Source organism: Rhinatrema bivittatum, chromosome 7, assembly GCF_901001135.1.
Source record: "Rhinatrema bivittatum chromosome 7, aRhiBiv1.1, whole genome shotgun sequence".
NCBI classification, from domain to species: domain Eukaryota; kingdom Metazoa; phylum Chordata; class Amphibia; order Gymnophiona; family Rhinatrematidae; genus Rhinatrema; species Rhinatrema bivittatum.
Genome location: NC_042621.1, coordinates 55,469,947 through 55,758,304, shown reverse-complemented (window position 1 = coordinate 55,758,304; position 288,358 = coordinate 55,469,947). Strand labels below are relative to the sequence as shown.

Here is a 288,358-nt window from a genome sequence, read left to right as displayed (position 1 = left end):
GCTCTGGTTCTCAGACAGTTTACACATCCGTTTCTCCCCCAGACCAACCAGAATGCCCTACATTGCAAACATTCACACTCCATCCCCCAAACGCTTTCATCTAACAACCACCAAACAACGTGCGCTATCCCTAGCTGGACCCTCTCTATGGAACTCTATGCCCACCTACCTATGCCTTGAGACCTGCCCCAAAAAATTCAGAACTAATCTCAAGACTTGGCTTTTTACACGAGCCTACACATGAACCTTCCTTCTCGTCACTCCTCCCTCCTTCACTCTAACTCCCCTGCCCCTCTCCTCCCCCCCCCAAACTTTTACCCGCATTCCCTCCTTTCTTAACCCTCTCCCCCTAACACATTATTGTAAATAATATACCTGTATCTAATTACTTTATTGCATTTATCCAATCATTTTATTGAATTTATCTTTTTGTACAGCATTACCTTTGTTCCCCCCCCCCCCCTTCCCCATCCCCAGTTCACTTATCAGTTTCATTGTAAAGCCCCGTTGGCTACTGTTTGTTTGTTCCATGGAAACCGATGTGATGTTTTCTTAACGAATGTCGGTATACAAAAACTTTAAATAAGTAAGTAAGTAAGTAAGTAAATAAATAAATAAATAAATAAATAAATCACAACGTGTATAAGGTTAAATAAAAAGTACAGAGAGAGACAGAAAAGGAAGGCATTTAAACAGGAAGACATTCAAAGGGCATATCCTAGAATTGAGGGTGAACTTTTAGTTAGCCAGGATTTCAGATCTCTTCTTTAAATTTCTTGGTGTCAGAAGATATTTGAAGGTTTTCTGGTAAGGAGTTCCAGCTATTGATATAGCTCTGTCCCTTGTTTATATAGTCGAGATTTCAAGTAAGCCTTTTGTCATGAGATCTAAGTGAACGTGCAGGAATATAAGGATTAAAATTTATTCCTAACAATTCATTCTTCGGATTCAGGTTATGGTGAATTATTGTTAGAACTTTGTAGATTATTCTGGATTGCACAGGGAGCCAATGTAGAGCAATCAGAGTCAGGGTAATGTGATCAATTTTTCTTTTACCAGTGAGGAGTTTGGCAGCTGCATTTTGAAGACGTTGGAGAGGTTTAAGGTGACTGGTTGGAAATCCTAGGAATAGGGAGTTGCAGTAGTCCAGGTTAGAGAATATAAGTGATTGTAAAACAGTTCTAAAATCTGATAGTGTCAGTAGGGGTTTCAGACAGCTTAGTATTCGTAGTTTGAAGAAATCGGAAATGATCAGTTTGCTTATGTGCGGTTTCATAGTTAAGTTTTCATCAATTTGGTCGCCGAGATCCCATACTTGAGTTGTTGGAGTTAGAAGGTAGTTTCCTAGATCAATGCTGGGGGGAATAGTTTTAGGTGGGTTTTTGCTTAGCCAGATTAGGTCAGTTTTTTGATGGTTCATTGAGAGTTTTAACTGAGCAAGATTTTCATTAATGGTGATCACATACTCAGAAATAAATGAAGCTGTTTTCTCAAATGAGTTTGTAAAAGGAATAAAATATTGCAGATCATCTGCGAATAGAAAGAAATTTAAACCAAGGTTAGTTAACAATTTGCATAGGGGCAGCATGTAGATATTAAATAGAGTTGCTGAAAGTGAAGATCCTTGTGGAACACCAGTAGTGCACTGGAAAGTGTCAGATTGTTACTTGGAAGGATCTGTCGATTAGGAAGGAGGAGAACCATTTTAAGACATTGCCTTCAATTCCTATGTTTTAAAGTTGGAGGCATAGAAGATTATGGTCTACGGTGTCGAAGACAATGGTTAAGTCAATCAGTACTAGGCAGTATGATTTATTGGAGTCGAAGCCACGCAGTACAGGGTCAATTATTGAGTGAAGAAGGGTCTCTGTTGAGCGATTCTTCCTGAAGCCAAATTGGTTAGGGTATAGGATTTTTTTGTCATCAAGATGAGATTCAAGTTGGGAGAGGCTGCCTTTTCAAGGATTTTTGCAAGGAAGGTTAAGTTGGAGATTGGGCAGCAGTTATCCCAATCATCAGGTTTACCAGATTTGTTTTTTAAAATTGGTTTAATTACAGCTTGTTTTAGTTTATGAGGCACAAAGCCTTCCGTGAGGGAGAGGTTGATCATAGTTGTGATTGTGCAGGTTATTGTTTGGTTTACCCTATTATTTGGTTTACACTATAATTATCACTGCATTTGCATGAAAACTTATACATGATGCTAATTTAGAGCCTGATTTTAAAAAGCATTTACAAGCATAAAACTAGGTTTTACACGTATACATGCATTTTACTCAAGTAAGTGGACTTTTGAAAATTGCTACAGTATATGCCATTGAACTGTCCATGGGATTTACTCATGTCAGTGCACTTTACTTGAGTAAATGGCTTTTGAAAATTGCTATGACAGTATGTTACATTTACGTGCACAACCCTGCTGAAAATGACTTCCTTAGTAAGCAAATGTATGTTACTAACAGGCCTTAACATGGGTTAAAATCATTTTAGCACATGCTAAAACTCAGTTTAGTAAATAGTTTTTTCTATACCACAGCATTAACCTGGCTTTCTGTGCTGACATGCAAATTAGTTTATTATTACAAAAAATAATGCAAATGAGCTCATTGGCAAGTTAGACATAGATTGCATAAGCCATGGTAATGCTGCCTGTCGATGAGCAAAAGTTAACTACAATTCAAGAGCTATAATTTTCCCAGATGATTTAGTTCCTATGTATTTATTGACATTTAGTGTTCCAATTTTTATCATGAATGGCCTCAAAGCGGATTACAATAAATATAAAGTAAGTTACAATAGTTTTAGATCAACAGACAATATTGGTTGAAGATCTAAATATTTAAAGAGAGATTCATAGTTAAGTTATATTGTTGTTGCTGTAGAAATGGGAATACTTCTGTGTAACTAGGTTGCTGGATATGAAGTCTCTATTGGGAATGCTTGGCTAAAGAGCCGTGCTTTAACCTTCTCCCTGAAGCTGAGGTAGCTGGGCTCCAACCATAGGGATAATGGAAGCATGGGCCAGATCTTTGGTGAGTAGCAGCTAAAGGCCTTGGCCACCCTGGGTCACGAATGTTACAGTGGCAGTTAGCCTCAAGTTAGGAAAAAGAACCTCACCCCCACAAACAGTACCCTCACCAGCAGAATAATGCCCCCAGTAGTCCTATCCCTCCTACCCCATCCAGACAAGGTCCTATCCTTCTTAAGACACTTCCCTTCCTTTTCCCCAAGGACCCTCTAGGTCCATAATGGGGCTGGTTGACTCAAGGCTCCAAGTTTTGGGGCAAAGGGGAAATCTTGGACCAGGCAGAGCTATTTTGAATTACAGCACCAGTGGTGCAGAAGCAACAGGGGATTGCCCCCACTCCTTTACGATTCCAGAGTCTCTATGGGTATAGGGGAGGATCCAGGCCGGTAGGAGGAGGGAATGGGTGGGGGATTTTTTTTGGTTGCTCTGGTGGGGTTTGCCAACAGTATTGGGACTTCCAGTCATTTATTGTGCTGGGGAGGACTTTGCCTAGGGGCCAGTACTTCCATTAGGCAAACTAGGCGGTCACTTAGAGCGCCAAAATTATGGGGGGGTCAGCAAAATCCCGCCAGCATGAGGTTCAGAGGGGGGTGCTGTGGCAGAGCCAACGAAGGGAGTGCTGGGCTGGAGCCACTGCCATCAGTCGTTAAGTTGGGGGAGGGGGTGAATGACTGAAGGTTTTGCCTAAGGCACCAAATAGGCTTTGCCAGGGCATTGGGGAGGTAAATGTTTGTCAGGTAGATAGGCTAGTTAATTTGGGGCTAGCTGCCTCTGTAACTCGCGTCTCCCCAGTCACAGAAACACACTACAGTAATCACTAAACTGCAGTACTCAGTAAAATATAGTTTAGCAAATAAGCCTGTAAACCATTTAGCAAACAACTTTTTTTTTTTTTTATTAGGAATTGCTGCTCCCACCACCAGTTCTCCAGTGTCCCGCAGTGCGGTCAGCACTTAACCATCGGACGCCGACAGGAAGCCCCTGCAGAATCTCTGAATTAGCTGAGAAGATGATAAACAACACAGGGGTGGTGAGATATGGTTAAACAATCTGGAGTCTTTGAAAGAAGGGGGACTACAACATGAACCTGGAGAGGAAAAGGGGAGGAAAGCAATGGGAAGGTGAAAGGAGGTGGAAAGATAACGGAAGGAAGGAAAGAATATGAGAAAAACTGCAACCAATTGCTGGAGCTTTAAGAAATATTCCACCACATAAAACATTGCTTAGTGTGACTGTCAATTGATGTCTGCTTCCCTATCCCTTCCTTGTGAGCCTTTGGCTCAGCAATAGCAATCAAGTTCCTGTTCATAGGGGATCCAGGATTCAACATCGCAAACTCCTGGAACATTATAATTAGTTTAGCTCTGTATTTTTTTATTTTTTTATTTATTTTTTTACTGGAGGTGTTTCAATTCCCCTTGTACTAAAAACAAACACAAAAAAAAAACCCTACTGTAAACCATGCCAAAAAAATATATCATGATAGTTATAATTTGTTACTACTCAATTACAGATATAGAAGATTGCCTACAACGTGCACAATATTTTCTGAGGAATCGTGCGTACATTCCAGGTTCCATATTTTAGCACTAATTGTTCCCAGTGGTGCCGAAGCCATCATGTTGAGTTATGGCAAACGGAGGATGGGCCTTTCCTTCCACTTCTGGTCGCACGCTCAGATCCATTGCAAAAAGAATCCGTCACAAGCCTTGAATCGATGTGTGTGTTGCTGCTGTGTCCACATATTTGTGAAAATAACGGAAATGAAATGACTTAACAGTTAACGTTCATTTACTTGGTAGTGAAAGCCACATCATGAAAAAAAACAAAAAAAAAAGTTACTAAATCTCTCACTAACCAAGAATCTCCTTCACAGACAGATTTTTCTTTATCTGCATCCAATTCACATCTACAGGCTTTCTATCTGCAACTGGTTCACAATCTGGAATTCCTATTAGATATCGTGCCTGTATCGGAGCAGCATCAGTGGACTTTCTAATTTTTATTTTTAGCTCAGCTGTCTTCTCTTGCTCCCTTGGGCTTTCAAGCTCAATCCGAACCAGGGCTGGGATCTGGTGTCATGAGTCCTCATTCACAGCTACCCAAGGATTTTTCCCCTTATTATATATTCCCCTCCCAAATCACCTAGTTCATTCACTACAACCCTAGTCTTTGGTTAGGCACCATGCACCAGGGCTCCCTCAGAAACCCTGCAATCACAAGCCTTAAATCTGCCCACTAGGTGTTGCCATTGTTCAATGACTAAGGTTTCCTCTCCCCCACCTATCCCCAAGAGTTGTGAACATTGCCTCTGCAACATCTCCAACATCTCCAACTCTGGCCAACCTGGGGAGAAGATCTGAGCTGCAAACCAAACCCAAAGTCGCTCTGCTTTGCACTGCCACTGAGCCACCAAGGCAGCCTCATCGTGTGGTCTATCCATGTCTGATACTACCGAAACTATTAACCGTGATGGTTCCCAAATCCAGCACTCAAGGATTCTGGAAAGGTCTGCTCATGCTGCTGCAGCCTGAGGGCAATAGTAGGGTAAAGAGATTGGGGACTGTAGTGGATTGCAATCAATATATCCCGTTCAACCTCCCATTTAAAATCCAGTTCAACCTTCACTCCTCCACAAGACCGATCAGAACTGCCTATAAGGGATCCCTTCAAACACCCCTTGCCAAATCCACACTTCACTCCTCCATACGCAAACGTGCATTCTCCACTTCCGGACCCACTCAATGGAATTCATTACCACCAGAGCTTCGCCAGGAACAATGTCTATCCACCTTTAGAAAAAAACTGAAGACTTGGCTATTTGAACAAGCCTACCCATAATCGGCCAGGCCTCAAACAGTACCAAGCCACTCATACTGACTCTTAATGCAGTCATCTATCGATACAATCATCTATTGAGATCCTCAAGATTTGAATCCAATTCTGCTTAACGTTTTCTCGATAAGTTACTTGATGTTAATCTTCTTTATCGCTAATCTTATTTCAACTTAAATTATTCTCAACTTCATACCAGCCCTATGTTAAATAAGTCTACATTTCCAATTTGTTCCAAGTTCCTCGCCCCTGTTATATGTAATTTTGCTCCACATGTCTAGCTGGTTTTTTCCCCTTGTTTGATAAGACTTGTCTTGAATATCGGTATAGTAAAAACTAGCAAATAAATAAATAAATAAATATATATATATATGGCTGGAAAAGCCTATGAACTAGATTCAGTTCAGGTATTGCACAAGGTGTCAATGGAAACAGGGACCAGCGGAAGGAAAGCCCAGCCGTCTTGAAGCAGCATCTTTTAGGTCAGGCCGCTAGAAATCTTCCAAAAAAAAAGAGCCACATCCTAAGCAGGTCTCAGTCTTTTCTGGGAACACTATCTTTTTCTCCTGTCTCTAATGACTAGCACGTTGCTGGTTCATTGGTCCAGAAGGAACCAGCCTTGATCGGCTGCAGTATTTAAACCCCTTTGAGGTACCAGCTCTCTGCTGGTGCAGCAAACTCCTTGGACTTACTCCATGAAACTCTGCTCTGGCCCATTCCTTGTGTGTTCCTTGAAACATAACATAAAAAATGATGCCAGCCATAGACCCATTGGCCCATTCCAGCCACCCAGTTTAGATTATTCTTTTTTTCTACCACTTTAGCTAGAAGAGAATATAAATTCCTATATATATTTATTTTTATTTTAAAATCTTATAGCCCACAAATCCAATATGTTCAATGCAGGTAACAATTAAAACAAATACAATAAAACAGTACAGTTGAAATAACAAAACAGTAAGCACAAAGCATAATAGTCAATCTAGCTTTCTATACTAGTGGTTACACATCTGCATAAGCCTGTAAAAATAAAGTATAAGATTTTTAGAAAAAAATTAAAAAATCATTCTCTAGTCATAGATCTAAAGGCAATTTATTCCACTGAACAGGACTAATGCTTGAAAAAGCTTTTGACCAGGTACACCATAATCTAATTTTATGAATGATATTTTGTGAACCGCTTTGATTGTTAAAAGTGGTGTAGAAGAAATTTTGAAATAAATACGGTAAATCTAAACTCTATTAGAAAAACCATAAAGTAATTTTTGGGACTGAGATCGCAGACAACGATTAGGTAAATACACCGATACTCTATCTGACAAACTACTGAGTTTATCATAGATTGCTCTAAGCAGAGAGGATAATTTAAATTGTACCCATTGAGCTATCAGCAGCCAATGCAATTTTTTCATATGGGGCTTCTCCTCATTACCCCACTGAAGGCCACAAACCATTCTCACCTCAGCATTCTGTATTAATTGGAGAACTTCCAAAAGATATTTAGGAAGATCAACATATAAGAAATTGCCATGCTGGGTCAGACCAAGGGTCCATCAAGCCCAGCATCCTGTTTCCAACAGAGGCCAAAAACCAGGCCACAAGAACCTGGCAATTACCCAAACACTAAGAAGAACCCATGCTACTGATGCAATTAATAGCAGTGGCTATTCCCTAAGTATAATTGATTAATAGCCATTAATGGACTTCTCCTGCAAGAACTTATCCAAACCTTTTTTGAACCCAGCTACACTAACTGCACTAACTACCTTCTCTGGCAACAAATTCCAGAGCTTTATTGTGCAATGAGTGAAAAAGAATTTTCTCCGATTAGTCTTAAATGTGTTACTTGCTAACTTCATGGAATGCCCCCTAGTCCTTCATATAATTAATTACAATTCATATCATTCATATAATTACATATACATATATAATTCATATAATTACAATTCATATAATTAATTACAATAGCGTACTGAGCTCAGTACCAGGGCCTCTACAATTAACCAAGTTTAGTAACCTCATTTAAATTCCAAGAGGTTGCAAAAATACAATGAAAAGGGTCGCCAAAAGGGCTGACCCAGGACCCTGTGGAACATCCAAAGTAACAGCATACCATTTAGAACTGGACCCTACAAACCTAACGTTTTGGCTTCTATTGGTCAAAAAAGATGAAAAACAACTAAGTGCATTGCCCCCAACTTCAATAGATCTCAGTCTCATAAGTAACAAGGAGTGAGAAATGGTATCAAATGCTGATACCATATCAAGCTAAACTAAAATGCCTGTTTGTTGCTTAACTATGCTCCTAGTCATATCAAACAATAAATTCTGTAATTCAGAATTCAATAATTCTGTACCATGATGTCTTCTAAACCCAAACTGCTCTTTATCGAACACATGGAACTCCTCCAAAAACTTGCTTCTCCAGTATTTTACTCATAGTACACAACTTGGAAATAGATCTATAATTAGCATCATACTATCAGGTTTAGCAAGATCTTTCCAAATTGGTTACACAATAGCTTGTTTCCACTCTACTGGCACAAAACCCTCAGGTAAAGACATAATAATAATAATACAGACCATTTGCTCTGCAAAAAGATCTAAAGTGTTTTTTTCAAGCACAAATGGACACAGATCCAGTGCACATTTGATTAGCTTAACACTAGATAACACATCAGCAAGTTTTGGTTTAGACAATAACCAAAATAGACTCAGAAGATGAAATAATATCTGTGGTTCCATTAATATTCAACATAGGCATTGACCTCTATACTGTAGTGATCTTATCCTGAAATAATGAGCTAAATCCTCGGGGGTAGATTTTATCAAAGTACGCACGCGCAAACAAAAGTACGCTGGATTTCAATAGATGCGCGCGTAGCCGCGCGTATCTGTTAAAATCCAGGGTCGGCACGCACAAGGCTGCCCAAAATCGGCAGCCGGCGCGCATCGAGCCACACAGCCGGCCTCGGAGGGAACTTTCCTTCCACCACCACCACCCCCCCCGCCCCCCCCCGCACCTTCCCCTCCCTTACCCACCCCCCGGCCCTATCTAAAGCCCCCCCCCCCCCCCGAGGCAGGTGTAACTTGCGCGCGCTGGGCCAGCCGCCAGCGCGCCATGGTCCAGTCTGGGGGTTGGTCCGGAGGCCACGGCCACGCACCTGGAAGCCCCCGATGACGCGCCGGCCGCAACACACACCCCGGCATGCCCCCGACACGCCCCCTCCAGGAAAGTCCCAGGACTTACACATGTCCCGGGGCTTTGAGCGCGCCGGCAGCCTATGCAAGATAGGCTTGGCACGCGCAGGGAGGGTTTGGGGTTGGTTTTCGGGGGTTACGTGCGTAACCCTTTGAAAATCTACCCCTATGCATTCAAATTCACAGCACTAAATCTGGAAGGTTTTTTTTAGTAACCCTTTCACCACACTAAATAGGTCTAGAGGCTTATTAATGGTATTATTAATTTTCATGGAGTAAAAAGATTTGTTTGTATTAAACAGCTCTTTATGAAGCTAACGGCAACATATAGGCAGGCCCAGCGCGACCGGGTGTGCATACCGTGCATTTGCATGGAGCAGCACACCTGGGGAGGCAGCGGGCCAGCAGCAACAGGAGAGGCCGCAGGCCATCGACGGTCCATGGCCTCTTCTGCTACTTGCTGCTCTATGGTCCACCGATCTGCCTGCTTGGGGGGAAGGGAGCAGAAGCTATTCACGGACCCACATACAGCTTCTGTTCCCTCCCCCCCCCATCAGGAAGATCAGAGGGCCATTCAGCCCAAAGATAACAGGAGGCTCACAGGACCGTGGTGGAGCTCATCAGTTGCATGAAGGGAGAGGGGCAGAGGCTGCATCCCACATCGGTTCTCCTCGACAAAGAGAAGCTTCACCAATAACAGTCCGGGGTTTCCGCAGGTTGAGCCCTTGGGTACCCAGACCGCCTGGTCTTAAGTGGGCCTTGCAGGGTCCCCTAGAGAGGAAGCACAGGAAAGTGCCCACCACAAACAAGGGTGCTCAGTCAATGTCCAAACAAGAATGTCCAGAGGTCACAGGAGGTCAGAATAGAGTGTCCGAGTGGATAGCGAGAATCAAGGCCAGAGTATCAGTCTAGAATGGTCAGCCAATGCAAGGGTCAGTACAGTGGACAGTCCAGGCATAATTAGGTCAGGCAAAAGGTCAGGTTCCAGGCGGCACGCAGAAGAATGGTCAGGCAGGCAGTGGTCGGTTCTAGGCGGCAGGCAGAAGAATAGGCAGGCAGTGGTCAGTTCCAGGCGGCAGGCAGAAGAATGGTCAGGCAGGCAAAGGTCAGTACCAAGAAGTCAGTCTGGATAGGCACTACCTGAGAAGGACACAGAAGCAGGAGATGCTGGAACGGGAGACGCTGGAACAGGAGACACTGGAACAAGGCAAACTAAGAACTCAAAGGTGTCTGACCCAATCGCCAAGGCAAGGAAGTGGTGTCTGACCACTTCCTTAAATCCTACTGTCAATCAGAGCGCACCACAGAGCTGGGAGCCGCCCTTGGCCCTTTAAGAGGCCTGGCGATCCACGCACATGCTCGCCTAGGGGCAGGGACAACACCATGGAGGACGCCGAGCCCCGCCGTGAGGCCTGGTGAGCGGTGGAAGGCCCGGTGGATGCCACCACGGGACGCCGTGGACAAACGGAGCTGGCAGCAGCAGCGGGGGAGGATGACCCGGGACCCGCCAGAGCAGGGACGGGGTGAGCAGGCCCAGGCGCAGGCCGAACGCGGATGGGACGCGCAACATATGCCACAGGCAATCTTATAACAAGACATTTATGCCTACAATCCCAAGTTTTATGCACAGAAATTGGTTTGGAAAATTATCCTCATAATATGCTGCTGAAGCTCATGGGACATTCGCAGCATCAGCAAAGATCCAGAAGGTTGACCATCCCCAAGATGTGGAATAGAGATGGAGCTGCAGTGGGACAGGGAGGGATATGGGCAGTTAAATGCATTGGTATGCATGTGAAACAGAATGGGACACTTGCAAAAAAGACGAGTGTCACTGGGCGCTGTGGAGATTGTGATGCCATCTCTTTAAAAGTGGCAAGAATTGACTTTAACATGGGAATTTAACATGGGAATTTATTCCCAGCTCTTTCCTGACACTTTTTTCCTGATTCAATTTCAATGGCATCAATTAGAGTAAAAGGAAAAAGAGCCGTATCTGCCAGCTGCCTTGATTTTCCAGAGGAGGACAAGAAAATTAATAATGTATTTTACCTCCCTTGAGAAATAATGGGAGCTACCCAGAGTTACTCCTCCCATGAGCAAGGATAGTTCTATTTGGGATAGAAGGCTCAGGGAAGTAAATAAAACTTATATTCCCAGGTGGGTGACTAACCTTTAGGGGTGGGACTGGAGGCAAAGGAAAGTTGGATGAAAGAGAGCACAGACTGGCTCTGTTTCCTGCCTGCTCCAAATAACACTTTTTGTCTCATCTGAATAACTTGACGATTTGTTCTAGTAGCCAAACGTCCCCTTTTATGACGACAGACTTTCAGGATATCCCGATATTTGACAAATGGAAGCCCATACCCTGGAGGGTGAAATGACCCATGTCAGATTTACACCCCCCCCCCCCCCCCCCCCCGATTTGTAACCACCTCTCCCACAAATGCACCTACCTCGCATGTCACCTTTCCCATCCATCCAACATCTTTCATCCACTGTACCGGTCAAGGGGCAGATAAGCTGAAGGCAGATAAAAAATGCTTAGGTCCATCTGGTCTGCCGGTTTTCTCCGTGCACTAAATGAAGTCAATATTTATCACTTATTGTACCTGCGCATTGACAAATCTCTGTTTACCACAGAAAGTGCTGCATACACAGACAGTACTGTACAAACACGAAATAATATTTAATAATGCTATCCCAGCTCAGCTCTGTTTGCTCAGGCTGTATTTGATTATCTACAAAGTACCAGCCTTGTGATATACCTGCTCCCTGTTATCATGAAATCTTCACTAGTGCTTTTATTGGTTTTAAGCACATAGGTTTGCTAGTAATCCATTAGCTGGCTAATGATTTACGATGATACGAACGTGCCACTGAGTGTTCTCAAATGAACTGTTCAACTTTAGTCCTGAAAAAAGTGAACCTAAGGGCTGAAGGGATCCCCCACCACACCTAGGATTTCCCCTGCCCAACTGGGACTTGTAACCATTCACTTCAGGAGGGTACCGAGGACCCATACACAGAGAGAAAGAAAGGGAATCCAGCGGGCAGAGAAACCAGTGTGAACACAGATGTAATTTAGAATAGCTTTATTCAAAGAAACTGAACTTTATGTAATTTGAAGAAATCTTAGTAAACTTTGATTTTGGATCACCTAAATCTGTGTCCTGTCTGGTCCCTGCATCACCATCCCAGCAAGAGCTTAAGTAACACAACTGGAAAAGGGATTCCACTTACATGTTTGGGCCCTGAAAGACATTCCTCCCCCCACGAGAAAGATTCCCCCCCCCCCCCCCAACGTCTGATGACAGCTAACAATTTGGAGTTAGCGGTGGGGGGGTTGCATAATGTTTTTGTTTTTTTTATGGCCCTATTAGAACTCAGTCAATACCCTGACCTGGGGTTTCATAAATAAATACAAATGCATAAATAAAAAGATATTTTCAGAAGGGAGTAAAACAAATAAGTAATTAGCCCAGTTGTAGGGATGACATTTCAAAGAATTATGCACATAAGTAGTCTGGACTTGTGCAATCACTATTTTATAAGAGTCAGAAACAAGTGTGTACTTTACGTTTTGCACACAAATATACAAGCGGAAAGGAGTGGTTTAGGGGCAGGACCAGCAGTTACACACGTTAAGTCTACTATTTTAAAAGACGCAAGCGTACATTTGGCAACTTACGTCATTTTACACCTGCTAATTATCTTGTGTAATTGGTATCAGTCTTATTGTCTATTATTAGCTGGGTGGGAGGTCTGGGTGAACTGGGAGGAATTCAGGCTGAAGGACCAGGAAGGTCTCGATGACCTGGGGAAGGACTGGGGGAACTGGTGGAGTAATTGCTAAACTGGTTAATTTCAATAAGACATGCTTGTTTTAAAATGTACTTATGTGCATAAATTGGGATATACGCGAGTAAGTCCTACTTTATTTTCGTACATAAAATATACGCGAGCATATTATTTTTTAAATAAGTAGGAAAAGTACATGCTTTCAATGAATTGAAATACTCACTCTCAATGCACCGCGTGTACTTGCGCGTGTAGTGGGTCCCTCGTTTCAGTGCATTACCCTTGACTAGGAGTGCTACGGTTCTGGGTTCAGGTCAGGATGGAGAGGAAAACTTCTCTTCCGGGGCTCTTGGCCGCGCCAATCGCAATCTCAGTGATCGCTTCCCACTCTATACATCAAATAATTCTAGGAGGTGCCACATAGTGAAAAAATAAGAACAGGGAAGCCAAATTTATCCCCACAGGAAGAAATAAGGAATCCCAAAAGGGTCCATCTATCCACATAGGGGTACATTGAAAGAAGTCACGCGAGTCAGCTCATTTATTTATTTTTAAATATTTCTATACCGCTTAACCAAACAATTTTCCTAGGCAGTTTACAATACAACGTTAAGCAACAGATTTGACAGACATAGATACTAAAAACATATAACACAATAAGGGCAAGAATAAAACCAGAGCAACAATTAAATATTAAAATCAGGAAAATATCATCTATGACATCAGATCACCAAAAACCTCCACAAATGGACAAGCCTTTAGCTGCTTATGAAAAAGTTTTATATAAAGAGTATCTCTCAAGAAATGAGGCAATGAGTTCCAGAGTGCGGGACCAATAAGAGAAGGCATGTGATCTTGTTCTTACAAGCAGATTCTCTTTCAGCAATGGCACAGATATTAGGACATCATCCTGAGAATGTAAAGTACGAATTGGTTGATAAACTATCATGTCAGATAAATACAAAGGATAACTACCTGTAACAGTCTTAAAAACTAAGACCTCAATTATAAACAATACTTTGCTCTATACGCAATCAATGTAGTTGGGCCAATATGGGAGATATATGGTCATAACGTTGCACAGGACAAATGAGCTGCGTAGCGGCATTCTGCAAAAGCTGGAGAGATTTTAAATAGCATTTTGGCAAACCAATCTGCAGAGAGTTCCCTAAATCCAATACAGTTTCCTCAAAAGATGTAATTTATAGAATCCTGTTTACAGTAATTCATATATATGTGAAGTACAGCTTAAATAAGCATCTTTGGTTGGTGTTCAAAAAAAATATATAATCTTTACTGTAACTTAAAAGAAGAGGATCCAGGTAAAGATGACAAAAAGAATCTACATACATTCAATGATCAATAAAAAACAAATTGTTTCTCTGCCCATCTGTTCCCTTCCCTTCCTGCTCTTGCACCTTCAACCTGACTGAAAATATCCTCACCAGTAAGTGGGATAACTAGAGTGTGATTCCAGTTCTGGCATGAACTGGGCTGAGAGAAGAAAATATCCCCAAGCAAAAAAACTAAACAGGGTTCCAAAAAAGTCAAATACTTCAACTGTGGTCCAAACTCTTCAAAAGTACAAGTCTCTTGCGTTATGGGCCCAAAAATCAACTTCCTTCTCTTTATCCCATCTGCTAATTGCTCGAAGGAGCAAAAAAGATCTCCGATTCCAGTCCCCTGGGACACTGGGGATGTGCCCTTCCCTCAGGTGTTGGGCAGTCAAAATCCCAAACAGGCTTCTCGCAAATTCTTCCTCAAAAACCTCTTTACCAAAATATTTGAATTGCCTTCTGTGAGATGCAGGGGGCATCTCCAGCTCTCCAATCACACTTGCTTGAGATCCTGTGGGAATCTTTATCTCCTTTCTTCTCCTTTAGCTCCGGACTCCACTAAAGCACTGGGCATGCTCCAAAAGATCTTTATACCCCGAAAAGCCATCCCCAGAAAAGGGGAGGTCAATACAAGGGGAGGACTCAATACTACCAAAACCCCTCCTATTGCCATTAAAATTGAAAAATCACATAGGGATAATGTTAGTGACCGGCAGAGCCCTGTCACACACATAAGCATACATATGCACATACAGGTACATTTTAAAAAGAGCGTGTGCGCACATAAATCCGTGTATTAGGCACACAAGCAAAAATACGCTCAGTTTTATATTGTGTATGCAAGTACACTCATATCATTTAAAATAACCCTACCGCGTGTATGTGTGGAACCTTTCTGCATGTACTTACAAGTGACCCCCCCCTGGGGGGAAGAGTCTCTTTTAGAGAGATAAGCTGACATGCTATATATCTCCCACTGTAAGAGGGGCACTTTCAACTCAGGGTGGGTTTTGGACCCTTTGAAAATTCTCTAGGGCTGTGCACCTAACTTTGGGAGCCCTGTTTCATGTATATGTAGGTACCTAAAAAGCGGGCTGCTATCAGGGCAAAGGAAAGGAACAAAAAAATGTTAGGCACTTAAGCACTGCTTTTCAGCAAAATTTAGATGTCTAAATTTAGAAAGACTTTCCAGCTGAAAATCAGCCTTAATTCAGCATTCTAAAATGTGGACACCAAGCATTTTTTTTTTGTAATTGACACCTATGTGCTTATCAAAACAAAAACAAAAAAAAAAATGTACAAATAGCCAAGCTTGGATTTTTGTTTTCCTTCCTTCTACAAATGAATCCATTGTGGCTATTGCTGTGGTGCAAGTGAAATGTATTTTGCTTTCACTTTCCTTGAGAAAATTTTAAAATGGCTTCATTGTTAGACGTGATTTAGCTATTGAAACGGATGTGTGTGTTTCACTTTGAATGGATACCTTTTTTGGCAGAGTAATATTGACGTGCCAGACTATCACGTGCAAGAAAATGTCTATGGTTCTTCAACAAAATATATCAAGAAGCATTTCCTGGGAACATTTCCATACCCAGTTCTTGTCATTCATTACATTTTTTCGAGGGTTCATTTTGGAAGTCAGTACTAATCTCCCAACGCTCATCTCTCTTTCCATATCAAGCTCGGTGTAGGCTGGGAGTGGGCACTAACCAGATTCAGAATGAGTCGGACGGCTGCAGCCGAGACCTCAGTGGATAACTGTCCTCCTTGTGGAAGCCCCAATTTGTCACTCAGTATGAGATGGATAGAAAATCTCTTCAGAAGCAAGGGACTGAAGCACAAGCTGGGCCGTGCAGATCATCTAGGAATTGTTGGTGATGTGAAAATATTCAACCTGCTCAAACATGCACAGGGTTTACCATCAAGTACAGTGGTCAGAATCCACAGTTTACTGCAAATATTCCAAGATGGCTCAAGGAGACAACAAGCGTGTTCTGGGATACAAGAGATAGTCACAGATAGTCTGGTGGTGTTAGACGTTCCTCAAAACCCCTCAAACTATAAGACCACAGAATTAATCAGACAGGTAATCACAGCTACTTGCAAAGGAGAAAGTTCTGTTAAGCCTACAAATGCTCAAGAATCAGCAGATAGGAAAGATAATGAAAAAAAAAATGTCCATGACAGTTAAATGGGGTTGTGGTAAAATATGATATTTATTAAAGTTTTCCTAAGTGTCGTGAGGGCTCCATAAAATAAAAGCAAGCGATCCAACCGCAAATGCAGTACAGTTTGCTTGTATACCGCCATGTCAGTGGGGAACAGGGCTCAGGAATGCACAAGCACAGATGCTTAATCTGTCCCCTATGAGAAAAATGTCCCACAATTATCCAGTGAATTTAGTTTGATCAATGACAGCTTGAAGAGTAAAACTAATGGGTACAATTATTGTTTTTCATTTCCTGCAGTTTTAAATTTGCAACATAACAATGATTGCAGAGTGCAAACATTGCTTCAGTTGAGTAAATGTATTCGATTTGTCTTTTTTTTTAGGATGTACAGTATTTGATTTTAACTGCAGTACAGTGGGAGACTTAAGTGCATAACCACAGTGCAACATTTCCCCTTGTCAACCATTTCTTTAGGTAAATTTCATGAAGCGATCATATCATTTATAGATTGGCTCATGAAAGGCTTGTTCATTTAATCTCAAAAACCTTTTATGGGTTCTAGGACTTCCAGATGAAAAACAAAAATGCTTTTCCTGAATTCCCAGACAATTAGGAAAATATATTTATTTTTAAATGTACAGAACTGATCTTCACACATCTTGACAGTTTGTGACAATCAGTTTATACATGATCAAGAAAGACTACTCTCTCTCATAGTTCAGTTCTTTTGAAAGTGATATGGCTATATATGCTGGGCCACCTGTTTTTTTTTTTTCCTGCCATCTTTTACTCTGCATATAACAACATTGACTGCTAGCAATTCTTTGTGAGTTACACATACAGGAGGCCATTTTCAAAAGATTAATTGGCGAGATTAGGGGTTAGCCTGCGTACTTATCTTCAATCTAGCCAAGACGGATTTTCAAAGAGGGAAAAAGCCCGTGCATACTCCAATATGGTTGCCAGCTCACCATTGCTTTAGGCTTCCTAGTCACAGGCAGCTTCCAGACTACTGTTGGTGACAACTCAGGAATCAGCCCAGCAGCCACTTTTTACTGAATTCAGCAGTTTATCAATGTTCTTCTCAGTAGAGCTAATAAATATAATTCTTTTCCATGGGAAGCACAGTGACAATAAACCATGAGAGACTTATGACTGCTCATTTCCCTTTAGTCTAGGCAATCAAATGCACTCACTTTGTAATCAGGCCACCGGCTCCTACTGAGAGCAGGTACAGAAACAGGAAATCCTTCCACCCCCTGAACACATAGGTGGTATGCAAAAGACTCATTACTGATATGTTAGTTGAGTGCCCTGGGTTATGCTACTTTTCTTTCTCTCACAGTCAGGCTAAATCACCTCTTTGAGAATGGCCAAATTAGACGCAGAGGGAAAGCGCCTACACTTTTATTTTATCTTGGCATGCTTACAGCTTGGGCCTACCAATGTATATATGCACTGTCAATTTGTTAGCCTGCCTACTCCCGCTTACTTGACCTACAGGTGTGAACCCCTGACTCTCCTTCCCACTCAGTAACCTGCCTGTTCCCAGTGAGGTAAGCAACCATCTGCTTCCCCTCTCTCCAACTTATCTAGTTTGTTTTTCCTGCAAAGATGATCATGGAGAGGAAAATTATAATGAACCTCTGGCATTCACTAGATCAGTAATCACAGGATCCTACACTTCTGTTTCAGGTGCCTCGATCAATAAATTAAACATTGCTGTATAGACCTACTAAAGACTATAAACTTTTCCTTTCACGCTGTATTCTCCACCATACTTGAAAATGAAGATTAGTGGTAGAAGAAGTAGGCGCTGGCCCAGTACATGCATATTCATTGTGGGTATACTGAAAACCCAACTGCCGAGGGCTTCCAAGGACAGCTTTGAGAAGCCCTCCTTGGTGGCACTGACTGGACTAACCTTATTGGCATGGTGGAGGCAGAGATGCCAGGCCTTTAGGTCCTTCATCTCTCTGAAGCAGGAGCCATGGCTGTAATGTCACTGGAGAAGTCTTCCAGGAGGCAGTCAACGTGGGCCATGTACATCCACCTTTCTGGATGTTGGAGAAAGGTGGGCCTCCTCCAATAAAAATAGCTCAGCAAAGAGCAGCAAATTAGGCTCCCTTGCTCTCAGTGCCACCTCAGAATGTGCTCCATGCATACTGAAATCAGAAATGGTAAGCATGCAAATTGCGCACGTACTAATCCTTCTGCACAAAAGTTGCATGTGATCATGGCCACTCTGCATGTACTTTTGCGGGCAGAGATAGACCGCTTTTCAAAAACAGCCTGGCTCTTAGCCCTGCTGCTTGAGAATCCTGAACAAAATTGGAGGCGGCTGCCATTACCCAGGTAAGCGCCTATTCAGGCAACCTACTGAAAACTGACCACACAATGTCCATACATTTAATAAGAGGTACACATGCCAAATGGGGCTGAAAAAGTTACCATGAAAGCTTTACATCTCTATTCTTCTGTCATACAGCATGTGAAAAGCAACGTGCTTGGCTCATAGATTTATCCTTTGCAACAAAGACTTTTAAGGTGGGGGTCATTAGATGCATGCTTTTTACAGACTAGGCTGGACAGGAGGTCAGTGACAACAAGGATGTTCATGTCTTCACTGCAGTTACGATAAAAGTGTGCCATTAACTGTCCATCAGTGGAGGAACTTATGCATTACATGTGATTCCTTCTCTACGAAGGAAGAAGAGCCCAGGGATTGGCTCTGAGGACTTTGGCTGGCACATCATGAGCTGACCATACATCAGGAGTAGGCATCTCCGGCCCAGGAGTGCCATAAATAGGTCTGATTTACAGGATATCCATAATGAATATGTATGAGGTACAGTATATTTGTATGCATTGCCTCCATTGTATGCAAATCTATCTCATGGATAGTTATTGCAGATATCTTGAAAACCAGATCTATCTGTGGCACCGGGGTACCGAAGTTCCCTACCCCTGCCATACATCATATGAAAAACAACTTAATGGTTGTTGCTTATAGAAATACATTTTTATAATTTGCAGGTAAAATATTCATATGCATAACTTATTATTGTCATTGATTTAATATGAATATGATACTCCAAAAAAATAATCCTGCAGTAGTAATCCAGCACTTTTTTCCTATTACTGAAACCCATGCAGAAACATACATATATATGTGTGTGTATATATATGTGTATGTGTGTGTGTGTGTGTTATGCATTATTCCATAAAATATTCTTAATTGTACCTTTCCCTGCATGATTCCAGTCAAAACTCAGCATGTTGTATCTTTATAAAGTGTAATATGCTGGAAGAATTTTCAAATGAACTAGGAATATGTTAAAACAAGTAACTATAATACAAAAGGAGGCTCACACAGCCTGTGCATCTAATATTCAATTTTGCAGCTGAAAACTCAGGATTTTTAGGAAACTTATCGTTACATTTGCTGACTCACGGGAACAGCCAGCGAGCTGGAGCACTCACCCGATGCAGACACCTGGACCTGCCTCGTGGCAAGGACACCAATGCCATCTTTCTTCAGGGGCTTCCCCTTGTGTGCGCCTACTTTTGTAAGCTCCATGGTGGGAATCCCTGGAGCCGGCACCAGCAGATGACATCACACAGCTGGGTATTTAAACCCCAGCCGTGCTACTGATCGACGCCTCGGCAACAGGTCGACTACAGATCCTCTGTAGTGCGAATTGCTGCATTCCTGTGCCTGATCCTTGCCTCATCTCTCCAGTTCCTGCCCCTGATCCTTGCCTTGTCTCTCCAGTTTCTGCCTGCCTGGTCTCTCCAAGCCTTGCCTACCTCGTCCTCCCTGTCCTTGTCTCCTCATCCCTCAAGTCTACTCTCACACTGACTACCGTATCTGACCATAGCCTGTACCCTGCCTATTCTTGCCTCTGACCTCAGCCTGGACCATCTTTGTCTGCCACCTGCCTCTGACCTTAGCAATGACTGAGACTTCTCTCATTACTGTTTTCCAAGAGACCCACACCTATGTCCTGCTGGCCCCCGAAACCCAAGCGCTCAGTCTAAGAGGAAAGGGGCTGTTATAGGTGAAGCCCTAGACCAGTCTTGTACCAGCCCAGTCAGGGAGGACCTACTTGGCCTTCTCTGTAGGTGGAGACAACCTCCCCACAGCAACAATGGTCCACAAACCTTACAGGTTGCCGAGGTCATTTATTTATTTATTTATTTAAGTTTTTTATATACCAACATTCAAGACGGTGGTCCCATCATGCTGGTTCACAAGAAACAGGGGTGAAATTATAATAAACTTTACCATTTAAACAATAGTGCAGAAAAGCAGTTACATATAACAAGGAAAACAATAACTTGGAATGAGAGAGGAAATGAAGATCAGATAGTTATATACAAGTATAAATAACATTGTGAAAGGTGGCTATTAACGCTAATGCTAGCGGAGCTTGTTGCATGAAGGGAGTTAGATGGAGTTGGATGGAGTTAGATGGAGTTGGAGTTAGGGAAGGCCTGTGTGAACAGCCACGTTTTGAGTCTTTTCTTGAATGTTGAAATGTTGGGTTCCATTCTAAGATCGGGGGGAATGGAGTTCCATAATGTTGGACCGGCTGTGGAGAATGCCCGATCTCTAAGCGTGATGTGTCTGGTAGTCTTGGCTGGAGGTACTTGAAGTGATCCTTTGTAAGCATCTCTTGTCGGTCTTGTGGAATGGTGTAATCGGAGAGGAATATGGAGATCGATTGGGGCTAATTGATGGATGTTTTTGAAAATGGTGAGAATGGCCTTGTAGATTATTCTGAAGTGGATGGGCAGCCAATGGAGGTCCATCAAGATGGGTGTTATGTGTTCTCTTCTCCTGGTGTTGGTGAGTATACGGGCGGAGGCATTTTGTACCATTTGTAATGGTTTGGTATGTGATGAAGGGAGACCAAGCATGATGGTGTTACAATAGTCCAGCTTTGCGAAAATGATTGATTGTAGGATCGTTCTGAAGTCATGTGTGTGGAAGAGAGGTCGTATTCTTTTCAGCACTTGGAGCTTATAAAAGCAGTCTCTGGTGGTTTTGTTGATGTTGGCTTTCAGGTTTAGGTGATTGTCAATTTGAACTCCAAGATCTCTCACTTGTGTAGTGCTTGGTACGATAGGATGAGTGTATGTGATGGAACTGTTTTCAGGAGTGATGAGTAGAAGTTCCGTTTTTGATGAATTTATTATCAGGTTGAGACTTGTAAGCAGTTGTTTGATATTTTGGAGGCAGGATTCCCAGTACAACAGAGTTTTTGCGAGCGATTCTTCGAGGTTGTGTGTTTACTTCAGGCCATCTTGAGCCTGGCCCAGGAGTTCAGAAACAGACTGTGTTGAAGCAGTTCACCACAACCTTGGAAAAGCTGGGAATTCATATGGATGCCCTGATCCCAGCACCAGCTCCTCCTATTGCAATCGTCTCCTCCCCTAATCCACCATAGAATCCAGACTGGTACCCCAGTTTCCGCCACCACCTTGCTATATGGGCTATCCTAAGGAATGCAGAGGTTTTCTGAACCAATGCAGAATGCATTTTGAACTACAGTCCAGCTTGTTCCTTATGGATCACTCCAAGGTCCTCTACATACTCTCGTTCTTTGGTAGTACTTCCCCTCATATGAGAGAGGGAGGACCCTCTGCTCCATAGTCTGCGGACTTCCTTCAGCAAATCAGGATTGTCTTTGAAGAACCTCGATGAACATCTTCTCTAGCCACGGATCTCTTGGAGATTTGCCAAGGGGAGAGCAACTTAAGCAAATATACCATAGAATTCCGCATCTTGGCCTCCAAATTACATTGGAGAGAAGACAGCTTTACCGCCATATTTTTACAGGGAGGATCAAAGATGAGCTAGTGGGCCAAGATGTTCCTACCTTTCTGGATGCCACTGATCACTGCTTTCAAGAGAAAGCTAGAGAGAGTAAAACTCCCTCGGTGGCAGAGATCCCTAGCACAACTTTTCCAGCGGCCTTCATCTCCAACACCCACCTCAAATACCCAAACACCGGAGGAACCCATGCAACTGGGCAAGAGAAAACTTTCTGCAGAGGAGAAACTCTGTAGAAGACAGATGAACCTATGTTTCTACTATGCAAGCTGGGGGAACATGGTGTCCAATTGCCCTGAGAAACAGGGAAACTGGCATGCCTAAAGTTGACTGGGGAGGCAACTCTAGGACATATGTCTTCCTCCTCTCAATTACTTGTTATTGTCAAGCTCACTATAGGCAAGACCTAGCTTCATTTTGAAGTCTTCCTCAACTCTGGTGCTAGAGAAAATTTTATAGACCAAGCCCTGGTCTGCCAATACCAGATTCCTACCACATTGCTGAAACAATCTGTGAATACTTTCTCCATCTATGGGAATCCTCTTCCTGGACAACTCTCAGAGATGACCATTCCCATATCTCTTCTTACCAGACTTCTTCATTCTGAAACCATCTCTTTCCATGTCATCCCTCTAGCCTTGAATCCCATCATTTTGGGCATGCCATGGCTCTAGCATCATTAGCCTGTGATCGACTGGGGCTCTCTGGAATTAGCTCAAAGTTCTTCCTGTTCCACCACCTGTCTGACATCTGCCCAGCCTCCAGTTTCTTTAGCCAGGCCAGCTACAGTACATGGACTTCCTCGATGTCTTCTCAAAGCAGCAGGCAAAGACATTACCGCCACTTTGCCCATACAATTGTAGTATTGAACTTGTCCCTGATAAAGTCCTTCCATGGGGAAGAGTTTACCCATTATCTCCACCAGAAACAGAGGCCATGAGTGAATATATTAAGGAAAATCTAGCCAGTGGCTTTATCCGGCCTTTGTCATCACCTGCAGGAAAAGGCTTGAAGCAGACCAACTGGGGCCAGTCCAAGGTGGCTTTCTGTTTTGCTGGGTCCATCAAGAGGACTGGCCCCAGTTGGTCTGCTTCAGGCCCTACAATAATTCCTAGGATTTGCCAACTACTACTGCCAGTTCATTCTTGGGTATTCCACCCTAGTGGCCCCGTTTAGAACTGTGACCAAAAAAGGGGCAGACACCCAGAACTGGTCCCCGGAAGCCCTAGAAGCCTTTCAGGAGCTGAAATATGCCTTCGCTCCAGGGCCCTTCCTCCTTCAATGCCACTATTTCTGACCTCAAGTAAAGAGAGACATGAAAAATTACATGGAATCCTGTCCTACTTGTGCGCAGAACAAACCTGTTCATGCCCAAATTTGGGAGTTGTTATAGCTATTGCCAGCCCCCAGGAAACCCTGGACCCATATTTTCACAGACCATTGTAGAGCTCCCTCTCTCACTTGACTCCACGACAATATGGGTCATAGTGGACAGATTCTCTAAAATGGCACATTTTGTTTCTTTCAATGGGCTTCTTTCTGCTCCTGAACTGGCCCGTCTTTTCGTCCAACACATCTTCAGACTACATAGCCTACCATCTCACATCCTGTTTGACTGGGGTGTTTAATTCACTGTCCGCTACTGGAGAACTCTCTGTTGAAAATTTGGCATCACTCTAGACTTCACCATAGCCTATCACCCTCAGGGCAACGGGCAGACCAAGAGGATCAACCAGGTTCTCAAAACTTTCCTTCACTTGTATGTGAATAAAAGGCAGAATGACTGGGCCACTCTGCTAACCTGGGCAGAGTTTTCTTATAACCACCATATAACCACTGGCTCTTCTCCATTCCAGATTGTTTATGGAAAACACCCTCGGATGCCATCAACTTTACCTCTCATCGTGGAGGGCCCCCGCAGCCTGCTCAGAGATCTTTGGTTATAGACAAATCAACTGCAGGCCAAGAAATATGCGGATGCCCAATGATGACCAGCACCACAAATCAAGGCTGGAGATCTCGCATGGTTAAGAGCCCAAAATCTATGCTAACACATCCCTTCGCACTGACAGGCACCTTGCTTCACTTGTCCCTTTCCCATTCTTCACCAGCTGGAACCGGTCGCATATCAACTCAAATTGCTTATTACTTTGTGTATCCACAGTGTGTTCCATGTATCACTACTGAAACTCTTAGTTCTCTCTCGGACCTCTTGATGACTTCCCAAGTCTACCGAAATCTATGCTGAATAGGATTCCCAATATGAGATACAGGAAATCTTGGATTCACACAGACAAAATAATAGACTCGAATATCTCATCGCCTGGAAACATTTTGGTCCACAGGAAAATTCCTAGGAGCCAATAAGTAATTTCCCCCCCCCCCCCCGGTCAAAGACTTTCAACAGCAAGTCCCCTCCAAACCCAAGCCTCGAACCTGGAGGAGGGGACTTAAGAGGAGGGGTACTGCTCCCATGAGCCAGCACACTTACCTGACACCACTGACACCTGGACCTGCCTCACGGCAAGGACACCACTGCCATCTTTCTTTCGGGACTTCCCCCTGTCTGCACCTACTTTTGTGGGCCCCATGGTAGAATCCCTGGAGGCGGCACCAGCAGATGACATCACACAGCTGGGTTTTTAAAGCCTCAGCAACAGGTCAACTACAGATCCTCTGTAGTGTGACTTGCTGCATTCCTGTGCCTGATCCTTGCCTCATCACCCCCTGCGTCGTCTCTCCCAGTCCAGCCCTGCGTTGTCCTCCTCATCCTGATATGCGGATCCTTCCAGAATCCTTCATGCCTGCTCTTGTACTGACTACCGCATCTGACCATAGCCTGTACCCTGTCTATTCTTGCTTGCTGCCTGCCTCTGACTTCAGCCTGGACCACGACTATCTTTATCCGCACCTGCCTCTGATCCTAGCAATGACCTGGACTTTTCGTGTTACTACTTTCCATAAGACTCATGGCTAAGTCCTGTTGGCCCCCGGAACCCAGGGGCTGGTAGAGATGAAGCACTAGACCAGTCTCGCCAGCTGTCAGGGAGGACCTACAGGACCTTCCCTATAGGTGGAGACAACCTCCCCACAGCAACAAGGGTCCACAAACCTTACACTTGTTCCAAAGAGACTGGACATTTCTTCTGAAAAGCACCGTAATTTGCTTGCTTGCCAATTATTGTGCCTTTTCTCCTGAATGGCAATCAGCTCAATGTACCCTTCTGGTACTTTGCCTATTGGCAGACACTTCATTTAAGTACACTGGAGTTGATTTGGTAGGGACTTTCAGAAATACAATGTCAGATAATCAATATATTTCAGTGACTGTCAATTACACTACAAGATATCCAGAGGCCATCCCACTAAAATACTATGTTTGCTACAACTGCACCAACAGAATTATTAAAAATATTTTCCAGAGCTTGTCTGTCTGAAGAAAATGTTAACAGAGCAAGCAACGAGCTTTATGTCCAACGTAATCTCTAGTGGGAAAAGTTGCGCCGGCCTTAAACAAAGGGCCTTTGTGGGGCTGTGCACTGCCACGCAGAGGATCTGTTTTTGATTCTCGGGCCAGGAGCTTGCTCCCCAGGCTGATCAGGGCTGAGGTTGCTGCAAAGGCACTCTTCACAGCCTCGGGGGTAGGGAGATAAAGTTCCAGTTATCACACAATACCAACACCTAGTGGCTGTGATTACAGAAGGACTCCTGGTGCATGACCTCCGAGCAGAGGCTTGTTACTGCAGTGACTGGACTAAAAGAGTTGGGAGCAGGTATAAACTATGATGAAAATGCCCGGGATAGTCGCAAATGAAGGCTTCATCATCCTGCAGCCCAATAGAAGCCGGTCCCAAGTGAGCTGGACTACCAAAGGAGCAGGAGGCTTTTGCATGGGAAGTTTTAGGTAACGTTTGAAAATTAGGAAAGTTTTTTTTGTGTGTGTGTGTGTGTGGTACTATGCGTTGTGTAAAAATGAAAAGATATGCTGATGCTAGCTTTCCTATTTTTTTCTAACATGTAAAAACAAATTTTAAAAAAAAACCACAGCTTGAAAGAAGTCGAAATCACTCCCATAAACATTCATAGGAGAAGTGTGGCGGATAGAGTTTTCTAGCCCCGAGTCTTGAGTAGGAGCTGAGGGCTTCCAAAGAAAAGATGAGGTATTCGCAGGAGCCGCTGTTTATAGGAAAAATTGTACATCGGCAGGCATTGTAGGTGCGTTTATGGTGACACCATCTCCTCCTGCATCTTTCTTTTTTTTTTTGCAGAACATGTTCTCCATACTATCACCATTTTTTTTAATTGTATTTGTCCACCAGAGGCCAAGATTTCTTGGGGGGGGGGGGGGGGGGGCGGGGAAGGCCTGTGAGACTCTTACCTGAAAATGCTAAATTTAAGAAGGAAGAAAAAGAAAAAGTTTTTTTGCCCAAGCGTTGCTTGTACTATTGTTTTCTTCATTCCTTGGTGGTTAAGCCGAAGGTGGTCGGCTCAAATGTGAGGCATTCCCCACAGAAAGCGAGCTGTCCTCCTTGAAAAGCCATTTTCTGGGACCTGCAATCCTAGCAGATGATTGTGTGCCGTTTGTGAGGGAGGGCAGATCCAAGTTTAGGGCTTGATTGATTCAATTTTGCAAAAGTATGTATCATATGCAATTATTGTCAACCGCTTTGTGACTATTTTTTTTTTTGTTATTATTAAACCAAATATCAAGAAACATAGATACGTCAATAAATCAATAAATGATCGGTATCCTGCTGCACTCAGCTGACCTCCTGTTGAAGCTCTTAGGCAGCGTTTCCCCAACCTTTTCTAGCCCAAGGCACTCCTAGATTAACAAAAACGCGTGGCACACCAACCTCCACGGAACAGGCAGTGTGGACATGGAGAGAATGCATATGGGCCAGAAGAGCCAGGGAAGTACTGAAGCCCCACCAAATTTTAAAACAAAGGGAGATGGGAACAGAGGCACACGGGAACCAGTCCCCCTCTTTATACAAGTGAGGAGAAGGGAGAAGCCAGCTCGGGCAGTTACCTTGGCTGCTCCATGTGGCTGCCAGAGCTCCTCCACTGCTGCTGCTCCCGAGCACTCAGAACGAATCACATCCAGTACTCGTTGAATGCTCCCCCTTTCCCACGCAGCCTGGGAATAAGACAGAAGGACAAAAAAGAAGGAAATTCAGGATGGGGGAAGATGAGCTGTGCAAGCTGGACAAATCGGGGGCCCAGCTATCCATACCCTGCATGCTGCTGTTAATTCTCACACTCCAGGGCTCATGCCACAGGCGGGAAGGGGAGGCATACGTGACCGGGCATGCTCCCAGAAAGGAGCTCCCTTCATGTTTTAAGAACTACCTCTGGTGTCTCGCGTTGCTGTGAGGTGCTGAGAGCAGATCCCCGGGTGTGGATCAGAGCTTCAGGCAGTGGTGACTTTTCCCGTGGCAGGCCTGATCAGGTCTGGCCAGGAAACACTGCCGTCAGGGATCTCTTTCTTTTTCTTCATACACCAGTGGAGATGACACACCCAGCTTCCGGTAGGGTGACCTCCCATACATCCTGCTGGTGGGATATGTCAAGCCAAGATAAAATAAAGCAGTGTTATTTACATGAAGCAGTAACTAGCTGGGGGTTGCAGACTTACAATAATAATATGTGGGAAACCATTTGTCTGGAATCTAACTGAAAATAAAACCCAACTCCTTGGTGCCTGACCAACAGTCTCCTCTGATTCAGTCCCTTACCAGTTGTGTAAATGCACATTTTTTTTTGCGTAATCCTCCTTCCGGTTAGTTAGCTGGTAATGGGAAGGGGCTCATTATAAAAAATAAAATAAAATAAAAATATTCACTGCTACTTCCCTTACACACTCTGTCAACAAGGGGTTCTTTTCAATTGCATGGTAGGGGTGGAGAAATGTATTTCCATGGCCACTGCTCCTGGTATCTTTTGGGGGCCGGGGGGGGGTATAACTTATTATAAATGTATTAATTATAGTTCAGCGGTAACTGGCAAATATATTTCTTTAGGGCTAAGATAGAGTGCAATCCCGCTATGTCCCCACATGCCCCTCACCATTACAGTCAATAAATCCCTATTATCCAATCTACGATCAAAGCAAAGAGAAACTGAAAGAAAAGGAGAGAGCAAACAAAACCAACCATGGGAAAACAAACAAAACCAGGAATCTCGGAGTTAAAGTAAAGTCTCTGTGGTGAGCAAAAGGGAAAGACAAGAAAGTGGGGCCAGCAAGGGGAAAAGTATTTCTGGATCCGAACACAAACCGTAGGGACCTCTCTTGCTGGCGAACATTATTCATTAGCTCGGGGCGAGGCTGAGTAGTGGTGGAGCTCACACGGGTTCTCGGTTCATATCTAAATTACATAAGACGAGGGTGTCCAGCTCTAGCACTTGGGACGGAAATACCCTAGCCATGGCATTCTCTATCTGTTTATTACAGTTTCATCTCATTTAGTGGGAGAATCTTGGCGAACGAAATATAATCATTCTAGAAATTAAAGCAAAGCAAATACGCTGAAGAGTTTAGAATGTGTGTAGCTCCCCTCCCAATAGAAAGAAGGTTACTACAGATGCTTCTGTGACCTGACATGGTTTGGTGCAGCTCCAATGAGTTCACATTGAAGAGGTAAAGAAGCAATGGCTTCAGGACCCTTAAAGAACGGCACTCAGAAGAAAAGAAAGAAGAACAGGGTAAAACAATGTATTAGAAGGCCCGGGAGAGAAGGAAGGGAACTACTTAGTAAACACCAAAGAGACCTATTCAATTTAACGTGTTAGTCTCGCAGTATCCAAATGTTTAATTTGTTCAAGAAATTTCATCTGTTCATGTCTTTCGATTATGTTTTGTATACTGAGTGATGTAACTGGTTTCTGTAATGGAAAATCAATAAATATATTTGACACAAAAGAATGACACGCAGTTGCTCAAAGATCACTCTTCGCTCCAAAGCTGATATTCCACCAAGCAAACATTTCAAAACGTGCTCAATGGCTTTCATTATTCCTAGTGCACATTTCATAGGAGCTAAATCCACATTTTATCAAAATTGCCAAATCTCCAACATACTCTCTAAAGGTTCCCTTGGTCTTCTTAGCAGGAAATCCTTTGGAAACGGGTACTATGGATTCTCCTTTTCCTTGCTTACAGAACCAGGTGGACACTCTCTCCTTATACCTCATTGGCTTCAGTAGTAGAGGGTGGTAACCAACTTGAAGAGATGATGCAAAAGCTCCTTCTCCACAAAAAGTTAAGTGCAGCAAGATATTGCAGATTATTTATTTATTTATTTGTAGAGTTTTATATACTGTTATTCGGTAGAGCCATAACGGTTTACAAAATATGCAATTATCATACAAAATATGCAATTAGCATATTTCTAGAATACTTCTAGAAAGCCTATGGGTAGAGAAAAATCAACATACACACGGGTCTTTTCCAGCCTGAGCTTTCTTCCCAAAGAAATGGGTGAACTCTACAAATTTTCCACCCCAAAATACAAAAAAAAAAGAGGAAAAGATCTACAAGTCTGATCTCCTTCGTAAAATTCCTTGCCAGTATACACATACCTAACACACCGATTGTGCCCCTCCTGAAGATTCCTGCAGGGTAAGGACGCAGAGAACAACTTTTTTCCCTCTAAAAGCCCCTCTTCACCTCTGCTACTGTCCACTGCTCTGGTATTCTCCAGGGGTCACTATATGGAAGATCAGGAATGAACCATTGTAGCACCTCTCATGAGGGAATGCTTGGCAAATGGTTCAGTCCACCTACCTACCTACTCTGTTGAACCACATGTTTTTTTCACACGAGACAAGTCTTCCAAGTAAGGATACAATGGGTCCTTACATAGGTAATGTGTATGCAGCTTCTCATAATCCGCACCTACAGATTTTCTACAATATTTAGCATTAGTACAATGCATAGCCAGGTAATACTGTGAGTGATATTCCAAAGAAACATTGCAGGTTTTGTTGACTTCGTATTTATGAAAATTCTTTCATATTATATGTCATCATGCAAAATAAATGTAATAAAGAAAATAAATAAATATTAAAAGCAGCACGAGAGACCATCAGTAACTGGCTGCAAACGAATCCCATCACCATGCAGGAATCACAAGATTCTTAGTGCCGAGCAGTGTTTGCTGAAACCGCTTGCTGGAGCTAAGAACCTTCTGAAGTTATAGTTTCCATCACTGGATGCCAGGTGATTTCATTTTTTCCCATTAATCACAGAAGCCTTTTGATCTTTCCTGTTAATATTCAAGATAGGAAACCAATCAGGGTCCATTGCTGCACTTCCAGCATATATTCAGAAGAAGTTGGGTTCAATCAGCTTCGTCTACTGCACTTACCTAGCAAAGGGTCCCTGATTCTAAGCCCTCGGGCAGCCTTCTCATCTCTTTTGATTCTCCAAACCCAATAATGATTTGGTTCCTTTCCCAGGCCTCTCTGTCATTATCAGGCATTTAAAGCTGTTGTTTACATCTCTTCTAGAGCATCTCAGCCCATTGGATGGCTGCCTTTCCTACATTTCTTCAAACCCCCCTCCTCCCTCCTTTGTACACCCAGACATACGGCAGGAGAGTTTATTATATCAGTGGACTGAATCTATTAATCATTAATGTTTTCTTAAAGAACTATGACACATTTTTCTTGAAATACAGTATATTTCATGCTACATAACTACGCACAGTTGTGAAAACCATGATACAGTTTTTATAATGAACCACCAAATAATCAAAACCAGAAACATCTGTTGTACAGTCATAGTTTAGTTGAATGAATGAATGAATGAATGAATGAATAACAAAAAAAAGCAATGTAGAAAAAAAATATATCATCAGGTATACAACAGGATGTTCCAGAAGTACAACACAGAATTGTGCAAAATACTTTCTATAATAAAAACTCTTAAGTTGATCTAGCTCAGGCGTGGCCAGCTCCAGTCCTCAAGAACCACAAACAAGCCTGGTTTTTAGGATACCCACAATGAATATGCATGAGAGAGATTTGCATGCATTGCCTCTTCTATATGCAAATCTCTCTCATGCATATTCATTACAGATATCCTGAAAATCTGGCCTGTTTGTGGCTTTTTAGGACCAGAGCTGGTCACCCCCTGAGCTACCTAATTTTGTCTTAGTATACTTTTATGGCAGTAGACACTATGGGCCTGATTTTAAAAAGCATTTACTTGAGTAAAAACCAGGTTTACTGGAGTAAATTCACTTTACTTGAGTAAGTGGGTTTTTGAAAATTGCTACAAAATATGCCATTGACTTGTCTATAGGATTTACTCACATAAGTGCACTTTACTTGAGTAAATGGCTTTTGAAAATTGCTACAATAGTAGCTACATTTACGCATGTAACTCCTTTTGAAAATTACCCCCCAAATAATAGTACCTGGTATCAGATGATGATTTAGGACTAAAAATGCCTTATAGATGCCCTTCCTTCCCTCTGATATATTAATGACAGTGCTACAAAACCCATGCATTTTTACTACAATTAGGAATGCAAGGTACATCTATGTATCAACCATAATCATGTATTAATACAATTGCTTTTTATCAAGTTTGAAAACATGTAAAGCAGGATCCTGATCTGGGCTTGCAAGTAATCTACCAGAAAAAACATATAAACTTTGTAAATACTAAATTTATTTCTTTGCAAAGTGATTTAAAATGACTTACGTGGATATCTACTTTCTAGCATGCTTCAACATCTAAATATAGTACTCATGCAGCGGTTTGCTCCATCTGGAACTATGATAACTATCATTGAAGTGGATTGATCAAGTTGAAGCTTCATGTGAAGTCCGACCATGGCTCCAATCCTGGAATTCACCCTATAGTAATCCACTGGAATCCTATCAGTGGTTGTCTGAATATGTACAGAAGTTCAAGAGTGGCACACTACAAAGACAAATATGAAACAGGAATAATAAATAAAAAAACACTGCTGTAAAAAAAGGATTTCAATAAAATAAACTAGAATAACTATCCACAAAATTAAACAGAAACAATGTTACATATAGTAAAATAAATTGTAATTAAATGATATAAAATATATAAATAACATTCAAACATTAAGGATAAAAATCCAAATATAAAATCCTGACATGATCATATTTTGGCAATGCCTGCAACAAGGAATATGAGAATACAACATCAGATACAATGATGGAAAATGTCAACAGGGGAAAGTCCACCTCTTAGTAAGTGATCACCTTCTCTCCACTAATAAACTAGAATAACTGCACCCAACCGTGCAAGAATGACTTGTTTGCAAAACAGGAACAGGGCTCTCTAACCACAGCCAGCAAAACTGCACCCATCAATAAGACATCATTGGTTTCCACCAGTCATGTTGTGGCAGTCCCTGAAAAACCAAGGCACTCCCTTTGAGGTGTCCACTTTTGAGAGGATGCTTGGTCCACTCTTACGGTGTCACACATCTTTTCACTCCTGCATCTGTGCCACATGTAACATGATCTCCATTTGATTTTTGTGGCTAGTTATTCTATTTTCTTTTATTGATATCCTTTTCCTTTTATAGCAGTGTTTATTATTTATTATTCCTGGTACATATTTATCTTTGTAGTGTGCCACTCTTTTGTTCTTCTCCAGTTTACTGTGGTCACTGGCCTCTGATTTTTGCTCTTATAAAGAAGTTCACCAGAAAGCAAGATTTTTGAAGCACATCTAGTACTATAAAGTATGCTTTCTTTGCAAAGTGATTTAAAGTGGCTTACATGTACGTTTCTATTAGGTTGTTTTTGTTTGGTGAATGATTTTTATTAAGAATTTTCCCTACCACAGAAAATCTGATCAAAGCTGGCTAGCATATGTCTGATGCATTCTCATGCACCCTACAACTGCTTGATACATACTGCTGCTGAAGAGACATTAAAAATAGTCTTTATTTTGCTGTGAGCATAGGTCATTTTGTAGCTATACAACAGTCAAACTCTTGTAACACATTTTTGTCTTTTTTTTTTTCTACTACCCATTTCCACTTGGTAAGGCCATTGTCAATCTTTTTTCGTGATAGGGTTTCTTTGAATGTTTTTTCACCAGTGAGTAGATACGCCGCATAAAATTGATACAAAGCTTTACTCTGCTGAAGGTCTTGGAGACCAAAATGTTGGACAAATGAATCATAAAATTAAATCTGTGTATATTTTCAGTACCTGGCTGTTTTGTAACTTCTTGATTACTTATAATATTGTTGCCTTAAGTGCCATATTTTGAGGATACTGTGATTCAGAAACTTATCCCAAGATCCTTCAGCCAATTGGGTCATGAATATGCATGCATGAGATATATTTGTATTGTACATATCAGAGACTCAATGGGGTAGATTTTCAAAGGGTTACGCGCATAACCCCCGAAAACCTACCCCAAACCCCCCCCCCCCCCTGCGCGCGCAGAGCCTATCTTGCATAGGCTGCCGGTGCGCGCAAAAGCGTGTCCCAGGGCTTTCCTGGGGGGGGGCGTGTCAGGGGCGTGTTGCGGCCGGCGCACCATAGGGGGCGTGTCGGGGGTGTCGCGGCCGGCGCGTCATCGGGGGCATTCCGGGGGTGTGGCCGCGGACTCCGGACCAGCCCCAGGACCGGACCATGGCGCGCTGGCGGCCGGCCCGGTGCGCGCAAGTTACACCTGCCTCGGGCAGGCGTAACTTGTGCAACAAAGGTAGGGGGGGTTTAGATAGGGCCGGGGGGGTGGGTTAGGGAGGGGAAGGTGCAGGGGGGTGGAAGGAAGGTAGGTCTCTATTCCAGAGAAGGCTTGCACTCCCAAGGGTTCTATTTACCAAGCATTTTTCCCCAAATGCATAGATTTCGGAGTGGCCTCAGAGGGAACGGAGGCAGGCTGTGCGGCTCGACGCACGCAGGCTGCCGATTTTGGGCAGCCTTGCGCGCGCCGACCACGGATTTTAACAGATACGCGCGGCTACGCGCATATCTATTGAAATCCGGCGTACTTTTGTTTGTGCCTGGTGCGCGAACAAAAGTACGCACGCGCGTAGTTTTATAAAATCTGCCCCAATGTGTGCAAATTTATCTCATGCATATTCATCATAGATATCATGAAAATCCAACTGAGTATGAGGTTATGAAATCATGAGAACAGGTTAGGGCAGATTGGATGGACCATTTTGGTCTTTATCTGCCATTGCTATTAATTGCATCAGTAGCATGGGATCTTCTTAGTGTTTGGGTACTTGCCAGGTTCTTGTGGCCTGGTTTGGCCTCTGTTGGAAACAGGATGCTGGGCTTGATGGACCCTTGGTCTGACCCAGCATGGCAATTTCTTATGTTCTTTGTAGCCAGGGCCCTCCAAAGTTTGGGGCGAGTAACAATATAACACACATAAAAAACAATAATGTTGTACAAGACTAAATGATAAAACAAAACTCTTGTAAATTCTAGTTGCTGATTATAATATAGGAGTAATATGTTTGTGGTTCCATGTGTTTGTCAGTAACCTTGTGGCACAGTTTTGAATCAACTGTAGGAGCTTGATGATGGCGTATGGAAGACCAGTGTACAGAGCGTTACAATAGCCTAATGATATAATTATCAAGGCTTCCACTACTGTCCTAAAGTTTTGTGGATCTACCACAGGTTTGAGATGTTATAGTGTTGGGCGCCCAGGTCGCGCTGGTACCGCACCCAGGTCTGCTCACCTTGTTTCAAGCTCCGCAGGACCCGACCCTTCCTCCCTCGCTGCCGCAGCTAGTTGCCTGCTCCCTGGCTCAGGACGGTGGTGTCCCTGGCTGTCTCCAGCGCTTCGGCATCCCAGGCCTCGCTCCTCGCCCCATGCAGGGGCTCGGCATCCTCCGCTGCCTTGACTCCGCCCCTAGGCTCTCGCCCGCGGATCGCCCGGCCCTTTAAAGAGCCAAGGGTGGAGAAACTCCTCCGCGGTGTGTCCTGATGATGTTACTTGACTAAGTATTTAAGTGAGGACCTGCTCCTCAATCCCTCACCTTGGCAATCGGGTCGACACCCTCGTGTGTAGCTAAGTTGCCGTTCCTTGTTCCAGTGTTCCTGTGCTTGTTCCTGCATTCCCTGTGTTCCGTGGTCCTTCCTGTGTTCCAGCGTCTGTTCCAGAGTTCCTCCGTTCCTGAATCCTATTCCTCGTCTTGCTACCCAGGTAGTACCTTCTCGGACTGATACCCGGTACTGACCTCGGCCTGTCTTGACTACACTCGGACTGATACCTGGACCAGACCTCTGCTTTCCTTTTGACCATGCTTGGACTGATAACTGGAACTGACCTCTGCTTGCCTTTGACTATGCTCGGACTGATACCTGGAACCGACCCTCGCTTTGGATGACTATCCTCGGACGGATACTCTGGCTTTGACCCTTGCGCTCCACTCGGACACTCTCTTTGCTCTTCCTGTGACCATCAGGCCCGCCTGCTTCGACACCGCCCGCAGCCTTCTTCGAGCTGAACCACTAGGCACTGCCTATCCTTCCCGGAGGACCTATAATTCATGCCTTGTTCCCGTGGTCTCCGGTACTCTCGATTCCGGTCCAGCTTGCCTGTTCACCGACAGCCGCGCATCCCTTCTCTTGGTGGTCACATTTCTCCATCATCTCTCCAGGAGACCCCCAGAGGCCCACCTAAGCCCAGGCAGTCCAGGAATCCAAGGGCTCAACCCGCGGAGCTCCCAGACCGTTATTGGTGAAGCTCCTGTCAGCCTCTGCATTCTCGTGTGCTCCGCCTCCTGGCGGCAGGTTCCCTCTGGGATCCCTCAGAGGGCCGTACCAATCCTGCGCCAGGCCAAGGGTCCACCTCCAGCACAACACTTAGGAGGCGTAGTTTGTAGAAAGAGAAGCGTATGATTGTCTTTACATGGGCATGCATAGATAGAGTGGAGTCCAACTGAACACCAAGAGAACTTGGCAATGGAGATAAGTCTGGCTGTCAAATTGTAAGCAAGGAGGAATATTATATGGAGTCATGCAACCTAAAATCATGATTTCGGTTTTCATTCACTATGTTACTATGTCACTGTTCTTGGGTTTCTCTCATTCCTAATTCAGTTCTCTTTCCATTAGACCACAATGCCACTCTAACCCTTACGTATACATCTTAATCAGTGATGGGATACAGGCGGTATGGAGCTCCAAGCAGTGAAGAGGCCCCCACCATGATCAGAGTGCACCTACACAAGACAGTCAATCCAAGCCTGAATAGTTCCCATGTAATATGGAAACCATGTGCGCTCAAATCAACTGAGCAGCACAAGTTTCCCTTGACCACTGCAGTTGCTCTGCCTCCACTCCAACCTAGATTCTTGTGATTCATCAGAAAGAGACCTTCATCGCCCAGAGCACATCATCAAAGGTGAACCCCACTTCGTCATCGGACCTTGGGTCTGCAACAGGAGTCAAGTATCCATTGCTCTGCCACCATTCTTAATGTACCCTTTTCATATACAATTGAATAAAGTAATGTGTTTGCCATCTTAATCCCTACTCCTTCAATACTAGTTTTCCAGCAACCAATCTAAAGCAAAAATCTGTGAGAAGCAAGTTTCAAACCGAAATTCAAAGAACATAAGAAACTGCCATACTGGGTCAGACCAAGAAGAAAAAGGCAGGAACCCTGCAAGAGAACCACACTGCAAAAAAATGTTCCAGCAGAGGATCCTACATAGGAAAGACATTCGGATAAAAGAAGCATATTCATGATCCTCTACCAATGAGGTACACACCACTCTTTCCATGAAATGTAAAGAAAGCAATATTGGTAAAATAGGGCAGCAGATAAAATCAGGTGCAAACCACAGATATAAAGTAACATCACAGAGAACAGAAAAAGACCTTACTCTACTGGATTTGGATTCTGGATTTAAAAACTTGCCTCTCCAAATCCATGCTCAAGGCAAGTTACAGAAGGTAGGTCTCTATTCCAGAGAAGGCTTGCACTCCCAAGGGTTCTATTTACCAAGCATTTTTCCCCAAAGACACAAAATGAGTGAGAACTGAATGTAATCAACTTTGAAGTGCTGAAAAAAGTGCGAAAAGCGGAATATAAATATGAATAAATACATAAAAACCTTTAGTTAACAGGTCCCTAAGTTACTACCTTGGGAAATGGAGGGCAATGTGACTTGCCTAAAATCACACGGAGCATTTTAGGAGTAGGAGAAGGAGAAGGCCTTTCCTGGTTTCCCGCCTGCTGCTCAAACCGCTGGGCCACACTCCTCCACCTCAAAGGATTTTTTTCCCCATAGGTTCAGAATGGGAAACGTCATAATTGAATAAGGTCGATATTCTCTAACTGAAAATTCTATCTGCTTGCTTATTGCCTGCTTATCACCCTAATCTTTCTTATTTCGAGGCCAACGTAAAAGCTGAAGTTTCCTAACATGAGTTAATTTTTTTTTTAACTCCTGATACAGTAAGCTAATGTACATATGTTCTGATTTGTATGCAAAACAAAGGCTTAGCTTAACATTTTATGAGCATAACTGATATTTTATGCTCAGAAAGCATGGTCTGTGTGCAAAAATCATGTTTTTCATGCATAAAATATGCTTTTTCAAAAGGATTTCCACGTGTAATTTTAAAAGCCATTTATGCGAGTAAAGTGCACTTACACAGACAAATCCTATGAACAATTCAATAGCATATACTGTAGCAATTTTCAAAAGCCCACTTACTCCTATAAAGTGCATTTACGTGAGTAAACCCCAGTTTTAAGTGTGTACATTTTTTAAAATCAGGACCTATATGCACAAAAAATGTGTTATGCATAGAAAGCATTTTTTTGTGTGCATAAATCAAGTTTTATGCCTGGAGAACATGATTTAAGTGCATAAACCAAGTTTTCTGTGCATAAAATGAGTTATGCACACAAAAAATGTTTTTAGCACAGAAAGAATTTTTGTGCACAGAAAGCATATTTTATGTGCAGAGAATGTTTTCTGTGCATGAAGTATGTTTGCTGCGCATACAATACCAATCACAGATCTCCAGCTTCAGCCATAGCCTAACATTATAAATTTTAGAACTGTTGATTTTATGATGAATTCTTCAAGTAAATATTCAAACAAACATCATATTCTACCATCAAAATGTTACCGAGGCCTGTTTGATTAACAGACGGTGAGACCTCATATGTACTACGGCAGGCTATTCAATATGTGCCCCTCAATGCCAGTAGTTTAATCGTGCGGTGATAAGCTCAGTATTGCACCATCTGAACATTTATAATCATTGGTCTCACTGTCTATTTGTAGTACTGACACTTTGTGTCCGTTACAAGTATTTTATAGGCAGTACGTAGGGTAAACACTTATCGTAGCAGGTTGTGCAGTAGGGATGTAGCGCTGGCGTATTGGCCCGACACGGCTCGTGTTTCTGGAGAACCTTCTTCAGGGGCTGCAGTGTGCCAGTATATTCCCAAGACTGCCGGTTCGTTCTGCTACTCGGCTGCGGCAAAAAGTCAGGCAGCCTGATGATAGCCTAACATTTGCCTGCGGCAAAAAGTCAGGCAGCCTGATGATAGCCTAACATTAGCCATGGAAACTTTACTCCACCTAGGATTAAGAATTACGTTTCCAGTTCCAAGAAACCACAAGGTAAGCCGGTGCAGCTCTCTGAAGGCACCAACATATATTGCTGGACGACTTTTTTTTTTTTTGCTGTGCAAAATGCTGCCGGAATAAAGTTGTGCGCACATCTGTGGGTTAGACCGTGTGCTCTGCCAACCGCACCTTATTGCATCCGCCTCTCAGACTAACAAACTTGATGGCTGGACGTACGCTCAAGCACATCAGAGACCCGCCCCCCCCCCCCATTCTGCCATCCACCCAAACCTTTTTATTTGCAACTCTCTAAAAGCTCTGAAAACTGACAGTGATGGGACAAGCCTACCTACTGCTTATGCGCATACTCATCTTAAATAAAGTAATGTGCTTGTCCTATTAGTTCACTTAGATAAGAATAAATAAAAGGTCAACAAATAAATGGTGGGCGATACATTCTCATTGGACTAATGTATTATTAATGTATAAAATCCAATAAAACAGTATCACTTTTAACTTGTCTATTGACCTTTATTTATTTTTTTTTTTTTTATATAGTCAGACATCATCCTTAGCTCATTTTGTTCTGACCTGGTGACAATTAGTCCAGTAAGAAGGGATTATCTACACCTTATTTGCTGGCCTTTATTTCCTCACAGATAATTGTAAATCAAACAATATTTGTGACTAACAATCTTCCTGATTGACTAGAACAGCAGTTATTAATGGATTAGGAGATGCCTGCTCTTGCAAAACAAAGGTCTCCATAGCAATCTGCATTTTCAACAGCATGCCAAGTTAATAGAACACCTCAAAACCTGCTTTTTTTTTTTTTTGCTCTTTTATCAAATAACATGGTTTACAGTACTAACAGTATTTATCATGGGAAGGTGAGACTGAGACTGGGATGTTCCTTTTCTGTAGACACCAAATGGATTGTAGGTAGGGAGGGTATTACACATTTGGATAATCTGCAATATTTAAGCAATATGTAAATATTTGCTTGGCAAAGAAGATATAAAATATTGATCATATTACAGTGATACTTCAAGTTACTAAAGAAACAAATTCCATTTTTTTGCCAAGAGAACAGAACAACTGCAGTCATGCTCGTGGTCCATCCACCCCACAGAATTCTTTAATGATCAAGTGGCAAAGTTCTAGGTGATTCATCTGAGCTACTGAAAGCTTTAAAAGGGTCATTTTCAAAGGGGTTACACATGTAAATGTAACATACTATCAAAGCAATTTTTAAAAGCCATTTACCAATGTAAAGTACGTGGAAATTGTGAAGGCGTGTGTATGTGTGTGAGAGATTGGAAGCTGGCGTATGAAAAAGGGATCGTGTGTATGTGAGGGTGCTGGCCTGTGTGAAGGGATTGTGTATGTGTCAGTGAGAGACATAGGTAGTCTGTGTGAGGAAGTATGTGTGAGAGGGAAAGGGAGCTTGTGTGGGTGTGTATGCAAGAGACAGGGACCCTGTATGAGGGGATGTGGTGCGTGCGAGAGAGTGAGGGAGCCTGTATGAGGGTGTGTATGTGTACTAGAGAGAGGGAGCCTGTGTGAGGGGATGTGGTGCGTGCGAGAGAGTGAGGGAGCCTGTATGAGGTTATGTATGTGTACTAGAGAGAGGGAGCCTGTGTGAGGGGCAGTACTGAGAACGGGGTCAAACTCTGGGACTGGCGATAGAGTGGAAGGGGTTGAGCCTAGGGGTGGAGGGACGGGGAGATACTGGCAGGTAGAGGTGTTGGGGCCTGAGAGGGCAAAGTGGCCAAGGGAGTAGAGAGAGAGAGAGAGAGTGGAAAGGACACTCATACAGTTAATTTCTAGGGAAATTGTGCTCAAAATATTTAAAATTCTGCAACTTTAAGTAATAACTTTTTTCTATATTAATTTAAAATGTAATTACTTAAACTCTTTTTTGTTTTGTACTAATTAAACTCTGTCATGTATATTATGTTATTTTAACCAATATAAAGTCTGCAGAATTTTAAGTTTTTGTGCACAGAACTCCCCCAGGAGTAAGGTATGTACCGACTTCTAGAAGGAGAGTCTAACAAACCTCTGCCACAAATGCATCCTATGGCCAAATCAATGGCATAAGGTGCAGCCATTTTCAAAGCCCAACTACCCAGGTAAAGTGCATTTACACATATAAAACCCAATTTTAAGCGTGCGGATGAGTTTTAAAATCAGGCCCTAAAAAGGTAGATTTTAAGAGTCGCGCGCGCATGTTTGCCGGTGCACGCACATGGAAGCACCAATATTATAACATGTGCGCATATATGCGCCCGTTATAAAACCTGCTACCCGTGCACACAATTTTATATCGACGGGCATGTGCACGCGAAATGCTGTCTCGTGCACGCACCTGGGGGGGGATTTTAGTAGATGCGTTCAGCGACGCATTAGGGCTTATTTCCCTGTTCCCTCCCAGTTCACCCCTAAACCCCCCTACCTAACCTGCCTCCCTTTTACCCTTCTACCCCCGACCCCTAAAACCCTGCCGACTAACCCTACTTTTTTTTTTTTTATTGTACTACTTACCCACTGTCCATAGCAGCAGCAGCAACTTACGCTGTCGTCTGATCCTGCTGTGGGTTTATGCGGGACTCGGGACTTAATGGCGCTGAGCCGGCCCACCCATGCCCCCATCCAGACCCGCACACATCCCTTTTTGCGAAATCCTTTCCAAAGCGCGTACCGGGCGATGCGCACGTGGCTGCAGGCCTCTTAAAATCCCCGCGGCCCAGTCTCGCACCTATCTCCCTTAAAATTTGCCCTTAAGTGCATAGGCAAAGTCTCAGTCCCATAAGCCACATATACATGGAGATAATTTTGTAACGGCCTGCATAAGAAAATTGGCAAATATGCACAGAAGTTACACCAATTTATTTTTTATTTTTAAAGTGGACTTGCATGCATACATACGTTGGCTTTGAAAATGATCCCACCTGCACATAACGCCACCTGCTGATTTTGGTGCAGGAAACTGGGAAAGTTTACATGCACACATTTGAAAATGCAAAAAGTATAAGCATAAATCCAACTCCATCCCCAGGAACACCACTGCTTGCGCACATACAGGATTGTTGTAAGTTTGCCCACATATCTGGTGAGCAATTTTATAACAAGCCATTTCTGTGAGTAAAGCATAGCAATGCCTTTAATATTACTCTCAAAATGTACAACCCTTCAACCAAGTGAATACAAAGTGAAGCAGCAGAACACCTTTAAAGAAAAATGACTGGCAAGTTGCATTTTGCAGCTTAAAAACAAAGCCATATGTGAACATTTCTCAGTCTTTTTAAATGCATTTCAGCACACAGCTGAACTGATTACATTTTCAAGGTGGAGAAAGAAAAGCGAGTTTGGCTAATTTTCTGTACGGGTCCTTTCCAGCCCGCAAGGAACTGAATGAGTTTAGTCCATAGGCAATCAGTGCACAGCAACACGAGTCTGCAGAAGGCAAGAGGTATACGCTAGACAGGATATGCAAAAACACCAACACCCGGTTTTTTTTTTTTTGCCTTGCACTAGTGGCAGATTTCAGAAATGCCGCAGCTACTAGAGGTGGAATTAAACGTGCTGTCTAAGCCATCCATCCGCAAAGTACTTATAGACTGAAATCTTCCTCTGACGATTGTTTGTATATGGGGAGTATGGCACTCTACAGAACTTCAAAGCACCCTTGGGCTGAACGTTCAGCAGGGCACCTAACTGGAACCCAAAGCACTTATTTTTTAGCATGCACCAATTCATCCAACATTCAAACACAAGGTCATTGTCATCATCAGTTTCATTTATCCATCCAAAGCAGTTTACAATATTTTAAAAAATTCTCATGGGGAACCCAGCATCCAAAAAAATTACAAAATAAAAGTAATCCACGCCCAATTTCAATATCAATCCCAACATAAAAAATTCAAAAAGCCTCATCCCTAGATAATACAAAACCTTCACTGGCGACTCCATTCATCTTCCCCGACACCGCCAGTGAAGCCATGGCCCGAGTGCTGCCAACATCTGCTTCCATGTGACAAGGAGTCACCACCTCTGCCATCTCGGTGTGGCCAGGAAGGGGCCCTGACGCTGCTGTGCTGCCACTCCCATGCGGCGCTGACTCCATCGCCGCCTTGCTGCCTGTGGCTCTGGAACACCGCTGACGCTGTTCTCTTCGCGGCCTGAATGCTGCTGACATGCCACTTCTCCCAGTGCTCTCTCTAGGTGTGCACGCCTCTGCCTTCAATTTAAAGGGCCCACAAGAAAAGCTCCACAACCCAGTTTGTTGATGTCATCCAGCTAGCCTTATAAAAGGGTTCTTCAGTCTTCACTCCTGGCCTTTGCAAGGACCTTCATGGTTGCCGTGGTATACTTCATCCTTCAAGGTCTCCCGTGGTTATGCTCCTGTTATGATGGTCTTCTTGTTCCAAGTTTCCCGAGTCTCCGCCATGTTATAGTACTCCAAGTCCTCGGAGCCTGGGCTGTGTAGGTCGCCATGTTATAGTACTCCAAGTCCTCGGAGCCTGGGCTGTGTAGGTCGCATCATTGCCCAAAGTCCTGGGGCCAAGTCTTTCATGTTTCCAAGTTCTAGTCTTCCTCTCCTGAGTGTCAGTCCAAGTCTTTATTCCAAGGCCCAAGTTCCCACAGGCATACCAGCATCATGGTCCATGACCAGCCCACAGTGGGTTGTCTAGGGTGCCTCATAGCAATAGGCCTGCTTCCAAGTTTCCAAGTCTGTCTTCTCTGGATTAAGTCTTCATCCTCATTTCTAAATTCCAAGTTCCATGTCAAGTTCCAAGTTCCTAGTCCCAGTCTCATGGAGCTTGTCCAACTGGTGGATCACCTTGTTCCTCATTCCAAGCCCCGAGTCTGCGCTGCCATCAGTGTGGTCTGCGACCAGCCCACAGATTGTGTAGGGCATGCTGCGGCGCAGGGCTCCTTCAGTGCCTTTGACTAAGTTCTAAATCTTCAGTGCCTTTGTCTAAGTTTCAAGTCATGTCCATGTTTCGAGTCATCTTCCGTCTTCAACCTCAGTCTGTCCTGACGCACAAGCCGTTCCCAAGTGGCAGTCCAAAAGGGCTTTTGAGTGGCCGGAGGGCTACCCCAAAGACCAGCACTGCATTGCTGGGTCTCATTCCTGTGCATTCAGGTTCAGCGGAGTCTCAGAGTGCTCCAAGTACTTCCAAGCTTCTGTTCAGGCCATCCTTGGATGTGCTTGCCTACCCATGGTGCGTAACTTGGAGCCTCACCCTGGGGTTGTGCCGTGGCCCAAGGGTTCATGCTCTCTCTGACGACCAGGCCTTTGCCCACTTGCAACAAAAAGTTTGTGGAAGCATCCAAAGTTTTTAACTGCTGCTTAAAAAAAGACAAACTGGAGATAAACTGCAATTCTTTATGGAAAGCATTCCACATCATTGGATCAAAAAAAAAAAAAAAAAAAGACGACCCATTTCTTCATTCGGGTCAATCAGGCTAACTATATAGAAGGTATTGACATTAACCCCTCCAACTGAATGTAGTGAATGATTCAGTACATATCTCACTATTCAAGAGCTTAAATATTTTGGAGCTAGATTGCGCACTGCCTGAAAGACTAGCACCAAGACTTTGAATTATAGTTAAAACAAAAATTAATGCAAATTTTTCAAGATTGGAGAGATATGCTCAAACTTTCCAGCCCTTGTGATGACCCAAGCGGCTAAACTAACTGAAGCTTACAGAAGATCCTAAAAGGATAAGATTACAGTAACCCACTCTTGGGATATTCAATGCCTGTACAACTGATTAGAGAAATGGCTTAGTCAGATACACTCAGATTCTCCAAACAACTCTCAAAATTAAATATAGGCCTTAACAAGTCTTAGCAACATGAGCAGACATTGAAAGATCTTCATCAAAAACTACCCCTAAGCTAGTCACAGACTGTTTAAAGAGGAGGGAAACCCCATTCAATTTGAGGAAAAGTTTGACCTTCTTCCCTACCATCAGCACATTAGTTTTCAGAGAGTTTTGGAGCAGCATGTTTTGAGATATCCAATATAGATGAAATCTAGGCCTTTATTAATCAAAGCCTCTTTTTATCCTTCCAGACTGAATCAAGCAGTCATCCATGTAAATACAAGCTTAAAACATGATAGTTCAAGAAATCAGTTAAAGTTTTCCTGTATAAATTAAAGGGAAGATAAAATAGAATCCACATACTTTGTATTTGAACATTAGCTTGATATACAGCAAAACTTATACAGGTATACTTAACACCATCTAAGTACGGTAATAGTGTAAAGCAGACATGTACTTTTTTTTTTTTTTTTTAACTTTAGTGCACATGCATAGGTTTCTCTCCTGTTCAAGAGATGCCGTGGACCAACTTTTTAAAAATTATTTTTAAAAATCTTTATTAAATGTCAACTGGAACAACAGATGAAATCACAAAAGTTAACAAAGCTCATACTGTATCATTCAAACGCAATCAATTCCACCCAACAATCCCCCAATAGAAATAGGAAGAAAACCAAAGAAAACATAAAAAGTGCACCCCACACACCCCCTCTAGAAAAACCTCTCTAACAAAACAAAGAGGACAAAGGGGAAAGCCGACAGTCGCTCAGCAGCGCATGGTTCGGAGAGAGGTATCTTTAAAGGATACTAATGATGTATTAGAATTAGGGCATCCCGACAGTGAGGTTCCAATAATTAGAAAAATAGTCCAAGTGCCTGTAACTAAAAACTCACCTGAGCTAAAAAATTCTAACATCCCTATCAATTAAAAAGCAGAATGAAAATACAAACAAAAACCAAACTTTGAAATGTTTGTATGCTAATGCCAGAAGTCTAAGAAGTAAGATGGGAGAATTAGAATGTATAGCAGTGAATGATGACATAGACTTAATTGGCATCTCAGAGACATGGTGGAAAGAGGATAACCAATGGGACAGTGCTATACCGGGGTATAAATTATATCGCAATGACAGAGAGGAGCACTCGGGAGGAGGTGTGGCGCTTTATGTCCGGGATGGCATAGAGTCCAACAGGATAAATATCCTGCATGAGACTAAATACAAAATTGAATCTTTATGGGTAGAAATCCCTTGTGTTTTGGAGAAAACTATAGTGATAGGGGTATACTACCGTCCACCTGGTCAAAATGGTGAGAAGGACAGTGAAATGCTAAGAGAAATTAGAGAAGCTAACCAAATTGGTAGTGCTGTAATAATGGGAGACTTCAATTACCCCAATATTGACTGGGTAAATGTATCATCGGGTCACGCTAGAGAGATAACGTTCCTGGATAGAATAAATGATAGCTTTATGGAGCAATTGGTTCAGGAACCGACGAGAGAGGGAGCAATTTTAGATCTAATTCTCAGTGGAGCATAGGACTTGGTGAGAGAGGTAATGGTGGTGGGGCCGCTTGGCAATAGTGATCATAATATGATCAAATTTGATTTAATGACTAGAAGAGGAACAGTGTGCAAATCCAAGGCTCTCGTGCTAAACTTTCAAAAGGGAAACTTTGATAAAATGAGAAAAATTGTTAGAAAAAAACTGAAAGGAGCAGCTACAAAAGTAAAAAATGTCCAAGAGGCGTGGTCATTGTTAAAAAATACCATTCTAGAAGCACAGTTCAGATGTATTCCACACATTAAGAAAGGTGGAAAGAAGGCAAAACGATTACCGGCATGGTTAAAAGGGGAGGTGAAAGAAGCTATTTTAGCCAAAAGATCTTCATTCAAAAATTGGAAGAAGGATCCAACAGAAGAAAATAGGATAAAGCATAAACATTGGCAAGTTAAATGTAAGACATTGATAAGACAGGCTAAGAGAGAATTTGAAAAGAAGTTGGCTGTAGAGGCAAAACATTTTTAAAATATATCCAATGCAGAAAGCCCGTGAGGGAGTCAGTTGGACCGTTAGATGATCGAGGGGTTAAAGGGGCACTTAGAGAAGATAAGGCCATCGCGGAAAGATTAAATGATTTCTTTGCTTCAGTGTTTACTGAAGAGGATGTTGGGGAGGTACCCATAATGGAGAAGGTTTTCATGGGTAATGATTCAGATGGACTGAATCAAATCACGGTGAACCTAGAAGATGTGGTAGGCCTGATTGACAAACTGAAGAGTAGTAAATCACCTGGACCAGATGGTATACACCCCAGAGTTCTGAAGGAACTAAAAAACGAAATTTCAGACCTATTAGTAAAAATTTGTAACTTATCATTAAAATCATCCATTGTACCTGAAGACTGGAGGATAGCAAATGTAACCCCAATATTTAAAAAGGGCTCCAGGGGTGATCCGGGAAACTACAGACCGGTTAGCCTGACTTCAGTGACTGGAAAAACAGTGGAAAGTGTTCTAAACATCAAAATCACAGAACATATAGAAAGACATGGTTTAATGGAACAAAGTCAGCATGGCTTTACCCAGGGCAAGTCTTGCCTCACAAATCTGCTTCACTTTTTTGAAGGAGTTAATAAACATGTGGATAAAGGTGAACCGGTAGATATAGTATACTTGGATTTTCAGAAGACGTTTGACAAAGTTCCTCATGAGAGGCTTCTAGGAAAAGTAAAAAGTCATGAGATAGATGGTGATGTCCTTTCATGGATTGCAAACTGGCTAAAAGACAGGAAACAGAGAGTAGGATTAAATGGACAATTTTCTCAGTGGAAGGGAGTGCACAGTGGAGTGCCTCAGGGATCTGTATTGGGACCCTTACTTTTCAATCTACCTTATAAATGGGCCATGACCGACGGCCCACAAATGCGCAGTAGAGCTGCGCTCTACTGCGCATGTGCGGGCAAGGACGTCGGTCTTAGCCAGCGTAAAAAAAAAAAAAACATGGCGGCGTCGGGTGGCAGCGGCAGCGGCGATGGCGGTGTCGGGTGGCAGCGGCGATGGCGGCGGCGGGTGGCAGCGGCGGCGGCGGGTAGCAGCGGCGGCGGCAGCGAATGACGACGAGGAGCAGCGGCGGCCAGTAGCGAGGGAGGGAGGAGAGAGAGAGAGGGAGGGACTGAGTGAGAGGGAGGGACGGACTGAGTGAGAGGGAGGGAGGGAGTGGGAGGGACTGAGTGAGAGGGAGGGAGGGGGAGGGACTGAGTGGGAGGGAGGGACTGAGTGAGGGGGAGGGAGGGACAGTGAGAGGGAGGGAGGGATTGAGTGAGGGGGAGGGACTGAGTGGGAGGGACTGAGTGAGTTAGAGGGAGGGAGGGATTGAGTGAGGGGGAGGGAATGAGTGGGAGGGAGGGACGGAGGGGGAGGGACTGAGTGGGAGGGAGGGACTGAGTGAGAGGGAGGGGAGGGACTGAGTGAGGGAGGGGGAGGGGAAGAGTGAGGGGAGAGGGAGAATGAGGGAGAGGTGAGAGACAGGGATGTGAGTAAGTGGAAGGGTAAGAAGTTGTGGAGCAGAGAAAAGGAGTGGAGGAGGGCTGAGGGAGAGGGGATGGGATTGAGATAGGGTGGGGAGTGACTGAGGGAAGGGGAGAGAGGTGAGAGTGAGGGGAAGGACGCAGTGGGAGACAGAGAGTGAGTAAGACTGAGGGGTGGGAAGGGGGTGAGTGACTGAGGGGAAGGGGGAATGAGGGAGAAAAAGTGTAGGAGGGTGCTGTTTTCGAAAATGGACCGAAAACAAAAATGTAATGTAGCCCGTTGTGACGGGCTTAACGGCTTGTATATTTATAAATGATCTGGAAAGAAATACAAGGGAGGTAATCAAATTTGCAGATGACACAAAATTGTGCAGAGAAGTTAAATCACAAGCAGATTGTGATAAATTGCAGGATGACCTTGTGAGACTGGAAAATTGGGCATCCAAATGACAGATGAAATTTAATGTGGATAAGTGCAAGGTGATGCATATAGGGAAAAATAACCCATGCTATAATTACACAATGTTGGGTTCCATATTAGGTGCTACAACCCAAGAAAGAGATCTAGGTGTCATAGTGGATAACACATTGAAATCGTCGGTTCAGTGTGCTGCGGCAATCAAAAAAGCAAACAATGTTGGGAATTATTAGAAAAGGAATGGTGAATAAAACGGAAAATGTCATAATGCCTCTGTATCGCTCCATGGTGAGACCGCACCTTGAATACTGTGTACAATTCTGGTCGCCGCATCTCAAAAAAGATATAATTGCGATGGAGAAGGTACAGAGAAGGGCTACCAAAATGATAAGGGGAATGGAACAACTCCCCTATGAGGAAAGACTAAAGAGATTAGGACTTTTCAGCTTGGAGAAGAGACGACTGAGGGGGGATATGATAGAGGTGTTTAAAATCATGAGAGGTCTAGAACGGGTAGATATGAATCGGTTATTTACTCTTTCGGATAGTAGAAAGACTAGGGGGCAGTCCATGAAGTTAGCATGGGGCACATTTAAAACTAATCGGAGAAAGTTCTTTTTTACTCAACGCACAATTAAACTCTGGAATTTGTTGCCAGAGGATGTGGTTATTGCAGTTAGTATAGCTGTGTTTAAAAAAGGATTGGATAAGTTCTTGGAGGAGAAGTCCATTACCTGCTATTAAGTTCACTTAGAGAATAGCCACTGCCATTAGCAATGGTAACATGGAATAGACTTAGTTTTTGGGTATTTGCCAGGTTCTTATGGCCTGGATTGGCCACTGTTGGAAACAGGATGCTGGTCTTGATGGACCCTTGGTCTGACCCAGTATGGCATTTTCTTATGTTCTTATGGATGCTTATGAGGTCAGTTTTCAGAAGCCTTTTACCAGGGTATATTGGGCTGTTTGAAAATTTACCTGGCTAAAAGTATGAATGGAAATTACCAATGCACATGCTTTTAGCCAAAAGTACGCAGGTGACGTATTTTGGGAGGAGGAGTGAACTAAGGCACGTTACTGATATTTTTTAATGGGAGTTATTTTCATGGGAAAAAGTACCTCCAGAAAAAGCAGGTGCAAATCTCTACAGGGTACTTCTTCCCGGGGCAGTTTTCAAGGGAGACTATCCTTGCACTTCCCCCTCTGAGAGCCAGTGCAGTGTCCATGGGTAAGAGTACACACGAGCTTGGTATCCATTCCGAATACTTCAGAAAATCGCCCTCTTCATTAACTGACACCTCAGGCGGTTAAAGTACACGCCTGGTGCAACTATGAGCCATACTTTCAATTAGCTGAAAACCTAGGCAAATTCAGCCAGCCATTCTACCCACATAACCACCATTGTTATGGCTGCAGTTCCCGACTACACCTTGGACAACCTACCCCTTAAATGAGCATCATATACAGAAGATGTTACGGTCCCGGGCTGTGCCCCGGTTCCTCCACTTACCTCGGGGATGGCCCGGGCCACTGCAACGATCCCTCGGACCTGCACGACGCTGACCACAGCGCTCCCTCCTCGAGGTAGATGCCGTCAATGCTCCGCGGCTGGCCCCGCCCCCTAGGCGCGCAGGGGCTCAGCTTTTAAAGGGGCCAGCGCGGGAAACTCTGCCTTGCCCTGGGATCACGTCAGACGCTCACAGGGTATATAACCCTGCATCTGGATTTCTTCCCTGCCTAGCAACAAAGTTCATTCTCTGCTGAGAGCTACTAGTTGCTCTCGACTCCTGGCTTCTGACTCCTGGCTTTGACTTCAGCTCGTCCATTGGCTTCTGACGTCAGCTTCCGTCCCTTGGCTTTGTCTTCGGCTTCTGACTCCTGGCTTTGACTTCAGCTCGTCCACTGGCTTCTGACTGCTCATCATCCAGGTATCTGGTTCTGCGCCTTCCAGGAGGTCTCGCCTAAGGCCCAGCGGCACGGGTTCTCACGGGCTCCTCCCGGGGGGACCGCGGGCTTCCAAGGATGAAGTCCTACTCAACCTCCTGGCTCTGGCTTCTTCATTTGACTCTCTCCAGGACTTCTCTTCGGATCCTCGGCCGCAGAGGATCGCACCTAAGACCAAGAGGCCCGGATCCTCACGGGCTCCTTCTGGGGGCAACTCAGGCTTCCGGTGGTGAAGACTCTTCAAGACCCCTCTCTTGTACCACCTCCCGGCTTCGACTTCCACTGTGGGCTTCCCCTCAGTGAGTCACCAACTGTCCAAGCCGGCCCAAGGGTTCACGAGTTCAACATAAGATTGCACTGCAGCCTCTGAAGTAGGCCCAAAGATGTGTACAATCAGACCAGGAGACGTTTGCACGCTTCCCTTGTTTTATGTTTTAAATAAGCTTGGGGTTTTAATGTGTTACTGTGGTTAGTTTACTAAGCCCTATCTCCAAATGTGAGGGAGAACCATTATAAATGACTAACTGCTTCTTAATAACCGCATTTACATAATAAAATATTCAATAGCAACAACCCCATTTGGGACTTGCTCCTTCTTTTGCAATATGTTCTTTGAGGAAATGTCTCCATGACAAAAGCAAATTTTATGAGGTTCTGCATTGCTTTATTAAAAATGGGTGAGCAAATGAACCTAGAGAGATTCACGCAGGTTAACACAATAATGGCTCTGCAACTTTTGTTTGTTTTTTTTTTTAATTTCAAGATAACTACTGCGTTCTTATATCAAACTACCCAAGCACTGAAAAAAGTTCCCTTCACCCTACTTCTGAAAAGGAAATGCTTTATCTGTCACCCAGCAGCAAGATATTATGAGTAAAAAAAATCCTGTTACTATTTGATATTTATTAATGCATCGTTGCTAAATTCAAACAAGGGTCCTTCTTAACAGATGTAAAACCTAAAACCAAGAATCAGAAATGTGTACACTGCTGTCAAAAGCTATGACAGTTCTTGCAAGTCCAAACAATATGTTCTTATCCTGTGGTCACTTGGACAATACAACTACAACTAGTCATTCTTCAACTCTTCTTCCTTTTGCACTCAAAAGGGATTTCAGCAGAGCAAGCAACCATTTTGTTATGTGAAAATATACTTTTGTGCTACGAGACTGGATAAACTGGATTTAATAAAGAAGAGCTATGCTCAAAAGGCAGGAAATCTAATTAATATGCAATATAATCTTGCATGATTGAAAAAAACACAACAGTGAGCAGTTGCAGCATCGAGAGACATACAAAAAAATGGTTGAATTAGCACAGGTTAGAGCATAGATGAGCAAACTTTTCGAGCCGTGGCCTTCCTCTATTCATGCAGTTGGTTAGGGCTCCACCACGATGGGTACGTGTATCTCCCTCTAGATATTAATATATAAGCATGCATACCTGAAAGGTATTCACCAGGCAACCACACTGCCAACCAGTGGCTCGAAGCCCTCATTTTGATTCTCCAAGTTGCTGAAAGGAATAAGCTCACACGCACACACATGGGGACAGAGAGACAGACATCCCATATCCAGACAGAGAGAGAAATAGATACCTCATACCCAGAATCAGACACCCCACAGAGTCCAGCTTCCCGACAGGCACAAAAACGCAAACATACCACACCTAGACAGAAGACAGATACACAGATACGGAGAGCAGCATAGACCAACACAAGCAAATAGACAGGTACACCACACCCAGACACAGGGAGGTACACCACAATGGTAAGAGCTGGAAAATTTGTGGAAAAAAAAAAAGATAATTTTTAAATTATATGGGGCGGATTTTAAAAGCCTCCTGTGCGCGCCGAGCCTATTTTGCATAGGCTTGGCGATGCACGCGCAAGCCCCGGGACATACACGCGTCCCGGGGCTTGAAAAAAGGGGGTGGGGCATGGGCAGAGCGGTCTGGGGGCGGGGCCGGATCCTCCAGGCACAGCAGCCATTTGCTGCTGTGCCGGGCGTCACGGGCCGGCCGGTGCATGCAACCTACACCTGCCCAGAGGCAGGCGCAACTTAAAAATTAAAGGTAAGGGGGGGTTAGGTAGGGCTGGGGGAGGCGGAAAGAAAGTTCCCTCCGAGGCCGCTCCAATTTCAGAGTGGCCTCAGAGGAAACGGAGGAAGGCTGCGTGGCTCGGTGCGCGCAAGTTGCACAATTGTGCACCCCCTTGCGCGCGCGCTGACTCTGGATTTTATAACATGCGTGCGGCTGCGCGCGCATGTTATAAAATCGGGCGTAGATTTGTGCGCACCGGGTTGCACGCACAAATCTACGCCCACACGTAGTTTTTAAAATCTGGCCCTATATGTATATAAATGTAATATACTGTTGAAGCAATTTTCAATAGCCATTTACTCAAGTAAAATGCACTTATGTGAGTAAATCCTATGGACAATTCAATAGCACATATTGTAGCAATTTTCAAAAGCCCTCTTACTTGAGTAAAGTGCATTTACAGGTGTAAAACCCAATTTTAAGTGTGTAAATGCTTTTAAAAATCAGGCCCTTGTGTGCCAGTCAAAATGTTTTAGGAGCTGAGAAAACCTCCATCCCACCCTGCTGTGGGAAATTATTTTAAGGAGGAAGTCAGATTGCGGAAAAGTATTGTACCGCCATAGAAAGGAATGAAGCAGATAATCACATATATTATTAGTGTAATTATTTGATAAAAGGCCTTTTTTCTTAGCCTGTCTGTAACAAAACACAAGTCCTGAGATCAGATATGTTGAAAGAGCAGTTACTCAAAAGGCCAACTGTGCAGATATCTGAGGAAAACAGGACAGTAGCCTTCTAGCCACATCTACCTACTTTGCTGATGAGAAAAGACAGTTGGGGCCTCAAAGAAACCATGGGGAGTGGCGCAGAGAAGAAACCAAGCAAAGGTCTTAACTTAAAAGACCTACTGCAAACAGACTGTTTGAAATCAGAGGAAAACAGCTCGGAGGAAAAGCTTTGGAACATTACCAGTGGCTAATGACCGATGAGCTGTTCTGACGACCTAGAGCGCGTTGTGTTTCCAGATTTCCAAAATACATCACATTGGAGCTGTGAGGAAAGTATTTTGTGTATATATTCTTTAATGCAATGTTTCATCTTGTATGCTTTTATTGCTTATTCTCAGAGACTTATAAGTAAAATGTCTATACTTGTAAATAAGTGTGCTGTGTATTCTGTGACATATAACCTACCAGTCAGCCACCTCCTTTCACAGCTGCCCAACTTCACTTTTTTTTTTTTTTTTTGCTTTCACCAAATTTTCCTATTTTTGTATTTTTCTTAATTCGCTATTTTCTCCTATTTTGATTTGCCTAGTTAAAAAAAAAAAGTACACTTTTCGCCTATAATTCTCCGTTTCTCCCCTCCATGTCCTCATGCTCTCAGCCTCTTTGTCCATTCCCCCTCCCCAACTTCTTTTCTCCCACTGGGCAACAGCTGTGACGCTCGCCACAGCAGAAGCAGCTCCTCTCTTTTGCCCACCAAAAAGAAAGGCACAGCTAAGCCATGAAAGACTTACAAGGGTGTCACTCCATTCTGGCACCTCCTTCCCTCCTGAGCTTGAGACTCGACAGCGTAGATATTTTTTCTTCCCTGATTGGGCAGCCAAGCATGTTCCCTCCCCTTCAGGATTGTTCAAGCCCTCCCTGTGAGCAGCAGCTCCAGTCAACCTTAGCTGATTTGATCTTCTTTCACAGTCAATCATAATTGAAAATCACCATTTTTTTTTTTTTTAAAAACGGTACCGTACCCTAAGGCTTACAAGGGATTGGACTGCTAAAAGAGTTTGGCCAGCTCTGAGCTTTTAAATCCTACATTTGGAAATGGGGAGAAAACATTGTGAAGCCATTTCTGGGGCTAGACAGCAATTTGTTTCACATAAATCAGCCATCTGAAAGCCGCCCTTCCTAAATGTGACCAAAACCATGCACACTCTAGCACAAGGCGTAGGCTTTTTAGCTGTGTTTAGAGGAGCAGCTCTCTTGTGGCGCATTAGGATCGGGGCAGGAGAATAAATGGGCCCAGGGTATATTTTCAATTCCCTGCACATTTTTTTTTTCCCCCATGGAAAATAAAGAGATCCTGTGCAGAAATCAAGGGAGATAGTCAGCACATACACCATACCCACGGCAAGTTTCCCTTTGAACATTGCTGCAAAGTCCACGGGGAAATGGCACCGAGGAACTTTCTCCCAATATGGAAAGCGCTGGGAAAGTTCCCTATAATATCCATAGGGAAAGCAAAGTTGCCGAGGAAGGCGATAAATCCAGGGGAGAGGGAACGAGGACTGGGAGCTATGAGGAAAAGCTGAATCTGGGAGAGAGAGTGATTAAACAAACAAAAATATGAAAAGGCAATGCTAGCGACACTATAGTGGTCCCCAATCTTTTGCTATATACATTTCTAGAAGTTGGTCCGTTCTGCTCCGGTGTTTGGCAGTGTCCAACTTAATTGAAGTACCCCTCAGAAAAAGTCTCACAGCAAAAAGTGATCAGCAGCCACCAAACAGTGAACTCTATTGCTTTGAACTATAAAGAGCATACCCTTTGTACGTAAGCAGAATATATCTAAATGTAATTATACATAAACATGCACATGCATATATTTGAAACATAGGCCTGATTCACTAAGATCTGATCTTCAAAAGCATTTCCATGCTTAACACTGGGTTTTACATGTATAAGTGCACTTTACCAGTGTAAGTGGGCTTTTGAAAATTGCCATAATACATACCATTGAAATATCCCATAGGTTTTGTCCACGTAAAGTGCTTTTATGCGGGTAAATGACTTTGGAAAATTGCTAAGATAGTATATTAAATTTACATGCATAACTCCTTTGAAAATTCACCTGAAAGATTTTCCCCCATAGATACTAAACAATCAGGCCATGGTAACATGCAGAAAAACAGTTGAATTAGCCACAAGTTTGTGCTAATTTAACCATTATCTATAGAGAGATAGGCATTTGTTTGAAATTAAATAGAAAATGTCAAAATCTTTTTATTTTATTTCATTTTTAAAACAAAACAAAAAAATAAAAAATTCATTCATTTTTCATTTAAAAAAAAAAAGTTGGACTTCATCAAAGTTCCCCCACCACCCCATTGGAAACTCCTACATCTTACCCCATCCACAGGTCTTCCCTGGGTAAAAGCAATCCCTAGTTAGTTCTACCCCGCCCGTCCTAGTTTTCAAAATGACCATCAGTTTACCTGACTCCAACACAATTATGTTATAGAGCAGATTCTTCTGTACAGAATACAGAATAATAGTGCCGGCTTTAGGTCGACCGATGGCCATTCTGAAAGCCAAAACAGGCAGGGCAGGAGTGAGTGGGGATGGGGGTAAGAAGAGGCATAGGGTAAAGACTCCAATGGTGGCTTCATTTTTTATTTTTAATAATTGCCTGTGTCCACATTTTGTTTTTGGGGGTTTTTTTGTTCTTATTTTAAACAAATAAATTAAACGAAAGGTTAAAAAAGAAAGACTATAATGAAAAAATGTTCACGTGCACACCCCTAGTTCTTTGCACAGTTGTGTTCAAAATGTTAGGCACCCTAGTCCAATTGCATGTTTCAATGAATCTCTAAGTAAACAAAAGCTAACAAGACATCTACATGGTACAAAGTTAAACATGACATCTTACTAATTTTGCATTAAAAATTGCAGAATTTTTGTTAATTTTAACAGATTGAAAATAATGAAACAGTGAATATGACATGCAAATTTAAAATTTGGACACCCTTCCAATTTATTCATTATTACGTTAGAAAAAAGTTTTTAATAAGGTCTAAACTTCGAGAGATTTTTTAGGCCTTCAATTATTCAGGAATTCCCTATTTGAACAAATACTTTGACCCTTCTAATATCTCAGGTTGTGATTGTCTTTCTGTCTACTTTCAACAACAATGGGCTCCTCTAAGCAGCATTTGTCTGAGTATTTGAAAATGAAGACAATTCCCCTTATAAAGAAAGGGGGAGGTTATAAAAAATCTCCAAATGCTTCCAGCCTGCAATTTCAACTGTCAGAAACATTGCTAAGAAATGGAAGTTATATGGAACTATTGAAGTCAAGGCAAGATTTGGAAAACCAAGAAAAATCTCTGATAGAACTGCCCCAAAACTGGTCCGATCTGCAATACAGAACCCACAGATCACTGCGGAAAGTTTAGCTGACACTGGAGTAGTTGTCCACAGTACAGCACTGCAGTTACAGTACCTTGAGTGATTGTGGCCAAACAGTTCAGTTTTCGTTTCATTAGTCCAAAGCATTTTGTTCCAAAATATTTCAGGATTATCAAGGTTTTGTTTTGCACATTTTAGACAATGACTTTCTTTTATGAGCTCATAGAAAAATTTTCTTCTAACAATTCTCCCATGCACAACACTGGTGTTAAACCAAAATAATCCAGAAGCCTAGATCCCCTGTGAAGCCTGACAGACAGACTGGGCTACATGCGTGCCTGTATTTCTCTAGAACTTACAGTTATTTCTGTACTTCCAGTTTGCTAAACAGAGCCAGCTGCTAGTCGATTCTACCATTGCAGCCTGCCAGACAAACCCAGCTACGTGGACGCCTGCATTTCCACCATATCTTCTACAGTTTCATATTAACCATTTTGGCATTCATTCTGGCAGCCTGAACAATCAATCATTCTCGAATCAATCACATATGGCACTTTAAACATGAACTAGGTTGTGATTTCTGCTGTTTCTTCACGTTTGGCCACTAAAAATAACTTTTCATGTCTGATAAAGTTTAAATTGGACTCACACATCAGGACGCGAGACAGTTAATACCTTCCATAGCTTGGAGAAGGGCAGATTCAAATATTTCACAAATGCTCATTTTTACCTCGTTTCAGCTTCCCCCCTCAGCCTCTGCTCTAGCTCTGAAACAGCAAATATTTTTATTTTGTCTTCCTAAATAGCTATTTACCTATGATTCCTTTCCGACCTCAAATGGACAAATCGACCCTTTGTTGTCTAGTGTAGATCATTCACTTCCCCTCGTATTTTACCCACTCTCATGGTAGTACTGTAGAAGGTCATCTCAACTATTTCACTGTTTGCAAAAGGTTCTAGATTTATGATGATGTTTTAACTCCATTATTTTTTTATTTATTATTTTTTTTATATTCCAACATTCATCTCAATTGAGATATCACACCGGTTTACATTCAGGTACTGTAGGTATTTCTCTATCCCCAGAGGGCTTACAATCTAAGTTTTTGTACCTGAGGCAATGTAGGGTAAAGTGACTTGCCCAAGGTCACAAGGAGCAGCAGCGGGACTTGACTAATTATGTCTAACACAATGATTGTCTAATACAATGATTCTCCTAAAATTGTTGCATGAAATATCTCTATGTCAGCAGTGCATTTTTTTTTTTTACACCATTTCTCCATCTCAGGCCTTTAAACATGGGTTTATCATAAAATATACCTTTAGCTGCTTAAAAAAATGCAATTTGGCTATATGTTATCTGATACAATACAATGTAAAATCATTCAGATTATGAGCAGAAAATGACAGCTTCTAGGAAACAATTAATTGACATTATAATATCACACATAATATACAACTAATGAGACATAAGGCATTATTGTATTCTACGATCAAGTACACAAAGAATCATTTAAAATGGAGGCGAACAAAACAGAATTTAGCTTTTACTGCACCACCAGAGCAGTCCCTGTTTACCAACAATTTATCACAGATTTCTTTATTTGGTTATTGCAAACATGCTTTAAAAATGCACTTGATAAGTAGTAAAAGTTGTATACAGTGCAAATGGCATTTCAGATAAATTTTATTGACTTAATGCTCTAGTAATAAAATTATAACAATCAGTATTAGTATGATATATAGCAAATTTTACTTTCACTTTTCCTGGAGTTTGTGGTTGGTGGGACTGAATGGAATACTGCTGCCACCTGAAGGTCACTGCTGAAAACGTATTGATTTCCTGTGCTTTCCTTTTCTGAGTACATCCGAGCATACTTATCTGCAGGCTTTATTCACAGAGCTATTCCTTTCTAAGTCTAGGTAAGCAGCGAGATCCTACAAGTGGTCATGCTTCTGTGGCAGCCGGGGTGCATCTTCCGCAGCGCGGGCGGCAATAGTCGGGCAGACCGGAAAAGGCAATTGGTCTTTATCTGCTGTCATCTACTGCATTACCTCAAATAGTTTGCTATTGGACTTTATTGTGTGTACCATTTAAGCTTTTACCTGCCATTTATTTATTATTTATTTATATGATGCCTAGCCCGGAGGCGGCACATAAATAAAGTTTACAATCTTATTATATGGCAGTGGTAGTAAAATATTTATGGCTAAATTTTGGAGCCAAGCTATAGCATCTTATGCAACTGCATGAACGAGGGCCAGGTGCTCAAGAGCATAGTAAATGACAGGAGACAATGGCCAAAATGGTCCTTCCAGTCTTACCTATTGGGATTCATCCTATTTAGCTATAGGCAAACACGAAATCCCTTAGGCAACTCAATACTAACAACCTCCCCCTCCCAAATTTTTTTACCGGTCCTCTCAATCCTCCTGATTCCACCACTGCCCTGAGCATGCTCAAAATCTGCTAAAGTGATGGCCTATGCCTCTTCTGCTCGCAATCCATTTCAGGCCCTGCCATCTCCAACTTTGTTCCTCACAGAACCACTGTCCAAGCCAATACCCTGATGCGATCATACCACTGTTGTTCAGGGTTGTAATCCCTGCTCCGTGCAGGTTACCACAATGCATTCCTGGAAGCACGAAGCAGTTACGCCACTGAAGTGGTTTACAATGACAACTGTTCTATGTTGTATGCTATTTAGGATTTTGAGGTTTATAAATATGAATAAATAATAGAGTATGGCAAGGGTGTTTGGCTAGCATTGTGTTTTGATTTTCAATCAAATGATTACTGTTTGGGGAATGAGATACATTTTTTCACTTTATAGGATGGGTCACAGGTTCAGCATCTGTAATTTGATTTAAAAAAAAAAACAACAGATCTCTGTATTCAGGGCTCCTCTATCTCCTGCAATTCTATGGCATTTCCCAAGGCAAAGCTCGCAGCATTAATGGTGGCAGTATGCATCCCTCCCCGTCCCATACCCACCATCTACCTGGGCTTCAAGATCAGAAAAAAAGACAGTGGCTGCATGGCACCTCCGTTGCTTCCTCCCCGCTGCCCAGGGCAATGCCACGGTTTGAACCACGCTGTTTAAAGCACGACACTCCCGGACCTGAGCAGCAAAGAAAAAAAACACAGAAGTGGCTGGAAGAACCAGGTGGCTACTGTTCCCCCCCCCCCCCGCTCGCCACCAAGCCCAGATCAGTGGCAGGGATCCAAGAGGGGGAAAGGATCGAAGAGCAGAGGAGTGGTGAGGAGGCAAGGCGAGAGGGTTTAGTGAATAAGGAGGTCAGAGGAGGAGTGGGGTGAGTGGAGGGATTGGCGCAGGTGTGTGTGTGGGGAGGGTGCGAGTGTGAAGGGGCTCAAAGAGAGAATTAGGTGTCGGGGTGTGAGAAAGCGAGGGAGGTGAGGGGTGTACGTAACTCAAAGAATGGATCAGCACAGACAGGAGGAGTGTGAGAGTAAATCCACCTTCCCCTCTCTTCTGGTTGCAGATCACCTTTCTCCTTCTCTTCCTCTGCTCCTCCCCCAATTTTCAATTACCCCCATCTCCTATTCCTCTGGCCCCTCTCCAAGATCCCTTTCCTGCTCCTCCCTCTATCTTCCTCCTACCTTCCCAGCACTAATCACTTATTTTTTTTTTTATTACATTTTATGTCCCTTATCTGTCAAAAAAAGAGCAAAATAAATTATTCAGACACACAAAAAATGTCAGAAAGTGGCTTTTTAAAAATTAACGACAAAATGTATATGATTAAATTTGCAAATTTATGCAAGTGTGCCTCGGTACTGCTGCCAAATTTCAGAAACTTTGCCAAAGAGTTTGTTAATTCTTTCCGCAGGAAACTGGGCAGCACTAGCGTTAGACACACGGACGGGGGCGGAGGACAGAAATAAAGATGTGGGCCCAGCCAAAGTCAGGCAACCTGAAACTCCAACTCGGTGACATCCAAGGAGGCCCCCAGGCCACTGCACTGCTCGCCTGCCTCTAAAACCAGCCCTGGGGGACCTGATTGCATGAATTCCCTTCCACAGCCTTTTCAAAATAGAGAGGTCAGCTGCTCCGTCGCATCACACACACACACACACACCCAGTGACTGTACGATGCACCCACAGCAGTCTCTTGCAATGTTCTCCCACTCTTTCTCCCCTTGCAAACCTACTTTCCCTTCTTTCTTTTTTAATCAGTTAGGAATCAGGGAGATACCAAGCACGTATTTATGATTGAACCAACATTTTTTTAAAAAACTGCATTCAAGAGCACAAAAGTCTTTGCTTCACTGCTGAAGAAGGGACCTGCGTGAGCTCAAAAGCTCACATAATACAACATCTTTTTTTTAATGTGGCTTCAAAAAAAGCGCCGCCACCCAGAAGCATCACAAAACAAAAAATGTCTTTTGTTTATCTGGCCCCGGCGATTACTTATTTGTTATATTTCCGGTTGCCCATGATTGTTGTTCGGATGCACGGGAGAGTAACTCAAGTAACCTGCAGCAGTTTTGAGACCGACGATATGAATGCCGTATATTCTATTGCCTCGGACTATAGCGCGGAGACTGTGCGGAACATGCCACACCGTTCCCCTACCTAAATGCCTCTTCCCTTTTGCAGTTCCTCAAATGATTCAAGAAACCTATTCTTATTGCGCAGAATTATTGCAAGCTCCAAGATTAATGTTAATGTGAAGTACAATCTTTCTATTAATATCATGACGACTAGCAATCAATAGCACTACTCTATGTGTGCACTGTATGGGTACGCATAAGAGACAGTCCCTGCTCAATGGAGCTTATGAGCTAATTAAGACATATTCAGGACAAATAAGCAGCTTTGGATAGAAAACCAGTTAAAATCAACAAGAAACCAGAATTTAAGATTTTAAACCTCAGAAAAATGAGGATTTTAGGCAGGATTTGAATATGGCCAGAGAGGAAGCATGACACCAGCTCAGGAAAGTGGAAAGCACAGTTAAAAATAATTAAAAATTAAAAAAAAAAAAAATTAAAATCAGCCTGCGGCTCGAAGACCGGACGCTCAATTTTGCCGGCGTCCGGTTTCCGAACCCGTGGCTGTCAGCGGGCTCGAGAACAGACGCCAGCAAAATTGAGTGTTGGCTGTCAAACTCGCTGACAGCCGCCACTCCTGTCAAAATAGAGGCGCTAGGGACGCGCTAGTGTCCCTAGCGCCTCTTTTTACTGCGGGCCCTAATTTGAATAATTTTATTTACTGAATCGCGTGCACAGGAGTGTGGCCTGTGCATGTGCCAGGAGAGCGGGTGCTTGCCCGCTCGCCCACGATTTTTACTGTATCGGCCTGAGAGTTGGAGGATGGCAATGGAAAAGGGCACATATAAGAACAACTTGCCTGTGAATGGAGTACAATCTGAAATGCTTAGCAGAAATGCGAAACACAGCTGTGATATGCATTGCCTAATAATGTCGTTCAAGTGACTTGATGGTCTCTTACACCTAAGATTAATGTATTAATGGACCATTAGACATGTGAAGTCTATCAACAAGACTTATAGGGTAGCCAATAGAGGCCATTGCTTACCACTGCTTACCATATGATGTTAGGTTCCATATTATTTTATTATTATCATCATTATTTTTATCTTATTTATTTATTTTATTTATGATTGACTCACAATTTATTTATTGTGGCTCTAGGCTTGCTGTTGTTCCTTAATTCCAATTGTTTCTAAAATGTTCAATGGTTTATATGCACCGTTTATTGTATCGCCTCCTAGCGAAAGTTAAGTTCTTTGTAAACCGGTGTGATCTATATCCTTTATAGGAATATCGGTATATAAAAATTCTAAATAAATAAATAAATAAATAAATATTAGGAGTTACCACCCAGGAAAAAGATCTAGGTGTCATAATGGATAATACTATGAAATCATCGGTACAGTGTGCTGCAGCAGTCAAAAAAGCAAATAGAATGTTAGGAATTATTAGGAAGGGAATGGTGAATAAAGCAGAAAATGTCATAATGCCTCTGTATTGATCCATGGTGAGGCCGCACCTTGAGTACTGTGTACAATTCGGTCACCACATCTCAAAAAAGATATAATTGCACTGGAGAAAGTACAAAGAAGGGTGACCAAAATGATAAAGGGGATGAAATGGTTCCCCTAGGAGGAAAGGCTAAAGAGGTAAGGGCTGTTCAGCTTGGAGAAGAGACGACAGAGGGGATATGATAGAGGTCTTTAAAATCATGAGAGGACTAGAATGGGTAGATGTGAATCGGTTATTTACTCTTTCGAATAGTAGAAGGACTAGGGGGCACTCCATGAAGTTAGCAAGTAACACATTTAAAACTAATCGGAGAAAATTATTTTTCACTCAATGCACAATTAAGCTCTGGAATTTGTTGCCAGAGGATGTGGTTAGTGCAGTTAGTATAGCTGGGTTTAAAAAAAAGGTATGAATAAGTTCTTGGAGGAAAAGTCCATTAACTGCTATTAATCGTTGACTTAGGGAATAGCCACTGCTATTAATTGCATCAGTAGCACGGGATCTTCTTGGTGTTTGGGTACCTGCCAGGTACATGTGACTTTGATTGGCCACTGTTGGAAACAGGATGCTGGGCTTGCTGGACCCTTGGTCTGACCCAGTATGGCATGTTCTTACAGTGCCATTCTAAACACTAGCCATTTTGACAATGTAATAGCAAAGAGTCTGTGTGTCATGCTGAGGCCGGTTAAACGTAGCACAAAGCAAACTTACTAAGGGGCCTATTTACTAAAGGTTTGCTCCCACTGTGTATCTAAAGGAAAAATGGTTAGTAAACAGGGCCCTATTTTGTACTATAGAAGGCCTTGGGTATAAAATGGGCTCTTATGTATTTCAAGTACTGCTTTACCTCTGCCTTGCAGTGTCTTAATGATGCCTTTCCTAAGCCAAAATCGGTTTCTGTTTTACTATAATAGCCTAAGAATACAGTTTTAACGTAGCATAGAAGGGACGATAACAGGTTCCTAGAAAGAAACCATTCATTAGTTAAAAAGAAAGGGGTTAGAGAAAAAAGTATTTGTGCTGGTGTAATAAATCTTCATGATACGTAAACCACACGTTTTAAATATTAGGGACTTGATGCACAGCATGCTAAAATAAAAGGTATTCTCTATTCTGGATCATCGCAGTATTAATAGTGAGATTTTCTGGGCCAGAGAGGTTCTCCCCGTGCCTACAGAATCAAAACGAAGAGGGATCTTGCCACAAGCGTATCTTATGCGCTCGTTACCTTCTGGGAGAAACCGAGCTAATATCAAACATGTGTAACTCAAAACAACCCCTAGATGTCACCATTGCAGTGGAAACAGAGGCTTAGAAAGCCTGAATCCATTTTGAAAGCTGAATCTCGGGTGCTCCAAACACTAAACCAGAAAGCACAACCCAGCTAGCAGAAGGAACGATGCCTCCTCAGGCAAGTAATGGCTTTAGCATGCCAACAGGATGTCCTTCTTTTCCCCCTTTAAATATTTAGAATGTAGGCGTTTTTTGTAGTTGAATAAACACAAAAACATACTTTATAAAAGCAATGGTGGTCACTGCTACTTTGTAGTGAAAATGTGGTTTAAAAGCAAAAGACTTAAATTATGAAATTTTAGCTATGCTAAATAGTCTTAAAACGTTAATGATATTTGGAACAACTGTATTGTGCCTTGGTATTGTGGGGTCACTGTTCAGATCTGCTATCTCAGAGAGCTCGAATCTAATGAATAAATGTACTAAACATTTTCCCATAGATGACAGGGAAAATCCCGTTGTACCTATCACCCTATATGTGCTATCATGCAGAAACACATTACAAAAATGACGACTATGTACAAGAAAGATTTATGTACAATGGAGGCAGAGCATGCAAATCTCTCTCATGCATACTTATTGTGGATATCCTGAAAACCAGGCCCATTTGTGGCTCTTGAGGATCAGAATTGGCCACCTCTGCACCAGGTGCTCAAGTGCACTTCTACACTTTGCTGTGATCCACCTTGATTGAAAAGTTCTGGAAAGGTCGAATATAAGTGTTTAAATTAAATTCCCTGCTTGGTTTGGCCTTCGTCTGACAAAGAGATCTTATGTGGTCACGAAACAGTGTTTAGTATTAATGAAGCCTTCAGGCGAAACACGGGGGTCCATGTCGGGGAACTTTGGCGAAAAACTGTTAACTTGGATTGTTTTCACACAAGGCGTTGCCTGCATAATAAATTGAACAAAGAAGAACGTGGAGAGAATAAAGGTTCTTAAACGCTTTACTCTCTCCACACTCTTCTTTCTGGGATAAAATAAAGGCCATCTCTTAACCAAAATGAGCGAATGCCCCTCCAGAAGCAGCGTAGTTGGCAATCCTACTTAAAAATAACACTGCTGTACTACACACAGTAAATGCCTCATGCTATGCACTTACCACTTACAGCAGAAGTGGCCTTACCACAGTTACCAATGCAAATATGGAAAGGGCCATGTTAATGAAGAATAACGAGCTGTTTGGATATGCCCCCTATGTACTAAGGAGCTGTAAGTGGCATGGTATTTAATACAGGAAACTGAAGTCAGAAAAATACTTGCTAACTAGAGGGTGGCATTAAGGGCAGATCACATGAGGCAGAAAGGCTCACACCTGACAGGATGGTGTGTTTCTGCACCATGCAGCTTCTTTATGCACACTGGCTGTTACACCAGTGACAAAAGGGAAGAAGAAGAAAGAGGGGCAAGAGAGAGGGGTAGAGAGAAAGGAAAAACCCCAGGAACATCAATAGAGACAAGCACACCTCTGTAAAGGTCATGCAGATAGTGCAGAGTCTGGCTTTCCTGGTCCTGGACCACTGTACTGTGCCTTTCACCTGTTCAGGACACCTTTAAGCCTTTGCTCCATGGCACAGATTATTCATTTTGAGTTCGCTACTTTGATGATTTTATTCTTATGGAATTCATCTCAATCAGGTTTGAATACCTTTTTCAACTGGATAAATGATCGCAATCCCTTTTTAAAGTTTACTATGGTTTCGAATGTACATCATATTTCATTTTTGGACATTCATATGGAAAAAAAGGCAGCAAACTGGTACTTCCATCTTCCATAAAGAAATTGATTGCAACAATTTACTTATGTATCATAGTTTTTATCCAAAGGCTTTTAAGGCTGGGCTTCCAATTAGCCAGTGTTTTAGGATCAGGAAAATCTGCTCATCATTGCATGAGTTTAAAATACAATCCTATCAACTGGCTCTATGGTTCTTTGAAAGAGGATATCCATTGGCTATTATATGAACAGCATATTGACAGGCTCTTTTTTCAGTTCGCAATGCACTTTTAGAATATCGAATAAGAAAGATATTTCTCAAAATGTTTGCATGTTACAACATTCGAACAAAGCTGCTCTTATATCACAAAGCATCAAGCGACACTGGCATGTTCTCAAATTCCATCCACTATTTTTGGAGGAACCATTGTAGGAAATCAAGCGAGGTCCAAATATTAAAAATCATGTGGTGAGAGCTTCTCTGTGTGATACTGAACCCACACTTATTTCTACAAATCCTGTGGGTCATTTTCCTTGTTGTGGTTGTGATGTGTGGTAATTCTATTCGGGAAGCCATTGGGGAAGATCCAAGAACACCTGTTTACAAACATAGGGAACACACGGACTGTGATTCTAAAATGGTGTATATCCAGTACCTTGCCCATGCCCAAAACTATACATAGGTCGCAAAAAAAGATCCATAAGAACAAGATTACGGGAACATCTGAGTAGATTGAATATTAAAAAAATAGAGGCATCAATGTTCAAACACTGTTTGACGTATCATCATGCTTTTGAAGGTCTTTTTTGGACAATTATTGAAGTTGTTACAATGCCAAGTAGAGGGGGAGATATTCAGTCTATTTTAAATTTCAAAGAGCAGCGTTGTATTTTTAACCTCAGTACTATTCACCCGATGGGACTGAATTATAAAGCCAAGATTGAGAATTGATTTATTTGTTTCTTACTTGTCAACTGGTGGGTTGTTGAACTATTGCTAATACATGGACAGTGGCCAATTTTATTAGGACACTGCAAGGTGATTGGTTGTCTTTTTCTATTCATTAGCTGATTATATATTCAAAATTAAAATGGGATTCAGGAGATGCACACTCAAGCAAAATGCTGAACTTCTGTTTTAAAAAAAGAATTTTCATTCAAGAAGATACTTATTGACACGTGTGATTTTTTTAAACAAAATAATAATGCTGGTTAGTTCATGGTATTGCTTTTAAAATTCAAATGTGGTTATTTATTGGCTTAACTGTTTGCTAGAGGTTGCCCCTGACGAAGAAATAAAATATGACTCATGTCATGTCGTCATTTATGGGAAAAGAATTTCAAAACGGACTATATATAAGAGAAGTGTCATTTGATAAAATGTTTCCTGATATTTTATATGCATAATGAAAAAGCTCATAAAAAGCTTGGGAGACCTACAATTAAAGAAACTTGAGTGACAACTCATTTTAGTGGTTGGTATCAATTTCTTTAACCACGTTTAAGTGAAAAATTGTACGATCGGAGGTAGTGACATCACACAGATGAATGGCTGCTTGAGGTGTGTGTGCTCCTGCCCCCGATATTTCAAATCCCTCCCTTAGCATTGCCATCAGGCCATTTTTGAAAGTCAGAGCTTACTTACTAGGTTCCAGAATCACTGAAAATGTTGATGCATAACAAATCAGTTGATTTAAAGCAATTCTCTTTTGATGCGACCGCAGCAAAAAAACTTGAGGGCCCGGCAGAGGAGGAAAAAGAAGAAAATGGTGGTGGTGTGCTGTGTCGTCAAACAGGAACGAAGGTGCCTGGTGCTGCTTTCCAACAATCTGAATCTCCCCTATCTAGGGAGGATTTCCAGCACTGGTTCAGTAAACTGAGGGAAGATATGGGCTCGCTAAAACAGAAGATTAAATCGATCATAGGTGAGCTGCAACATGAGTGTGCAGAACTAGGGGATCATAAGAACATAAGAAGAACATAAGAACATGCCATACTGGGTCAAACCCAGAGTCCATCAAGCCCAGCATCCTGTTTCCAACAGTGGCCAATCCAGGCCATAAGAACCTGGCAAGTACCCAAAAACTAAGTCTATTTCATGCCACTAGCAGAGGCTATTTTCTAGGTCAACTTAATTAATAGCAGATAATGGACTTCTCCAAGAACTTATCCAATCCTTTTTTAAACACAGCTACACTAACTGCACTAACCACATCCTCTGGCAACAAATTCCAGAGTTTAATTGTGCGATGAGTGAAAAAGAACTTTCTCCGATTAGTTTTAAATGTGCCACATGATAACTTCATGGACGGCCCCCTAGTCTTTCTATTATCGAAAAGAGTAAATAACTGATTCACATTAACCCGTGCTAGACCTCTCATGATTTTAAACACCTCTATCATATCCCCCCCTCAGTCGTCTCTTCTCCAAGCTGAAAAGTCCTAATCTCTTTAGTCTTTCCTCATAGGGGAGTTGTTCCATTCCCCTTATCATTTTGGTAGCCCTTCTCTGTACCTTCTCCATCGCAATTATATCTTTTTTGAGATGATTTCAATGTGTTATCCACTGTGACGCCTAGATCTCTTTCTTGGATGGTAGCTCCTAATATGGAACCTAACATTGTGTAACTATAGCATGGGTTATTTTTCCCTATATGCATCACCTTGCACTTATCCACATTAAATTTCATCTGCCATTTGGATGCCCAATTTTCCAGTCTCAGAAGGTCTTCCTGCAATTTATCTGCTTGTGATTTAACTACTCTGAACAATTTTGTATCATCTGCAAATTTGATTACCTCACTCGTCGTATTTCTTTCCAGATCATTTATAAATATATTGAAAAGTATGGGTCCCAATACAAATCTGAGGCACTCCACTGCTCACTCCCTTCCACTGAGAAAATTGTCCATTTAATCCTACTCTCTGTTTCCTGTATTTTAGCCAGTTTGCAATCCACGAAAGGACATCGCCACCTATCCCATGACTTTTTACTTTTCCTAGAAGCCTCTCATGAGGAACTTTGTCAAACGCCTTCTGAAAATCCAAATATACTGGTTCACCTTTATCTACATGTTTATTAACGCCTTCAAAAAAGTGAAGCAGATTTGTGAGGCAAGACTTCCCTTGGGTAAAGCATTGCTGACTTTGTTCCATTAAACCATGTCTTTCTATGTGTTCTGTGATTTTGATGTTTAGAACACTTTCCACTATTTTTCCTGGCACTGAAGTCAGGCTAACTGGGCTGTAGTTTCCCAGATTGCCCCCGGAGCCTTTTTTAAATATTAGGGTTACATTAGCCACCCTCCAGTCTTCAGATACAATGGATGATTTTAATGATAGGTTACAAATTTTTACTAATAGGTCTGAAATTTCATTTTTTAGTTCCTTCAGAACCTTGGGTTGCAGAAACACGGGTAGCTGTTCTATCTCTGATGTTTTCGTGTGCCCCTGGGCCCCCATACAGCCGCAGAGGAGTTCCAGCAAGCACCGAGGCAGGTGAGAGGTATCCCAGCATGGGTTGAAGATGGAGAGCGATGACCTCAACCACAGCCACACCTGTACACAGCAGAAAGAGACCCAACAACGCAATGTTGGTCTCAAGAGTGGTCCTTCGACTACTCTAAGCCCTTTCGGACCTGCCGCATGGAGCAGCAACTGTGACAGGGTGGACAGTGGTTAGAGGGTGAGGACATCAAAGACGAAGACTTGAAGTGAGACAAGACCCAGGATACTCTGGATACGAGGTAAGATGAGACTTCGACACATGAAGAATGCAATCTGGATACATGGAGTGAAAAGGAACTCTGATCATGTATATGAAGGAACTCTGGAAGGCCATGAGTTGCTTGAAGAAGACTTGGTTGGTACTGGATGTCACGGGCCCTATACAACCTAGCCGGACTGGTCTCGGACCACGCAGGCGGTGCGCCCTACACAGCCAGGGTAGGCTGGCCGTGGACCATGCTAGTGGTTCCCCACACAGAGAAGATAGGAGATGAAGTGAAGACTCCGAAGCCTGTTCCAATTGCACCCTGCACAGCTGATAAAGGCCAGGCAGGGCCACGCTGGAACGGATCAGATAAATAGAGTTCATTCGTGAAGTGGAGGCAGGGTGCAGACTCCAAGGAACCAGGCAAAGTTGAAGATTCGAGGGAATGCCTCTACAACGCAGGTTAAAATAAGAAGCTGGAACCTTATGGAGACTTGCGCTGCCAGGACAAAGATGTACCAGATAAGGAAGACATTAAGATGAGACATCTGGAGACCTTGACGATGAAGTCGAAGACGAAGCATGAGAACATCACGAAGACACAGGATCCTACATATAACAGAATGCCTTGAGAAGCAAATGACGAGAAATCCTAAGGAGGACTGGTTCCTTGCGAAGGCAAGGAAGGAATGAAAACTGAAGCTTTTTATCCTGAAGAAGGGAGACTCCCATAATGACATCACTGGTGGACCTCCTCCCTCGCTGTTCCTTTAAAAATGGAAAGAAGAGCCAGCCTCGCCCCCTAGGAGGAAGCAGGAAGCAGTACAGGACCCTGGACAGCAGCCTGCTGCACGCTGAAGACTGTGGAGCTGAAGAGGTAGGCCTCATGACAGGCCCCGGTGTCAGGGGCAGCTCCTGCTGCTGAAGAAGGACTGCTGGCAGCTCCAGCCGACAGGAGCGACCGGGGATGCAGGAGGGCCCAAGGTAAGGTGCGTAGCCTCCGGGCCACATGGAAATGTAGAAACATGGCTCCTGCTTCTTAGAGCAGTTGCAGCGCAGCACCAGCCGTGCTGTGGGAGCGCAGCCTCCGTGCCGCGAGGGGCTATCCAGGTGCGGCTCCTGCCGCGAATGCAGTCTTGGCACGGCACCAGCCGAGCTGAAAAACGTCGGCAGCCTCCAGGTTGCTGAAAAGGCAGGGGAAAAGGGTGAAGCTGCTCGGGAGGGCAGAATTGTAACACCTTGGGGTGTATACCATCCAATCCAGGTGATTTACTACTCTTCAGTTTGTCAATCAGGCCTACCACATCTTCTAGGTTCACCGTGATTTGGTTCAGTCCATCTGAATCATTACCCATGAAAACCTTCACCAATACGGGTATCTTCCCAACATCCTCTTCAGTAAACACCGAAGCAAAAAAAATCATTTAATCTTTCCGTGATGGCCTTATCTTCTCTAATTGCCCCTTTAACCCCTCGATCATCTAACGGTCCAACTGACTCCCTCACAGGTTTTCTGCTTCGGATATATTTTAAAACATTTTTACTGTCAGTTTTTGCCTCTATGGCCAACTTCTTTTCAAATTCTCTCTTAGCCTGTCTTATCAATGTCTTACATTTAACTTGCCAACGCTTATGCATTATCCTATTTTCTTCTGTTGGATCCTTCTTCCAATTTTTTATTTATGCATTTTAAACAAAATAGACAGCAATTACAGCTTGTCACTGAATGGGTGAAATTATACAATTAACATAGGCAAAAACTAATGGCTGATCCACATATAATTTTACAAAAAGAAATATTTATTTATTTATTTGTTTAAAGGCTTTTATATACCGGAGTTCATGCACTAGTGCATACCACTTCGGTTTACACAGAACAAGGAACAGAAAATTACATCAAACAGATTGAACAATTAAACAAATATACAATTACATCCAACGATTGGGTATAAATAACATGGCTAACTTAGTAGGAACTTAGAGTTTGAGGTAAAGGAGAGAAATAGTACCAAGTGGTAACAGAACAATGTTAATAGCTAAATAATAAATATAAATAGTAAATACAAATTCTTATAATAAATACAGGTGCTTACAGATTACAGTCTTCATGAAAAGTTTACGTCTACAGAATAGGGTTAAGTAAATAAGAACAGGCGGTTATTTCTATAGGAGTGAAGACTTCAAAAACTGAGGTTACATCTGGATTAAGAGGTATTGGTGTAGCATGCTCAAATATGTTCAAGAATAATATTTTCCAATTTACAGCCAATCTTAATCCAAAGTAATACCCCCGTTATAAAGTAATTGGGAGATCCAAGATGCAAAACAATTGAGCAAATACAAGAAAACATGTAATGTAATTAGAAGGTAGTTAACACTCATTTACATTCCCATGATCAGGATACAGAGATAGCTTTAGGTAATCTTGCATCATGAAATTTACACAACTCAAGTGGCTCAAAAAACACAAACCTTTCACTTTTAAATTTCACTACACATTTGCAAGGATAATAAATTGTAATCTGAGCACCAAGTTTTTTAGCCTCTTGGCTCATCTGAAGAAAATTTCTCCTACGTACTTCTGTAGCTCTTGTTATATCAGGGAAAGTCCAAGTTTTCTGCCCTAAATATAATTTGTCTCTGTTTCTAAGAGACATTTTTAATAGCTTGTCTCTATCTGTTGTATGGACAAATCTTAAACATAAAGTTCCTCGGTGTTCCACCTGTTCAGCCATTGTTTGTTCCAAAAAAGCCGTGATGTTAATCAAATTATTTTGTTGTAAATCACTTTTTAGATTCTCATTATTCTTTTTCTTACCCAGTGTCACAAAGACAATTTTCGCTATTTGGGGGATATCATCCGGAGATAGCTGTAAATTTTCTATCATATAATTCTTATACTGCTCATATGGAGATATAAGCTTAACACTGGGGAAGTTAAGTATTCTTAAATTGTTATATCTTGCTTGATTTTCTATAGTCTCAATTTTCCTACTATTCACCGATTCACCTTGAATCAATCCTGCTGATTGACCAGGTTTTCGAGGCTTTGTAGTTTCTCATTATGTGCTACCACCATTGGATCTATCTGTAACACACAGTTCTGTGTGTCCAACAAAGTTGTATTTAAACTCACAATGGATGCTTTTAAGTCCATCAATACAGGCCATTCAATCTACAATGTGATCGTTGGTGTCTGAGATTCGCTCAAAATAGCAATTGTACTCACTGTTCCTTGCAGATGGCGTTCTTGCCTCAGAATTGGGGCCGCCACCTGGCCATACTGCTCCTCCGGTGTCGAGGTCAAAGGATCTCCACTATTCCTACCACCATCTCCTCTGACCTTAGATCTCGCTCCTTCTTCCCTCGGATTCCCCCCAATGGGGTCAGGTACCTCCGACTGCTCTGGTCGGCCAGTCATGCCCAAATCCGGGGTCTGTGCGAGATGAGGCGGCAGAGGCATCACGGGAGCCCCAGGGCTTAGCGAGGTGTGTAGGTCCAGCGGCGTCAGCGTTTGCTCCTCCCCGATGTCAACATCAGACACTTCTCCTGGGGTTCCAGCACTACGTGGTAAGAAGAAACCTCCGATTAAAGATTGAGAAGAGGTTGGAGTCAGTGAAGTCAGGGTCTCCACTCTGATTCTCCCCTTCCTCTTAGTATGTGGCATTATATTCGGGGCAATTCTTTCAAACTAGGATCTCTCCTCTCACACGTCCTTCTATTCAGGTGCCATCTTGGACTGGATGCCTTCTTCCAATTTTTGAATGAAGATCTTTTGGCTAAAATAGCTTCTTTCACCTCCCCTTTTAACCATGCTGGTGATCATTTTGCCTTCTTTCCACTTTTCCGAATGTGTGGAATACATCTGGACTGTGCTTCTAGGATGGTTTTTTTTGTTTGTTTTTTTTTTTAACAATGACCACGCCTCTTGCACACTTTTTACCTTTGTAGCTGCTCCTTTCAGTTTTTTTCTAACAATTTTTCTCATTTTATCAAAGTTTCCCCTTTTGAAAGTTTAGAACAAGAGCCGTGGATTTGCTTACTGTCCCCCTTCCAGTCATTAATTCAAATTTGATCATATTATGATCACTATTGCCAAGCGGCCCCACCACCGTTACCTCTCACACCAATTCCTGTGCTCCACTGAGAATTAGATCTAAAATTGCTCCCTCTCTTGTCAGTTCCTGAACCAATTGTTCCATAAAGCTGTCATTTATTCCATCCAGGAACTTTCTCTCTCTAGCATGTCCCAATGTTACATTTACCCAGTCAATATTGGGGTAATTGAAATCTAGATGCAAAAGAAGCAACAACCTTGCACATAAGCAAGTCACACAAGACACTGGTGCAGGATAAATGTTAAATCACCATTCTGAGGTATACTTTAATAGATCCAAAATCAAAGGATAACAATGTTTATACTGGCAACTCCATGAATGCAAGTTCAAGCATGTAAAGAGGTCCCCCGACACGGACCCGTGTTTCGCTAGGCTGCGTCGGGGGGGACCAAGGGTACAGTCGAATCTAGAGTGTAAAAAACAGATTTAAGTAAGAATAGTGAAAACAATGGCTGTTTTTTACACTCTAGATTCGACTGTACCCTTGGTCCCCCCCGACGCAGCCTAGCGAAACACGGGTCCGTGTCGGGGGACCTCTTTACATGCTTGAACTTGCATTCATGGAGTTGCCAGTATAAACATTGTTATCCTTTGATTTTGGATCTATTAAAGTATACCTCAGAATGGTGATTTAACATTTATCCTGCACCAGTGTCTTGTGTGACTTGCTTATGTGCAAGGTTGTTGCTTCTTTTGCATCTGGATTTGTGCCATAATACCGAAGCATTTAATGGCTACCAATGACTACACATTCAGCTATTCGGAAGCGGCAGTGAACACGGTACTCACAACGAGTCTATTCTTTGAGGACTCGGCTTCGGATACTGTCTCCCCCGCTTCATGGACAGAATTGATTAACACACAGAAGCGTCTGACCAGAGCAGAACTCCACTCTTCTACGCTTATAGAATACTGCCGTATTCGTCGGATCCCTAGGGGACTCCGAATCCAAAAGGAACCACGTCTTCACACCGGCAACCCCACTTTTCTCGCATGTTGGAATAAAATATTGAACAAATGTTCCCTGGATTTGATGGTACTTATCGAAACCAATAGAGGACTGATTGATCAACTTAAAGAGGAAATATCACAAAAATTGGACTGCATTAAACACTCCACAGCAGTGGAGTTGTTCGACCAGCAACTACACGAGTTCCAAGATAATCTGTCGAAATTTCGCTCTGATCTTAAGGCGGTCAAATTTAGTAAATTCCAACGGGACGCTACTGATTACCAAACAGGATACGTCTACAAATGGATGAATCAAAAACCCTCCAAGAAGGTGACATTTGCCGAGGACTCCTCCTCCAGCGACTCCTCTGCAGAAGAATCAAGGGCCCAACAACATCGGGGCACTTCTCGCCGCAATCGTGGCCCACAAGCCCAAGAAAACACTCTTGCACCAATGTTTCCCGAACAGGTCCCTGCTTTACCTGTGGATACATCTTCTTCTGGACAGTCTGCCTCTTCACGTTATTCATCGATCGCCGCGTCTTTTTTAGACTCGGGCCACAATCAACGGAATACACGTAGCGCGCGCACGAGGGGCTCCTCGGTCACACAGCGGGCACAGAGACCAACGCGCACAACGCGGCCGCAAGTGGACCCGTGGCAATGACCAATGTGTCTGCGAGTAGAGATGCGAACATGAACTATGAAACAGTCTTTAATTTATCTTCCCGGGTTCTTTCAGACCATGAACTTAAGGTTCTATATAAAGGGCTGTCTTTTGTCCCCACGATTAAAGGTGATATCTTTGATGTGTTTACACACCTTCATCGTTTCTTTCGAATGCTTAGATTGAAACTGTTTTTTATGGACTCTGTCCCCTCTATTGATATGTCAGTGGTCCGTCCCAGGTCGCGGTGGATCCCTCCCGGCCCCATTGATGTCACTCTGGGGGCGTCTGAACGCCTAGTAAGTAAAGGTGTGCTAGATATTTTTTCCCATAAACGATTTGTGCGGTATAATCTGTCTAGAGAGGAGTCACAAGCGTTATCCACGCTCGTGAGGGATCCCTCCATTACTATAAGACCAGCGGACAAGGGGGGAGGGATTGTTGTCCAGGACCGCACTGAATATGATCGTGAAGTACTACGACAACTTAATGACCAAGAATTCTATAGACTGTTACCCATTGACCCTACAGAGCATCTGAAGGACACGATTAGGCAAGTAGTCCAGGAGGCTGCTGACCGACACATGATTACTCCAAAAGAAGTTAAATATCTGACTACGGCATATCCTATATTGCCCCAGTTCTATACGCTACCTAAAATCCATAAGACCCTTGAACATCCTCCTGGTCGGCCTATCGTCTCGGGCATTGGGTCTCTGTTAGAACCACTATCACAGTTTGTTGACTATTTTCTCAAACCCTTCGTGTCACAGATTCAGTCGTACGTGCGGGACTCTATGCATTTGATTACCATCCTGTCTGAGCTGGCCCCTCCGCCTGAACCTTTTTTCATGGTCACACTAGATGTGATCTCCTTATACTCGAATATTCCACAGCATGAGGCCCTTCAGGTAATCTTTAATACCTTGGAGAAACGGCCACGCCCCCATCGGGTGTCTACCCCGTTTTTAGTTAGGTTATCTGAACTGGCTTTCACCAACAATTTTTTTCAGTTTCAGAACTCATTCTTTCAGCAGATTAAAGGGACGGCCATGGGGGCCACTATGGCCCCCAGTTTGGCCTGTCTTTTTATGGACCAGTTTGAAAGCCAATACATTTACCCTTCAGACTGGTTTAGTTTTATTCACATCTGGCGCCGATATATAGATGATGTCCTAATAATCTGGAAGGGCACCGATGTACAGTTTTTCTGCTTTTTGGATTGGCTAAATTCTTTAAGCCCACATATTCAATTCAACTTTTGTATCCATCCTCGGTCCATAGCCTTTTTGGATATTATGATCACAGCAGGTATGAGTGGTTTTGTAACCACTTTGTACCGTAAGGATACTGATCGCAACACACTCCTACAGTATCAGAGCTGTCATCCCCGGGCATTACGAGACAACATCCCCACGGGACAATTCTTGCGGCTTCGCCGCTTGTGCTCCACCCGCCCGGAATTTTTGACACAAGCCCGCATGATGTTTAACCGATTTTTGGAGCGTGGTTACCCGCATACGGTGATCAAGAGGGCCTATAAAAGGGCTCTATATTCCAACCGCGAGTGGTTATTCATCCCAGGGTCCAGCTCAGAAGATGAGTCTAATAACTGCATACTTCCGTTCTCGATCATGGGGAGTGCTATCGCCTCAATGATTAGACGTCACTGGTCGTCTCTAGCGCTGACAGACCTTTTACACAGTTCACTGCGCTTTACTTATAAGCGCGGAAAGAATTTACGGGATAGACTAGTGCACTCTTCCCCACATGTTGCACTGCCCGACAGTCAGGGTATACATGGCCCGTGTGGGCACTGCACTATGTGCAGCCACACTGAACAAATGGTTGGTTTTACACATCCCACCACTGGACGGCTATTCAAATTTCGTTCGGTTTCTGACTGTCTTACTAAAGGCGTAGTCTACATTGTAAAGTGCCCCTGTCCTCTACTCTATGTAGGCAAAACTACACGGATGTTAAAAACCCGTATGATAGAACATTGTTCGAATATTCGCCTACATAGAGTAGATGAGCCCTTGGTTTCCCATTGGATTGAATGCGGCCATTCCATCTCTGACCTCAGCTTCACGGTCATTGAGGTGGTCGCGCGCCCCCCCCCCCCCCCCCCCGGAGTGGCAACTTCCCAGTGATCCTAGGGCGCTGGGAGCAGAGATGGATCTTTACACTAAATACAGTGGTACCTCAGGGTCTCAACAGAGAAATTGAATGGAACCTCTTTTATTAGGTTGTCATGGGGTTATGCCGGGACGGATCCGCTGACACCTGCTACCTTTGACAGCTCTAGCGAGAGTTGCCGCGCTTGCGCCCTTTCCCATGTTTAAATGGCTCACACCTGTGAGAGCCTGCGCGCTCCGGGTATCTGTTTAGAGGTATGTACACGTTTGATACGGTTTTACTATGTAGCCATTGTTTTCACTATTCTTACTTAAATCTGTTTTTTACACTCTAGATTTGACTGTACCCTTGGTCCCCCCCGACGCAGCCTAGCGAAACACGGGTCCGTGTCGGGGGACCTCTTTACATGCTTGAACTTGCATTCATGGAGTTGCCAGTATAAACATTGTTATCCTTTGATTTTGGATCTATTAAAGTATACCTCAGAATGGTGATTTAACATTTATCCTGCACCAGTGTCTTGGGTAATTGAAATCTCCCATTATTACTGCACTATCAATTTGGTTAGCTTCCCTAATTTCTCTTAGCATTTCATTGTCCATCTCATCATTTTAGCCAGGTGGTCGGTAGTATCAAGGTGGACGGTAGTATCAAAGCGCTAATTATGTTAGATTCATTGTTCAAAATGTTATATCATATCCTGTTCAATGTTATTTATATTTATCCTAACCAAATCCCAGTTCTTACTTCCTGTTATCTGTAAGACACTCATATGTTATGTCATCTCAAAGTTACTTGTAAACCGAAGTGATTAGTAACATTGTTACTAGAACTGCGGTATATAAAAAATGTTAAATAAATAAATAAATAGTATACTCCTATCACTATAGTCTTCCCCAACACACAAGGGATTTCCACCCATAAAGATTCGATTGCGCATTTAGTCTCATGCAGGATGTTTATCCTGTTGGATTCTATGCCATTCCGGACATAAAGCGCCACACCCCCTCCCGGGTGCTCCTTTCTGTCACTGTGATATAATTTGTACCCCGGTATAGCACTGTCCCATTGGTTATCCTCCTTCCACCATGTCTCTGAGATGCCAATTAAGTCTATGTCATCATTCACTGCTATGCTATCAAATCGAAAATCAATGCCCCATTAATATCTTTCATCCACATAATCAATGCTCACTATATATGCTCAAAAAATGAGTCATACAATGATCTAAATAATTTCACAATAGGCTCTGGAGTCTCTTCTGACTCCTAGTGCCAACATTTATAACAAGAAAAAATTTTTTGAAAGGATAGAGGAAGGGTTTCATATATTAGAGTATTAAACTCTAGTTGTACAAGAACAACTTATGCACAAAGGTTCATATTGTAAGCCAGCATAACCGCCAGCATAACCGCAGTCTCCGCTCTCATCTCCGCTCTAATCCGGTGTACTAAAATAACTATGGGTAATCCAAGCGAAATGTGTACAATTTCTTCCAGGCAGAGGAGCGCTAATCGCGCCTGGAAGAAATCATACACATTTCGCTTGGATTACCCATAGTTATTTTAGTACACCGACGGATTAGAGCGGAGATGAGAGCGGAGACTGCGGTTATGCTGGCGGTTATGCTGGCTTACAATATGAACCTTTGTGCATAAGTTGTTCTTGTACAATTGATTGAATGAAACAGCATCACTGATTGGAAAAGTGGAGCCCCTGAGGCAGTGGCTGCAAAGCTGCGAAACTCGGCCTGAGTCGGGCAATTTCATTGGCACGTCTCTGCATCAATAAAGTGTTGGAAAAGATCCAGGCATCTATTCTTTTGTGTTCACCTGACGGTTATCATAGATCGCCTACTTCTGATTTTTAGGCAAGAAGCCTGCAGATACGCACATGCAGAAAGCTTGAAAGTATGCATCAGTAACCAGGAAATCCATCAGTGTAGTGCCACAAACCTTTAGTTTATTGTATTTATTTCCATATGTATTAACCGCCTCTCCCATAAGGCTGCAACCTCTGATGTTATCGGTCTGGACTGCTGCCATGTTCACATTCAAAGCAATTAATTAGAATGTTGCCTCCTAGAGCAGTCCTTTGATAACTCTAGCTGTGCAATTATTTGCACAAGGGCACACCACACCTCATGGACAAGCTGGATTTCTTCCCTCCCCTACATAGCTTGCAGTCTGAAAGGAGCGACTGGGGTAGGCAGGTCCGATGCAGCAGGTCTACGGATTCCAACAGAGCGCAAACCAATTCGACATTCATTGCAGCAGGAGTGATTCATTTGGACGTATACCCTCTATATATTTTGTATAGCTGCTGGCACAATGTTCAAAATGTACCCTCCCCCCAAAAAAGGCCACTGGGGAGGAAGACGTTCTTCCTTTTAAATGACAGGTTCCTAAATCTCTTGTTTTTCCCGTAGCTGTAGACTGTCACTGAAAGAAAAGCGTTGTCAACCTCAAAGAAACCATCTTGAGTTCTGCTAAAAAGAATTAATTTAGTAGAATTAAAGGGATCAATTAAACTGTAGCAGAGATGGCTAGTTTGTATAGCATTTCTTTTCAGAAACAATAACTGGGAAACAGCGATACAGCAAACTATGAGTTTAAATTCTCTACTTAAATTAAAATGTTTCTATCAGTATATTCTCATGTTTTACATTTTCTAGAAACGATTCATCTTTCTCAAATCAGAGTACCACAACCTACATACTCCATCTTAGAAATCCTGAAATATAAAAATGGTACAAGACAGTAAGTATTGTGTGTCTCAGGCATCTAATTTCTCTACCACAATTAATCGGTCTCTTGACACTACCAACAGAATGACTTATACGTGGAAATTCCCACTGAATCTTATTATTCACAAATAATAAACAATCCTTAACTATATCCATTTGACATGGCACCAACACGATTGCAGCTCCCACTTCCCAAGTCCCTTCACTGATAAGGGGATCACAACTGAGCTCTTGGGATTCACTGCACCTCGGTGTAGCTCCTAGGTTTCTTCCAGCGAGGAGATGGGAAGAACTCTCTTCAAAGTCTTTAGACTTGGTGCCAGTCTTAAATAATCCCTCTCACGTGGTGTCCAACACAAGAATCAGTTTACTGAAACAAAATACTTGAAGCGACGACAATCTGATACAATGCACGGTTTTGGGAGAAGACCACTATGTTCGGTTACAGCAACGCAGTCACCCTTTACATTTGCAAAGTCCCTTCCAAGAGTTAATGGAAATGACTTCGCTGAGTAAACGGTCCTAGGGCTCCCCTACTCCTCAGACAATCCCTGGTGCCTGTACACCAAAGGTAATGATCTGCTCTGTCCTAGTTCAGTCTCCCGCTGTGGGCCTGAAGGGCAGGCTCCTTCTTGAATTCCTCTTGATGTAAGTACCTGAATGGCACTGCCTTCCCCAGTGCCCCAAAGCTAGCTCTAGCACCTGGATAGCATCGAGTACAAAACTGGATTAGCTGGTGTAAAACTTCTCTCAACACAGAACCTCGGACTTTGCCTGAATCAGCCAATCGTCGAGGTAGGGATGTACCAACTGCCGGCACAGCAGTAGAAACAATGCATTGCCTGACATGGTTCTCCTACGCCAAATGCTAAATTCCTTACACTACCAGCCCAGCTATGTTCTTCCTGTCTCTCTCATACTATCCTAGAACTTCACAGCAGGGCTCTCAGAGCTGCTGTTGTAAGTACTACCATCTTCTACTGATGACATGTCTCACTGGATAACATACCACCCATGTAGTTGTCCAATGTTGAGATTACTTACCTGATAATCTCGTTTTCCTTAGTGTAGACAGATGGACTCAGAACAAGTGGGTATAGTGTGCTCGTGCTAGCAGTTGGAGACGGATCTGACGTCAGCACGGGTACATATACCCCCACAGGAAGTGAAGCTCTTCAGTAATTTCCATCTCCAAAGCAGTTTGGAGAGCCTGCACGCTCGCTGAGCGTGTTTCCAATCTACTTTCTATTCTCTACTTTCTACTTACTAAATTGTAACTTTGCCCACTAAGTTTTCTTTCCGTCAGCAAGCTCTCTGTGACCAAAGTTGCAATAGGATGTGTGCTGCAGGAGCAGGGTAGTGTGTGATATTATGCTACCTTGTAAGAACATAGGGCAAATAATGTAGTAGAGACTTCAAAGTGGTAGAGGAGAACCTGCTGAGAGAGTATGATGAACAGGGATCAGGAAGTGTGCTCAATTTTACAGCAAACAGCAACTTACTCTAATCTAACAACACCAAACTCTAAAAAGGCACTTATGGACTTATATTTTTAAATTATTTCAGCACTATTCAACAGAGTTAAGTCTCAATCTTTAGAAAAAAGCCACCACATTTTTAGCCAGGGTTACTATTTTGTGTGAACTAAGCAAGGGTGTCTTGTAAGTTCATCTGCCCAAGAGGGAACAGTACAGATAAAAACCATCCTGAATGAGGAGTGATGCTCTACAACTGGCATCTGGAATATATCCTTAGCAGTGGGGTAGAAAAGAATAACTGTGTGGGCTAGATAGGACAGCAGTCCTTTTCTGCCATCATTTACTGAGTTATTCTGTATTTTTTAACAAGCTTTCTCCTTCCCTGGGTGGCCAGTAAAAGCATTGTCCCCTGCTTATTATCTCACAACACACAGATGAAAATGTCAGCAAACAATTCTGCGTTTTATTTTTAAACTTGTCTGACATCCAAGTTGTAGGTGATATCTTTTTATTGGATTAACAAACTATGTTACAGATATAATAGTTACATATATACCGGATATATATATGTAACACCTGCAACTTGTTTGTTGACTCTTAAAACATATCCAAGTGGACTAACACAGTAAACAAAATTCTTTGCTAACATCCAAGAGTCAAGCTCGCCCTCCACCATTACAAGAGCTCGACATTAAAAACAAAAAGGGATTTCTACACTCACAAGATCCATCACCTTATTTTCGATTCAAAAGCCCTTTTTGCTTACGTTTCAAATCTTACACCTGACATTCCACTCAACCAGAGGAGTTGGCCCTTTTCTTCAACAAAAAAATCTCCAACCTTCTTACACAGCTGAAGGCTAATACTGTAGCACCAATCAGCACATATCTCCATCCAAACAATGACATCTCTCTACAATCCTTTGAACCCATCACAACCTCAGAGATCCAAACAGTATTGAAGAAAATAAAACCCTCGTCACATCCATTTGACCATATCCCATCCAAACTACTTCTGCTAATACCAGATACCATCTCCAAAGCTCTGATAGACATTATCAATTGCTCTTTAGCTCAAGGAATCTATCCAGACGACCTGAAAATTGCCTCCATCAAACCGCTCTTAAAAAAACCGAATTTAAATCCTAAAGATCCTACCAACTTTCGTCCAATCTCCAACCTCCCATTCATAGCTAAGGTAATGGAAAAATTAGTTAACTCCAGATTGTCAGACTACCTCGAAGAACACAAAATATTATTCCCTACCCAATATGGATTCCGAAAATCTTTAAGTACTGAATCACTACTCATATCCCTGACAGATTACCTCATCATGGGCCTCGACAAAGGTCATTCCTACTTACTGATCCTCCTGGACCTCTCGGCCGCCTTTGATACTGTTAACCATTCCCTCCTTCTAAATCAATTAGCGAACATTGGAATAACAGGCACGGCACTAGCCTGGTTCAAATCATTCCTGGGGAACAGAGGCTACAAAGTCAAAATACACAACAAAGAATCTCAGTATTACCCATCCTCTCTAGGAGTTCCGCAGGGCTCCTCCCTCTCACCCACACTCTTTAACATTTACTTTCTCCCCCTCTGCCAACTGTTAACCAAACTGAACCTCAAACACTTTTTATACGCAGATGACGTTCAGATTGTCATCCCCATCAAAGAATCCTGCACAAAAACTCTAGAATTCTGGGAAAAGTGCCTTCTAGAAATCGACGGCCTCCTCTCCAGTCTACTAAATTCTTCAAAAACCGAACTCATTCTAATCTCCCCTGAAAACAGTAACATCTCCACTAATTCACCAGCCAGCTTTCACACATCACAAGTAAGAGACCTAGGAGCTATCATCGATAACCGGCTTAACCTAAAATCATTTATTAGTCAAACCACCAAGGACTGCTTTCACAAACTTCACGTCCTAAAAAGAATAAAACCACTTTTCCACTCTCACGACTACAGAACAGTCCTGCAATCAATAATCTTCTCTAAGTTAGATTATTGCAACGTGATTCTATTAGGTCTCCCAGCAGCACACACTAAACCCCTTCAAATGGTGCAAAACACAGCGGCCAGAATATTGACAAACACTAGAAGAAGAAACCACATATCCCCCAATCCTCAAAGACCTACACTGGTTGCCTATTCACTATAGAATCCTATATAAGTCTATTACCACTATCTACAAAGCCATCCATCAATACTCTCCGCTTAACCTACAAATCCCATTCAAAAAATATACCTCCGCCAGACCCATCAGAGAGTCCTACAGAGAATCCCTGCAGGTACCACATGCCAAAACGTCTCAGCACATAACCTTCAGAGACAGGGCTTTCTCCACAGCAGGACCAACACTATGGAACTCCATCCCACCAGATCTGAGACAGGAACCCTGGTTATTTATGAAAGCCTTCCCAGAATACAGTTGAACTTTAACTCTCCTTGAACCGAAAAGCAGATTTTAACTTAACATGATAATCAATAACCTTTCAAATACCATAACTTTGCAATCACCATTAACTGGCAAACTTGTTCTCTATGTTAAATTCCTATTGCCTTTGCTCTGCCCCAAGTTATGTTATTCCCCATCGCCTTTTCATTGCTCCAAGTTTTATTATATCCCTGTTTTATTGTAACTGCAACTTTGTCTCTCAGCACCTGTTAAAGTTCTTATTATATCTCCTTTGCACCCCTAGTTAATTGTAAACCGGCATGATGCGATTCCTATCGCGAATGCCGGTATAGAAAAACTCTAAATAGAAATAAAGACTAGCAAACAGGTTGCAAGTCCTTATTTATTTATTTAAGTGGACAAACGCAGCAATCACATTACTGCATTTGACTTACAATGCAACCTATTTTAGAAATTTCCCAGTATTAAAAACCAAGGACCGATTTGCTTTATGACTTGCTAACTTACACTACGCTCAAGAACAAAGCACCATGCTATAAAAGTGGAAGAAGAGGGGTTCAGAGAAAAGGCGGTGGATGCCTAGAATAGCTTGCCAAGAGAGACAATTAGAGGAGTGGGGAAAAAATCACGAGCTCCTTATCTTATCAATAATTACTAAGTTTTTTCTGTTCAGTACAAGACTAAAATATGAGCTAGCAAATGTTAGCAAGATCTCTGTGTGCTGGAAATACCAACCCAGCTGACACGTCTTCTTTAATATTATGGTTACCACATTTTCCCCCCTTGCATTCGTCTCCTCTTCCGTAACACCTAATACCTATCGAGACTTCTTTTACCCAAATCAAAGATGGCCGCCGAGAACTCGCCTAAACCCACGTTCCAGTCATTCTAAACTCTGACCAGTGGCGTCAAGCTCCCGAGCCACGCCCCTTCACGCCGGCTTCTACCAGACTACGGACTGTCTACGCCCAGCCCAGCCTCCCAGACCTGAGCGCGCGCAAGGGATTGCCTATCGCCTGGTTCTCCGCCTTTCCGAAGCCTGCGGGGTCGGATTCATCCACCCAATAGGAGATCTTCACGCTGCCTTGCCCGCTCTGCGCGCCGGAAGTGTCAGGCCCCCTCCGTGACTGCCTATCGCGTTTGGAGCTGGCAGGCGCCTGCAGGGTGGCGATCGTGGGGGCTCGGCGGCCGCGGAGGGCGGATGAGGAGACGGTGAGCGCGGCGTGGAACCCCCGCCGGCAGCCCTGACATGGGCCAGCGCAGCGGGAAAGGGGATGGGGGAGGGGTGTCCTCGGCTCACAGAGCCCGATCGCAGGGCAGTGAAAGCTCCCCCTCCAAAAAAAAAAAAAAAAAGGGCCTAGTGTGAATAGTGAACGGCAGCAACAGCAGCCCGCCCCGTCCACGCTGTCAGTGCGTCCCCGCCTCAGCACAGACTGTGGATCTGTCACAGTGTCACTGCCTCGCTGCACAGGACAAGTGTCTTGTCCGTCTCTGCTTCAGCGCAGGCACCCGTGTCCCTTCCTCAGCGCAAGCTGTGGGTATAGCTGTCTAACCAGTCTTTTTAACCCCTGCATATAACGTTTGGGGCGGCTCATTTATCATTTTTTTCTCTTAGTTCTCTGTTGAAACCGATACGTTTTGAGTTGATTGCAGTCTCTAGCATTTTTCAGCATTGATCTGTTATAAATTTCTTCCAAAAAGTAAAAATCGGTTCCTCCTGTGAGCTCCCTTCCTTGCTTCTCTCTCGTTGAAAGTCATGTATGAGGATGTCTTGCTGCTGCTTCATGTTTAGTGTAAAGGCTACGTATTGTTAACACTAGCTCTAGCCTTCGGCAAATTCAAATCTGCAGATACATTTGTGAAAACTAAAATTATTTCAGACTAAGCTTTTATGTGTTGAGGTTAAACCTAGGGTGAATTTTGTTAAGATGTAAAGATCCCTACTTCAATTACAAATGTATAATGGGATCTTAACGATAAAAGGACAAATGCACAATAGATAATGATATTTCAGTAAATGAATGTGTTGCTGCTTATTATGAAAATTAGCAAAGAACTCAAAATGCAGTAAAACAAAGCTAGAATATCATAGTTTGGACTTTTTAAGGAGATAGCATTCAGTAATTATACTACTTATACATTTACTACAAGCATATCTATAAATCTGTTTGAGAATGATATTCAGTAAAAGACTGCGCTTTATCTAACCTCTGATAATACCACAGCATTGTCAGTGGTTTGTTTTCGAGGGGAAGAAAAAAGGAAATGGTCACTGTTTCCTTATTTTATCTTGCAGCGCACAGTGTGTTTTTAAGTTCATTTCTCCATTTGGGGAAAGTGAGTGGGCTGAATCTGTAGTTTCACTTAGCTACAGAACATGATTTATTGATACATCCATCATGAAAGACCAATTATAGACATATTCCAAAACTAATTAATTTTTTAAAAAACTATTTCATAAGTCTTCGCACCCCTTAACTCAGTACTTGATGGAAGCCCCTTTTGCAGCAATAACAGCCATGAGTCGTTTAGGACAAGCATTTATTAACTGCAGTTTTTTTCCCATTCTTCTTGGCAGAAGAGCTCAAGTTCTTGAAAGTTGGCAGGGGATCATCTGTGGTCTGCAGTCTTCAGGTCCTGCCACAGATTTTCTGTTGTGGGCTTTGCCTGGGCCCCTCAAGGACATTGACTTTATTCTTGCAGAGCCGCACCGTTGTTGCTTTTGCTTTGTGCTCAGGATCATTGTCCTGCTGAAAGGTGAATCATCTCCCCAGTCTCAGGTCTGTGGCAGACTGGAAAAGGTTTTCCTCCAGGATCTGCCTGTGCTTTGTATTCTCCGTCTTTCCCTTGTTCTTCACAAGCCTCCCTTTCCCAGCTGCTGCAAAGCATTCCCACAGCATAATGCTGCCACCACTATGCTTTACCGTTGGGATGGTGTTAGCAGAGTGATGTGCTATGTTGATTCTATGCCACACATATCCTATTTGGTCTCATCAGACCTCAGAGCTTTATCCCACATGCCTGCAGTATCCTCTAAGTGTTCCTTTCCAAATGCTGTGCAGCACGTCTTATGGATTTTCTTCTGCAGTGGCTTCCTTCTTGCAGCCTTCCCATACAGGCCATGTTTGTGGAGTCATTTTGAAAATGTTGACCAGTCTTAATCAGAGACCTCTGTAGTTGTTTTAAAGCAGTGTTTCCCACCCAGTGTGCCTTCAGTCCTTATCTGGTGTGCCACGGATAAGTTACTACTGTCTGGTGCTCAGATCTAGACTAGCATCTAGCCTTTGCTTTCCGCACTTTGCAGCAACAAGAGACACCAGCAGTCTTAAATGTGCAGGATCTCCTTTCTGAGAACACGTGTAATCATCCATGCCTCTTCCTATCTACATCCATGAGCTCTGGAGTGTGATAATTAATGGACAGCATGTTGAGCAGGGACAGTTGGGCCCTGTTTTATGCAGCGCAGACAGAATCTCCCCTCTCATGAGCCTCCTCTTTATCTCTAGGCTGAGTGAGGCGGGAAGAGGAGCATGCACTGAATAGTGGATAGGACTCATTCTGAGTGTTGGGTGCAGTAACCGTGCAAGAGTTCAGGCAGCGCATGCAGCAGCCAGGGCGATTAACCAAGTTGTCTACCCGCATCATGCAGTCTTCTCTCTTCTCCACTTGTATGTAAAGGGAGCTGGACCACCGTGATGTGTCTTGGTCCCTTTTCTCCCTTTGTTTTTAAAACTTGGAAGAGACCAGTTGGGCTTTCAATGCTTCACTACTCTTCTTTTGACCATATGAGCCCCCTCCGTGTCTGCACTGCCTGCCCCATGGAGATTGGTGTGCTTTGGGTTTGAAAAGGTTGGAATGCACCATTTTAAAATAATCAGGCCTCATAGCAACTTTCTGCAGCAGTTTCCTTAACCCATGTCGACTGACTTTGGAAGGATAGCCTGATCACAGCAGTGTCTTGCTGGTCCCAAATTGTTTCAGTTTTATAGTGATATAGTTTTATAGTAGCAGTGCCCCAAAGAATATTCAGACACATTGACATTTTCTTATAGCTTCAAATTGCAAGTCTTAAAAAAATTAAAACCTCTTCTACACTTCCAAGACTTCCGCTTGGTACTACAATCTATCATCCTCCCTAAACTGGACTATTGCAACTCACTCCTCCTGGGCCTGCCAGCCAACACCATCAAACCACTTCAGATGGTCCAGAACGCGACAGCCAGAATTCTCACTAACACCAAAAAATGGGATCACATCACCCCTATCCTCCAAAATCTTCACTGGCTGCCCATAAAATTTAGGATACAATTTAAATCCCTCATGATGATTCACAAGGCTCTTCACAACATCTCCCCCCTCAACCTATCCTTCCAACTACAGCAACACGTCTCCAATAGACCGATCAGAAGTGCATACCAGAACATGCTTCACACCCAGCCAACAAAAACCTCATTGAGGAAACGAGCTCTGTCCACTGCAGGTCCCCATCTTTGGAACCTGCTCCCACCGGACCTCCGCCAAGAACCATGCCTTCCGACATTCAAAAAGAAGCTAAAGACGGCTATTCACTCAAGCTTTCCCTGAGAGCTAAAATCTGGTGAAGTGACAGACGATATACCTACCTCTGTACATATGTTCCTGATTTATGGTTCCTGATTTATGGTTCACAGTTACATTTAATTGAGTTTATGAAAGTTCTCTTTTAATAGTTTTCCTGTATACTTGTGTTAATGTATTCTGCCTTGAGGCGACTGTTTTAATGTATTTCCGCCCTGGAGGTGACTGTTCAGTTCCTTGTAAACCGGTGCGATATGTATTCTTTACAGGAACATTGGTATATAAAAATTAAAAATAAATAAATAAATAAATAAATAAATAGCTTTCTGCTAATCTGTACTTTTGAAAAACATTATGAGTTCTTTTGGGCGGCTCCTTGTTCAGTATGTTTTGACCTTTGCTTCAGATTCACTTCATATAACAGAAACAGCTTGATTCTTTATTGCGGGAGTATTCATATCCGTACAGCTACTGAGATGTGATACAGGTGGGCTCTGTTTATTATGGGCCCTAAGGCAAGTTTTTGAACTGGAGCTAATTCTCGCTTGCTATGACAAAGGATGGGAAGACTTATGCAGTCGGCTTTTTGTTTTTTTATTCCTGACGGCTTTTGGAATATTTTTATAATTGTTCTTTCATGATGGAAGTGCACATTATGTTGTGTTAGATTAGTGAGGCAAGCTTCTATTTAAATGCATTTTGATTTGTTTTGGGTTTTTTTTTGGAGAGCTGAATGTGAAAAGTAGACAGGGGGTGAAGACTTTTGCAAGACACTGCATCCTATAAATCTTAGTTGATCACTTGCTTGCTCTCACTGTAAAAGCTTTGCTATTAAGCCCCTGTATTGTATAATGTACCATCAGGTGAAGGATGGAGGGAAGATCCTGAAATTTTGGGGGTTTTGCCAGTGTGTTAAGTTCAGTGTCAAGACTTCCAGCGGGAACTTCCAAGGGAAGCAAATAGAATTACTATGGACGCTCTCTGCTGCAGTGGTCTATAGCTAATGGATGCAGGAAGAACTGGTTACATTTATCATCTCATATCATTTGTCCAGTGATTGAACAGATTCCTAGATATTTTTGCATACCATGCCTGACTATAGTGCTCAAACTCATCCCCCCGCCCCCCTCTTTCTCTCTTCCAAGTTTGAGTTTCTGGGCAAATCAGGCACTGAGAAAAATAAGATTCTCATTGTATAATAACCAGAGCATTCTAACTTTTGCAGTGAGTTTTAAAAGATTACTATGGTAAACTGAAATAAACATTCTGCTTTTGGTTGAAGAATGATTTAAGGGGAAAACATCCCATTTTGTAGAGGCTTATGTTAGGTGTATGCCACCTCCCTCAAACAAAAGTTTAACCCGAAGCAGATCGCAGCAATATAATGGTGTAATAAGTAGCAGTGCCATACAAGGCATCATAAGAATACAAAACCGCAGTAAAATACAGCAATAACAAAAAAAAATCACAAACTACATCCCCAGCATATAAGCACATCAATAAGTTCAGGTCACACACGATTCAGAGCCATGGCCTAGACCACCCCAATCTCACTAGAGAGGAATAAGCCACTGGTCTGTCTACTCAATGGAATTCCCAACCTACCATATATCCCCTCCCTTCTCAAATTAACAAAAAACTTCCATTTTCCTCCAACCCACTCAAATCCATTCCTTTATAAAGATGTCTTCATTTATTGTCTATGACTTGTACAGTAAATTGATATTGTAAAAAGTGAGGTGAAACAGATGATTTGATCTAAAGTAACTATACATGTTTAATATAAGGCTTTTCACAATTCATGTTGTTATTTTTAGAGGGTTATTAGAAATGTGACATTCTGGATGGTGGCACTCATTTCCTGTCATTGCTAAACATTGTTTATAAATATAGCAGATGAAATCTTGTTTTGCAGTACTTCTGCCTGTTTGTGCATATTTTCTCAGAAGCCTAATGTATCATATTTTTTTTTTCTTCTTGTATAGATATGGAAGAGGGCCGGAGTGTGGAAGTGTTGATGCCAAATATTGAGGGACAGGGAGCTGTACTGATTTCTGAAACCATCATTGACCCTGCCTTGGACAGTACTGAAGATCAGAAAAACTGCAACTTAATTCATGTTATCCAAAAACTCAGTAAGATAGTTGAAACAGAAAAGACAAGGAGATGCCTTTTCATAGGGAGAAAACGTGCTTATCCAGAGAGCATATTACTGTCCCAAGGAGCCCAAGAAATTGCCGAGATTCCAGCAAAAACAATTGCATTACCTTCCATTGGCATGAAAATGAATAAAGAGGACTTACATGTAGATCGTTATGAAACAGAATGTCTTTCACAAGGTGATAAGAAGGTGGTGTGTTACCAATGTAGTCTTTGCAAGTTTATATCTCCATCTTTTGACTTGTTAAAAGAACATATAGAACAACATAATCAGCAGAATGAGGTGATCTTCATGTGCTCAGAGTGCCAGCTTACGTCGAAGAGCCAAGAGAAACTTGTAGTACATATCAGAAACCACTATGGGAATGACACAAGTCCTATTCAAGTGCAAGTCCAGCAACAACAAAAGGCCACAAATCTGTCCAGCTTAATGTTTCAGGGACAGGAGGAAGCTCATGACAGAATTGCTGGGGATCAGTCTGGGAAGGTCGATAGTCTTCAGTCTGACCCTCTGTCTGGAGTGGCTAGAAGAAAATGGTATACCTATGAAGCGTATGGCATGTACCGATGCTTAATTTGTAGCTACACGTGTGGCCAACAACGAATGTTAAAAACTCATGCCTGGAAACATGCAGGAGAAGTTGATTGTTCCTATCCTATATTTGAAGAGGAAAATGAACCCGCAAGCTTGCCAGACTCAACTGTAGCTCACACACCTCATGAAGGCGAAGCGGTTGTTTTGTCTAGGGCGGATTACGAGATGGGTATCCCTGGTGGCCAGCCTTTGCAGCTCCAGGTGTGTGGCTCAAGGCACTTATCCTGTAGCTCTTTACCAAACAAGGCAAATGTGAAAGAAACAGAGGGTCTTGGCCAACTGACCGTGCCAGTTTCTTCTGTGGAGGAATTGGTAGGGAAAGAAACAGCATATATCGAGCAAGATAGTCTGCTAGCTGATAGTCTACTTTCCTCCGCACAGAAAATCATTAGCTGCAGTCAAAACAAGAAAGGTCACATTAATGTCATAGTTGAGCGTTTGCCAAGCGCCGAAGAAACTGCTCTGCAGAAACCTTTTCTGATGAGTTCTGACATTACAGTTGAGAAAAAATGTATTCTGGAGGAATCCCATATTGCGTGTGAAAAGTCTGAAGAAGTTTATCATTTAGATAAAAATACCGTTGCAATTGAAGAAGTTATAATAGGCTGGAGCAATTCCCAGGAGCAGGAGTGCAATTTGAACTCTAACATAAGTATGGTAGCTGATGAAAATGCCCCTCCTGTGCGGAGAAGAACAAATTCAGAATCATTAAGACTGCATTCGTTAGCTGCGGAAGCTCTCGTCACAATGCCTATTAGAGCCGCAGAGCTAACCAGATCCAACTTTAGGTCCATCACGGAAGTCGCGTCTCTAGATCCAGATACTGGACAGAGGCAAACGGACTTAAACTACACCCCACACCCGAAACTGGTGTCTTCCATTAAAAACTTTTCCGAAGAGGTGCACAGCTTAAACCCGAGCGATTCTGAATTTGTTGGTCACCAAAAGGATGAGCCTCAGTTATCGGACGTACCAGTAAAAATGGGTATCAGCATGTCGCTGCTGACAGTGATCGAAAAGCTAAGAGAGCGGACTGATCAGAACGCCACGGACGAAGACATTTTGAAAGAGTTGCAAGACAACGCACAGTGCCAGCCTTCGAGTGATGTGACCTTGCCAGGAAGTAACCTGGTCGAGTACATCCCAAATGTGGATAGGCCTTACCGCTGTCGACTGTGCCATTACAGCAGTGGCAACAAGGGCTACATAAAACAGCACCTACGGGTCCATCGACAGAGAGAGCCCTACCAATGCCCGATATGTGAGCACATAGCTGATAACAGCAAGGATTTAGAGAACCACATGATAAACCACTGTAAGACCAGGATGTATCCATGCAAGCAATGTGAGGAGTCTTTTTATTATAAGGTAAAAGGGTCTTTTGTTCTACAGTTTTGTCTCTCTAGTTCTGGTTCTGCTACAAAAGGTTGGTGAACAAGGCTTCTGCAGGGGCTAGGCCTTATGTGAGACCTGACGATATATACTTTATCAGCATTATGGCACTGGGTTATATTTGAGTAGCTGGACAGATAGAGTTTTGTGATTGGGATCATAAGACTTCTCTTGCATAGTAGCTTGAACTGTTCCAGCTTTTGCTATGAACAAAATTAGCTGTATTTGTGTAGGTAAGAGGCGATGCGCAAGCAATCCAGGTGTGCCTGACTTACGTTTAAAGTCAATATCCCAAATGGCTGTGAGAGTGCAATCTTCATTTTCCATGAATTATGGCTTCATGTCTGAAATTACTATTCATAATTTTGATGCATGCAAATGTTATTCTTGAATCAACCATTTAGCAAATGTTCTGAATTGGTTTTATCATTTCTTGTTTGATTACAGCTGCGTGACCCTTTCAAATCATAGCTCTGTTACACAATCACTCTGAGTTTGATTGTTTTATGAATTTTACATGATTTTTTTTTATATTTTTGGAGGCAATGTTTAATCCAAAAAGTGATTTGATAAATACTGAGAAATAAAACTGAATAAGCAAAGCACAAGTTCTGTACTAGAATACCTTTAATTTTTCAAGATTAATAGCATGCATTTCATGTCTTTCAGAGTCAACTGAGAAATCATGAACGGGATCAACACAGTCTTCCAGATATCCTGTCAACAATTACTTCTAACGAGCCAATAGTGTCAAGCGATGCTGTAGAAGACATTTGTACTCCAGAAGGTATATCTGTTTGGACTATAAATTATATAATTGTGAAAACCAGTTTTGTTTTTTTTTAACACAAAACCAAGCCAAATGGATTTTACATTTCACAGATTTTTAGTTCGAAAATCATTTTCCCGCAGATAAGCAGACTGAATTAGCCATGCTGTCTGGGATTGCCCCCTGGCGGCCTGAGGCAGGAACCTCTCTCAGAATGTTCAGAGTTGTGCGCCTTTGTGGTCCCTTCCTGTGCAACTACCTGCATTGCCTCAGTTTTTGTTTTTCCTGCTCAGCAACCGGATGCGGGTTCTTCTCTCTCTTGCTCTTTGATTTCTCCTCTCATCTCTAACTATCTCTCTCTTCACCTCTGTGAACCCCAAACAGCACTTTTCAGTGCTATCATGGCTCTGAAGAACCCAGGCTTCAAGTTTTGCCAATGTGACAAAATTATGTCCGTCACCGATGGGCATAATTACTGCTACTTCTGCCTGGGGCTGGACCATGACCAGGCATCCTGCCGGGATTGTAGCAGGATGTTTCCGTGGGCCCAGTGGCAACAGGCCACCAAATATCCAAGCTCTGGGAGTTAGATGGAGCCTCGTTGGGCTCTTAAGCCCCCACTCAATGCTTCGCACACTCTTCTCTGGTCAGGGAAGCCAGAAGACCAGAGGATCAAAGACGAGTGTCTTTGAACCATCTTCTAAAGAGGCTGAAGGGGCGAACCCCCCCCCCCCCCAAGGAGTCAGGAGGTAAGGGCAAGGGTGGCAAACCCCAGCAAGGCCCTGATATGTTGAGCATCACGGCACAGAAGGGGAGCATTCCTGCACTGAGTGTGTCAACTGGTTTGGCATCAAGGCAGGATAGCCAGCGCACGGATGGCGCAAGAGGCATGACGCATAGTATGGATCGACGCAAGGATCCCGATGCGGAGCGTCAACCAACGCATCAAGGAAAACACCCAAAGCAAGCTTCGACCGGCACCAAATTGACACAGTCGACATGGAAGCATGTATCAGTGGAAAAGCACACACAAGGTGATAAGGCGAAAGACAAGTCTCGCCATATTGAGTCTTCACATTTAACGCAAAAGCATCATGCATTGCAGGGCTCCACTATACAAAGCTTCCAGTATCCGCGAGACCCACAAATAGTCTTCACTCAGTCCGAATTGGAGGGCTCAGGAGCTTCCAAAGTGGATGTTCTACATGTTTCTGGTCATTCCTCATCAGTTTCGGACAGGAGCAGTATACACATGGAGTACTCGACTGCCTCAAGGATAAAAAAGACCAATGCCCCAGGAACCATTGGGCAAGCATCCTAAATCTCAGAGTCGGGATATGAAACATCTGGACAAATTTATCATGTCCGCATGTTCTTACATCTGAGGCTAAAAGGTCAGACTCTCTCGAAGCAGTCCGGGGAGTCTCTCCACCAGCCAAGAAGAGGAAAAGATCCTTATCCACCTCCCATCACATGCAGGGTGCGGCCTTGCAGGCAATGTTGCAGATCAACGGAGTCCTCCAAACCTTTTTTGATACTTTTGGAGTCGAGTCAGCGGCCACGTCCCCCTCTAGCCCAGCGGAAGAGGACTTAGAGCACTCTTTCTTCTTCCCCACCCCCAGAAATATCAGGAGATGATGAGGCCATTGTGGAGCTGAGCCCGGTGATCTCCAGACCTGACCATGAGCTGGCATATTCCTCCCCAACCTCTCCGTGTTCCTCGACGGGAATAGGATCCACCCGAACTATCGTCACCTCCGGAGGACCTCTCATGTTATAGATTTATTGAAAAGGTAGGAACCTTCTTGAAACTGGAAACCAAGAATGTACCAGACCCTAGGTCAGAAGTCCACAGCATACTAAAGATTTTTTATTTCCCTGCAGAGCCACTCTGTTCTGGATGTGGTCATGGATAAAGCGTGGGAGTCGCCGTTTTCCGCACCTGCCACATCCAGAAAATCAGACCTAAAGTTCAGAATGAAGAAATCCACGCATTATGGACCAGTCCAATTACCACACATATCTGTAGTGGTAGAATTGGCGATGAAGTGAGCCAAGAAGACCAGATTCTATTCCAACACGCCCCTGAGTAAGAATGGCTGTTATCTGGACGATTTTGGTAAGAGGGTGTTCCAAGGTTCAATGCTGAATGCAAAAATTCAGCAACATCAATTTTACATCACACAATATCTTTACGAATGCCTTCAAACTCTAAAATTGGAAGGAGACCAAGCCGGTGGTGATCAGTCGTGAAATCAAATTATAGCAGACTTGGAGGAGGGCTTGCGTCATTCACTCCGCACCATGTATGAAGGTTTCGAGACATCGGCTTGTACTTCGGCGGCATCCATTGCAGCCAGAAGAATGGCCTGGCTAAGGGCAAGTGCAATTCGTGAGGATGTGCACAAAAACCTTGCTGACCTCCCATGCAAAGGCGACAACTTGTTCGGGGAAAAGCTGCGTGAGACTGTTTCTCAACTCGAGGAGCAAAGTGCCACAGTGTCCTCTTTACGCCACCAACAGAGCAGGCGTCTACCAGATGCTTCTATTGGGCATATAAGAAGCCCTTCTATCAGAGACGCTCCTACAGAGGTTTTGTTCTACCGTTCCCCTCCTTACCAACCATAGAGGCTACTACCACAGCAGGCCCAGTCATGGGGCCAGGGCAGATCCCAGCGCACTCAAAAGCTGGCACAAAATTTTGCCCAAATATCTCAACAGCCTTTTTGAACCTATCCCGCCCATAGCTACAGTGAGCTATAGGTGGCCACCTTGCCTCCTTTGCACAAGCTTGGGGTCGGATAACATCAGATTATTGGGTTCTCAATATCATGCAGAATGGCTACTGCCTGAACATTCGAGTAGTTCCAACGTTACCCAACCTTACTCCACCCTTGAAAGGAAACAAGGACGACATCCTTCTCCAGCAGGAAGTCCAATCTTGCCTCATCAGCGGGCAATTCAAGTTGTGCCTTGACATCAGGAACTTCAAGGATTTTATTCCTAATACTTTCTCATTCCCAAGAAAAGTGGGGGGTTGCAGCCCTTTTTGGACCTCAGAGCCCTCAATCACTTCATTCTACGAGAGAAGTTCAAAATGACTTCTCTCAAATCCATTCTGCCTTTTCTGCAACCCAATGAGTGGATGTGCTCATTAGACCTCAAGGATGCTTACGCTCACTTTCCAATATACCCTTCTTCTTGGTGCTACCTGTTTCCAAGTCAACACCCAGCACTACCAGTACAAGCTCCTGATGTTTGGCCTGACATCAGCACCCAGAGTATTCACAAAATGTTTAGCAGTGGCTGTGGCCCACCTTCGCAAGAAGGTAATCAAAAATTTTCCCTACCTGGATGATTGGCTGCTGGTAGCTCTGAGTCCAAAACTGATCCGTGCCCATCAGATTCAAACTATAACCTGCCTAGAAACCTAGGCTTCATTATCAATTACAAGAAGTCCTATCTCGACCCTTCTCAAACTCTGCAATTCATAGGTGCGATCATAAACACAAATCTTTGCAAAGCCTTTCTACCAGACAGGATTCAAACCTTCTGGGATCTGGCTTCAACACTGAGAAGTCTATCAAGTCCCACAGCTCATCAAGTTCTCACGATATTGGGACATATGGTGGCGGCACTGTATATAGTTCCCCATACTCGCCTTCACATGCGCCAAATTCAGTGGAGTCTAAAATCTCAGTGGTCTCAACGCTTCCATCCTGTGTCAAGGAGGGTAACCCTAACTCGACCAATGGTTGCAGACTTGGACTGGTGGCTGTTGCCCAAGATCCTACAATCGGGTGCTCCTTTCTGGACGCATCAGATTGGTCTAACAATGGATGCATCCATGAAAGGATGGGGTGCATATGTTCTGCACTACAAGATGCAAGGCCTTTGGCCCCCACTGAGAAAATATTCCAGATAAACTTGTTGGAGCTGTGGGCCATACGGTACGCCATCCGCACCTTCTCACGCCTTCTGCAAAACAAGTCAGTCATGGTCAAGTAGCCATGTTGTATATAAACAAAGAAAATGGATCCAGTTCCAGGATGGTGTGCAGGGAATTGGTCCTAACACTGGAGTGGGCGCTAGCCCACTCCATAAGTTGCAAGGGACTTACCTACCAGGGATCAAGAACACAGAAGCAGACAGGCTCAGCAAAATCTTTCACCCCCACGAGTGGCAACTTCATCAGAAAGTGGCGTTCTCCCTTTTCAGCAGATGGGGGATGCCCCACATAGATCTGTTCTCTACCGAATGCAACACGAAGCTGCCAGACGTTTGCTGTCTGTACCCGAACAATCTGAGAGTAGCTCGGGATGCTTTTCTACTTATGTGGAAGGGGAGCCTGCTGTACGTGTTCCAACACCCCCCCCCCCCCCCCCCCGATCTCACTAATTCAAAAGTGCATCGCAGAAGAGTCAGCTCTCATCTTCGTAGCACCAGCGTGGCCCAGACATCTGTGGTACACCTACCTCGTGCTAGTCCTTCTTCAAGACAGAGCGGACCTCCTATCTCAGGAAGATGGGACACTACTTCATCCTATGCAGGACTTGCTTCATTTGACAGCATGGAGATTGAAAGGGAGGTACTGAGTCATCTTCCTGTTTCAAGGGAAATTCAGGACATTCTTATTTCTTCAAGGAAGCTATCCACAAGAAAAAATTACGTGCGCAAATGGCACAGATACCTCCATTGGTGCATGTCAGTATTGCTCAACCCCTTCGGATCCTCTCCGGAACAGTTATTTAAATACCTGCATTTGTTGTACGCTTCTGGCCTGGCGGTTTCATCCATCAGAGTACACCTCAGCACCATAGTGGCGTACCATCCTTCAGTTCAAGGGACTTCCATATCCACGCACCCCTTAATATCTCGTTTCACCTGGGGTGCCTTGAAACTCTGCCCTCCGATTTCATGACCAGCCATTCCTTGGGACATAAACCTGATCTTAGAATCACTCATGCTTCCGCCTTTCGAGCCAATGCAATCCTCTTCACTGAAGTTCCTCACGTAGAAGGTATTATTCCTAGTAGCAATAGCCTCAGCAAGGCAAGTCAGCGAGATTCAAGCGCTAGTACACTACCTGCCTTACCTGCAATTCTACCATGTCAAAGTCACTTTAAGGACCCATCCATCCTTCCTTCTGAAGGTGGTCTCATCTTTTCATCTAAATCAAACAATAACATTGCCAACCTTCTTTCCCAGACCGCATGCCTCTAGATGGGAAAGTCTGCTACACACACTGGATTGCAAGAGAACGCTAGCATATTATAAACAAAGGTCTCAAGCATTTAATGGGCCCTCACAGCTATTCCTCTCCTTCAGCCTGAATACTCCAGGGTTGCTGGTAACCAAACGAATGCTAGCCAATTGGCTTACCCAATGTATCCACTTCTGCTACTAGATCGGAACACCTAGAGTCAAGGGTCAGAGCACATCAGCTAAGAGCTGTAGCTACCTCAATTGCCCATCTTCGTAATGTGCTGATTCAGGGCATATGTAAAGCAGCTACTTTGGTCCTCGCTGCATACGTTCACACCATATATCAAATCTATCCTTAGCAGCTGCTATTTCAAACTCCAAACCCTCAAAAAACTCAAACTCCTTCTCTACTTCCACGATTTCCGCACAGTTCTCCAATCCCTAATTTTTTCAAAAATAGATTACTGTAACGCACTCCTGCTTGGACTCCCTGCCACCCATATCAGACCTCTCCAACTTCTTCAAAACGCTACTGCACGCATCCTCACCAATGTCAACAAGAAAGATCACATCACCCCCACCCTCATTAATCTCCATTGGCTTCCCATCCACTCACGAATCATATATAAGACCCTTACCCTCATCCACAAAAGTATTACTAACGAACATTACAACTGGCTAAACCCACCTTTCATCCCTCGTACCTCCACAAGACCTACCCGCTCCTCCCTCCGCGGAACCCTTATTCCCCCCTCCATAAAATCCACAAGACTCATCTCCACCACTAATAGGGCCATCTCCCTCGCAGGCCCATCCCTATGGAACTCCATGCCTCTTGACCTTCGCACCGAAACCTCCACACCCACCTTCAAAAAGAAACTCAAAACCTGGCTCTTCCTCCAAGCATACCCCCAAGCATCATCGTCACCCACCAACACCCTAACCCAACTTCCATCTTGTACCAACACCCCCACCACAGTACCTACACCTCCCCCTCGAAATAAACACAAACCCCTCATGTAACATCCTGCACATAATAATTTATCACTTAGTAGAACCCGTACACATCCTCTCACCTCCTTCACTGTTGTTTATGCGCTTATACAATACTCGTATAAAACCTATGTACATATCACTTGCCCATTGATTCCCTGTACATATCCCCTGTACATATTCCCTGTACATATTTTTTCCTCTTGTATCTGTCTTACCCTCCCCCTGCTCCCCCCTCTGTCTCGATCATCCCCACCCCTCCCTCCCCTAGTTACCTAGTTATTATCTGTTACTATGTTTATGTTACATACTGTTCCTTGTAAAGGCTTTGCCTACATATAATCTGGTTGTAAGTTATCTGTAAACCGGCACGATGTGCAAACGGTTGTCGGTATATAAAACTAAATAAATAAAAAATAAATAAATCTCACTACTGCCTTCAACAGCACACCAGTTCAGATGCATCTATGGGGCAGGAAATACTGCATTACGCCACTGGCTTTTAAGACTGTCCACCACTCACAGGGATCCGATGCATAGACTATTGTTAACCTATCCACAAATGCAACGATATTTCTAGACAGACCTGACACTGTGCTTCGTATTCCCTGGCTGGGGACTCCCACTCAGCATGGCTAATTCAGCCTGCTTATCTGCAGGGGAAAACGGTGTTTTCCGGAGATAGCAAGGATGAATTAGCCATGCATTCCCACCCTCCTCCCTGGGCAGTCTCCATCCTTCTGCCTGCACTTATTCTTCCTTGTGGGGTGCCACTTCTCTTTGCTTTCTAATCAACTGAGGCGATGCAGGCAGTCGCGCAGGAAGGGCCACCACAGGAGCACAACTCTGAACATTCTGAGAGAAGTTCCCACCTTGGGCCGTCAGGGGACAGCCCAGATAGCATGGCTAGTTCATCCTGATATCTACAGAAACACCGTTTATGGTAAGCAAACTTGCTTTTACCACCAGGAATATGTATTGCCACTAATTGGACAAACGCCTGATGCTCTAAAGGCACAAAGAGAACAGGGCCACGGGAAGGATAAGTATCGCTGTTTAAGGAGTGAGAATCCTTGTGAGTGGCGTTGTTGAAAGCGCAGATCCTGAATGGTGGTTTGTGAGTCATATACAGTATTCAAGGATTTTTTTTAAAACTGTGACACACAAATACTTCATAGTGGGAATTGCATTTAAGGCTTAGGTTCGCTAGCATTGATACATCGAAACTGCTTGTAAGTTAGTAATATAAGAATACTATTCATGAAGAGCCTATATTCAAAGTAAACCTTTGGTGCCTAATTACAGCTGGGAGACTGAAGCACAGGGAGACAGCCATGAAATTCTGATAGGAAATTTTTTTTGAGGGGCCCAGTAGTTTATCCTTTCTGTCTAGCCCAGCCATTGCAGTAGCAATCCTCCAGCTCCTAAGCCAGCCAGTAGGCGTCACTCTTACTTGATAGCCTGGACGAAGAGTCCGCGAGCTTTAAATCAAGAGTATCCCCATGCTGGGCACCAGGGCTCAGTCCTCACAACCATAGCTGCGAGGAGGAGATCTGGCACCTCCACGTCTGTGCGCATTCGGGGAAGGTGAACGCCGGTGTGCGCACGTGCGCGTCGTTACCGAGGGACAGGTTGGCTTAGCTGCCTGTGTCATCAGAAGGGGACACCGCCCCCTAGCTGGGGCTGTGACATGGGAAGGTGCTGCTGCTACCACCATCCAGTGCGCCGTTTGTCCCCATTCTTAGCCAATCTGAGGAGCAAAAACCAGAACTTGTACACATCACTGCCCCTGAGCCATCAAGCCACCCCCAACTGGAATTTTGAGTTGTACCGTAGCACTCCGTTGATTACAGTCGGTTTTCTGTATACGTTTTTAATTCTGTTATAGTGGTTGACACTGAAATCGTATTTTAACAAAACAATTCTTTTCTAATCAAAGGTTATGCGGGAACTACTACATCACAGAGATCTGCCAAAAGAATTTGTGACCCCCCCCCCCCCCCCCCCCTGAAACTGTCTAAAAGACATCCTGTTTTAGGACAGCATTTGTTTCTGTACAAAATGTCCAAGTTAGAACACTAATACCATCTGCATGAATTGATGTAGTCTACAAAAGTTTTCTTCTTACATTTACTTAAGGAAGTTAAAGGAGTAGAATTACATTATAGCAAGCTGTACAGCAGGTTCCTACTAGTGCAAGGGTAGGCACTTCCGGTCCATGAGTTGCACACGGTATCCACAATGAGCATGCATGATGATGTAGCCGCATGCAGTGGAGGCAGTGCGTGCAGCTGCATCTCATGCATATTCGGTGTGAAAACCAGCATGGCTTGCAGTACCTGAGCACCAGAGGGAATGGAAAGTAAAACGGAGGATGTCATGATGCCTCTGTATCGCTCCATGGTGAAGACCGCACCTTGAATACTCTGCAATTCTGGTCGCCGCATCTCAAAAAGGATATAGCTGCACTGGAGAAAGTGCAGAGAAGAGTGATCAAAATGATAACGGGCATGGAACGGCTGTTATTTACTCTCTCAGATAATAGGACCAGGGGGGCAGTCCATGAAGTTAGCAAGTAGCTCATTTAAAACAAATCAAAGAAAATTCTTTTTCACTCGGCGCATAGTTAAACTCTGGAATTCATTGCCAGAGGATGTGGTTAGTGCAGTTAGTGTTACTGGGTTTAAAAAAGGTTTGGATAAGTTCCTAGAGGTTAAATCCATAAACTGCTATTAGGGTAATTAATAAGCAGCAGAAGTAGCTTGTGATCTATCTAATGTTTGGCTACTTGCTAGGTACATGTGGCTTTGATTGGCCACTGTTGGAAACAGGATACTGGGCTTGATGGACCCTTGGTCTCACCCAATATGGCATTTCTTATGTACCCCTGTAAAATAGTAGGCTACTTACATTTCTCACAGAGTAAACCATCCAGCTGACTTTTTTTTTTTTTTAATGTACTTTCTCTGGTGAGGCTAGTCTCCTTTACGTCTAGGTTTCCCCACTGCGGTGCGAGTCTTGTTGGACAATGCAACGATAGTAGCATTTATTTATTTATTTATTTAACACTTTTTTTTATACCGGTATTCGTGAGAACATCATATCGCTTTACATATAACTTGTAAAAAGAAAGTACATTGAACAGGGAGAGTACAGCTTGGAGGGGGGAAGCAGAGCTTAAGACCCAGACATTGTCTGGGCGGATTATCTCAGCCAGCAGGAGTTGGATCCTGGAGAATGGGAACTCATACAGGCCAGGTGGGGATCTCCTCAGCTGGACCTGATGATATCTTAAAACTTAGGCTATGCATCAGAATGCCGAAGCAAAATTGGTTCTTCAGTCACAGGCAAGAAGTCAGATCCGAGGATCTTGACGCTCTGGTTCTTCTTTGGCCAATAATGACACTGCTATATGTCTTTCCCCCATGGCCTCTGGTAGGCAGGGTGTGGCAACATATCAAGGGTTACCAGAGAAGAGTGATTCTAGTGGCTCCGGAATGGCCATGGTTTGCAAATCTGGTACATCTAGCAGTTGACAGATCCCTACGGTTAGGTCATTTGCAGGGGCTTCTTCGCCAAGGGCCAGTGTTCTCGGATCAGGCAGATCTCGTTTGTCTCGCAGCCTGGCTTCTGAAAGGAAATGTTTGCGGTTGAAAGGATACTCCAAAGTGGTCATTACTACTTTACTTCAAGCCAGGAGACCATCGACTTCCCTAGCATACGTTGGAGTATGGAGAATGTTTGAGACGTGATGTCTTGACAAAGGGTTGGACCCTAGGCGCACATCAGTGTCTCATATTTTGGCCTTCTTACAGAGGAGTCTGATGAAGGGCTTGGCTTATATTTATTTATTTAAAAACTTTTCTATACCGTTGCTAAGTTATATACCATCACAACGGTTTACATGTAGGCACTATAGTACATTCTAACAGGTGCCGTCAAAGGTTTGGTTACAATATATCATTAGACGTAGTCATTTAGCGAAGTAGTTCATGACCAATTGTATCAAGGTACTTACACCTTAAGCAGCTTTAGGCTGTTGTTGAGGTAAGATTTGTGGGGTGCCGCTGGATTCGCATCCAGATATCATGCATTTTCTTAGAGTTGTGAAGCATTTGCGTCATCTGGTTCGCAAGATGTGCTCTTCAAGGAATCTTAATTTGGTCCTTAGTCTTTTGAGTTCCCTTTGAGCCCTTGAGGCAGGCATCACTGAAGGATCTTACTCTGAAGCCAGTTTTCCTAGTGGCGATGTGTTTAGCCAGAAGGATTTCTGGACTTCAGGCCCTACCGTATAGGACTCCTTTCCTAGAAATATCGAATGATGTGGTATCGTTGCCAACAGTGCCTTCCTTTTTACCGAAAATTGTCTCTCCGTTTCACCTTAGTCAGACGGTGGAGCTCCCCGCATTTCAAAATGTGGATGTCTAGCAGATTTTGTTGCGGTATCTCAGTTTACCAATGGTTTTAGGAGATCTGATCATCTTCATGCTGTTTAGTAGTGCAAAGAAAGAATATAAGGCATCAAAAGCTACCATCTGCGATGGCTAAAAGAAGCAATAGTATCAGCGTATATTTGTAAAGGATGGCCGATTCCAGAGATCCCACGTTCTACTTGGGCACAGCCTGCTTTCTGGGAGGAGTGTCAGTCGGTTTCTCCGCAGGAGATATGTTGGGCGGTAACATGGTTTTCACTTCACACTTTCAGTAGACGTTACCAACCTGGATATTCAGGCACCGGAGGAGTCACAATTTGGGGAGAATGTGCTGCGAACCAGTCTTTCGGGTTCCTGCCCGGTTTACGGTAGTTTGGGCACATCCCAGGCTTCTGGACTGATCTGGGATATGAACAGGAAAGAAAAATTGGTTCTTACCTGCTAATTTTCGTTCCTGGAATACCCCAGATCAGTCCAGAATCCCGCCTTTTATTAGAAAGACCGATCTCTCTTCTGAATGTGTGTATCATGAAAAAGGTGTGCATTTACTGTTATTGTTGGGGTTAGAAGGTTTCAAATCTCTGTTGGTGATTAAGGGCTCCGGTTGAGGACTTCACCTTTCCCCTGCTTGAGTTAGAAGGCGAGTTAAGTTTTAGAGTTGCTTTCAACTTGTTTTGGGTACAGGTCAATACGGAAGGACTGCAGGTGATATTCTAGGTTATGTAACAGTGTCAGAAAAGTGTTTATTCTCTGCCTCCATCTGCTGGAGGAGATGCAAAACCCAGGCATCTGGACTGATCTGTGGTATTCCAGGAACAAAAGTTAGCAGGTAAGAACCAATTTTCCTTTATGAACATTCGTCAACTGAGAAGATCAGTTCTTTCATCTAGGCTACCAAATAACATTTGCACGCTCTTAACTTTTGATTGCCACTCATCTCACCTTCTTTTAAGAACTAAGAACACGTAATAGCTGTGTATGCCCACTGGGTCTACATATGTGGCAGTGGCATGTTTACCCGTTAACTGTACATCGACATTCCACATATACAACTTCTGTTCCAGATACTGTAAGCTCATTCAGTTTCATCTACAGAAGCGAGTTTAACGTATACAGGAACAACTTAGAACATGAAACCTGTGTAATGTCTGCTAACACTGGTGGCAAGGTCCAGATTCCAAAAGCACAGGGAAGCCCCAGGAACAGGACGGTGGAATCACCAAAAGGTTTAAGCTATCATGTTCAACTAAGCAAGCTCCCCGACTGGTGCCTCCTAATATTCAGGGCAATCCTTTTGCTGGTTTGCCTGTTGAAATTTGGACCCAAATGGGCATGCCCCCCCCCGGCCCCCCCATCAAGCCTTCTTGAATGAACACCTATAAAAATAAGGTAATGATTACATTTCCCTTCGTGGCTTGCTGTTTTCCCTCATTTGTACCTCTGGTTAGCTGCTGTTTCAAAGAGCATGAATATAGCATCATGTTGCTGTTGGGCTGTTTTTGCGATTTTGCCATCTGGTTAAGCGAGCTATATTTGGGGTTATGAAGACATGTATTACATTGCTTCTTGGCCCTTTGGCTAAGGTTGAGTGTAAGCTCCTGAGCTGAGCGCGGTCCCTTCTTGGCCCATGAGTCAGGACTGAGAACCTTTCCGGTACTGGAACCCATGGGGGGACCCAGTGTTGTGATGAATATTGCCAAAACAGGAGGTGTAAACCTGCTGCAGAAAGAATGAATAAAAAGTATCTATTGCAGCTCATTCGATTGAGTTAGATGTGTCTTAACCTTTGTGACTCTGATAAACCTGCAAACATTTTCCCCTAACCTCTGGTCAATGCTCGCTCAACAGGGAATAAGTCTTCAGTCCAGAAGCTGTATAGGTGTGATGTTTGCGACTACACCAGCGCAACGTATGTTGGCGTACGAAATCACAGAAGGATCCACAACTCAGATAAGCCATACAGGTAAGCACATAAATATATTGATCGATTTTTCCTGGCTTATAAATTGCTTGCAGACTTTCTAGTTTGTTGACTTAAGGGTAATGTAATTGCTGCCAAATGGCCTATATTTCACAGGTGAATTCTTGCATCCTTAAGAGCGGATTGCTGAATACGTAAGAAGAGGGGCCTTGTTCAAAAAGCACTATTTCCATTCCCTGCCTATGGAAAGTTTCTTTCTCGAGTAAGGCCCATAAAGTGTATTACCTTCACCGAATCGATTAGTTCTCCTCCCCTCTCCCCCAACGAAGGAAGAATGGAGATATCGTATCTGTCTGTCGGTGACCTCGGGTTTCAGCAAATAAACCACAGAACAGATTGAGGTGCCATTCAAGATCTGCAGACTTAGCATAGTCGAATGTGATAATTAAAATGCTGGTTTGGATTTTTTTTGTTTTGTTTTTTTCTGGGGACGGCATTAACTTTGCTCCCGACACGTTTGCAGCACTTTTCCAAAGCCGGGAGCGTGCGCTAAGCCACCGGCTGCACACGCATAGCCAGCTTGCATGCATTAAAACCTGTTCATGGTGGGGGGGGGGGAAACGAATTAGTCCGCGCTGAGTGGGAAGAGCAAGTGTCTGAGGGCAGGAAAATGAGTTCAGGAGAGGAATTCCACTCCCAGGCGTAAGCTGGCAGTGGCAGTGTAGTCTTTACACTTGATTCTGTTTGCTCCTGTTCCTGGTCCCACTGTATTGGCTCTGAAAGGGACAGCAAAGGGGAAAATGTGGAGCCTTTCATAAGTGGCCAAGGGCCAAACGCTTTGAATTAGAAACGAGCGCTCATGCAACTGACCTGCCCGTCTGTCAAAGATGCTCTTATGACGCAGATAAACAGGTCCACGTTTGCTTTATAAATTTTCGTAATCTCGGATTTTCTTCATCGGGTGGACCATCATCCGGTAACCCTTGTGTTGTGTCCCGATGATGTCATTTCTTAATTATCCCACCGTAGATTTTTTTCTTGAATTTCATTTAACCCCTGTGAAGGATCTAATTGTAAGCAATGTGACCTAAAGGTCCCTGAACCGTGCCTTTTAGAAATTCCAGTCTTTGTTTTGGATACTGGCTCATGCAATCACACTATGTAGGAGATTTCTGTGGAAACGGCTTTGAAACGGCATTTTTCCTGGTTTACTTTGACGGGATTGTTTTAGAGGTCGGTCAGTGGGCATCAGCTTTAGATTTCTTCTGCCCCGAGATGGTTTGAAATGGCCCCTCTAGCTTCATTCAGCACCATCCATGTAGCATCACTTTAAGCAAGTCAAGGGTTACCGCTGCCCATTATTTATTGCTTATTAAGTAGATGTTTGGGTTTCCCATTTTTTGTTACACGAGATCATTCTATTTATTAGATTTAAGAGCTGAAGTTCATGCACTACACATTATTTAGAAATAGGCCCATCCGAGCCGATCTGGTGGCTCAGGAGGGGGCAGTGTTGTGTCCTGCAACGTAAAACTTTCCCAGTTCGATCTCTTCCCCTCCATTTCCTCCTGAGTCGGATCGTCCACTCTCCGAGTCAGCCGGGGGGGATACTGCCGAGGCCGTGCTCCCGGCCCACTGGAGGGGGAGGGAGGAGTCATGGGCATCATTCCAAGGTGACCCCCTAGTGGCCAGCTTCCCGGCTCATGATTGCAGGGTCCAGAAGGAGCCCTTGGGCATGGCCTCACCCAGCCCCAGACCATCACTGCAATGGCCAGGAAACTGCCAGGTAGAGGGGAAAAAAAAAAAAAAAAGAAATAGGTCCACGGTGCATGAAGCGTATTCAAACTAATCTCTTCATCCGATTGGATAATATAAGCAGCGTGCTAGTCCGTCCTGTGCATGAGAAATGTCTGTGTCGAAAGACCTTTCTATGGAACTCTCTCAGCCTGCATTTATTATTGGTTTTTTTTTTGTTTTTTTTAATAGGTGTCGAGTTTGTGACTTTGCTACAACCAACATGAACAGCTTGAAGTGCCACATGAGACGCCACCCTGAGGAGCACCAGGCAGTGCAGCTCATGGAGCAGTACAAGTACGCAGCAGGCAGAAATTCGGGACGTTGCCTGTTGCCTTGTTGCTTTGGCTGGGATGTTTGGTGGGGAATTAGTCTGGGAGTGTCCCGCGGGGCCTGTTTTTAGAGAACCGCTTTTTTATTTTTATTTTTTTTATCTTCCAGCATTTTTATTGCACAATGACAAATTCCAGCACAGTTTCAGTAAGTTACAATACAAGTAGCAGATCCGATGAGTCACCTAAACGTGAATGTCACTTATTTATTCCTTTTCTATTTCTACCTCCCTTATCCACCCCCCATTTCTCCCCACCTTTTATTTTTTTATTTTTTTATTAAGCATCTAGTGATAACACAGTGATTTAACAGCAAAAATAGTTATTTGGTAAGCAGCAGTATTTATTTATTTATTTATTTATACAGTCTTATATACCGATGTTTGGTTGGAGTACCATCGCCTTGGTTCACAATGCATACGTTATGGTTTTATAGAACCTTTGCTTTTGCCCAAAATTGGTTAAGGTACAGCCACCTTTCCGCCCTGAACCACCACACAATCTCTTTGCTTCTTTCAATCTTTTTTTTTTTTTTTTTTTTATTATTTAAATGATTCTGTTTATTCACCTGGCAGCTTCTGGCTCCGGCGATCCAAGAATGCCGCGAGCCTCCCTCCGCAGAATACCGCCGGGGTTTTGCCCGTTTTTTTATCCCTTCCCCCCCCCCCCCCCCCAATGAAAGTCTCCTGCCAAGAGGCAAAGCCCAAGCAGCTCCCTCCAGAGCCAGGCACAGGCGGCGCTCGTGAGCCGGCCTCTGGTGTGACAGCAGCCGCCAGGGCTCGCTCCTTCCCTGAGGGCTGTAGGACCTGCACCTTTGTCAGAGACCTTTCGGGGTACTCGTTAAATAAAGTGGTGGTGGTGGTTTGCCTCCTATCAGTCGTTCGCCCAGCACATGATCAGGAATTAAAGCAATTCCAGGCAGCTGTTTTTTTTGTTTTTTTTCTCCAAAGCCTCGTGCCCTTGGACACCTTACACGGTCATTACGAATTACTCGCTCCTTCTCTCTCCAGCTAGCCCGGTTAGCCATTGTATGTTGTTGACTTTGGGACTCAAAATAGCAGTGAAATGTGTACGCAGAGTAGATTGGTCTCAGTACTGAGGAATTCTAAATGTTTGCCCTGTCCTTTCTCCCTGTAACTTGGCACCCCCTTCTTCCTCATCCGTTTTTCAGATGCTGCCTCTGTGGGTACGTATGCAGCCACCCTCCGTCGCTGAAGTCCCACATGTGGAAACATGCAAGTGACCAAAACTACAATTATGAACAAGTAAACAAGGCTATAAATGATGCAATATCTCAGAGCAGTAGGTGGGTGATTTTTGTATGGTTAAGGTTTAAAATGTTCATTAGAACTCAATACGGCGTGTCTTGTTTTTTAATGAAGTTGCCAACCCGACTCTGATTTGTTATTTATGTTCTATAGTTATCCTTTCCCGATTTGTTTTTATTTTAGGGTTCAAGAGGAACTCCAAGACAACACTTTATTAGAAGTTGTGGATGAAAAAGCGGATCCCATCTTTGGAAGTTCAGAAAATCTAGTGCCGTTTTCGGAGATGCTTAATCAGACTACTAATGAGGCTGCAGCTCCCGATGGAAGCCAGAGACTTAGCCCAACAAGGAATACCTCATGCGATGTAGATAAAACCTCAAGTCAGCCACGTCCTGGTATGGAATACTGTGTCCTGCTTTTCTGCTGTTGCATTTGTGGGTTTGAATCCACCAGCAAAGAACATTTAATGGATCACATGAAAGACCATGAGGGCGAAATCATTAACATCATTCTTAAAAAGGAGGCGAGCTCCTCTCAGGGCCCTAGCTAGGCAGAAACAGAGCTCATTTTCCCAACCTACTTGCAATACTGTCCTGTTTCACCATCACCTCTGCCCGCGCCTTCCCGGTTCCAAAGGATCATCTGTGCTTACCCCGCATCTTCATGAACTCCAGTACCTGGTTTTAACCCCACTACCTCCTCTGCATGCAGCTGTCACCCTTCCCTTACGTTACTCCTACAGCTGCCTATGATTTCCCTTTTTTTTTTTTTTCTCAAACTTCCTTGCCACTGAAAAATATTTGCCTCCTATGAATTATACCATTGAGGCATTTGAAAGTCTCTCTGTAATGTCACCCCTTTTCTTCTGGAGAATTAGTTCTTCAGGTCTAAACGCATAGGCCTTTTGATAGCCTTATTCTGGATTGACTCCACTCTGGCTCTCTCCCTTTACAGATCCTTCAGATCTTGATACAGTTATTTAGACGTGATCTCATCAGAGACTTATCAAGAGAACTTACTATTGCTGTTTTTCTCCTGTGCATCCCAGCATTTCACTGCCTTGGCCCACTGGCAAACTTTCCATATGATTCCCCCCCTGGCCTCCCCCAAGATCCCTCTGTCCCGCTCCTATCGGATACTTATCGGTACCTCATCTCATTCCCCATCAGTTACTGTTCCTCTGGCTTTCTGCACTCTGCATGAATGCTGTGCTTTGCATTAAATCTTAGGTGTTGACTCCCAATCGCGCTTAAAGGTTTCTGAAATCCGTTCTTACATGCCCTGGGAGTGTCAGGCCTGTTGCAGATATTGGTGTTCCCTGTACATACCCGGATCAGTCCAGACCATGGGGTTATGCCTCCCTTCCAGCAGGTGGAGACAGAGAAAAACTTGAAAGGCACCCTCACTTAACCTGGTGTGCCTCCTGCATGCCTTCAGTATTTCTCTGTCTCCAGCAGATGGAGATGGTACAAACCCTGCAGTCTTGCCCTGTTTCTGGGGTGTAGGCTATCCCTTGAAATAACTAAGAGTGAACTAGCTGTATAAAGTTTTGAATCGAGCAAGTTTAAAAAAAAAAAAAAAAAGTTTTTCTGCAGCAGGGAGCATATCCCAATACTCCCGGGGGGTTGTTAGATCCTGCGGGGTCATCCTCTCTGGTAGCAGGTTATTGGAGCTGGGGTTGGTAACTCCACGGGGCTCCAGTCAGGTAAGGAGCTGGGGAAGAGATTACCGGTGGTCCTGTCCCTCTCTTCCCTTGTGCCAATCCTCAAGCGTTTGGGGGGGAAAAAAAAAAAAAATCGAAATTTTAGAAAATTGTTCTTTTTTGGTGGCCTGCAATCTAGGACCCCGCCCCGTCCGAATCGCTGCATTTTTGACGAGTTTCGCCGTGTTTTGGGCTGTTTTTCCCCCCCTCCACGATGCCACGGCCATCTTTATGTGCGGCATGTGGAGAATCGTCTGTGCGGCTTTCCCAGGCCGATATTTGCTCCCGAGGGGAAGGCAGCTCTTTTTCTGTGTCTGCAGCATTTGCTAAGTCCCGAGGGGCTCAAAAACGATTTGCTCCACGGGAGCCTCGGGCTGACCCATTTCCCCTCAGTGCAGGGATGGCAGCCATCTAAAACACCTTTGCTGAAGCTCAGGCAAGAGCTATGGGGGCGGGGGAGCTTCCCCCAGCACTGTCACCGGTCCCTGCCAGTCCTGATGATACTCTTGATCAGGACCAGGAATTTTTCCAGGAGGACCCTGATATCTCAGGGGGAGATGATGTTGATTCTAATTCTTTTTCTTTAGATTTTGTCCTCCTTATGCATAAAGCCTTTTTGGCTTCCAGGTCTCCGCAAGGTGTGCTTTGCCGGCGAGACCTGCGCAGGGACTGTCCCCCAAGGTAGCCAAGCACTCGGATGTGCCCGCGTCTCTACGGGTCGCAAAGTTAATAGGCGCTTTGGCTTCAGGAGGCACAGCCGCTCCGGAGGTTCCGGGCAGTGCGGCTACAGATGCGGGGGCCTCTCCTTTCCCCCCACTGGAGGGGGATTGGATGAAGAGCAGGGGCAACAGACCCCCTTGAATGGAGATGATCCTAAGGTGGTCCATCTGTTCCAGAGAGAGGAATTAGAACCCCTCATTCCTGCAGTTCTTTCTGAGCTCGGAGTGGAGCTCCCCCGCATGCTCCTCTGCAGGACTTGGTGTACCCAGTCATGGCGGGTTTGCGAACGCCGACCCGGGCTTTTTCTTTCCATCCCATGCTTCAGCAGCTGATGACCAGAGAGTGGGATGCTCCGGATGCTGGTTTGCGGGTTGGTCGGGCCATGGATAAGATTTATCCGTTATTAGATGAGTCTCTGGAGCTCCTGCGGTACCCTAAGGTAGATGCTTCAGTTTCGGCTGTTGTCAAGTGGACCACTATTCCAGTCATAGGTTTGGTGGCTCTCAAGGATCTTCAGGACCGCAAGCTGGAAGTCCTGCTTAAGCGCATCTTTGAAGTGTCTGCCCTGGGTATCCGGGCGGCGATATGTAGCAGTTATATGCTGCGGGCGAGCCTGCACTGGGTTCAGCAATTACTGACATCTAGAGATCTTCCTCCGGGAGAGTCAGAGCAGGCGGAACGATTTGAGGCTGCAATGGCATATGGAGCGGATGCACTGTATGACCTGCTCCACGCTTCCTCTTGCATCATGTCATCGGTAGTGTCGGCAAGGCGTCTTTTGTGACTCCAGAACTGGTCAGCGGATGTTTCATCCAAGGCGCAGCTTGGGGCTATTCCATTTAAAGGTGGTTTTTTCTTTGGTGATGATTTGGAGCAGATGATAAAGTCCCTGGGGGAGAAAAAAGTTCACAAGTTACCAGAGGACAGACCGACGTCCTCCAGAGGGTTCACTTCCTCCCGCTCTCGTTTTTGGGGTCAACGGAGGTTTCGTAAACTTACGACATCCTCTCTGTACCAAGGCCAAAAAACAGAGGTGGAGGACTACTCCTAGCGGCCAAAAAAAGCCTTAGCCTCAAACTACAAACCTCACATCCCCCTCCCAAACTAGAAATAGCGCTGTTCAAATCCTATTCCCTACAGATCTGCCTCGTCTACACCCCCCCAGGCATAATTGAACATGACCCTTCACCTATCATTGAATTCTTCACTGACAATATCAAAACTGAACTTCCCACCATTATACTTGGAGATTTTAATCTCCAAGTAGATGCTCGCCCGACCACCCCAGCCTGCGAGATATTGTTAGACACCCTCAAAGCCCTAGGTTTTAGTCAAATCATCACCGAACCCACACAAAAGCAGGTCATACCCTTGACCTCATCTTTGTTAACACTCAAATAACAATACCCAACCCACCGGAAATCACCCCAATACCCTGGTTCGACCACTTCATGATCAATGCCCTCATCATGACCAACACTGCACAACCTACCTCACAGGCAACAAGCGGACGGGCAGCGACAACCGTTGGCCAGAAGCCAAGCCTGGACCCCCCGTCCTTTCGTGGACGCAGAACCTCCCGGGAGGGTGATTCTTCCTCCTCTCTCGCCTCCAAGACTACACAAAGAGATGGGTCCGGTCCATTCCTCGATCCTTCGGGTTGGGGGTCGCCTATCCCAGTTTTACGAGGCGTGGACCAGAATTACTTCAGATCAGTGGGTGCTAAGCGTAATAGAACGAGGCTACGCTTTGGAATTTGCTCGACCTCTCCAAGATTTCTACTTAATATCTCCATGTGGACCCAAGGTCAAACAGCAGATTGTTCGTCAAACTCTCAACCGTCTCCTGGCTCTCGGAGCTGTAAAACCGGTCACCTCAGAACACTGGAGGAAAGGGAGGTACTCCATTTACTATCAGGCGGTTTGCGTTCTGTCTTCCGATCAATTTTGGACCTCAAGAAGGTAAACATGGAGGTGCCGCTCTTTCGCATGGAGACTCTGAGTTCTGCCATTGTGGTGGTATACAAGGGCGAATTCCTGGCCTCTCTGGATCTGATGGAGGCCTACTTGCACATTCCCATTCATGAGGATCAGCAAATGTTCCTTCGCTTTATGGTCCTGGGAATGCATTACCAATTCTGCGCACTACCATTTGGTCTCGCGACCGCCCCCCCGTATGTTCACCAAGGTCATGGTGGTTGTGGTGGCGTCCCTCCGGAGACAAGGCCTTCTCATTCATCCCTACCTGGACGATTGGCTCATCAGGGCGAAGTCGAGAGATTGCTGTGTGGAGGCCATCCACAAGGTGACCGCTCTCTTGGAATCTCTCGGATGGGTAATCAATCAGGCCAAAAGCAACTTTGTCCCTTCTCAGACATTGGAATTTCTGGGAGCCCAGTTCGACACTGCTATTGGGAATGTTTTTCTCCCGATGGATCGAATGCACAAATTGATGGGGCAAGTTTGTCGCTTGTTGGCCCTTCCATTGACCAAGGCCTGAGACTACCTTCAAGTTTTCGGCTCAATGGCATCTACTCTGGAGGTCGTTCCCTGGGCTTTTGCTCATATGAGACCATTACAATGAGCATTGCTTTCCCGCTGGGATCCCAAGTCAGAGAATTTTCAATTCCCTCTGCCGCTCACTGATCATGCCAGGTCCAGTCTTGGGTGGTGGCTTTGCCCACGCAACCTGTCTCGAGGGATGAATCTGGAAGTCCCGAATTGGATAGTGATGACCATGGATGCCAGTCTCTCCGGCTGGGAGCTGTTTGCCAGTATCTTTCAGTATAGGGCACCTGGTCCCCGGAGGAGTCCGGATGATCGATCAATCGCCTGGAGACCAGAGTGGTTCACTTGGCCTTGCAATACTTTATCCCCCAATTAAGCCATCAGGTGGTTTCCGTTCTCTCTGACAATGTGACGACGGTGGCCTACATCAACCGTCAAGGAGGCACCAGAAGCCAAGCCGTAGAAGACGAGGCGGAGCTGCTCATGGTTTGAGTGGAACAAAATCTTGTGATGCTAGCTGCATCTCACATCGCTGGGAAGGACAACATACAAGCGGACTTCCTAAGTCGGCGGCGCATAGATCCCAGAGAGTGGGAGCTCTCGGACCGAGCAATGAATCTCATTTCTCGCAGGTTGGGGACTCCCCACTTGGACTTGATGGCGACACGGGACAATGCCAAAGCTCATCGCTTCTTCAGTCACAGAAGGGATCCTGGCGCAGAGGGGGGTCGATGCGCTAGTACTTCCCTGGCTCACATCGGTTCTCCTGTACATGTTCCCTCCTTGGCCTTTGGTGGGCAAGGTGCTTCGCAGGAAAGAGGTCCACCCAGGGAGTGTAATCCTAGTAGATGCCGAGTGGCCCCGACGTCCATGGTTTGCGGATCTAATCAATCTGGCGGTGGACGGCCCTCTAAGGCTCGGGCATCTTCCACATCTTCTTCGTCAAGGTCCTATATATTTCGACCAGGCAGATCGCTTTTGTCTAGCGGCCTGTCTTTTGAAAAGAGGAGATTGAGGAAGAAAGGGTACTCTGAGGAAGTTATCACTACGCTGTAACAAGCCAGAAAAACATCTACCTCTTTCTCGTATGTTAGGGTGTGGAGAGTGTTTGAGACATGGTGTCGTGAGTGAGAGATTCTCCCCAGACATGCTATGATTGCTCATATGTTAGCCTTTTTACAAAATTGTTTAGCCAAGAGCTTGTCTTTTAACTCCCTCCGGGTACAGGTAGCAGCCCTAGGCACTCTGGTTGGTAGCTCGGTGGCGTCGCATCCAGATGTGGTGCGTTTCCTCAGAGGAGTAAGGCATGTGAAGCCTCCCATTCGTCTGGTATGTCCGTCATGGAGTCTTAATTTGGTTTTTCGCGTATTGTGTAATCCGCTGTTTGAGCCCCTTAAAATGATGACACTGAAAGATCTCACGCTGAAAATGGTCTTTTTGGTGGTTATATGCTCAGCTCGTAGAGTGTCAGAGTTACAGGCTCTCTCTTATAGGGAACCTTTTTTGACAATTTCGGAGTCGGGGGTTTCCCTTAGAACTGTTCTGTCTTTTTTGCCGAAGGTGGTCACGTCCTTCCATTTAAGTCAGTCAGTTGAGCTCCTGGCTTTTCCTAATTTATCGAACGATGTTCCACAAGCACAAGAGCTTCGACGGCTAGATGTTCGACGTTCTTTGTTAGCTGCTTGGAAGTCACAAATTCTTTCAGACTCTCAGATCATTTGTTTGTCCTTTGGAGCGGTCCCAGGAGAGGTCACAAGGCTTCTAAAACGACGATTGCCCGCTGGTTGAGAGAAGCAATTTCGTCTGCATACATTTGTAAAGGACAACATGTCCTGAGGGCCTGAAGGCCCATTCTATTCGCTCTCAAGCAGCTTCTTGGGCCGAATGCCAATTGGTATCGCCTCAGGAGATTTGCAGAGCTGCTACTTGGAAGAAGCTCCACACATTTGCTCGCCACTACCAATTGGATGTTCAGGCGCCCGGAGATTTTGGCAGTGGCATGCTGCGCGCGGTACTCGCGAGTTCCCACCCGGTTTAGGGCAGCTTTGGTACATCCCATGGTCTGGACTGATCCAGGAATGTACAGGGAAAATAAAATTGGTTCTTACTTGATAATTTTCATCCCTGTAGTACCAGGGATCAGTCCAGACGCCCGCCCAAAGACTAGGAGTGGGTATCAGGGGGCTCTGTAAAGTCCGCACGTGCATATTCAGGTTATTGCAGCATACTAAGAAAGAAAGCTACAGGTTACATTTTTATATGTTTGTTTTTATAGTTCTGTTCTAGCTTGATTCATTGCTAGTCTTATTCTGCATTGATACTCTATACACTGAAGGGATGCAGGAGGCATACCAGGTTAAGTGAGGGTGCCTCTCAAGTTTTTCTCTGTCTCCACCTGCTGGAAGGGAGGCATAACCCGTGGTCTGGACTGATCCGTGATACTACAGGAACGAAAATTATCAGGTAAGAACCAATTTTCTTTTATCTGCAGAAAAAAAAAAGACACCCCCTTCCTTTGAGCCGATGTGCAATATGGCATGGACTGGACCCTAGGACTGTTTTGTACGGCACTTCCGCTCACCCTTCTTGCCTCAAGAGTGACCTTCATTTACCAGTCCCCTCTTGTTGCCCTAAAAAATTGGTTTCTGAAGATTTGCAAATCACTTTGTGCTGTTTGATGTGCTAGCTGCAAAAAAAAATAAAAGGAGACCAGGGCTGTCGGTTACCAAGGCTTTTCTCCCCATTCTGTGTCTGACGGGAAGATGCTTAGTAGATTAGGCCCCCGAGTCAAGTGTGTTGTGATGGTACAAGCGACAGATTCCCTGCTGCGTCAGTCGAATGCAGTTTAGCAGCATCCTGCTGACAGTAAACATGCCTAACATGGCACATTTTAAAGACCGTATTTTGGGGAAAGTGTACCATGATCCACGCTGATCGATTGGATTTCCTTGGGTGCTTACTAGGGTTTCCCGGTGTTCAGCACTTTGGGAACATGCAGTTGTGTTGCCACCGAATGACAATGCACTTATTTTCTTCTGTAATATTCCTTTCAACTGAGTCGGAGCTTTCCCTTTCTCTTTCTCTTCCGTGTCCCGTCCCATCCCCATTTACAGCCGAGTTTTCACTGTTGAGTGACACAAACGCTTCCGAAAATGTAGAAAGGAATTGAGGTTATGGGAATGTGGCATCCTATGTATTTTAAACAACAGGGTTTTAAGATTAGAGTTCAAATTGTGTGCCGATAACATAAGGGTGTGAGGGAGGGGGTAGGGGATTGTAGCGCTGAGCAGACTAGATAGGCCTTGTACTATCTAGTCTGTACTATTTGCTGCCATCATGTTTCTGTGTTAAGGACGCAGTCACCCTGCATCTTTTAAAATGTGAGCCAAAATAGTTTGGGACAAACAGAATAGAAAATAAGAGGAGGAGCAATAGCCCGGGTGAGCGGACAGTTTGAAGGGGACTGTCCCGCGGTTTCCTTGCATTGCACGTTCCCTTGGAAGGAGCTTGAAAAGGGTGCAGGGGGAAGACCTGTTGTCTTCCAGTAAAGATCACGAGCAAAAATAAATGGCCCCCCAGCCCTGAATGGAAACATCTGGCTGCATTCTGGTCCTGGAAGAGGAGAAACAAAACATAGAATAGGCTGGCAGATGGAGATGGTAAGGCCCGCCTAGTCGGCTGCATCGCCTTCCTGTTGCAGTGCCACAGACACACATCTAATGTCTGGGGGGTTTTTTTGAGGTTTTTTTGTTCCTTGCACACATCCCAGGCCTTTTGAATTCTTTTACTGATTTTTTTTATGCCACTGGGAGGCTGTTCCACCCATCCACCACCTTTTTGGTGAAGAAATATTTTGTTTCGAAGTACATGCCTTACCTATTATTCAGTAAATAGAATTAGAGATGGACTGAAAATTCACAATTTTGGATTAGCATCATTAAAAAAAAAAAAAAAAAAAGGGCGGTGGGTATTTACTCAGGCAGATAATTGGCCATTGTGATCCAAAACTGGAAAAAAAAATCTGAGAATATTGCAGGTGGAAAAAAAAAAAAATCCTAAATATTTTGGAGACTTTTTTTTTTTTTTACCTGGATTTATTTCAGTATTTTAATAAATTGAAATACCGAGAAAGCGGTTTACAAAAATGTACATACATAAAAATCCTTGAGTACATACAGAATGAGAGAAACAAACACAGCTTAGACAGAATAAGAACATCCAAACCCTTCCCAGGAGCAAAGAGCTTTTGATTATGGCCATTATTTCTGATTGTGTTGTTTCAGTCTATCTCTAATAAAAATGCTTGACATAGAATGAAACCAGAACTACCCGCGCGCACAGTATTTTTGTAAAAGGGGGGAAAAAAAAAAACTGTTCCCAAGGGAAAACAAAGCATAGCCAAGGAGCTTTTCCACAGTGAACTGTGAGGAATGATGTGCTGCTTTCATGTATTCCTCGCAGAGGGACATTTTGATTGTAAAACCTGTGGGTTGGTGGAAAAACAGCTGCCCGGCGGTTCATTTGACGTTTCCCCATGGTTCGCGAACACCTGTTTCTTTCTACCGATGTGGGAGTCAAGGGATCGTAACCACGCTAAAAGAAAGAGCCAAGTTATTTTAGCTTCGCATGCTCGCTAGGCAAGTATAAATCTCCCGGGTTAAGTCCCGCTTGCTGTGTCGAGCTGAAGTGAAAAATGTTGGTCGCCGAACTTTTTCGTCGGCCTTCTTTTCATAAACTTTCTTCTCATTCTGTACTGAGAAAGGCCCCCCCTCTCTCTCTCTCTCTCTCTCTGCTTGTAGATAGAAAAGTGACCCCAGTTCATTTGAGATAGGGCTATGATTTTTTATTTTTTTTTTAAACAAGCAAAAAGAACAGGTAAGAGTTGCATGACAACTATGCTGAAAGGTTAAAAAACCAGCTTGTGCAGCTCTGTTTAATAAGGAACCGGGCGAGTTCCCACTGAGATTTTCCTTGAACAACGCATTGACCTTGTTCTGCTATTAAAGCGTGCCACTTTTGGTTTTTTTTTTGTTTTGTTTTGTTTTTTTAAATTATTAAACCAGAGGAGCAGCTTCCAAATGCATCTAACACTGACACGGACTCTGCACATCAGTGTGTTTTGTTGTTCACTGCTTGTATAGTGAAGTACTTTATGATGTCTTTTTTTTTTTTAAGTGTGATGCAATGTGTAGGGTGTTTTTTTTTTCTTCTTTTTTATTTATTATATTTATGAATGAATTCTGTTTTTCAAAAAAAAAAAAAAAAAAGGAATGTGCTACAATTCTAAATGGAGAAAGTTGGTGCACGTGTAGTGCATTATCCTAACGGTGCTATTTCCATAGTAGTTTTTTGAATCTGGTCAATGAAGCAGATTTTTTTTTTTAAAGGGTATATAATCCAACACACTGTTACATTTTAGTCTGTTTCAGTGCCCTACTGGTCTTCCTTAATTAAGTTTGCTTTCTGCAACATTTTTTCCTTTAATTTGTATTTTCTGTTGATATAAATGATGGTACTGATGCAGAAATCAACTGCATATTATATTTTAATATTGAAATAAGGTTCAATGATGTATTATAGTTCATTGCAACAGAAGAGGTTTGACCAGTCCCAAGATTATATTTCTGACATGCCTTAAAAAGGCAATTAATGCTTCTTTTGTAAACAATGAATGTTACAAATAGCCTGTTCCTAGAATAAATTATATAGGGAAATTGGAATTTAACAGGTTTTTTTAAAGTCCCCACAATGAAATGCATACCATGCTGCTCATGGTTGGATTTTACCTTTTTAATTGCCCCTAGGAGCCTTGGGAAAGGGGGCAGGGGGGTCCTCTCCAAGGATAAAGGCGTGACGGCCAAGGAGAGGGGCCACTTGCCTGCCCATCTGCTCTATCCTAACAGAACCTTCTCACAAGCAGTATTTAGCCTGAGCAGCAGGGCCCTATCAGATCCACCCCTTAAAGGTGCAGAGGTGGGCTGCAGGTGAAAATGTAAATGTAGTTTAAAAAGTTAACTGTTTACATTTCAGTAGTTTAAACAGCTAACTTGTTTAATGCAGGAAAAAGCTGCCTGCAGCTGCAGCCATTCCTCTAACCAACATGCCTTACATGCTCCTCAGGCTGGCCAGTAGTGGCCCAGCCTGCCCTAGCACAGGGGTGGCCATGGGAGTCAAGCAGACCCTGGGTAAAGGTCATAAAAATTGTCAGACCAAGGGTCCATCAAGCCCAGCATCCTGTTTCCAACAGTGGCCAATCCAAGTCAGCTTGAAGCTACCCATGGGCTATCTTGCTTGTGCCTGTCCCCTCTGGAAAATGTAGAGTGGTTCAGTAATTAACCGGTAAAACTTAGCGTTTTAACATTTTACATCCCTAGCCTGAGCTGATTCAAGTTTACACGTGCTCTGAGTGCTGCTGGCCTGCCCCTGCGCCTTTAAGGGGGCGGGTCTGATAGGACGCTGCTGCTTAGGCTGTGCGGTGCTCCTGAGAAGGTGCTGCTGCGACGGGAGGAGCAAAATCCTGGCCTGATGCCACTGCTTCAAGAAAAGATTTTACAGACAGGACCTTGATTGTATATTTTAAACAGATAAAAATCTAGAGCCACAAAAATCACATCTGCTAAGAATAAATGTCTGGAAAAACAACTGACCAGTACACAGTTCACTTTTTTTTTTTTTAAGTAATTTAAGAAGTATGGAAAGTCAAAGCACTCTCATTTTAAACACTTTTGTAAACCTCGTGAAATCTAAGGATTTGCCAATAAGCATTCCTTAAATTATCAACATGCACCTGTTTGCAATATGCATGGTTTCCATATGATCCTGCATTTTAAAACAGCAGTATTCTGTAGGTAGTGCCATCAGAGTCGTCCAAGATAATTCCCCTGTTTCCCGTATCCCTGCCCCCGACAGGGCAGAATGTGTCTACAAAACCAGGAGATTCAGTGGCTTGCTTAAAAAAAATGCTAAGTAGAGTCGCTGGCCAGTGTGATCTCGGCTTAAGACGGCGTTGAGCCTGTCTGTGCCAGAAACCGGTCACCAGTTAATGCTTCCCCAGGGGGACACGAGATGCGCGAGAAGCTGCCGTGCAGCCGCCCGGGTGTCGTCGAACAGGGATTTCTAGGCGGTCCTGTACTCGCCTTGTCACTGTTCTCAGGAGAGACGTGCGGTACGAAAGTCCCCGAAAACGGGTGCATTAGCGGATGTGCCCATAAAAACTCTCTGATGACGCTACAATCATCATTCGTGCCTGTTGTTTTCTGCATTCAGGCAGATGCTTCCTTTTGGGGGGGTGGGGGGACAGACAAAAAAACCAATTTTTCTGACCATATTTTGTTGTAAGATGTTTGCTGAAACAAACCAAACTTCAGGAAATACATCCACTATTTAACTTTTTTTTTAATATATATAATTCTCTTTATTCCTCTTAGAGAGGATCGTACGGGTTAATAGCTTGTGGCCTGCAAAGCTTAAATGTGGAGTTATACTTAGGGTTTCTGTTTCTTGGTGTTCCTAATTAATACATTTTTAAACTAAGAGTTTTATGTAGAAAGGTTTTTTTCAGGCTCTTCCCTCCCACCACTCTCTCTCTCACCGGCCTGCCCCTTCCCTCCCTTGCTCATTCAGATCCTCTTACCCCCCCCCCCCCCCAGCTCCAATGTTTGCCAGCTGAGCAGGGGAGCCCGTGGGAGGAGGAGGAGGGTGGAAGGAGCTCCTTGGCTCACAAAGAGCAGGAAGACAGACCTGTGGGTCCAAGGCAGGCAAATCCTAGGGGTGGCAGTGCTTGTCCAGTGTTTTATCAGTTCAGCGCTAAGAACAGAAGCCCTAATTATATTTTGCGTTCTGTGACTGCAGGAGCCCGTCCTGTGAATCGCAGAAATGTACGAGTCTGGTATGTATATTAAAAAAAATAAATAAATACCCTTCCATTCCTAAATTTCTATAATTAGAAGACCCTTCTTTTTTTTTTATCTAAAGCTTTGCTCCCATTCTGTGCCTCTAGCAAAACTGTTGAAAGGCGGGGCTTAGAGTGCACTTAAAAATAAAAAATACGAAATCCAAAGCTCAGCGCAGCTGCTCACTTTCTACCAGGCATAAAGGATGTCCAGCTAGAGTGTAATCTCACTTTTCACAAGCACTTATTATAATCATTAATAAATATATATGGTGGGTGCTCAACATAATGTGGAATAAAATGTTTAATACAGATTGACATTTTGGTTTGATATTCACAAACATGGATACGTGTATTTTTTTAATGGAAAGTATTGTGTAATACTATGGCACTGCTTTTATAGCCAAAGTATAGAACTTTTTAGAAAAACTGACATTTAAAAGTCCATAGTTTGATTCTGACACTGTATCTTATTTGAAACAGTTATTGTTTTGCATTTTCTAAGATTATCCAGCACATTAAGCTGCATGCCTTAAGCCTAAATCTGTAGGATGGTGTTCTTAGTAGCACAGATTGTCTGTTCAGAATAAGGCAAAGTCTGTAGTACTTCTTTAACTACCTTAAATACTGTACAATGGTAGAATAACTTATTTTGCTTTACAGGAGTTTGTCATGTATTGAATTTAATATTGTATTTTGGTAATAAACTTTGTTTAAAAAAATTGTGTAAATGCTCCTCTACTGCTTTTTTTTTTTTATTTATTTATTTTATTTATTTAATATCTTTTATATACCGACGAACGTTGGGAACATCTCATCGGTTTACAGAGAACAGAACTTAGCAACAGGCTTTACATTTGTCACATGATTATAATAGGAATAGTAGAAATAACAATAATAACAAAAACAATAACATACGAATAATATGGAAGTTATACAAGTAATAATTAACTAAGTGGGATACATGATAGTGGTTTTTAAATAGCACTGGCTTTGAACACAGAAGAAAGCAAATAGCACATGGCAGAGAAGGGACCAACGTAGCCCATCCAATCTGCTCAGTTATTCCTGTCCACACCGGCAAGGTTATAATCCTAGCTGCCAGCCATAGAGCATGACTGCTTGTAAGATATCACTCCTTAACCAAGGTAGTCTTTATCCTCCGGTGTAGGTCACCCTCCTAAATGGCCAAGCATGCACCCAGCATCTTTTTCCCCCTCCCATTCCAACCACAAAGTTCCACGATAAACCGAACAGCCACCAACACCACAAGACGCCTGGCCTCCTACCTTTCCTTACACCAACCACCAGCTGCACTAATTCATACAACATAAGGAGCGCGTACAGCCTGCCGGACGAAGCTGGCAGCGTTTATCATAGGGATTCTAGTTATTACCGTGCATGCAACCTGCCAGACCCGGCTGCTAATTGATTCTTCGACTGCCTCTTTACGTTTTTTGCAGCGAAGAATCTTCTGTGTTTATCTCCTGCCTTTTTGAAGTCCATTACTATTTTGGCTTCCACCATCCCCTCTGGGGAGGGCATTCCACGCATCCACCACCGTCCTTTCCATGAAAACATATTCCCCAACACTGGTCCTGTCATCTTAGAGCTTCGTAGCATGATTCCTTCCTCTAGAACTTCATTTCCAGTGAGTACTCAAGAGGAAAGATGATGACATACAGGATAGACATTTAAATACCTCTCGGGAACAAATGCACAGCATGCAAGCCTCTTTTCAATGGAAAAGAGACTCTGGAAGGAGGGTCATGGGATGAGAGTGAAAGGGGATAGGCTTAGAAGTTATCTAAGGACATACATCTTTACATAAAGGATGGTGGACACACACAGGAGAGCCTCCCTATACAGTATCGGAATTCAAGGGAGCGTCCAGCCCTCACTGCTGGCAGGGTGGTGGGAGGGACACTTCTTTGCTCATGTGGTGTGGGAATGTAATATTGTAGGCAGTCTTATTACTTTTAGATTTAGTTGTTTGATTCTTCAGCAACAAACCCAAAACAAAATAAAGAATGGTAGATTAGGTTTTAAGAAGATTGACCCATCTAATTTTGTAAACATAGTGGTTGCTTCTGTAAAGAGCAGTTGGGGAAAACTCAGAGGGTGATTCAGATTACTGGGTGGAGAAATGGTATTTAGTTTTGGAGAAAGGGATGGAATTAGCTGACTCTAAAAAAAAAATACAGAGACCAAAAGATTTAACGGTGGTAGACATGCACCCTGGTACTCTGCCCAACTTCAAGAATCCAAAAAGATTTGGCGTCACCATGCATGACAATGGCTTAAGACTGCTAAACTTGAGGATAGAAATTATTGGAAGGCTATGGATAAGGATTATTTTAATAAAATATCCCAAGCTAATAAAAAATGTTATTCAGATACCTGTTGCGCTCGGGAGTGGACCCTTGTCCTGGGGCAAGGATGGAATGGCTCCTGAAAGGGAACAGGAGATAACTGGCTCCAGGGGGCAGAGCACTGAAGGAGACAGAGGCTAGGTAGAGCTTCACCACTGGAAGCCCGAGGTGCCCCCAGGAGGAGCCCGTAGGGACCTGGGCCGCTTGGACTTAGGTGAGCCTCGCAGGGTCTTCTGGGAGAATGGAAGTCTGGCGTGCCCACAGACACAGAAGGAGCATGCTCTGGTTCGAGCTGGAGCAGGGAGAACCAGAACAGAGCCAGAATCTGGAGGCGAGGTCAGGCAGGCGAAAGGTCAATGTCCATAGGTCAGTCCGAGGAGTGGTCACCGATGCAAGGGTCAGATACCGGAGGTCAGATGTAGTCAGAGGCAAGCAAAGGTCTAGAGGCAGGCGACAGACAGGCAAGCAGGTCTGGAACAGGTTGAGGTCCTTGAGGCAGGCGGCAGACAGACGAGTCAGGAACTAGCTGGGGTCGTAGACAGGCAGCAGACAGGTCAGGAACTAGCTGGGGTCATAGACAGGCAGCAGGCAGGTCAGGAACAAGCCGAGGTCAGTACCAGAAGTCAGTCCGAGGGTACTACCTGGGAAGGCAGATAGACGAACACAGGAACAGGCAGGACTCAGGAATGAGGATGCAGGAACAAGTCAGGAACGGAACTGGAACAGAAGGATCCTGGAATGAGACTAGGAACAAGCAGGAATAAATGCGGAGACAATCTAGCATACAAGCCGACCCGATTGCCAAGGCAAGGAAGTGCAGTCAGGAACTTCCTTATATCGTAGCTCAATCAGGGCGCGCCGCGAAACCCAGGCCCCCCCACCTCGGCCCTACAAGTATCGGGGCAGGCCGCACGTGCATATGTGTGGGCATGGCTAGCATGGAGGAAGACGCCGAACCTCAGCGTGAGGCCTGGCGTGCAGTGAAAGGCCCAGCGACCGCCACCGCAGGACACCGGGGCCTAGCTGGGCTAGCAACTACCACGAGGGAGGTCGTCCCGGGACCCACTGAGGAACTATGCGGGTGAGCGGTCCCATGCACGGGACGGCTGTGGGCGGGGCACGTAACAATACCTTTATGGAAACAAACAATGAACCTAAGGTAATTTTTAAATTAGTTGATTCAATGCTTGGTACTGACGACAAAAAGAATATGATTTATGACGACCTTCCTGATTCTCCCTTTCTTGAGGCAAAGGTTCTTAAACTCAGGAATTCATTTATTTTGAATGATCCTAAGAAGAACTTAGATGGATTATATGTAGAAGTCAGTCTTGTAACTACATTTGGATATGTGGAAGGAGATGTCTGTACAAATTTGGTTAGTTCTGACGAACTGATTAGACTCTGAGTTTGAACCAGTTTCTTTGGTTGAGGTGCAGTCTTTAGTGGGGAAAAAAAACCCCCAACAACAAATAACCTCTAAACCCCTGTTGGACTCTTGTCCTTATTTGATTGTCTTACTTCCAGATACTGTATTAAAAGGTTTGAGAACCTTGATTAACTCTTCTCTATTGGAAAGCAAAGTTCCAGAATCCTTGAAAAAGGCTGTGATTGTTCCTATACTAAAGAATGAAGATGCAGATCCTAGGATTTGTTCTAACTATAGACCTATTGCAATCCTTCCATTCTAAGTGGTTACCTCTCAAATCTCTGAGTTTATAGAGGAAACTAGGAAACGGGATTTGATACAAGCTGGTTTTAGGAAAAGATGTTGCACAGAGACCATTATGGTGGATAAGATGGACTCTGTAGTACCCCCACCTTGATAAGGGTCATTTAGTATTATTGGTCCTTATTGATTTATGCTTTTGGCTAAGTTGGTCATGAGATACTGATCTCCCATTGCAATCTTTGGGATTGGCTGATACAGTTTTAAGGTGGATTTCCAGATTTTTAACAGAATAGGATACAGAGGAGATCCTTGAAAAGAAACATCTCAGAAACAGGTAGCCTACGTTGTGGAATTCCTCAGGGTTCCTCCCTTTCACCTTTGTTGTTTAACAGTTATTTTAGCTCCTTTGGGCAATATTATTCCGTCATTTGAATTTTCCCTTTCATCTGTGCCGATGATGTACAAATTATTGTACCCATTGAGCATGATTTAATGATCACTATCACACAATTGGAAAAGTGCATGACTGCAGTTAGTAGATGCTTAAAAGAGAATCTTTTAATTTTGAAATTAAAAAAAACAAAAAACAGAAATTGTACAGATTGGTAATAATTTAGAAAAAATGCAGAACTCTATTGATGGAAATTCAGTGACTACTTTGGAAGAGCTCAGGCCCTTGGGAGTGATTCTAGCTGGACTTTGGAAAATAAGGCTAGAACAGTTTTAAGAACAGCATAATGACATCTAAGACTAGTGCGGCAATTAAAACCATTTTTTGACTTTTACTGCTTTGAAATTGGTGGTGTATGCTTTAATAATTACAGTTCTTGATTACTGTAATGCCATATATTGGGGCCTTCCATGTATTTTAACTAGAAGGCCCCAAATGATCCAAAACTTGGCAGCAAGGATCATTACAGGTTGTTCTAGACATGAATCTGCAGTTCCTCTTTTAATGAAAACTACATTGATTGCCCTTAAGGTTACGATGCAAATTTAAAGTGCTTGTACTTTCAAATAAAATCTTTCATGGGATTGGCCCTCCTCACATGGCTCAGAGGGCTTCATTTAAAATCTTCAGCCAGAAGTCTGCATTCACAATAATATCGCCATCAGTTCCAAATTCCATCTCCAAAGATTTTTCATCATAAAAGATTACAGAGTAAATCATTTTCTATGACTATACCAAAGTTATGGAATTATCTACCTTTATCGATCAGAGAAGAATCTGATTTTATTCTGTTTCACTGTAAGTTTAAAAACCTGGCTGATGATCTGAGTTATAATTAATAAAGGAATATATTTACCTAGCAATACATTGTTTTGTTTTAATTTTAAGTTAACAGTAGAAGTATGTTTCTTTGTTAGGGTAATGTTTTTAACTATTTTATAGTGTAATTGGGATATCCTATTTTATTTTTTTATTTCTGTTTTTTAGTTTACTGTACATCACTTTGGAAGATTTTACTGTAAAACCTGGAAAGGGATTCCTATGTATTTTTTGTTTTTTTTTATACTGGCGTTCGGAAAATTCATAACAATGGTTTACATAAGTATAAAATAAAAATAAATATAAAATTAAATTAAAAGAATAAAATGAAATTAGAAATTACAATATAAGATCATACTAAAAGAAAAATAGAAAGGGTTAGAAGAGATTCATAGGTAAGATATGTCATTACACCAATTTTCTCGTCAAAATTAAAGTGCTTCAGCAATGGATTATTCTTAATACTGATAGCCTTAAAAGTTAATGTGGAATAAATTAGAAAAGAATAAAATGAAATTAGAAATTACATTATAAGTTCATACTAACAGAAAATAGAGAGAGTAAGAAGAAATTCATAGGTAAGTTATATGTCAACTCCAGTCATCTTCTCAAAAGTAAAATGCTTCAGGAATGGATTAATCTGAATCTTGATAAGCCTTGGTAAATAACCACGCCTTTAGTTTTTTTCTAAAGAGTTTTAAGTCTGGTTGTAACTGTAGTTCTGCAGGCAAAGAGTTCCAAATTTTTGGACCGGCCAGTGAAATAGCTCTTGATCTAACTAGAGTGAGATGAGCTGATCCAGCCAAGGGAATAGTTAGAAAACCTTTAGATGCCAATCTAAGATTGCGTTGAGGAACGTGAAGCCTAATAGCTGCTTTTAACCAGTTTGTTCACCATAGATGACTTTACGTAAAATGCTAATATTTTGAAATCGATCTGGTATTTGATTGGGAGCCAATGCAGGGAAATGAATACAGGGGTTATATGATCGAACTTCTTTCCTGTCAGAATTGTCACAGCTGCGTTCTGTAACATTTGCAGTGGACCTAGGGTAATTTTAAAGGGAGACTGAGTAGAAGGGAGTTACAATAGTCTGTACTAGAAAAGATCAACAATTGAACAGTTCTAAAGTCAGATTGTGTTAGAAATGGCTTCAAACATCTGAGGATGAGGAGTTTATTGTACCCTTCTCTGATTTTTGTAGTAATGTGTTTTTTAAAATTAAATTCATCATCAGAGATGATACCAAGATCTCTCGCATGAGCTACCAGATTGATTTCAGTTTGTTGATCTTCGAGTTTTAGTGACGACAGTTTAGAGGGATATGGTTTCCTTTCTGAGAAAATAATTTCAGTTTTGTTGACATTAAGAATGAGTTTCATGTGTGAGAAGTTTTTTTATGATGGATAAATACATAGCAGCAGTCTTAATTGGAATCAAAATCTGAATGTCATCAGCATAGATATAATGAATGAGACCTAGTCCTGCTAATAGATGGCATAGAGGTAATAAATAAATATTGAATAGGGTGGCAGATAAGGCAGAGTCTTGAGGGACACCAGATTCTAGGGTTATTTTGTCTGAGATGGAATTCTTAATTTTAACTTGAAAAGAGCGATTGGTAAGATGAAAACCATTTTAATGTAGTATCAGATTAACTGAAATTGGACTATGAAGCAAAATGGTATGATTAACTGTGTTGAACGCTGCGGATAAGTCTAATAAAACCAGAAGGTAACTTTGACCATTATCCAACCTGTGTCTGACAAGGCCAGTAATAGAGTTTCTGTGCTAAGGTGTTTTCGGAAACCAGACTGAGAGGGATATAAAATATTGTTATTTTCTAAATGTTCTCTCAGTTGTTTTTGTACTACTTTCTCCAGTTATTTGGATATACATGGAAGATTAGAGATGGGTCGATAGTTATTAAGGTTGATGGGATCCAAGTTAGGTTTTTTTTAAGAATCAGTATAATTATTGCAGATTTAAGTAATTTAGGAACCTCTCCTTCTGCAAGAGAAAGGTTAATCAAAGATGCAATAGGTATAGAGACTGTATGAGCAATCAGTTTGAAAGAAGAAATAGGAATACTATCCAAGGGGTGGGCTGTAAGATTCATTTTCTTGATGAGAGATTCTCAATGGAAGAAGTCTCTTCAAAGGCCGACCACTTAGTTCCCTTGATGTGAGGCTAATTGGATGAGCAGGTGAACAATTAGAACCAATGGTCAAATTTTGAATTTTTTGCTTGAAAAACTGGGCAATCTTATTGCATTTAGATTCAGAAAGAGGACAGGTCGTATCAAAGGAATTTTTGGTGAGGTTTTGAACTATGGAAAAAAGTGTTTTTGGATTATGAGAAAAATTATGTAATTTTTTAATGAAAAATTCTTTTTTAGTATGGTTGAATAGTGTTTTGTAATGAACAAGATACGATCTGTACGCACCAAGAGAGGTAGAAGATGGATTTTTTTGCCAATATTTTTTTTTTGCTTAGGATTTATTTGGCTATCCTAATATTGGTATTGTGCCAAGGGTTCTGGGTTTTTTTGTTTTGTTTTTAAATTTTTAATTTTAGAAATGTTCAATAAGTCAAACATTTACATGTCTTAGGGCCTTATTTTCCAATATCGCATTGGTAACGCATTGGGGGGCGTTACCAATGCAAATGAGGCTTCTTTCGTGCAGTGGGGAAAAATCGCGTGCGGCGATGTTTTCGCCATTCACGAAAACAGTAGCGCCGCACGCGATGTTTTCCCAGTGCACGATGATTCTTTCAGAATTTTATCGCAGTGCACGATATTTGCCGGTTTCCCTTATCGCGGTGCACGATAGTTCCAGACAGCCTGTTTCAGGAGAGAGAGAGAGAGAGAGAGAGAGAGAGAGCGCGCCTTACTATAGTGCCTATGCCCTACATAGGTATTTTAACCCCTATGGGAGGGCCACCTACTAACTCGGGGTGGGGATTAGGTATGAGCGTCGGGGGTTGGGGGCCACTTTCGCATTCCACATGAGACCTACGGACAGAACAGTGGTCTCTAGTGCAGATTTGCTGGCCGTCAGAGTGAGGACGCTCACTCCAAGCGGAGATTTGGCCAACATTCTCTCCACCTAGCATGTTGTTGCCCAGGTAGAGTGTCCATCAAGCTAGGTAGAGAGAACGTTGCCCAAACCACTTCTTGGAGTGAGCGTCCTCACTCCGACAGCCAGCAAATCTGCACTACAGACCACTGTTCTGTCCGTAGGTCTCATGTGGAATGCGAAAGTGGCCCCCAACCCCCGACGCTCATACCTAATCCCCACCCCGAGTTAGTAGGTGGCCCTCCCATAGGGGTTAAAATACCTATGTAGGGCATAGGCACTATAGTAAGGCGCTCTCTCTCTCTCTCTCTCTCTCTCTCTCTCTCTCTCTCTCTCTCTCTCTCTCTCTCTCTCTCTCTCTCTCTCTCTCTCTCTCTCTCTCTCTCTCTCTCTCGCCTGAAACAGGCTGTCCGGAACTATCGTGGATGGCGGTAATCCTTTTCAGGCCCGTAACGCAGTCCATAACGCGAGGTTTGAGTTGTAGTTATTAGCCGCGCTAACACTGCGGCTGTTTCGCCGCACACGATACACAGGTTCCCGCTTTACATATGCTCCGCCCCCTGAATACCAAATAACTAATTTGCATTCACAAATCGCGTTAACAGCTGTTAACGCGATTTGCGAATTTATCGCACGCGGTAAAGTGCTTGGAAAATGAGGCCTTTAGTAATATGGACAAAATTATTCCTATTATTCTTACACAAATTATTACTACTTCCATATTTCTTTAAACAACACAAAAATTGAATTAAGGAATATTATTTCCAGGAAATTTAGTAAGAGGAATATAATAATACTATCTGCCCTCTGCACTTATATACTAGTAGAGGTAGATCCATTCTAACTTAGAGCAATATTTCAAAACAATGGTACTAGATATCTGAGAGTAAGGCAGTTTAACACTTTAAATCGCTGAATCTTTCCTATCCTGGATCTAAAGTCCATTGATGTGTCTGAATGGAATTACCCAGCTGTTCTGGGTTATAGAATACATATCTATTCCCGGCCAGTCTCATTTCACATTTGCATGAAAATCTCAGTATAATCTGGGCTCCATGCATTCTAACTTGTGGAAGCATTGTCAAGAATTTTTTCCTTTTCCTCTGGGTTTCCTTGGAAATGTCTGGATATATCCATATTTTTTTATTTAAATATGGATATATCCAGACATTTCCAAGGAAACCGATTTTGTAGAAACCTCATTATATTATCTCTGTCCTGAGGCACAGAAAATCTGACCAATAAAGTACCTCTTCCTTCTATTTGTTGTTGCTGTGTGGTTTTTAGAAATTCTGTGATGTTTAATATATTTTCTCCCATTTCCAACTGATTTCCAGAAACTTCCTTTAGGCCTATCACACAATAAGCTTTATTTGTTGTTCCTCAAACGGAATCTTCAGTACATCTTTCAGATAACTTTTAAATTGTTCCTTTGGGGAAATCAGTTTGCACTTTGGAAAGTTTAATATCCTGATGTTAACATTCCTCAACTCATTCTCTATTATTTCTAATCTTCTATTTGTGACTGCTTAGCCTTTAATAATTGTATTTTGCATTATCTCAATTTTATTTATTTTCTCTTCCATCTGAGTTGTTTTCTTCACTTGTCCGGCCAATGCTGTTTTTAGATTATCAGAGGAATCTTGTTATTTTTAAACTTTCTGAGATTAGTCATTAGGGAGTTCTGGAGCGTTGAAATGGCAAACCAGAGTGATTCCAGTGTTATACTTTTTGGTTTTTCTAATGGCTTTAATACCGGAAGAGGGACAGTTTGTATTATAATTTTTACATCCTCTGTACCTCTAGTCAATTCTGCGGAAGTTTCCAGGACCCTTTCTTCTCCTCCTACAGCTCCTAGGCTTTCGGAGGGTACCCCTCCCCCCACTGGGGTGGAAGCTGTTAATCCACCCTCCATAGTCGGTATCAAGATCTCCCCTGGTAAGCACACCTCGGGTGTACTCACCCCAATCGACGTCTTCCGTTGCTGGGGAGGTTCTGTGCTTGCAGCCTGTGTCCATGAAGGGGGGGAGGGGGTCAACGGAGCTCCAGGGCTCAATGTTGTTTCGCCAGCTTGCGACGGCGTCCGCTCACCGGACGTCGCTAGCGCGGGTCTCTCTGGATTTCCTGCCGGGGAGTAAAACTCCGAAATTGAAGTTTGAAGCGTAGGCGGATTAGGGGCACCTGAGGAAATCTCCCTAATCTTGCCTTTTCGTGGGCGGCATAATGTCCAATTCCCGAAGGAAAGAGGTAAAATTTCAAAAACTCAATTTCAGCAGCTCCAACTCTGTGTCCTCTCAGGTCGGCGCCATCTTGGATCTCCCCAAGGGTTCTGTTTTTTGGGGTGATTTACAGTTCTTGTAACAAGGGGGTTTAAATCATCAGCAATGGAGTTTGTGATTGATATTACTAACACCCACAATAACACAATGTATATTCCAGTAAACCTCTATTTGTATTACAAAAAATATATAAATGGTTAAACTGGTTTATTTTTTAAGCCATATCATATAGCCATCACATTTTGTAGGACCCTTACTCACACAGTTAGTATTGCAATCAAACTCTCGTTTGGTATAGGGTCACTTTATTTTAATTTTGTCACTTTTTTGTAATATCTTTTTTTGTGTAAATAAAACAAGTCTCTCAAACGTGCTGATGAACTAAAAATAGTATGAATCATAGGAACAAAATTTCGTTATGAAGCAAAAATGCAAATATCAAGTCCCAATCCAATATATTTCACAGAGAATATCTCAAGAATAGATAGAAGATATTACAAAAAAATGACAAAATTAAAATAAAGTAAAGTGACCCTATACCAAACTAGAGTTTGATTGCAATACTAACTCTGTGAGTAAGGGTCCTACAAAATTTGATGGCTATATGATATGGCTTAAAAAATAAACCAATTTAACCATTTATATATTTTTTGTTAGTAATATCAAGCCATGATTTAATAGCATTGTCACTATTAGATAAATCAATAGTTCCAATTTTGAGTTATAATTCAGTTTGGAGATCATCAATGACAAATGTGGTTAATATGAGAAAGATATGGGATTGGGATTGGTTAACACAGAGTTTAATTTAAAAGAGATTGTTAAATGAATCATGTAATAGTCAGACCATGGTACAGGCGTCTATGTTGCCGGTAGGAAACTCCTTAAATTTGAGTTAATGAAAATCAAATCAAGAGTATGACTAGCCTTATGAGTTGATCCGGTATAATTTGTTCATAGCCTAATGCTGAAAGAGAGTCCAAAAATGTCTCACAGACAGGAGGGCAAGGATAGACATCCATATGTAGGTTAAAATCTCCTAATATAATCGATGGTTTGTCAAGATTCAGATTACTAGTAAAAAATTCAATGATGGGGGAGCTGCTATGCTCCAAGAATCCCAGAGGACAATAAAGCAGGCAGATTTGAAGCTGATTTGAATCAAATAGTGCCACCTCATAGGGTGGAACTATGTCAGTGGGTAATAGTTTAAAGTTGTTATCTTTCTTGGCGATCAGCATTAAACCTCCACCTTTACAGTTAGGTCGCAGTATTGGGAAAGTGACATAGTTATGATTAACAATTTGATTAGTCAGGATCTTTAACCACGGTTCGGTAATGACAATAATGTTTGGTTTTAAATCACCAAGTATATCAGAGATTATAAGTTGTTCTTACTTTTGATGTAAATGAGTGTTTCTGTCCAGGTTTTCGCTTGTGCGATATTTGCCATGGTTGAGACAAACGGAAATTGGGAAATTTGATCAAGGAGTAATGATGTAGAAAAAAAGGACAGAGAACAAAACATGAATTTAGCAATAATTAAAGTAGCAGCGGATCTGCACGAAGGGGTGCACAAAGGGGCATAGAGCTACTAGTTGATCTCTCTGTGATGAGCTTGAATGTTTTTTTTTCTTTCTTCTTTTTCTTTTGTACTTTATTCTTATTCTGGATATTCCTTTGGAGATTAAGGGTATATTCTTGTTTTTGCGTGGCATTTGATCATTATCTGTTATTGTGTTTTCATATGTTCTTATCAGCAACAGTATGGTAATCATACTGGGCTTTGTGTTTCCTGTTGAAAATAGATGAATATTAAAAAAAAAATATATATATATCAAGAGAGCATGGGACAAACACAGAAGCTCTCTGAGGGAGAGGAACTTTAAGCTAAGCGGATGTAGTTGCTGCCATGTTTATGAAGGTTTTCTTCTTGTGCACTATTAATATCTTACAGATATTTGACCGTCTTTATCAATACTCCCGTTTCACCTCTCCTCAAATTTAGATCCCATAATCTCAGCTCCTAGGGTTCTAGTGCAGACCCCCCATGGTTTTGGAAACCCTTTTCTGGACTGTCTCCACAAAATGTAATGCAATGTATGTGAGATACCACTCTTGGAACATACACATCAAAGCAAAGTACAATTTAAAATAAATCTCTCTAGAACAGGACGCTACTCAAAAGGAATGGCTAATGGCATTATCTCTGCCTTTTCCTCTGCCAATTAATGCCTCTCCCGATGTAGCCTGGCTCTGGCACTGCCTTGTCTCGCTGTATTGCTACCTTGAAATCATTGTATGATCACCCCAAGGTCTCTCTCCTGTTCAATGGATATCAGTCACTGCCTCCCTCCGCCCCCCCCCCCCCCCAACACACACGTCTACCACTCCTCTTGTGTTTCTACACTCAAAATGCATTAACTCTTCATATTGGCTGCCAAATAGACAACCACTCCTCAAGCTTTCTTACATTATTTCTTCTAAGATCTACTCCCTCTGTTTGTAAAGATTAATGTCACCCTCGAACAGCAACATGATTTCAAAAGTCTCAGGAAAACAGTGGAGGCACTGATGTTCCACCAGGCATTTTCTTGAGTTGGTAATTTATGTATTAATTTTTTTGTATGATGTAACTGATTTAACTATGGGTTGTTCTGTTTACAATTTTTATGAATGTTTTTAATGTAATCCGCACCGAACAGATATCTGGAGGTTGCGGAATAGAAGATCCTAAATAAATAAATAAAATTGGTAACAGGAGAAGCTTTTCTTCCTAGCCTCTCTTCCATATCACTGCCAAAACAATGCAGCAGAAGTGGCCACGGAAACAATTCAGGACGCATTTCACTCATCATTTATCCCACCACGCTCTCTCAGCTCTCCCTCAATCAGCTTCTAAGACAGCCCACCATTAGGTCCAGTGGCCTTATTGCCCTGCTGGATGGAGAAGAGGTACTGGGGGCCCCAATTCCTGTTGTGGAGCAGCTGGGAAGAGAGGTGCCGTGGGTGGGAGGTGAGTTGATGGTGCCAAGCGGCCGCTTTTCTTGTTTTGCCACGGGCAGGAGCCAGGAGGGGGTGGTACCAACGGGGGAGGGTAAGTGCCAGAGGCTCTGCTGAACCTTTTCTGTTGGGCCGTGGGCAGGAGGGAAGTTACCGGCAGCCGAGATTGTAGCAAGGAAAGGGGGGGGGGGGGGCAGTGTGCGTGCATGCACAGGCAACTTCCTGGAGGTTGCATAGCGCCACCGTTGGCTATGGAGTTAAACCACAGCTCCCTCAGGCTCGTTGAGGAGATGCAATACTAAAAGCTGCTACACTCGAATGGAGGGTTAAAATCTGGACAATTTCCAGACATTTTAGTCCTCTATCTGGCTTCCGGACAGTACTTTCAAATTCTGTATGGTCCGGAGAAAATCCAGACAGTTGGCAACCCTAATCACCAGGAGTGTGCGTGAGGGGCAGACAGCAGGCATGAATAGGGATCTAAGGAAAAAGTCCAACTAGTTAAAAAAAAAACCATCCTTCTTAGGTTTCTTTCCTTCTCATCTTAGGGGCAGATTTTTAAAAAATACGCGAGCGCGAACAAAAGTACGCTGGATTTTATAAGATACGCGTGTAGCCGCGCGTATCTTATAAAATCCGGGGTCTGCGCGCGCAAGGGGGTGCACATTTGTGCAACCTGCGCGCGCTGAGCCCAGCGCGCACTGCCTGTTCCCTCCGAGGCCGCTCCGATTTCGGAGCAGCCTCGGAGGGAACTTTCCTCCGCCCTCCCCCCACCTTCCCCTCCCTTACCCACCCCCCCCGGCCCTATCTAAACCCCCCCCTAACTTTGCGCGCGTCGGCAGGCAGCCCCGCTCCGTCCTCCGGTCCCGGGGGCTGGTCCGGAGGCCTCGACCACGCCCCCGGGCCCGCCCCCGAAACACCGCATCGTTTCGGGAACACCCCCGGACACGCCCCCTCCCGCCCCTTTTCGAAAGCCCCGGGACTTACGCACGTCCCGGGGCTTTACGCGCGCCGGCGGCCTATGCAAAATAGGCGCGCTAGCGCCCTACGCAAGTAAATCCAGAAGGATTTACGCACGCGGGCCTTTTAAAATCCGCCCCTTAGTTAGCTGATTCCTTTGTCTTAGACTGTCATAGCCTAAATTTATTTATTTATTTATTTATTTTATGGGTTTTATATACCGACGAACGTTGGGAACATCTCATCGGTTTACATAGAACAAAAATTAGCAACAGGCTTTACAGGTAACACATAAATAAAGAGGAACAGAAGTATCAACAGGCTTTACAGGGAACACAACTAAAGAGGAATATAAACTTAGTAGAGAGATAAATTAGTAAACGTTGAGTAAACATATATTCCCAAAATTGCATGGAGGATACAAAGAACATGCTATATACAAATAACGTATAGCTTTACATATTTTGATTAACAGAATTGTTTATCAATTCTGTTAATCTGTTTATTAATTCTGTTAATTAACAGAATTGTTTATCAATGTTTATCAGTGTTGGGATCAGGTGAGCATTCACAGAAGGACCCTATAGGGTCCCAACACTGGATATGTGAGCATTCACAGAAGGACCCTATAGGGTCCTTCTGTGAATGCTCACCTGATCCCAACACATATCCAGTGTTGGGATCAGGTGAGCATTCACATAAGGACCCTATAGGGTCCTTATGTGAATGCTCACATATCCAGTGTTGGGATCAGGTGAGCATTCACAGAAGGACCCTATAGGGTCCTTCTGTGAATGCTCACATATCCAGTGTTGGGACCCTATAGGGTCCTTATGTGAATGCTCACCTGATCCCAACACTGATAAACATTGATAAACAATTCTGTTAATTAACAGAATTAATAAACAGATTAACAGAATTGATAAACAATTCTGTTAATCAAAATATGTAAAGCTATACGTTATTTGTATATAGCATGTTCTTTGTATCCTCCATGCAATTTTGGGAATATATGTTTACTCAACGTTTACTAATTTATCTCTCTACTAAGTTTATATTCCTCTTTAGTTAAGTGTTCCCTGTAAAGCCTGTTGATACTTCTGTTCCTCTTTATTTATGTGTTACCTGTAAAGCCTGTTGCTATAGGGTCCTTCTGTGAATGCTCACCTGATCCCAACACTGGATATGTGCCAGGTAGGTGATTATGGACCTGCTGGGAGAAAGAATCCTATTAAGCAAAATATATTGCTTAACTGAATACAATGTCTGTAAAGGCCATTATCTTCTCAATAAATTCATGTCCCGCTAGCCATGTCAGCTAGTTAAAAAATAAATGTTCTGTTTATTGAATAGCACTTCATTCTCTCCAGTGGTGGCCATCTTGTTCAGCTCCAGTGATACATGCAGCTTCTTTAAGGATGATCTGGCCAAGGCCCTCCATAGCCTACTGTCGATCAGAAAATGCCATAGCAAGTACTGGGGTTAAATGGAATATTGGCTATAATTCCACGAAGGAATCTGTCCCAACATTTCCTTGTCAATAAGAATTGAGCCAGAGAGGCTTCTAGCAAAGGGAGATGCTGACTGAGCTGCTGAGAGTTAGGTTACATGAAAGTTAGGCTACAGAAGGAGGAGGCTTAGGGGCATTAAGTCACTGGTTCTCAAACCTGGCCTGGTGGATCCCCAGCCCACCAAGTTTTCAGGATCTCTGCAATGAAAATACACGAGATAATTTACATGCCCTGCCTCCATTGCTTGTAAATTTATTTCATCCATATTCGTTGTGAATATTCTTTAAAATCTGACTGGCCCAGAACAAGTGTGGTAGCCACAGCACTAGGCTATTGTACCCAAACATTATCAAATCCTTGAGAGGCTCATTGTATTAAATCTCTATTAACAAATTTCTAATCTAACCTCTAAGGCCACAGAACTGTAGCATTTTAAGAAATGTAAACCTTTTTAAGCATTCTCCACTCCCTTTACTTACTAATAAGAAATATGCAGACCGTAGTCCAACAGAAGGATGGGGGCTATCCAGTCTTCTGCACTGAGTTCAATATGTACCATCATCTGCCCATTGGGGAGAAGTCGCATGTGTGCATCTGTTTCAGAGAGTCCCTATCACTTGGAGAATGAGTACATTCTCTGGAGGCTAGACCAACAGAACTGAAGGAGCCAAGGCAGATGTAGGTGTATATAGAAGAGGCCTTTAGGGACCCAGCAGAATTGGCCCACCTCCACACTGGCAATCCCTGAGCTGCCTTGGAGGAGAAAGGTCGTCTAAAAGAAGAACATCAGCTTGGAATATGGGATGTGATGATCTTGTTGGGTGGAGCCTGCCTTCCAGGCAATGTGGTCTCTTATTGCACTAAGGATGCATGTCCAGTGGTATGAACCCAGGAGGGCAGGAATATAGACAACTGGGCAGCTGGTAACCACGAGGATTGTTTGGTAACTTACTTATGTGATTATGTTACTCACCTCAAACTGTGGAGAGTGTGAGCAATAAATGTTTTATTATTAATTTTCTTGCCTGGTGTGCAGGTAGCTGATATCCTGCATTACCTAAATAGGATTTTAGAGAGTGCTGGGGAGAGGCTGGCTAACATACATGTGAGTACCAGTAACATAGAGAGGTGCCCGAGGCCAAATGTAGACTTCTAGGTAAGAGATTAAAATCCAGAATCTCTAGGGCAGTATTCTCAAATTTTCCTAGATCTACATGCAAGACCCGAGAAACAAACTGAGCTCTGGAGTCTCGATGTTGGATGAGATGATGGTACAGGGAAGAGGGTTTTGAATTTGTTTGGAACTGGGGAGAAAAGGGAGCCTCTTCCCACGGAATGGGTTCCACCTTAAACAGAACAGAACTGGTTAGCTGCTTGTGCTAACAATTAAAAAGGAGAGCGAGTAGCTTTTTAACTAGACTATGGGGGGGAGCTAATGGTTGCTCAGGAGGGCATAGTTTTTGGAGTGAGGGATCTTCACAGGCTATTGTTAAAATGGGGAAAGTAGCGTATCCTAAAAGAGGGCGTTAAAATACATAAAATAAGGCACCCAGGTGGATTTGAATAAAGAGTAGACAAATATAAATGATTTCAAATTACCTGAATCAACTGCTAATAGACCAAGTGTCAATACAAATAAAAAGAATGGGGTAGATTTTAAAAACATACGCGCGCGCGTACTTTTGTTCGCGCACCTGGCGCGAACAAAAGTAAGCTGGATTTTATAAGATACGCGCATAGCCGCGCGTATCTTATAAAATCAAGGGTCGGCGCGCGCAAGGGGGTGCACATTTGTGCAACCTGCGCGCGCCGAGCCCAGCGCGCGCTGCCTGTTCCCTCCGAGACCACTCCGATTTCGGAGCGGCCTCGGAGGGAACTATCCTTCGCCCTCCCCCCACCTTTCCCTCCCTTCCCCTACCTAACCCACCCCCCCGGCCCTATCTAAAACCCCCCCCTTACCTTTGTTGGCAGATTTACGCCTGCTGAAAGCAGACGTAAATCTACGTGCGCCAGCAGACTGCTGGCGCGCCATCACCCGACCCAGGCGCTGGTCCGGAGGCCTCGACCACGCCCCCGGGCCGGCGCCACGCCCCCGAAATGCAGCGTCATTCCGCAACGCCCCCCAACACGCCCCTTTTACGAAGCCCCGGGACTTACACGCGTCCCGGGGCTCTGCGCGTGCTGGCGCGTAAATCCGGCTGGATTTACGCGCGCAGGGCATTTAAAATCCGCCCCAATATGTTTAAGTGTCTATAAGCAATGTTAGAAGTCTAAAAAGAATAAGATCGGAGAGTTTTAGGGGCCAATATTTAAATATGACTGGCTATAGAGTGGAGGAGTAGCCTAATGGTTCGAGCAGTGGGCTACAAACCAAGAAAACAAGGGTCCAAGTTCCACTGCTACTCCTTGAGATCTTGGGCAGGTCATTTTACTCTCCATTGCTTCCAGTACAAATTTAGATTCTGAGCCCTCTGGGGATAGGGAAATACCTACAGTTCCTGAATGCAATCTGTAAATAAGTGTAAGTTAGCCGGATAAGAGTTATCCAGCTAATTTACATGGGCTATTCAGTGGCATAGTAATGCTGCTGAATCTTCTTGGATAAGTATTAAAGTGAGCTGGATAAGCTTATCAGACTAACTTTAGACCTACTATGGGGCATGTCTGTCTTATCCAGCTAGCTAGATAAATCTGAAATATTGCTACTTATCCAGCTAAGTTAGCCGGATAAGTGGCACCACCCAGTTACGCCCACTGACTATCCAGCTACCTACTTAGCCGGATTACTGACTTATCCGGCTAACACTTAGATGGATAAGTCTAGCTGAAGTAGCTTTTGAATATGGACCCCATAAAGTATGGCATTAAATGAAGAAATAGACATAACAGGCATCTCCGAGACTTCATGAGAAAATAACCAATAGGACACTGCGATACCAGGGTACAAAATATAGTGAAATGACAAAAGTAGACTGAATGGCGGTGAAGTGAGACTCTATGATAAGGACAGCAAAGTCAAATAAGATCAGAGTTTTGCAGGAAACGTTTGCACTCTGGAATCTGTATGGATAAAAATTAAAAAAGCAAAGCGGAAGCCGATCCAGTTAGCTGTGTAGCAGTGAAAAAACAAGAATTGGATGGTAAAAAGAAGCCCTTTATTAAAAAAATGCCAGACTCTGGCCGAGTTTTGCTCTTTGACATAGAGCTGCCTCAGGGTCAACTAGAAAAAAATAAATGAACATTAAAATCAGACATAATCAAATAATTAAAACAAAAATTTACATATATAGGTGTAAAAACTCAAGACATACAATAAAATAAAACATATATGTGTGTCAGACATCATGATGGTATGTGACATCAAAAGCATAGTAAACAATATTTCTGAAGAGTAAATAATAAGAGAATAGATAAACATGCTTACATACATAAATTAAACAGTACTGGAGAGGCTGACTTGGGATATACAAATATTAGTCCAATTTGTGTGGGAGTCAAATAAATATTAAAAAACATATTAGAGCACAATGGCTATATAAATAATGCTTACTTAAATCTAGCAGGACTTAAGGTGTGCCTGCAGGGCCAATGTTGCAGTATCATACAAGGTCATAAACCTTTGCCTAAACAAAAAATTAAAAATAATAATTAAGAAATGTTAAGAAATTGAAATGGACACTAAATTAAACAGTGAAAACCATGGAAAATAAAATTAAAAAATATAAAATAAAAGACAGGGACTACCTACAGAGATGGTAATTTTCTGTCAGAAAACTCTACTTTGATCGCGTTGCCATATCAAGTAGCAACGTTTATGATGGAAGCTCCAATCAGTTTCTGACATCGATTTGATTTGATTCTATATGGCTGAAATAGATACAAATTTAAAATGTATTTGAAAAGACTTATTGTTGTGAACTTTGGCAAAAAAAATCTTTTTGTTTTATAGAAAAAAGTTGAAATATGAATCAAGTAAAATCACAAAAAATGTACACAATGCTCTCATGTATGAGTGTAATTTTGACAACTAAAAATGCTTTCAAAGTTTCTAAAATACTATCATATTTATCTACTTAAGAATGTGGCCATTGCTACTTTTTTTAACATCAATATTAAATAAATAAACGCAGCACACCATAAATAATGAAAAATTAGATAGATGAATAAAAATACTTTAAAAACATTTCCTTAATTTTATTAATTTAAACTGAGGAGGACTATGCAGGTCAACCCACATCCAAATTTGTGGTGTGTTAAATTATTCACATCGAAAACCTAGTGCTGTGCTTGCATTAGAAAAATAATTAAAAATAGATCTTAATTCTCCTCCCGTTGTTATCAGCAAACATATTTAAGAACTGCACTAGTGCACGTAATACTCAGAATGACCACATCGTTTACAACAACGTTTAAATATCCACCACATTTTTCAAAATTATACGAGTACTTCAAATGCTCACAATATTGCAATGCTCATAGATCAATATTTTAATATGTACATGATTATCGCGTCATTCCCAAACAAAAATCAGAAAGTAAAACGCATTGCTCAGAATAGATAGAAAAATTAATTGCCGTTTCGAGAGGACTGAAAAAACTACGTATTGGTAACTCACCACTCGTTTAGAATTCTTGTCTAAAGGGGTTTGTGCCACAGATTTTCGATACACTATAGAACCACAGTTCTGCAAAAATTTAGTGTCCAACAATAAACTCAATATTCAGAGCGATCACTTACCTACAGTATGTACCAACAATAAGCCAACCACTGTCAATGTGAGGATGCCATCAGTAAGGGTATTTAAAAAATGTTCTTGCGAGAACGGGAATATTTGGCGCCAAAAATCAAAAAGGCTACACTTACTAATAAATTTGCTCACAATATCGCAATGCTCATAAATCAATATTTTAAATATAACAGTGCAATACTTTGCCATGATAATCACGTCATTCACAAACAAAAATTAAAAAGAAAAAAGCATTGCTCAGAATAAATAGAAAAAATAATTACTGTTTCAAAAGGACTAAAAAAAAGCTACGTATGGGTCACTCACCACGCATTTAGAATTGTTGTCTAAACCTGACAACGATCTTTAAAGGGGTTTGTGCCACAGATTTTCAATGCACTCTATTTTAAATATAATAGTGCATTACTTTGGATGATAATCACGTCATTTACAAACAAAAATCAAAAGGAAAAAGCATTGCTCAGAATAGGGGAGTTGTTCCATTCCCCGGCTACCAAAATGATAAGGGGAATGGAACAGCTCAGCTCCCCTATGAGGAAAGACTAAAGAGGTTAGGACTTTTCAGCTTGGAGAAGAGACGACTAAGGGGGGGATATGATAGAGGTGTTTAAAATCATGAGAGGTCTAGAACGGGTAGATGTGAATCGGTTATTTACTCTTTCGGATAGTAGAAAGACTAGGGGGTACTCCATGAAGTTAGCATGGGGCACATTTAAAACTAATCGGAGAAAGTTCTTTTTTACTCAATGCATAATTAAACTCTGGAATTTGTTGCCAAAGGATGTGGTTGGTGCAGTTAGTATAGCTGTGTTTAAAAAAGGATTGGATAAGTTCTTGGAGGAGAAGTCCATTACCTGCTATTAAGTTCACTTAGAAAATAGCCACTGCCATTAGCAACTGTAACATGGAATAGACTTAGTTTTTGGGTACTTGCCAGGTTCTTAGGGCCTGGATTGGCCACTGTTGGAAACAGGATGCTGGGCTTAATGGACCCTTGGTTTGACCCAGTATGGCATTTTTTTATGCTCTTTTGTTAGATGGAAAAAATAATTACTGTTTCAAAAGTACTGAAAAAGCTGCGTATGGGTAACTCACCGCTCATTTAAAATTGTTGTGTAAACCTGACAACGATCTTTAAAAGGGTTTGTGCCACAGATTTTCAATGCACTAGAGAACCACAGCTCTGCAAAAATTTAGTGTCTAACGATCAACTCAAAATTCAGAGCGATCTCTTACCCGCAATATGTAACAACAATGAGAAGCCACTATCAATGTGAGGACGCCGTCAACCAGGGTATTTAAAAATGTTCTCGCGAGATTTCAATTCTCCAATATCGACTGGGTTGATCGTCTCCTCATAGAATGCCAGGGAGACAAACAGTCTAGATGTCATTAAAGAATGCTTCTTGCAACAAGAGGAGGAGCTACTTTAGATCTCATCCTAAGCAAGGACCTGGTGCAAGGGATAATGGTGATCGAGCTGCATAGCCGTAGCAGTCATAATGCAATCAATGGAGGGAGAATGATGAGCACAAATGCTGCAGTAGTATTTAATTTTAAAAAGGAGGAAATTATTTAGAAGGAAACTAAAAGGAGCAGCTGTGAGGGTTAAAAGTCTCGCATGAGGCGTGGAGATGGTATATTTAAACAGTATAGGCTCTGCACCTTCGCTGTGCCGGTAGCCACTGGCACCTTAAATTTACAAGCGATAGCTCTCCGCACCGCTTCACTTACTCTGTCAGCAGACGGCTCACCATCCCTGGCACTCCAATTTTGCAAACCTGTCGACCATCATACTCAACGCCGTGTCCTTGAAGGAAGGGGCTTCACGCTCTGAAACTTCGCGATGTCGGTCGGCGGTATCAGTTAAAAGTGGATTCAAAGATAAGTGCAGATAACTTCTTCGGAAGAATCACAGAATACCGAGTCACCTAATGATTACAAGGCCTATTATTCACAAAGGCTTATCAGCACGATAACCAATTTATTTGGTATTGTATGAAGGTTGACTAATTTCATAATAGAGACATCCCATTTAGCAAGTTCCATATATATTTATTTTTAAACAATCTGCATTCCATAAAATTTAAAAAAAAATAAATTCAAAGAAAATCATATGATTGCCAGCATGGCTAAATGGCATTGTGAACAATGCTATTAAAGCCAAATATTCATCCTTATAAAATGGAAAGTGGGTCGTAATAAGAAAAACAGGAAAGTGCATAACCACCAGCAAATTAAACATAAAACATAAATAGAAAAGAGCATAGCTACCAGCAAGTTAAACATAAAACATAAATGAGGAGGACCAAGAGAAAATGTAAGGACAAACATGCCAAAGATGCAAAACCTAACAAAAAAAATTGTTTTCAAGTACATAAAAAAATAGGCTAGGGAGTCAGTTGGACCCTCTAGATGACCAGGAAGTAATAGGGGTGCTTAGGGCAGATAAGGCCAAGGTATCAAGCCCAGCATCCTAGCTCCAACAGTGGGTCACAGGTATCCAGCAGATCCCAAAAATAAGATGCATTTCATGTCACTCACCCCCAATAGCAACCACTTTCTTTAGTTTACCTAGCTAATTATATTTTATGGACTTTTCCTCCAGGAACTGGTCCAAATAGTCCTATTATGCTAGTTGCCTGTCCATGTCCTTTGGCAACCAGTTCCACAGTTTGATATTGAGTGAACATGTACGTTCCATGATTTGTTTTAAATCTGCTTCCTGTTAGCTTCTTGAAGTGTCCCTTGCTTGGTATTTATTTGAAAGGGTAAATAATTATCTTATATTTATCCATTCCACCCCACTCATGATTTTATAAACCTCTATCATATCCCTTCTCAGCAATCTCTTCTCCAAGCTGAAGAGCCCGAGCCTGTGCAGCCTCTCTTCACAGGGGAGACATTCCACTCCTTTTATCAATTTTGTTACCCACCTCTGAACCTTTTCTAGTTCTACTATGTCTTTTTTTTGAGATGGGGGTGACCAGAACTGCATCCAATACCCAAGATGCGATCGTGCATGTATCGGTACAGAGGCAATATATTTTCTGTTCTATTCTCCATTCTTTTCCGGATCATTCCAAACATTCTACATGCTTTCTTGACTGCCGCCACACACACTGACCAGAGGATTTCAACGTATTGTCCACAAGGACTCCAAGGTCTTTTCCTAATTCTGATCTCAGCATGGTGTGCCTGTATCTGGGATTATTATTCCCTATGTGCATCATTTTGCACTTTTACACATTACATTTCAGATGCCCAGTCTCTTAATTACTGGATAAATTGATAAATATTAAAAAAAAAAAAAAGGTTTGAATATGTTCCTGGAGGACAGGATTGTTAGCAGTTATTAGCTAGGAGGCCTTGAGGTTGGCTACCTCTTCCTTCTGGGCATGAGCAACAGAGCATGGCTCTTCCCTTTAAGATCTACCAGGTACTTCCAAGTGACTTGGGTTGGCGACGGAATGCTGGGTTTGATGAACCATTGGTCTGACAATGCATGGCACTTTTTATGTTCTTAATCCCTATTCTTCAATATTCAGTATAAGAGAAGTTGTAGCTTTTGGGTAGATGCTATTTGGAACAAAATCTTCAGCATTTTGCCTAGGACCACACAATTTTACCTTTGTCTATATTTCCCTTTGCTATACGTATAAGGGCATTGCTCCTTTACGAGGCTCAAATAAGTTATTACACCACTAATAATGTGGCTCAGATGTCACTTTGTTAAAATGGTTAAAACCTCTCATAGAAACATATATATGGTGGCAGAAAAGGACCAAATGATCCACTCAATCAGCCCAGCAAGATATGCCCGTATCTGCTGCACTGTGCAGGTTACCCTACATAAGAACATGAGAATTTCCATACTGGGTCAGATCAAGGGTCAATCAAGCCCAGTATTCTGTTTCCAACCGTGGCCAATCCAAGTCACAAGTACCTGGCAAGTACCCAAACATTAAATAAATCTCAAGTTACTATTGCTTATTAATTAATAGCAGTTTATGGATTTTTTTTCTAGGAACTTATCCAAACCTTGTTTAAACCCAGTTACACTAACTGCTATAACTACATCCTCTGGCAATGAATTCCAGAGCTTAACTATGCGCTGAGTGAAAAATAATTTTCTTTGATTTGTTTTAAATGAGCTACTTGCTAATATCATGGAGTGCTCCCTAATCCTTCTATTATCTGAGAGAGTAAATAACCGATTTACATTAACTTTTTCAAGTCTTTTCATGATTTTGTAGATCTCTATCATATTCCCTCTTAGTTGTCTTTTCTTCATATTGAATAGCCCTAACTTCCTTAGCCTTACCTCATAGGGCAGCCGTTCCATGCCACTTATCATTTTGGTCGCCCTTCTCTGCACTTTCTCTAGTGCCACTATATAGTTTTTAAGATGTGGCGACCAGAATTGCATTCAGTATTCAAGATGGAACAGCTCTCCTATGGGGAAAGACTAAAGAGGTTAGGACTTTTCAGCTTGGAGAAGAGACGGCTGAGGGGGGATATGATAGAGGTGTTTAAAATCATGAGAGGTCTAGAACCGGTTAATGTGAATCAGTTATTTACTCTTTCGGATAATAAAAAGACTAGGGGGCACTCCATGAAGTTAGCATGTGGCACATTTAAAACTAATCGGAGAAAGTTATTTTTCACTCAACGCACAATTAAACTCTGGAATTTGTTGCCAGGGGATGTGGTTAGTGCAGTTAGTGTAGTTGGGTTTAAAAAAGGATTGGATAAGTTCTTGGAGGAGAAGTCCATTACCTGCTATTAATTAAGCTGATTTAGAAAATAGCCACTGCTATTACTAGCAACAATAATTTGGGATAGACTTACCTTTTGGGTACTTGCCAGGTTCTTGTGGCCTGGTTTGGCCTCTGTTGGAGACAGGATGCTGGGCTTGATGGACCCTTGGTCTGACCCAGTATGGTAATTTCTTAAGTTCTTATGCGGTCTCCCCATGGAGCGATACAGAGGCATTATGACATCCATCATTTTATTTGCCATTCCTTTCTTAATAATTCCTAATATTCTGTTTGCTTTTTTGATCACCACAGCACACTGAGCCGACAAATTCAATGCATTATCCACTATGATTTCTTTCCTGGGGGGTAACTCTTAAGATAGAACCTAACATTGTGTAACTACAACAAGGTTTATTTTTCCCTATATGCATCACTTTGCACTTATCAACGTTAAATTTTATCTGCCATTCGGAAGCCCAATCTTCCAGTCTCGCAAGGTCCTCCTGCATTTCATCACAAGCCACTTGAGATTTAACTACTCTGAATAATTTTGTATCATCTGCAAATGTGATCACCTCACTCATTGTACCCCTTTCCAGATCATTTATAAATATACTAGAAAGCACCGGTCCAAGTACACCGAGGCACTACTGTTTCCCTTTTTCCACTGTGAAAACAGACCACTTAATCCTACTCTCTGTTCCCCTTCTTTTAACCAGCTTGTTTATTCACCCTTCAAAAAAATGTACGAGATTTGTGAGGCAAGTCTTCTCTTGGGTAAATCCATGCTGGCTGTGTCCCATTAAACCACGTCTAAATGTTTTGTAATTTTATTCTTTTTTTTTTTTTTTCAACAAAACAAGAGAACATTACTGTTCTGCTCACTAATTCATCATTCCATATACATCATCGTATTGATTAAATAATTTTATTTCCAAATTTCTATATTCACAATATTTTCACTTATTTAAATACACCATTCACACTCATTCACACAACCACATTCCACTAAAAATATACTAGTATTTTTTATATATATAAAAACTCCACACTTATTTCATACCCACAAATGTGCAAAACTCCACCTCAACATTTCAAAGTCCCATCGGTCCAAACATCTTTTTGATGAATTAGTGAGCAGAACAGTAACGTTCTCTTGTTTTGTTGAAAAATAATTATTATTGGACAAGGGATTGTTGGTATTGATATTGTTTGTATTTTATTCTTTATAACAGTTTTCATAATTTTTCCCAGCATTAAAGTCAGGCTCAGCAGGCTATAGTTTCTTGGATCACCCCTGGAGCCCTTTTTAAATATCGGGGTTACATTGGCCATCTTCCAATCTTCACGTACAACAGATGATTTTAATTATAGGTTACAAATTAATTGAAATAGGTCTGAAATTTCATTTTTTAGTTCTTTCAGAACCCTGGGGTGTATGCCATCCGGTCTAGGTGATTTACTATTCTTCAGTTTGTCAATCAGATCTACCACATCTTCCAGGTTCACCCTCATGCTTATCAGTTTCCCAGATCGTAAAAGTCAGAGCCCTTGGATGCTGTCTGAATCCAATTTTCCCTAACCCCTGCCTTAGAAGCAGAGAGCAATGATGGAACTGCTTAAAACGTATCAGGCTTAGTGATTAAGGGTAGTAAAAGCTGCATCAGCAAATTACCCCCATGTTTATTTGTTCCCCAAACCGTAAATGTTGGGGCACTTGTTGGTTGCTGTCTGAATCCAATTCCCCTTTTCCCACTTCTGTTGAATCAATGATGGAGTTGCATTAACAGCATCAAGGCTTATTTGTTAAGGGTAGCAACTGCCACACCAGCAAGTTACCCCCATGCACTCTTTTCTTTAATTCCATCCTCTGGCCTTTAGGGATCCACAGTGTTTATCACATGACTCTTTGAATTCTTTCACTGTTTTCACCTTCACCACCTCCTATGGAAAGGCATTCTAGGCATTCATGACCCTCTCTGTGAAGAAATATTTCCTGACATTGGTTCTGAGTCAATCTCCCTGGAGTTTCATTTCTTTCCAATGGAAAAACTTCCAAAGAGGCTGAGGAGCTTCTGGAGAGCCTTGGAGGAGATGGGCTATCATCCAAGTCGACCACTAATAGTGGGGAAGGATCCCTTGGTCTCTTATGCCCAGTTGAATGCTTTTTGGGCTGTTTTGTTGAAGGCTACATCGGCAGCGATGGTGAGAGAGGCTCTGCATTGGGTTGCATTGAAGGGAGGCCTTGAAGGAGTCAGTGGTGCACCGGTAGCACGTGATTGTGACGCGATGTCTGCTGAGTGTCGGAGCATCAATGGTTCAAAGTTGCATTGGAGCTTCGACGCCTTCAACGCAGAATGTGGCCTTGCCGTCGGTGGCGCATCTCCCACACCATGCATCGATGGTGACCGTGCTCGCTTCAGCGTCGAGTGTTTTGAATCTAAGGGGTCTGCAGAAGTGGCCCTTTAATGGGATGGGGCCTTTGGCTTCCTATGTGGTCCCGGTGATGACCTGGCTGAAGCCTCAGAGGGGGCATAAGAGCCCAAAGGTTCTCCTCTGAGCTGAGCTATTCAGGCAGCTCTCTGGCGCTGTGCCCGTGGGGACATGCATCCGCAGTCCTTACAATTTGTTTAGTCGTGATTGGGATCAAGGCAGATATAGCAGACTTGATGTCCATCATGACAGACATTATCTTACCACAGGAACAAAACTTAAAGCCCAGTGGATGAGTTATTGAAGCTTTCTCTGTGGTATTCTGCTAGTTTCTTGTCACTTTCAGTCACTTTTTCTTCACTGAATAATATTTTTCTCACAGGAGATGAGAGCTCCGCGTGCAGTCAGTCACGCGGAAAAAAATGGACTGAGGAGCCTCAGGGAAACGCAGAAAGATACAAGAGGGAATGCCTCACTAAAAGACTTTGGTGATCTTAGAGAGCTCTGCCACCTAGTAGCACGGAGGACGTACTCAGACAGCATGGCTAATTCATGCTGCTTATCTACGGGAAAATCACACTTCTGGATTGTTTTTCTATCCTAGTCACCTCCCTCTCTTCTAGGGTATACATGTTTGGGTCATTAAGTTGCATTTCATACAGCTTACATAGAGTGTGGACTCTTCACCATTTTGGCAGGCCTTCTCTTTATTTATTTATTTAAACTTTTCATATGCCGCATCAATCAAATACAATGTGCTGAGTGGTTTACATAAATAATCCAATAATATCAAACATGAAACAGCCAAATTAAACTACATCAAACTAAATGTAAATAAATAAGATTCCATACATTTCATAAATCCCTTTCATCTCAGCTGAAACATTAAACCCTTCCAAAAGCTTCTGAACAAAAGACAAGCTTTAAGCTGTTTATGATAAACCTTAATATCAGTGATAACACGCAGATCTTTAGGTAAAGAATTCCTTGAATTCCTAAGACAGAATTCCTAAGAAAGAAAAGGCCCAAGGGCGTGTTCTGACTACCCGCTGTTCTTTTATTGAAGGCATGTATGCTCTACTGGGGCAGAAGTAGGCCCATCACCCCAGGGGTGAGCTTGAGCCTCCTCTTTCTCCAACTCAAAGAACCAGAATCCAGAAAGCTACATGGTTTCACTTACCCATCATCTGCTGGAGAGAGAATACTGGAAGGCTGGACTGCTGCTACTCTGTAGATATCCCGATGGAGACATAGGGCCTCCTGATTCCTGAACTGGGATCCCAGTACTCCTGAACCACTGGAGTAATTACAATTAATATAAATATGGTCATGCCATATGATATTATTTTAAAGCTAAAATGATGGACAGTTTTAACTACTAATCACCCCAGAGAATTTCTACTGCAGTAAGGGGCAGGACTGACAAAATTGCCTTTAACACTAATTGAGAAATAATATTTTCTCCCTTTTATTAACTATAGCAAATCACATGCCAATGAAGTCCTTTTTATGTTGGAGATCAGGTTTTACTGAAGAGAAAGACATACCATCTTTGATGCAAAATATTTCCTTCTACATACAAGTTATTAAAACAGCATTCGGAGACAAAACACTCATCAAATCTTCATTTTTCTACAGAAGAAATTTGATGCATATTACATACATTAAAAAAATTATCCAGTAATCTTTGAACTCAGTTTTTTCCTTTGTTCAAACTTTACCTTCATAGAAACATACAGACACATAGAAATGATGGCAGAAAAGGACCAAATGGTCCATCCAATCTGCCCAGCAAGCTTATGCTAGCACCAGCTGTGCCATAAAGGTCTCCCCCCATAAAGGTATTATCAGGGGGTGGCATCTCCTTGCAAGTTACCCCCTATGCTTATTTTCCCAAACCATTAAAGTCAGGGCCCTTGCTGGTTGCTGTCTGAGTCCAGTTCCCCTTTATCTCTTGCCGTTGAAGCAGACAGCAATGTTGGAGTTACAACACAAGTATAAGGCTTATTGACTAAGGGTAGTAACAGCTGAATCAGCAAGTTACCCCCATGCTTATTTGTTTTCCCAGACTGTAAAATTCAATGTCCTTGTTGGTTGCTGTGTGAAATTAATTGTCCTTTTCCTCTTTCCCCCTGCCATTAAAGCAGAGAACAATAATGAGTTGTATCAACATTATGAAGGCTTGATGGTTAAGGGTAGTAACTGCCACACCAGCAAGTTACGCCTATGTGCTCTTTTCCTCATTTCCATCCTCTAGCCTTTAGGGATCCACAGTGTTTATCCCAGGCCCCTTTGAAATCTTTCATCGTTTTGTCTTCACCATTTCCTCCGGAAGGGCATTCCAGGCATCCACAACCTTCTCCGTGAAGAAATATTTCCTGATGTTGATTCATATCGGCACTTTGATGAACAAGCTAATTAATTTAAACCGATTGTACTTAACTGAATTCATACACATCCTCTAAAAGAGAAACATCACCTGAACAAAATCATGCAGAACATGCCATGCCCTTTACAATATTTAGTGATTGAAATTTTAAATTATCAAAGGCATCCTTTCAGAAATAAGAAAATATGTTGAAATCTATGAGATTTCTATTAGGACACCCAATACTATATGTACTGAAAGAGCAAAGGAAAGACTATTAAACCACACGTATTGGAAATTTTATTTCACTTCTGCTGGTCAACACAGATCATCTTATGCAGCCTCCCTTCAGTTTGCTATGAAATTATACATGTTCTAGGTCCCTAATATGCCATTTTTTATTATTCTATCGACCATCTTATTCTATTAAATCGGTTAATTGAAATAGGATTAACAAATAACACATTAAAATGGTTCTCCTCCTACTTAACAAATAGATATTTCCAAGTTAAAATTAATAACAAGACCTCAGATAAACTTGAATTAATCACCGGAGTACAACAAGGATCATCGCTATCAGCTATATTACTTAACATATACATGATACCAATTTGACATTTTTTAAGTGGTCTTGGTTTAACCTATTTTATATATGCGATGACATCCAAATTCTCAACCCGATTACTTCTTCAATCAAATCCACTCTCAAACGTACAGCAATGTATTTATCCCTCATTAAAAAACTTGTTACAAACATTAAATTATTATTAAATGTAGAAAAAATGTTCTTATGTTCTTAAATTATTTTACTTGACAGGAGACATGATTACACCAAACCAGCATTCCTAAATGCTCAAAGATAACACCACTAAGATACAAATTTCCAATCATGCCAGAGATCTAGGAGTAATCATAGACTCCGAGTTGTCCTTAAAGAATCCTATTTCAAATAAAATTAAAGATGGATACAATAAATTGCATACTTTAAAAAGACTGAAACCTTTATTAGACGAAAACAGCTTTAGAACAGTCCTGCAATTATTACTATTCACAAACATTGATTATTGCAACACCCTACTTCTTGGTCTTCCTCAAACCACGATTCATCCCCTTCAAGTCTTCCAGAATACGGCAGCACGGATCCTCACAAATACTAGAAAGTATGACCACATAACACCAGTCTTGATCAAACTACATTGGCTACCCATAGAACAACGCATAGAGTTTAAAACTCTGTGCATTAATCATAAAATGTTAAATGGAGAAGCTACTGAATGGCTAAATGCCTCAATTAGACTGCATATTCCTCAAAGAAACCTATGTTCAAGCAATAAGGCACTACTAAACATTCCAAATATAAAAATGGCATGTCTGACTCAAGTGAGAAATAGAGCAATCTCCATAGCCGGACCTAAATTATGGAATGACTTACCCGAAAATCTAAGAATACAGCATAATATTCGTGATTTCAAAAAAGAGCTTAAAATATGGTTATTTCACAAAGCATACTCTGAATACCAGCAGACACAAGATAAAGCATAGCAATAAGAAACAGCAGAGTTATTTATTTTTTCTACTTATTTTATTCATTTATTTTATTTGGCTCTTAGTTTATTCATCGTACTTTTTTAGAACTTTTAATGCATGTGATTATTATTTTCTTCTGATATATTTTATTTAACTTTTAACAATTTATTAATCTATGAAGAAATATTGTTGTACTGTATTTATGATTTTATTAACTTTGTTTTAATTATTTTACTCACACTTTTTGAATATTATATAAACCATTATGATGGATTGTATCTTAATGACGGTATAGAAAACCTGGCAAATAAACTATATGCTGTTGGGCTGATGACAGAATGTTTGATCAAGGTCCAGGCTCATCACTGACATTGCAAGATGCCACACTCTTCAAATGGTGTTCTACTTCTAGGAGACCACCAGAGCAGCACTATTTTCAAACACAGGCCTTGATTCAGCATTCAGAGGCACCCTCCTCCTGTGCAGCTTGCCATGTGTCCATGATTAAAGCAGGCCCATGGCTAAAATAAGCTATAAAACTTTTGGGGTAGATTTTAAAAGGAGCGCGCGTGGCCTATATGTGCGCACGCTACCCGGCACGCGCACATATACGCCCAATTTTATAACATGCGCGCAGGCGTGCGCATGTTATAAAATCCGGGATCAGCGCATGCAAGGGGGTGCACAATTGTGCACTTTGAGTGCGCCGAGCCGTGCTGGCTTCCTCTGTTCCCTCCCCCCTAGCCTGACCTTCCCACCCCCCCTTGATCTTTACCTTTTGCGCCTGCTCCAGGCAGATGCAAGTTGCACACGCCGGCCGATTGCCGGCACACGATCTCTCTGACTCAGCAGCAAATGGCCGCTGTGCCAGGAGCCACTGACCCCACCCCTGGACCACCCCCACCCCGCCCCTTTTTTCAAGCCCTGGGACTTACACGTGTCCCGGGGCTTTACGCGCGCTGCTGGGCCTTTGAAAATCTGCCTCTTTGAGAGGAAGCATATGGATTTTTTTATTTTATTCAAAGGCTTATATTCCACTACCTCCAATCAATAAAATGTTCAGTGTGATTTGCAAACCAACAAAAATATAGCATGTAAAAAATAAAATAAAACTATTAAAACATATGCATACTATATGACCATCTATCAAATGTTGCCCTCAGCAAAACTGTTTTTAGCCGTTCCCTAAAATCCTTCACATCAGTTTGAGTTCTAAGTTGATCAAGAAGGGAATTCCACATTGTAGTTGAGACATACGAGACAGCTCTGGCCCTAGTTTTCTGCAAATGGTATGAACTGTTTGCTGGGACTCTTAAAAGGGCCTTATGAGCTGATTGTAAAGCACGACCTGGTCTGTACCACTCTAACTTCTTTTGGACTGCACACATCTTACCTGAATACAAAAGTTTATGCACTTTGGTGATAGCCTTACATTTAGATCTAAATGTCACCAGCAACCAGTGCAGCTCCTTCAAGTCTGGCTCCAAATGATCACTCCTACATAAACCCAAAAGGCTACGTGCCCCAGCATTTTGAACAATTTATTGGCTAAACCTGCCTACAGGGAGCTGCAGTAGTCCAGATGACCCAATAACAACGCCTGAAGCGCAGTTCTAAACATGTCTAGTGGCAGAATATGGTGAGGGGTCAGCATTGGAAGACTTATGAGGAGAGGCTGAAGGAACTAAATATGTATTCCCTGGAAGACAGGAGGTGCAGGGGAGATATGATACAGATCTTCAGATACCTGAAAGGTTTTAATGATGCACCGCAGGGGTTCTGGATTACAGGATCCCTTTATGGAAAGGTTACCCCGCCCACCGATGGACATCGGTCATCCGAGAGGGCCAGACAGCGACATACTCCTAGCAGCACTACCTCCATCTGGAATTTAGCCGCAGCCAAGGCCGCCCCCTACATCGGGCTTGGCCTCTGAAGCCATATCCCAAATTTCTAAAATTTTGTGTCAGTTCCTCGCATCAGTGGAGCAGCAACACCAGCCACCACTTGACAAGCCGCCTGAGACACCCTTATCGCCCGAAAGTTCCCCTATTCCGGGTCCTGCATCAAGGGATCAATCTAGGAGGCCCTCACCTCCAGCAGGAGACTCCATTACTTCTTCTTCCTTGCCTAGTTCATCAACGGGTTACCCGTCTGACCCGCAAGAAATTCCACCAGAACCGATATCCCCTCCGGAGGACCTCATTTATTCACAATTTTTAGAGAGAGTGGGCCAATGGCTTGACGTGGAGACCAGGAAGATACCAGACCTTAGGCAGGAAATGCTTGGGATCCTTAAGATATTTGACAGCCCAGCTGAACCCACAGCACTCCTGTCCCAGTCAGTATTGGACTCTGATGGAAAAAGCGTGGGAGTCTCCTTTATGCACAATGCCAACTTCAAGGAAGACCGACTTAAATATCGGATGCGAGACTCACCATTTTATGCGACTGTCCAGCTCCCACATGCATCGGTAGTTGTCGAATTAGCAATGCAGAAGGCAAAGAAATCGAGTTGCATTTGAACACTCCCCCAGGTCGAGATAACATAAGAACATAAGAAATTGCCATGCTGGGTCAGACCAAGGGTCCATCAAGCCCAGCATCCTGTTTCCATCAGAGGTCAAACCAGTCCACAAGAACCTGGCAATTACCCAAACACTAAGAAGATCCCATGCTACTGATTCAATTAATAGCAGTGGCTATTCCCTAAGTAAACTTGATTAATAGCCGTTAATGGACTTCTCCTCCAAGAACTTATCCAAACCGTTTTTGAACCCAGCTACACTAACTACACTAACCACATCCTCTGGCAACAAATCCACATCCTCTGGCTACAAATGTCTTGATGATTTTGCAAAGAAGGCATTCCAATTAGGCATGTTGAATGCAAAAATTAAAAACCACCAATTTTATGTCGCTCAATATTTATTTGAATACCTGCAATCCCTGAAACCCCTATTACAAGGTGGTTCTATAGAGGCTAGCCCCCCTCGAGAATTTTATGACATGGAGGAGAGCCTTCGACATCTCCTGCGTTCTATCTATGAGGGATTCGAAACCTCAGCAAAAACCACGGCTAATGCCATAGCGGCAAGAAGACTGGCATGGTTGAAGGCAAGTGCCATAAGGGAAGATATGCACGACAAGCTAGCTAATCTTCCCTGTGCCCAGACAACCTGTTCAGTGAAAGGTAGCAGTACTATCTTTCACCTCACCATATGAAGGCTCATCGTCTTGACGCCAATTTGCCTCTTACAGAAAACCTACTTACCCTAGGCGCACATGCCGGCCTTATACATCTTACCGGCCTCCACCATATCAGCCCAGCCACCAGCAGCAGGGTCCACGCCAACGCCCTCGCCAACCACGCCAAACCACAGACCCTCATCCCCCTAAAAACCAACAGAGTTTTTAGGACTACCCTTGCCACCACTACTGACAACAAAAGTAGGGGGACGGCTGTCCCTCTTTTTCCCAGCATGGAACAAAATAACATCCGACCTTTGGGTCCTAACCATAATAAAAGAAGGTTATTCTCTCAACTTTGCATCCCTCCCAACTCTCCCACATCAAGTTTCCATGAAACATCATGGTGCACATCGGAAACCTCTTCTTCAAGAGATCGTCCAACTACTTCCACAACAGTGCATACGAGAGTTAACTCCACCCCAGTATCAAAAGGGGTTTTATTCACAATACTTCCTCATTCCCAAGAAATCTGGAGTGCTTCGACTAATCTACGCTCCCTCAACAAACACGGAGAGAGAAATTCAAAATTACTTCTCTCAAATCCATTCTTCCTTTCATCCGACCCAAGGACTGGTGTGCTCACTGGATTTAAAGGATGCATATGCCCACATACCAATGCATCCCAAATCCTGGCATCACCTCTGTTTCCAAGCAGAAGAGAGACACTTTCAGTACATGGTACCCCCGTTCAGCCTCTCCTCTGCCCCCAGGGTCTTCACAAAATGTCTAGCGGTAGTGGTGGTACACCTCTGTCGACAGGGAGTTCAGATATTTCCTTACCTAGATGACTGGCTACTAGTAGCCCCCGATCCTACTCTTCTGCAAGACAATTTAATTTGCACAATAACCTGCCTAGACAATCTAGGCCTTCTGATAAACTATGAAAAATCCAATTTGCAATCTACTCAAACCTTGCAATTCATCGGAGTGCACATTGACACCATTCGGGACAAGGCTTTCCTGCCACAACATAGAATGCTGGCTCTAACTACACTAGCCCATTGCCCTTTACACTCAACAGCAGCTCCAGCCCGTCAAATCCTAACCATACTAGGACATATGGCAGCGCCCACCTATGTTGTCCCACATACGGGACTACATATCCGTTGCTTACAATGGGGTCTAAAGAATCAATGGACTCAGTTCCTAAGCCCACTATCCACTCCGGTGACTTTATCAACCAGCATGAAAATAGACCTACAGTGGTTGATAACCCCACCAGCACTGACGATAGGCTCATCCCTGCGATCCCCTCGACATCAAATAGTACTCACCACAGCTGCCTCTCCCACAGGTTGGGAAGCTCATTTCACCAACCTACAGACTCAGGGTTTATGGGCCAAACAAGAACGGAATCAACACATAAACCTCCTGAACGTCGGGTTATCCGCAATGCCTTTCGAATGTTCAAACGCACCCTCCGGGACCAAGTTATCATGATTCACACAGATAACCAAGTGGCGATGTTTTACATAAGCAAAGAAGGAGGGTCAGGTTCATGAAGCCTTTGCAAGGAAGTGATCGAGATCCTAGAATGGGCTCACAGCATCGAAGACAACGCGGACTTGATCCTCATTGCCCCAGCATGGGCACAACAACCGTGGTACAGCTACCTAATTCAGTTGTCGACACACAAACCAGTTCCTCTGGGTGACAGCTCCAACATCCTTACCCAGGAAGGGGGTTCAATGCTTCATCCACTTCATTCATCGCTGAATCTCACTGCATGGAGGTTGAAAGGCTCATATTCCAAAGCCTAAACATTTCTCCTCCACTTCAGGATATTCTGGTCTCCTCCAGAAAACCATCAACTAGGCTAAGTTACCAACACAAATGGTCACATTATGCTTCTTGGTGTTCGGCCGACGGTACAGATCCACTCACCTGTCCGCCAGAGTGCCTCCTGAATTACCTCCACCTGCTCTACAAGGAGGGCTTGCCACTGCCTCACTTCAACCTATATCTTGTCATACCCTCGTCTCCAGGTTCATGAAAGGTGTCCTGCATTTACGGTCCCCGACAAAGAAACTGCCAGTACCATGGGATGTCAACATAGTATTGGAGCAACTCATGCTACCACCTTTCGAGCCATTGGACACGTCTCATCCTAGGTACCTTTCCTGGAAAGTGCTATTTTTAGTCGCCCTCACCTCAAGGCGATTCAGCGAGCTACAAGCCTTAGTGCAATACCCACCTTACCTTGAATTTTACCATGACAAATTTACGCTGCGTACGCATCCTAACTTCCTACCCAAAATGGTCTCAGCTTTTCACATAAACAAGACCATCACCCTCCCAACTTTCCACCCAAAACCTCACACAACCGACAATGAACGACAACTACATTCATTATACTGTAAACGAGCGCTAGCCTATTATAAAAAGTGCACTCACTCTGCTAATAGAGCCTCCCTGTATCCAAGAGAACACTGACGTCCTGGATCTCCAACTGCATACGGTTCTGCTACCAAAAGCATTCAGAAACCCTATCCTCCACACCTAAGGCACATCAAGTACGTGCTATGGCTGCTTCAATTGCTCATCTCCACGATGTGCCTCTCCTTGACATTTGTAAGGCAGCAACATGGTCATCACTACACAACTTCACATCCCACTACTGTTTAGATACACAAGCTGGGAATGACGCCAACACGAGGCGGATCATTTTTGAAAAGAGCACCTCCACAGCACATCAAGCAGGCTCATAAGAACTGTCCACCTCACTACATCATAGTCACATTTAAGCAATGCGCTCAATACTTCAGCTGGGGACTCCCAGACAGCATGGCTAATTCATGCTGCTTATCTACAGGAATAGAGCAAGCTTGCTTACCGTAAACGGTGTTTTCTGTAGATAGCAGATGAATTAGCCATGCTGACCTCACCTGCCTCCCCGGACAGTTCCGACATTGCATATTGTCTTGCTTTGACACAGACTGAGGAGCCTCAGGGAATCGCGGGAAGATACTAGAAGGAACGGCTCACTAAAAGACTTTGGTGATCTTAGAGAGCTCTGCCACCTAGTGGCACGGAGGGCATGCCCAGACAGCAAGGCTAATTCATCTGCTATCTACGGAAAACACCGTTTACGGTAAGCAAACTTGCTCATTCTCCAGTGGGAAAGGTTCTGTAACAAGAAGTCATGATATAAGGCTCCACGAGGACAGCCTACGAATTAACCTAAGGAAATATGTCATCCCAGAAAGAGTTGTGAGCACATGGAATAGCCTCCTGATGGAGGCCAAAACACTAACAGGATGCAAGAGAGCATGAGTTAAGCAGACAGGATCCTTAGCTGTGAGGATGTAAGAGTGAAGCCTGAGGACTGGGGAGGTCACAGAGATGCATCAAGAATGGACAGGCCATACGAGCTTTGCAGTCCTAGGTGCCATTATATGCTATGAGCAATGGAAGGGAGGAAGGGTCTCTCTCGAGCCTACAGTTCTTTTTTGTTTTCTTACTCAGCAGTTTCTTCCTACTCCGTTGTACTTCCAGGTCGGTCCAAAAGAGGACTCGGATCTGGCACCATGGGCCTTTATTCACAAACACCTGGGGATTTTCCCCCTCCCAACGTATGTTTAGTCCAGTCATTGTCGCGACAGTCCAGGGTCGGGCCCACGCACCAGGGCTCCTTCTGGAACACTGCAGTCATGGGCCCTGAATCCCACCATCAGGTGGCGCTCTTAAACAATGACCATGTCTTCCTCCCCCCGGTCAACCTAAGGAGCAGAGTACCCAATCCAGGGATCAGACCAGGACCCCTCCACAGATCCATGCACAGCAGGCAGTAAGTCTACGGTTCTATTGTCTGTTTCTCAGATGTGGAATATGCAGGGAGGATACTCCCTCACAACCACATCCTGCACGTCTGCATGCGATCAGCTGTGGCGATGCATTACAACTAGATAAATGCTTGTGCAACTTCCTCTCGTTTAAAAAAAAAAAAAAAGTACTATTTATGCTTTCTATTAGTACGCTGTACTTACATAAACCTTGCAGGCTCCTAAAAAGGAGCTTCCTACCCATGGCCACTGCTTCAAGATTAGCATCTGTTGAAAGGCACTCTGGCTTGCCTGAATCCGTGCATAACCATTGGTCCCTGCATTAGTCCCTAAGTATTCTTATCAATATTTTTAAACTGCAGATAAAACTCTCACAAAGAAGAAAATATTCAGTACTACTTAGCTGGCACAGCCTATGTCCCATATTTGAAACCCTGACACGATCCATGTTTTGGAAATAATCTCTACCTGTCTCTATTACAACTACAATTTTACACTAAAATTACTGAAGTACCACTGAGAATGGCTCTGCTGTAGCCAATTGCTTGCATTCGTATTGTAAAGTGTTTGTTGACAGAAAATGTATATCTGAACACATCACTGCATGTATTATAAAAAACAATGTTGGTCTTGGGGGGAGGAGAGAAACCAATGCATGACACTACTTTGGCTGCAATGGCCCCGATTAAACAGCTGCAGAAGGATAGGGTATAGGGCAGTGCTTCCCAGCCCTCTCCTGGAGACACCCCTAGCCAGTCGGGTATTCAGCATTTCCACAATGAATATGTATGAGATGGATCTGCATCTCCCTAGGTCTCCAATGTAAGCAAATCTATCTCACGCATATTCTTTATAGATATCCTGAAAACCCTACTGGCTAGTTGTGCCTCCAGGAGAAGGTTGGGAAGCACTGGTATAAAAAAAAAAAAAAGTCCAGCCTTTGAATTCTCCTTCACTCCTCTCTGCAGCCCTCTCACACCCTTCCTTCAACTCCCCACCCCACCCAGGAGCAGCCTTCCTTCCACCTCCACCCCCAGCCCTCTCACTCCTTCTGCATCCCCAATGCCCCCTGGGACCTCTCTCTCTGTCTTCCCGAAATCTTGACTAGTGGTTGAAGCTGCATTTCCCTACCCCCCACCCCTCTCCGCCCCTCCCCCAGGCCAGGGCCTCCAGCTGGGCCAAAGGCGCCTCTGTTTCGCACCGCCACAGCTGGGGTCTGATACAGTATTTCCACTAATAGGATGGGGGGGGGGTCTCCACAGCTGGCTCTGCCAGCTGCATCCTCCGCTCTGCTTCACGGTTCTTCAGCTCCCTAACATCTGCTCGCTGGCAGTCAGAATCAATTTGCCGGTGGCAATCAGGCAAGGATATTTCTTCAAAGTCTGTGTGCATGAATGAAGGACTTCGTTTCCCTGCGCTACTGGGGGGCTTGACAAAATTGAAATGTTATATTATTCTTACCATCTATTAGTCTGTGTAGCCTGAGCGACTGCTTTTATTGACAAAATCCATTTGGCATTCCACTTTTTTGGCACTTCAGAACGGATTACATTCAGGTACTAGAGGTATTTCCCTCTCCCCACAGGGGTTTACAATCTAATTTTGTACCTGAGGAAAACAGTCTTGCACAAGGTCAGAAGGAGCACTAGTGGGATTTGAACCCTGGCTTCCCTGTTGTTGTAGCCTGCTCCTCCTCCACTCCATGGCCCAAATGTTCTATTCTGTGGGTTTTTAAACAACCGTGATATTTCATGTTGTATTGAATGAAAAAGTGGTAACCATGGTAACTCATATAATGCCAGCCAAAAGTCCATTCAAGAGTGGAAGAGACACAACATTTAAGTAAAGGCGCCAAATTATAGGTAACAAACCCTGCTTAAATATAACACTGGCACTGAAGCTGTACGTATGCGTCAATTCACAGTAATTTGTTTTGTCTCATGGGAGGAAAATGGAGGAACCCTGAGGCTGCCCACCACCATTTCACCCAGGTTCCTGAGGGCTGGGAACCTCAGGCAGAAGGTTGGCAAAGGTGAGGCAGCGTAGGCAGGAGGAGGATGGGCAGCATACACACATCATATTTTACAAATTATTGTACACTGCTAAAATGGGGGGAAAAAAACATGAATTACAAACATACAGCAAGATAGAAAAATGCTTAAAAAATGCTAAGAGCTGGGACAGTAACCAGGAGCGGATTGGCCTATCGGGGGATCGGGCTTCCCCCGGTGGGCCGGTCGCTCCCATCACGTGTTTTTTTTTTTGTTTTAAAAAAGGATTCCCGCCAAAGAGAATGAGAAGGGCTGCTGCGGCCCGAATAAAGATCTACAAAGTCGGGGACAGAGCAGATGAAGCCGCATTAGAGGTGAGGCCTGTGGGCTACGACAGAGCTCATTCTGCTGTGCCTGAAGAGGGCCCGCGAGCCGCGGAAGAGCCCATCCTGCTGCGGCGTGAAGAGAGATCTGCGGGGCCGCTGCGCCTCCGGTCTGGGGAGCGGTGACGGCATGACTTCTCCTTCTTCCTGTCCGCATGGCCCGGAAGAGGAACTGGTGGGTCCGCACGGGCGGGAAGAAGAAGAGGTCATGCAGGAAAAAGAAGCGCGCAAGCCGTTGCAGGAAGAGGCAGCATTGGCCCCAAGACCGTGCGGCGTCCAAGAAGCAGCAGCAACAGCGCTCCCGCCTCGGCCTTCACCTCCACGCAAGCACGTTCCCCGGGCCATCGCAGGAAGAGGCATCAAGTGCCGGAGGAAAAGCAACAGCGACACCTCCCCCCACTGCAGGAAACAGTGCATCAGCCCCCATGGCCTCCACGGCCTCAAGAAAAATGAAGAGGCCCTCTGCCATGGGGGCTGAAAGAGGAGGCTGCCGCTGTACTTCTACTGGGGAGGGGGGAGGAAGTGAATGAGTGAGAGTATGTTTGTGTGTGTGTGTATGTATGTATGTGAGAGCATGTCTGAGACACAGCATGTCTGTGTGTGTGTGTGAATATGTGAGATCATGTGTGTGTCTATGAGAGCATGTCTCTGTGTGTGTATGTGAGAGCATGTGTTTGTGCATGTGTGTGAGTGTGAGAGCATGTCTGAGACAGAATGTCTGTGTGTGTATCTATGAGAGCATGTCTGTGTGTGTGTAAGAGCATGTGTTTGTGCATGTTTGTGTGTGAGAGCATGTCTGAGACAGCATGTCTGTGTGTGTATCTATGAGAGCATGTCTGTGTGTGTGTAAGAGCATGTGTTTGTGCATGTTTGTGTGTGAGAGCATGTCTGTGTGTGTATGTGAATGTCTGTGTGTGTGAGAGCATGTCTGAGACAGCTTATCTGTGTGTGTATCTATGAGAGCATGTCTGTGTATGTGAGAGCATGTGTGCATGTCTGTGTGTGTGAGAGCATGTCTGAGATAGCATGTCGTGTGTATCTGTGAGATCGTGTGTGTGTGTCTGAGAGCATGTCTGTATGTGTGTATGTGAGAGCATATGTTTGTGCATGTGTGTGAGAGCATGTCTGAGACAGAATGTCTGTGTGTGTATCTGTGAGATCATGTGTGTGTGTGTGCCTATGAGAACATGTCTGTATGTGAGAACATGTGTTTGTGCATGTCTGTGTGTGTGAGAGCATGTCTGAGACAGCATGTCTGTGTGTATCTGTGAGATCGTGTGTATGTGTGTCTATGAGAGTATGACTCTGTGTGTTGCTGTGTCTGACAGCATGTCTGTGTGTGTGAGAGCATCTTCTATGACTGAGCATGTGTGTACATATGAGAGATTGTGAAATCAAGATTCCAGGTATAAACAACCCAGGATTTTTTTTATTCTTTTTAAGTTTTAAGTATTGGATGGTGTTTGAAATAGTTTATTGGTCTTTGGAAAATGTATATGAGTTTTCAGTTATTAGATCTTGTTCTATTTGTCAGCTATTTTGAAATATTGTTTTTATTAGTATGATTTTACTTCTATTGATCATTTATATTTACTGATTTTGATGTTTTCTGAGGAATTGTAATATTTCTGTTTTCCCATTGTTGCACTGCATAATAGTCTGGCCTGTTGCGGTTAATAGTTCAGTTTTTGTCTGCATGTTTGTAATACTTTATGGTTACTTTATTCTGCATTTTTGTGAGGGTCTGTTTGTATTTTGCGTGCACGACTGAGTTAATGTATTCTGTGAGTGTGTAGGTCTGTGTAGGGATTGGCTTTTTCTGTTTTCCTAATAGTAGGTGTATTGGCTTTTTAGGGTCTGGTGTAATGATTACAGTGTTGCCTTTTCATAAATAGGGTTGTTAGTGTTTGAGTGCTAGCAGTTATTGCAGTTTTGATATGGAGATTTACTGTATTAAAATTGTAATCCAGTTTACATGTGGCTTTCTCAGGGCCAAGCTCATACCCAACACACAATACCAATTCCAAGGGTCTTTGTTACTTTTTTGCAGGGTTTTACAGCACTCTGTACAAGTATAATATACATGTTGTAAGTGATATTTTTGCCTCACAAGACATTTATTGTGGAGATATTTTGGCTCAATTCTGTCAGGTTCCAGAGTTAACTTGGCGAACTTTGGGGAGCTGTTGACACATGTGCTGCAGGTAAAGTGCATAAGTGTGTCAGTTACCCCATGGGCTGGTTTTGAAAAAAATCCCCCGGGGCCGATATTTTCCTGCAATCCGCCTCTGACTGTAACATGTCTTCCCCTGTGATAACTGCTAGTACTGTTACTGACTCTTATATTCTAGCAGGGTCCCGAAAGTAGGTCCTTGAGAGCTGCAACACAATCAGGCCTCTGTGATTTCCATAGTGAATATACATTGTATTGCATACAATGGAGGAAATGCATACAAATAGACTTGAGGATAGCATTTGGGGACTTCTCCCAGGAACATCCTATATGACCTCCACATAACCTTCTCAACTTTTCAAAATGACTGGGAGAGGTAAACTCAACACAAATTACCCTTCCATAGCCAAGATGGAGAAGTTTGTTCAACAGTGTGTGTGTGGGGGGGGGCAGCTCTCAATTTGTTAGGCATCCATTATGTCTGGGCTGGCAAACCTTTAGGGGCAGTAGGCTTGTTAAGATTTGCTGCCTTTGAGCGGGGAAGGGAGTGGCAAAATCCTAAATCCATCCCTGGTGGAGGTGCTCAAGAACCCATGTCACCTAGAGAGCTGGCACCAATGCCTCTGACAGTCTCCCGTAAATAATGGCACCATCAAAGAATGACAGTTGCAGCAGAGCGTGCCAATACTCAAAAATTATTTAGCAGAAAACGCAAGGCTTCACTGACCCTTGGCATCTCCAGAGAAAACACAAGCGCAAGATGTGCCTCAGTCACCTCCACAGGAGCAGCAACGTCAAAGAGCAAGGCTAACAGCAAAGCAGGCCAGCAGGTAGGTAGCCCTCCCCAACTAAATCCTGGCAGAAAGCAGAGATTGCATTCAAAGTTGCAAGCTCTGCTCTGCCCATCCCCCCCCCCCCCGGGAGTACCTAGCTGATTGGCTGCAGAGCAAGCTCCGCCTCCGCGCCTCCCCGCCTCCCCGCCCACTCCCACAGTAGGCAGGGTGGAGGATGGATTCGGGGCCTGCTGACTGGCTGCCTGTAACCGGGAGCTGGCAGGCAGGGTAGGTTGAAGGTAAAGTTTTCCTGTCTCAGCGCTCTCGCCTCTTCTGCCCAATGTTAGAGTGACCGAGGGAGAAAACTGATCTGATGAGGTGTTTTTTTTTGTTTTGCACTTAGTGATCGCACGTCCAGTAATCTTGTAACCAAATGCACGCCTAGTAACACTGATGGGCGACGGCTCAGGCTGGATAGGAAAGGAAGAGAGGAAGAGGAGCGGCGGCGGTAGTTGAGCTGACTGGGAGGAGAGGGGCGGAGTGGCGGCACCGGCTGCTGCTGGGGAGGAGCTGCGGGCCGCGATCGGTTTTTTTTTTTTTTTTTGCAGGCTCGGCCGTGGTGCAGGCAAGTTGGTGGCGGCGGCCCTTGCACAGTAAAGCAAGAAAGAAAGACCTAGGGCATCCTCCTGCCTCCCCCACCCGGGTAAGGAAAGGGAAAAAGCCGCCCACGAGAGTTAGGAAATGTGCAAGTTTTCGCTGCTGTCTAGGAGACGGCATCTCGGTGTGAATCATAATCCATCTGCACATTACAAAGGGACCAGGCTGGCCAGCAGCATGAATGCTGCTATGCATCTTGATTTTCTTTTATTGTGCGTGTACGTATGTATTCTGCTTCCAAAAAAAAGCTACGATGAATTCCAGTTTTTAGGCCCCCCACTTCGGTAATTTATGAGATGAGGAAGGTTCCGATTTCCTCATGTCTTTAAAAAAAAAAAAAAAGGCATGGCAAATGTTTTTCCCATTCTTCCTTCCTACGCTGTCCTACTTGCTGGGTATTTTGCACTGAAACTGCAGCAATAAATCCCTCATGTGGATGACTATGAAGGCGCACGCCCCCACAGCATACTGCTGTGTATAAGCTTGAAGTTACGTTTGTATACAGTTGCGATAACAGTTTACCAGTTTTTATAGGGGAAGAAGTTTTCAACAAAGATTTTGATATTTATCTTGCCTTTTTTTTTTTTTTTTAAATATGCAGGAATTATATTTGAAGAGTAAGGGGTGACAGTTTACAGGATGGCTACTTTAAGACAAAGAAAGGGGATCAAAGGCTGGGATGCTAGTCATGATCATCTGCCACCTGAGGAACATGGAAAGCCCGGCACCAAGGTTTTGTCAGGTGGGTACCATTAAGAGAGCTGCATTGCTGGGGATAGGTTTGCTAATCTTTAATAACTATACTATTTTCCTCTAAGAACACATTAAAACATAAATATCGAAGCATAAGTCATCATTTTATAGTTGCCAAAGGTATGGCTGGAATGTTTGTCATCAAACCCGCTGTGGTTGGTACAGCGTTTAGTTGTCTCTCATTCCAGCTGCAAGTGTAATTATAAACTGTAATTTTGCTGTCATTTACAGAGCAAGAAATCAAAGCAGTAAATCCTGACTGTAAAATAAAAGTAACTTTTATTTTTTTTTCTACATATTAAACAAATTAAATGTGGAAGTTTATATGTTGTTTCCTAAGCTAAAAGAATGATTATCATTATACATGGTAAAATATAATGACTTACAGGGGAAAGAGCTGCAAAGTTATCATACACTGGAGACTTTTTAAATTCATAGCCTGTTTGTACATTTGTTCTCTAACAAATTTATTCTTTCATATTGTATTTATTTTAGATTATTTTGTGTGAATTGTAGCATTATCATAAACTGGAGCTGGGGAACCATTTGTTGTACAGAGTAATCCTGTTTTTACAATTATGGATATGGAGTTTTCACACCTATAATCCTGTATTCCTTTCTTAGGAATTCATTTAATAGTTTCTTGAGAAATACATGCTCCATACAAGCTGATATCTAGAACATAAGAACATAACATAAGAGTTGCCATAATGGGTCAGGCCAATATCATGTTTCCAGCAGTGGCCAATGTTGTCAGTTACCTGGCATGATCCCTACAGCAGATAGATCCCATGCTGCTAATGGCCAGGGGTAAGTTGTGGCTTTCCTCAAGTCTACCTGGTTAATAACAGTTTATGGACTTCTCTTTCAGGAACTTGTCAAACCTTTTTTAAACCCAACTACGCTAACTGCCTTTACCATATCCTCTGGCAATGAATTCCAGAGCTTAACTTGTGTTGAATGAGAAAAGAACTTTCTCGGATTTGTTCTAAATGTGCTACTTACTAACTTCATAGAGTGTCTCCTAGTCTTTGTATTTTTAGAAAGAGTAAATAACATATTCACATTTACCCATTCAATTCCACTTATGATTTTATAAACTCTATCATATCCTCCCTCTCTGCTGTCTCTTCTCCAAGCTGAACAGTCCTAACTTCTTTCCCCTTTCCTTATAGGGGATCAGTTCCATCCCCTTTATCAAATTGTTCACCTTTCTCTGTACCTTTTCCAGTTCAGCTATATCTTTTTTGCGATGTGAGTTTTTAATTATAGGCACTTGGACTACTTTTCTTATTATTGGAACCTCACTGTTGGGATGCCCTAATTCTAATGCATCTTTAGTATCCTTTGAAGATACCTCCCTCCAAGCCATGTACTGATGAGCGACTGTCGGCTTTCCCCTTAGAGCAGCTTTTAAACTAGAACAATCTCCTTTTTAAAGGTTAGCGTCAGCTGCCTGGTTCCACCCTGGTTAAGGTGGAGCCCATCCCTTCGGAAAAGACTCTCCCCTTCCTTACAAAACTGAATCCCTCTTCCCTGCACCATCGTCTCATCCATGCATTGAGACTCCAGAGCTCTGCCTGCCTCTGGGGACCTGCGTGTGGAACAGGGAGCATTTCAGAGAATGCTACCCTGGAAGTTCTGGATTTCAGCTTTCTACCTAAGAGCCTAAATTTAGCTTTCAGAACCTCCCTCCCACATTTTCATATGTCGTTTGTATCCACATGTACCACGACAGCCAGCTCCTCCCCAGCACTGTCTAAAATCCTATCTAGGTGATGCGTGAGCTCCACCACTTTCACACCAGGTAGGCATGTTACCAGACAGTCCTCACGCCCATCAGCCATCCGGCTGTCTACATTCCTAATAGTCGTATCACCTACTATGACAGTCAACCTAACCCTTCCCTCCTTGGCAGAAGCCCTGAGAAATCCTCTATGTGAGAGGACAGTGCACCACCTGGAGAGCAGGTCCTTGCTACAGGATCCTTTCCTGCTACACCAGGTTGATGCCCTCCAATCATGAGACCTTCCTCCTCCAAGGCAGCACCAGGGATGACAGACTGGATTTGGACTTGGCTACTATGTCCCTGAAGATCTCATCTATATACCTCTCTGTCTGCCTCAGCTCCTCCAGGTCTGCCACTCTAGCCTCTAGAGATCGGACTCGTTCTGAGAGACAGGAGCTCTTTGCATCGCATGCACATGTACAACTTCTCACCGGCGGGTAAAAAATCATACATGTGGCACTCGATGCAAAAGACTGGGAAGCCCCCCTCTTGCTGCTGGACTGCTGCCTTCATCTTAAATTTGTTCAGTTCCTAGTTACGCTTTAGGATGCAATGGTGTAGGATTGCATACAATTAGGGTCCTTTCCTGTGTTCCTTTTTACTTCTTGAGCGCTGTTAAGAACATAAGAATATGCCATACTAGGTTAGACTTAGGGTCCATCAAGCCCAGCATCCTGTTTCCAACTGGCCATCCAGGCCATAAGAACCTGGCAAGTGGAGTCAAGATGGCGGATGCATAAGTACACGCAAACAACTCTGTTCCGTGGTTAAACTTTGCATCAAGATTTTCTTATTTCTTTTGGCTGCTAGAGCCATGATCGTTTGGAATCCTTTATTATAAAGATGCCCCATACAAAAAGAAAAGCTCGAGTTCGTGAGATTATTACCTCTGCACCCGATGGGAGACAGCCACGGATACATGAGGCGTTTGCGAGACCCGCTGCTGCGAGACTGGAGGGAGGGGCCGCTGGCTTAGTCGACGGGGGGCAGACGCTGATAGCCCTGGCCGAAGAAACATCCCTCAGCCCCGGTGCGCCTAGGACACCAAGCCCGCCGTATGGAGCCCCCACAAGAATGGAGGAAGTTGTAGGACGAACATCTAACCTAGTTATTTCACCAGCCTCGAGAATTGCCAGTGGAGTGCTGAGCAATTCGGAGAGCCTGTTGCAGGGCTCCATGGGCCATAGAGACGAGGATTTGAGTGGAAGAAACCCAGATGACGGCGGGAGAGACTCCCTGGGAGGTAGGAGTAAAAGTTGTTGATGCCAGTGAACTGTATAAAATGAATATACCGGAAAAAATAACATTGGAAGAGATTTGGAAACTTTTATTGGGTATGGACAAATCTATTAAAACGATAACAACAATGTTAAAAGAAAATATTGGGAAAATTCAGAGTCTTGATAACAAAATGCCTTTGATGGAGACATCTATGAAAGAAGTGGAATCAGAAATAAAAAAATATCAAAGAAGTCCAGGTAAACTTAATCAAGTCAGAAACTCCTACATTCAAACAAACTGGAGGCAATGGAAAATGGAATGAGGAGGCCTAATTTAAGGTTTCTAAATTTCCCTAAATCTCGGATGATACCACCTAAAGACTTGTTTAAAAGTGACCTAATTAACAACATCTTGAAATTTCCTGAGAACGCTATTCCGGCAATATCTAAGATCTATTATATTCCATCTTTAAAAAATAATAAGGAAGCTGAGGCACAAGGATTAGAACTGGCTACACCCTTAAATTTAACTGAGATGTTGGAAAATTCCTTTGAAACAACTATTGATACCAGGGCAACTCCCTTAGTGACTTTCACATTTATATAGGAAAGAGACTCTGTATTGAGACTTTTCTTTAGAAATTCCGAGTTACAATTTTATGGTCAGACAGTTCGTGTCTTTCCAGATATTGTGAAAACGACCCAGGAGAGAAGGAAAACATTTCTGGGTATGAGGAATGAAGTAGTGACTAGGGGAGCAAAATGTAATCTACGCTTCCCATGTAAATGTATTATTGTCTTCCAAAATGCTAAATATATATTTGTAGATCCAATACAGCTCCGAGAGTATCTTAACTCGCACTCCTAGCATGTTTCTTCAGGGGGGGGGGGGGGATAGACGGTCAAAAGATGGCAGCGGGAATTATGCTTATAAGTAATAAGTGTTGGTATTTCCTTTATATTTCTGCCTTTTCTTAATCTTGACTCCCTCCCATCTTATGATATCTAGAGAAATATAATTTTCAATCTAAATATGAATGTAACATGGATTGCATTGTTAAATACTGTTTCTTTTCTCTGGTTTTTTTTTCTGAGAACATTGTTTTGATGTTAATTGTATAAGTCAATAAAAATAAAATTAAAAAAAAAAAAAAAGAACCTGGCAAGTACCCAAACACTAAGTCTATCCCATGTTACCGTTGCTAGTAATAGCAGTGGCTATTTTCTTCCAGGAACATTCCCATTTTGACCAAATCCATATTTTTGAAATTCAAAACTCGGGTCTTCATATGACTTCTCAGTATCTTATTTGCGATATCAAACCGTACTGTCTGATGATCACTGGTTCTCAGATGGGTACCTGTCTGGACATTAGAGACATTTATCCCCATTAGTGAGCATTAGGTTGGGTATCACACCCTCCCTCGTGGGTTCCATTACCATTTGTTTGAGCAGAGCCCTTTGAAGGGCATCCACTATCTCTCTACTTCTAGTAGATTCCGCAGAAGGGATATTCCAGTCCAATTCTGATAAATTAAAATCTCCAACGAGCAATGTCTTCCTTCTTTCCAACCTTTTGGATGTCTTTAACCAGATCTCGTTCCAGCTTTTCCGTCTGAGTCAGAGCCCTGTAGACCACACCAATGTAAATGAAAGCACTATTCTCTTTTTTCTTTTTTTTTTTTTTAAGACAGCACATAATGCTTCTTCCTTACCCCACATCCCTTGCATTTCAGTTGCTTGGATATTGTTTTTGACATAAAGAGTCACTCCTCCCCCTTTTCTGTCCTCTAATAAGTTGTAGCCCGGCAAGGCCGTATTCCAATCATGCGACTCTGTGAGCGGTTTTACTGTCTTGCGTAGTAAAACAGTGTTCCTGGGTGTGATGTCGGGTAGGATTTTCCGAAGGTGTGAGTGGTTTGTTTCAAAAGGGGGGGGGGGGAGAGGGTAAGAGTAGTAATAAAAAAAAAAAAAAAAAGCTTGGGAGCCATCTGCAAATTTTTAGGAGCCAGGGAAATTTCTTTTCCCCCTTGACTTTGGTTTTGCTTTTTTGGTCTACTTTTTGTGTTTCTTTTCCTCTTTTTTTTTGTTGCTGCTTATTCTGCTTTTTTATATTTTTTTGACTCCTTGCTCACCCTCTTCCCCAGTTTTTTTCCCGCTTCTTCTTTTAGCCTTCTCTTCCTCTTGCTGATCTGTCCCCTTTCTTCTTAGCCTGTACCTCTCCCCACCTTCATTCCTTCCCTCCCTCTCTAGCCTCTGCGTGCAAAGGCCCAGCTCCCTCAGGCTTAGCTGTGGTCATAGCAGTCATCCCCCCCCCACCCCCCAAAAAAAAACCTCTGGCCCGGCCGCAACAGTGGCAGCAATTCTGCCGTGTAACTGAGCCCCACTACAGGGCCCCCCAGCTGTTTCCTTCCACCCCACCCACTAAGACAGATACCAGATACCTTTAGCTAACGTGGCACCCAGAATTTTTATCCAGCTCTGTCTGTAGGAATAAATTATACACAAAAAGCAAGGGAAAGCAGCTCTAGAACGAAAGGTTAAGGTACGAGGCTGGCACGTGGTGGGCTCAGGAGTAAGGTAAGGTGGGCTCAGGAGTAAGGTAAGGTGGGCTCAGGAGTAAGGTGGGCTCAGGAGTAAGGTAAGGAAGTATTTCATCACAGGAATACAGCAATACCAGAGACCCCCCGCCATCCTGCTTTTGAGGACTTTCGTCATATATCTATCTATCTATCTATCTATCTATCTATCTATCTATCTATCTATATAGAGAGAGAGAGATACATTGCTGCTCTCTCAGGACCATTGCTAGGAAGGGAACAGGTGTCTCTGGCACACACAGATGCTGTCTGTGTGGGTATGGTACTATAGTTTTATGGTATATGGCCATGGGTATCATTTCCATACATCTAAAGACATTTTGAACTTTTTTTTTTTTTTTAACTCCGTGAGGATAATTATCAAAATAGGGGAATATATATATATATATATATATATATATATATATTTTATTTTATTTTTTTTTTTAATTTTTTTTTTTCATGGTTAAGAGCCACTTGTTCAGTAGATATCCTTGGTCATCTTACACCACCTGGTTTGCCTCTAGGTCCTCGGCCGTCCTTTATCCATCAAGTGGAAATGAGATTTGAGTGATGACATGGGGTATTCCACGATGAGTCTTCTCTTCTTGTCTCTTTGCACAGGTAGAGTGATTCGGAAGGCTCTGTCCTTTACAGTCGGGGGGACCATTGCTGTGTTCCTTGGTGGTCTCACTTCCTTTTATGTGGCTACTCTACATGAAAATGATCTGTGGTTCTCCAATATTGAGGTAGAGGATCATTTCCCTTTTTATTTACTGAGTTGCAGTATTTTTAGGAACACAGATGATGTAATATACTCTCTAGGTCTTTTGGGCTCACACATATAGTCCTCCCTAGCTCTTGTAGCAAAACGTATATGATGGAGGAAAGCAGGGACTTTCAGTACACTTCTTTATTTGTATTTAGTTTACCCCTTATTCAGCCTATTGTTAACTGGATATTTAGCAGAAATTGTGTAAAATAATAATAATGAAACATAATTTATTTATTTTTACATTTTTCTATACCGTCATTCAGTGGGTACCGTCACGACGGTTTACATTAAGGCACATAAGTGATCAAAACAAGAGATATGTTCAGCTACCTTAACTCTGTTTCCCGCCTCTGTACAATAAATCCCACTTCAGCCCTTCTGTATTATTTTATTTCCACTTGATATTCCGCCTTTGCCTAGGCAAGATACAAGGTGGGAATGCAAAAGGAGATGTGAATTGTACTGCGTGAGTCTGGGGCTGGGAGGAGGGGTTGCTATACGCAGTCCCAGTTATGCATCCACTGGGTGTCCAGATTTGTTAGGGGGGGTGTTCTGTCGCCCAATGCCCATTTTATATCTGAGAAATTCTTCACTCCAATAAGCTTGGTTCCTCACTCGCGCTTTACCAGGACGTCACAGCACCAATAAGATCTTAATCTCCTACCCACACAGAATGTAACCAATTGTTTTATGTTAGTGTCCTGCTAGACTAGGATTTTTTTTTTCCTTCAGCGTTGCTATGCGATCAAGTACAGCGCTAGCAATCGATGAAAAGGCAGCAGAAATTCATAGAAAAATCTGGAAGTGTAGATTCTCCGTCTCGTCATTCAACCTGCCTTCTCTGCTGGAAACCTGTCACTTTGCACTAACATGTTGGCACCAAAACAGGATTAGAAAAGAGAAGGCTTAAGAGTGGATAAGATTAAATTGGAAGGTTTCAAGAAGTGAAGCAGCTTGTCCTTTGATCTTGGCATCATGCAGTACCCTTTCTGTGCTGCAGGATATGTGCCAGGAGCTCTGAAAGATGATTTGTGTGACGGGCTAGTGCCAGTGATCTACTTCAGACACTTGCCGGATCACCCAAAGACGACAGTCCGGCTAACTGCGTGCAACAAACAGTGGCTTTATTCTCCTTTAACACCTGTTTCTCCACTGATATCATCACAGATCCATGCCCCTGCGGCACCAGGTGACAAGTACATCTAGTATTTAAACACAGGCTGGCATAAACCCTATGCAGTGAACAAAACAACTCTTTTTGCTGTCCCCGTCATGGTTCTTACCCCCAATAGCAGGCTTTCCAGTCTTCTTACATAGATGTGCCTCCATCTGGGGTGACAGCTCTTGGCTTACCACAGTCTGACTGGATGCTACTCATCGGGGAACCCCCCTGCTACCTTGGCAGTCTCTTCCTCAAAGTCGGACACTATTCTCGAAGTAGTTTGCCTCACTTGTAACCCCCAATTACTGGCATGTTCCTCTGCCATCAGTTCCTTCCTCCTAACTAGCTTTATGTAAATATTTCTGGGACTACAGCTCCCAGAAGCCTCCTCTGTCCCCCTCTTAAGGCAGCATTGCCTCTAGCATTCTTTTTACAACACTGTCTGTGTTTCTAGCAGGCTGCGTTTTCCCCATCGCTAGACGGTCACAAGGCTGTGTGAGGTACCCACCTCATTACAACCTGGAATAACTACATCCGTGTGAAGAAGCGCTCCACCCACGTGGACTGTGCCAGACTTGAAAACAGCAGGAGATTTAAGTTCCCGGAAAACCCCTCATGTTAACACTGTTAGACATGGAACAGTGCTTACAAAATAACAGGTGGGGGAGACAACACGGGTCATGGAATCCTGAAAAACTGGCAAAACCTTTCGTGTGCCCTGTTTGAAGATGTGCCGCGTGATTATGATGTCAGGCCATCATTGCCCTCCATTCAGAGATTTCAGTCACCGGCACCAGGGCGGTCTGTCAGAGTGACTCCGATGATGCTCCCGAGGACCCGGACCCAGGGGTACTTGCAGGTCAGGGGGCACCAGCGCCTGGGGATACTTTACTGAAAGATGATCCAGGGGTCCCTAGTCTCGGGTCCACCTGTTCTGAAGGGAGGAATTGGAGGTGTTGCTGCCCTTAGCCTTTCAGGTGTTGGGCGTTAAAATGCCCCAAAGTGACCCGGATTTGGAGGAAGAGGATCCCATCCTGGATGGGGTAAGAGGTCCCCCGGCTTCCTTTCCATACTATAAGGCGGTTAAGAAGTTAGTGGATGCAGAGTAGGGGATGCCTGATGCTTAACTGAAGGTGGGGAGGACCTTGGGGAAGCTCTATCCCCTTCCAGAGGAGGTCTTGGAGTGTTTTGACCTCCCTAAGGTCGATGCGGCAGTGTCCGCAGTGACTAAGTGGACCACCATTCCCGTGGCATTGAAAGATATGCAAGACTGCAAATTGGAGGTTCACCTCAAACAGATCTTTGAGGTCTCTGCGCTGGGTTTGCGTGCGGCGATTTGCTCAAGCTTTATGCAGCGGACTTGTCTCCGTTGGGTGCAGCAGCTGCAGGACCTGCTCCCGAAGTCGGGGGAGCAAGCAGATAGTGTCGAGCGAATAGAAATGTCAGTTGCATTTGGGGCAGATGCCCTCTATGATTTGGTGTGTACGCCCTCCAGCGCTATGGCTTCGGCTGTCGCATCCAGACGGTTGTTGTGGTTGCGTAATTGGTCAGCGGACGTCTCCTCTAAGATGCAGTTAGACTCTTTGCTGTTCAAGGGGCGTCTGTTGTTTGGGGACAACCTTGAGCATCTGATTCAGTCGCTTGGGGAGAATAAGCCACTATGGTTACTGGAGGACAGACTTATGGCGAAGAGGTTTTTTCAGATCTGTTCGCTTCTCCGTACCAACAGGAGATCTCGGCCGATGCAGGCTCCCTCTGCTCCTCAGAGGTCGTTTTCCCCTAGAGGGCATAATTGGAGGCTGTCCTTTCGGGGGGCCCGTAGGCCGTTTCGGGGTGCTGCAGGAAGATCTGCAGCCAGTGGCAAGTTCTCGCAATGAAGCGAGGCCGGTCCACTCCGTCGTTCCTATTATAGGAGGTCGCTTGACGCAGTTTTATGACGAGTGGGCCAACATCACACAGGATCAGTGGGTTCTCAGTATAATAAGAGACTGCTACATATTAGATCTCGAATGGACCGAGCAAATTCTATTTCTAATTTCACTTTGTGGTCCGGGGCACAAGCAAAAGGCGGTACAGGAGACTTTAGGCCACCTCCAGGAATTGGGGGCAGTCATTCCAGTGCCCGCAGTGGAGCTCCGAAAGGGACGTTACTCTATTTATTTTGTGGTTCCAAAGAAGTAGGGCACATTTCGGCCCATCCTCGATTTGAAGAGAGTGAATACCGCCCTCAAAGTTCCCCGCTTCCGGATAGAAACCTTGCGTTCGGTGATAGCTGCGGTGCTCAAGGGGGAGTTCCTGGCTTCTCTGGATCTTACGGAAGCCTATCTGCACATTCTGATTCGCTCGGAGTCCCAGCGTTTTCTTCGCTTCATGATCCTGGGACAACATTTTCAGTTCAGGGCACTTCCTTTCGGACTGGCCACAGCCCCACGCACTTTCACCAAAGTGATGGTGGTGGTAGCGGCGGCACTTCGGAAGGAAGGTCTCCTGGTGCATCCTTATCTAGACAACTGGCTGATCAGAGCAAAGTCGGCAGATCTATGTCTACAGTTGATTCACAAGGTTTGCAATGTTCTCCACTCTCTTGGCTAGGTTGTGAACATGGCCAAGAGTCATTTGACCCCGACACAGTCCCTAATCTACCTGGGAGCGAAGTTTGACACCCGGTTAGGTAAAGTGTTTCTGTCTGAAGAAAGGGTGCTATCTTTCCAGAACAGAGTTCAGTTGTTGCAATTACAAATTCCCAGAATATGGTATTATTTGCAGGTCTTAGGGTCCATGACTTCAACCTTGGAGTTTGTTCCCTGGGCTTTTCTCCATATGAGGCCATTGCAGAGGGCGCTTTTGGTGTGTTGGAAGCCGAGCTCAGAGGAGTTTTACCTGTCCCTGTCCCTGGAGGGGGAGGCCAGAGAGAGTCTATCTTGGTGGCTTCAGTCGGTCAGTCTTCTCCACGGAATGGATCTCGAGGTCCCGGATTGGGTGGTGGTGATGACCGACGCCAGCCTTTCCGGCTCGGAGGCGATTTGTCAGCGCCATTCCGTCCAGGGCATTTGGTCTACGAAAGAGTCTGCATGGTCTATCAACCAGTTGGAGACCCAGGGCAGTGCGGCTTGCGTTGAGGGAGCTGTTGCCGCTAGTGAAAGGTCACTCGGTCCAGATCTTGTCAGACAATGCGACGGCAGTGACGTATATCAATCGGCAGGGCGGTACCAGGAGTCAGGCGGTAGATCAGGAGGCTCAACTCTTGATGTGTTTGGCGGAGGTCCATCTAGAGCAGATAGCGGCGTCTCACATAGCCAGCGTCGAAAATATCCAAGCGGGTTTTCTCAGTCACCCTCGCCTAGACCCAGGAGAGTTGGAGTTGGCAGAGACTGCAATGCAGCTCATCCAGAGACGTTGGGGGTCTCCTCACATAGATTTGATGGCGACTCGTCAGAATGCCAAAGCGGTGCGCTTCTTCGGTCGAAGGAGATAGGCATCGACGTGCTGGTTCTCCCTTGGCCACAGAGGGTTCTGCTTTACGTGTTCTCTCCTTGGCCTCTGGTGGGTAGGGTGTTGCGTCTCATCGAGAGACATCACGGGGAAGTGATTCTGGTTGCGCCGGAGTGGCCTCTGCGTTCGTGGTTTGCGGATCTCATCAACATGGCAGTGGACGGTCTGATTCGTTTGGGACGTCTCAAGGGCCTTCTTCGGCAGGGTCCCATATTTTTGCGACCAGGTCGATCACTATTGTCTAGCGGCTTGGCTTTTGAAAGGCGGAGGTTAAGGAGTAAAGGTTATCTGGAGTCTTTGTTGCAGGCCAAGAGGCAATCTACTAATCTTGCTTATGTTAGTCTGGCGGGTTTTCGAGTCCTGGTGTATTGCTCATGAGGTTCGCGCCCTTCGGTCCTCCATCAATGAGATTTTGTCTTTTCTGCAGGAAGGTTTTGCTAAGGGTCTATCTCAGAGTTCCCTTAGAGTTCAAGTGGCAGCCTTAGGCTGTCTGCAGGGTAAAGTTGGTGATTCTGCTATTTCAGCTCATCTGGATGTGATAAGGTTTCTCAGAGGAAAGAATTTGAGACCTCCAGTTCGGAAAGTGTGTCCATCCTGGAACCTGAATCTAGCTCTATGGGATCTTTGTTCAGTGCCGTTCGAGCCTTTGCGGAGAGTGATGCGGAAGGACTTGACTCTCAAAGTGGGTTTTTCTGAGCGATTTGTTCCACTAGGTGGATTTCGGAATTACAAGCTTTGTCCTGTCGGGCTCCACTCCTCCACATTTCAGACTTAAGGGTCTCGTTGAGGACGGTGCCTTCCTTTTTACCGAAGGTCGTTTCCGCGTTTCATGTGAACCAGATGGTGGAGCTTCCCGCTTTTCCAGAGGGGGAGGCGTCTGCTCCCTTTGCGAGAGAACTCAAGAGATTAGATGTTCGCCGAACTCTTTTTTTGCTCTATCTTTAAATGACTAATGATTTCAGGAGATCGATCATCTTTTTGTCTTGTGGAGAGGCGCAAGCCGAGGTTCTAAGGCTTCCAAAGCTACTATAGCGCGCTGGTTGAAGGAAGCTATTGGTTCCACTTACATTACTGCTGGGCGACAGGTTCCGGAGGTCTTACGTGCTCATTCTACACGGTCTCAGGCAACCTCCTGGGCGGAGGTGATATTGGTATCTCCTCAGGAGATTTGCAGAGCTGCAACTTGGAAATCCTTACATACTTTTGCGTGACACTATCATATGGCTTTGGGGGCTTCTGGATCTTTTTCTTCTGGCGAAAGTGTTCTGCGAGCGAGACTCCCAGGGTAACCACATTTAGGGAGCTTTGGTACATCCCAGGCATCTGGACTGATCCGGGTACGTACAGAGAAAGGAAAATTTGGTTCTTACCTGCTAATTTTCGTTCCTGTAGTACCTCGGATCAGTCCAGAACCTACCTGTTTTTCCTGGAGGTGGAAAGTTGCTCGCTCAGCTGTAGTTTTGCCTTATGCGTACAGATTCATAGCAGTCTATTTATAGTTTTTCATGTTGACAAGAAGTTTCAGGTTTTACTTTTTTTTTTCTATTGATTCATTGGATTGAGAGTTGCAATTTTTTGCTTGGGTACAGATCTATACTGAGGAACTGAAGGTGGCACTAGGTTTATGTAGAGGGTCAGGCAAGTTTTTTTTCTCTGTCTCCACCTGCTGGCAGGGATGTATGAGCCCAGGAGTCTGGACTGATCCGTGGTACTACAGGAACGAAAATTAGCAGGTAAGAACCAATTTTCCTTTTTACGAAGACTTCCTTGTGATTCACATGAATATTTGAACAAGCTGAAAGTGACACAATATGGCACCAGCTTAATGAGGCGTGTTCAAACTTAACTTTTTGCAGAAATGGGCAAAGGTTACAATGTTGGAATTGATTGAACGCTTTTTCACTCCAGTTTTCTGTCAGGTAGTACAGCTGCACACACTTAAAATAGCTGTTCAAATTTTGGCACGTTTTTTCCAGGATAAAGTTCCATGAATCTGTGTGGGTCTCGTCTTGGTCCATTTAGTTCTCAAGATATTTTGGTAAAACCTTATTGCTGCTTTTAAATGATGCATTCATTTAAACTCTTGCTTTTGTAGCAAAACTATACTTTTACCAAGAGCTGCTGTTAATATGATGCTCTTAAAATCATTGCTTCCAACTATGGTATCTGTAATCAAAGGAGGAAGAAACTATATAGTCCAGGGGTGGCCAACACAAATCCTTGACTGCCACAAGCAGGCCTGGTTTTCAGAATATCCACAATGAATATGCATGAGAGAGATTTGCATGCAGTAGAGGCAGTGCACGCACATCTCTCTCATGCATATTCATTGTGGATTTCCTGAAAACCTGGCCTGTTTGTGGCTCTCGAGGACCAGAGTTGGCCACCCCATGATATAGTGATTAGCTCTTCTGATTTCCTTGGCTCACTTTTCTGTACATGCTGGGATTCAGGTAAACTCGGATATGCATAGGTGACAGCTCTGCAGCCTGCAAGCCCTTATGCTTTCCAATATACGGAACATTGGAAATAATTTGTAAAAGGGATCAATGACTCTCCGTCCATCTGTAGGCACAATAACTCTCCAAAAAAAAAAAGAATAGAAATTCACCAGATTTGGCATGCAGGAAGAATATGCTTTCTATGGGAAACGGAGGTTCCCTGTACGTACCAGGATCAGTCCAGGACACCTGGGTTGTGACTCCGCACCAGTAGATGGAGACAGAGCAAAACTGTCGGACTACGTCACATATGACCCTGTGTCAGTCACAGCCCCTCAGTCTTACTCTGTCTCCAGTAGATGGTGCAGGTGCGGTCACAGCTCCTGCCTGCCCTGGTTCTGGTACTCCGTCAGGGTCGGTTCTTTTTTTTCTTGATTTAGGCCAGTTTAGGGTACGGTGTTCTTAATTGGGAATTTTTGATTTTTCTAAATTGTCACTTACGACCCGTCCGCCCTGCCTCCCAGGGGGATTGTGAGGTTCTGAGGGGACCACCCCCCCTGGTTGAGGCCGCTGCTAGGGTCGAGGACCCGGCTTTCCTAGTAGCAGCGTCAGGGGTGACACCGGGGAGCCCGGTTCACTCACCCCTGCTGGATTAGGGCTCCAGGACCGTGGACAACGACAGGCGTTTTGTAAAAAAAAAAAAAAAGGTTTTTTGTTTTGTGCCGGCTCTCTGTTGCTTCGCGTCGCCGCTCTCGGGGTGGGGGGGGCCATTCGCTCAATTTTATTTTCTTTCTGCTGCCGTTGTTCCCCGTTTTCGCGCCGTTATGCCGGCATGCCTCGCGGCTCGGTCTGCCGGGCCTGCGGCTCGGCGCGCGCGCCTTGCATCCCGGGCAGAGAGGGGTCGTCCGGGGCGCCTCGGGGGGGCTCGTTTGCGACCCGCGCGATCACCGCCGCGCGGAGGGGGCGCGGTAGAGAGGCCCCAAGAGCTCTTCCCGCTAAGCGCAGGAGTGGCGGCCATTTTGGCCATGGGCCGCGAAATGGCGCGGGAAACGGCAGGGCCTTCGGCCTTGCCTCCCGCGCTTTCTCCTCAACGGATCGCTGCGGGGGGGGGGGTTTCCCTCGGGGGACCCGGGGTCCCCGGGGAGTCCCGCTGAAGATTCTTCAGACTCGGGCTCGTTTTCGGAGGACTTTGCGCTTTTGCTGCGCAAAGTCCTGAAATATAAAAAAAGCAAGCACGGCCAGAGTGAAACCCGCAAGGCTCCACCACAGAAAAAGTCCAAAAGGCCGTCGGGGATCGCGGAGGTGCCCCAGGGCGCTTCGCGGGGGAAGCGGCCTCCACGTGGCGTCCCACAGGAGGCGGACTCCGATTCCTCCCCTGGGGCGGACACTGATTCCCCTGAGGAGCCCCTAAAGGGGGCCGACGAGGTGGGAGCGGACGGATCCGCTCCGTCCGGCGCAGGAAAAGGATCACAGGCAGTGGAGGGAGATGATCCCAAGGTGGTCCGGCTATTCCGCAGGGAGGAACTGCCACCTCTAATTCCGGCCATTCTCCAGGAGCTGGGAATAGAGGCCCCTCCGGTGGTGGTTCGTCAGGAAGCGAACATGGATCCGGTCCTGTTAGGCCTCACGGGTCCGGCAGTTGCTTTCCCGTTTCATTTTTCTTCGGACATCCTGTTCCGGGAATGGGACACTCCGGAGTTGGGTTTGAAGGTCAGCAAGGCCATGGACAAGCTTTACCCGCTCCCGGAGGATGCGCTGGACCTTCTCAAACTTCCCAAGGTGGATTCAGCGGTTTCCGCGGTAACAAAGAGATCCACCATCTCGGTCACGGGAGCGACAGCCCTCAGGGACCTTCAGGACAGGAAGCTGGAAGTACAGCTTAAGAAGCTTTTCGAGGTTTCCGCGCTGGGAGTACGGGCCGCCATCTGCACAAATTTCGCTATGCGGACTAGCTTGCGCTGGGCTCAGGTTCTTCAAGCCAATGCGGATCTTTCCGCAGACGAGGCAGCGCAGGCGGATAGGTTGGAAGCGGCAATAGTATATGGCGCAGATGCGTTACACGATCTGCTGCGCACTTCGGCGAGGTCCATGGTGGCTGCTGTCTCGGCGTGCCGGCTCCTGTGGCTACGCAACTGGGCGGCGGATGGCTCTTCCAAGGCTCACCTCGGGGCGCTGCCATTCAAAGGTAAATTACTGTTTGGCAAGGAATTATATGATTTAATGATTTCCCTGGGGGAAAACAGGGCTTTCAGGCTGCCCGAGGATAGATCCAGGTCGCGGTCTTCGTTTTCGGCCAGGTCCCGCTTTCGTGGTCCCAGGAAGTCGCGTCCTCAAAGGTCGTCCGGTCAATCGTATAGGTCTTCATCCTCCCGTACCCCGCAGTGGCAGCAGCAGTCCTTTCGGGGGAAGCGCTTCGGAAGACAAGGGGGAGCCCCGGCGAGCGCAGGGGCCAAGTCTTTGCAATGAAATGTGGTCGGCCCATCTCCCGCCGCAGCCTCAGCACGCCGTTCCCAACGTCGGGGCGCGGTTGATGTCATTTTACGAGAGATGGGCCGGTGTAACGTCGGACCAGTGGGTCCTCAACGTGATAAGACACGGCTATGCATTAGATTTTGCTCGCACTCCAGCAGACAAGTTCCTTGTCTCGCCCTGCAAGGCCCCCGAGAAGAAGGCGGCGGTGCTAGACACCATCCGACGCTTAGAAGGCTTGGGAGCTATTTCCCCCGTCCCGGTCAACCAACACGGCAAGGGCCGTTACTCCATTTACTTCATCGTCCCAAAGAAAGACGGCACGTCCAGACCAATTCTGGATCTCAAAGGGGTAAACCGATGCCTTCGCGTTCCTCACTTCAAAATGGAGACGATTCGTTCAGTCATCGCCGCGGTACGGCCCGGCGAGTTCCTGGCCTCCCTGGATCTCACGGAGGCGTATCTTCACATAGGCATTCAGCCGTCGTTCCAACGCTTCCTCAGGTTCTGCATTCTAGGACGGCATTACCAGTTTCGAGCGCTCCCGTTTGGGCTCGCGACGGCTCCCGTACATTCACGAAGGTGATGGTTGTGGTGGCGGCGCAGCTGCGCCGGGAAGGTCTCCTGGTCCATCCTTACCTGGACGATTGGTTGATTCGGGCGAAGTCCGAGGATCAGTGTCGGATGGCAGTGGCCAGGGTCCTACATCTTCTGCAGTCCCTAGGATGGGTGGTCAACTTCAGCAAGAGTTGACCACCCTTCAGCAAAACCAAGGACTTCAAATATTCAGCCATTAATCATGCCATTTTTACATAGCATTTAATTTATTTGTATACCGTTCAACCGTTTATTCTTTCCTATCTCTTCCTTCTTATCCAAGTTCTGCTACCCTTGTTATTTGTAACTGCTCCTTCGATCACCACAGTTCTAGTTGATGTATTTAATGCACTCCCGTTTCATGTAAACCAGCAAGATATGTGCTCATGATTGCCGGTATATAAAAACCTTAAATAAATAAATAAATAAATAAATAAGAGTCATCTGACACCCACGCAGACCTTGAAATATCTGGGAGCCGTTTTCAACACTAAGCAGGGCAAGGTGTTCCTGTCGCACGAACGGATGTGCAAACTCAAGTAAGGCGCTTATTGTCTCTCCGCCGACCGCGGGTCTGCGACTACCTTACGGTCCTAGGGTCTATGGCTTCAACGCTGGCGCTGGTTCCCTGGGCTTTCGCTCATCTGCGACCATTACAGTCATCCTTACTATCCCGCTGGAAGCCGGTCTCGGAGGAATTCCATCTACCGCTTCCTCTAGCGGGACACGCGAGGTCCAGCATGCTCTGGTGGCTGGATCCCAGTCATCTGTCCTCTGGAGTCTCTCTTCTGGTGCCCAATTGGACAGTGGTGACCACGGATGCCAGCCTCTCCGGTTGGGGAGCGGTCTGCCTAGGGAGCTCGGTCCAAGGCCTATGGTCAGTGTCGCAAGCCCAGTGGTCTATCAGTCGCCTAGAGACCAGAGCGGTCCATCTGGCTCTGCAAGCCTTCCTACCGTTGCTGCGGGGAAAGGCAGTCCGAGTGTTGTCGGACAATGCGACCACCGTGGCATACATCAACCCCCAGGGCGGGACAAGGAGCCCCCAGGTGGCGGAGGAGGCTCAGCGCTTGATGGCCTGGTCGGAGCTACATCTCAGCAACGTAGCAGCATCTCACATTGCGGGAGTCGACAACGTTCAGGCGGATTTTCTCAGCCGTCATCGCCTGGATCCCGGAGAGTGGGAGCTGGGGGACGAAGCGTTTCTTCTCATTTGCGAAACGTGGGGTGTGCCCCACATGGATCTGATGGCCACGTGGCACAACGCGAAGGCCCCGCGATTTTACAGTCGACGTCGAGAACGGGGGGCAGAAGGCGTCGATGCGTTGGTGCTTCCCTGGCCGACGGATGTGCTGCTCTACGTGTTTCCCCCGTGGCCGATGATCGGCAAGATTCTACGGCGCATAGAGTTGCACTCGGCCAACGTGATTCTGGTGGCACCGGAGTGGCCGCGCCGGCCGTGGTTCGCAGACCTCGTCCAGCTGGCAGTAACGGCACCCCTTCGGCTCCAAGGAATGGCGGGCTTGCTCCATCAGGGCCCCGTCTGTTTGGAGGATGCGGATCACTTCTGTCTCGCGGCATGGCTTTTGAGAGGAATCGGCTGGAGAAAAGGTTACTCAGATGCGGTGGTAGCCACGCTGCTGCGTTCCAGGAAGCAGTCGACGTCTCTGGCTTATGTCCGTGTCTGGGTGGTCTTTGAGGAATGGTGCGTGCAGCGTGGGGTGGACCCCACTTCGGCTTCCGTCTCCGACATTCTGGCGTTCCTCCAGGCAGGTCTGGCGTGCAGTTCTCTACGGGTCCAAGTGGCAGCGCTTGCTTGTTTGCGAGGTAAGGTCCGTGGTACGTCCCTGGCTCTTCACCCGGATATTTCCCGTTTCCTTCGGGGTGCTAAGCACCTTCGCCCCCCATTACGTCTCCCTTGTCCGGCTTGGAACCTCAATTGGGTTCTCTCCGCGTTATGCGCGGCGCCGTTTGAGCCCTTGAAACGCGCAACTCTTAAGGATCTCACTTTAAAAACGGCGTTCTTGGTGGCGATTGCCTCGGCACGGCGTGTTTCCGAGTTACAGGCCCTGTCCTGTAGGGAACCTTTCTTGCGTATTTCCGATTCCGGAGTTTCTTTGCGGACGGTTCCTTCCTTTCTACCGAAAGTGGTGTCGTCTTTTCACGTGAATCAGTCGGTTGAGCTGCCCGCTTTTGCGGGCGGGGAGTCCTCTGTTCCAGAAGCGAGAGAATTACGGAAGCTTGACGTGCGGAGATCCCTCCTTCGATATCTGGAGGTCACTAATCCGTTTCGGGTCACAGATCATCTGTTTGTTCTGTTCTCTGGTCCAAAGAAAGGGGCCGCAGCATCACGCACAACGATCGCCCGTTGGCTCAGGGAGGCCATTGGTTCGGCGTACTTGGTGCGGGGGAAAACCACTTCCCGTGGGTCTGCGGGCTCACTCGACGCGATCTCAAGCGGCGTCTTGGGCGGAAGCTTATCAGGTGTCGCCTCAAGAGATTTGCAGGGCGGCTACCTGGAAGTCGTTGCATACCTTTATCAGGCATTACCGGCTGGATGTCCGGGCTACCAATTCCGGGGGATTTGGAGAGAGGGTACTCCGAGCGGAACTCTCTGCTTCCCACCCTCAGTAGGTTTGCTCTGGTACATCCCAGGTGTCCTGGACTGATCCTGGTACGTACAGGGAAAGGAAAATTAGTTTCTTACCTGATAATTTTCGTTCCTGTAGTACCAAGGATCAGTCCAGGATCCCGCCCGCAGTGCTGCGCTGAAGTAATGGAGAGTCCGCTCTTTGTTCTGAATTACTCTGTTCCGCTTGTTTAGCTCTCTCGGTTGGAGAGTCCGTTTCCAGGAGGGGTGTTTCTTTCCCCGTTCTATTAGCGGTTTATAGCTAGTTTTAGTTCTCTGGTTGTGTTCTACTTTGACATTCCGTATGACTGAGGGGCTGTGACTGACATAGGGTCATATGTGACGTAGTCCGACAGTTTTGCTCTGTCTCCATCTACTGGTGCGGAGTCACAACCCAGGTGTCCTGGACTGATCCTTGGTACTACAGGAACGAAAATTATCAGGTAAGAAACTAATTTTCCTTTGTGTTCCAAAAGAAACCCAACCCCCCTGCCTCACCCTTCCAGTACTTGGATACAGAGCAACACAGGTAGAAAGAACAGGGAAGAATAACCGAAGCAGCCGGCAGAGAATGGCACCAAAAAATACCTTCAGAACCACCTCCCTCGCATTTCTGAAGTCACACAAGCGTCTCCCCCAGCACACAAACACCTACATTCCCTCCACAGAGCCAGGGAAAGTAACCGAGGCAGCTGGAGACGGATGATTTCCAAGCCACTTCATCCCTGCCCTCCCCCCCACAACCTACACATATCTACAGCCAGACCAAAACAAATACACAACTCTGACTGGTATGTCTTGTACATTCTCCCCATCCCTCCCCACACCCCCCCACCTACACAGACAGAACCACATTCCTAAAAAAAACCACATAACCCACAACCTGCTATTCACCCAAACGCACACAGCCCTGTACGTCCGCCACCTCCCCACCTTCCGTAACTCCAGACGTACTCATGCACCCACCACAAACCCATCCACGTACACCCCTTCCATAAATCTAGTCGGAAAGCAGTTCTGAAGCCACGCCTCTGCATGTGTCCCCTGCTTGTTTATTCTGGTTTTGCACTTGGTAACATTATTTTTTTCCACTTCAGGGGGCCCCTGCCGTTCTTCCTAAGCTCACAGGCCATGCTGGAGCAGCTCAGGCAGGGGCCCTTCCCAGCCCGAGGGCTGAAGGAATGCATGCCCACAAGGTGCACCCTCGGCACGGCCGCTCATTGGCTGGTGAAGGGGGGTCCATCACGGCAGCAGCGGTCACGGCACGTCGCTGACAGCCACGGGGCTCACTCTTAAAAATAAAACGTAGCCCCTTCCGCTGCCATCTTCTCTGGGTGCAATATAAATTGCAGTTGCTTTTTTTTTTTTTTTCAATTTAGCAAGGGTGGGGTTTTGACTGTTTAATGTTTTTCTTAAAACATTGTTAACTTTTTCCACTGAACCACAGAACAGGAATATATTTCAACATGACCTTGATGATGCAACGCCTTTTTTTTTTTTTTTATCCCCCCTAACCGTTCAGTCGATGTCTGCCACATCCACCCCTCAGTTTGGTCCAGAGTTGCCTTCTGTGACATCCCCTGGATTTTTTTTTTTTGGCAACGTGATTGCGGAATAAGTTTCTTATAAACTTGGGTCTTACCCTTCGTTGTTTTTGGCCATAAATTCCCCAGACGCTTCTGTGAGAAAAAAAAATGCATAATAGCTGTTAGGCTTAAAAAGAGAAACTTTCCAGGCATCGAAGCGGATTGACCATAACGGTTCAGAGCAGTCTTTTATTCCCCACGACAACAGCAAAAACACTCGGCATGGTTTTACAAAGGAGAAGCAAGTGGCTGACCGGGGTGGACAGAGATAAAAAGCGTGACAGGAACCAGAATGGCGACCGCCCAGGCTGGAGAGCTATTGCCGCAGTTCGGCCCTTTGAACACTGGCCTTTTGTGAAGGAGCTAAGTGGATTAGCGATGGGAATATTACTGGGGCTCCTCCATGCTTGGGTCGTCCATTCTCTGCATGAAAACCTTCTTTGGTTTTCCCGTCTGGAGGTAAGCTCACCCTGGTTCGCATTCTTGTCAGCATGCGATAGGGAAATTCCTGCGAGGAATAAACGCACCGGGGGCTGAGGCTCTGGAATGAGGGGTGAAGGGATGAGTGTGAGAGGGGTAGACAGACATAATCCAAGGAAAAGTTTATTTAAAGAAAAGGTGGTGGGTGCAGAGAGCACCTCCCCTGTGGGAGAGGAGGGGGCAGTATCTGAATTCAAGACAGGATGGGATAAGCACAGGGGGGGGGGGGGGTGTCTCTGGGGAGTGGGGGGTTGCTAGGAATTGTAAAGCTGAGGCCTGGCAGAGGAGATGGGCCATATGGTCTTTACCTGCTCTCATGCTCTGTGTTGCTGTTAATCACGCTAGGCAGGAGCTGGAATAAAAATGCTTACTGCGGATTTATGTTTAGTTTAGGGAGCGCTGGACGTTCGGCTTTCCTGACAAGCAAAATAACAGCAAATGAAAAATAGGCTGCTTGATGTGCTGGTGTTTTAGTTGTGTTAGAGCTGGTGTGGTAGTGGTTAAGGTGTGTTTTCTTTTTTACTTGGCGTCGCAGAGGCTTAGAGATGAGGATAAATAAGTAACTCTAATTTCCCTCAGAAAGATACTAGGACTGCGGTGTCATAAGCTCTGTCAAACTGACTGCACCCATATTATGTACTCCATTCATATTTGCTCTGTTTCAAACAGTGTTTTAGCTGAACCTAAGCTTAGATTTTTTATTTTAAACATAGGTGTAGATATGCAAAAGATTTAGGCACCTAATTTAAGGAATAAGGCACGTGGATCTGCATAAATAAACCACCTGGACCGGATGATATATGTGCCCTATTGTAAACCATTATGATAGTAAATAACTTAATGACTGTATATAAGAACTTTTAAATAAATAAAATAAATAAATAAACATTTCCTAAAATAAGGTCCCTAAATCATGGGTGGGAGTGCACTCAGGTCAAGGGTCGTACGTTAGGAACCTCAATATAGATGAATATAGGCCTAAATTTAGGTTGCTAAGTTAAGTACATTTTCATCCAAAAATCTCAAGTGCCTCGCTTTGGCTGAAATTTCTCCTCTGACCAGCCCTCTGCTTTCTTCAAATATCAGCTTGAAAATAATTTTGCAGTCAAGCCTCCCACTTCAGTTTTCTAAAACAGAAAACCCTTCTTAGCACACTAATGTTGTCATGGCCAACTCTTCCGATCTTTTGCCTCTGTTTTTATTGCCTTGCATCTTAAAGTACAAGAAAGGTTTGAGAGAATGAGATTAAGGATTTTGGAAATCGCAGGGGAGGAATTTCGTGCTCCCCATGTGTATTACAGAATAGGAAGTGCGCCTTCCAACAAACGTACACTGAATGTTAAAAATAATTAAGTCAGTATTGAGTAAGCCGGCCAGCAGCCAACTATTTAGCAGGTCAAGTCTCCAGCTGAATATACTCGTCTCGGCCAGACCGGATAACTTGCCCGTTAGACGGCTTACTCAATATTTGTAAAAAAAAAAAAAAAATAGTGCCCAGCTGCCGCTAATCTCCACCGCCTGATCCCACACTATTTTACATTTCCTAGCATGTAGCCAGAAGGACTCAGGACCAATGGGTATTGTACTCTTCTGCTAGCAGATGGTAGACGGAGTCAGATTTCAAAGCTGACGTCACTGTACATATACCCATGCAGGAAGCTTAGCTATACTGTATTTTCCCGTCTCCCCTGCCCACCACTAATGTTCCCTCTTCACCAACTTGGTGAAGCCATCGTGTCTTCTCTGGCTGTCCCCCTAGAACCATAAGTGCTGCTGCCCACCACTAATGTTCCCCATACACGCGTGCAGCTTAGAGGGAACTAATGTTCCCTCTAAGCTGCACGCGTGTATGGGAAAAATACTACGCTCATGCACGTGTGCGGTTGTGCACAACTTTTCCTGCTGGCACATACAACTCACCTCCCTCCCAGTTGAGGAAGCCTGGCTAGACCATGGCAATGCCCATCCCGCCACAGCCCGACGTACAGAACGGGGCCTTGGCGATGCCCAACTTGCCAAGGCCTGAAATGCAGAGGAGGCTGGCAGTGCTTTGGCGATGCCCATCCCACCACGGTCCGAAGTGAAGAAAAGGCCGGTGGGGCCATGGCGCAGGTCACCCTACCACAGCCTGAAGTGCACAGGAGGCCATGTGTGTGTGTTGGCATTAGAACTTGTGTGTCTTTACGAGAGCCTGTATGTGTGAGGGTCTGTGTGCATGCATGTGTGAAAACTTGTGTGCATGTATGTATGTTTGTCTGTGTGAGAGCCTGCGGGTGTGTGCATGTGTCTGTACCTAAACCTATGTGCCAACATATGTATGAGCCTGTGTGCATGTGTATGTCTGTAAAATCTGTATGTGTGTGTGTTTATCTATGTGAGTGCCGGTGGGTGTGTAAATATGTCTGTATGACAGCCTGTATATGCAGGGCCGGCGGAAGCACTAGGCGATCGCCTAGGGCGCTGAGCATTAGGGGGCGCCGAGCCGCTGACGGCCAATAGCCGCCGGTGGACGTCATCCCAATGGCAGATACACACAGCAAGAAGATCGCAGGGCCGTGGTACAGTCGCGTCTAAACATGCTGGTGCTCCTCCTCCTTCCTGCCCGCGCGGCCCCGGAAGAAAAATGTTGCCGGAGCCGCGCGGGCAGGAAGGAGGAGAAGCAAGGAGGAGGAGCATCAGCCAATGCAGGAACTTCTCCTCCTTCCTGCCCGCGCGGCCCCGGAAGAAAAATGTTGCCGGAGCCGCGCAGGCAGGAAAGAGGAGGAGCATCAGCCGCATGCCGGAAGGAGGAGAAGCATCTGCCACGTTCAGAAGAGGATCAGCGCGGCTCGAGAAGACCGGGGCCGCTGCAGAGCCCATCCTGCAGTGGCCCGTGAAGAGGAGGCCCAGAGGTGAGAGAGAGAGACTGAGGGTTTGTACAGTGTGTATGTGTGCGTGTATGAGATGAGTTGAGAGACTGTGTGTGTGTGTGTGGGAGTGAAGACCTGAATGTTTGCAGAGACAGCATGGGAGAGCCTTTGTGTGTGTGAGAGACAGCATGTGGTAGTGAGAGCCTGTGCTTGAGCAAGACAGCATGTGGGAGTGAGAGAGAGCCTGTGTGTGTGTGTGAGTCAGCATGTGACAGTGAGAGCCCGTGTGTAGGAATGATTGTATGAGAGAGAGCATGTGACAGTGAGAACCTGTGCTTGAGCAAGACAGCATGTGGGAGTGAGAGTTAGACAGCATGTGCAAGAGAGAGACTGTGTATAAATGATTGTATGAGGGACAGCATGTGAGAATGAGTGTATGTGAGAGAGAGAAAGCATGTGAGAATGAGAACCTGACCGTGTGTTTGAGGGAAGCAGACAGATGGAGAGAAAATAAATATGTTATAAAAGGAATTGGCAAAAAAATAAGAAAGGGAAGGTGGAAAAAAAAAAGCCTGTGACCAACCGATTAGAAAACTAAGATCAGACAGCAAATGTAAAAAGAAATAAATTACTTTTTACTGATTGGAACATGTAATCTTTGGGAATGTGCAAGAGTAGCACTTTCTCTATGCGGATCTCACAATGTACGAGATCAGCATAGAGGAACTGGAAGCCCATGGGGCCTGCACAGAGGACGCAGCAGAATGGGCTTCAGTGCCAATAGCAGCAATCAGCACCTCCGCAATAGCCATACAGCGGCAGTGACAGTGGCAGCAGAAGAATGAGAGAGGCTCTGAGGTTGCTGGCAAAAGAAAGAGAGGGGGTCTCTGCCTTTAGTGTGTGCATGTGTATGAATGGGAGTCTGCCTGGGGGTGTATGTGTGTGAATGCATGGGTGCCTGCCTGAGGGTGAGTCTGTGAATGAGAATGTATGGGTGTCTTCCTGGGGTTTGTATGTGTGAGAATAGGTGCCTGCCTGTTTGTGGTGTATGGGTGTGTGTGAGAATAAATTGGTGCCTGCCTGGGGGTCTGTGTGTGTGAGAATGAATGTGTGCATGCCTGGGGGATGGGGAGGGAGTGGTGTGAAAATGAATGGGAGCCTGCCTGGGGTTCAGTGTGAGAATGACTAGGAGCTTGCCTGTGTGTGTGTGTGTGTGAGAACGAGTGGGAGCTTGCCTGGGAGTGTGTGTTTGTGTGTATGTGAGGGAGCCAGTGAGAGTGAGAGCATGAGTGTGTATGAGAAAATCCAGGGGAGTAAGAGTTTGTGTGGGGGTGTGTGTGGAGGGGGAGAGAGTGCCTTAGAGCCTGAGTGTGTCAGTGTCTGTGAGAGCGAGAGGTTATGGTGGGTATAAGAGCATGAATGTGTATGTATGTGACAGTGTATGTGTGAGAGAGAATGGACATGTGAGTATGTGTGAGAGAGAGAGGATAACCTCGTAATCCTCAACAATATAAGGGTGACTGGAAATCAAGAGCTCCCACATATGGACAGCAGGGGCTTTTTAAAATCCTTATTAATTTTAATTATTGTGTGTTATTTGATATATGTACTGTTTTGAAATATTTTATTGGTGTTTGGGAAATTGTAAAAAATGTATATGATTTTAATTAATAGAAATTCTATTTATCAGTAGTTTTAAAATATTTTATTAGTATGGTTTTACTATTATAACTGATGCTTTGTTTCTTGATTTTATTTGTTTTATGAGGAATGGTTGTTCTGTTTTTCCATTGCTAATACACAGTCTGGCTTCTTGGGGTTTCCATTTCAGTTTTTTCTAATTTGTGCTCCTTTATTTTGTATTCTGTATTTGGTGAGGGTGTGTAACCATGATGAGAGATTCTGCTATCATATAGTGTCTGTATAGAGATCTATAGCAATTGGGTTTGTTTTGTTTCCTCAGTAGGTGGTGTATTGGTATTCTAGGACCCAGTGTAATATTTACCCTTGCTTATTCACAGGTAGGGTTATTGTTGTTTGAGTCCTTGGTGTTATTACTGTTATGTTATGATGGGATTGCAGTATAGATTTTGGGTGTCTTTTTTGCGGTGCTTTGTGTTAGTTCACAATGTGCCTGGCAGTGGAAGGTGTTTGTGCTGCTGTTACTGTGAGGTGACACCAGCATTTGAAAATATCTTTTACTATGATGAGCTGTAAGGGAAACATCCAAGCTCCATTGTTTGGGGGAATTTCAGTGGATGCACAGAGTTACAGAACTGGAGGTGCAGGATTTGTATTGACATTCTGTCCCTTCCTATATATTCCAGACTTCACTCTCATAATCCATATAGAATTAGTTGAATGAGGCTATCAAATAATTTTATAGTAGTTTTACTAGAAGTGTGAAACTGGCCAGCTTTTTAAAATAATGCAGAGGACCCTTTGGACTTTTTTTAACAACACTTTTTTTTATAACCAATTTTAAAGCAGGATCCATGCTATAGAGGTGGGTGTGATGAAGAAATGTCATTTTGGCTCCCCCCCACCCAAAACAAATTCTTCTGTCTAGAGATGCCACTGATTTTCTGTGGCACACAAATGCATTGGCCCCTGGGCGCCGGAGACCCTTGGTGCGCCACTGGGTGCGAGCCATATGGGGCCGCAAGTGGTGGCAAAGAGGAGTGGAGATTTGGCGGGCCGCAAGCAGTGCCCAATCTGCTTGCGACCCAGAAAACCCCAGTCAGCGGGCGTGATTGAGAATGAGGTAGGAGTCGGGGCCGAGACCGGGGGGGGGGCGCAAGGAAGAAGGCTCGCCTAGGGCGCCAAATCCCCTTGCACCGGCCCTGTGTATATGTGAGAGCCTGGGTGTATGTATGACTGTGTTTAGAGACTGTGTGTCTGTGAGACCCTGTGTGTGTGTGAGAGCGATTGCCTTTGAGAGCCTGTGTATGTGAAAGCATTGGCATGTATATGAGAGAGGGAGTGTCTGAAAGAATGACTGTGTTAGTATGTGTATGTGAGTGAGGGAGAGAGAAGATAGGGCCACACAAACTTATCTCCCCTAATGCATGATAATCTCAGGGTGACCAGAAATCAAAAGATCCTAGCAATGGAGAGCAGATTTTTTAATCCTTATACATTTTAATTATTGGGTGTAATTTGATGTTTCTATTGTTTTTAAATATATTTTTTAAATATTAGAACATTATTTATTGGATGTTTTATTCATCAGAGGTTTTGAAATATTTTACTGGTGTTTTGGTAAATAGGACAAATTTTATACAATTTTTTAAAATTATTGGATGTTGGTTGGCTGTTTTGACATTCATTATTTTATTAGCATTGTTTTAATATTATGAAGGCTGTTTTATATCTCTGATTTTATTGCTTGATGTTTTGAGAGGAATGATGATATTTCTATTTTCCACTGTTACACTGCATAACACAGTTGGGCTTGTGGTTTCCAATTCAGCTTTTGTTGGCACATTTCTAGCCTGTATTAGGTGAGGGCCTGTCTGTATTTTTAATGCTCCATGTCTTGTGTAACTAATCCTTGCTGTGAAAATGATGGTACTTAACACTGGCTTTTATGGCATGATGGTCCTCTCTTCCTCATTTCTATTGTAAACAGAAGCTTGCTCTATATTAATTTCTTTTGCATCAGAAAGCTCTTTTGAATGTTCTTGCAGAAAATATTTTTCATTCACATATTTTATTGTAACTGCTGTTAGGAGATTATTTTAAGGGATTAGCTAATGTTCCCTCTAAGGACTGGGTTGCAGTGAGCATACATTTGATAGGCTTTTTGCATCAAAGAAAGTAGTGCTCGCAGGGTAATGTAGGAGGGAGGACTGGGCTCTAGGGCACCTGACAGCAGCGCATTTTCTGGTGCACCACCAGCTTCAGCAGTCATCCTACGCCCCCGGTGATTCTCGAGCAGAGATGGCCAGATAACTTTATCCAGCTAGTTACTGGCCAGGTAAATGTAAACCACGCCTGGAAACTCAACACCCCCTCCTTTTTAATCTGGTTAAGTTTTAGTGATGTAGTGACTTACACGACTGAAACACAGCTGTTCAGCAGGGGGCGGGGGCCGGATTTAAACCTTTTAAGTTTTGTGCAGCTGGGCAAATCCCTTTTTGAATGTTCACCTCAGTAACTTTTAAGGCACAAATAGAATTCTGTCCCCCTCCTGGAACATCCCCTGCCCTCCGGGTAAAAAGTGGGATGGCAGAGCGTGTCCCAGGAGCAGGACTGAATCCTGTCTAGGGAGGCCGATACTAAGCGCAGACCAGACAGAATTATGCAGGTAAGTCTCTGGCTGGAGAAAATGTTATCCTAAAGTTTACCTAGTTACTTGTAGGTAGAGCTGCCAACTGGCTCCAGATTTTCGGGACAGGTTGATCCAGTCCTGGTTTTACTCCCCTGCATGCTGGTACTTATTGTCTTGCTTTTCTTAGGGAATGCAATAGGGAAATCAGAATAAATCTCAGCATGCAGTGGGGTGAAACCTGAACTCTATCAACCTGTCCTGAAAATCTGGAGCCAGTTGGCAAACCTGCTTGTAGGTGAGTAATAAAATATTTAATAATAATGAGTGTATTTAGCAATAGCCTTATCCAGATAAGTTCCACCGAAAAAGGCTTCATCTTTTAATGAGGTGACTGGATAGGGCCTATAGTTCCACAAGTATTTCTTTCTAGTTTTTGGGGGTTTTTTTAATGTTTTTTGGCGCTTAACTGGCTATATAATTTGAATAAAACCATTTAAGGTGAAAGTTATCTTTGTACACGTCCTTAGATAGCTTTAAACCATCTTAGGTTCAAACAGAGTGATTAGATCTGAAAGCTGTCCGATAACATCAGCCTAGCCTAGAGAGTCCATCAGGCTAGGTTGAGAGAACATTGTACAAATCTCATCGTTGAGAGAGTTTCCTCACTCCGAAGGTCATCAAATCTTCACAAGAGTGTACTGTTCTATTCGTACGTCTCACTCTGCATGTCAAAGTGGCCCCTAACCCCTACACTACTACCTAAACCTCACCTCGAATCACTAGGTGGGCCTCCTATAGTAGCATAAATAGCCGCTTACTATGGTGCCACCCCCAGAGTCTCGCTCTTGCTATCTCAAGCCCTTCCCCCAATCCTCCCCAGCCTAAAAATGCCCAGAACACAATTTGTGAAAAAAATCGCAATTTGTGTTATGGGCATATCGCACAGCTTAATGCCAATGAGAAAGGTGTAGTTATTTTCTGTGTTAAAACTGTGCGATATTTTACGTTTATGGCTTCGTGAAGCAAGCCCACTTTTACAAAAAATCCCGCCCCTGACTCCTCCCCCCCTTTTTTTTTTTTTGATACTTTGATATTTACATTACAGCATAGCCATAATTTTGTCACACCAAATGACACGTTTTCTCCCATTGTTTTTCAGGAGGTGGAGAAGGAGATCTCTTTCAGAACAGAATGTGGACTCTATTACTCCTATTATAAGCAGTTATTGCATGCACCATCTATAAAGCAAGGTATGACACACAAGCTTTCAGCACATTTACGTACTTCTGGTCCTAATAACTTCTTAATAACCTGGTTTAATGTTGTACTTAGGTTAACATTCTTTGCTTAGTTGACTGCTATGGGTTTTTTTTTGTTAAATTAATCTATATAAATATTTACATTCCGGTTGACAGATAAAGTAATGGGGGTTGTTTTGTAACTAATAAAGTTATCCAAACATCGAGAGCCAGCTTCTGCACATCTGGCCCAGCCATTAGCAACTTTTCCTGTGTAGTGGGCGTCACTATAAACAGCTGATCCAGGGGTAAGAGTTAAAACTCCCCCCTTCGTTTCTGGTGCTTTTCATTGGTGAGATTGTCTGCTGATCTCCTTGTTCTGCTCCTCTTCTGAGCCTGCCAGCTTTCAGCAAGTCTCTGTCTTTAGAATTTTTACTTACAGCAGTGATGGGGAAGGGTCTTTTCAGCTAACCCTCATTTTAAAAAAAAATGCAGAGCCTGTTTTTAGGTAAGAAAAGGGTCAAGCTAGCTTGACTGTATTGTTTCTAGCTATAGACCTTGAACCCCTTTTTATATATATATATATTTTTTTTTTTAAACATTTTTTTCTGTTGCATAAGAATATCACCAGTCTTCAAGATTTGTTCGTTTGGGTTTGTTTTTTTTCCTTAACCTACCTTATATAAACGTACAGAAGCCGTAGATTCCTGTGGATAGATGCAAGTAGTCATGGTCAGGTAGATTTCCCCCAACAAAGCAGCTTTTTAACATCAGAGCTGTCTGTCGAATCCGTGGTCAAATCCTTTCTTTGAAGCACATAAAGCCCTGCTCGTATAATGTGAAGCTCTAAGAAAAAGAGGAACAATAATTGCCACTAATGCATCGCAATGTTTTTTTCCCAATGTTTAAGGATTTCAGGAATTGATATATGACAATAGAACCGAGTCGGCAAGGACAATTAATATCCTTGAGCGAATGAATATTTACCAAGAAGTGTTTCTCGGCTTATTATATCGGATTCTGCCGATTAGGGTATGTATTACTGCATTTTATGCATCAGCTACTGACTAATAGTTGAAAGGAGCTTGTCATGGAGACAGAGTCAAGCTTTGCTTTTGAGTTTGTTGCTTTTTGTTCTCGTGCATTTGTACAGCATTGTACAGTTCTGAAGAAGTGACTCTACGTCAGACAAAACGGAAGAAATCTAATACAGTTGCTTCTACAGGGAGCCTTTTGGCAGGGCAAGATTGGATTGTCCTGGGCTAGGACTGGCCTATAAGACAGAGGGTGGCACCCCTGCTTTGTCCTAAAGTCTCATGGGCTCTTGTAATGTGCACAAAAAAGACAGGTCCATCGGTTTAACAACTCGCGGTCGCTCTTGGCAGCACGTTGCCTCAGGCTGGGGCAATGGTCCTGTACCGGCTCGGAGAAAACCTTTCCCTTTTACTGAGCCTAGAAATTCCTTGCAGGATTCCTGTTCGGATCTCGACCAGGCTCAGCCCCGCTCAGCTTTTGAGACGTTACAAGGTTGGGAGACCAACATGGCATGGCCAAAGGGCCCCTTCAAACAGATGATGGGGAAGCTCGCCCGGTACAGATTTTGTTTGAAAAGATGCAAGCTCGAGCAAGAAACAATGCATGAAAAGTGCAGATTAAAATTAAATTCACAGCTACAAATCGGCATCACGTTTTAGGGGGACTTACGCAATTAAACCCTGGTTTCTGCATGTAAATCGCCTTTTGAAAATCAACCGGGGAGGGTTGTGCGGGGGAAAAGGTCGCGCAAAATACGATTTGACGTGTATTTTTCCCCTGCATTCACGGTAGGTGTTCCGGGGTGGGGGTGGAGATGCAACGGTGAAAGTATTTGCATGCAAGGAGCCTGACTGTCAAACCTATTCACGGTTCTGCATTTGCTCGCATAAGTGGCCGCGCAGAGATTTATCCCCGTAGTTTATAAACCATGCAGCTCCCGTAACTCGGCTCGGAAAGTACTTACGTGCGAGTATTTCCAGAGCAATGAGAGGGCTTACTTTCTCTGCCTCTTTTTTTTTTTTTTTTTTTTTTTTTTTTTATAAACATATGCTCGTATATTTTAGGTAAATAACATGCACGCATAATAACTTTGATTTATACGAGGAGGCAAGTATTTTATAAAGTATGCGCATAATACCGTTTTGGAATGCGTTCACCCATACCAGAAATCACCAGTTCGCTAATGCCTTCCTTGTTCGCTCAGTTCTTCTCCAGTTCCCCTAGCCCCTCTAGCCCCTCCCACCCAAAAATTTCAGACAAAAAAAACAAGTCTGATTTCAGCTGTGCCACTCAATTAGCAGGCGTAAAATTGCACGAATAAGTTTGATAATTTACACGCGTACATCTTTTATAAAATATTAACTAGCGCGTATAATTCTTGAGCCCACCCTGGAACATCCCTAGACAGCCACTTATTTGCGAAAAATGCTCATGCAAAACCGAAAATGCACATTTCTGATGTTTATAAAATAGTATGTATGGCGTACACAGTACTTGCGCGCATTTTAGCTTTTTTTTTTCCCCGTGCGGAACCCCTTTGAAAAATATTTACTCAGTACTTTTTAATTTTCGAAAGTATATCCAGAAATGTGCACAGAGAAAGTTAAATCTGCTCGGGAGCAGCTTTAGCTTCCTGGACGCGTGTCCACGCGCGTATCGGCACAACCCGGGAATGTTGTCAAGCAGGCTCGTGTCTACCTGCAGACCTTAGCAGTCTGTGGAATATTTTCCTCCCTATCTTTTGAAAGAAATGGATTTTCCTTTCTTTTGCTGCATTGGAAACTCTAACATTTTGAATTGCACTGTGTGTTGATCTTGTATTAGGTGTATTACACCTCCCTTGTCGTTTCCTGAAATATGCGTTTTGCATGGGAGGGATAAAAACCTCGGTAGATTGTGGTCCCAGTTTCTGATACCATATCGTTGTGTTTTGCAGCAGTTTTTGGAGCCAGTATATTTTTATATATACACCTTGTTTGGCCTTCAGGCGGTCCATGTTATTGCTCTGTACGTGACCAGTTGGATCCTTAGTGGAACTTGGCTGTCAGGACTCCTAGCAGCCTTATGGTACATTGTTAATAGGTGAGTTTGAGCACAGCTTGATGGCTGCGTCTTCTGGCATGCACTACCTACATGTGTTTTATCAGTTTAATGTTGATTAAATTAATTTTCTTCTGTACTTAAGCAGTAATATACGTGATTGGAGAAAAACAGTTTAGATGAGTAGAAAACACTGTTAAATCTGTGTATTTTTTTTTTGGTCAGGTAAAAATGCACAATGCTGTCTTAAAGATTTTTATTTATTTATTTAGGATTTTTATATACCGACATTCTCGATACAAATATCAAATCAGGTCGGTTTCCATAGAACAAAACTGTTGCGGTTAAGGCGTTACATTAAACTGAGTTTCTGAACATAAGAACGTAAATATTAAATAGACAACAATAACTCGTCAAATAATGTGAATAAATGTAAAAAATAGCTACAAATAGATGGTAAGCTAAATTGGGATAAACTGGTAACAGTGAACAATGTTGATGGGCATAAACATGAGTAGAGCATGAGCTAAACAACTAATGCTTCAACAAGGGAGTCTTTCATAACAAGTGGGCTGTCCAGATAAGGCGTGATCGGGCCTTGAGGGGATATGGGCGGTCATGGAACTTATAGTGGACTATTTTGCTCTTTGACCGGTGTCGGAGTGTTCCTGTGAGTCCGGAAAGGCTTGCCGGAAGAGCCACGTTTTTAGGTTTTTCTTAAAAGTTAGATGACATGTTTCTTGGCATGTTTTCTTAAACTACTGCCCCTGCAAATTGACTGGACAGAGAGGTTGCCCAAGATTTTTGTTAAGGGCTTGGATTTTCAAAAGGTTCAGCGAGCTGACATTTAAACTTCTGATTTTTAAAAATGTCCCCCGATCGAGCAGCAAAAATCTAAGCAGCTACATCCATAAGGCAGCTAAATTTTAACTGATCAAAATGAGACGGCCCCAGAGATGGACTCCTGACTTACAGGTGGAGCGCACTGTTAGCCCAGGTTTGGACGCGCGTTTTCGATGTGCTAGCTTTACCCCTTACACAGCGTCGAAAACGTGCGTCCAACTCCCCCCCCCCCCCCCCCCCCCCAGAAACTAATAGCGCCCGCAACATGCAAATGCATATTGAGTGTCGCAAGCCCTCATTTGCATAGACCACCCTCCTGAATCGCGCGCCCAGGAGAGTGGCCTGAGCCGGCGCTCGCCAGCTCTCCCGTGTGTTTTTCTGTATCAGCCTGTTAGCCGGTGGGCACTAATTTCCAATGCCAAGCGGCTAGCCTCCTCGCTGCTCAAATAGCAGTCCAAATATAGCCCCAGTGATCTACAGGAAAAAGAACGCCAGGTTGTCCTAATAATCTTTTGCTCTCCTGCCTGTGAAGGCTGTTTGTTTTGGGTCTGGCAGTTTGGGCTTTCAGCTCCCTCGGAACTGGCCTCTGCTGACCTTGGCACCAGGAGCTTTCATTTGCAACTGATTGCATTTGTTGTCCCTGTTTTATGCACCTCCCCTCCCTTCCTCCCCCCCCCCCCCCAAAAAAAAAACCCCATAGCTTCCTTGGCTTGGGACCACAGATGATGTCTCTCTCGGGAACCTGGTACTCGGGCATCCTTGGTGTAGCCAGTGGGCGCTGCTGTTGTGCAGTGACTTAAGGCCCCGACCTCTATTCCCCACTCCACTCCACTCCCGTCCCCCAGGGACTGTGCCCTCCTAGCATCCCCAAAAGTTGTTCTTCATTCTGGTGCACTGCTGCGTCAATCTTCTTCTCGCGTGTGGCGGCAAATACTGAGCGAAGTTGAACAGCATGATGATAAAATTTAACCAGTTTTTTGTCCTACGGTGCTAGAGGATTTGACTCCTATAGTAAATGACAGCAGAAAAAGACCAGATTGGCCCAACCAGTCTGCCCATAGTGATCCTTCCACTTTGGGCAGGTAAGCAGATAAATTTCCATACTCCGTCCCATATTAGCTCCCTAACCGCCCACATGTCTGTTACCTGATCCTGCGACCTTTTCTTGCCCTCCGTATTGGTTCCAGGCGTGCCCAGAATCTGCTGCGCACTGGCCTCGACCGCGTCCATTGCTAGGTCGTCTCAGGCCTTGTCGTCGTCCTCTGTGATTTACACGCCCAGTGTTTTATTACCAAGTTTTCTAATACAGCTACCAAAACAAGAATGCCGTGGTCCAAAACATCCATCCTCCCCAGGCTCAGTCATGTGTGGGTTTTTAACCATGGTCACTCCCTGCAAGCTACCCCCAATGTCTTCCTGGAAGCCTGATGTTTTGCTCATAGCCACTGCTCTGTCCAGGTTACTCCAATGCTTTTGTTTTGGGAAGCATAGGCTGTTCAGAGCTATAATCTCCGCTCCATGCAGGTTGCCTTCTTGCAAGCCTGTTGCAGTCACTGATTAGAACGGGTAAAACCTTCTTTCTGTGTCAGCTGATCTTATTTGCTGCAAATGAGTCTTGATTCTCAGAACTGTTTATTGAACTGTGCATTTCCTTTGTGCAGAATAGATACCACAAGAGTGGAGTTCACCATTCCCCTGAGAGAGAACTGGGCACTGCCATTTTTTGCAGTTCAAATAGCAGCAATTACATACCTCCTCAAGCCTGAGCTGAAGCTTTTCCAAAAGGTAAGGATTTCATAGCCATTTTTTTTTTACCAGGTGAGGTAGCTGGTCACACAGCAAGATGAGGCAGCTTTGGCTTTTAATCTGCAGAAGTATTCAAGACCACTTTAAGAGCCAAGTGAACTAATATCAAATGACCAATCACTGACATTATGCTGCAGGATTGTCCACAACAGGGCACGGAGAATGGATTGTTTGCTGCCATTGAATCTCAGGAATGAAAGACATTTCTAAAAAGTGAATATATTTTCCGCCTCTGGGATGGTTGCTAGCTTCAAAGAAACTTAACTGTGAAATAACAGAATTGCTTCAGGTGGAGATTACGGTACGGTGGTAGAGCCCCACCCCCATCTAGTTCTGATGCGTCCCAGGAGAACTAATAAATATCTGTATTGCACTTACATGGTCTATGCAGCACTATACAGGTACACATAAGAGAGAATTATTATACTGTGGAGCTTACAATCCATTCAAGACAGTTTGGGGCAAATGAGGGAAAAGATGTAAAATCTCTAAGATGGGTTAATAAACGCAGTTTACTTGAAGACTGGGACAATTTATCTAAGATTTGAATCTTTGCACCACAAAACAATCTGTATGAGCGAAACAGGAATAGGTTGGGAGGGTCAGGGGCAAGATAGATATGGCTCCCAGTAGGACAAAGTGCTTTCTACATCCTCAGAAGCCAAACATTTGTTCTAGTAAGTAAATGCATTTCAAAAGAACCCAAAGTTTGCATACTTAAACCAAATAGGAATACACACAGACCTGCAAAAGCGATCGGAAATGAGTCATTTCTCCTGATTTATCATCTGAACGCTACGAGGAGATTTTGAAGGTATTGTTAACACACCCGTATTTTTAGAATTTTGGGTGATTTTAATTTATGTTTGGACAAAACATCAGGTTTCAAATTTACTGAATTTTTGTCTTCCTTAGAGGTTAGTCATTTAAACCAAATTATGCAAGGTATAACACATGTAAAAGGAAATATGTTGGATTTTGTATTTGGTTCACGCTTGGCTTGTGACCTGGGTGAGTTAAAGTTCAAAGAGACTGGGAAGTTCATGTGGTCTGATCATTGCATGGTAAACTGAGTTTCTAGTGTGTAGATGGTGGTAATAGGGTGATGGAGGGTTCTTTAGGAGTGGGCAGATAGGAGAAGGTAGACCCTGAAAAATTTAGAGGAAGTCTGGTTATTGTAGTGGACCAGTTTGATGGAGATTTTGACCTTTCGGACATGCAACTTCTGACAAATAGATGGTATATGTTGTTGGGTTGTGGGATGGAGACCATAGTGTCTAAATTCATCAAAGGGACAAATGATAAAGGAGTTAGATCTCCTTGGTATTCTAGGGAATTAGCTGAATTTAAAGCAAGTTTTGTCATTTGGAGAGACAATGGAAGAAGTCTGGTACTAGTACAGATAAAGAACAATGGCGTAAAGCTAATACAGAATATTTTAAAAGGGTTGTATTTATTATTTATTTATTTATTTAATGTCTTTTTTATACCGATAACCGTTCACACATCGTATCTGTTTACAGTTAAACAGGAACCATTGGGCAGAACCCTTACATATAACATTGCAAACAGGTTAACTTTTGGGCAGGGCCCTTACATAAAATTGAGAACAGCAAAAAAAAAAACAGAAAAAAAAAAAAAATGTATAAATAAAAAAGCAATCCTTTTCTAGAATGGTAGCTTTTATTTATTTATTATTTAACATATTTCTATATTTCTATACCGGTCTTCATGAAGGGATTCATATCAGGCCGGTTTACATGGAACTTAGGGGAAAAACTAATTAACCAAACAAGAGAGCCGAAGCAAAGTTACATATAACAGGGAGATTGAACTTGGGGGCTAGAGTAGCCAGGAAGTAGTAAAACAAAATTAACTAGGTGTAATAATACATATGAATAGCACTGAGACTAGTGCGAACGTCCCATCTATTGGGCTGAGTCTGGACTGAACACTTTAGCAATTAGGGAAGGCTTGGAGGAAAAGCCAAGTCTTAAGTTTTCGTCGGAAGGTAAGAAGGCAGGGTTCCAGTCTTAGGTCAGTCGGTAATTTGTTCCAGATGACTGGGCCCGCTGTGGAGAATGCACGCTCTTTAATGGAAGTTAGGCGGGAGGATTTATTAGGTGGGACTAGTAGAGTTCCTTTATATGCTTCTCTAATGGGTCTTGTGGATGAGTAGAGTTTGAAAGGGATCTGAAGGTCTAGTGTCAGTTGATTGTGGATGTTTTTATGGATTATAGTGAGTGCTTTATGTAGGATTCTGTATTTTATTGGCCGCCAGTGCAGGTCTTGGAGAATAGGGGTGATATGCGCTCGCCGGTTGGTGTTGGTTAAGATTCTGGCTGCTGCGTTCTGGAGCATCTGCAGTGGTTTTGTGGCGGAGATGGGGAGCCCCAGGAGTAAAGCATTACAGTAGTCAGTTTTAGAGAATAACGTTGATTGAAGGACGGTTCTGTAGTCCTGGAAGTGAAGAAGGGGTTTGAGTCTTTTTAGAATTTGTAGCTTATAAAAACAGTCCTTGGTGATATTATTGATCGATTTCTTTAGATTCAGATGGTTATCAAGGATTACTCCTAAATCTCTTGCTTGAGATATCTATGTGTCAGGAGTTGTTTGATCGGTGTTGGCAGAGTGGTCAGGGGAAATAAGAAGGATTTCTGTCTTGGCTGCATTAAGAACCAGGTTCAGGCTGGTGAGGAGGCTGTTGATGGATTTAAGGCAATTTTCCCAGAAGGTAAGTGTTTTTGGAAGAGATTCTTTTATGGGGATCAAGATCTGGACGTCGTCTGCATAGAGGTAGTGTATTAAATCTAGGTTAGTGAGTAGTTGACAGAGGGGCAGTAAGTAGATGTTGAAGAGGGTGGGGGATAAAGAATAATTTTTTTTTGCGAATAATAACCCAAGAATTTTGTTTAGAATTTAACAAGTCCCTTTCTTGCGGATAGGAATGATAGACATTTGATCCATGATGATCTTCCAGATTGTGAACAACTAGCTATCTATTTTCAAGAAAAGGTAGAATTATTACTTGAAAATTGGATTGGGGATGGGAGATTTGGGAAAGGGAGAGTGAAAGTTGAATAAGAATATTGATCTGGAGGGAATGTCAAATATGAGTGGTTTATCAGAAAGCTTGGATGTTTTTGAAGAAGTTTCTTTATTGGAGTTAAGATCATTGCTGAATCAGGTTAAGTTGTCTATTGTTTATTAGACCCTTGTCCTGCCAGGCTATTAAAGGGACTTATCCATTATAGTTTTGTGGTGACTGATGACATCTGTTAATTGTTTGTTGGTTACAGGCTGGGTGCCATCTATTTTGAAGATGGCTACTGTTGTCCCATTCTTAAAAAAGGAGAACTTAGATCCTAGGGAATGTAGTAACTATATACCAGTTTCTAATCTGCCCTCTGCTACAAAATTGCTGGCGTTAACTGATTATCTTGAGAAAAATGAAGTTTTAGATGTTGCACAAGAAAGCTTTAGAAGAGGATACAGTATTGAAAGTGTTTATTTATTTATTTGAGATGCATGGAAATAACATTAACCCTTTCTTTTCTCAGAGACTGACCCTTTTGGCTGTGTTTGTATCTACATTCCTCTTTAGTCTAACTTGGCAGTTTAATCAGTTCATGATGCTCATTCAAGCACTGGGCTTATTCTTACTGGATTGCTTTGACTTGATTCCTCCAGAAAAGGTAAGTTTGTATGATGATGCTTTTCCAGTCAGCGCTCTTCACTGTGCTGTGCATGTTACAGCCATTGCATTCTATAGAAATTGCTCTGATCTGCTAAAGGAATTGCCCTGAGCATTAAAAGGACTGAATAGTGGATAGATAAGCAATGATAATCTGCCTTCCAAGCAGAACGTTAATTCTGTAATGCGTAGCGGAACAAATGTGTAACTGTTGATAATGTACAAGTTTAATTTGAGAGGAACATTCTAGAATTTGAGTTAACTTTGGAGTTCTGGTGTAGTCATCAACAAAGAGAATTACGTAAAAGAAAGTTCCGGAACAGTCTCAACAAAGAGCTGACTTTGAAAACGAGACAACAGCTTCTCGCTGAACAATACTAAAGTCTTCGTCTTGAAAGGCAGGATGCCATGTACCTGAAAAGGAGCGACTTGAGAAGCAAGTCAAGCAAAAGCTGTCCTTTGAGACATGAAGACTGCCCTTACTGGAGGTCACAGATGATAGTGACAGCAGGTGTGAACCAACTGATTCTGCATTAAAAGAAATCTGAGAGCTTCAAAAAGAGACATAACCGCTTCAACAAACATCATCTTCAAATTTTAATAAGCTTGAATCGACCCTTGACAAATCTATTCGGGTCTTGCAGCATGTGAGTAAAAAGGATGAGAGACTGAACAGCCTCCAACACCTTAAAAATAGTAACAAAGTGCATGTTAGGATGTTAGTTTTGTTTTATTTTTTCTTAAAGATGGAGAACAGGTTGAGATGAAATAATATAAGAATATCAGAGGTCCCTGAGAAAGGAGGAAAAAGGGACAAGAGTGACCATCCTTGGTTTTGAAGATTTGAAATGATGTATAAATAATAAAGAAGAGGCATTTTTCAGAGGAAAGAAAGTTCTAGAACAAGAGGTCAGGGTATGAGGCTAGAAGAAGGTAGATTCAGGTGTAATACTAGGAAATATTTCTCCACCCTTGGGGCCAATGAAATAAAGTGCGTCCAGCCGAGCACACAGGTTTACTTGCGGTTGGGCGCACTAGACGAACGCCCGATTCTATAAGGAAATTAACGCGTCCAAAACGCACGCCCTAACAAATTTGTACCCAATAGCGCCTATCAAATGTAAATTCCATATAGATGAAGGCATTACCTATCCCCCCCCTCGAATGCAGGAAAGCACTGGGCACCCAATGCACACTTTTTAACATGGCAAAACATGTCATGGAGCAAAGTCAACTCACAGCCAAGGGCTCACGAAAAAAATAAAAAAAAAAACCAAGTGTTCTCTGAGTTGCAACAAGTGTGTCCTCCTCCTTGGTATTGTTGTGACACTTTAATTTACTGCTTGCGGTGGAGACAAATTCATGTATTTTTTTGACTTGATTAAAAGAAACGCACTTTTCTTATAGCCACACGGTTTGGACGCCCATAGCAAGGGGCGCCTAATATTTTGCTGAGGTTGCTGAAGTGGATTAGATAACAGAAAAAGAAGCGGGATGAAAATGGATACCACAACAGGTGCTCAATGCAATAAACTCTTGACTGCTATGGACGCAGAATTCTCCTATAGTGCGCCCTTTTTAATACTGCCTCTCACTTAAATATTAAAATCAGGTGCCCAGGGGACATGGCTTGCAAGCATGTTAAGACGACTGGCGCTCAATACTAGCACCTGTTTTCGGCGCGCGTTGTGCTGCATTAGCCCCCAAAGGATGGTGAATACCTGGGACACCCTCCCATTGGAGATGGCGGAGGCAAAAAATAGTGACAGAAGTTGAGTGTGTGATGAGCACAGAGAAGACGGCAAGGTAAAGCCAGAGATCAAGTAGAGATTGCAGTACAGCTACAGAGAAGGGAACACGGTCCGACCGGATGGGCCTTGCAGGCCTTCTCTGCTGGGACATTAGAGTCGAACTCTCGTCCATGCTATTTTACAAACCATGAAAGTGCACATGTATTTTCAGTTCACTGGAAAATAAAAAAAAGAGGCGTTTTGGGATGCTCCGGGGCAGGGTCTAGAGGTATATGTGGAAGTTGCTATTTTATAAGAGAACTATGCCAATAAATTAACTAATTTGTGCAATTTTACACCTGCTAATTAACTAACGTAATTGATATCTGTTGTCTGCTTGCAGTTTTTGGGTGGGAGAACACGTGCAAGAAATTATTTACAAGTGCGTGTGTTATAAAATACTGGTTTTACGCACAAATGTTCTTTTTTTTTTTTTATATATGCACCTAAAACATACATATGTTTGTTTGCAAAGTAAGTGCTTTCTTTGCAGTGGAAATATACATGTATACTTTTGGGGCATAGGTACCGGATATTTTATAAACTGCGCAGCTCTCGCTATGCGGTTTATAAAATACTAGTATAAATCTACACACGTCCACTTACGCACACACATGCAGTAATGCAAATAGGTTTTGAATGTAATCTTCACAGTCTGGGAAGGTTTTTATCTCTGGTGTATGCTAATCATTTATGATTTTTCTTTGTTTAGGTTATATGGCTGTACACAATACAAGCAGCTTGCTTACAGCTTGTCTGTGTCCTTCAGTTTTTCAACTCAATGATTCTTGGTTCATTGGTGCTGAGTTTCATTGTGTCCGCATTGATAGCAAGGAAGTTGCAGGTATGCTATTAATTAAGTTTCTGATGAGTCATCCAAATAGTCTTTTTTTTTAGCAGAGTCTGCCATCTCATACAAAAAATGTATGGGAAGTGTTGCGCACAGTCATAAACTGTGTGGTTAGAAAAATACAGAGAATTTCAAATGCACTGTGGGAAGTTACATAGACTGGTCGTTGTGCTGCGGATTAGGATGCAAACAACTTTCTCTGCCAGGCTGAACTAGAAAACCATTCCCAAAGGCTAAAGTTAAACTCCTGAAGCTGGCCAGAACATTTAGGATGACGAGCGGATAAGCGCTGAACGTTCAGCAGAGGCTGGGTTGTACTGGGAGTGCTCGGTTTTCCTATGTACAACCTCGGTACTCTCTCTCCTTACACAGCCCCACCCAAGCACTCTCTGATCCTTGCACACTCCCTCTGCCTCTCCCAGCACTCTTCCCCCCCCACCCCCACATCCCTCTATATTTGGACCCCAGCACTATTTGTTTTTGCTCCCCAGCCCCATCATGGAAAACTCCAATCCCCCTCCCTATACCAACACCAGCGCTCTTCCATCTGGATCTGCCCCCCTCCTCAGCCCCACACCAGCATTTTTTACCCCAGTCAGGGCCGGTGCCAGCTTTTTTGCTGCCCTGTGCGAACAATTGCTGTGTTTTTCCCTCTCCCCCCCCCCCCCCCCCCCCCCCCCCCCCCCCCCCCGGATCATTCAGTCTCTGACCTGGGCCCATCAAGAAAAGCGCAGCTCCCTCCAGCCCTCCCCTCCCCCCCCCCCCCCCCAGAACCCATGGATAGGGAAGGGTATTACATACCGTAGGGAAACCTTACAGCCTTGCACATAAGCCCCTCCCTCTGCCCATACACACACCCTTTACAGGTACACACCATTAGTTATGTATTTATAACAAATTTTACATGACAGCGTTCAAAAGGACATTCCCTGTACGTACCTGGATCATTCCAGACTCCTGGGTTTATGCATCCCTGCCAGCAGATGGAGACAGAGAAAGTTTAACTGACGCTGCTTGATAAGCACTGGTGCCACCTGCAGTTCCTCAGTATTTCTCTGTCTCCAGCAGATAGTGGCTGGTGCATTCACATGCAGTTTCTGGTGATTTTTTGGTCTTTTTTCTTTTTCCGTTTCTTTTTCTCAGGAGCATTTCTCCCTGGGGTTGGGTTCCCTGGGAGAACCCTTCCCTGTTTGGTTGAGGTGGATGAGCTGGAGGTCGGTGACCTTTTTGTATGCTCCCTCCGTTTAGTGTATGGACATACACCCCACTGGCAGCCGAAGCTTGTGCCATGTGGCCCCATCGCAACAAACATACCTTGGACTTTCCGCATATACTGTGAACTCCGCACTTACGTTCTGAGTGTGCGTGTAGCTTGGAACTTCCGCACATAGCTCAAAGTGTGCGTGCCTACGCTCCTCGCTAGATGTATGTACACCCAATCGCCAACAGCCCCACACCATCCAGAGGACTAATCATCTTCTATTTATATATTTATAAAGATCGATGATATATCAGGCTAGTCGAGTGATACAGAAACCTTTTATAATGTCTGTCCAGATGTGCTAAAAGGCTTTTCCCCATTTTGAGGCTACTTTCAAAAGCATGTCTTGCGGGTAACAATGTTTTCAAAGCAGAATTGGGCTTTTGTTAAAATTGCCCGCCTGATATGCAGGTAAACTTACATGCACGTCATGTTCACTCAGAAATTTACCCAAACTGAGCGGAGGTACTACTGGGAGCGGAGTTTGGATTTCCACGCCTACTTTGGGATGTTAAAGGCATACGTGTAAATTTTCACATTTTAAATTTTGCGAATGTTTTAACAGGTGCAATTTGTGTTGGTGGAATTGGTGGGATAATTTTCCAAATGGATTTATGTAGGTCAGTCCACTTTGAAAATTAGTGTACTTGCTGGCTAACTTTAAATGCAGTGTTGCACAACTTCCCCTTTTGTATCTAGTTAAAATGCTTAGTATACCAGGCTCATAGCCTTTATCTGTTTTTCCTCTCCTTTTTTTTTTTTTTTAATAATTCAAATTTTATTGTCAAAGACTTACTAAACAAGACCAGAAATTAAATATTCAAATGTAATAACATCCCTGCATTCTAGTATACCAGAGCTGCCATCGTCCATTTTCATCAATATCCCCCACAGAAAACATCCCAATAAAAGGTAAATACAAAATCAGAGTACAGGGATGTGTACCTGAGAATTCAATCCGATTTCAATAAGGTTTTCCTAGCGGGTAGCCAGATGGACTCAGGACCAATGGGTATTGTGATCTCCTGATAGAAATTGTTATTTCCTTAACTAACCCCAGCACCCATTCCCAGAAATTCAGTAACGAAGGCTATTCCCACCAAATGTGGAGAAAAATATGTGCCTCCTTTTCTGCAGACTGCAGAGAGGAAGTCCCGGTTATGGAGTTGGGATTTACCCACACGCTTTTCTGCTTTAAAACATGTATGGAGCTAATTTTCAAAAGGATTTCCGCAAAGAAATGGTACTGCTCTATGCGCGTGTAACTCCTTTGAACATTCACTCCGGTGTGTGTTGTTACGCCCTCTAAGGAGGAGTTGTAACTTTACGTGAGGAGACGTGTGTGCGTACTCAGCCGGTTACCAGAGTATTTACAAAGCCAACTTATGCACATAAATTTGCTTTGAAAATATCTAGCCCGTCGAAAATTGTAAACCGTTGTGATGGCAAAACCAAACAACGGTGTATAAAACTCGATAAATAAGTAAGTAAAACCTACATGTAAGATGTACACACAGACGTTACCATGTTCCAGGCTGTTTGAAAATGACCTTCCTTATTAAAACATATTTTTAACTGCTTTTCTAGTCCACAGGGACTGGGATCTGAACACGTTTTGCACCACTTTCAAAAATGGAAATTCAGCAACCCGAGTAGCTGTTTTATATCGAATCACAGAGTCAGCAGGCTAAACATCGTGCATGGCTTTGCTTTACTCTTGTAAGAAATGGCGAGTCATTAAATCAGTAAACTAAACGAAATGGTGTTTCTCAAGCCGGTCCTTGAGCACCTTCCAGCCAGTTGGGTTTTCAAGGATACCTGCAGTTAGTATGCACGAGAGAGACTTTGATGCAGATCTGCCTCATGCGTACTGATTGTGCATATCCTGAAAAGCTGGCTGAGAGACAGTGCATTATACTATCCTATCTATAGAGGGGAAAGTGTGGTCTGGAGTCTTTCAGGGTTTCCGTTTAATTGCTCAGTAATCACTTTGGCTCTTGAGGCCGTCTCGCTGCATCCCAGAGTATGGATAGTGCCTCCAGTCTCTAGCCTAGGTGATGAGAGAGTAGAGGTCATACTGCATCCTGGAGTTCTGTGCCTCAGTGCCTGCTACTCATATCAGGGTATGGGGGTACCAGCCTGGCAACTGCATCAGAATTAATAAAATGTTGCTACGCTATCCCGTTGTCTGAGTGAAATAATCCCTTTCCATTTCCAGAAACATCTGAAACGAGGAGGCCTCCTCAGCAGGCTTGGGAAACTGTTCCTGCATGTACTTTTGGTGATGAGTTTGACATTCATTATAAATGGCTCTGTTAAGGTGGGTACCATCAGTGCAGCAGCTTATTTTATTAGCAGTTTGATTTGAATTTGATTTGAAGATGTGTTGGCAGGCTTAGACATGGCATTTGAAAATATAATTTACTAAGAAAACAGTAGCATCTTCCCCTAGTTAACTATTTTTTTATTTCTTTCCTTCCATAACTGCTTTTTCACAAAAGATTCGTGCTGAAGAAACATGACACAAAGGGGGTAGTTTTCAAAAGGATTTACCCTTGTAAAAATAGCATATATCATAGCAATTTTTAAAAGCCCATTAACATGCTTAAAGGTGAATGTTCAAAATGTTAATCGCATAAAAATTAGCATATACGTGTATAAGTAGACACTACTCATATTCTGTATTTTCCAAATGTCCAAAATATGCATGTATTTTCACTTTCGCACACACATATACATATATTTATATATATATATATATATATATATATGTATGTGTGTGCGAAAGTGAAAATACATGTTTAAAAAGGGGTGGTCTGAAGTTTCCCTTATTTTATTTATTTAAAAATTATTTGTATACCGCTTTTACAAAAACAATATTTGATCAAAAGAGTTCACAACTAAAACAAACATAATTTATAAAACAATTAAAATAATAAATCTAAAAATAACAAATCAACAAAAGTAACAACAATTATAAACTATAAAGAGACTTTAACATAAGTGCCATTATAAAACCGCAATCATAAAGGAATTAAGGTAAACCAAAGGGAAGGAGGGGAGGAAGGAGGGAAGACAGGATGGAAGACAGACAATATAAATGGAAAAAATGGATCAGTAAGGGTACAGGACTTATTGTCTCGTTAGATGTTGAAATGCTTGTTGAAATAAATGGGTTTTTAATGCTTTCTTAAACTCTTGTTTGTGTGTTATGAGACGGAGTGTATCGGGTAAAGAATTCCAAAGGAAAGGGGCTACCACTTAGAGAGCTCTTTTACGAGTTAAATCAAATCTAGCAATTTTTGCAGAGGGTAGATCTAATAGATTTTTTTATAAAGATCTCAGATGTCTTACTGGTTTGCATATTCGTAGCGTAGTGCATAGACATGTAGAAGCAGGATTGTGAATAAGCGAATGAATAATGGAGAGAATTTTGTAGAGTATTCTAAATTTTACTGGAAGTCAATGAAGGGAATAGAGTAGAGAATGGGTGTGATATGATTCCTGCGGGAAGAGCCAGAAAGAACACGAGCTGCTGAATTTTGGACTAATTGTAATGGATGAATTGTAGTATTCGATAATCCTAGGTAAAGTGCATTGCAATAGTCCAACCCTGAAAAAATCAGGGCTTGCAAAAGGGTACAGAAGTCTTGAGTGAACAATAATGGACACAATGGGCCGGATTTTAAAAGGAGTACGCGCATAGGGGCGGATTTTCAGAGCCCTGCTCGCCTAAATCCGCCTAAATCCGGGCGGATTTAGGCGAGCAGGGCCCTGCGCGCCGGTGGGCCTATGTTCAATAGGCCCACCGGCGCGCGCAGACCCCGGGACTCGCGTAAGTCCCGGGGTTTGGCGAGGGGGCGTGTCGGGGGCGGGCCCTGTCGGCGTGGCGTTTTGGGGGCGTGTAGGCAGTGTTTTGGGGGCGGGCCCGGGGGCGTGGCCGCGCCCTCCGTACCCGCCCCCAGGTTGCGTCCCGGCGCGCTAGCGGCCCGCTGGCGCACGGGGATTTACGTCTCCCTCTGGGAGGCGTAAATCCCCCGACAAAGGTAAGGGGGGGGGGTTTAGACAGGGCCGGGTGGGTTAGGTAGGGGAAGGTGAGGGGAGGGCAAAAGAAAGTTCCCTCCAGCCTACCCCCATTCCCGCGCAGCCTACCCCCATTCCCTCCAAGGCCGCTCCGATTTCGGAGCGGCCTTGGAGGGAATGGGGGTAGGCTGCGCGGCTCGGCGCGCGCCGGCTATACAGAATCGATAGCCTTGCGCACGCCGATCCAGGATTTTAGCGGATACGTGCGGCTACGCGCATATCTGCTAAAATCCCGCGTACTTTTGCTTGCGCCTGATGCGCCAGCAAAAGTACGGCAATTCGCGCGGTTTGAAAATCTACCCCATAACCTTTTAAAAAAAACCCTGCGCGCGCTGAGCCTATTTTGCATAGGCTCTGCGGCGCGCGCAAGCCCCGGGACGAGCGTAAGTCCTGGGGCTTGCCTAGCGGGCGTGTCAGGAGTGACACGCCGTTTCGGGGTGTGTCCAGGGGCGTGTTTCCGGCCCGGGGGCATTTTGGGGGCATGGCCGAGGCCTCCGAAATGGCTCCCAGGCCGGGGAATCGCCTGGGAGCCGGCCTCTGAGGGAACGGGCAGCGCGCGCAGGGCTCGGCGCGCATAAGGTGCACAAACATACGCGCGCGCGTAGATTTATAAAATCTACCCCGATCTTTTTAAAAGATGGAGTTTAAAAAAGGATTTTTTTGTAAGAGCAGATATATGGTTTTTCATAGATAAATCAGAGTTTATTATTATTCCCAGACTAGGTGCCTGGTTTTGAATTGGAATAGAGATTCCGTTGAAAGTAAAATGAGATGGAGGACCTATTGTAGATTCGGAAATGGATGTAACATAGACCAATTCAGTTTTAGCTGGTTTTAATTTTCGCCTGTTATGCGAGAGCCAAGTGCTAATGGCATGGCCGAGGCCTCCGAAACGGCTCCCAGGCCGGGGAATTGCGCGCTAGCAGCCCACTGGCTCGCACGTTTTAAGATAAAGGTAGGGAGGGGTTTTAGATAGGGCCGGAGGGGTGGGTTAGGGAGGGGAAGGTGCAGGGGGGGTAAATGGAAAGTTCCCTCAGAGGCCGCTCCGATTTCGGAGCGGCCTCTGAGGGAACGGGCAGCGCGCGCAGGGCTCGGCGCGCAGAAGGTGCACAAACGTATGCGCGCGCGTAGATTTATAAAATCTACCCCCAATCTTTTTAAAAGATGGAGTTTAAAAAAGGATTTTTTTGTAAGAGCAGATATATGGTTTTTCATAGATAAATCAGAGTTTATTATTATTCCCAGACTAGGTGCCTGGTTTCGAATTGGAATAGAAATTCTGTTGAAAGTAAAATGAGATGGAGGACCTATTGTACATTCGGAAATGGATGTAACATAGACCAATTCAGTTTTAGCTGGTTTTAATTTTCGCCTGTTATGCGAGAGCCAAGTGCTAATGGTGTTCAGATATAGTGTGACCGTAGACAAAGTAGATGACCAAGAATTGCTATAGGGAACCAAAAACTGAATGTCATCTGCATAAATTTTGAATTGGATATTTAGCACTGAAAGAATATAACAGAGAGGAAGTAAATAGATATTGAAGAGAATTGGAGATAAGGCTGATCCTTGCGGTACACCCTTGGCGCGCCCAACAGTTATGCGCACGGGCTGCTATTCTAAGACACCTGTGAACATTTCCAGATTACCTATGAATTATCTGGCATATGTGATAATAAACATGTTTATTGTGTAGTACTGACTAGGTAGGTCTGGGTGAATTGGGGGGGGGAGTTTAGGCTGAAGAACCAGGAGGGCATCATAATCTGGGCAAGCAGGTGGATTAATTAGTTAAGCCAGTACTTTCACTCAAGCGCATATAGGGGCGGATTTTAAAAGGCCCGCGCACGTAAATCCGGAAGGATTTACGCGCGCAGGGCCCTCGCACGCCAGCGCGCCTATTTTGCATAGGCCGCCGGCGCGCAAGCCCCGGGGCTTTCGAAAAGGGGAGGGAGGGGGCGGGCCCGGGGGCGTGGTGCCGGCCCGGGGGCGTGGTTGAGGCCTCCGGACCAGCCCCCGGGACCGGAGGACGGCGCGGGGCTGCCAGCCGACATGCGCAAAGTTACGCCTGCTGAAAGCAGGCGTAACTTTGCCAACAAAGATAAGGGGGGGTTTAGATAGGGCCAGGGGGGTGGGTTAGGTAGGGGGAGGGCGAAGGAAAGTTCCCTCCGAGGCCGCTCCGAAATCGGAGCGGCCTCGGAGGGAACAGGCAGCTCACGCTGGGCTCGGCGTGCGAAGGTTGCACAAATGTGCAGCCCCTTGCGCGCGCCGACCCCGGATTTTATAAGATACGCGCAGCTACGCGCGTATCTTATAAAAATCCAGCGTACTTTTTAAAAATCTGCCCCATATTTTATAATATGCCGCTTCACGCATGTAAATCCCAAGTCATGTGAGTAAGTTGTACTCTGTATTTGCACATAAATATATTTTAAAAATAGGTGGGCAAAGTAACGTGATTTCAGTGCATTGCATGTATTCATGTTTTGGGTGTAAACATGCATGCGTGCATATAAGATATGTATTGATTATAAAATACCCGTATATGCCGCCGCGCGCAGTTGTTGGAAAGTTATCCTCTATCAGTGTGCTTGCATGCTTAAAACCTATTGACCATTCAATGGCAATATATTGCAGCAATTTTATAAAAGCCCCCTTACACAGGTAGAGCGCATTTCTATGTGTGAAACCCAGTTTTCAGCTTGTAAATCCATTTGAAAATGACCCCCTATGGTCTTCAATTGTATTTAAAGCTTTTTGGGGGGTTGTTAATTTTAGTCTAATCAATTTTAACAATTTACAAAATCAAGACTCGCTTTCTAAGATTCCCTTTCACTTCCATTTGCGGCTGAAATTGAGGACGCGTGGGGGGGGGTCCCTTCAGCTTTGCTTGAAAGTGCCGAGGGTGAGGGGATGTGGGAAGGGGGGCCGGAGTGAAGGTTGGGGGAGGGGGTGCCCTCTTAAGACTTCGATAGCCATCTGGTCAGCATAATCTCGAATATCTTGCGCAAAGATAACATTTTCACTACATGAAATCTTTTCTTTCTTAATAGAAAATCCTACATCTTCAATCAGATGAGCATATATTTAAATTTATAAAGGCAAAATTTGGATTTGGAGTAACAAGGTATGACCCGTTTACATTCAAAGGTTGAATTCTTATTTATTGAGACAACTCAGCAAAAAATAAATAAATAACCCAGTATTGCATCGTATTCTTAATTTCGCATTTCTCTGCACAGCATACTGCTCTCGTATCAAGCTGTCTCCTGTTAGCTGTGAACAGTTTGACCTTTGTCCTCGGGGGTTACCTGTGACCCCAGCACATATGGCCTTTCTCTAAATTAGGCAAGACCATCGGTCTTAAATACAAACTGATATAGCCAGGGCTGGTATAACCAGTTTCAGGTGGCGTGAAACAATTTGGCAATTCTGTCGATTCTGAATGAGGTGGAAAAGAGACGTGAGGACATTTTTCTGGAGGGTAGATCTGAAAGCCATTCATATGGGTATATGCCAATGCGCCCACGTAAACCGGCTGTACGAAAATTACCCATCTCCCCGATGCATGTACTTCTGGGCGTGTTGAGAGTAGGCATTCCCAGGGGCTTGTTTAGGTCAAAAGTCTGAGCGTAGATAGCAGGTTCAACCCTATGCAAATACTTTCTCGCCCAATTCTTCGCCGGCAAGAAGCAGGCCCAAGCGCCCGCAAGTTACTTCTGCACGCTGGACATTCTTTTTTTTTGCTTTGGAAATTGGTGCAAAGAGCGCAGGCTCCGAGTGTTCACGGACCTCGTCCCGAGGTGGGTGGTTTTTTGAAAAGGGCTCCCTTCTTGCATGGCTGCCGAGGGTTGCGTAGGAGTCTGGCAGGAGAGGTGTGGGGATCGCTCCCGTTACACCTAAAGACTGCACAAAGATCTGAATGGCAGAAAAGGGGGGAAAAAAAAGCAAGTCCCAGTCCAAATACTGAGCAATTATTGGCAGTTTAAACGTCTCGAGAATTTGGCTGACAGGAGCCTTTCATGAATATGTCCATGATATTAAGGGGCAGATTTTAAAATAATATGCGAGCGCGTACTTTTGTTTGCGCACCGGATTTTAATAGATACGCGCGTAGCCGCTGGAGTATCTTCTAAAATCCGGGGTCGGCGCGCGTAAGGGGGTGTACATTTGTGCAACTTGCGCACGCCAAGCCCTGCGCGCGCTGCCCATTCCCTCCGAGGCCGCTCCGAAATCGGAGCGGCCTCGGAGGGAACTTTCCTTCCACCTCCCCCACCTTCCCCTCCCTTCACCAACCTAAAAAACCCCCAACCTTTATTATAAAAGTTACGCCTGCCTTAGGCAGGCGTAACTCTCGTGCGCCGGCCAGGTGCCAGCGCGTGATTCCCCGGCCCGGGAGCAGTTTCGGATGCCTCAGCCACGCCCCCCCAGGAAAGCCCCAGGACTTACGCGCGTCCCAGGGCTTGCACGCGCCGCCGAGCCTATGCAACATGGGCTCGGCGCGCATAGGGGGTGGAAGGGGCAGCTTTTCGTGGGTTATGCGCCTACCCCTTTGAAAATCTGCCCCCTAAGTAAGCAGCATGTGCACTGACCCTTTTTCTGGGCCATTAGTAAAGCAGTATAGAAACCACAGATTTTCTTTTTTTCCCCTTTTAGAGATTTTGATGCAAATCTGTATCTGTGTGAAGAAGCTTTTGGTCTGCTGCCACTTAACACTTTGGAAAGACTCTCCGAGACGCTGCTTTTTTGTGCCTACCTGGGCGTTCTCTTCATCGTGGTGATAGCTGCCGTGGTGGTTGCTTTTCAGAATCTCGGGTACGGTATGTTGATGACTTTCTTTGCTGGTGGAAAGACGTGATGAGACTGGCAGCTGAGCTGTTCTAGTCACAGGTGCATGCCTGGTGGCCAGACTTCGCTTTCCCAAATATTACCGGGACACCGGTGGGCCTACAACATGGGCTTGCAGATTCAGACACCAAGCACCCTGAGGCTTGGTGCTCTGTGTGCACTTCTCAGATTTCTAGAATAGTCCGGGCCACAGAAGCTACGTTCAGCTCTCCGGGGCTTGTAGTGAGAGACCCTCATATAGTGCCAAATATACATGAAAGAGTGCAAAATAAAATGGATCCATTGCTTAGACCTTAATTTAATTTATTAAATCATAAATTAATTTTCAAAAGATACTTATCAAAGCAGTATATAATCATAAAACCATAGTGCAATAAAATCAAGATTTAAAAAAATGTTAAAAACAACAACCTAAAATCATAAAATTGACAGTAAATTCGTATGCGATGTATAAAATCCAGTGTGCATCTAAAAATCATTAAATGTAATAAATATATATATTTGTTGTATATGTGTGTATCTTCACTAGATTGTAAGCTCCATGGAGCAGTGACCATGCATCTGTAGAACTCTGCATACATTTAGTAGCGCTATAGAAATAAATAGTAGTAGATGAAGAATATTGAAAGACATCCTGCACTGTAGCAGCACATGTTCCAAGAATACAAAGTAAAATAAATGTATTTCCCTGTACGTACCAGGATCAGTCCAGGACACCTGGGTTGTGACTCCGCACCAGTAGATGGAGACAGACTAAAACTTGTGGGCAGAGCCATATATGCCCCTGTGCCAGTCACAGCCCCTCAGTCTTACTCTGTCTCCAGTAGATGGTGCAGGTCCAGTCACAGCCCTGCCTGGCCTGCTTGTTTCTGGTTGTTGGTCAGGTTTTGATTTTGGGCTAGTTTTTGGTTAGGCCTAGTTGTGTTTATTCCAAATTGGGTTTTGTTTTTAATTCTTGAGTCCCGGGTGCTCTGCCTCCCAGGGGGGTTGAGAGGTCCTGAGGGGACTACCCTCCCCCGGTTGAGGCCGCTGCCAGGGTCGAGGACCCGGCTGGTCTAGTGGCAGCGTCGGGGGTGACACCGGGGAGCCCAGTTCACTCACCCCCGCTGGAACAGGGCTTCAGGACTGTGGACAACGGCAAGTAAAAAAAAAAAAAAAAAAGGTTTGTGGTTTTCTGCCTGTGGGTTTTTCTGTTCCTTGTGGCTCTTGGTTTTCTGCCTGCCGGCCCTCTATTCCTCGCGGCTCCGTCTCGTTTCACGGGAGGGGGGCCGCTTGCCGGGGGGGGGGGGCATGGTTTAAATTTGTTTTTTGGTTCCCTGCCGTTTGTTTCTTCCTGCGATTGATCCTCATGACGCGCGGGTCGGCCTGCCGTGCAGGCGGCTCGGCGCGCGCGCGCCTCCCGTGGGAGGGCTTTGCTCATCCTGTGGTCCGGGGGGGCGAAGGACCGTCCGGGCCGCGTCGGGGGGTTCGCCTTCGGGAGATTCGTGCGCCGCCGCGTTTGCAGCAGCATCGGGGGGGGGGGGGGGGCCAGAGGAGCTCTTCCCGATTCGCGCGGGAGTGTCGGCCATCTTGCTTCGGCCCGTGAACTGGCACGGCTGCCGGTGGAAGATGGCGCCTTGCCCCCCTCCTCTCTCTCCCCCCCGTTTTTCCCCGCGCCCGTTTCCGGCGGGCGCCTTGCCCCCCCCACCCCGTTTTCCCTGCCACCGATTCCGGCGGGGGGGGGGACTCGGAGTGTCGGCCATCTTGATTTCGGCCCGCGAACTCGCGTGGGTCCCGGTGGAAGTTGGCGCCTTGCCCCCCGCTTTCCCCGCGACCGGTTCCGGCGGGGGGGGAACACCTCCGGGAAGGGTGGGGCAGCGCCCCTGTCGGCCATATTGAATTCGGCCCTCTAAATCACGCGGGTGCAGGTGGAAGATGGCGCCTTGCCCTCCGCGCTTCCCGGCAGCGCCCCCTGGGGAGGTTTAGTTCCAGTGAGGATTTTCGGCCTCCGGTTCTTTTTTTTTCTTTCTGATGACTTCGCGTTGTTGCTGCGCACGGTCCTTACGCAGGGCCGTAGGTATGGGTCGGAGGTCGGTTCGGGGGCTCACAGGTGGTTCAGTGTCTTCAGCAGCAGAATGTCCAGGGGCTTTTGGGCCTCCCACGTGATTCCTCCAAGGAGCGACGATCCCCGAGGGGGGTTCCGCGAGGTGCCCCACAGGACACGGATAGTGGATCTTCCGCCTCTAATGACGTGGATTCCCACGAGGAGTCCCCGCGGGGGACCGAGGAGATGCCAGGGGGCGCTTCCACCCCGCCCGGAGTGGGCAAAGTGGTGCAAGCCGTGGAAGGCGCTGATCCTAAAGGGGTCCGCCTCTTCCACAGCGAGGAACTGGCCACGCTTATCCCAGCGATCCTCAGGGAGCTGGGGATCGAGGCTCCGCCGGGGGTTGCCCGGCACTTTTAGGTCTCTGGCCCTGCCGTTTTTCATCACCGGATATCCTGTTTATGGAATGGAATACACCGGAGTTAGGCCTGAAGGGGACCAAGGCCATGGACACGCTTTCTCCTCTGGCGGAGGAGGCGTTGCAGCTGTTAAGGATCCCGAAGGTGGACGCTGCGGTTTCGGTGGTCACCATACGGTCGACGATCCCTGTCACAGGAGCCACGGCCCTCAGCAATATACAGGACCGGAAGCTGGAAGTACAACTCCAGAAGATCTTTGAGGTATCGGCTCTAGGAGTCCGGGCCGCCATTTGTACTAACTTTGCTATGAAAGCCAGTTCGCGTCTGATTCTGGTCCGCCAGGCAAATGCGGGTTTTCTGAAGAGGAAGCCTCACAGGAGGACCGCTTAGACGCGGCGAGAGCAGATGGAGCAGATGCGCTCCACGATCTCCTGCAGACTTCTGCGAGGTCCTTGGTCGTGGCTGTCTCCGCGCGTCGTCTCTTTTGGCTTCATATCTGGGCGGCGGATGGCTCCTCCACGGCTCACCTTGGCTCGCTTCTGTTTCAGGGAAAGCTGGTGTTCGGTAAGGAATTGGATGATTTGCTGCTTTCCTGGGGGAGAACAGGGTTTTTAAATTGCCTGCGGACAGGTCTAGGTTCCGGTCCGCCGTTTCCAGTAGGCCCTGTTGTTCGTGGAAGCAGGGAGTCGCGTCCTCAGAGATTTCGGGTTCCCCATACCGGTCGTCCAGTGGTCGTAGTTCTTTTGTGGGCAAAGATCCGGAAGACAGGGGGTCAACCTCATCTCAGTGCGAGGCCTTGGACCCCGCACCCGTCGGGTGCGGGGTCCAAGGCCTCGCACTGAGATGAGGTTGACCCATTCCTCGCCTCCACCCCAGGCCGTATTTTCCATCGTCGGGGCGAGGTTACTTTCGAGGAATGGGTCAAGGTCAAGTCGGATCTCTGGGTCCGCGCCGTGATAAGACACGGTTATGCTTAGATGTTGTGCGAATCCCATCGGACAGGTTCCTGGTGTCGCTCTGCAAACATCCAGAGTACAGGGCGGCCGTGCTAGGGACCCTCGGGCGCCTGGAAAGACTGGGAGCCATTTCACCTATTCTGGTCCGGCAGCAGGGCACGGTCCGTTACTCGATTGGCTTCATCGTTCCACAGTAAGACGGCACGTCCAGACAGTTTTGGAAGCTGAAAGCGGTGAACAGGTGCTTTCGCGTCTCACCCTTCAAAATGGAGATCTTTCGCTCAGTAAATTGCCTCGGTGCGGCCCGGCGAATACCTGGCCTCGCTAGTTCTCCCGGACGCGTACCTCCACGTGGCTATCCAGCCATCTTTCAACAGTTTCTCAGGTTTGCATCCTGGGGAGACTTTATCAGTTCCGCTGGATGACTGGTTGGTCCGGGCCAAGTCTGAAAGCCGGTGTCGGATAGCCGTGGACAGGGTCCTCTAGCTGCTGCAGTCCCTGGGCTGGGTCGTCAACTTCTGCATGAGTTTCTCGTTCCCATCCAGAGAGCCGGCTTCGGCACGAAAAGGGGCCGGGGGGTTCCCGTCAGGGGGCACGCGCGCTAGCTGCTGTCTCAAGTCCAACGGTTATGGTCTCTTCAGCTACCGCTGATTTGCGATTCCCTGATGGTTCTGGGATCTATGGCGTCAACGCTCGCATTGCTCCTCTGGGCGTTCGATCATCTACGTCCTTTTCAATCCTCTGTGCTATCCCGTTGGGAGCCAGTATCGGAGGAATTCCACCAGGCGAGGGACAGCCTACAATGGTGGCTAGTGTCGGATCGCCTGACTTGCGGTGGGATCCCTGTTAGTTCCCGTCTGGACGGTAGGGACCTCGGACGCCAGCCTCTCCGGATGGGGAGCGGTTTGCCTAGGCAAGTCGGTGCAGGGCCACCAGTCTGTGCGGGGCCGGTGGTCCTCGACTTAAGCGCAGTGGTCCATCGGTCAGCTAGAGACCAGAGCGGCTCGCCTAGCGCTGCAGTCCTTCCTGCCGTTGTTATGGGGAAAAGGCAGTGCGAATATTGTCAGACACGGCGACCACCGTAGCCTACATCACTCGCCAAGGCGGGACAAGGAGTCCACTAATAGCGGAGGAGGCGCAGTTGTTGATAGGCTGGACGGAACGTCATCTCAGCTACATCGCAGCGTCTCCCATTGCCGGAGTCGACAATGTCCAGGCGGTTTTCTCCGTCGTCATCACCTGGATACCGGAGGATGGGACCTGGCGGAGGACGCCTTCATGCTCATCGGCCGGACGTGGGGAATTCCCCACATGGATCGGAGGCCCACGTGGCACATTGCAGAGGCCCCATACTTTTGCAGCCGACGCTGAGAGCGGGAGACCGAAGGCGTCGACGCTTTGGCTCCTCCCTGGCCGCCAGTCGGGTTGCGGTCCGTGGTTCCGCCGTGGCCGATGACAGGCAAGATCCTCCGACGCATAGAGCTGCACTTCCGGGCCCCGTCTGGTTGGAGGATGCGGATCCTGTTTGGAGGATGCGGATCCCTTTTGGCTCGCGGCATGGTTTGCGAGAAGGCTCCCTTGTAAAGGAAGGGTTACGCGGAGGTTACGCGGATGCGGTGGTAGCCACGCTGTGGCGGTCCTGGAAGCGGTCTACGTCTTGGCGTATGTCCCAGTCTGGGTGTTTTTTGAAGACTGGGGCGTGAAGCGTGGGGTGGTTCCCACGTCAGATTCCGTCTCCACTATCCTCGCTTTTCTCCAGGCTGCTCGTGTCACAGGACTGGCGTGCAGTTCCCGACGAGTACAGGTTGCTGCGCTTGGTTGCTTGCGAGGTATGGCTCCGGGGGTTTCCCTGGCCCTGCACCGGGGGTTTTCCCGGTTTCTTCGGGAAGCGAAGCATCTCCGTCCTCCATTGCGTCATCCCTGTCCGTCCCGGAGTTTTCTCGGGTTCTCTCTTCCTTATGCTCGGCGCCGTTTGAGCCCTTGGAGCGGTCATCTTTGGCTGATCTCATGGGGAGGACCGTATTCCTGGTGGAGATAGCTCACGATGAAGACTGTATTCCTGGTGGAGATAGCTTCGGCACGGTGTGTTTAGGAGCTGCAGGCTCTCCCCGGGGGGAAGCCAAAGTGCCGCAGGGTCCCGCGCGATGATCGTCCGCTGGCTCAAGGAGACCATTGGCTCAGCGTACGTGGTACTGGGCCAGCCGTTCCCGTGGGTCTCAGAGCTCGCTCGACACGTTCCCACACTGTGTATTGGGCGGAATCTTCTCAGGTGTCTTGGGCGGAATCTTCTCGGGTGTCGCCTCAGGAGCTTTGCAGGGCGGCTGCCTAGGAGTCGTTCCACTCCTTCCTTAGACACTACTGGTTGGATGTTCAGGCTACTGATCCAGGGTATTTGGAGTGAGGGTACTCTGAGCGGGACTCTCTGCTTCCCACCCTCGGTAAGTTGGCTCTGGTACATCCCAGGTGTCCTGGACTGATCCTGGTACGTACAGGGAAAGGAAAATTAGTTTCTTACCTGATAATTTTCGTTCCTGTAGTACCAAGGATCAGTCCAGGATCCCGCCCGCAGTGCTGCGCTATCGTAACGGAGAGTCCGCTCATTGTGGTTTTCAGTACTCTGCCCCTTGTTTATTCGCTCTCCCGGTTGGGGAGTCTGGTCCCTGTAGGGGTGTTGGAGTTGTTTTCGTTTACTTACATGTTTGTATGGTTAGCTCTGGTTGTTTTATGGATTTTCTACTTTGACATTACGTATGACTGAGGGGCTGTGACTGGCACAGGGGCATATATGGCTCTGCCCACAAGTTTTAGTCTGTCTCCATCTACTGGTGCGGAGTCACAACCCAGGTGTCCTGGACTGATCCTTGGTACTACAGGAACGAAAATTATCAGGTAAGAAACTAATTTTCCTTTTGTTTATTTCACAACTTTTCTATACCGCACATGCAGAAATCTGCTCAGAGCGGTTTACAAGGAAATAATCGATATACAATAAATCAATTAAAATATCACAACCAAAAAAAAAAAAATAATCACTAACCATTGATAGATTCCAGAAGAGGCTTGATAGCTGAATAAAACAGTAGGGAAGCATGCCAACTGCACGTCACTGTAGTTAGTGACCCAAAAAGGGAATGAATTGGCACAGCTTGGGAAACTTGAGAACCGTTGCGCCAGTCCATCAAGGCTTCGATTCTGGCTTCTGTCCATTTGCGCACCTTTAGTCTCTGTTCATAATTCAGTCATCTTAAAATGTCCTTCTAAAGTGGAGAGTATATCTCGCACTTGCTTATCACCTGCTTGGCACAAAAAAACTCCTAAGGCGTTTCCTTGGGAAATGTAAGAGGGGGATGTTCAAAGAGCATGCTTAGCAGTAAAGTCCTACATTTTGAAACTGAACTTGTGGGCTTCAGTTCACTTTGAAAAATCCTCAGGTGGTTGGCTGAGCCCGTGCAGACATTTGCTGGCGTAAAGTTACGTCTCCTTTTCGAAGGGTGTGACTTACACGCATGCGTCTTAAAATCAGAAGTACCAGTTTTTGTGCTTTGAAGATTGCTCCCTTTGATGTTAATAAGTGAACAGTTTTGTAGGTGAATGTGACAATCTTGGGGAGGGAAGCACATTTATCTATTTTTCCGGAGTACCTGGGATGCTGTCCCAGGGGAACTTGTCCTGATTTCCCAGGACAGAATCCCAGCTACTCCCTCCTCCACTTCCTTCAGACAATCCTGTCTCCTTTTCATGTTTGTTACCATATATTTAGTGTATGCGCAGAGATAATTTTCAAAGGAGTTATGTATGTAAAAGTAGAATATGTCAGTCATTTACCCATTAAAAGCAGAAATGTGATAAGTAAAGTACAAATAGGGACCTTCGTTTTCAGTTTTTATTGTATTTCAAAGCTATAACAAAATAATCTGTGAAAATAATGGCTTTGTTATAACAAACAGGAGAAAATTCAGCAGAAAAGTCATTTTACTTCTGATCATTTTTTTTTGCTATAACATTAAAATTCCCAGGAAAAATAAAATAAAAACTGAAAACGAAGGTCCCTAAGTATAATTAACTCCTTAATACTAGCAAGAGGTATTTCATGTTATGGTAGAGTAGTGTTGCATTCGTTATTGCTAAGGGCGTGGCCTTTGGCCCAAAAGCCTCTAGGCCAGGGCTTCCCAACCCTGTCCTGGGGACCCCACAAGCCAGTCGGGTTTTCAGGATATCCACAATGAATATGCATGAGATACATTTGCATACCATGGAGACTCAGCATATTCATATTCATTGTGGGTATCCTGAAAACCCGACTGGCTTGTGGGGTCCCCAGGACAGGTTTGGGAAGCCCCGCTCCTGGCAGTGTTGGAAACGGTGAAACTGCGCATTTTCTGATTTATTTTTTTTTTATGCCTTAGCATATCCCTGATCATTACTTAGCAGCAGCTTTTATTTTCCTTTTTATTTAGTTGCTCAGCAAGTATTCCACCGATGGATAAAAAAGGAAGAGGCCACATTTCACTCAAGCCGGAAACAGCCTACAATTTAATGCACACTGTCCTCTTTGGATGCCTGGCATTAAGTACGATGAGGTATATGATTTCATTCCCGTTCTCTTAGCCATTGTAGTCTTTTGAGGTATCCAAGTCCCAGCACAAGAGAGGCCAAAAACCGCAAACCAGTGGAACCAGGCAGGATAACTTTGAAACATGTGCACGCCCATATATGCGTGTACATGAGCATGCACAATTCTTCTATAGCATTTTATAACAGGTGCATTTCACATACATATATATTATAACATCCATACGATTGCTACACAGCATGCACATATGTAGGCAACACACAAAGGTATACAATGTATTGAAAACGTTTATTTCAATGCATTCCACATGTGTACTTTATCCACCTATTTTAAATGTATGTGTGCATATAATTTATGTACAAAAGTAAAAGAGGCCAATTTTATAACATGCACATGTTGAGGAAATTACCAGTTTCTTAGCATCCAGTCAGATGAATCCAGAACAGGTGGGTTATGCACCTCTACCAGCAGATGGAGACAGAACAAATTGACATCACAGTATATATACTTCTGTAGTGACATCAGCCTGCCAGTATTCTCCGTTTCCAACAGATGGTGGACGTGCGTCTCCCCACTGGGGATTGCTTTGATTTGAAAAGGAGAAATAAGGAAAATGAATTTGACCCGCTCTCCTGCAGCAACAGCAAATGGTCCTTCCCCTAGATGAGAATTCCTGAGGTGATTTCCATGGTCCCTCAGAGGTGTACCTTGGTCTGGTGGCTGGTTTTCAGCTGGCGTGAACTCAGCTGTTTAAACAGCTGAAAGGAAGCAGGTGCAGGAAGCCGAGTGCAGCGATGACAGCATGTGCCCTCTCCCCCTGCAGCCGGAAACCATCTCTGTACTCAGCCAGGTAAGGCTAAGCTCAGGTAAGATTAAAAATACAGAGAAGAAGGGTTTTTTGTGTAGGGCTTCCTCCTATCCCCTGGTCTCCATGCTCGGCGCACCATTCTGACATTCATCTCGCTCTGTGGAAGGTCGAGAGACCTGGACAGCCTGGCGGGTTGAGTAGCCTCTGTAGGCTAAGCCCCACTCTGAGGCTTTTTCACCGCACAACATGTGGTAGGCCTCAACAGCATTTCACATGCTTTCTTTAGGCTGCCCTCTACAGGATTGTCGCTTTGGTGTATGTGTCTAGCTATGCATCCAAGTTGTGCGTCCTGTTTTTGGACGCTTAGGCAGGTTTAGTAGTCTGTGCGTCCAATTTAAACGGCACCTTAAGTGGCCGTCCGCTTACCTGTGTGCATAAGTCGAGCGTTGCTGTGCGCTTGTTTTTTTTTTTTTATGGCACCTATCCTAGGGACGCCTAAGTCTTGGACACCTAGGCATTGGGACTCCTAGGTGTGAGATGCCTAATTTTTGGACGCCTAAGGTGGATTCCTAGAATTTTTGGATGTCTTTAAAAAAAAAAAAAAAAAAGCTAGATGCACACCTCCAGTCGCCGATCTGCATGCTGCCGGCCTAATAGCGCCTATATCTAAGAAACCTATGCAGTATAAAGAGAAGGTGCTTATCATATTCAGTCATCTCAGCGAGGAGTGCCCGCTGACTTGTGCCAGCGCTGTTTGGAGGCTCAGGGAGATTTCTTCTGCTGATTCACTAAGCCTGGTTCTTCCCAGCCGGGTGTAGGTCTGGGTAAAGATGATTCAGGTGGGTGCCTGATTTTGGAAATCCCTTAACTGGTTCCTCAGCAGGGGATGGTGGCACAGTGACTGCACCTCAGGTACCTCCTGGTAGAATTTTCCAGGGTTTGCAATCCAGGCACAGTTCTCAGCCCTGTCTAATGTTCCCAGGGCAGTCACAAGTAGGAACCTTGGCTGGACCTGCTCTTAAGCACCGGGACTACTCCTAGAGTGGCAGCGGGACTGTCCGATAGAGTTCCGGATGGCACGGTCGATGACGCCGATCCTGACTCTTTTTTTGTGGATGGTGAAATTCTTCCTGGACTAGAACCATATAAGACTATGTGACGGTTCTTTCATAGAGATGAACTACCTGACCTTGAAAGGGCTCGCTTGCTGAAACGTGGATACTCGGCGGCAGTGTTTTCCACCTTGCTAAGAGCTAGAAAGTTATTCACGCTCTTGGCCTATGTGCGGGTTTGGCGAGTGTTTGAGGCCTGGTGTGAAGATCAAGGTGCTCTTCCTTGTTCGGCCAAAAACCCATTCATTTTGGAATTTTGCAAGATGGCTTGAATAAAGGCTTGGCCCTCGATTCCTTAAAGGTACAAGTAGCAGCTTTTGGCTATTTCAGGGGTCAGGTGAATAGAGGTTCCTTGTCGGCTCATCCTGATGTGGCCCGTTTCCTGAAAGGAGTGAAACATCCTTGTCCTCCTTTGCGGTTTCTGATGTCCTTATGGAGTCTTAATTTGGTATTGCATTTCTTAGTGGGCCCTACATTTAGTCCGCTGTGTACCCTGCCCTTGCAGTTACTGGGCTTGAAAACATTTTTTTCTTGTGGCAATTTGTTCTGCGTGTAAGGTTTCTGAACCGCAGGCCTTGTTTTGCCGGGAGCCATTCCTCAAGGAGACTCCAGGGGCTGTCCAGCTGTGTACTGTTCCTTCCTTTTTACTGAAGGTGGTCACTGAGTTTCACTTGAATCAGTCCATCTCCCTGCTGTCTCTGGACAGAGAAAGATGCAGAGGAGTATCGTCTGTTGCGACCCTCGGATGTCAAGAGACATATTGTCAGGTATCTGGAGGTTACTGAGCCTTTGCGGAAGTCGAATCGCCTGTTTCTCCTTCACAGCGGTACTAGACAGGGAGAGCCAGCCTCGCGGTCTACAATGGCTCGCTGGATTAAGGAGGTAGTCACGGCTGCATTCATGGATGGTGGGAAGCCATTACCTAGTCAGGTTCAGCACGTTCCACTAGGGCTCAGGCAGTGTCATGGGCAGAAGTTAGAATGTCATCTCCCGTCAACATTTGCTGAGCTGCGACGTGGTCCTCTTTACAAACCTTTTTCCAGGTATTATCATCTGGATATACAAACCCGCGAGGACGCAACCTTTGCACGTGCAGTTTTAACTGGACTGCGGGCAGCCTCCCGCCCTATTCGGGAGCAGCTTGGGTACATCCCACTAGTTCTGGATTCCTCTGACTGGACAGTAAGAAATGAGAAATTACTACTTACCTGATAATTTCCTCTTCTTTAGGACAGTCAGAGGAATCCAGGTTCTCTCCCTTGGCTGCCGAATGATTGAATTATGATCCTCGTCCATGGCTACATGTTAGAGGTTTTACTGGTAAGTGTTTGCCCAGTCCCTAGACTAGCGGTAATATATTCTTGTTTGAGCTCAGTGTTGCCTGTTGGCTGATTATTGAAATGTTTAACAGTTTTTAATCAAGTTTTGCTAATCTGTCAACAGTTGCTTTTGAAGAAAATCCTGGCAGGCTGATGTCACTGCAGGGTTTATACACTATGATGTCAGTTTGCTCTCCGTCTCCATCTGCTGGTAGAGGTGCATATCCCACTTGTTCTGGATTCATCTGACTGTCCTAAAGAAAAGGAAATTATCAGGTAAGTAATAATTTCTCATTTTACCAATTAGTTCACCAGTTTGCCCAGTCCTTCTGCAGGTCATTGAGACACTTCTGGTTCTTCAGCCTAAGCTGCCCCCAGTCACGACTACACAATAAACTCGTTTATTATTACTTGCGCCAGATAATTAGCAAATGTAAAAATATGCGAGTCAGTTGGTAAAGGTACGCACATAAATGTCTTTTTAAAATAGCAAGTTACGTGCACACATGTTGGCCCCGCCTCAGACTTCCCCTTTTATACACCTGCATATTTGCATGTGCATACTTGTGGCTTTTTTAAAATATGCATATACACTACTTACATGCATATATGCTAATTTTTGCATGTAAGCAAATATTCAAACTGTGTAATGCTTTGAATATTTGCCTATAAATGCAAAGAGCAATGTGTACAAAAGAAAAAAAATGCAACAGGATGTGGATATCCCAAAAACATCAAATATAGTAACAAATATCAATTCTAAAAACCAGTAAAATATTTTGAATACTGAAGGACTGATAAAATGTTACATCCATTGGAAAACAAAATAGCAAAGGAGGCACACAGGAATCAAGCAGTATAACTATCCCTATAGAATATTTTATTCATATGATAAATTCCAAAGAACAAACAATAAACTTAAAAAAAAAACCACATTCATAGGCCTGCCAGCTTCAGAGGTGCAAACATATAATGAAGACATAATAAATGATCTTTTCCATGGTGCCTTAGAAATATGGGACAAGGAGGTACCTCTAAGACCAGTCTGTTTTTCTGATAAAGCTTCATTCAAGTGCCAGTGCCTGCTGTGACGGGGGCGGGAAGCCCCACAGTATGCAGTGTATATAGGGGTACTAAATGTAACCTGCCGTTATGATCGGTCTCGGATTGCTCTAATATCTGTTTTTATTTTTCCTCCAGGTAAAAACAATCAAGACTTTTTTTTTTTTTCCTTTTTGGCAGAGAGGCTTCCAAACATTCTTCTCTCACCAGCAACGTATTTCTAAGGCACTGCAGAAAAGATTGTTTATTTTGTCTTCATTATGGAGGGAATTCTCAAAAGGATTTACGGGCATAAAACGGCTTTTGAAAATGTTCTGTTTTTACACGTTAATTACTTTGAAAATTCACTCCAGGGGGCTGAATTATCAAAAGGTTTTACACGTGTCAGCGGGCTTCTGAAAACTGGTATGATATATGCTGCTTTTACATGCGCAGCTCCTTAGGTAATTCACACACGTGTAGAGACCCACCTGCTTCATGGGTACAAATATTTTGGAGCTAATTTTTCAAACTTATTTGCACAATTTTACACCTGCTAATTGATTAGCGCAAGGGAATTTGGACGTCTCCAGTTTTCGAATGGGAGGCTTTGGTGAACTGATGAGAGGATTCAAGGTGAAGTGCTAGAGGGGCCGGGTGAGCTGGAGACGGACTGGGTGAACTGGCGGATGTATTGGCCCAACTGGTGGTTTCACGTATACCCTCAAGAAAGTATTTACAAACGCTACGTGCACATGTGCTGTAAAATATCAGTTTTTTGTGTCTGTTTATAAAACAGTAGGAAAAGTAAGCTCTCTCGTTGCATTGGAAATATATGCGCATACTTTCGGATACCTTTGCAGTATTTTATAAACTCTGCAGTTCCTGCCATGCATGTTATAAAGTACGAGGATCAATCTCCGTGAGTCCACTTAATTGCGCACAGGCAGATATGAAAGTCCCCGAGTTCATCGTTACGGTGTTGTGTAGTCTAGGTCAATAATCCTTCAAGTCCGTGTCCACACAGAATGAAATATCTCTGGACATCGCACATGTGCGTCTTTGCGTCTTTTGGCCTGTGCAGTGCAGAAGTGTGGGAATTGATTCTGAAATCTCTTCGTCTATCCACACCACAAAGGGTAAGTATATTTTTCTCGGAATCTATACCATCTTTAAATTTATGACATAGATATTTGTTTAACCAAAAGGTACAAACATGAATCGGAGATTACAAATAAATCCTAATAATATACATAATTGTAACTATTTATAGGATTTCATATGTATAGCCAGGTATATATATTATTGATATGGGATTTTTTGATATTTCATCTGGATGTGTAAATCCAGATGAAGTATCCAGATATGTAGTTTTGCTTATTTAATCCAGTTCATAGTATGAAATCCTATCAGTAGTTACAATCATAGATGCTTGTTAAGGTTTCTGGCTTTACCAATGTGCTCAGTAGGCACATGCACACAGATACAACGAATCACTGCCACAAAGAGGTGTGCAGCCTGTGTAGGTATCCAAGGCACATGTAGGTCATTTAGACTTGACCATAGTCTCACAGCAAGTGACCCCGGCAAAGATAAGACTTGAAGTCTGGTCTTCTAAAGGCAGATATTTAAAGGATCTAGGTTCCAACTTAAGTGCCTAGATCTACCTTATTGAAATGTTTCCCTACCTCGTGCCTAAATGTAGGCACCCGAAATGATGGGGAAGCAAGTTAGGTTCTTAAGTGGTGATCTAGGTGCCTACCTTCGGCAGGCATTCACTAAGCCCCGGTATTTTCCCCCAGAGTCAAAAATACTGTGGGAGTCACGAAGCCACGGTAAATGACCCTGCAGCTTAGTGAACCCCTGCTTCTTTGTAAATTCCCCAGTATTTTTCCTTCCGGGGCGAAAATACCATGACTACAAAAGTTCAGAGCCTACGGGGGGGGTGCTCCAGGCCCCACTGCACCACCAATGGACATTTTTCAATTAAAGGTGGGGAGCCCGGGGGCTGCCACACCACCAGGGAAGTTTGTCAGGGGGGGGGGCTGGCAGGGCTTCCGCCTTGCATACAAAATGCTTTTCTTTCTTTATGAACCCCTGCGGGCTGCCCCCCCTGGGCGTTTTTACAGCTCATGGCGGGAGGGAGCATTCTCCAGGTCGAGCGGCCCCTTTAACATGGCCTGTGATTCCCCCACAAGCCGTGTTATTTGATTAGCATTGTTTAGGGTAACAATGAGCTCATTAACATGATGAGCTCATTTCAATATGTGCAGTGCCGGGGCTCAGATAATGGCCGGGTATTTGAAAGATCTCGTTATCCCCGCATTAAGCTTTTTACTATGCAAAAACAGCGGTGTCTCGCCCAGTAAACGGCCTAATGTGGCTTAGTCAGTGAGGTCCTCGGGTTCCCAGGAGGACTAGGTTTTAGGGGCCTTACTTAGGAGCCAAGGCATGCTAAGTAGATCTGGCCCGGCAGCAGTTGGGACCAGTGGCCCGGCCTCTCTTGTGACACACGGCCCTAACTCCACGAGCAGAGGGAAACGTTTGTACACCGCCCTGGGATGAGCTCAGAGAGACGGGCAGACTGAACACGTTTGCTGTGAGAGGTGCAGTTCATTCGTGCCCGGGATTAATATTGTCTGAGCTCAGTTTATTGATTGATTTATTTTGCATTTGGTAAATCGAATGGCTTTCCCACCAGATTTAAGGACGGAGGCAGAGCTAGAGCCGAAAAAATAGAAGTACCACAAAGTCTGGCAGATTGTTTCCTGGCAGCCTTTTAACATGGCAAATCTTGTGCTCCGGGAAGGGCAAATATTCCACCTGTAAGTCAAACATCCCCTGAGTTAAGATTAAGCTCCCTTGGTGCTTGTTTGCACAAGTTCTTCCTAGCTCGGATTTATTTGTTTATTTCCCCCCCCCCCCCCCCCCGTGGAATTGTTTATCCCTCAAAAGTTACAAGAAAATTGAAGCTTTAAGCAAACAATTTGCCATTTCAGAGCAGCAAGCAAAGGGGGTGGGGTCAATATTTGGGGGGGAAAAAACCCACAAAGCATGTAAGATAACTGTAAGCGTGCTTGGTTATCTCTATCTTGGACGTTCGGTGGCATTTGTCCGACTAACTCTAGTCACATGAATTTTATGCGGGTAGATTTAGAGCAAGGGATGTTGTTGTCGTCGTTCCACCCAGCTACGTTTTAAAAGCCTGCCTCAGGAACGCGCCCCCTCATTACCCGGCACACTTTGATCAGCTACGGTGTGCCCGTTTTAGCTGGCTAGATCTTTTGAATATTGACCTCGAGTTGCACTTTTTTTTTTTTTTTTTTGCCTGGATCTTGACTCTTACCCCTTAGTTTCTCCCTCGCGTTTTCATGTGCGTTCACTAGATGGCAGTATGTAGCCTTAGGTAGTTTTGAAGCACGGGTCTTCATAGACATAGAGGTGGACCAAGGCTTCGGTCTGGGTAACTTTCAGAGGTGCCCCAGACAAAAATTGAGATTTGAATATTTTCCCCTTGCTGACTGGCTAAATTCTGTCCCCGTCACTCACTACCTGTGCAGAATTTTAGCTACATAAAAAGAGGTGGTGATGGTGGAGGGGTGCTGAGTGGAGATCGGAGCCCGGCGTGTGGGTATTTGAGATTGTGTGGGGGAGCCGGGACTGCACTCCACACCTCGTTCTTCCTCCCCCGGAGGAGGAAGAGGGATGTCGTCAGCCTGAGCCGTGTGAGTTGTTTAAACGCGGCTGCAGTGGCGCACGGTCGAAGCCACGCTCCGGAGGGGCGTGTCCCTTCTGTCCGATGGAGAAGAGGAGGAAAAGCAGGATTTTAGCATCATCGCCCGCAGTAAGGGAACGTTCAGGGTCCCATGGATAGTCACATTCAGCGCTTGGGTGAGGCGCCAAAAGACGGACTCGAGTGTTGATAACTTCTGTTGGGGGAAGCTCTTTTAAGACCACGCAATATTCAGCCTCTCTCCACAGCCAGTGGGACAGCCTCCTGTCCCGTTAAGAGGAATCTTACACCCGTTGATCAAGGTGTGATCCCATCTGAGATTAGCTCCGTTACCAGTGGTTTTAACTAACCAGAGCGGCGATGCTGTGGATATCCAGGAACCTAGTACTGCCGCACTAAAGGATGTTTGGAAGGTAGTGGCTAGGCTTGATGAAACCCTGAATCATACTGTATCCCAATTTTGCACTTTTTTTTATCTGAAACGAGAACTGAATTTGGGGGCCAGGATATTTGTTTAAATGAGGTGGAAAGATCATTCGCTAGCTACCCTTAATGTGCAGGTTTCATCTTTCTAGAATGTTGGGACAACTTCTATTGAAGACATTTTAATTGTTTATAACTGATTGGAAGTGTTGGAAAACTCTTGAGGATCAAAAAGTTTACGTTTTCTTAGTTTCCCAATAACAAGATGACTGTCTCCTATAGAACTGTTTAAAAAGTACCTTGGTGAAGTTTTGTCTATGCCTGATGTGTCCATGTGATATGATTTACCCTGACACAGAGCAGTTAATATAGAGGGTGGAGGACGTGGGTCTCCTGACGTAGAGAGCCCTGGTACCTCAACCTTTCTAGATTCTTCATCTACCGGAGCCACTTGTATCTTTCATTCTGGAAAAAAGATAGGAGATTTTGTCTTCCCTAAATATTTTGAATATCAGCAAATTTCCTTTTGTGGTAATAAGACAAGTATTTCCTGATGTCTCTCAAGGGACACGAAATAGGAGAAGGCAATTTCTTTCCTTAAGGCAAAAACTTCTATGCCTTGGGGTAATGTTTGTTTTTTTTCTAAAATTTCCCTGCAAATGTTTGATTTCATTCCATGGTACTAAATTTGTATTTTATGATCCAGGGCATTTGGAGATGTTTATCTCTAATAAGACTCAGGAACTGGCTCAGGTCGAAGCTGGAGTTACCAGTGGAGGGAATGGAGAAATTTGAGAATAACCCCCTCCAATTCTCTTTCTTATCTTTCTTCCTGTATGAGGCATATCACCCCCCAGATTAATGTGGGCTTGATTACTGACAGAGGGGGTTATTTTCTAACCCTATCGCACGCGAAAAGGGACTTTTTGCACACGAAAAGTCCCTTTTCGCGTGCGATAGCTAGGTCAGGGCAGAGTCGGGGCGGCGGCGGCACCGGAAGAGGAGGAATCGGGGCGGACGCTGCGGAAATTTCGCCGGCGGCGATAAGGTAAGACCCCTTATCGCCGCCAGTAGCGCGCCCAATAGCGCCACCTTTCACGATGGCGCTATTGGGTGCGAAAGCCGGCAGCGGTAACACCGCGGTGGTGCGATCGCTGCCGGCTTTCGCAGGCCCGCCCCCGCCCCCCCCCCCCCCCCGTTACCGCCGAATTCAGAGAGCTGCGCTGCATTAGAAAATCCAGGCCAGAGTTTGCTGACTAAGAATTAGTAAATATTATGGATGTTATATTTGTTTCCAGTTATTATTGCAGGAGGGGGAACAAGCACTGCTTTAAGTTTTCTTACTCCTGTTATTATGCGTTTATAATTGGATATTAATAAACTTTAAATTTAAAAGATAGGGTGGTGGTGGAGGGATTTACAAGGGCGCTGCTAAACTGTAGCCAGCGAATGCTGACATTCGGCACTCGAGTTAGCTGGGTAAGTGTGATCAGGGGTAATAGCTGCCCTAACGTTGGCTGGGTAACTTTATCCAATATCTGGATAAAGTTACCACTCACCAGCTCGCTGAATATATATAAAGTATCTGCACCCTTTCTTGCAAAATACATGTAAAATAAAAAAAGTGGCCTGAGCCTAGGCCACTGCAGATGGTGATAAGTTTTATGGGGTATAAAAATCGAAGGGGGCAGAACTCCACACCTCGCAGTGCACATTTTCTCAGGCCAGAAACACAGGGGGGCAGTTGCAAGCCATTTTGGGTTGGGGGTTTGTGTAAAGGCGAGGAGATGTCAGAGCAAATCGATTCAGTACACACTTGTTTTGTCTTGTGCATTTCTGAAGCCGCCTGCATTTTTTTTAAAACAGATGGTCTCTTTTTTTTCCTAGCAGGCCATCTGACTGGTAACTGCTTTAGCTCGCATGATGATTACAGCAAAGACCTTCAGTTCTCAATCATAGTCAAAGGATATAAAAGTTCATAAACGTTGGTTTTTACAATACTTTTGACTCGTCCAAGAAATGAAATCCAATATCTTTTTTTGTTTTCCTTCCCCACCCCCACAGATAAGCGTGATGAGGTATTCCGTTCCCATTCTGATAATACTCTACCTTTATTATAAGGTAAGGAACAATGTTCGTTGTTGTGATTCCATTCAAATGGTTTTTTCATCAAGAGGTTGATATTCAGAGTCTTACTGCGGTTACAATTAGTTTATAACTCCCTAAATATTGCCATTTGAAAATGTCTCCCTCTGTCCAGGCGGGTTTTTGTCTGTCTGCACAAAATCGCTGGGTGGACAAACTTTTTCCCAGAGAAATGGGGGGGGGGGCCTGGTCAGAGGCATGGTGGGGGCAGGGTGTGTGGTGTTTAGCTGGTTAGTGCAGTATTCAGTGCAAACAATCTAAATCTGCCCTCACCCTGCATTAGCAGGCCTAGATCTGCCCAGCCACTGCTCAGCTACCCTCCCAGATCCAGATACCCCACACCAAAAAAAACATTAAAAAAAAATCCTCCCCACCCCCGCCTTCACTCCAGAACTATTATAACAAAAGCCACCCTGAGACGCAATGTGTCTGTTACTAGTTTAAGATATTATTTTTAAATAACTTTTATCTCATTCACAGTTTCTACATGTTTACAAGCTCGTCGCTATATACAGCAGTTACAAAGAGATTTTAATGGCTTCTTTCTTCAGTTTCTTTAGTAGAGACATTGCATTCGGTAGGAGAAAAAGATGGAGCAAGATGGTGGTATAAACTTGAGAGTGTTAAAACTGTCCCCTGATGTCCCAGCTGATCTTTCACACTGGTCTCTAATAAGGACACGGCACTATGTTTTCAACATCGTACTAAGATTTCTCTGGCTGCCAAATATCAAGAATTGCTTTTTAAGCTGCTCCACCATAGGTATACAGACACGATTAAAGCATATTGATTTGGTATTTCTCCTTGCCCTAGATGGAAGACTGAGAAAGGCTCTTTGCTACACAAATTTGTGTTATGCCTTAAGGTTTTCTCCTTTTGGGAAGATGTTGGGTTTTTTTTCCTACAATTTATAAAGTTACTAGGATTTGGCCTTCTTTTGATGGATGATTTGTGCTTATGGGTCCATCTAATGTTTTCCATGCCAGTTTCAAAAGGGTTTTTACGATTTATTTTTGTGGCCCTTGTGGCTTTCTTTCGTAGTTTAAAATTTTGGATTCAGCCAGATCCTCCTCCCTTCACCTCCTTGATGCCACTTATGGCTGATTGGATGCAATATAGAGAGATTAGATGTGTTATTTATACATCACTCTTTATCTAACGATTATAAGCAAGCTTGGATGGCTTTTTATGCTCCTACTGTCTGATTCCACTTAGAATCATTTGAAGCTGCTGAGATTCACTACTCAGTGCTGTTAATATTATACTTTTATGTAATGTTGTGCACGCGTGAGGGAAGAATGGATGTCTTGTCTTAGGCGTGAACGCTTGCATTCTTAATTGTATATTTGTAAACTTGTTGTGGGCCATGGATTCTTGTATATTTTGTACTTGATACATTGCCGTTTGACTTTGCACTGTAATTACTTCCGGCTGTAGGTAGATTTTGTTTTCCCATACATTTATCAAAAATAAAATTACAGGAAAAAAAAAGAAGAACCCACCATAGACCCAGTTCCACCGCCTTCCAGCCCTCTCCCTCCTGGAACGTCCAGACCCAGTCCCTACCTGGCCACCCACCCACCCACCTGTATACCCCCAACTCACCCTAAGTGCCCTTAGCCAAGGCAACAGGAGGACTCTGCCCTTCTGCCAGCTCCCGTCCTGACCTTGCTCTGACAGCAACGTTACAGAGCAACTCGGGGTACAAGTCAGCAGGGGGGAAGGGCGAGTCCTTCTGCCAGGGGCACAGGGTGAGTTAGGGGGGGCTTTTTTAAAGAGGCATGCAGGTGATGGTGGGGAGGAAGGGACTGGGAGGGGGGGATCGGGTCTCAGGCTGGATTTATTTTTTATGTTGAAGACGTGCTGGGAGGGAAGACCCAGGTGCATTTTTTTTTTAATATCGCTTATGAGGTTCTGGGAGTGGAAATTGTTGGCCTGGGGTTTTGTTTTAATAAAGAGAATGAACTTAGTGCTGAAAATCAGTGCTCACCAGCTACCGCACAAAGCTTAACCAGGGAGCCCAACAGTGGCTTGCGGTCAGCGCCTACAAAGGATTCGGTGAATCCTTGGCCCTAACCAATTTTCTTTATGTATTTGGGTTATGTTGGGGGGGGGGGAGTGGTTTATTGTTTTTGTTTTTTTTTAGCATTTGTTTTTTTCGAGTTGCGCAACAATAAATCAAGCTGATGTTGCCCTCGACCACGCAGCTCTTATTGCAGGATCGGCCCTGCGGTAGCAAATGACATTGCATCCGTGCGACTCCTGCTACAATCCATGCCACAAAGCACCTCCATCCGGCAGAGGTGATTCTTGTGGTGCTGGAGTGGCCAAGACGTCCCTGGTTTGCGGATCTGCTCAATTTGTCCACCACAAAGCCGCTACGGTTTCAGGAATCAGTGGCTCTTCTACATCAAGGTCCCATCTGTTTGGAAGAGGCGGATCGCTTTTGTCTAGTGGCATGGCATGGCTTGGCTTTTGAGAGGCAACGGCTGAAGAATAAGGGTTATTCCGATGCGGTGGTGGCAATGTTGTTGAGGTCGTGAAAACCATCCACTTCCATGGCTTATGTCCGGGTCTGGAAAGTCTTTGATGCCTGGTGTGCTGGATGCGCGATAGACCCTACGCGGGCGTCAATCCCTGATATTCTCGGGTTTCTTCAGGCAGGTCTTTCCAAAGGGCTTTCCTGCAGTTCCCTTAGGGTACAGGTTGCGGCACTTGGTTGTTTACGTGGTAAGATCCAGGGCGTAGCGGTGGTGTTGCACCCAGATGTGGCGCATTTCCTGTGAGGGGCAAAGCACTTACGCCCTCCTCTTTGCCTGCCGTGTCCTTCCTGGAATCTCAATTTGGTACTTTCCTCATTGTGTGCCCCTCCTTTTGAGCCGTTGAAGCAAGCAACACTGAAGGATCTCACGTTAAAAGTGGTGTTTTTGGTCGCGATTTCTTCGGCACGTCGAGTCTCCGAATTGCAGGCATTGTCGTGCAGGGAACCCTTCTTACGGATTTCTGACTGGGGTGTCCTTGCGGACGGTTCCTTCCTTCCTCCCGAAGGTAGTGTCTTCTTTCCACATGAATCAATCGATTGAGCTTCCCTCTTTTTCAGCTGTGGACTACTTGGATCCCGTGTCGAAGGATTTACTAAAATTGGATGTGTGCAGGGCTCTGCTGCAATATCTATAGGTAACTAATCCTTTCCGGGTGTCCGACCATCTCTTCGTGTTGCGGAATGGACCCGAAGAGAGGTGGTATGGCCTCCAAGACTACGATTGCTCGCTGGCCAAAGGAAGCCATTAATTCAGCGTATTTACTGCGTGGTAAGGTAGCTCCGGTGGGGCTTCGCGCCCACTCCACGCGGTCACAGGCCACTTGCGCGCGCCGACCCCGGATTTTATAAGATGCGCACGGCTATGCGCGCATCTTATAAAATCCAGCGTACTTTTGTTCGCGCCTAGCGCGATCGCGCAATTTTTTAAAATCTACCCTAGTGTGTCAGTCCAAAGGTGAGCAACAGTGCTTTTTCTATATTACATTTGTTGGATCCCATTTTGAGCATTTGTCCAGGGAGGTGGGATATGAAATGGATAAATGAAAGTTAATCTACGATTGAGCCATATTGGATTCCATGAACGAATTATAGGTTTACATTACCGAAAAAATACAAGAAACTCTTCATAGCACTTCATACATCCTATTTGACTTTTTTCCTTTTCTTAAAGTTACATTAGCAGACTAAGCAATCACCACCCAGCACTCCTACAATGCTCATTCAAATATGCTTACATGTATTAATGTCAGTTCTACCCTGAGATACTATAATTGATGTAGTGTGCTAATACTTGGAATCTGCTTCTGATTAATATGAAAACATGAAGGACATTGCCTACAGTACCTGGATGTAATCCACTTTGAAGTGCCTGAAAAGCGGAATATAAATTAAATGCATATAAGCACTCATGACTATTTAAGTTGAATTTAATGAAAACAAAATTGAGAAATTCATGACAACGATCAGATATTTCTGATCACAAATTCCGGAGAACGCAATGCTGATAGCAGTGTCCATCATCGGAGGGCCAGTGCACGCTACCAGTGTTCTGTGATAACCAGCACTACCAAAATAGCAGAGACCCAGCCATTCTGAAGAAAAAACTAATTATCTTTTAATAATCTACCAAGTCTCCTTCAAAAATTGTTTACTATGATTAGCAGAAGACAAGAGAAAAAGACCTAACTAGCCCATTCAATCTGCCTAACTGGCCCATCCATGCTGTCAAGGACATATCCCAACTGCCAGTCATAGAACTTGACTGCCAGTAGGATAACTCTCCTTATCCAAGATAGTTTTTATCGACTTTCTCCATTGTACTTCACCCTTCTGGGTAGCTGAGCTTGCGAGGTTCCCTTTTTAATTTGCGTCCTGTATCCCTCTCCTCCGCCAGAGAACAAACTCATAATAATCCAAACAACCACCAACAGCAGCATGGTTGTTATCCACACATCCAGCCTGTGGGATTGCGCACTGCCACCACTAGCCGTCTGCATCAACCCCGTTGGCACACGGAATGCATAGTCTGCCAGAGAGAACAGTCTACATGAACCCCTCATATCCACTAGGACTTCTAAATTATTATTTTATTTATTTATTTATGCAGTTTTTATATACCGTTGCACAGAACGAGTTCTATCTCTACGGTTTACAAAGATCATATTATAAGAACATGATAAAAGGAATAAAATGAGAAAATACAATATCAAATTAAAATCAAATTAAAATAGGAACTAAATTAATATTAAAAGATAAGAACAGGTTAAGAACAAGAACATAATCATACAAAAAGGCCCAGATTAAACATCACTGTCCATTTCAAAAGCTTGCCTAAAAAGCCATGTTTTAAGATCTTTCTTAAACCTCTTCAAATTTTCTTGCAACCGTATTTCTGAGGGCAATTTGTTCCAAAGAGTCGGCCCAGCGATCGAGATAGCTAGTGCTCTGACTTCGCTTAAGTGTGCAGACCTGACTGTAGGAATTGTCAGAAGTGCTTTATTTATCAACCTCAGATTGCGTTGAGGGGTATGTAGTTTTAATGTGGAGTTTAACCAAGCAGACATGTCACTATATAAAATTTTATGAATAATACATAAGACCTTATAAGTGATCCTACTTTCAACTGGTAACCAGTGTAAATCCTTTAAAACTGGTGTAATATGGTCCATTCTTCTAGTATTCGAAAGGATGCGAGCAGCTGTATTTTGAAGAACCTATAGGGAACGGAGTGATGCTTTTGGAAGTCCTAACAGGGTAGAATTACAATAATCCAGTCTGGTTAATAATAAAGCCTGGAGTATTGTTCTGAAGTTTTCCCTAGAGAGATAAGGTTTTAACCGTTTTAGCATCATCAGCTTGCTATAACCTTCTTTAACTTTCTTTGAAATATGTGCCTTAAAATTTAGTTTGTAGTCAAAAATAACTCCTAAATTCCTGGTCGACTCAACTAATTTAGAACTAGTTATATCATTAAGGGTAACAGTTTTCATTTCTATGTTCACGTTTTTTCGGTCTAAAACCATAAAAACAGATTTCTCTAGGTTTAGAATCAGTTTCATTTGAGTTAAAAGCTGTTTAATAATATTAAGATACATGTCCACTAGTTTAAAAGTAGCCTCAATACCATTCTCAATACAGAATAAAATTTAGATGTCATCTGCATAAATAAAATAATTTAGACTAAGACAAGTTAAAAGATGGCTCAATGGGAGTAAATAAATATTAAAAAGAGTCTCTGACAAAGCGGAGCCTTGAGGCACTCCTGTTTTTAATTTGATTTTCTCAGAAACCGCATCTTTAATTTTAAATGTAAAAGACCGGGAATCTAGAAAGGACGTAAACCAATTCAAGACGGTGCCTGCTATACCTATATCTTGTAGCCTCTCCAGGAGAATTTGGTGATCCACCATATCAAATGCGGCAGATAAATCTAAAAGGACAAGTAGGTAACTTTGTCCATTATCGAAACCCCTAAGGGGTAGATTTTCAGAGCCCTGCTCGCCTAAATCCGCCCAAAACCGGGCGGATTTAGGCGAGCAGGGCCCTGCGCGCCGGGAAGCCTATTTTACATAGGCCTCCCGGCGCGCACAGAGCCCCGGGACTCGCGTACGTCCCGGGGTTTTCGGAGGGGGGCGTGTCGGGGGCGTGTCGGGGGGCGGGCCCGGTCGACGCGGCATTTCGGGGGCGTGTCGGCCGCGTTTTGGGGGCGGGTACGGGGCGTGGCTACGGCCCGGGGGCGTGGCCGCGCCCTCCGTACCCGCCCCCAGGTCGCGGCCCGGCGCGCAGCAGGCCCGCTGGCACGCGGGGATTTACGTCTCCCTCCGGGAGGCGTAAATCCCCCGACAACGGTAAGGGGGGGGTGTAGACAGGGCCGGGTGGGTGGGTTAGGTAGGGGAAGGGAGGGTAAGGTGAGGGGAGGGCAAAGGAAAGTTCCCTCCGAGGCCGCTCCGATTTCGGAGCGGCCTTGGAGGGAACGGGGGGAGGCAGCGCGGCTCGGCGCGCGCAGGCTATACAAAATCGATAGCCTTGCGCGCGCCGATCCAGGATTTTAGTGGATACGCGCGGCTCCGCGCGTATCTACTAAAATCCAGCGTACTTTTGCTTGAGTCTGATGCGCAAGCAAAAGTAGGCTGTTCGCGCGCCTCTTAAAATCTACCCCATAGAATATTGTCAGTTAATGAGAGTAGTAACGTTTCGGTACTATGTAGTTTCCTAAATCCGTGCTGCATAGGATACAGAACTTCATTCAGTTCTAATTATTCGATTAATTGTTTATTAACCACTTTTTCAATTAATTTTGCTAAAAACGGTAAATTTGAAACAGGTCTGTAATTTTTCAGATCAGTGCTATCAAGATCTTTCTGTTTTAAAATTGGCTTCACAATCACATTTTTCAACATCGGATGCAGAAAACCTTGTTCAAGGACTTGATTTACTACTACAGTTAAAAATGGGGTTATAACTTCAGAGCATAATTTAAGAGTACTTGTGTTAATTACATCCATAGGATGGTTAGCAGGATTTAAACTTCTTACTAAGTTTTTTTTATCTCCTTTATAGAAATAGAATCAAATTCTGACCATGGTGGTAATTGTGGTCATTGTTAAAAAAATACCATTCTAGAAGCACAGTCCAGATGTATTCCACACGTTAAGAAAGGTGGAAAGAAAGCAAAACGATTACCGGCATGGTTAAAAGGGGAGGTGAAAGAAGCTATTTTAGCCAAAAGATCTTCATTCAAAAATTGGAAGAAGGATCCAACAGAAGAAAATAGGATAAAGCATAAACATTGGCAAGTTAAATGTAAGACATTGATAAGACAGGCTAAGAGAGAATTTGAAAAGAAGTTGGCTGTAGAGGCAAAAACTCACAGTAAAAACTTTTTTAAATATATCCGAAGCAGAAAGCCTGTGAGGGAGTCAGTTGGACCGTTAGATGATCGAGGGGTTAAAGGGGCACTTAGAGAAGATAAGGCCATCGCGGAAAGATTAAATGATTTCTTTGCTTCGGTGTTTACTGAAGAGGATGTTGGGGAGGTACCCGTAATGGAGAAGGTTTTCATGGGTAATGATTCAGATGGACTGAATCAAATCACGGTGAACCTAGAAGATGTGGTAGGCCTGATTGACAAACTGAAGAGTAGTAAATCACCTGGACCGGATGGTATACACCCCAGAGTTCTGAAGGAACTAAAAAATGAAATTTCAGACCTATTAGTAAAAATTTGTAACTTATCATTAAAATCATCCATTGTACCTGAAGACTGGAGGATAGCAAATGTAACCCCAATATTTAAAAAGGGCTCCAGGGGCGATCCGGGAAACTACAGACCGGTTAGCCTGACTTCAGTGCCAGGAAAAATAGTGGAAAGTGTTCTAAACATCAAAATCACAGAACATATAGAAAGACATGGTTTAATGGAACAAAGTCAGCATGGCTTTACCCAGGGCAAGTCTTGCCTCACAAATCTGCTTCACTTTTTTGAAGGAGTTAATAAACATGTGGATAAAGGTGAACCGGTAGATATAGTATACTTGGATTTTCAGAAGGCGTTTGACAAAGTTCCTCATGAGAGGCTTCTAGGAAAAGTAAAAAGTCATGGGATAGGTGGCGATGTCCTTTCGTGGATTGCAAACTGGCTAAAAGACAGGAAACAGAGAGTAGGATTAAATGGGCAATTTTCTCAGTGGAAGGGAGTGGACAGTGGAGTGCCTCAGGGATCTGTATTGGGACCCTTACTGTTCAATATATTTAGAAATGATCTGGAAAGAAATACGACGAGTGAGATAATCAAATTTGCAGATGACACAAAATTGTGCAGAGTAGTTAAATCACAAGCAGATTGTGATAAATTGCAGGAAGACCTTGTGAGACTGGAAAATTGGGCATCCAAATGGCAGATGAAATTTAATGTGGATAAGTGCAAGGTGATGCATATAGGGAAAAATAACCCATGCTATAATTACACGATGTTGGGTTCCATATTAGGTGCTACAACCCAAGAAAGAGATCTAGGTTTCATAGTGGATAACACATTGAAATCGTCGGTTCAGTGTGCTGCGGCAGTCAAAAAAGCAAACAGAATGTTGGGAATTATTAGAAAAGGAATGATGAATAAAACGGAAAATGTCATAATGCCTCTGTATCGCTCCATGGTGAGACCGCACCTTGAATACTGTGTACAATTCTGGTCGCCGCATCTCAAAAAAGATATAATTGCGATGGAGAAGGTACAGAGAAGGGCTACCAAAATGATAAGGGGAATGGAACAACTCCCCTATGAGGAAAGACTAAAGAGGTTAGGACTTTTCAGCTTGGAGAAGAGACGACTGAGGGGGGATATGATAGAGGTGTTTAAAATCATGAGAGGTCTAGAACGGGTAGATGTGAATCGGTTATTTACTCTTTCGGATAGTAGAAGGACTAGGGGACACTCCATGAAGTTAGCATGGGGCACATTTAAAACTAATCGGAGAAAGTTCTTTTTTACTCAACGCACAATTAAACTCTGGAATTTGTTGCCAGAGAATGTGGTTCGTGCAGTTAGTATAGCTGTGTTTAAAAAAGGATTGGATAAGTTCTTGGAGGAGAAGTCCATTACCTGCTATTAAGTTCACTTAGAGAATAGCCACTGCCATTAGCAATGGTTACATGGAATAGACTTAGTTTTTGGGTATTTGCCAGGTTCTTATGGCCTGGATTGGCCACTGTTGGAAACAGGATGCTGGGCTTGATGGACCCTTGGTCTGACCCAGTATGGCATTTTCTTATGTTCTTAAGTTCTTTTTTAGTCATATTAATTTTCTGTTTGGGGGTCTGATCAAGAGTTTTTATCAGAGTATCTACTTTATTCTGGAAAAAAAGGGCGACTTCCTCACAACGAGCTTCTGGAAGAGCTTCATTTTTGTGAGGATCATTCGTCAGTTTATGTACTATCTCTAATAATACTTTGGGGTTGTGCATAAATCTTGAGATTTTCGCATCATAATATTCTCTTTTCGCATTATTAATCAGTTTCCTACTGTCTTTTCATCTTGCCAGATAGATCCAGATGCCTATCTCATGCCTTTTAAAGTCTGATACCATTTTAACCTTCTCCATCAACTCCGAGGGCATTCCCGGAATCCACCACCCTTTACATGAAAAACAAATATTTGCTGACTTTGCTCCTAATTCTGCTTCCTCAGAGCCTTATATCATGACCCCCTTGTTCTTGAACTTCCTTTCCATTGAAAAAAATGTGCTTCTTGTACATCCTTAATACCTTTTGGGTCATGAAGGCCTCTATAGTAATCTTCCCAGTCTTGCATCTCACCTAGAGTCTACATATTTAGATCCCTTAGTCTGATTTTACAGGGTTTCTGGTGCAGACCTCACACCATATTGTTAGCCCTTCTCTGGACTTTCTTCATGTTTGTATCATTCTGGAACTGCTGCAAACTGGATATAATACTCCAGGTGACGTTTCACCAATAACCTTGACAATGGCATAATCACTTCCTTTTTCTGTACAAATTATGGCTCTCCGCGGGCACCCAAGTATCTCTGTGACTCTGGCCAACACCTTGTCACAGTGTTTGCTACCTTGAAATCACTGCATTTCTTACAAATTCTGTTGCACATCAGTAACTTGCCCCTACCCCGCATCATATTCTGCTTCCTTGGATTTCTGCAAACAAAACCTATAACCGCATTTTTCAGTATTGCGACATAGCTGCCAAGCAGTCAACCTCCTCTAGAGCTTTTTGAAATTGCTCCTCATGTATTCTGCAGCCTTGGACGTCTCTAGTCTGTTGCAGATTTTAGCATCATCCGCAACAAGACAGATATTTCCTGCTAGACCCGTCACATTATCGCTTACAAAGATACTAAGAACATAAGAAAATGCCATACCGGGTCAGACCAAGGGTCCATCAAGCCCAGCATCCTGTTTCCAACAGTGGCCAATCCAGGCCACAAGAACCTGGCAAGTACCCAAAAACTCAGTCTATTCCATGTAACCATTGCTAATGGCAGTGGCTATTCTCTAAGTGAACTTAATAGCAGGTAATGGACTTCTCCTCCAAGAACTTATCCAATCCTTTTTTAAACACAGCTATACTAACTGCACGAACCACATTCTCTGGCAACAAATTCCAGAGTTTAATTGTGCGTTGAGTAAAAAAGAACTTTCGCCGATTAGTTTTAAATGTGCCCCATGCTAACTTCATGGAGTGCCCCCTAGTCTTTCTACTATCCGAAAGAGTAAATAACCGATTCACATCTACCCGTTCTAGACCTCTCATGATTTTAAACACCTCTATCATATCCCCCCTCAGTCGTCTCTTCTCCAAGCTGAAAAGTCCTAACCTCTTTAGTCTTTCCTCATAGGGGAGTTGTTCCATTCCCTTTATCATTTTGGTAGCCCTTCTCTGTACCTTCTCCATCGCAATTATATCTTTTTTGAGATGCGGCGACCAGAATTGTACACAGTATTCAAGGTGCGGTCTCACCATGGAGCGATACAGAGGCATTATGACATTTTCCGTTTTATTCATCATTCCTTTTCTAATAATTCCCAACATTCTGTTTGCTTTTTTGACTGCCGCAGCACACTGCACCGACGATTTCAATGTGTTATCCACTATGACACCTAGATCTCTTTCTTGGGTTGTAGCACCTAATATGGAACCCAACATTGTGTAATTATAGCATGGGTTATTTTTCCCTATATGCATCACCTTGCACTTATCCACATTAAATTTCATCTGCCATTTGGATGCCCAATTTTCCAGTCTCACAAGGTCTTCCTGCAATTTATAACAATCTGCTTGTGATTTAACTACTCTGAACAATTTTGTGTCATCTGCAAATTTGATTATCTCACTCGTCGTATTTCTTTCCAGATCATTTATAAATATATTGAACAGTAAGGGTCCCAATACAGATCCCTGAGGCACTCCACTGTCCACTCCCTTCCATCTGCTTGTGATTTAACTACTCTGAACAATTTTGTGTCATCTGCAAATTTGATTATCTCACTCATCGTATTTCTTTCCAGATCATTTATAAATATATTGAACAGTAAGGGTCCCAATACAGATCCCTGAGGCACTCCACTGTCCACTCCCTTCCATCTGCTTGTGATTTAACCACTCTGAACAATTTTGTGTCATCTGCAAATTTGATTATCTCACTCGTCGTATTTCTTTCCAGATCATTTATAAATATATTGAACAGTAAGGGTCCCAATACAGATCCCTGAGGCACTCCACTGTCCACTCCCTTCCACTGAGAAAATACTGAACAGAATCGGGCCCAGGATCGATCCCTGAGGCGCTCCACTCATCACTTTTTTCTCTCTTCAGCATGAACTCCATTTTCAACCATGCTGCCATCTACCCGTCTACCAGTTTCTAATCCAGATCATTACCTGAGGGTTCCACCCCTTTATAACACTCTATTTATGAGCCTCCTAGGCGGGACAGTATCCAAACCTTTGCTGAAATCGGAGTATACCACATCAGCATCCACCCCCGCTCTAATACTCAGGTCACCCAATGGAAGAACTCAATTGGATTCAGCTGACAGACTCCCTGTGCTAAAAACATGCTGCCTCAGATCCTGCTGGCTGCAAGATACTTCGCTGATCTTTCCTTCAGTAAAGTCTCCATTCGTTTTCCCACCACAGCAGTCAGACTAACCAGTCTGCGGTTTCCAACCTCCTCCCTATTACTGCTTTTATAAAGAGAGGCATCTGCCCTTCAGTTCCATGGAGCTACGCCCGGCTCCTTAGAATTATTGAACAGGTCCTTTAACAGACGGACCAGAACCTCGCTAGTAGTAAAAGCCCAACCAAGGACAGGGGAATGCTGTAGGAAGTCCGTAATTGCGATGTGTGATAGCAGAGCGTGCACGCCGAGCTCTGATGTACTGTGTGGTCGTTGAGAGTGGATTTGATGATTCAGCAAGAGAGAGGGCCAGAGCTCACTTACCATATGCGGTGGTAGAAAGTGGATTGGAAAATACAGAGAGTGGGGCGGAGCTGAGCTCAGTTTCCATCCAGAGAGAGGGAGGAGTGGAGGGAGAGGGGACAGCGCTCAATTTGCATAATGGCGAAGTAACTTTCCTCTTTATTATAGTTAGATATAATTCCTTCCAACTCATGGCTTTGTCCATTTTCAATTTTTCTAGTTGCATGCACTCTTACCTGCAAATGGTGTGGTCTCTACTCCGCTACCATACGTACCCCGTCCAGCAGTTGTCTCTAATCCCTTATTCAGTGAATACTAAACAGAAGGATTTGTTTAGCATTTTTTCTTGTCCCTCTCCCCATATTTCTCCTGGCCTCCGCTTGTCTTACAAATCCCACTTCCATCCTTCCTCTTTTCATTAAGATAATCTTGAGTAGAATAGTAACCTAGTGGTTACAGCAGTGGGCTGAGAACAAGGGAAACACTGATGCTCCTTCAGCCCGTGGGAAAGTCAGATCACCTTCCATTGCCTCAAACTTTACAAGAATTACAAACTTAGGGGTCGGAAAAAAAAAGTCCATATAGGCGAGTATCTGGGCCGTGTGCAAGCAATGCGTATTTTAAAAGCCAAAATTTACGCACGTAAATACGTGTCTACGAGTTTAAAAAAAAAAAAGGGGGGGGGGCAGAGTTGGGGATGGGGCATAGGCGTTCCAGGGAGAGGTCAGCAGGTTACACACCCAAGTCCCTAGCTATCACCTTGAAATTAGCGCGTAAATACTTATGAGCACAGGCGCGCACCGGGGTCCCCAGCCGCGTAACTTTACTTCTGCTGTGGATGGCGCGCAAGCTATAAAAGAAAGATCAATAGTTCGGCGGGTTTTTAAGGTCAGGACTGATGGGTTTGGAAATGCTTTTCCTTACCTGTGCAAACTGGGAATGAACCGGTAAAACTGGTGATGGCGTCGGCGCGCGTGCCTTTTAAAAATCTCCCCACTTATGCGGTAGAAGTGGCATTTGTGCGCTTAGGCATGTGTCCACTTAAAATTGTGCGCCCGTGTGCCCGTGGTCAGGCTGGTTTTGCGCCCGTGCACTGCTTTTAAAAGTTACTGTCCTAAGTCGCTAAGAGTAACACTCACTCTTGTATTTTTACATCTGCTAATTATCTGGCATAAATAAGGGTTCACTGTGTAGTAGTGACAGGGTGGGAGGTCTGTGGGAACCGGGGAGAGTTCAGGCTGAAGGACCAGGAGGGTCTCTGCCTGGAGAAGGACTGGGCAAACTGCTGGACTAATTGGTTAAACTGATAATGTCACTCACCTGTATGTTGTAAAATACATCGGTTTTAAATTCCAACGTACATGAGGAACTCCTTTATTTTCACGCATGTATATTTTAAAGACTGATGGGTAAAGTATGTACATTCAGTGCATTGAAATATGTGGCTTTAAGGCCTTGCTTGCATTCGCACTTTGTCCTACATGTGCTGTGGGGTGTAAACATGCACATATGTGATACATGCATGTTGTAAAATACTGTGGTAAAACTACGCGTGGCTTAATACACGCATATATGCCACCATGCACGGTTGTTTGCAAGTTATCCTCCCTGTGCCTAAAGAATGCTACGTGCCGCAGACTGGTTTCGGTTAGGTCGCTCACTCTGAATTTGTTCTTCTTCTAGTTTTGGCCGAGAGTGGCAGATGAAATGTCAGAGTTGCGAGAATTCTATGACCCAGAAACGGTGGAGCTAATGCAATGGATTAAGTAAGAGGATTCTGAATGTTTTTTTCAAATTTTAAATATTAATAGTGACTTCTGTTCACATTCTGTCTCATTCCAGTATTATGTTTGCTACTTTTTCTGTATTCTCATCAGGCATCAAATAATCCACCCCTTTCTTTTCATTATCCTTAAAAAGTTTTTCCATGTCGGCTTGACTGCTGGAAGCCTCTTCCAGGTGGGCCTATTATAAGAGAAAATAATATTTGAGAGACGAATCAGGAGCAGCTACTCATCCTCCAGTAGTTATTTGGGATCTGGCTAAAAGTGTTCTTTTGTGGAGGGTCCTGGGTCAGGGTTTGGTATGTCAGTAAGGGAGTAACCCCCGGGATTGGGAACGGCTGGTAGGCTGGATTCAGGGATAGGGCAGGCTGGAGCCAGGACAGGAAGGAATCTTCCCCTGTACCAGACACCTTCCCCCTGCAGGTTGAGTCTTTTGGGTTCTGGTGACCAGCAGGACTTGATTTTTCCAAGGGCGGGGATCTAAGAGCCACCCACAGGAGCAGGGCTAACTGCAGAGCAAAGGAGAACAGAACAAGGTGCCCCCAAGAGACAGAGACCCACAAACCAAACAAGAAACAAAACACAAGCAAGGACACAGAGAGAGCAGGGCACAATAATGCGGCCAACACTAAGAACAAGGAACAAAGCAAGGCTACGAACCTGGTGGCTAGGACTAGAAAGCAGGAAGCGGCAGCCTTAAATAGCATGGCCCAAGAGGCAGGACTTGTGCAGCAGAGAGCATGGCCCACTGAGGACCCCTGCTGGCAGGAGCGCCACACAGCCGCCAGAATCCTCATACCCTGGTCAGAATCCCATAAAGTATCATTAGCTTCATTGCAACCTTCATGGCCTTCCTTGTCCCTTTTCAAACATGGGGTGTCATCAGCATCTGGACTTGTGATTAGTTGGAAGGAAGGGTGTAAATGATGTGTGCACTAACTGTTATGTTAAGAGAAGTAACTGTGTAGCAGCGCTACCTAGTGCTACTAGCGTTTGTGTGGTTGAGTCATTTTTGCTAATGCAGCTATGTGGTATCCAAGCCTTTTGTCTTTTGACAGACTTACTTTCAAGAAGATCCATAATCCTATGGGTGTGTGCTGCAGAATTGAAAAGAAGAAAGAATGCATACATGCATGTGAAGTACAATTATTGAATGTATGATGTGTGGAAGATGGTGAAAAGTTAATGAAGAAATAAAAAAAGGCTTAGGAAAGGATAGAGTAATGCAGGTATAAGATAGGCTAAAAAAAGTTGTAAAAAGTCAGCACCACCATCTCTAATGCACAAGCCAGTTTTTAAAATAAGGTACCTCTGCTGCTTACCTCGTCCACCACCACTGGCAGCTTCTTTGGGATCATTTCCTGGGTGCTTGTAGGACATTGCAACAGGTGTCATCTGCCCCCTTCTGACTTTTCTTCATTGGGTGTATGCTGCCTCCATCTCTGGTGCACCTTCCCACGTGCCAGCTGAGAAAAAGCTTGCTGCTAGAAAACCAGACATAGTCATCAAGGAGAAGAAGGCAAGAACGGCACCGTTAATAGAAATGCCAGCCTCAAATGACTATTCTGTACTACATATGGAAAGGCAGATAATCAAATACTAAAAAATGCAACTTCTTAATTGTCCAGTGAGATGAATCCAGAACAAGTAGGTTATGCACCTCTACCAGCAGATGGAGACAGAGCAAACTGACGTCACAGTATATCTACCCCTGCAGTGACATCAGTCTGCCAGTATTCTCCGTCTCCAGCAGATGGTGGACGTGCATCTCCTTACTGGGGATTGCTTCATTTTGAAAAAGGAGAATTAAGGAAATAAATTCACTCTGCTCTCCTGCGGTGATACCAAATGGTCCTTCCCCAAGTTGAGAATTCCTGAGGTGATTTCCGTGGTCCCTCAGATGAGTGCCTTGGTCTTGTAGCTGGGTTTCAGTCTGTGTGAACTTAGCTGCTTAAGCAGTTGAAAGGCAATGGGTGCAGGAAACCAAGCGTGGCAGTGACGGCACATGCCCCCTTCCCCTGTAGCTGGAGACTGTCTCTGTATATAGCCAGGTAAGGCTGAGCTCCATTTAGTTTAAGAACATAAGAACATGCCATACTGGGTCAGACCAAGGTTCCATAAAGCCCAGCATCCTGTTTCCAACAGTGGCCAATCCAGGCTATAAGTACCTGGCAAGTACCCAAAAACTAAGTCTATCCCACTGCTACTGATGCTAGTAATAGCAGTGGCTATTTCCTAAGTCAACTTGATTAATTGCAGGTAATGGACTTCTCCTCCAAGAACTTATCCAAACCTTTTTTAAACCCAGCTACACTAACTGCACTAATCACATCCTCTGGCAACAAATTCCAGAGTTTGTGTGTTGAGTGAAAAAGAACTTTCTCCGATTAGTTTTAAATGTGCTACATGCCAACTTCATAGAGTGCCCCCTATTCCTTCTATTATCCGAAAGAGTAAATAACTGATTCACATTTACCCGTTCTAGATCTCTCATGATTTTAAACACCTCTATCATATTCCCCCTCAGCCGTCTCTTCTCCAAGCTGAACAGCCCTAACCTCTTCAGCCTTTCCTCATAGGGGGGCTGTTCATCATTTTGGTTGCCCTTCTCTGTACCTTCTCCATCACAACTATATCTTTTTGAGATGCAGTGACCACAATTGTACACTTGAATAAAGGCTTGGCTCTCAATTCCTTAAAGGTCCAAGTAGCGGCTCTCGCCTGTTTGCGGTTTCCGGTGCCCCTATGGTTTTGGATTATTTGGCAGGCCCTACGTTTAAACCACTACGTACTCTGTCCTTGCGGTTGCTGACCTTGAAAACAGTATTCCTTGTGGCAATTTCTTCTGTGCATAGGGTTTCCGAACTGCAGGCCTTGTCTTGGCAGGAGCCATTTCTCCAGGTGACTCCAGGGGCAGTGCAGGTGCCTACTGTTCCTTTTTACCGAAGGTGGTCACTGAGTTTCACTTGAATCAGTCCATCTCCCTTCCGTGTCAGGACAGAGATGTAGAGTAGTATCGTCTGTTGCGACCCGTGGATGTCAAAAGACATATTGTTACTGAGTCTTTGCAGAAGTTGTATCACCTGTTTTTCTTCTTGGTGGTACTAGACAGGGAGAGAGAGTCTCGCGGGCTACAATAGCTCACTAGATTAAGGAGGTAGTCACGGCTGCATACATGGATGCTGGGAAGCAGTTACCTATTTATTTATTTTATTTATTTATAAATGTTTATATACCGTCATTCAGTTATTCTGTCATGAGTGGTTTACAATCAGTTAAAAAAAATAAATCATATAAACAAATCATAAAATATAATATAGATAAAAAATTAACAAAAATATATAAGATAAAACTAATAAGTGCAAAATAAACATATCTAAAGTAGCTTTGAATAAGATAAAACTTCATATTAAAATTGGTTGTAAATTAAAATTCCAGTAAGAATTAAGCCCCAGGTTACTATAAATATATGCTATTAGCTGTAATAAGCAACATTTAACTATTGCTGTCATAAGCTCTCTTTAAAAAGCCATGTCTTTAACTCTCTTTTGAGCCCTAGTCAGGTTAGGCTCATTCTGCTAGGGCTGAGGCAGTGTCATGGGCAGAAGTTAGACTGTTGTCTCACATCGACATTTATGGAGCTATGACATGGTCCTCCTTACACACCTTTTCCAGGTATTATCGTCTGGATGTTCAGACCCAGGAGGATGCGGCCATTGTACGTGCGATTTTGACTGGACCGCGGCAGCCTCCAGCTCTATTTGGGAATAGCTTGGATATATCCCACTTGTTCTGGATTCATCTGACTGGGCGCTAAGACATGAGTAATTACTACTTACCAGATAATTTACTTTTCTTTAGGACAGTCAGATGAATCCAGCTTCCCTCCCTTGGCTGCCTAATGAATGAATAATGATCCTCCTGTGTGCCTACGTGTTACAGGGATTACTGGTAATTGTTACTCTAGTCCCTAGACTAGTGTTATTACATTCTTGTCTGTGCTCAGTGTTGCCTGTTGGCTAAGTATTGCAATGGCTATCTGTTTTTAATCAAGTTTTTTGCTAGTCTGTCCACAGTTGCATTTGAAGAAAATACAGGCAGGCTGATATCACTGCAGGGATATATATATGTCAGTTTGCTCCGTCTCCATCTGCTGGTAGAGGTGCATAATCCACGTGTTCTGGATTCATTTGACTGACCTAAAGGAAAGGCAATTATCAGGTAAGCAGTAATTTCTCATTCGAGAACAGAAAAATATAGAAATATTCCCAGTTGTCTTAGATATCAGTGCCTGTTTAAAAGAAAATGCCCAAGCTTACCTCCTTATATTGCCAGTATTCATCCCATCTTACAAGGGGGCCGATGCAATACAGTGCGCTCAACTGAGCGCACTGTATAACTCAGACACGGGTTAAATAGGCGCTAATCCACCCCCTAATGCAATAGGGGGATTAGCGCCTATTTAACCCGCGCCCGATGCAGAGTGAATGCAGTAGCGCTCATCACATGCAAATGCACGTGAACGAGGCTATTACTCATTCACTCCGCATTCAAAACAAAAAAAGTGTGCATCTCAGATATTAACGCCTGCCTGGAGCAGGAGTTAATAGCTGAGCGCAGGTAAAAGAAGTACACAAAAGCAGAAAAAAATGTTTTTCTGTACTTCTCTTTTTTTTTTGCTAAAAAAAAAAACCCTCGTCGGACCGCCGAGTTATGAAGACTGATGCCGGTTATCGGCGAACATTTTCATTACTGGCAGATTATCGGTTATGAAAACCGACGCCGAGTTTACCTGCGTCGGTCTTCATAAACGGCAGCCGCGGCGGGGTCGCGTTAGCAAGGAGGCGCTAAGGTCGGGCAAGCTACCCTAGCGCCTCCTTGCTAGCGCGACCCCCCCCCCCCTAATTTGGGTATAGCATGGCACCCTCCTTGCAGGCGCCATGCACACATTAAGAAAGCGGGCGCTGAAAAGTCAGCGCCCGCTTTCCGCGCTTTGTATTGCATCGGCCCCAAAGTGCAGATGGAAGGTCTTTGTGGCACAGTGCAAATATTAAGAAGAGCACTAGCAGTAAATCTGAGAGATTCAGATCCTGGCTTAAGTGAGAGAGCTCATACCTGTCATGGTGTTTGCACAGCAAAAGGCAAGAAAAGAATGTGGTGGTGAAATAATCATATGGGTTAAATATCCCTATATATGTGTTTAGATTCACTGAATTATTAACGGTGTAATTGAGGTGGTGGGGGAAAGGTTAAGAAAAGTTAGAAACATTTAAAGCGAAAAAGACCCTATCATACCAAAAATGAGTTCCTGCTGTAAGTGACAGCCTCTTTGAAAATGAATCATATTGGGCCAGAAAGCACCCAGGTGATTTAAATGTTCAACAGAGCATTTCCAAACTTCAAGATGTATAGATAGTCACATTGTTTTCAGAATCAACCTGACCGTTATTTTAATTTTTTCTTGATGACCCCCACTTGAAAGTTCCAGTTTTTGCTAGAACCGTAACAGCAAATTGTTCAGAAAAGACTTAGGATCAGTGAGCGCGGCCTATCAGCTGTAAATCCTGGTTCTAATATCAGCCAAGAGAGTAAAGAACTTGATCAAGATTGCTGTGGGATCTGCACCGAAAACCTCTATCAGAATAGACTTAAGGAACCTAAATCCGTCTGCCCAGGGTGGGCATTTTTTCCACAGTCTGTTTCCTGGGTGCAAGGGCTGTCTGAGCGTTGCCCACCCTTAACCCAGCTAAAAGCATGTGCAGGGGTCCACAATGCCCGTCCTTTTAGCCTCTTGGGAGTGGGAATTCCCCAGGGGCATGTTGAGGTCAGGAGGAGGAATACAATGTGCCTTTTCTATTTGTAAAGTGTGTGCAGAGCAAGCAAGCCCAAAAGTCCACGGCTACCCTGTACCTGCCGCAGTTTTCAAAGGGAAAGAGGTACTTCCACATTGAAAACCCGATGCAAACACCGGGAAGTGGGGGGGAACATACCCGCGAACTTTGCAGCAGCGCAGGCTAAAGAACGGGGAAGACGGGAAGATGCAATAAGACACATTCAGCCTCCTGCAAGGAGTTAATAATGCGCAAGAAGTAAATGCCAATGACCCCTGTTACATGGTAGGGGCTGAAGGCCACCGGCGCCATTTTGGTTAGTGGCAGCCGATGACCTGGGAGCGGCAGATCGCTCCCGGCTCCCCGCTGGACCAGGTGTTTTTGTGAGGTTTTTTTTTGGGGGGTGGAGGGGGAGGTTGGGAGGGTGGGGGAGTAGCGGCATGTGGTCCCTGCCCCTAGAGTCGGGGCTGCGACCGGGGGCGGGCTGGTGGCAACACGTCAGGGGGGGGAAGGGGGGGCGGCGCAAGGCTGAAGGTGCCTAGGGTGCCGAATCCCCTTGCACCGGCCCTGGCAAGACCATGCTGGTTTCATGAAATCTTAGCTGCCAAGCAGTGGATCAGGTCTCACACAGGAGTCAATGGGAAGGGCCCTTATTGTAGAGAAGTGATTAAGGAATTGAAAGAAGCCTCAAAAGCTGAGCTTTTTAAATTGTATTTGAATGTGGCCAGAGAGGCGCATCATCAAAACCCACTTTTACAGGCAAGCTATGTAGCGGGGCTGATTCCTGCGACGCTCCTGGGGTTTTAACAGCTAGATACTATTTTTTCCATCTTGCTAACTGATATTCGTCAGCGTTGAATGAAACAGGTTTGGGTTTTTTATCCTTTTATGAATGATTTTTATGGGGGTGGCGCGTGTGTATTTGATCTTAACTTTGAGATCACTTTTTTTTCTTTGTCATTGTTAGATTTTGTTTTCCTGTTAGGGGCTTATGCTTAGAATATTCAGTAAGTCTAAATATAATATATATTTTTTTTTTTAGTTTAAATTGGGGAAACAGGTTTGTAGCTGGAAGTGGCAGGAATGCTAAAATCACAAAAAAATAAAATAAAAATTAGCCAGACTCGTGTATTGCCACTAATCCTAATGGTCAAACCTATGTAAGAACCTTTGTTAGCAGCAGCCCATTCAAAGTGGAATCCGGCCATGTTCAATTGCCACCAAGCCTGCCATGATCCTCGTCCTCTTCCTGTAGAAATTTCAAAAGTGTGGTTAGAAAATGCAATTTATTAGGGTCTTCAGAGTAATTGCAACCTGGGGATTCCCAAAAGATCTCTACGTTCATTATCCATGGTCATGCTGAAAGGGGAAGGCATAACGTGGAGTAATAAAAGGTGGTAGCTAAGTTAGACCTACTGCAGCTTATTTTCAGAGAGTTTAGGTTCATAACTTTTAGAATTAGGCCCCCAAATTGGTCCTTTTGAAAATTTGCTAGGGCTGTTTCCCTAAATTTAGGAGCCCAAAATGTGCGTGAATAGGGGGGGCTTTGTTAGGGCAGGAAAACAAAGTTAGGAGCTTAGCATTGATTTTGAAAACTAGTCACCTAATTTTGGCTCCTAAATCTAGGCAAATGAATAGCAGGCCTAACTTATACCCTGCTAAATTTTATATCAATTTTCAGCTGGCAACTTAGGTATCTAAGGATAAAATTATACCCCTATCTTGGGTGCCTAAATTTAGGAGTTCGGCTTTTTTTTTTTTAACTTTTTTTTAATATCGGCCCTGTTGTGACTTAACTGCAGACCTGCCTGTCCATGTGGTGGGTGGCGGGACTCCAGGCTCCTCCAGCCTGGTAGAGAACCCAAAACCTGGCCAAAATACAGAACGAACATCTTGGCTGGTGTTAAAGGAGATAATTTTCAGAGTCGTTTCCATGGGCTTTACGTGTAGAAACCAACCTGTTATGAAGTTGCCCTCCTGATATGCAGGTAACCTTGTGCGTGTTTGTGAAGCAGAGGTGTTTCCGAGAACAGGGCTGGGGACGGGTTTGCAGTTATGTGCATACTTTTACTTTACACCAAGTGCTGGATGTAATTGTGCGCCAACCTGTTGGCAGCTCTTGAGAATCGGACTTGGCTAACCCCTGCCCTAGAGATTGTTTCTGCAAAATTTGCAGTGTCCAGGCAAAAAATATCCAGATTAATTTCTGAGTCATTTTAATACAGCTTGGCGTGCCCTAAAGAGCTGTAAACAACTTATAAATAAATAGAGCCAGCTGTTGAGTGGGTTCCATTTCCTAGTTACTGGGTTCTTAATCATGGTCTAGCAGAAGTTATCCATCTAAATGGCTTTTGAATATTGACCTCCCCAAGTTCTGCTTAAAAAAAAAAAAAATTAAAAGACCTAGTTGGACTTCAATAGAGAATGCTGGTAAAATGAGAACATGGGCAACTTTTGCTAATTGCCTTTTCGTGCCCATTTTACAAGGACAAGGATGAATAGAACTTTTATTCTTTTTGGAACCAAGATTTATCTATCCTACCTACAAATGGAAATTTCCCTAGAAAAGTTTGAATTGAGAACAAACCATGGAAAGAAATGGGAAAACTGGGAAATACTTGATTAACAATGTACTGCATGATGTCCAGCTACATTTATTTATTTAATATATTTGCTTGACCAACCGTGAACTAATCTGATATGCAAAATTATTTATATCAAAAGCTAGTTTTTGCAAAAAAAAAAAAAAGAACCAACCTAAAATATGCTTATAAAAAGGGTCAGAGACTGTGACTATATATTGTCAGTAAGTGTAGAGAGCTGTGTTTTGACATGGCTAAAGCTCTTTTGGTTAGATAAACAAGTTTGCACATTGATGAATTTCAATAAGTACAGCACGCATGCATCAAAATTCCTAGTTTTCCTGACCTATATTTCCCCCCTCCCAAACGTATTTTTCCCCTCTTTACATTTCTAATTATACTCCTATTCTTTTCTCCCAGGACAAGCAGAATGGTAGTCCTCACATGTGATGTCACTGGACAGAGCCCTATCACAGAAAACTTTCTGTCAAGGTTTCTAGAAGCTTTGACTGGCACACTGAGCATGCCCAGCATGCCATGATCCCTCGAGCCACAGGGGTCTCCCTTCAGTCTCTTTTTTTCCACGCTGCAGTTACCCTTGCAGTTAGGAGCTCTGTGAGAATACTCACATAAATTTCCTCACGGAAAAATCCTTAAAATTCCTTCAGAAAAATATTCCCTTATAGGGGTCTCCCATCAGTAAATATTTTTCTTCGATTTGTTGAGTAATAATCACTATTCCCGGTCGGTACTATCCCACGGTTATTTTTCAGTGACCGCAAACGGTTGACAGTTTTTGGGCCTCTACCTTTGCCTTATGGCAACAGGTTTTAGAAAATGTCCAGAGTGCCTCTGGTCATTGTCGATAACTGACCCACATGTTGTGTGCTGTGCCTTGGTTCGGCACACGACGTCACTTCTTGCCCAAAATGTGCCGAGATGACTCCGAAAGGTAGGCGGGCTCGCCTAGATAAGTTGGAAACCCTATTCAAACTACAACCATTTATTTATTCTTGTTATTTGACGAAATTTTGTTGTCTATTTTATATATTTTCTTTTTTACATTTATTATTTTATTATTTAATATTTAATATTTATTGTTTACGTTCTTTTGTTCAATAATCTGTTGATTGTTTAATGTAACGCCGCACATTCTCTGTTCAATACACTGTCTATTGTTTAATGTAACGCCTTACCGGCGACAGTTTTGTTATATGGAAACCGACTTGATTTGATATGTAATCGAGAATGTCGGTATATAAAAACCCTAAATAAATAAATAAATAAATAACCAGTTCAACTGACGTCCACACAATCGTCACCAGCAGGGGCATCGAAAAAAGTGATCATAAAAAACCCGCCGGGAACGTCAGGGTAGCGGTGACTGTCCGTCACCGACTTCATCGAAGTCATCGACAACATCGACCTCGGCGCCTGGGAAAGACCGGGCCAAGCACCAAGGAAAACACCAGCACCGGGACTCTGTGCCCGTGCCGGCACCGATTCCGCATCGGCTTCGATGGCCATCGAGCCACTTGCGAAGAGGACACTGGTAGAGGAGCTGCTTACATCCTCTACGCCGGAACAACCAAAGTATTCCCCACCGATATCAGTGCCAGGTACTGAGCCCCCACAGGGAACTGTGGAGGAGCCAGTTACGCCTAGCCTGCCTCCCCCTGTAGCTGTGATATCAACTCCAGCTTTCAGGGAGGAACTGGATGGTTTTATCCACCAGGAGTGCTCGATGCCCTCCGTGAACTACAGCCACCGGTGCCGGCCCCCATACTGGCACAGACACCGGAGCCATCGATCTTCGCACTATTACTAACCAGGCTGGATACACTGATCGTGACCTGCCAACACAACCGGTACCACTGATGCCAAACCAACCGGTGCAGCCTCCGAAGGACCCGATTCCGATTCCCGGATCATCGGATGAAGAAGGCACCGATTCCAGCCCACTGTCACCGATGCCTCAGCCGAGGCCAGGTCTCTCGGGACCGAGACGCCCACAATTTCCATCGATGCCATCGGTGCCACCGGTGCCACCGAAATATCCATCAAAGCCATCGACTGATCCATCGGTGCCTTTACGTCCTACAACACCAGCCTTCCTTCCTCGTCCAGGATCTCGGCCAGAGACCTTCTCAGACACATGGAAAGACGTGGACACTGACTCTTCTACAAAAGATATATTGTCAGAACCCTTTCCTCCAGAGGAAAGGAGAAAGTCTCCCCCAGAAGACCTCTCCTTTGCAAAATTTGTAAGGGAAATGTCAGAAACAATCCCCTTCGATCTAGTTACAGAGGAGGATACAAGACACACAACTTTGGAGGTACTTCAATTTGTTGATGCTCCAAAGGAAGTCGTGGCTATCCCAGTACACAAAGTACTGGTAGACCTACAGCATCGACTTTGGGAACATCCCTGCACTGTTTCTCCAGTGAACAGAAGAACTGATGCAACTTATCTAGTTCAGCACACACCCGGATTCCAAAAACCACAACTGCCCACACCAGTCAGTGGTTGTTTAGTCAGCACAAAAGAAATCAAGACGACTTCATCCAGATTCATCAACACCTCCTGGCAAGGATAAAAAAATTCATGGACATTTTAGGTCATAAAATGTTTCAGGGCTCAATGCTGCTGTCAAGAATTGCTGCATACCAACTCTATATGACGCAGTACCAGAGGAACCTGTGGAAACAGGTTCAGGAAGTGGCAGATACTCTTCCTCAACAGCAGCAGGACAGTCTTAATGCCATTTTACATAAAGGCCTTGAAGCTGGAAAGCACGAAGTCCATGCGGCTTACGATTCCCTCGAAACAGCCTCTCGTATGTCAGCAACAGGAATCAGTGCCAGGAGAAGGGCATGGTTAAAAGCCTCAGATCTCAGGTCCAGGACAGACTGGCTGACTTACCTTGCACCGGGGAAAATCTATTTGGTGATAAAGTACAGGATGCAGTGGCTCAATTGAAAGACCACAATGAGACCCTTCGCCATTTATCCATGGTCACTACAGAGGTCCTCTCTTCTGCCAGAAGGTCATCCAGAAAAGACCCTAAGAAGTGTTTTTATCGCCCACGCAGGTACTACCCACCTGCACCTCAGGGACGGACAACTAGGCCATCTCAGAGAGGACATCCTCGGCAGCCTAAAGCATCCAGACCTCAACCTCCTCCACAAACAGGCCAAGCATCTTAATTTTGAAGCATTTCCAGAGGACAGCAGCCCCTCCACAAATCCAGACCCAGATTTGCCAGTGGGAGGTCGAATTCATCATTTCATAACCAATGGTCTCAAAATTACCGCCGACCAATGGGTTATTTCCATCATAACCCAGGGATACCGTCTAAATTTTCTCATGGTACCCCAAGATTCACCACCCAACCCACTGTGGATACACAAAGATCACACAACATTCCTAAAGTCAGAACTATCCACCCTTCTGGGCGCCAGGACCGTGAAACCTATTCCTCCGATCTCAGCAGGGCAGAGGGTTCTACTCCCGCTATTTTCTCATTCCAAAGAAAACAGGAGGCCTACGTCCCATCTTAGACTTCCGTAATCTCAACAAATTTCTACAAAAAGAAAAGTTTAGGATGGTATCCTTAGGTACCATACTTCCCATTCTACAAAAAGGAAATTGGCTCTGTTCTCTGGATCTTCAAGACGCTTAAGCTCACATTCCAATCTTCCCACCTCACCGCAAGTACCTGCGTTTCATAGTGGGAAATCAACATTTTCAGTACCGAGTTCTGCCTTTCGGACTTGCCTCGGCACCCCATGTATTTACAAAGTGCCTAGCAGTGGCTGCGGCCCATCTATGCAAGAAAAGCATTCACGTTTTCTCTTACCTGGACAATTGGCTCCTCAAGAGCCAATCCGAGCAAGGAGCTCTCGACACTCTCAAGCTCACTATAAATCTGCTACACTCGTTAGGATTTCTGATCAACTACCAAAAATCCTACCTAATTCCATCTCACCTGACTTTCATCAGAGCAGATTTGGACACTACAGTAGCCAAAGCCTTCCTGCCCAACAACCGCGCAGATACACTTTCCAAACTAGTGGTATCTCTGCACGGAAAGAACACAGCCTCAGCCCTTCAATTTCTAACATTGCTAGGGCAGATGGCTTCCACTGTCCATGTCACTCCTATGGCCAGGCTGGCCATGAAAATAACTCAATGGACTTTGAAATCTCAATGGCTCCAAGCCAATCAACTGCTTTCATCTCAGATTCAAATAACCCACCAGTTGCATTTATCACTTCTATGGTGGATGAACAAGAACAACTTGCTAACAGGTACCTCCTTCCAGCAACCAGTTCCACAAGTAACTTTGACCACAGATGCATCCACCTTGGGTTGGGGAGCACATGTAAACAATCTTCAAACTCAAGGTACTTGGGACAAAGCTCGAAGCAACATTTCAGATAAACTTCTTAGAGCTTCGAGCAATACGTTATGCATGCTATGCGATCAAGAACTGCCTTTCACACAAGAATGTTCTCATTCAAACAGACAACACAGTTGCTATGTGGTACCTAAACAAACAGGGAGGCACAAGCTCTTATCTCCTCTGCCAAGAAGCCATGCAGATCTGGGGCTGGGCCCTATCGCATTCCATGTTTCTTCGGGCCACTTATCTGGCAGGCATACAGAATGTAGTAGCAGATCGCCTCAGCAGACAATTCCATCCCCATGAGTGGTCCTTGGATCCTGCGGTAGCGACCAGAATCTTCCAATCTTGGGGTCAACCAATAATGGACCTCTTTGCATCCGAACTGAATCACGAAGTGGACAGATTCTGCTCCCTGCACAAGCAGCGGAACCAGTTAGCCATGGGCACCTTTGCTTGCCCCTGGAACTCAGGCCTCCTATACGCATATCCCCCGATACCGCTCATAGCCAAGGCTCTCGTGAAGCTACAACAGGACAAAGGGTCAATGATACTCATAGCCCCGTATTGGCCTCGACAAGTGTGGTTTCCCATACTTCTCGACCTCTCGATCAAAGAACTATTTCGCCTGGGCACTGCGCCCACTCTCATCACTCAGAACCAAAGCATATTAATGCCATCCAAACCTTCAGACCCTATCCCTCACAGCTTGAATGTTGAAAGCTTGATCCTTCAACCGCTCAACCTTTCATCTGATTTCTCTCAAGTGTTTGTAGCTTCACGAAAGCCTTCCACACGTAAATCCTATTGTTCTAAGTGGAATAGATTTACCATATGGTGCACGCAAAAAGGTATAGACCCTCTTTACTGCCCCACTCCACATTTACTAGACTATCTCTGGCACCTATCAGACTCTGGTCTCCAGACCTCTTCGGTGAGGGTACACCTGAGTGCCATCTCAGCGTACCACAAGGAAGTAGGGGATGCCCCAGTAACAGCGCAACCCCTAGTGTGTAGATTTTTGAGGGGTCTATTTCAACTTAAGCCCCCTTTATGGCCACCAGTCACTGAATGGGAACTAAATGTAGTATTTACATGGCTCATGTGCTCCCCGTTTTGAGCCTATAGATTCCTGCGATGTTAAATTTCTTACATGGAAAGTTCTCTTCCTAGTAGCTATTACATCTGCTTGAAGGGTTAGTGAGTTACAAGCACTTGTTACATACTCACCCTATACCAGGTTCCTACATGACAGAGTGATCCTCCGTACTTACCCAAAATTACTTCCCAAGGTAGTTACTGACTTCCACTTGAATCAGTCTACAGTCTTGCCCACATTTTTCCCAAGGCCTCACCAAGGCGAGAAGGTCTTACACACTTTGGACTGTAAATGTGCACTTGCATTTTACCTAGATCGCAAGGCAGTCCATAGAAAATCTACCCAACTCTTTGTTTCTTTTGATAAAAACAAACCAGCAGTTGCAGTGGGCAAACAAACTCTCTCCAGTTGGCTAGCAGGCTGTATTGCATTCTGCTATGACAGAGCAGGCCTTCCTCTTCAGGGAAGAGTAAAGGCGCATTCAGTAAGAGCCATGGCAACCTCAGTAGCACACTATCGTTCAGTACCGATTGCTGACATCTGTAAAGCTGCAACATGGAGCTCTCTTCACACATTTGCAGCTCATTACTGCCTGGACAAGGAAGGACAACAAGATTCAGCCTTTAGACAATCTGTCTTAAAGAACTTATTTCCAGTATAATCCCAACTCCTTCCACATCCAACCTGCTGTGATTTCAGGCTGCCTCATTTTTCCCAACAGCACACCAGTTGTTGTGCCTGTTGCACAGGTTCTGTGCTGTTGGTCCATTAAATATGACTCAGGCTGTAGCTTGCTAATCACCCATATGTGAGGACTATCATCCTGCTTGTCCTGGGAGAAAGCAGAGTTGCTTACCTGTAACAGGTCTTCTCCCAGGACAGCAGGATATATAGTCCTCACGAAACCCACCCGCCACCCCTTGGAGTTGGGTCCGAAACGTTTTACTATTTTATTTTTCGCTCGCACTTATTGCTACAAACGAGACTGAAGGGAAGACCCCCTGTGGCTCGAGGGATCATGACGTGCTGGGCATGCTCAGTGTGCCAGTCAAAGCTTCTAGAAACCTTGACAGAAGGTTTTCCGTGATAGGGCTCTGCCCAGTGATGTCACCCATATGTGAGGACTACATCCTGCTGTCCTGGGAGAACACCTGTTACAGGTAAGCAACTCTGCTTTATCATATTGGGCTGTTGAAAGAAAGCTTTTAATTGTCCTGGTGGCGGGGGAAGGAGCAGGAAGCAGTACAAGTGATAGCATGCTGTATTTTTTGTCCCTTCAGATTATGGTTGAGGTTAAAGGGGGATTGGGTGGGAGGGCGTGGCTTATAGGAGTGGGTGACGGTCCTTGGCTAGGAGCCACAACTCACATGCCCCCCTCCCCTCCCCTCCCCAAGTCTGGCCAGTAGGTGTCAGAGTTTAGGAACAGCAAAGACTCCCTCCTCCCAGGGCCTGTGACCACTGCCCCCTGGAAGCAGAAGCCCGGCTCAGGAATGAGTTTGGGTCTTCAGTGTGGCAGCGCTTGCCACCGGACCTCCCATGCATCCTGTTCAGTTTCCTGTTTGATTTCACGAAAGCTGCACTGCAATTATTCACCGATTAAACAGGTGCCACAGATCTTCTGTGACCTCTTCTGGAAACATTCACACATCTCCATCACTTAGTATCCAAGCAGCCCTACTGGAACTTTTTCAGGACTAATATCCACCAGCTAGCGTCATTTAGCACCACTTGTGTATGAAATGATGGCTAATGTTTGGTAGCTGTGCTCTCCCGAGTGCCATATAAAGAGTTTTATATACATATAAAATATACATGCATTGGATTTAGTTGGATACTATGAAGAGTTGTTTTTTTTTATGCATTCCAGTTGCTCAGATTCCTGACCTGAGCCCTCCCTGCTTTTTTTTTTTTTCTTTTCATTTTGAAGCATGGGAGAAAATAACAAAGTACTTGTTTTCCACCATATAATTTACTGTATTTGAGGAAGTTATTAATCTTGTGAAGGGAAGCTAATTACTTTTGCATTAACTGTAGTCAACAAATTTTCAGCAGATGCATCTCATAAGAAGACAGATTTTTTTTTTTCTTTTGCAGCTATGCAACAAAGCATTTAATGTAAAAGTTATTAAACCACTTATCTCTTGCAGACTTTGACAGGCCTATTCACGTAGGCGGTGTTAATGCTCTTTATTGTGCGGTAGCACACTTTAGTGAATGGGGCTGCTAGTGTGGTGCCTGGCAGAGTATTTTTGAACCAATATTTTATTTTTTTTTTCTGTTTTATTTTTCACTGTTAGTTTGTAATGAAGTACAGACAGACTCTTTGCAAACTGTGGCACGTTTTTGTCGAGCCACTGTTAAGAATCAATCACAGCTATTTTATATCAGCTTTTGAGAACCATTCAGGTCTTTTTTTTTTTTTCCGCCTCCTAATCTCTGCCAGAGAATGATATTCTCACTCTCTTGGCATTCACCTTTTGCTAGAGTTAATGAAAGAAAACTAAAGCCCATACGTTGATACATCAGCTTCACTGCAGTGATAATCAAACTCCATTCCCATTTCTGCAGAAAGTCATAGCACACACATTGGAATTCCTCAGCATCTTAACCAATGTGATTTGTAAGCAGCAGTAATTCTTTATTCTCTTGTCGAGGTTCGGCCTTTATTCTTAATTTTGTACCATTTACATATTTCTGCAAATTCTTTGAGAGTAAGAAACAGAAGTTCATATATTATATCACAGTGCTCAGTTTACCCATTAGCTCAGCAGTAATTAACTTGTTGGAGCTCAGAGCTTCAAAAAAATAAATGAGATTATTTGTTTGAGATGCCAGCAGGTCTGCTTGGAATGACATTTAAATTACATAATGTAAATCAGTTTGACCTGCAAGTCCTTGTCATTATTTAGTGACATTTCTTACAGGATGAATTGTTTGCAGGTTGAGCAGCCCAGTATCGAGCTTGGCAGAAAGCTATAAAAACAAATTATCCTTTCATTTTATACATCATTTGTTCAGGCATTTGTAAAAATTGCTTCATTTTCATGTAATAGAGAAGTGTCATTCAGGGGCTTGGAGCACATTAGCTACATAATATACAGACTGCAGCCTTTAGGAGGGGACAGAATTAGAAGGAACATCCTCGCATCCAATTGTCCACATCAGGCTGTGTTCTGTACATTGCTCATTTCCTCCAGAAAGTTTGTTTTTTTTGGCTGTTTTAAAATGTAGAAGGAACATAAAAGATTTTTTCCATTCAAAACTGGTCTGCAAACCTTTTTTTTGTCATGTTAAATATCACTTTATCCAGCTTTGAGTTCAGCATGCACTGCAGTACACTTTGAAAGATTGTGATTACAGCTGAATTCAGAAATATGCATTCCTCTGGGAACAGTAAATACGTAACGAGCATTTTGCACGTTAGGACATTGTGCTATATCAGGACATTGGGCTACATCAGGAGGCTGAACAAAAAAAGACTGGTTAATTTCACATACAATGTTTCTACCACGTAAAAACTTTTAATGCAAATCCTTCCTCCCCGTCTCTTCCCACAAAGACACTGACACAAATGTTGGCTTTAACAAGGCCGCAGTTTATTCATCACATCAAAAACCAGAGCCTGACACAAAACAACATGAGATCCCCTCAATGTTACCCCCACCTCCGCTGTTTACCACCTCTACCCCCCCCCAAGGGATATGCAGCAAAACATGACAACTCTCCAATGGTCTGACCGCCGTCGATTGATCCTCCCTGCCACAACCCCAGTAGGGAAAATCCATAGCCTGACCAGTGACCACACTGTCCTTGGCTACCTCATGTAGCAGCCCCCCCAGCTATACATGCCCTCGCCTGCCCAGGTCAGAAGCTCCAGTTGTCAAGCACAGCTTGGATTTACTCATTGTGACATCACCTAAATCACCCCCGTGAACAGTAAACACAGAACATAAGAACTGCCATACTGGGTCAGACCAAGGGTCCATCAAGTCCAGTATCCTGTTTCCAACAGTGGCCAATCCAGGTCATAAGAACCTGGCAAGTACTCAAACATTAGATAAATCACAAGCTACTATTGCTTATTAATTACCGTAATAACCGTTTATGGATTTTTCCAAACCTTTTTTAATACAAGATACACTAACTGCTGTAACCACATCCTCTGGCAATGAATTCCAGAGCTTAACTATGCGCTGAGTGAAAAAGAATTTTCTTCGATTTGTTTTAAATGAGCTACTTGCTAACTTCGTTGAGTGCCCCCTGGTCCTTATATTATCTGAGAGAGTAAATAACCGATTTATATTAACTTATTCAAGTTCTTTCATGATTTTGTAGACTTCTATCATATCCCCCCCCCCCCCCCCCCCCCCCCCCCTCAGTCGCCTCTTCTCCAAACTGAACAGCCCTAACTTCTTTAGTCTTTCCTCATAGGGCAGCCGTTCCATGCCCCTTATCATTTTGGTCGCCCTTCTCTGCACTTTCTCCAGTGCAGCTAGATCCTTTTTGAGATGCGGCGACCAGAATTGCACAGAGTATTCAAGGTATTTTACCGGTATATATTCTACAATTTATAGCCCATTGATCCACAAATCTCATTGGGTAACAAAGAGCATACATCAGAAAACAATGCACACATAAAGGGAGGGAGAGTGGGAGCAGTAAAGAGCCCGAAGTGCCTCGCGAGCCGAGAGAGAGAAAGCAATGGCTTTCTAACGGGCACAACATAAAAAAAAAGGCACTCGACTTCTGCCCCCTGCCCCTTCAAAAATATACAGCCGGGAGGGTCCATGATTCGGAGCCTTACTCCACCCGGCTGCAAAAAAGGCCAAGGGGGGAGGGGATATGCCCACACGCCACCATGTTAAGGGCAGCGGGGTGGACCCCAACCTTGAACTAACTGTTTATGAAACTGTCACTTCTAAGTTCACTGGGTCTTTTCCTCGAATTCCAAGTGACTTGACCTTTTGAGGAGAGCCCATTCTCTCAAGCGGCAGATCAAATAACTGAATTTGGGTGGGGCTCAGAATGGTGCCTGAGCAGCCCTCTGGATTCAAGGGATAAAGTTAAGCCTCTCTCACTGCTGTGCTGGACGTGGGTGCTGCCTGGCTTGTAGGTGGCACTTAAACGGTCCTGAAAAAACCCTATGGTTTGCATTTGCCCGCGGGCTCTGCGTGTCTTGTCTTGCTCTGGGAACAGTGTTTTAGGGTGTAAAAGGGGGGGGAAGTATGCTTGTCATTTGTATCCCCAATGTAAATGCAGAGATTTCCTTACCAAGGTACACATTTGTTTAGGTCAAACACTCCCAGAAATGCTGTGTTTGCCGGGAGCATGCAGCTGTTGGCAGGTGTCAAGCTGTGCACCGGACGAATCTTAACCAACCACCCGCATTACGAAGACAAGAGCCTGAGAGAGAGAACAAAGCAGGTAAGAAGCTTTAGAGCTGCCCTTTGCAATATTTATCTTCTAAATAACGACTAAAGACCAAGTTTATCCTTCAAATAAGGAAGGGCCTGGATGTGAACTGTATAGGAAAAAACCAAAAGTCAGGCTCGCACATTGCCTGCTTCCTGAAAGTAGTCTTAATTCCTTAGGTTCACATTTTATCTAAATTTGTCTTTTTCCTACAATCGTTTCTTTCTTATCTGGGAACTATGACTTGTTAGAGACGACCACATTCATTCTGCAGATGATTTAAAATGAGAAATCATGCAAACTCCAGTTTTAGTTACTGAGCCATTATTGACCTTGGATCTGTCTCTGCAATATTTATTTATTTATTTATTGAAAGAAACCAACCAAGAAGCTCCTGCGAGCACGCGGTGTGTGGGTATACCGTTCCCCTCTCATTCAGCAGGTCCCTTTAGATGGCTGTGTTTCACCTGATTGACAGGTTTATCAGATATATGCAAAGAGATCCCCTGAAGAAGTGCACAGCATACTGAGGTCCTTTGGCACAGACTATATGATCTTGGAGGACAGTATATGCTATGAAAGGAGACACAGCAGAGGATGTCGTTTACGTGACCTGTTGGATATGGATAATGGCCATGTAAGTACTCCAAATTCTAAGTGATCGCCTCAGGATTGTTTTAGGGGAAAATTAAAATAAATGCTGAAGGGCATATTCTTTTCCATGTTAGAATACTTTGATAGAGATAACGGGGCTGACATTCAGCTGCTGAGCGGCTAATTAAGTTAGCCGGATATACCTATCTGGCTAATTTAAGTGGGATATTCGGCGGTGCGAAAGCACCATTGAATATACAAGGATATCTTAAATTAGCCCAATAGGTATATCCGGTTGACTTTAGACTGCCTTCAGCTCAACCAGAGTTAGCTGGATGGATAGTTAGATGGATAACTTTCCAGTTATCCATCTAAATGGCTTTTGAATATTTCTCCCCAATAAAGTAAAATCATCTACTTCAGGAAGACAGCATTACTAAAATGTGGAAGGGTCTGACTAATTTGTTAAACCAAAGCAGCCATGAACGCCCTTCCCCAGGCCATTTTTTGCATGTACGAGATAGTCAATCTGACTTGATAATTAGAACTTTTCTGATGTAGACAGACCTAGCTGCATGGGGATATGTTTCTTTCTTGACAGTGACAATAAGGCCTCCTTAAAGCAGGAGATAATCCATCTACGACACGAACATACTTATCACTCATATTCCTTATGGGCAAGATGACCTCTTGTTAAAATGTCGATACCAGACCACAGCATTTAATAATTGTAAAACACCATGTACCCTCTGCTACGCTCACTTAAAATATTCTATAATCACAACGTCATCTGCACATATTATTATTTGAAGCCCTAATATAGCCAAGCTACCTAAAGTCAAAACAACTTTGTAAAATGTCCGGCAGGTCAAGAGTCCAGCGAAAGTGTCAGCTGTTTTCCTGTTTGAATTGTACTTGCCTGGGAGGCATGAGATGTGCATCTTTTAGTTCTGGTCTTATGTCCTAAGCTGATGGCCAACAAGGTCAGCGTTATCGCAAACTATTGCACAACCATTTCTTGCAATCACATGCCAATACACACATCGGGTTAACAGTTTCCAGTTTTTCATTTTAGCTGCCAGGGAGACTGATTTTTGTGGAAAAGTTGTTAAGTGAGGGCGCACTATCTACTTTAACAGGGAAGTGTCAGGCTTCTGGGTGGTAAATAAACCCGTGCTGTCATAAACTTTGAAGGTTTTGTCTAGGGCTGAGCAGAGAACATCCGCATACCCTTATAAGTGATTACGCTCTAGCATTTATAGAATATTGTCTTATATATCTAAAAAGTTTTGTAATCCAGATAAAAATTTGGTTTAGCTATGAAAAATGAACCTGGTCTGATTGCCGTGCTCTCTCCCTTTGAGGCTAATAAACTAAGGTGTGCCGAAATTCATGCAGAAGTTGTAATTTTATGCCCCTAAGTTTTCTAGTGGACCTCTTAAGCAAACAAGTCTGGTAGACAACATATGCGTAGAAGTTTTCTATGGCCCTCACTGAGGTGACGTTATCTTTTTTTTTTTTTTTTTTTGCAAACACCAGCCTGCAAGGGCCTTATTGCGTGTATTTTAGCACTATGGACATAATGAGCTGCTTTTCATGCTTTTGCATCACAGCAGCTCATTAACTTAGAAGCGGCACGACCTTTTGCAAGAGTAAATGTTTGCACCATATACACATGCAAAAGTCCAAGAAGCCAATGTTTTTATGCACGCAGGGTCCCCCATCTGTGAAAACCTTTGCACTTTGGTGCGATGGCCTTTTGGATTTTTTTTCTGTCGAACAAGAATTTGGGGTAAAGATTCTGCAATGCCTTGCAGTCACCTCTTCAGTTAACTTGTGTATAGCAACACTTAATAGCTGAAGAAATGTTTGGTGCCTGCTAACCACTGGTCTACCAAGACTCATTTTCCATCACGTACGCTTGATTTAAAACACTGCATGCAAAGAGTAAGACCGGGATGTCTGTCTTCAATGTCTGCATAGTACAAAAGAGGTTTTTTAAAATTTTTTAATTTTAATGATAGATCATGGATGGTCCAGGAGAGAATGAACCAGACTTGACACCTTCACCTTTTCCTCGTTTTTGTGATGAAATCAAGAGAGACCTGCCTTCTTATTCCACGTACTTTACCCCAGTGTTTAAAAACAAAACATTTAATGTTTACAGGCTGGCTAAAAAGAAATAGCATACATGTCTATGTACTTTTTTACTGCAATGGATTGATGCTGTAATGACAACATTGAGTGATTGTTTACTAAAGTGTTGTTTTTTTAATAGTGTTTTACATTGGATGTATTGGGGTTTTTTTTAACTGGCTACCATGCTTGCTTTAACCAAACTAATTTTGAATAACTTGTTCAATATAGGAAATGACCCCTAATATTCCTTTATAGTTTACTGCAGAATATATGAGACACAGGTTGGCTACAGCAGTGTTATGGAAAGGTTACAATGTACAAATCTGATCAGATTTTTGGATTTTGATTGTAACTTGATACCAGTTGATGTGTCATGCATATTGATCTTTGCTATTGTTATGTGTCAGCTCTGCTTTGGGCATTGAAAGGACCACTGGGACTGTAGAAATAGACTACCAAATATTTTTATTTACAAATAAAATTTGCCAGAGGACCTTTTTGCCAATCTGGTACAGGATCACTGTGTATTTTTCGAAATGCTAATATTGAGGCACATTGGAAATGTCCAACAGTTGGGTGAAACATCATCTTCAGTTCAAGCAAATAAAATGCATTGAACAATAAAATAGACATTTTTGTTTTGATTTTGACGATATGATTAATCTATAGAGAAATATATATTTGCCCTTACAAACACTGGCTAGACAGTTGATTAGATTTTTTGGCCCATTTTAAAGCCATTCAATTCAGTGGTTTGTTTTTTTTTTATGACCTTTTGTATCTTTCTCCAGCCTACAAAGCTGGAAATGCTTTACTGCCTTTAAATGTTTCCTAGAATTGAGTTGTTGCTACCATATTTTCTCTGCGCTGTTCCATTTTATTAAGCAACTCTTAATTTTACCTTCGACCTGTTGCAGTCTTCAAGCTTCAATCCTTTTCTGCTATTAAAAAGTTAAAAGTGTGCCCAAGTGCCTGCAGATGTAACTACCGTCCGTTCACAGTGATTGCTGCTCAGCTGCATTAATGTGAAAGCCTTGCAAGTGCTTCTCGTGCATGTACAATTTAAGTAAAGCAAAGCTGTGCAGTGAGATTTAATGTCCTGCACTGAAACTTCAGTGACTTTGAAAGAAAGGAATGGCAAACTGGAAAGCACAGAATGAAAAACCCTTACTCTCTTGTATTGTAAATAAGCAGATATGATTGAAAGAGCCATAGGGCCGTCCTTTCAGTTGCCAAGAGTCTGACTCCCATGATGCACCACAGGTGCAGTACTGGATGTACACGTGACTGCCTGGGACAGAAAGGGAGGACTCTGATTGAACACTTTTTTTTTTTTTTTGTTCTTGTCCTGGAAAAGGATGATTTCTAAGCACATGCTGAGAAATGGTTATGCCTTGAAAGAATGTGCTGAGTTGCACGTTGAAAATAAAGCAAGCTGTCTGGAACAAAAGCGCAGAGGCAGTAACTACAGGTGACTGTTTTAAAAAGCCAGAGAGCAACTCCTATAATTACTTAAAGTTAGATTTGTTGTTAGAAAAATATATTGTGCGATCTTTGTGCTCGGCACACATTTCTGTGGTGATAGCTTGCGGCAGGAAAAAAGCATATAAAGGACTTGGTAATGATCCATGCTGAAGCAAATCTTTTGGTCAATAAAGAAGCATTAAGTGACATTCAGAAATGTTTTTGTATCCCAACAAAACATGTGCCCAGCTATGCAAGGGTATATGAATCAAGTCCTGACCACACTTACGGCCAGTTTTGCTCTGATAAATGTAAAGTATTCTAAAAAAAAAAAAAAAAAAGCGTCAAGAATTTTTTTTTTTAAGCTGAGTTTGATGACAATACTGGAAATAAAAACTTGCTATTTTATACAGAATTACTTTTCATGGTGCGTGAATATTCTCGTTTCAAACACAAGCAGGGCCTTAGCGCCCAATGTAAACTTTGAGTGCAACTCTGCTAATGTTTTGGAGAGTAAGGGACTTGTTGCTATTACCCGCGGCAAGTTGTGTAACCAAGACCCACGGAAAAATAAGCGCGTGGATGCTGCATGCACACACTTTTTTCTGCGAATAGGGGAGAGGCATGCCTGGCGGTGGCGATTTTTCTATGCATGCTTTTTTGATTGAGATGCGTTCATGTTCATTATCTTGGGAGAGCGGCACGACTCACATCGCGGGTGCAATTGCGCGCTCGTAGTTTCTCTGGGATCATTTTCAAAGAGATGAATGTGCATACTTCCACTTTGAAAATTTGAATTGCATCGGGGGGGGGGGGGTAAACGCTGCCTGCCGACCGCACCGACTTATTGCGTGAACAGTTGGCCTTACCTTTGTGGCTGGCATGCTCTGGCCGGCCACCGTCTTCGGTGCGGCAGGAAGCCACTGAACACCCTGCGGCAGGACGCTGCCGGTTCCGGCTCCTGCCTGCTCCCCTTAGGCGCGCGCCTGACATCAGGCCTCTTAAAGGGACCGCGGTGCGAAAGTCCCCGCAGCCTCTGCTAATGATGTCGCGTCTTCCCCCCCTATTTAAGGGCATCTCTCCCGATGCATGCTACCTCAGCAACAGGTCCCACTTACGTTCTGTAGTGTGTGTGTGTGTGTGTGTGCTTCCTGCCTTCGTCCGCCCAGCCTGCCACAGCCTTGTTCCTCCCTTCCCTCCCCCTCAGATGGTTTACCTGGTTTCGACCCTTGCCTGGACTCTCCCCAAGTCTTGATCGCTGCCTGCTCCTGTCCACGACCCTAGCCATTCCCAAAGACCTTTCGCCTGCTGGCCCCTGCACCCAAAGGCTTAACCCGAGTGGAACGAGGGCTGGCAAAGGTGAAGGTCCAGACAGGTCTCTGCTTCGTCTGGGTCCACCTGCTGGCAGTGAGAACCTGCAGGTAGAGCCTGTCTCGCCTCCAGTCCAAGGATCCACAGACACAACACACCTGAATATTAAGCCCTTCATCTGTATTTGTGTGTATATATGGGTGGGTAGGCCAGAGGAGACCACCATGAAGAAAAAATACAGCTGAGAACAAAGATAAAGATCATCCTGCAGCCAAATCACATGGTAATAACACTAACAGAACTTCTTTCCAAGCCCTGCGCATCAGCACATGTAGGTAGATTTGGGGAAAAAAAAATATATTCCTGACATGATCCTCTTAGACCACCTGAAAATGTGGTGCGGACAAGGCCCCTAAAATAAAAAGTGCCATGTTGGCCAGTCCAGACCTCTGGGCAGTACCCAGCAGGCCCCCAAAGAGTGGCTCCCTTTCTTGTTGCCTGCTCCCAGGCAGAAGCAGTGGCTTCCCTCGAGTCTGCCTGCCTAACAATTGTTTCTAAGCGTTTTCTTCCCAAGAACTTGTCTGAACTCCTTTTCAGCTTGGTATGCTGGATGCCTTGACCACATCCTCCTGCAACAAATTCCACAACCTAGTGAAAAAAAATATTAGCTCCAGTTTATTTTAAATCCACCTTTAGTGCAAGGACTCTCTCTGAAACTATCTGAATGAGGAAATAACTGTTCCCTGTTGCACCCCCTCATGCTTTTGTACACCTCTCGTCATATCCCTTCTCAACCATCCCTTCTCCAAGCTGAAGAACCCTAACATGTTTAGCCTTTGATCATCAATAGGAAGCCGTTCCATCCCCTTTATCATTTTCGTTGCCCTTCTCTGTACCTTTTCTAGTTTCGCAAAGTTTTTTTTTTAAGGGGAGGGTGGTGGTGACCATTTCTGAATCTCTCCCGCTACAGGTTATGTCCTGCCTTGGCTTTATCTAGGAACCTGGCTATGCCTCCGTTGTGTGTTCCCTGTAACATTGCTGTAGCAAACTGATATCCGTCATTCTGTCTGTTTATAGTTTTATGTAAATTATGTATTCTCTTATCTACCCAGCCCTGAACCTTCCTGGAAGGGTGGGTAAAATTAAAATAAAACAAAACTGCACAGAGTGCCGAAGCTGAGGTCTCACTGATCTGGATAGAGACATTACGATCTGTACAGTTTTGTTCTCCATTCCTTTATGAATAATTCCTAATGTTCTATTTCTTTTTTTTTTTAATTTGACAAATTTTATTAAAGACAAAATAATAACAATAATGCAAATTTGGTCCGTGTATAAAAATCATTAAACAAATGTAGCACAATATAAATAAACCTAATATCCCTTAACACATAAATCGGTCTTTAGAAATATACTTCATCTCCCCCCAACCCCCTTCCTCCAAAATCGGCAAAACCTATTATTATTATTATCATCATCGATCACCAAAGAGATTGCAGCTGGAAAACCCGCCTGAAGGACCTTTAGATATCTTATCTTTATTATGTCCCCCTGAGGTAAACGAAAGTGTAACATGGGAAGGCGGCAAAAAGATTCCCCGAATCCAAACATCAGTAAGGAAGCCCCTTATCCTCACTGACCCTCCTTAAAGGCTAGAATCTCGCCACCAAATATAAGCGGACCACACTTTATCAAACTTTGCCAAAGTATTCCTTTGATGAGCGGTGATCTTATTCGTGCAGTATAAACTGTGTACGCGGAAGAGCAAATCCTGTAAGGAAGGAACCTGGGAAGATGACCAAGATCTAGCTATCTCGCAATGCACCCATTGTATCACCAATTTTTGCTGGAATTTACCCCCTTCTGGAATGGGTACAAAGGAGACAACGATGTAATCGTAAGGTCTGGCATTCCTTGGAGCCAAGGAGACCTCTTTCCAAAACCTTGAATTAAGCGGTCAGTCCCACCACAAGCCCCCCCAACTCCTTCCAGCATCTATCAGGAGCAGCCAGGGAGCAATGGTGTAATCTAGCGGGGGTATAATACCATCAGAATAGATACCTGAACAATATTAATGATTTACATACATCAACCTATTTATTGCATTGGAAAGGAAACTAAACAACTAAGGATCATAATATGAAACTACCAGGGGGGGGATGACTCAGAACCAACATCAGGTAATATTTCTTCACAGAGAGAGTGGTGGATGCCTGGCATGTCCTTCCAGAAGAGGTGATGAAGACGAGAACAGTAAGTGAATTCAAAGAGACATGGGGAAAACACTGTGGATCCCTAAAGCCTTGAGCTTGGAAATGAAGAAAAGAGGTAACCTATGAACATTTCTATATAGACCATTTGATCTTTATCTGCCATCCTTACTATATATTGGCCACACTGACTCCTAGATCCTTTTCCTGAGTGGTGACTCCTAATATGGAATCTAACATTGTGTACCTATAATTAGGATTATTTTGCCCTGTGTGCATCGCTTTGCTCTTGTCCACATTAAATTTAATCTGCCATTTAGATGCCCAATTCCTTAGTCCAGTGCTTTTCACTCAGTGAGCCAATGCAAGTGATTAAGCAATTAAAGGAAGTAAAACTAATGCAGGATAGTGTAGTAATATTTTAAAGTTCTCATTTCAAAAAAAGTGTGTTATGCTGTTATATCCAGGCAGCTGTCAATACATGTGTATGTATATAGGGAGAGTGAATTCAAACAAAAAACCTGCAAGAAATGTAGAGCAGGTGCTGAGAGATCGCCAGTGCAGTGATGGACATGAAATAGGAGAAAAGAGAGTCCAGTGTTACAGCTTTATTTGTAGAATAATAATTTAAGTTCACCCGCATTCTTTGCCTTACCACAGATGATTGCTGAATTCTGTTCTGCATTTTAGATTTTACAGACCGTCTCCCCTGTCCCACACGTGACAAATAACAATGCAGCCCATGGGCTGCTTAAAGTGTATGTCCATCTCCAAACCAGCATAGACAATGAATTTGCTATTAAATGGACACAGCGTTGCTGCTGTTACAATAAATCAGCTTAGGTGTGCTTATACTAACTAATTGTGGTTTTGTGCACAGATAGAATAGTTTTAATTGGGCTTCTTTCCAAATAATTTCTTATCAGTGGAACACAGAATGTGGTATATAAAATCTTTTAAATAAATAAGGGAAATACATATGAAAAACTGCCACAGTTATTCTTCAGAATAGTTGAATAAATACAAACAGTTTATAATCTGCACTTATTGCCAAGAGGATTACAAAGGAAATGTAAATATTTAAAATGTATCATCATGTACACATGACTGGTTTTACTGATGGGAGACCAAACGCTGGCAGGACCTTAAAGCTGGCAACCAGCCGACCACCTGCGTCTCTCGCAGCAGAACACGCCCCCCCCCCCCCCCCCACCAGTGCACCTTGCCTTCACTCCCTCCCCCAGTCAACTCTTGGTAATGGGGTCTATGACCCCCACGGAGCATGGAGTGCCACTTTCCCATCCAATCATACAAGTTTTCTCTTTCAAAAAGGATCTTGTGGGGAGGAGCCAAGATGGCAGCATGAGAAGAACACAGACTCTGGCATCCTGTACTTCCTTGCTTGTTGCTTGATTGTTACCTTGTTGAAACCTCTCCGAAAAAGAAGGGGAGGGTAAGAATAATTCCCGTCCGAGGCCTCCCCTCTCCCAGGGCAGTGAACCATCATGGAATTTGTGGCAACTGCTTTTGATGGGCTATGCAGTTCCCCATGTGAGATTCGGGCGAAGGAGTGCCACTATCACATGGGAGGGAGGTGTTGCTTAGCCCTGCTGACAGACGATTACCGCCAGCTCTACGGCGTTCTCCTGTTGCGACGACTTCAGCGCAAGATGATGACATGGCTACTGTGCTGGTATCAGAGGGAGCTGCCACACAAGATGACTCCGCGGTTTTTCAACCATTTGCAGAAGAGGGTGACGTGCCGGTGGTTTCTGAACCCGCTCAGATGCATGAAGTCCATCCGGCAAGCACCGAGGACGGCTTCTCTATTATATCTGGAGGTGCTGCTGCGCCGAAGGTGGTTTCGACCCCTGCCGTTCCCTTCATCTTACCTGGCGGAGTTAACGCTTGAGGCTGTCTGGGACCTGATGGCTAACTTTGCTGTCTCTTTCTCTACGTGTACAGCCAAGGTAAATGAAAGCTAAAATTGGAAGATCTTCCTCAAGATACTGCTTCTCAGTATCAAGATAATTTGTGGAAAATTGTTACCTTGGAAGTTGATGATAAACAAATACAGTCTGTTAACTATGCTTTAAAAAAAAATGTGACTGTTTGAGATGAGTGGAACTGATAGCTTTAAATGTCTCACAGTATTTTCTAAGGCTTTTAAACTTTCCAGGTTTATTTGCAGAGTCACCTCGATTGACCCTGCGACATTATCTGATGGAAATTTTGGCTGTTCCATCTGATACGATCCCTCCATTTTAAAAAAAAAAAGTACATTTTATGCTATTTCTAGGCAGGTGGGGGGAGAGGTGTGTGTGCAATCTACATTAGATTTTGAAAATCTGACGACTTTTTTTAGAAAGCTCCTCAGGAAATTACTGAAAGGTCCACTTTGTTGGTCTCCTTTATAACTGAACGAATTATTTTGTTATGAAAAGTTATTTCAAATAATTAAATGTCTCCTTTTTTGGGGGGCAAATGGGATATTCCGGATTTAGCTAGGGTCACTCGAGAGAAAGAAAGGTTTCCTGGCTCTCCGTCAAGAGGTCAGGGCAATTGGCGCTGCTTTTGTATTGAGATAGCCATGTAAATGTATCATAAAACATAGTGCATAGGGAAGTTTAACTGGACTAAAGTTCTGTTTCACATCATTGTGTTTCATGTTTCTTGTTTGTTCTCTTAAAAATGTAATAAAACTATAAGTTTAAAAAAAAAAAAAAAAAAAAACATAGTGCAGACCGTTACTTTTTCTTTGAGCCCGAACAATTTCATACCTTTTTAGATTCCAGAGGAATAAGTGGGCCTTCAGAGAACCAATTAGAGCAAGTTTAGATTGCCAGGTGTTACCAGAAGCAGATAATCCCCTGCTAATGTTTCTTCTAGGGGTCGTCTTTATTCTCCTCATTTACTCTTTCCTCCCTCTTTATCAGATCGATACTCTAAGGCAGCGGTAGAAACAGTGCGGCAGTGCCGGGCGCACCCTCGTTCCCCGCACGCACAGTTCTCTTCAACTACCGCTCGATACTCTCTTCAAATTGCATACAAATGCAAGCCACGGCTGCGAAGCGTTAGGCAAGCGTTAGGCCCGCGCAACCCATTTTACTGTATAGGCGCTAATACAGCGCCTATACAGTATCCTGGGTGCGCTGGTACCTGTCATTTCAAATGTCATTTCAAATGACAGGCACCAGGAAGTGGATGGTTCCCCCCCCTCCCGAAGCAAGGCGCAGGGCGAAAATTAAAACGGGAATAAAGTGTAAAAAATGGGGGTAAAACCAAAGGGAGTAAAGTGTAAAAACCCATGGACGACCTCCATATTAACATTGCATCACTTTCCGAATCCCCCAGGTCATCGAGGCGGCGGTGGGAGCGGGCGGGTGGGCGTGTGTTCGATCCTGGCCGCGAACATGCTCAAGGCAGTCACATGGCGTGACGTCAAGCGTCGTGACGTCACGCCATTGAGCGCCGAAATCGCACGGGCATTCATTCACTGCCGGCGGGGGCCGTGCATTCATCCAGGCAGAGGGAGCCGGCGGCTCCCTCTGCCTGGATGAATGCACGCCCACCCGGCCGCGGCCTGGATCGAACACGCGTCCACCCGCCCGCCGGCTCCCACCGCCGCCTGGATCCAATGCGCGCCCACCCGCCCGCCGGCTCCCACCACCGCCGCCACCTCGATGACCGCACGCCTGGGGGATTCGGAAAATGACAGGTATTTATACATATATATAAACAACTTACGCTGCAATGTTAATATGGAGGTCGTCCATGGTTTTTTACACTTTACTCCCTTTGGTTTTACCCCCATTTTTTACACTTTATTCCCGTTTTAATTTTCGAACACCACACTAACACCAAGTAGAGGGTAGCGGTAAACTAACAGGTTAAGGACGCGGCAAAATAGCAGTTTACAAAGGAGATAATCTGAGCGCGCGTCACAGTATCGGAGGGGAATAGCTAATTCCTTCATTATACAGCTAATTCGTTCATTTACATATATACATGCTGGGTGCGGAAAGGGTTATGCGTCTGTTTTAAGAAGCGCTAAGGACGCGTGAAACTGGCGACTGTATCGCTGGATTGCCTTGCGCGTCCGAATTGTGCGCTCACAGCACGTTACAGGCAGGAAATCTTCAACCGCACGTTACAGTATCGATCTGTATGTTGGGAGCTAGAATTGAGATCTGATGTTTTTTTGTAATTCACAGTCTTATAGTGTGTTATAGATTTGGTTTCTTTTTTTTTCTTGCTGGAGATTCTTTGTATCTGATAAAAAATGTAATAAATAGAAAATTAAAAGGAAACTTGTGCAGGGGGGTGTGGCAGGCCTGTGAGCATGGGCGTGGAATCGCAGGCCCCACCCTCACTCATACCCTGCTGTTAATATTGCAGTCTTCTAGTTTCCAGTGCTAGGGAAGAGTTGAGGTAAGCAAGGGTGGTGCTGGCTGGATTGTTTTGTTTTTTTTTTGCTGACTTGAGTTGGCATCCGTAGATTGAATGAACTCTATAACAGGGTTAACATGTTTTAATGCAGTTCAAATAGTCATCTCTCTAATTTTTCCTACCATATCCCTTCAGTTCAGCAGCACAGATTTGTTTATTGCACGATGGCACCCATACAAAACTAATTCCACTGTTAGTAGTTAGTATACTCCTTTTGGACCTGCCCACTAAAGCATTTCATGGGTTTTTCTTTTGTTCCTGTATCATTCTTTATCTGCATTCCTGCGTCATCCATATCATACAAATGAGCGGCCAGCTTCAAGCCTTCTTCCCAGAGGCCTATGACCAGCAGCATCTCTGGGCATGCTTGGTACCAACAGAGGCATATTGGGTTCTCTTATCTAGATGGAGCCTACTCTCTCTCATACCCTGATGCAAAATTTAAAACAAAAAAATGTATTAGCTAAGTATTTATTTAAGCTACAGAAGAAAAGCTACACAACACAAGCTTTACAGAAGAATTGCAATCTCTTCAGATCTTTAGTTGTAAAGGGAAGCTAGAGATGGTAAAGTGGGCAGCGGAGATGGGCCTTACAGTCCTTTCCTGTCATTAATTATATCCTGAAAGATAGATTACACACACAGGTGAAAGCTATAACCTAACTGTACAGGCAAATTAATTACAATTATATTTGGTGGAAGGGGGGTCCCAAACTGTCCCTGACTTGTAAACATCAGTATCCATCCAGGCGCTGATTGGGATGTCAGAGTAGGAGAGGAGTGACAAGAGCGCTTTGGCACCGCCCTGGTGGGAGGTTTCCGAGTTTGACCAAAACTCTTATGCCCTGCTGGTTTGGGGTTCTGAGTGTCTCTCTGGCTGAGACAGGTGCCGGGGGTGGTCTCTCGTTCTTCTGGGCCTTGGAAGGTGACTGGTGTTTGGGAGTCCAAGAGCGGATTCCTGAGATATTCTGAAGGTAAGAGGGGATTCAAGCTCCGTTCTCCTGATTCTGCCTAAGATTTCTTCAGGGAGGCTGGAGAAAAAGGATTGTCCTCTGTGCGTGTCACAGGGAGACTTCCTAAGCATTGTTGCTGCTTTGTTATATTGTTTATGTGTATTTTATGAGTGATTGTTTTAAATGATGTAATCCGCCTAGCACGAGTACTTCGCTATAGGTGGAAAATAAGCTTTTTTTTTGGCAGAAGAACTTTTTATTGAAAAAGGTAGCTGTATAAACACAAGAAAAATATGCTGTTTATAAACCATCCACCTAGTTTCAGGAACAGCAGGAATCGGAGAATCTGAGAGAGGTAAAAAAAAAAAATACTCACAACCGTTATGGGAAATACATTACTTATACAAAAACCCCAAATAGTCCTTAATTTCCCACGTCGTGTGTCCTAGGATACGCTGTGACATCTTGTTTCAGCAAAGTGTAAAAAAAAAACAAAAAAACCAACAACCCCTTCTGTAATAATTTTTTGTTATATCCCTTTGCATTGATTCCAACAAACAGAGACGCATTCCCACCCTTTATCCCTGATCACTATCCACTTTCAATCTCCCCCCCTCCCCCATCTTCTCACCTCCCATCTTCCCTGGCAGTGGTGGAACCCAGGTAAGACCAATAATCAAAGCATGAACTACAGAGCATACGAAGAGCTTAGCAAAAACAAAATTAGATACAGATTACATTTTACATTATAGCTAGCAAATAAACATGTGAGGGCCCCCACCCAAATATGCTTTCCCCTCTTTGCCACTTCATGGAATACCCCGTGGCCACCAAACCACGCCTGCCGTCAGATGACAGCTGTTCAAAGATCTTCCATGCATCCGCGTAGGATACAGCAACTTTGTTTGCCTGTACTAGTGCCTGGCCATTCCATCGGCATCACCTGCACCCTTTTGCATAGCCAGGCATCCATAACCCTTTTTAAAATAAATAAAATAAAGATCCCAAGAGTTGCAGTCTGAGGAAACCAGAGGCTCTGCCTACTGGATTTAAGAGAGCTGCATCCAGAAGCAGAGGTGTGTACCAGGGGCAGTGCCCGGGGAGGATTTTCCTATGCCCATAGTACTTGCTGCCAGGGATGTGCATCAGTGCTGACACTGTTTTCTACTGGACTTTATTTTCCCCATCAGCTCTTAGGGCTCCCCTGTGTTTATCACATGCTTTCTTGAATTCAGATCCTGGGAGGTCATTCCATACATCCACTACTGCCTCTCTAATATTTCCTGAGCCCCTCCCTCATCCCTCTTGAAAGAGGCTCGCCTCCTGCGCAAGTGGGAAGAACCGGGAAGATTGGGTACATCAGTGGCCCATGTCCTCACCATGAATCTCTGGACAGCAGGAAACATTGAGGCAGGGGGCTAATTCAGTTTTTAACGTTAGCATTAGTTTATTACCCTGTTCACCTGACTTTTTTTTTTTTTTTATCAGTGCTCTATATTTATTTATTTATTTAGGGCTTTTATATACCGACATTCATGATACCAATCATATCGTAAAGGTTTACAAGAAACAATGGTGCAATAACATTAACATCAACATGAACAATAGGTGAAGAGAGAGCAAAGTGAGCAAAAGTTACAATAAAACAGGGGCACTTGAACTGGGAGGAGGAAGAGCCAGAGGCATGGCTCTTCCTCCTTTCCTCTACCAGAGATCGCGCACTATCCATTGCAGGTCCCAAACAATGGAACGCCCTCCCTACCACACTCAGGCTTGAGCTATGTTACTCCAAGTTCAGAAAAAACAAGCCTACCCAGTCTAATTTTCACCCCCCTCCCCCCAGCCCTCACCTCCATTGAACCTTTTGTATATAGACTCCTGTAAGGAACCCGTTTAAGCATTTATATATAGACCTGTATATAGCCTGTTACAGCTTTATTGCTTCAATTTCGCCCTCTGCTCTATGTATATTCCTCCCTGTCCCCCCTCCCCGTTGATTGTAATTTCAGTCTTTCAGTTACAATGTGAACCGGTATGATGTATGCTTACTAATGCCGGTATATAAAAAGTTTTAAATAAATAAATAACTCAGAAAATAATATCAGGTCATATTATGATTATCTCTGGGTATAAATCACAGCTATAGTACTTTCCCATCCAGTCTTACAAATATGGTTTCCCTTGACTTGGTAAACCTCAATGGTAAAATATAATTAAAACACTTCTTGTACAGAAATGAGAGCATTGCTGTTATCACTAAACAAAATTACCGTCCATGTCAGGTGGGTGGTGTATTATAGCACATTAAACGAAAGGTGGATCAGCTTCTGCGTTGTAGACTACATTTAAAGCACTGCCCTGTAAAAATCCTAGGGCTCAAGTTGAAATCACTGCTTACTGGCTCCGTGCGGCAGCAGAGAAAATCGCATCTTGGCTTGTCTAATTCTGGTCACGCGTCGGTTGGGGGATTCCAAACAATTTAGGCTTCGGATCCTGGCATTAGATGGATGCTGCTTGTGCCCGAGACAAAGGGAATGCTCCACCATTGGCTTCTCTGTTCTGCCATATTTGGCGCCACACATCTGTTTATCGTGTATTTATGATGCAGGTTCAACCTAAAAAAAAAAATAGAATTTACCAACTGAACAGCTAGCCTCGTTTGGAATTAAAGCCTAGTTTGTATTCTTTCAGCACATTCCCATTACAAAAAAAAAATCTGCCATCATAAAAGGAAAAGGATGGATTACATTCAAATTTAGGGGCGGGCCATCGGTATCTCCCATTTCCCCCTAGTCCTCCCTGAATAAAATATAGTAATTAAATTATTCAATTAGGAATGGACTCTCAGCTTCCTGTTCTTCCCATCACGCGTCCTTTTCTGCTGTAAGAGAAATACCTGCAGTACCTGAATATAGTCTGCTTTTGAAGTGCCTGAAAAAGTGGACTATAAATAAATAGCAGCCTGCTTCTCAGGGCCTAGCGCGGCTGTGGCAATTTGGAATTCCTGCTGCTTTATGTAACTTGTGTTAATCAGATGCAGTCTATGCAGCCACAGGCTTTCTGTAGTTAAAGATGTAATAGTATATGTTTCTTCAGAAGAAATTGTCACCTCGCCTGCTTTCATGCTGCTCTTGCACGCGGCAGGTTCTCTGGCCCCCATAACGTGAGGAAGAGCCATGACCTGGCAATATGGAATCGGCCTATCTTCAGTGTTCGACAGGCTGCAGCTATCAATAACAGCGGGATGAGTTAATAAAGCTCTCTGCCAACAATTCCTCACTCACGTCAAGTCTTGCTTGCCCGCTTCTATTCATT

The 288,358-nt window shown here is 44.1% G+C and overlaps 2 protein-coding genes across 11 annotated transcripts; both read left to right on the top strand.

Moving 5' to 3' along the window:
- The first annotated feature begins 85,028 nt into the window (after nucleotides 1-85,028).
- ZNF507 (zinc finger protein 507) lies at nucleotides 85,029-118,256 on the top strand. Its single transcript, XM_029608431.1, has 7 exons — nucleotides 85,029-85,162; nucleotides 90,493-92,630; nucleotides 93,324-93,441; nucleotides 105,903-106,017; nucleotides 107,962-108,066; nucleotides 109,273-109,407; nucleotides 109,553-118,256. Exons 2-7 carry the CDS (start codon nucleotides 90,495-90,497, stop codon nucleotides 109,917-109,919), a joined length of 2,976 nt encoding a protein of 991 aa, XP_029464291.1. The 5' UTR covers nucleotides 85,029-85,162; nucleotides 90,493-90,494; the 3' UTR covers nucleotides 109,920-118,256.
- A 48,493-nt stretch (nucleotides 118,257-166,749) lies between these two features.
- Nucleotides 166,750-276,461, top strand: DPY19L3 (dpy-19 like C-mannosyltransferase 3). 10 transcript variants are annotated; one of them, XM_029608422.1, is made up of 19 exons: nucleotides 166,750-166,825; nucleotides 167,785-167,925; nucleotides 174,149-174,273; nucleotides 197,434-197,524; nucleotides 198,423-198,544; nucleotides 200,484-200,629; nucleotides 203,092-203,215; nucleotides 206,797-206,931; nucleotides 209,433-209,564; nucleotides 213,050-213,151; nucleotides 217,968-218,041; nucleotides 219,571-219,729; nucleotides 227,618-227,740; nucleotides 233,041-233,152; nucleotides 238,234-238,290; nucleotides 252,493-252,575; nucleotides 271,803-271,935; nucleotides 272,402-272,560; nucleotides 274,542-276,461. In XM_029608422.1, exons 2-19 carry the CDS (start codon nucleotides 167,823-167,825, stop codon nucleotides 274,701-274,703), a joined length of 2,142 nt encoding a protein of 713 aa, XP_029464282.1. In that variant the 5' UTR covers nucleotides 166,750-166,825; nucleotides 167,785-167,822; the 3' UTR covers nucleotides 274,704-276,461. The 10 variants fall into 10 exon arrangements, 9 of the variants coding, with proteins under 9 accessions (XP_029464282.1, XP_029464285.1, XP_029464283.1 ...); XM_029608425.1 differs by having other exon boundaries at nucleotides 166,763-166,814; XR_003857695.1 differs by lacking the exon at nucleotides 252,493-252,575 and adding an exon at nucleotides 166,930-167,229 and having other exon boundaries at nucleotides 166,765-166,825; nucleotides 274,542-274,680.
- Nucleotides 276,462-288,358: the final 11,897 nt, after the last annotated feature.

Coding starts and splice junctions, on each gene's coding strand:
- ZNF507 (XM_029608431.1), top strand. CDS start 90,495: ATGGAAGAGGGCCGGAGTGTGGAAGTGTTGATGCCAAATATTGAGGGA. Junction 92,631..93,323: donor AGGAGTCTTTTTATTATAAG/GTAAAAGGGTCT, acceptor CATGTCTTTCAG/AGTCAACTGAGAAATCATGA. Junction 93,442..105,902: donor AGACATTTGTACTCCAGAAG/GTATATCTGTTT, acceptor CTCGCTCAACAG/GGAATAAGTCTTCAGTCCAG.
- DPY19L3 (XM_029608422.1), top strand. CDS start 167,823: ATGGCTACTTTAAGACAAAGAAAGGGGATCAAAGGCTGGGATGCTAGT. Junction 167,926..174,148: donor CGGCACCAAGGTTTTGTCAG/GTGGGTACCATT, acceptor CTCTTTGCACAG/GTAGAGTGATTCGGAAGGCT. Junction 213,152..217,967: donor TTATAAATGGCTCTGTTAAG/GTGGGTACCATC, acceptor CTTTCTTAATAG/AAAATCCTACATCTTCAATC.